Source organism: Notolepis coatsorum (assembly GCF_963971535.1).
Source record: "Notolepis coatsorum genome assembly, chromosome: 3".
Lineage (NCBI taxonomy): Eukaryota > Metazoa > Chordata > Actinopteri > Aulopiformes > Paralepididae > Notolepis > Notolepis coatsorum.
In genome coordinates, this window is record NC_140167.1 from 176,895,288 (window position 1) to 177,183,645 (window position 288,358).

Here is a 288,358-nt window from a genome sequence, read left to right on the forward strand (position 1 = left end):
GACGTCAAATCGCTCTTACCTGTGGCCGGTTGGACTGCAAAAAGGATTTCCCAGTTATCGATCGCCATCTGGTAGATCCATATGTCCATTGGCTGATGATATATTCCTTTACTGCATACTGAATTCAGCGTCCCAAAAACTATTCCAGGCGATCGGCTACACGCATAGCTTTAGGCTAACAGAAAAGTCCATTCATAATAAAAAATAAAAAAAAAACACCGGTCTGTAACAGGGAACACTGCATTATTGAGACAGCGCCCCTACGAGGATCTGGCCGGTAATGCACTTTTCCGAATTCCAAGAGTAGGGTAAATCTGCAGTGCCGCTCGGTGACATTGAGTAGGATATTACAATGGAATAAAAGCCAAAACAACCTTGCCATGTATATATACATGGTTGGCTCAGAATGTGTTAAAAGTACGTTGATAAACACTTAATATTTCATTGTATGACACATGACCATAAACGTGTGAATATAATCATCTAGTGAATTGCATTCAGGGTCTAAACATTAAATTAGAATATAAATGATATAATAGCTCCTGCTGATTCAGACATGTAATAAATTGTGATAAAAGCATCCACTCACCAGGGAATGGACGCATCAGATTGGTATGGAGCGGGAATGCAGCATCTCCCACAAGCACATATGGGTTTGTGACATCTGTGCCTGGCAGGGTGGCTGGTGGTGGCAGTCCCAGAGTGCCCTCGAACAGCTTGGAACCAAAGGCACTCTCGCTCAATACTTTGCGATCGCATTCACGGCCATGTAAATCGATACTGGGCATCACATGCAGCCATCAGGACAATGGAATGTGTCCCCCTTATAATTAAAGAAGTCTCTGCCGGAGTTTGGAGGGGCTTTTATCTGAACATGCTTCCCGTTTATGGCACCCAGACACAGTGGGAAGTTCCATACTCTCCCGAAATCCTGGGCAATGTTCACCCACTGTGTCCGAGACGGGAAGGCGACGAACTTCGGCTGCAGACAACTACAAATGGCTTGGCACACCTCCGGGATGATCTTCGACACAGTGCTACTGCCCAACCTGTAACTTGCTGCTACACTGTGCTGAGGATATCCCGTTGCTAAAAAGCGCAGGGTCACAGCCAACCTTTCTTTTACACCGACAGGAGCTCTGTGGGTGTTTTGGTGCTGGATGAGAGGGGCGATGCGATGAGCCAACTCATCGAAGTTGTTTGCCGACATACGAAAGTATTGGTGATGCTTCTCCTTGTCCATGTCTCGCATATTTGTACCAACATACAAAATTCGCCAACCTTGGTCCTTTGTTCATTGAGCACATTCCATCTTCTGTCTTAACGATTATTTTGTTCTTCTTCCTCAGCCAAATATAACAAGCAAAGGAGCTCTTCTTCTTCTTGTCGAGGGGTGGAGTGTGATCCTTCTTCGTAGAATTTAACGGCAGATTGTGATTGTGTGATCCTAGTGCGCATGTGTCAATCATGTACGCTACAGCACGCAACGCCGACTGCGCAGTGTGCCCAGCTGTCATAACAAAAGCACTCAATGCGACGCTTCCGGACACCACAAATGGACTATAAACAGAGCCGCGTGTGCAGCGTGTCTGCAGCCCTGTGCGTGTACCAGGGTTTCCATTAGCCGGTAATTACCGGTATTTTGACAGGCAAAATCTGTTGAAGTCCGACATATTTAATCTCTCCGGTCATAATGTCCGGTGAAAATAATTCCCTCTAAGCACAATTTGATTATTTGAATTGTATTAAAATAGGCTAAAATTAAATAGCCTATGCGATGAACGAAACAATCATTACATTTGTTTCATCGTTGCTTCACCAAGCAGGTCTAACGATGTTGTCAGCGAGAGCTTAGTGCTGGGTTTGCGAGAAGCATGCAGCTGCAGAGCCACAGAACCCACCAGCCATGCCGGCACAGTGCAGTACTCCAATTCAGCCATTGGCAATTCAGCTGCTGAGTGGTCCCCAGACCGGACCTGAAAACACTGCTGCTCTGCGGGTCTGCAGCTGCATGCTTCTCGCAAATCTAGCAGCAAGCTCCCGCTGACAACATTATTAGACCTGCTTGGTGAAGCAACGATGAAACAAATGTAATGATTGTTTCGTTCATCGCATAGGCTATTTAATTTTAGCCTATTTTAATACAATTCAAATAATCAAATTGTGCTTAGAGGGAATTATTTTCACCGGACATTATGACCAGCACCAAGTCGATGGGAGGTGGAGATATACATCACGCAAACCCACGATAATGTTGCCGTCTCTCTCTGCCAAATTTCTCAGTTCTTCGCTTGATATAATTAATACAAATGTCCAATATAACGGAATTCGTTAGCTCATAAAAATGTGATTATAACAGACTGCTGTTTATTAATGTCGGGCAGACTGCCCACCGACACCTCAAGTCGGCAGCAGCACGAAGTCTCGAGGGACTTATTTTATTTGGAATATATTAATGACTGTATATACGCAAAAGTAGCCTAGTTTTAAGTTAAAATATTATAAATGCCTTGAGGATGTCATTCTTTATATAGTCCTATCAATTGTTTTTAAGCTCAATAAACTCTGACCGGAATTGATCCCATTTGTCCGGTAGATTGAAATCTACCGGACACTCAGACCTGCAAAAAAAAATTCTAACGGAAACCCTGGCGTGTACGTGTCAGTTTAAGTATATTCAGGGATTTATGTTGTTGTAGGGCAACTGTGTCCAGGCCTGCCTGTGTATCATCTCAAACCAGATGGAGCAGAAGGCCCTGAAAAGACTGCACATAAATAATCTAAGGCCCTGTCTTGTTTCACTGGATGAGCTGTGGGACAAGCAGGAGAGATGTCTACAAGAGGAGGTGCCATTGCGCAGTTGCAGCAAGGGGTACCAGTGGTTGGGGGCGGGGTCATGCGGAACCCAAGGTAAGCGAGGGTATGGGAGCACGGCCCCAAGAGATGGCCCCCCGTAGATCACAAAGGGTCAGCCACCCCCCAAGGTAAGCGGGGGTATGGGAGCACAGCCCCAATAGATGGACCCCCGTAGATCACAAAGGGTCAGCCACGTTCGCGATCAGGAAGTGGGGGATGTGTAGGTATTTGCAGGACAACCACCAGAAGAGGCGGGTGTAATGTTATGGCTTGTGAGTGGGGAGGGAGGTGAATAATTAGTGGGGTGTCCTCGTGAGAACAAGTCTCTCCCTAAGTGCCCGAATTACCCTTGTGAGAATGTGTCTTTCTCTCCTCATGATTGGTGGGGGAGTTTTAGCGATTTCATTTTGATGTGTGTGTGTTCGCGGACTCAGGCTGTTTGAAGGGCAGGGGCGAAAAGAAAAAAAGGGCACCTACTGCGCAACATGGGACCCCATCAGTGAGCAAAAAGATATGATGCGTCATGTATGGTGAAATAGTCTTCATCCTTGATTAAGATTAACATTAGAATAACATAGACAATCCAGATTAATAGTATAACCACACCTCTATGATAAAAACACACAGGGAACAATACACCTTTCAAATGTTTATTTCACCTCATTGTCATGGTGTTTGAAAAGTAAATTATCATGGTGTTTGAAAAGTGGATTTATCATAGTGTTTGAAACTTAGATTTATCATGGTGTTTGAAAAGTAGATTATCATGGTGTTTGAATGCCTAAACCATTGCTGCAGTGGTACATTTATCAATGCTAAAGATATCAGTGAGGAATATAAATATTTGGGAAACAGCATTTTAATATAGTCTGGGTTGAAAAATAGTGAACCTATTCTTTAAAAGCTATTTACAACATATATTTTACAGGATATAAAACAGTTTAACAGTTAAAGTTAATTTGAGTGCCATTGAGCTTCTTCCTTTCTCTCTCCTAACTCTCCTCCCCTCCTGCCCTCTCCTTCTGTTCTCCTATACTCCCCTTCTCTCCTCCTGTACTCCCCATCTCCTCCTGTACTCCCCTTCTCTCCTCTTGTCCTCTCATTCTCTCCTCATGTCCTCCTCTCCTTCTCTCATCCTGTCCTCTCACTCTCTTCTACTGTATCTCTCCCTCCCCCCTATCTTCCCCATTCTCTCCATTAAAGTTAATATATTGTACCTGGATACTGGCTGGATCAGTGGGATATTTGAATGGCAACAGGAGAGCATTCAAGTTATTTGTTGTTGTGTCGTTTGAATCATTTCTCTCTCTATCATCATTTTCATCTGTGAGGTTTCTGTCCTTGCTCACCTACTCGCTCTGTTCCTTTAAACCACCTCGCTCTGTTTTCCATTTGTTTCTGTTAATCATTTCATTCCCCCATTCACACGCTTCTTCCCAGAGACGTCGTTGATTGGTTCTCTCCCGTCCACACGCTTTTCAATCACATCCCCCAGCTGTCACTGCTTGTCAATCAATCAATCCCGTATTATTTATACCCCGTTTCCCCACTCAAGTTTTGTTGGATCGTTTTGATATTTTCTGTTTGCATTCGCCGTTCCTGCTGCTGCTGTTGTTCCCTGTGCTTTACCTCCAGGATATCCAAGAAGCCTTCCTCTTGGACACCTTTTTCCCGTGGCGACACGCTCGCTCCGCTGCTGTTCCAGCGCTCCTTACGCACAACGCCTGGGTGAGTTTTTAATGACTGTCTTTGATCAAATTCCGTTTTCGTGTGTTTTTATAACACTGAAGATTAACACCTTTTTATCAGACAGTCACTCACCCAGCGGTTGCCTTTTTGATTGTTTCACTGGGATAATATTTTGACCTAACATCTCCCACTGTGTGTTTATCACACCGAAGATATTATCACATTGGATTGTATTTTGGACTTCGCTCTCAGTGTCTATTTTTGCACCGAAGATATTTTTCACTTGGGATTGTGTTTTGGAACATTGCTCACTGTGTGTGTTTACACGAAGATTTGTTCACTTGGATAACTTTTGTTTTTGGGTACAAGTCACCTCTCCTGTTCTCCTGCTCGTTCTACCTGCACCCTGTGTTGACTCGCTCCCTCTCTCTCTCTCTCGGTCCCGCATCACCTCGGAGATTCTGCCGAGAGAAGTCTGCAGAGCGGCTCTGACGTCAGCATCTGCTACCCCCTACTACCACCTCGGGAGAAGCTGCAGAGCAGCAGAACTATTCATCCTTGCTTGAAGTCCAGTCTTGTTTAGACTCTTCCTTTTCTGTGCTGTTTAGTTAGTCTCAATAAACAAGCCCCTGTTTTTGGCAACTCTGAATCCTACTCTCTTGTGTCGTTGCGTTTGGGGTCGGTGTCAAACCATAACATTACGATCCAACCAAAATGACGACCCCAGCCGACACAGAGAGGGTCAGAACCGCACTTGCTAATCAAGTCGAGTTGACCAGGGATCACAGTCTCCAACTAGAGAGGGCTGCGGTGCAGGATCTCAGGGAACAGGTCCTGCCTATTCAAGGGTCAATGGCCGCTCTGGCGGGACAACAATCCGGTATTCTCGCTCAGCTTCACTCGCTGAGCGACACCGTTAATGCTTTACTTCCTTCACATCCTTCAGGAGCATTCACCGCAGCCCCAGCAGATCCCGCACCTCGGGAACCCCGTCTCTCCGTCCCACGGCTGTTCGACGGCAATCCCGAGGAGTGTGCCACATTCATCATGCAATGTGAGTTGGTTTTCCGTCATCAACCAAGCCGTTTTACTGCTCGAGGGTCCCAAGTGGCTTATATGACGAACTTGCTTTCAGGCCATGCTGCCCAGTGGGTCACTTCCTCCTGGGCAATGGATGCAGATTTTGTTTTCTCCTATCCAGACTTCGTGGCGGAGCTCCGCAGAGTGTTCCACCATCCAGCCCGAGGTCTGGACCCCGGAGCCCGGTTGGGGACTTTCCGACAAGGGAGCGGCAGGGTGACGGACTATGTCCTGGAGTTTCGACTGGCGGCGGTGGAGAGTGGATGGAACGACCCTGCACTTCGCCTAACCTTCTTGAGGGGACTCAGTGACGCAGTCCGGGACCAGCTAGCTACCCGGGAGTTGCCCGACTCCCTCGAGGACCTGTTTAGCCTCGTCATCCGCATCGACGGACGCCTCCTGGAGAGAAGGCGCGAGAGGACCCGACTGTTACCTCCTGAGGTACCCCGGATTCCCCGGACGCATGACGTCACTCCTGGACGCCCTGTCCTCAACACTACTGGTGGTAGCAGGCCTCCCCGTTCGGTTCGCGAGGAGGAACCCATGCAGCTGGGACGCTCTCATCTGAGCCAGGCGGAGCGTGAGGCAAGGCTCAGGTCCGGTCTCTGCCTCTACTGCGGAGGTGCGGGACACCGAATCGCCGACTGTCCCACCCGGCCAAAAGATCAGGCTCGCCGAGACCCCGGGAGATCCTGGTGAGCCGTTTTTCCCATTCCCAGCGCCGCGCACCACCTGACCATCTGATGAGCGTCACCCTGGCCTGGGGGGACCAACGTGCCACGGTGGAGGCCCTCATCGACTCTGGGGCAGACGAGAATTTCCTCGACTTCGAGTTCGCTACCCGAGCCAACATTCCACTTGAGGACCTTGTGAGGCCCTTGGAGATCTTCTCGTTGGACCAACACCGCCTGGCCGACATCTCTCAACGCACCGGCCCAGTCGTGCTGACCATCGCTGGTAACCACGTCGAGAGAATCCAGTTCCTCATCACCCAATCCCCCCTTGTCCCGGTGGTCCTGGGTAGGCCCTGGCTCGCGCTGCACGAGCCCCACATCGCCTGGTCCTCCGGTACCATCAAGGGCTGGAGCTCCTCCTGTCACGCCCTGTGTCTGCAGGCGGCGTCCTGTCCCTCGCCCCGGAGGCCCGCTGGTGAGTTGCCTCCGGACCTCTCGTCCATACCTCCCGAGTACCACGACCTCTTGGAGGTTTTCAGTAAATCCAGGGCTCAGGCCCTTCCACCTCACCGCCCCTATGACTGCGCCATCGACCTCCGCCAAGGGGCTCCCCTTCCCGGCAGCCGCCTCTACAGTCTGACCGTTCCGGAGAAGAAGGCGATGGATTTCTACATCTCTGAGTCATTGGAAGCAGGACTCATTCGGCCTTCCTCCTCCCCGGTGGCGGCCGGTTTCTTCTTTGTTGGTAAGAAGGATGGGGACCTGCGACCCTGCATCGACTATCGTCAGCTCAACGAGATCACCATCAAGAACAAATACCCTCTACCTCTCATGAGCTCCACCTTCGAGCCACTGACCCAGGCCTCGTTCTTCACCAAGCTGGACCTCCGGAGTGCCTACCATCTTGTCCGTATCCGTGAGGGCGATGAATGGAAGACCGCCTTCAAGACCCCCAGGGGCCACTACGAGTACCTAGTGATGCCGTTCGGCCTCACCAACGCCCCGGCGGTATTCCAGGCACTCATGAACGACGTCCTTCGTGACATGCTGGAGGTGTTCGTGGTGGTGTACCTGGACGACATTCTCATCTTCTCCAGGACCCTCGAGGAACACATCCAGCATGTCCGCCGTGTGCTGGAGCGCCTCCTCCACAATCGGCTCTTCGTCAAGGCGGAGAAGTGCCATTTCCACTCCGACTCCGTCGACTACCTGGGCTTCATCGTTGAGAAGGGCTTGACCCGAGCGGATCCTCGCAAGATCCAGGCTGTGGAGGATTGGCCAGAACCCACCACTCGGAAGGAGTTACAGAGTTTCCTCGGGTTCGCCAACTTCTACCGAAGGTTCATCCGGAACTACAGTCAAGTGGTGGAGCCACTTACCAAGCTGACCTCCTCTGCTCTGCCGCTCGACTGGTCCCCAGCGGCATGCGCTGCGTTCCGCTCCCTCAAGAAGAGGTTCACTTCCGCCCCTATCCTGCTCCACCCTGACCCCAAGAGACAGTTCATTGTGGAGGTGGACGCCTCGGATACTGGCCTGGGCGCTGTCCTATCCCAACGTTCTCTTTCGGACCAGAAGGTGCATCCTTGCGCCTTCTACTCGCGTCGCTTCCTCCCTGCCGAGAGGAACTACGACACCGGCAATCGGGAGCTGCTGGCGGTCATGGCAGCGTTGGAGGAGTGGCGTCATTGGCTAGAGGGTGCCGAGGAGCCTTTTACCATCTGGACGGACCACAAGAACCTGACGTTCATCCGCGCTTCCAGGCGCCTCAACGGTCGGCAGGCGAGATGGGCCAGTTTCCTCAGTCGGTTCGACTTCTCGCTGACCTTCCGCCCCGGTTCCCGCAACACGAAGGCCGACTCCCTGTCCCGATTACACTCCAAGGGGGCTCCACCCTCTGAGGACCCTACTCCCATCCTCCCGGAGGCCCGAGTGGTTGGAGCCATCACCTTGGGCATCGAGGGTGTGGTTAGGCGTGCCCTACGCTTCCAGCGTGCTCCTAGCAACGTCCCTATGCATCGTCTCTTCGTCCCCGACTCTGCCCGGTCCCGGGTACTGCTTTGGGGCCATACCAGCCGGTTCGCCTGCCACCCTGGCGTCCATCGCACGTTCTCCTTCCTGGCTCGTCGTTTCTGGTGGCCCACCATGCGGAACGACGTCAAGGAGTTCGTATTGGCCTGCGCGGTCTGTGCCCGCAGCAAGGCCTCTCACCAGGCACCCTCCGGGCTCTTGCAGCCACTTCCCGTTCCGAGCCGTCCGTGGTCACATGTGGCACTGGACTTCGTCACAGGTCTGCCCTCCTCCCAGGGGAACACCTGCCTTCTGACCGTGGTGGATCGATTCAGCAAGGGGGTTCACCTCGTGGCCCTTTCCAAGCTTCCCTCGGCGGCCGAGACGGCGGACCTCCTGACTCACCACGTGTTCCGCCTTCATGGGTTTCCCCAGGACATCGTCTCTGACCGGGGGCCCCAGTTCACCTCCCAGGTATGGCGGGCCTTTTGCAAGGGATTGGGGGCAACGGTCAGTCTTTCCTCTGGTTATCATCCCCAGACTAACGGGCAGACGGAGAGGATGAACCAGAGCGTGGAGTCCGCTCTTCGGTGTGTGGCAGCCGAGAGACCGGCATCCTGGAGCCGTTTCCTTCCCTGGGTTGAATACTCCATCAATTCAATGGTCAGTTCCGCCACCGGCCTCTCACCTTTTGAGGTTTCCCTGGGCTACCAACCCCCTCTTTTCCCCGCACAGGAGGCGGAAGTGGCAGTTCCCTCCGTGCAGGTCCACCTCGACCGCTGCCGACGAGTTTGGGAGATCACCAGGACCGCGCTGCTCCGGACATCTGAGCGCGCCTGTCGTGGTGCCGACCGGCGCCGGGTTCCTGCGCCGACTTACCGCCCTGGGCAGAGGGTGTGGCTCTCCGCAAAGGACCTGCCGCTACGGTCCTCGGCCAAGAAACTCAACCCCCGTTTCGTCGGACCTTTCGAGGTCCTGAAGGTACTCAGTCCGGCGGCCCTGCGCCTGAAACTTCCTGCGTCCATGCACATCCACCCCGTGTTCCATGTCTCCCGGGTTAAGCCCGTCTCCCTCAGTCCCCTTATGCCTCCAGCTCCTGATCCTCCGCCTCCCGTGTTGGTGGATGGTCACCCCCAGTGGCAGGTCCGCCGGTTGATGGGCGTTCGTCGGCGGGGCCGGGGGTTCCAATACCTGGTAGACTGGGAGGGTTACGGTCCTGAGGAGCGTAGCTGGGTCTCCCGGCAGCTCATCGTGGATCCCAGCTTGATCACTGACTTCCATCGTGCCCATCCTGACGAGCCGGGTCGGCCTGGTCGCCGGGTGGCTCCCGTGGAGGAGGGGGTACTGTGAGGTTTCTGTCCTTGCTCACCTACTCGCTCTGTTCCTTTAAACCACCTCGCTCTGTTTTCCATTTGTTTCTGTTAATCATTTCATTCCCCCATTCACACGCTTCTTCCCAGAGACGTCGTTGATTGGTTCTCTCCCGTCCACACGCTTTTCAATCACATCCCCCAGCTGTCACTGCTTGTCAATCAATCAATCCCGTATTATTTATACCCCGTTTCCCCACTCAAGTTTTGTTGGATCGTTTTGATATTTTCTGTTTGCATTCGCCGTTCCTGCTGCTGCTGTTGTTCCCTGTGCTTTACCTCCAGGATATCCAAGAAGCCTTCCTTTTGGACACCTTTTTCCCGTGGCGACGCGCTCGCTCCGCTGCTGTTCCAGCGCTCCTTACGCACAACGCCTGGGTGAGTTTTTAATGACTGTCTTTGATCAAATTCCGTTTTCGTGTGTTTTTATAACACTGAAGATTACCACCTTTTTATCAGACAGTCACTCACCCAGCGGTTGCCTTTTTGATTGTTTCACTGGGATAATATTTTGACCTAACATCTCCCACTGTGTGTTTATCACACCGAAGATATTATCACATTGGATTGTATTTTGGACTTCGCTCTCAGTGTCTATTTTTGCACCGAAGATATTTTTCACTTGGGATTGTGTTTTGGAACATTGCTCACTGTGTGTGTTTACACGAAGATTTGTTCACTTGGATAACTTTTGTTTTTGGGTACAAGTCACCTCTCCTGTTCTCCTGCTCGTTCTACCTGCACCCTGTGTTGACTCGCTCCCTCTCTCTCTCTCTCGGTCCCGCATCACCTCGGAGATTCTGCCGAGAGAAGTCTGCAGAGCGGCTCTGACGTCAGCATCTGCTACCCCCTACTACCACCTCGGGAGAAGCTGCAGAGCAGCAGAACTATTCATCCTTGCTTGAAGTCCAGTCTTGTTTAGACTCTTCCTTTTCTGTGCTGTTTAGTTAGTCTCAATAAACAAGCCCCTGTTTTTGGCAACTCTGAATCCTACTCTCTTGTGTCGTTGCGTTTGGGGTCGGTGTCAAACCATAACGTTAGGTTATGACTATAACCAAGTTCTGTTAGTTAGGGGCGATGCTTGGCATCGCCTTCTGCACTATCTCGCGTACGTGCACGCGTACTGAATAAACCACAAATGTACCTCTAATACCAGTATTAGTCTGACCACACCCCTCATCAGCTTACCTTCATAAGCAGGTGTGTGGTCACCTGCTCTCCTCCTTCCCAAGCTTTCACCACAAGGTGAGGACAAGGGCTGCAGCGGCGTCCGATGCCAAGCATCGCCCCTAACTAACAGAACTTGGTTATAGTCATAACCTAACGTTCTGTATCGTTAGTGGCTTAGCTTGGCATCGCCTTCTGCACAAGGGAGGCCAAGCGGAGCCACTTGGCTGACAAATACACCCCGCTGACAGCCCCCCAAAACCATCAGAACAGGGAGGGCCGAGCCCCCCCGACCCCCCCTAATGGAGGGTAGCCCCCCTATTAGGGACGTCACGGGAGGGCGACGGACCCGACCGTGCGAAGAGGCACTCAAGCAACTCAACGCACAGGGTGAGCAGACCGTGGCTTGACCCCACGACTACACACACGCACAACCCGCATGCCACCCGGGAACGAACGGAGGAACAACCTCGTTACTGCCCCCAGAATCACGGGGTCAAGGGCAAACCCAACCCCGTGGCAAGGCCGTAGCAGCGGAGCACGAAGGAAGACCCAGACCCACCAAAAGGACTGGACTCCCTGGAATGGGGGCCCGGAGAAGTCCATGATGCCAGCATCAAGACCCCACCAGGTGGGCACGTAGTGCCCCGCCCCCCACATCGCCAGCGTATTCGGACAAAGGCCCCTCAGTTACTGCACCTGGTATTCCCAGGCGGAACCAACCAGGCCAGAACCTGCCCAGTTTCCGAGATCGGACGAGACCGGGCGTGTTCAGGTCGGTATGGCCGTAAGCCGAGCGGGCCCCGTCCCCCCAATAGTACACCGCCTGGCACACTGACCCTGCAGAATAGGCAGTCAGCATGGCCGTAAGCACACAAAAAAGGTTAACCAACGGAAGCAGGCAGCGCACCGGGGAAAAACCAGGCAACAGGCTGTTAACCCTAGCCTGGAGACTGCGGACGAGACAGGCGCCAGAGGGGACAGCTGAACACAGCCGCCCCGGCGGAAGGAGCGTAAGCTGGCGGTGTTGCATGACCAAGCCTCCATTTAACAACCCCCACCCAGAGGGGTCGAGGCAGAGAAGGCTGACACGATTGGCAGACGTCATGAACGTGCAGGGGCACCCTCAACCGGTGAACCCGGGAGTTGACACTGCTCCAACACACCAGGGAATCAACCACCTCGGTGTTACCCAATGCGGTGGTTGTTCCTATAACCCCTCAAGAAAAAACTCCAAAACACACCTGCGGGTATACACCGGCTATACCGCAGTACAAGTGTTTCAGTTTCCAAAAAGGGTTAACCCAGGCCTACGGGTCGCAAACATCACTTCGGACCGGGCCTGGCGGTACGGGAAGCACAGGGTCACCAGAGGAGGTCAAAAAACCACCCCCACAGGCCCCTCTTCGCCATGCGTGAGAGAGGAGCGAAAAATAATGGAGAACCAGCCCCTAAGCACACCGTACCTGGTATTCCCCGGCGGTCTCCCAACCAAGTACTAACCAGGACCAACCTGTGTAGCGGCCGAGATCCGACGAGATCGAGCGCGTACAGAATGGCATGGCTGTAAGCCATGACGACAGTGCTGAGTAAAAACATACCCAACCAGGGTCTCCATAGCGCTTAACCCTGTGACACCCAGACCGACCTGGCATTTTTCCCCCTGAAAAAAGCCCAAGTCCCTCAGGGTACCAGAACAGCAGATCTGCATCCCCGGCGGACAACGGGTTCAACTGATCTGGACCAGCGTGACCAGAACCAGTCCCGTGCCCTAACCACGCCGACATGCCTACTCCAGGAGAAGGGCAGATATGCGTGTTGATCTTAACATGAAAAGAAGGCGCCACCCAGACGTCGGGACGAACCGCGCCTGGTGGCCCACCCCAAGGGCGTGAGACCCCACTACATATGTTCAGATCCATCCCGTCATCATCCCCCAGACATGAACGAGAATCCGTCGACAACCCACCCAGGTCATGGGATGTGGTCGCCGGAAGAGGAAAAACCCCCATCTCAGTTGCTTTATAAAAACGCTGTTTCAACCACAAGCAACTAAGGCGTGCCAGTCAATCGCCTGTTTACAGCGAGCTAGCACTATACGTGCGTCGGGACACACCCCCATCAATGAACAGGCTATTTAGACCTGTCATTGAATCCCCAAGGCGCCCAGGGGAACGACAAGAGGGGTGTGACACTCCCTAACTCCAACACTTCTGGAATAGAAAGAAGGAAGCATCAACAGTATGTATCCCAGTCTACACAGCCGGGGTAAAAAATGTTCACATTTTTACATCCCACCACCCTCCCATAGGAAAGAGACGGGGATCCCCAGAGAGACTTCCCACGCGAGCTGTACAGATTGAAAAGAATATATTGCACCTTGAGCCATGTAAAAAACTGGTTATAGGGCCTCCGGGGAAGAGGCACCGAACCCATACACACTCAATAAACGAATTGAATCGAATATACATACAATAGAAAAGGACCCTTCTAGAGGGTCCACTCACTTTGACAATCTGAGGAGGAAGGCTCTGTACTCTGATGGAGGCTTCCTCACATGGAAGAAGGAGTCCGAACTCACAGAAGGCCTGAGTAGGCGCTTGGTAAGGAGGAGCCCTGACCACCCCCCCTGAAAACAGATCCATCACATGGACCTGAACAGCACACGGAAGTCCTACCAACAGAGACGCGCACGGTGACGTACTCTATGGCGGGGGAATTCCTGCGGTGCACACGCCCAATATACCAGGCCGTGGGACCAGGAACTCCCTCCCCCCCCCCCCCCCCCCCCCCGTAACGTGCCGAACCGCCACGTGACGGGAACCTTGAAGGACAGGGGGTGTACCCCTGACCGACAGAACAATGGGGAGAGGAAAGGTTACCAGTTCACCCCTTTACGACCCCACACCCATGATACGACGTAACAACAAAAAGAGAATATGACACAGTCATAGTCAGCTCTATGAAGCGTTTCACAGCTCCACACAGCGCACGAGCTAACCTGCTATCTGATTTTTACTAAGGAAAAACACAGAATAGAGAGGGCTCTAAGAACCCCGGTCCAACATACACATGTGCTTCTGTGGCCAGTACAACCCAGTTGTAGGTCACATGACACACACAACCCATCATCACCTACAAAAAAATGGCAAAAACACTCAACAGAGGAACGCCGTTTTTTTCACAATGAGAGAATACATCATTCTTGATTAGTATCGACCACAGGCCTTGCTAAGCACACATGACAGCAACCAAACCAATTTCCCTTTAGGAAATAAGTTTCTCCAGCAGATTTAGCACAACCTCAGCAATCAAGCTGAGAGTTACATCGTATCCCTACCACACAAAAGACACAATTAATGCACAACATGTCTGATAGGAGGTGATAAAGTCCCCAGGGAACCGGGGGGGGAAACACAATCCTCCTATTTTACCCTCAATACGGCCAGTTAAAACAGGAAAACCTGTTAATGTGTGAACTCACTGTTCATTGTCATTACAGTCTGAGAAAGAACATTCTTTTACTCACTCGTCACCAAGCATAGCTTCATAGGTTAGTTGCCTTAGTAGTGAGTACACGGTACACATAAACACCATGATGTTTCTCACACAACAACCAGATCAATACATCACGATCTGCACGGAGAAGCTAACTGCCAGTGACAAAAACAGCTCACACACAACCCGCAACGTATCTCAAATGCATTGCAACAACACACGTTTTGGGAAAAAACACCGTTATTCACAATACATTTAGCAAGGTAAAACCAGAAGACGTGTTATGAGGTCTGGCCAACCCCGTACCTGCCCGGAACGCAGATCAGCGAAGTGCAGTCACAAGCCACCGTAGAACACAACCGTCCCGTGTTGTTCGATCCGGGCAGCGTCGCCGCTCCACCAGTCGCTACAGTCCTCTTTGTTGACGCAATCCCCGTCTAGGCTCAGGCAGGGTCGACGAACATCCCCTGTCAAGGATGACGTCGTGGTCAAGAGTGTAAAACATGTTAAAAATCAAAGCACGTTCAACAGAATAGCATCAAGCTAACGGCTGCTCCAACCGTTCGGGTGCTATTGCTTCCGCTCGCGAGACGCCGATCTACGACGCACGCGATCAGGAGCGAGCTCCCGGCGGCGCGCGAGAAGCCAAGCTACCCCGCGCCAGGCCACCGACCGGCTAACCGTAAGCTATGAACATGTAAACAATGACATAACACTCACCCAGACAGGCCGCCGTTCTGAACCCTCCTCACTTTTTAAGAGAAAAGAGAAAACAAGACGTCAACACCGCTTCACAACGGTGACATTAACACGTCCGGCGGAATCAGCACAGTACCAACTGGCCTGTATAGCTGACTTTGAACATGAATCTGCCGCTATCGCACATTACATGCACATATCCCCTCGTGAAGGAATACTCTCATTTGGATATGAAAGATGGGGTCTTAACACGGTGACAGAGAGAATCCACTCGTCCAGAACACACAGGGATCACCAGTGTCAATGGTCGCGGCCCACTAGTTAAAACTAAAATGGTCGCCAGACCAAGGCCTTCTGTCGCCTAGACGGCTAAACAAAGGACCCTAGCCTGGGGCCGGTTTCCATAAACTTTGTCAAGTAGCCCCCATAGCACTAACAGACAAGTGGAGCCCGCCAGCAAACACTACTCACCCAACCTGGAACGCACCGCTCCTCACAACAGCGGCATGTCCAACAGTTCAGCTGTGGCCTGATAGGTTTCACCCCAACAAACACAGCAAGGAACTGCAGTTGAGAAGCATGCAGCGGCGTGCTCCCAATACGAAAACCGGTGGAGGGTTTGTAGAATGATCATCATCTTCTAGACACTCCAGTACGAAGACAATATCGCCGTATTTTCTCGAAAATAGTGAGAGAGAAAATAAAGATATGATGTCAACGTATCCTTGTTTCCCAAGCTGTTCCTAATCCAATTTCTTCCATCATGGTGTCAAGTGTGGGGATCTACCGAGGCACCTCTTCCTTGTGGTGAAAACGAGAAGGAGGAGAGCAGGTGACCACACACCTGCTTATGAAGGTAAGCTGATGAGGGGTGTGGTCAGACTAATACTGGTATTAGAGGTACATTTGTGGTTTATTCAGTACGCGTGCACGTACGCGAGATAGTGCAGAAGGCGATGCCAAGCTAAGCCACTAACGATACAGAACATCATCCTCGCTTTCTTAACGTCTCCATGACCGTTCATCATCATTTCTCTACATAGCATCATCTGCATTCTCTTTCCTCAACTTCTTCATAATTTCTCTCCATAGAATCATCTGCATTGCTTTTAGACCCAATTTTTTAAAGAGCATTTTTCAGCTGCTTTTTAATATTATTCCGATTTCTTTCTCTCCTTGGCATTCTGTAATCATAAAATATAGGCCAATGCTAAACCCACTTCTTATCAGGTGGGGGCCCACATGAGGACGATTTGTCCACCTGCACTTTGGTGACCTCTAGTGGCTCGGTTGTGCATATTTTTTAATACAATATATATAATTAAAGCCCCATTAGTTGCCTGTCGATAGCCCTTTCAGGTAACCAAATCCGTTCAGCGGTTCTCGAGTTACATGCCGGTATCGCGAAGTACACGTTATTGCGCAAATACTACTCCTGACTCCTGGGGCTCTAGTTCCGTCAATCATTTGGCGATCTCAAAAATGATTGGACAGGGTTGTAGCCAATGAGTGTGGCTTTTTAATGATACCCCACCTGGGTATGTACGAATCAGGGATCTAGGTGAAAAGTCACGAGTGAGAACAGGAAGAGAAAAACCGCAGAATTAGTTGAAGTCTATGAGAAAACTCAGCTTTTCTTTTGTACACAGTTTACCAAAATCACTCCTAATCACTCATCTCTGAACGGATCTTTATGATCTACATAAGACTTCAGGCTATGGATCTTGGGTGTTTTTTTAAGCCTCCAGCCATTCGGGGGAAAACTACTTCTGGACTACTACAGAAAAACGTGAGTAACACGTTCAGACCTATGTTACTCTATTTCATTAGCACTAAAGGTGAGTTGTCAGAAACTCCAGAATGTCATCTTTCAAAAGAGACCTGGTGCTCATGCATGTGGTATAAGTATAAAGTATAGTATTTTGGTTTGCAAAAAAAGTATGCAGTCCTCGAAAACTAAAATGGCCAATTTTGGGGTTTACTACAGTACCACTCTTAAATTAGCTTTAAAAAGCAATTCACACTGAACTTTAAAGTGCTATGGATATATTTTGTGCAAATAATCCTAAAATAATTTGTACACTTTATTTCTAAATTGAGAACACAGGTTAGCATAGAATCAGCTAAGCAAGGTACCTGTTTAGTTTGCTAGCTACAATAGTAATACAGCTAGCCTAGGCTAAAACATACTGCCATCAATACATTAGTATTTACTAGTAATGCATAATTGGTAAAAACAAACTCAATCTTTGCAACTTCAAAGAAAGCTTGCTGTATTACCTACCTCACACAGCAGTAGGATGCAGGGTTACAGCTCAGACTGCATTAAGCCCTCTGGCATCTGAACATTCAAGAGGGGATGTGTCTAAAACTGAACATTTAAATGGATGGAATATTGTAGTGACAGGGCTGCTCAGAGTTGTAGCTAACACTTTTGTGTGACATTATTTAACTGTCTGGGTCAAGTTTAGACCATTGGAAGGGCACCAATGGGCACGTCCTCTCATTTTTGCCACTCAAAATGCCATTTTAGCGTGATGTTTGCAGCTGTGGGGGCACATAGTCAAGTTTAACCATTGGAAGGGCACCAATGGGCACGTCCTCTCGCTTTTGCTACTCAAAGGGGCACTTTAGGTTTAGCGCGATGTTTTCAACTGTGGAGGCACATGGTCAAGTTTAGACCATTGGAGGGGCACATCCTCTAGTCTTTTCACTCAAAAGGGCACCATTGCGTGATGTTTTTCAACTGTGGGGGCACATGGTCAAGTTTAGACAATTGGAAGGGCACCAATGGGCATGTCCTCTCATTTTTCGACACTCAAAAGGGCATTTTAGCCCAATATTCTCAACTGTGGGGGCACATGGTCAAGTTTAACCATTGGAGGGGCACCAATAGGGCACGTCCTCTCGCTTTTGCCACTCAAAAGGGCACTTTAGCGCGATGTTTTCAACTGTGGGGGCACAAAAGCACTCAAAAGGGCACTTTTGCGTGATGTTTTTCAATTGTGGGGACACATGGTCAAGTTTAGACCATTGGAAGAGCACCAATAGGGCACACCCTCAAATTTTTCGCCACTCAAAAGGGCACTTTAGCGCGCATTTTTCAACCGTGGGGGCACACCCCTGCCCCCCCCCCTGAGTCCGCCAGTGGTTGTGGATGCTCATAATTATGAGGCATTGGGACAAAAGCCTGTCAAATACAAGACACCACCTATCCAGTTGGTCCGCGCGCACCGCTCAGTTGGTGCGCCGATTGGGACAAAAGCCTGTCGAATACAAGCCACCACCTATCCAGCAGTGGAGGTTTCTCTATGACAACACGTGAAACACAAATTCACTCATAATTCATAATTATTATTAATTTACATATATATATAATTATATATATATTTTTAAATTATTATTTTTTTTTTTTATTAGAAATGTTTTCCTCTGTAAAAAAATGCCAGTGAATTTTTTTTTTCAAAAATTTCCAAAAGTGGCAGCTCTGAGCTCTTTGGTCAGGGCTGCAGTCAGTCATGGCTAGCTGGCAATCACTAAGTGAAACTTTCACTGCACAGGCAGTTCTTTTCATTCTATTATCCAATTAAAATAGGCTATTTGAGTCATCTAAGCACTGCCTGTGCAGATTTGCCTCACACCACCCACGAACGCGGGTTGAATGATTGACAACCTTCAAATCCAATCAGAGATTGCTGCATTGCACACAGTCAAAACAGTCCAGCTGCAGTTCCGTAGGTTAGGTTTAGCTGGGGCCAATCTCAAGTTTCTCAAGTTTCTTTATTAGTTGTCATACAGAAGTACAGAATACTTTTATACAAAATGTATGGGTGTGAATGAGACCCCGGGGGGGTGGGTGGGTAACTAGGGGAGGGAGAGAGGAACGGGGGACACAGCTGCAGAAGATCAAACTATTCAAGAACTACCACAACAAATAAGTAGGGGTGGGGGAAAGAGTGGAATAATATCATTGTTGACTTTCTTCCACAGCCACATCCGTGTTAGAGTTTTTTTTTATTTTATTTTTTTATTTATCTCTTTTTATCTAAACATTTGTGCACAATGCAGATGGGTCTGATTGATATTGTTGTTGTTTTTCTTTCCCAGCAACATCTATGCTATGTGTTTGTATGTTTTGCAGATGTGTTTGTCAACAACCTCGGTGTGGGGGGGATGGGGTGGGAATGAGGGAGGGGAAGGGGAAATGAAAGGGAAAAAAAGATGGAAAATGTACAATATCTACAACTGAAAATGTTCAATACATTTTTTTCCTGTAATAAAGAAATAAAAAAAAATCCAATGTACAGTTTTGCATACCATTGACTCAGAATGGTCTGTTTTATTGAAATCGTCACAGCAGTATAGTTTGTTTATACTTCAGAAGTATGATATTTAAACATGGTCCCCAAAATGAATGGAGCGAATGAGGAGCCTGACACCTGGGAGGAATGGGGGTGTTGCAGCGTTGGGGATGTTTAAAAAATATTATTTAATATATAATATAATATAATAATTTGTGCTTCACCTAAAAATTTGGTCAGCAGCCTCCACTGCTATCCAGTTGGTCCGTGCGCGATGGCAAGTTTTGGTCCGCTCATGCTGACCAGTTTTGGTCCGCAAGAGAGGCCCAGATGGGTTCACGGGCCACCCAGACAGCAGACACCTGTGTCAATTGTATACGTGATATGTGTCCAACTTCCTCCTCTACTGTTTTTTTTCTTTCGTCCACTTTTTCTCCTCTTTTTCAATTTTTCTCCCATCCCAATTCCATTGTGCCAATTCTTCCCTCCCCTGTCTTGAACGTTGCTCGCATATGCCCCCCACTGGCCGGTTGTATGGAGGATAGAAGCCTTGCATCACGTGTCCCCTCCGGTACACGAGGAGGCAGCCTGTCACATCTTTTCACCTGCCAGCGCGGACTCTCATTGGCAAGGTGTAACGTGTGGGAGGCTCACACTACCTTTTTCTTTGGTCCACTTTTTCTCCTCTTTTTCAATTTTTCTCCCATCCCAATTCCATTGTGCCAATTCTTCCCTCCCCTGTCTTGAACGTTGCTCGCATATGTCCCCCACTGGCCGGTTGTAGGGAGGATAGAAGCCTTGCATCACGTGTCCCCTCCGGTACACGAGGAGGCAGCTTGTCACATCTTTTCACCTGCCAGCGCGGACTCTCATTGGCGAGGTGTAACGTGTGGGAGGCTCACACTACCCCAGCCATTTCCTGTCTGCTGTGCAGGCGTCCGCAACCGACCTGTAGGAGTCGCTGTCCACAACGTTCAGATTACCACCCATTGACTTCCACCCTCTAACTCTGCCAATTGAGTTAGTATGACGGCTGGCCGGTGTCTCTTGCGTTGGTGACGAGCGCAATGTCCGCTGCGCCACCCAGCCGCCCTCCTCCTCTACTGTTCTTGTAATGTTAGTTGATGATACTGATGATGATGAGAGTGCTGCATCTATTGAAGTTAATATTTCGTTGTTAAGAATTCTATCAACTATTCTTCTAGCCATTCCCGATATTCTGTCTGTGTGGGAATGCGGGAAAGAATCATTGAACATGCGCAAAGGCTGACTGATTGCGCAAGTTAAGGATAAGATATTCCTTTATTGACCCCCTTGGGGAAATTCAGGAGTACACCGCTTTATTATTTTAAATAAAATAACAAAGTCACTGGGTATCCCGCACCGCCGAGTTTGGATAGGCGGTGTCTTGTATTCGACAGGTTTTTGTCCCAAACGGTGCACCAACTGGGCGCATGGACCAACTGGGTCGTGCAGGATAACTGGATAGGTGGTGGCTTGTATTCGACAGGCTTTTGTCCCAATCGGCGCCTCATACATAATGGTGAGTTGATCAAAGAGAGTAATTTGCCAAAAAGTCATTGCATACTTTTACACACAATTCTTCTCTCAACCTTAGATCCTTTAATAAAAACACCACTAGATGAACTGGAAAAACCTTTTGTAGATTAGTTATTTATTCATATTAGCTGATAACCGTTTCAACACTTGAAGCTGATCTGTCTAACAGGAGTCCACAATGCGCCTGATGGAGCCAATCATTGTGCCCATGGTCATGCCCATGTCTCTAACGGTCCTGTACTCTCCAGGCTTCAGGTACATCATCCTGCCTCTGAAGTTGGGCTGCTCGTACATCAGCCAGTGGCCGTCCATCACGTTGGAGGACTGGTAGTCGGACATGTGGAAGCGTTCCTGAGTGGAGTCACAGTCCTCTGTCAGCTCGTGCATCTGACCGGAGAAGTTCTCCCTCTCATAGATCTTCATCCTGAACTGTCCTCTGTGCTGTTGGAAAGAATAAATAATTCAATATATTACAATTTGACAATTTCAAATGTATATCCTAGTGCGAAAAGTCCCTTTCTATCTGTATATTTCAGTAAAATATCAAAATGCTATTTACACAATCAACTTTACAAATGAGTGCGAGTAACCTTCATACCATGGGGATCATGTGGCAGGAACGGACGCAGTCACTCATGGTCATTCCCATCAGACGCTGGTTGTCAGGATACTCTCCCCTCTTCACCAGTATCTGGTGACCCATGAAGTTAGGCCTCTCGTAGACCATGAAGCAGCCGCTCTCCACCTTGCAGGAGTTGCAGCGGGTCAGGAAGGAGGTGAGCTCAGGGCAGTCGCTGCTGGTTTCATAGGAGCGACCCTGGAAGTTCTTGTCCTCGTAGAAAGTGATCTGAAAGCGGTATATATTTCAGACAATACAGATAATACAATGTTACATCATGTTTTTAGCTTAACATAAAACATGAAACCCCTTCTGAGGTAGGAAATAATCATCCTAATACAGAAGGTAAAACAGGTCCAGCTCTCCTACCTTGCCCATTGTGATGTTCTCTGCTGTCCCTGACTCCACTGGTACTTTCCCCATCCCACCTCACTCACTTTTATACCCAACTTGATAGCTAAATGATCAATGGAGCCATTGTTTTGAATGCCTTACTCAGCAGCATAGCAGAGAGGGCTATAATGTTTGTTGAATCGCACTGTAAATTGGTTATTATTCCAGACGGTATGCATCTGGGGCAGTGCCAGTTGCTGCCGCTCGCCTATGGGGACGGTAAATGCAAGCAGCAAATGTATCAGTTATGACTCTTTTTTGTGTGTCACAACTAGGTCTGTTGTGATATGCACTAATTACTAGATTCAAGAGGTTTATTCATCACATACATACACAAAGAAATGAAGGTGGCCGTGCCCACTTCGATTGTGCAGAAAATACAAATAGAATAAAAATAGAATAGAAATAAAATAGACATGATAAAATACTAAGATAAAATACAAAAGGCGGCAGCTACGTGGTGCAGTGGGCAAGGCGCTCACCACGAATACTGGAGATGCTGGGTTCGCCTGTTCGAGCCCAGCGCTCCACATTGCTTTCAGTTTAGCTGGTCGTCCGTACTACTAATACACATTGGCAGTATTAGGGGGTGGGAAACTGATGGGTGGGGATCGGGCATTGTGGACAGCGACTCCTACAGGTAGGTTGGTGCGCCTGCGCAGTAGAATCAGGAAGCGATGGGGGCGGCGCCCCTCCAAAGCGCAGACCCCTGACGCTGAAAGAGAGCGCCGCGCAGGTGAAAAGATGCGACTGCTGTTACCTCGAGTATCGGAGGGGACTCGTGCTATGTATGACTTAGTCCACATTGCAGCCGGCTTGTGGGAGGCAAGAAACAGCGTTCGAGACAGGGGAGGGTTGAATTGGATGATACGAAATTGGGATGGGAGAAAAATAGAAAATGGGAGAAAAAAAGTGGATAAAAAAAAAAGATAAAATACAAAAGGCAATGAGTCCTATGTACACAACTATACAATATACAGTTATACCCTATGTATGTCACTATGCTATCCTAACTATACTATACAAAAACATCCAGTTATGTTTTTTCTTTTTTCTTTAAAGTGACATTTTTTCTTTCCTTTAAAGTGACCTCTTCTCATGTGATTAAAGTGACCTGTGGTGTGTTTGTGTGTGAGAGAGTGCAGAATGTGTGGTGTGTGTGTGTGTTCATGTGTGTGGAGAGATCAGTGTTCTGATGGCCTGGGGGAAGAAGCATTATGTTGGTAGATAGAAATCTCTGGAGTACTAAATATGATTTACTCTATGATTCTATAACGATACTGTATGAGACAGGTCCAATAGTTCATTTAAAACGATAGTATAGTTCAATACAAACATAATTGCTGGAACCTAGTTCTATTTGTGGCGACCTGTTGTTTCAATAGCACATTGTAATAAGTATTTAAATTACTGTTCAAGCCTTTGGCTAAAAGAGGAATAGTTAAGCCATCTCTCTCTCTCCCTCCCGTTCTCGCTCTCTCTCTCCCTCCCACTCTCTCTCTCCCTCTATCTTTCCTATCCCCTCAGCCCCCCCTCGTTTAAAGGTGTGATCTTACATTGTGAGTTATCCTAAAAGCTCACACATGCATGTGTAGAGTGAATATTTGGTATTACAGTAAAGAGAAGTATGAAGATGTTGCTTATGATTTAAGTGACCATTGGTTTAAGTGACCATTGATATTGAACCCAAGAGGCATGTCGGCATGTGTATCTGATTTACATGAATGGTTTGATAACCAAAGATAATGAAACAAAGGTGAAAGTAAAGGATTTCAATGAATAGCTTGATAACCATTGATTGACCAGAGATACTGAAATAGACATATAGAAATGTGATGAATGCAATTGATGATGTAAATATGATGTTTTGTTCTGAGTTTTATTTTTTTTATAAATGGAAATGTATGGTTGAAACATGCAAACGTTCAAACGCACACACACTAATAAGCATTGGAGGCTTTTTTTTTTTTTTTTTTGTCTTTTTCCCCCTCCATTTTCCTCCGATTTTCTCCCATCCCAATGTTAGTCGTATGCCAATTCCCAGTCCCTTCCTGGTCGCTGCGCACTTACCCCCCACAGTCAGATCATCTGGGAGAGTGGAGGCTACCACGTGCTTCCTCCGACACACGTCCAGCCAATCACCGCTTCTTTTCACCTGGCAGCGCGGATTCTTATCGAGAGGGCGTAGCGTGTGGGAGGACCACACTATCCCCCTCAAGTCCTATCCGCGCTTAGCAGGCGCCCCGACCGAACTGTAGGAGTCGCTGTTTACAACGACCCGGACCCACCCCGCCAGCTTCTCCCACCCTCTAATACAGCCAATTGTATTAGTGCAGACGGCCAGCCAAGCTGGTGACAACCCCGGAGCTGTGAGGGGTTGGTGACGAACGCAATCTCCGCTCGGCCACCTAACCGCCCTATAAGCATTGGAGGCTTTTAACCAGGGCCGGACTGGGGAAATCATTCAGGCCAGGAAATATAGTGCGAAATATAGCCCCAGTCAGGCCACTTTTTAAGCAGGGGGTCTGGGGTCCCCCACCAGGACATTTTGACTTAATTTCCTGCATTCTGGTGTAGGAATTTTTTTATTTGTACCAAATGCCAGTGTTTGTGATGTCATCACAAATTATTGTTAAAAAACAGGCTAGCATATGTATGATTAGCAACAACACTGATTTTGATGGATTTTCAGTTTTTTGTAAGGGTCCCGCCTCCACCAATCACTTTGTCCCTTTGTGTGTGTGTGTGTGTGTGTGTGTGTGTGTGTGTGTGTGTGTGTGTGTGTGTGTGTGTGTGAGCAAGAGAGAGATAGAGAGAGATAGTTCTCCAACTTGTGTGAGTTGCAGTGATATCCTGGTTGTTCCGCACCTAAGTTATCTAACTATTGGCCTGGTCTGTTTCTCTGCTTCTAAGTTCAGTGGCCTGACTGCATAAAAAAATAAAAATAAAAATGTATTATCTGGCGACCCCCCTCCCACGGCGGCTCGCGACCCCCACTTTGGGAACCCCTGCTCTACACCATTGTCAGAGGAACAGGTCCAGTGATACCAGAACCACAAGACCGACGTACCAGGGCCACGAGACCAAGGACGAGACGTAGCTACAACCAGGTGCCAGTTGAAGGGGTGTCCATCGAGTGAGGTCAAGGAGGAGCTTCACGTCGTCGGAGCCGCACTGCTGAACCGAGGGGTCAACGCACGCCAGTCACCACAGAGAATCGCCGTTGGTGCCGAGGGCCACGACCGATCTTCAAGCCGATTACACCACTATCGATTACACACACACATACACGATGTCCACTGCATGAGGAGAACTGTTGTGGAACATTAAGAAGAACTTAACGTATAAATAAATATGTTTTTAAGGTTTTCTGCTGTAATTCCAAAAACTAGAGTTATAGGCCCTGACGCATATCGCTGCTGGCGGGACAAAACCTCATAACTCCAAAAACCCAACTTTTCAGCAGATGAAAAAAACGAACACAGATTTGAGGGCGAGGTGGTTTAGACAGATGATTGGTTTAATGCTTTCCCATTGTGTAGACTTTGTAAAACCACACACACATGGAGGATGATCTACTGAGTTGATAAATCTTTTTTTTTTTTTTATATGGAGTTAGGAGGTTTTGGCCCGCCAGCAGCGATATGATAGATTATCGATTGGCGTTTATTTCCTATACACGCTATATTAAAAAATTCTAATTTATATGATCGTATACATTATGCTTCATCATGCGTGAAGGAAAGGGGGGGGGGGTTGTTTATAATTCCTTGATCATCAGTTACGGCTTTATTTAGTATGGGTTGATATGTTGAGCAGATGGTTTGCAGTGAAATGAATATACAATCGGGCTGAAAATAACGCTAGTGTCCTCTTACCGTTCGCCGATGAGACAGGAGGAAAAAGATCCCAATTATTTGACGCCGATCTCCTAGATCCATTTTCGTTTTGTAAGGCGCAATAAACGCCGAAATCATAACGATTATTGCGTTTAGAAAGCGATCCAAATGCACTATAGTGTTTGTCTGGATCCACATAACAAGATATTACTGCATTACTCGATGCACCAGCGCCACTTCCGGTTTTGGCGAGAGTGTAACTTGCCCGACCATCCACCAAGCAGCGGTATTGAGGCGTTGCAATCTCATACAGGGTCCGGAGGGAGGCTGGATGAATTATGAATGCCATGGCGAAAAAATTTAATATTGATCCCAAAAACGATTTACGCCGTTGTTGGCGTTCAACGCATGGCGGGCAAAAACGGTGTAGACGAAGGTATGAGCCAATTATTGATGTTAAATGACGTAATATGTGAACTAATGCATTCCTATGTAACTGTTGAAACACACCTTGATGATGTATCTAATGATAATGTGACCCAAGTTATGCCCAGCTCATCCACTTTGACACCACACCATACAACCCAAATCCCAATAGTATGAGTAGACGCCTACGTTTTCAGCCCACCTCGCCCGCCAACCCCCCGCCACCTTCAGTAGAAGAACTGAGGAGTGTACGAGGAGTTGGGGGAGGGACTACGACGGTATGAAGTTACCGTGGCGCCACCAGAGACAATGAACGACCACCAAGGTGAGTCACTATCACACCCACCGATAATGCCAGAGAGAATGGTTCCTTTAGCTGATCTTCCCTACCTTCAGCGCCGAGAGTTTAACACATTAACTGCCACGCAGTTTGCCCCTCTCATACCACTCTCTGCCACCACTCTAAGCCTATGGAGATGTTCACCTTCTTTGCAGGGCTATAACTTTTTAAATGGTCCCGGAGAGTCAGCATTGCCTTGGCTTGGGCTGATCGCTATACTAACTCGTTTGGCTGAGTTAGGGGGAGGGAAGCCGTGGGTGGGTCCTGGGCATTGTGGACAGCAACCCCTACAGTTCGGTCGGGGCACCTGCACAGCGAGGGTAGGATCTGGAGAAAGGTAGTGTGACCTTCCACACGTTACACTCTCCCGGTGAGAATCTGCGCTGCCAGGCTGGCTGCACATGTGTCGGAGGAAAACATGTGACAGTCTCCGGCCTCCCGGACCAACAGTAGGGGGGGGGGGGGGGGGTGCGCAACAACCAGGAAGGGGGTTGGGAATTGGCATAACGACTAACAGTGGGATGGGAGAAAAATCGGAAAAAAGGAGGGGGAAAAAGACAATAATAAAAAATAAAAAAAAACATTTTAAGTTGTATTGCTAAATTGACATTTCTATGGCCTATTCAACATCGATTATCTATCGTTCAGGATGTAGGAACGTTATACTTTTTCATTCATAGATTCATACGAAAATACCGTCTAGAATATAAATATGTTTTTATCGTTTTCTGCAGTAATTCCTAGAACGTGAGTTATAGGCATAAACGCATATATAGATTATCAACTGCCGTTTGTTGCCGATACAGGCTATATTAAAAATGTCAACTGTACATGATCCTAAACGTTATGACTCATCATGCGCGGATGAACGGGGGGGGGGGGGGGGGGGCGTTTATAATTCCGTGATCGTCAGTAAATGCTTTATGTAGTATGGGTGATATATTGATCAGAGCAGTTTGCATTAATAATAATAAACAATCATGCTGAAAGTAACTGTTACCGTTCGCCGATGAGACTGGAGGAAAAAGATCCCCCTTATTTGACGGCGATCTACTAGATCCATTTCCGGTTTGTATGGCAAAATAAACGCCCAAATCATATCGATTATTGAGTTATGGCAGCGATCCATATTAGAGAGGTTAGCTTGGTAAGTGGTTCCGCCACTTGGCTGTAGTTCCGGATGAACCTCCGGTAAAAGTTTGCAAAACCGAGGAAGCTTTGTAGCTCCTTCCAAGAAGAGGGCTCCGGCCACTCTACCACCGCCTGGATCTTGCGGGGGTCGGCTTGGGTCTGGCCACTCTCCACTGGGTAATCGACGGAATCGGAGTGGAAACGGCACTTCTCTGCCTTAACGAAGAGTCGGTTGTGGAGAAGGCGCTCAAGTACTCGGCGGACATGATGGACATGTTCTTCGAGAGTCTTGGAGAAGATGAGGATGTCGTCAAGGTAGACCACCACAAACTCCTCGATCATGTCACGGAGGACGTCGTTCATGAGCGCCTGGAATACCGCCGGAGCGTTGGTGAGGCCGAACGGCATTACCAGATACTCATAATGACCCCTGGGAGTCTTGAAGGCGGTCTTCCACTCGTCGCCCTCTCGGATACGGACCAGATGGTAGGCACTCCGGAGGTCCAGTTTAGTGAAGACGGTAGCCTGGGTGAGGGGCTCGAAGGTGGAGTTCATGAGAGGAAGAGGATACTTGTTCTTGATGGTGATCTCGTTGAGTTGGCGATAGTCAAATGCATGACGAGGGCCGAATGAGGCCTGCTGTCAAGGACTCAGAGATGTACTCCTCCATCGCTGCCTTCTCAGGGACGGTCAGACTGTAAAGGCGGCTGCCGGGAAGGGGAGCCCCAGAGCGGAGGTCGATTGCACAGTCGTAAGGCCGATGAGGAGGAAGGGCCTGAGCCCGGGACTTGCTGAAAACCTCCCAGAGGTCATGGTACTCAGGGGGATAGTTGAGAGGTCTGGGGGCGACACACTAGGGGAACTCCGGGGCGATGGACTGGACGCAGCCTGAAGACACTGGGCATGACAGGAGGAGCTCCACCCCATGATGGTGCCGGAGGACCAGGCGATGTGGGGCTCATGCAGCGCAAGCCAGGGATGACCCAGAACTACTGGGACTGAAGGGGACCTGGTAATAAGGAACTGGAGTCTCTCAACGTGATTACCAGCAATGGTGAGGAGGACAGGACAGGTGCGTTGAGTGATGTCGGCCAGGCGGTGCTGATCCAACGCGAAGACCTCCAAGGGCCTCTCGAAGTTCTCAAGTGGAATGTTGGCCTGGGTGGCAAACTCAAAATCCAGGAAGCTCTCATCAGCCCCCGAGTCAACGAGTGCACCCACCGTCGCCCGATGGTCCGCCCAGGCCAGGGTGACGCTCGTCAGATGGTTAGGTGGTGCATGGGAGTGGGAACAGGAAAAACGGCTCACCAGGATCTCCCGGGGTCCCAGCAAGCCTAGTCTTTTGGCCAGGTAGGACAATTGTAGATAAGGTGTCCATCAAGGCCGCAGTAGAGGCAAAGGCCGGACCTGAGCCGGGACTCCCGTTCGGCCGGGCTAAGGTGTGTGCGTCCCAGCTGCATGGGTTCCTCCTTGGTCACAGGCCGGGAGGGGAAGGGACCACCAGTCGCGGAGGAGGCAGGACGAGCAGCAGTCCAGTCACGAGAGCGGGAGGTCTGGGGAACGGCTGGGGGTCCCAGTCTGGCTTGCTCGCGCCTTCTCTCCCGGAGGTGTCCGTCGATGCGGATGGCGAGGCTGATTAGGGCCTCGAGCGAATCGGGCTCCTCCCGGGTGGCAAGCTGGTCTCTCACAGCGTCGTTGAGCCCCTTCAGAAAAGTGAGATGAAGCGCCCAGTCATTCCAACCACTCTCGGTTGCGGCCAGTCTGAACTCTAGCACGTAGTCAGTGACACTGCCACTGCCCTGCTGGAAGGTGCCCAACCGGGCTCCAGGGTCCTGGCCACGAGCTGGGTAGTGGAAGCAGTAACCCACTGTGCTGCTCAGCCTGTGAGCAGGTTAATCATGTAAGCTACCTGGGCTCCCTCTGTAGTAAATCTGCTGGGTTGATGAATAAAAACGAACTCACATTGCATGATGAACGTGGCACAGTCCTCGAAGTTACCGTCGAACGGGCCTGCAGCTGCTGCAGGATATCTGCCTGTTGAACCCCCTGCGCAGCCTGCTGGGTAGTTAGGACATCCAAAGAGGCCTGGAGTGGCTGGACCTGGGTCCGGAGGCCCTGCACAGCAGCCGCCTCTAGCTGTTGGGTGTGGGCGTTGGTCAGCTGGATCTGACCTGCCAAGGCTGCTCTAACTCCGTCTGTGTCGGCTGGGGTCGACATGGTTGGGTCGTAATGTTATGGTTTGTAAACAACCCCAACAGCACGACACAGACAGGTAGTTCAGAGTTAGCCAAAAACGATGTCCGTATTTATTTCACAACAGAAATGGGCAACAACAAAGTAAATCCTTTAGCCGCGTAGGGCTCTGCAGCTTGATAATCCTTTTAGCCGAGTAGGGCTCTGCGGCTCTACAGCTGGATAATAATCAAGGGCAAAGTGTAAATACGAGGCACGGGTCCACGGAGGCAGAGAGAGGAAACCGCAGCAATGTCCAAGGGCGTACTGGAGGAAACACACAAGAGGCACAAGCAGTAGCTGGTGGTGACCAAAACGACCCGACACTGAATGTTCAGCAAACCGTGTATAAGAGGGCTCCCGTCGAGCTGATTGGTAACTCCTCTCAGGTGCGTGATGGTAATTGGCACCTGGAAGCGCGCAGTACTGGGCCAGCCCTCACAGAGAGAGAGAGAAAGGTGTGAGGGAAAAAAATAAAAATTTAGATAGAATTGTAGATTGCACCTTGCTTATATCCATTTCAACAACACAATTCAATGGGTTTACTTATCTTTTTAGCAACTTATTCACAAGACAATGACGAGGATGCATCCACTCATAACGGCTGTTTTAACTATGCAGATTTCGACGTAAAGTAATAGGTTTCTGCTTACCTTTGAAAGTGGATCCTCTGAGTGGATGTTCAGTCAATATTGTCCGCAAACAGGCTGGTACGTCTGAATAAATGCCCACCCAGGGACGCCAATTGTCATGTTTTAAACTCGGATACGTGAAAGTTGTAATAAGATATTTAAAGATAAAAGAGATGAAACACTTTTGACGGTATTTATTATAAAAAGTGAACAAGCAAAGTATTGTAAAAAGTGAATAAGCAAGGTACAATTGAAATACCTGCCGGTCGTGTATAAAAGAAAATGCAGTCTAGTCTTTGTCCTGTCAGTCCAGTCCGTCCAGTCAGTGTAGCAGTCTCGTCCAGTCCGTGAAGCAGTGTCCAGCAGAAGTCCAAGCAGAGAAGTCCCTCCTTCCCTGTGAGGGTGCTCCTTTTTAGCGGCCCCACAGTCGAGTGTTTGTGTGTCTCTGTCCTGAGTGCACGTCGTGTGTGTATCTGTCACATTCAGTGCATGTGTCAACTTAATGTGTGTTGGCGAGTCTGCGTTGGAGGTGTGCACGTTTTGTGCGTGTGAGTAGATTGTGTGAGCGTGTCAGAAGGTCAGAGTCTGTATCTGTATAGGGCATGGGGGAGAGGAAGAGAGATCCCTTTGTGTGAGGAATGTCTGCTATATTATGGGAAGAGGAGCGCGCCTGTAGCATAGAAATGAATGACAGGAAGGAGCTGACAACTCATAAAACGTCTGCTATGGACACAAGCCCTTAGGCAATAAGCTTGTCATGCCACTTGTCGCCCTCCGCGAACGCTTGCCCTGCACGCTCGTCGCTGCTGCTATGGTGCAAGAGGCAAGGGACCAAGCTGCATCGCAAACGGCACCCGGCCCAAGCCGGGGGGCGACAATGCCTTAAAAGAAGAGGCAATGCCACATTTGTGTTCTGAAACGAAGCCTCCTGGAGAGGCAATGCTACAAGTGCAAACGGGTTGTGTGCAAAGAGCACAGCCTATGCACAACGTACACAAAATTAAAATATATATAAACATCTATTTGTCTTTTTCAATTCAGGTATTTTCATGTAGGTCAAACACGAGTGATTAGCTGTGCATCAACTGTACATTTATTGCAGGACAATGTGTGCCATGCAGTGCATCTGTGTTGATACAATTATATATATTGTATATAATATGTTTTAGGCAGTTTCATGGCATGAATTGCATTTCACTGTATATTATACCATTATACCGGAACTTTTTTTTTTTTTTTTTTTTACTTTAAAAAAAAAATGCCTTTTTTCTCTTCATGTCAACGTTCACACGCACAATATATGCTTACCTAGGATTTGACTTGATTCAACAACAAAGCAGTCGGGGCAATGGCAAGCCAAAAACGGTCAAAAGTGTGGTTATTTGAAGTTTGGATTTTTCTTCTTTTTTTTTTTTTTATATACAACTGAGGTAGGTAGATTACATTTTTAGAGACTAAAGTACAGAATAAAAGGTACCGTTGGGTACCGGTATCGATTCACAGGTACCGGTACCGTATCGGTTCAAATGTGAACGGTACCCATCCCTACTGAGCACTCAACTGCAGGGCAAGGTCATTTTTGCTCATGAAATGCATAGCCATGACAAAGTTGCAATTAATTTCAAGGCAACTAGGCAGCAACAATCTCGAACACATGAAAACCCTGAAAGAAGTCAAACCATCAGATGATCACCGGCACAGGTACTCATCCATGTTAGGAGAGGAGAACTGCATGATGAATTTTCAAGGCGTTTTCAAGATTTCAAAAAGGTTGAGGATGAAATGCAGCTTGTTTCCTCTCCCTTTACCTGCAGTGTTGATAGTGCACCCACTGATGTTCAGCTTGAACTCATTGACCTGCAGTCTGATTCACTACTGAAAGAGCACTTTAAGTCAGCATCACTGCTAGAGTTCTACTCTGCTCTCAAGGAGGAGAACTTTCCAAACATGGGGAGACATGCTCAGAAGATGTTGGTTCTCTTTGGATCCACCTACATATGTGAACAGACATTCTCAGTCATGAAGTTTACCAAATCCAGGTACAGATCCTCTCTCACTGATGAACATGTCAGCTGTCCTTGTTTCAATAGTATATGAAACTCAAAATGCCCTGTTATTAATGTGACTGAAAATGAGTTAAATGTTTCACATTTTGTTTATCATTATTATTATTTATCATTTTGGAAATTCTATTTGAATAAATGATATTTTTGAAAGCTAACCTCACCTTTGAATTGCCAAATAATAACATACACTCTTACCAGCGGTCAAAACAATGCCATTTATTGCTTTTTATATAGAAATAAAATGTATATTATGCATAATTTAGTTCGGAATTTTGGCCCGGCCCTCCAAAATATTTTAAGTTGCTCATTTGGCCCCCTGGGACAAATAATTGCCCACCCCTGGTCCAGGCATTGCTGCTTGCTCTTCACTGAAGGTACTCATATCCAACATGTCATGTCCTGAACTGCCAACATTCACAACATACTTTTTATACACTTATATTCTATTTGTTAGACTGATTTAATGTTTTACATATGTTGGTTATTGAAAAAAGTATATACTGTACAATATATACCTTTCCCCACATGAAGCAGCATGTGCCTCAATGTAGTCAGTTTCAAACATGTCCATGCACATAGGACAGGGCTGCAGTACTGGTGCTGTGAAATGTAAGTTAGCAAAGACGAACACAAATCAGGGGTCATTTCCAACAAGCCATTTGTCCTTACCGTGAATTGTGATTTTAGGGCATCAGCGTGTAATGATAATGGAAAAGACTTAATTTGTACATGTTATCTTACCCTGCTCACAACTATCCCCAGGTTTTCGTCACTGTCAAGGTCAAGATCAATGATGTTGCAGCAGGACTTGATGTGGTCCGTCAGGAGCTGCAGTGGAACGGCTGTGTCGTGGATTTTGACGTCTCCAACGACAGGTTCTCCACGGGCATCAAGCAGCCTAAAACAGTGTCACACTGCGAATCAGATATTCTGAAATAATGAAACAGGAGCTAAAAGAGACAGTCGGAATACTCACGTTAAATGAACAGGTTTATTGGAGAAGAAAAAATATATATACAGTACGCCCGTACGGACGGACTTTTAGTCTGTCAGAGTGCATATCACATGTCTGTCAAAGTAAAAGTGACAAAAAGCAAAAGTGTAATGTGTTATAACACAGTGGAATAGAGACGCCTTCTTCAATGCATTCTTAGAACTGGGAGGCTCCAAAAAGGGGCTTCTAGCCGGCGCTGACCTTGACAAACTTATCAGGCCAGATGAATGGGTGCCCTGTCTTAAACAGAAATCCTGACTTCACAAAGAGAGAGAGAATGTGAAATTACATTCCCCACTTTGTGCCATTTTTGGCACACATCCTGGTAATTTCAACAATCAATATCACTAAACCACAGTCTCAAGACACCATGCAGAACATCAAATCAATCAACATCAATACATCACAATTTCATACTTGGCAGAAAGTAGCACGACAATTCTAAGCAGGTAATTGTAAAATGTTGTAGTCTTAGGTAGAATCAAAAAACAACCATAGGTAGAACAATAAACCAATACATCATAATGTCATACTTGGCTAAGTAGGTAATTGTAAAATGTTGTATTCTTAGGCAGAATCAAAAACAACCATAATAAGCACTAGGTAGAATAAAAGAACAACCATAATAAGTAAGTTCAGGTGCAAATTGAAAAGGGGAGGAGTCCCGGGCTGGGGACAGTTTAGTCGCTGGCGCCTTACTTTAGCGAGTGAACATAACCATTAAGTACAGAGGAACTAATGAGGCGTAGAGAGACGCTCAGGAACAAATAATCTTGTTCTATCGATAGTTTACTTTTGCAATTAGAGGTACGCAGGTGGAAAATGAGAGTTTTCAAAACAAATGGAAAACAATAAACAGAAAAGGAGAGAAAAAATTGAAAATTAAAATAAAAACGTGGTATCACATCTATAAAGCGCTTCTCAGTGACCCGAAGCGCCGACAGCAGTTAATAGGAAACAAAGAACAAAGAAAATAAAATGGCAGTCTTAATATATGTAGTATTTTCAAACTCTGAATATGTACCCATATCTAAATCAGAAATTTGACTTTTTAATATGCACACTGGCTTCTGCAAACAGTGTGTGCATTGGTGTGTTGTTTAACTTCCCTTGTTGTCGTTCTCAGTAGCAGTCACAGTGGACTACAATAGCAGTCGTCTTCTCCCTCCTTCACACACAGAACGACATATCTGTTGCAAGGAGGCCGGAAGCCGTTGAGTAGAGTAGCAGTCAGGTGTCTTCTCACTCCTTCACACACAGACCGGCATATCTGTTGCAAGGAGGCCGGATGCCGTTGAATCTTCTCACTCCTTCGCACACAGACTGGCATATCTGTTGCAAGGAGGCCGGATGCCGTTGAATAGAGTAGCAGTCATCTCCCCATAGTTGAATACAGCAGCATACCAGGTGCAGGGAGTAGGGAGGTAGGATATTCGTAGCGGGCGTTGTTTGTACAGGCCGGGGTCGTCGTTGGCGTGGTGGGGTAGGTCCTACTTATGCAAAAGGGCTTGTATTGCAGACTGGGGTGTGTGGTAGGGGTTCCTGTGGATCCCAGCAGCGGTGCGTTCTTATCTTGGTGGCAGGGCGGGGCTATCGCACAGGGAGCTTAGCTGGAGTTCCTGTCCCAGTTGCCCTCCCAGGGCCTCCACTGATCCCTGGGCCCCGCTTCCGTAGCACCGGCCCTGCTGTGGTGTTGCCATATCATGCAAGATGTTGAGCAACCGGTTCCTGTTGGACTTGGGACTGAACCTGATTAGGTTGTCGTCGTCCTCCGCAGGTTCATATGGGTATGATCGCTGGTGTGCCGGTGGAGATGGGGCCCCTAGGTGAGGTGGGGCCCTGCTGTGGGGATGGGGCCCCCAGATGGGGTGGTTGCCCAGGGGAGCCCTGAGCGGTTATAGCTTGCGGCTGGGTCAAAGCTAATAACGTCAACAACCTCGCGCGATGTGTCGACGTCGGCTGGCCCTCAAGGCCCCGCCACCAGACACCATTTTCTGATAGAAAAAACAGCAATTCGAACACAGTTCTAATCGCTGCCTATTCCATACCGTGGCGGTACAGGCTTTAGCAGCCCACCAGCCACTCGCCGGGCCGACCCACCTCATGGCGTCGGCCGGGGCACTGTTTAAACATGTCAAAAGCAAAGGACTGATGCTAACACGGAGCACCAGTGGTGGTTGTAAACAGCAACCTCCACTGTGGTGTGCACCATGAAGGGGTTAATGAATAAATGAACTAACACCACGAACATACTGTAGAATGGGCAAGCCCATGTACACAACGTTAAGGGGAGGTGGACCAGAGAGAACCAATCCCGCATTCATTCATAATATTCACAACAGCACACCAGCCCTAGACCTCAGCCCATTTACCCATGAAGGTAAACAAAGCCCCCCCCGCACTACTCCCCCAGTAAACACAGATTGACCGTCAGCATGAATGGTTGAGAGGAGGGAAGATTGTAGCATAGACAGACATTCCCGTAGCAGAGAGACAGAACAAAAACAGTAGCCCCACTATAGCATAGCGTTCGACGCTAATGTGGACAGAAAACAGTCAGCTGAGCCACAAGACTGGCCGCCACTAAATTCCATCCTGCAGCAGTATAGCTCTACTGCCACCCGCCGAGCCGACTCGCTCTTCCGGGTGGGACACCGTCCAGCCCCGCCGAGGCACAGGATCAATGCTACCTGGCTAGGCTACCTAGCCACGGCACACCCGCCCTGCACCCTGTTGTCAACCCATTTACCCGTAAAAGGGTAAAATAGGACTCAGCAAAACCCCCACATTAGCTACCGACTGACCTTCATCAATGAACCGGTTTAAGAGGGAAAAGCGGCAACATCCCACGGCGGGGAACATTAGAACAGTGCCCAGCATTTCAGCAGTAGTGTTAGCATTTAGCATTAGCATTTAGCGTTAGCATTAGTGTTTAGCAGCACGCTCCAGGAACGCTTGGAACCCGTCCACTTCAGTGGAACGTTTCACCAAACCATCCCGCCCCTGGCGCCGACACACAACATGGTTGTGTAACAAAACAAACCAGCATTACTAACACTAGCATCAATGCCTGATGACACAAGGCTCACCTGTGTGCGAGCCGGCTCGATAGCCAACCTCGCACGCTGTTCCTCGATCTGCTGCCACAAGACGAGGGAACATCAGAATAGACCCGACGTGTCGTTGGAACATACCCTGAAGATTCCAGGGGTAAGCAAATCTCCGTAAGCACTCAATATTATCTAAACTTTTCAAATCAACTAGTTGCATAGGGCGTCTTGCATCCGCTATGATGGAAACGAAAATAGAGGAAGAGTGAGTGGTGGCCATGCCCAGTACTATGTAGCACGCCACTAGGGGCGGGGCCTGGCAGGTGAGGGGTGTATTTTGGTTTTATTCATTGATGGAGTACAATAGGTACATGAGATGAGGTATATCTCGGTATGGCTTAAGAGCGGGACGCGATGCAAGTACGAAATATAACTTCTTTCTGTTGGATCCGAAAGAAAACTCAACCTCCCCCATCGTTCTTTTACCCGCTTGCTCCCCCTCACATTCCAACTGTCCTGGCCTCGTCTTCTCATACTGCATCTTGGATGTCATGCGTTGCGTTAATGAGTTGCATGATTTCGCCGGCCAAAGGAAAAAAAAATAAAATAAAAAAACAATTGCAAACATGGTCAGTGTGTTACATGTATGGATATACAACAGGGAGGGAGGGACTCCCTTATAGTTGAGCTGGGAAAAAAAACTGTTTACAGTTAGCTGTCGCCCAAGTTGAAACATGTGGAAATAGTGCCCACCAGTGGTTACAAGTTGTAACATGCAATCAAATATCGAAAGGAATGACAAATCCAACTTTAGGACGCTGGTATTACAAACGCTGTGATGGCGGAAAGACAAGTGCCTCAATAAGCTGTATAAGACAGTGTCTATGGAATTTAGAACATTTGAATAGCACTTATATATTCAAAAGTGCTTGGAATAGAGGCCTTGCACAGAATGTTTGTGTGTGTCTGCTTATAACCATTGGTAACCACTTTTAGAAAGAAAATGCCTAACTGCTGTGCAGTGGCAGAGCTGTATAACATTGGAAAAGCATGATAGGCCTATTACCTTCCTACTGTGACTTGTTTACAAGATAATAAGATACCAAATGATACATTTCCTGTTGATATATTTCTCATATATCAACACATAGCAACCATTAGTTTGCACATAGCAACCGTTGTTTCTTCCAACATGGAGGACAAATGGGCATTCTAAACATTATGTGAAAGGCCTCTATTGGATTAAAAAAAACGAAAATACTAAAAAGAAAGTTATGGCCTAACTATGAAGTAAACAGTATTTATTTTTATCATAGGAATCATGTAACCTACAGGTAAAGAAAAGTTTGAACTCTCATTGTGGGTACAGACAGTTGTGAAAGAAATCTACTTTTAGTTATTACATGTCACTTCCATCTCATGTCAGATAAGTCAACCCTATCACTCGGTGAATAACTAGTCTAAGCAAGCTCTGAAGAAACAGCCTGTTATTAAGCTCAAAATGAGCTGGACATGATTGAACATAGCCTGTTCACAAAACATGCACATGCATTCGCAAACACACAGAAAACACATCAACAGACGGTCTATCATACACGAATACACATATATATATATATCCAGTATCACGATCAGTTTTCGAGAATTCACAATGAATCCGCGCTCTTACGCGGACGGTTCAAGAATTCACACGCGGAATCCCTCGCGCTCTTACGCACGGACGGTTCGAGAATTCACACGCGGAATCCCTCACGCTCTTACGCGCGGACGGTTCGAGAATTCACAAGCGGAATCCCTCGCGCTCTTACGCGAGGACGGTTCGAGAATTCAGAAAGAATTCCTCGCTTTACGTGGCAGGTTCGAGAATTCACACGCGGAATCCCTCGCGCTCTTACGCGCGGACGGTTCGAGAATTCACACGCGGAATCCCTCACGCTCTTACGCGCGGACGGTTCGAGAATTCAGAAAGAATTCCTCGCTTTATGCGGCAGTAAACACAGATAGAGTTACATTCAGATGGCCCCCCCACTCCTGCTTACCTGACTCGCCACGACGCTGCGTGTAATGCCCGGGGGATGCTGGCCCGACCAGCTGAGTGCAGACAGACAATTCACCAGGGGTGTAAAAAGTACCCAGAAATTATACTTAAGTGAAAGTATGGGTACTGTCTCAAAATCTGACTCAAGTAAAAGTCAAAGTATCTGGCTAAAAACACACTTGAGTAAAAGTCAAAAAGTCCTACTTTTAAATGTACTTAAGTACTAAAAAGTAAAAGTAATTTTTTTTTAAAGGGATAGACCAGGGGTCTCAAACTCATTCTATCGTGGGCCAAGTTTTCATTTTAACTATACATTGCACCAGCTGAGTTAGTTGAAGAGGTGAGCCAATTAGTGAAATCATCAGCTGGTGTTTAGGCAAGGCTTGAATGAAACCAAGCATACACTCTGCCCACAATGGAATGTGTTCTGCGATAGACGATGCTGAAATTAAAGAACAGAGGACACTTTTTTTGCATTACAATTATTTAATGCACTTCTCCATTGAAGGTAAACTAACATGGACGGCATTCACATCACAGCATGAATAATATCACAATATTAAAGACTTGATATACTGTAGTATCCTGAATAATATGACAATATTAAAAACAGAATGGTGTATCCTGAATAATATCACAATATTAACCACAGCATACTGGATTATCCTGAATAATATCACAATATTAAAAGCAGAATACTGGAGTACCCTGAATAATATCACAATATTAAAGACAGAATACTGGAGTACCCTGAATAATATCACAATATTAATAATGAGGATCTGACTGTCTATTCTTCTGATAGCAGGTATTTAATCAAAGATCCCCGCTTTCTAGTGTTGCACAAGGACCAATCAGCATGGGTATGGGCGGGTTCATTTTCCATTGATGGGGATTTGATTGGCTGTTTACCTGCGGTCGCAGGATTAATAACGTTAACGTTAGTTCGGCCAGATAAACAATTAAAATATACTAATTAAAATGGTTGGACCTGTGAGATTTGTACTTTGTACTTTGTAGGTCTGCATTTTAAATGTAAGGAGTAAAAAGTATGTTTTTCTTCTCTGAAATGTAATGGAGTAAAAGTACAAAGTATACAAACCTAATAATACTCGAGTAAAGTACAAATCCCCCAAAACAGTACTTAAGTATTGTAACGAAGTACAATTACTCAAGTACTTTACACCCCTGCAATTCACCCTCAGACTCCTCACTGTCTTTTCTCGACGTGGCTTGTTGTAGAGCGATGCGATGGGGGAGCGACCCCGGTGTTAGATATTTAGTATCTCTTCATTTAAGAACGACTCAGTATTTAAACAATAGTCTTTTATTTGCATCGTCCGTTCTCGTGCTCCCGCACGCGACTTACTCTCAGTCTGCAAACTCTGGAGTGAACGCCTCACGTCAGCTCCTATGACGTAACCACGTAACAGCGTGGTACGTCAATACACAACATCCCCTCCTTACTAGGACATAAACTCCAAGGTCCCATACAGAAATATGTGTGAATTCAATTACTTTTTTTTCACTTACAGAATACACTTCAATTCTGTTAAACCTGTTATCAAAAATAAACAAAGGTTCACCATGAACAAAACTCCACCTTGAAATTAGTGAATGCATGTAAACATCATTGAACATGAATAATAATGCATAACAATATCTGGCACCCACTCTTTTTTTTTTTTTTTTTTTTTTGTGTGTGTGCCAGACAGGCTCATTTTACTTAATGACAAAATCCATCAATCTCTGAGGCATTTTGGTCTGCCTGTGGGGTCTCTCATACCTAGCCATAGGCGGTGTGGCTTTGGGTGTGGACACCCTAGTGTGAGTCTCTGCCTCGGACTCTGTGTCAGGTGTGTTTTCTTTCTCCTCACCCTCAGTCCATGTTAATTGCGTCTTGCTGGACGATTGTGGAGCAGGATCCTCTGTGTAGTACCTTTTGACGAACGTAGTGTTCCTGGAATAGGTCGCTCCACTTGGTGATTGGACAACCACATTGTTCCCATCTTTACTGATAACCTTGTGTGGTGTCTTGTCAAAGGCTGTTGTAAACTTGTCTGTTTTGTCTTGTTTGAGTAAGACTTGGTCTCCCACTGACACGTCAGAGTATTTTGCTCTGTTCTTGTTGTCAGTGTACAGTTTTGACTTTCCTTTTCTCTCGGCGTCAGTGTCTCTGACCTCCAGGTCTCTTTGTGGTGTCATGATGTCCGGGAGCTTTCCTCTGATCTTTCTCTTGAACAGGAGCTCTGCAGGACTTTTCCCTGTTGTGGAGTGATCAATAGACCGGTAGATGGTCACATACTTGCGTAGCTCCTTCTTCCAGTCCAGCCCCTCAGACTGTGCGATGCGAATCCTCTTCATCAGTGAAGCGTTTTGTCTCTCCACCTCCCCATTGGCTTGTGCCCACTTGGGTGTGGTTTTCACATGCTCAATTCCGTTCTCCTGGCAGAATGCTTGAAACTGGGCAGACATATACTGTGGTCCACAGTCTGACCGTAGGGAAATAGGTAGTCCATGTCTGCTGAAGATATTCTCCAGGCTGTTAATGACCTTTTCAGCAGTGTAGACTGCAGGATATCGTACTCCTAATACCGGCTGTAGTAGTCTATTACAACTAATATCGAGTGTCCTGTCGGTAATGGACCAAGTAGGTCAGTGGCTAAGTCCTGCCACGGCCCATCTGGAAGTGTTGTAGGTCTCAAGGGTTCAGGCACATCAGGCCTCGACACTATTTGGCATCCGTGACATGACCTCACATACTTCTCAGCTGCCTTATCTATACCTGGCCACCACACTTTACTCCTGAGGTGCTGCTTCGTACCGACAATCCCCAAGTGTCCCTCATGAGCCAACTCCAGGGCTCTGTCTCTGAGTGTGTGTGGCAGTACAATGCGTGTCCCTCTCAACACCAACTGTCCAATTACACACAGTTCATATGCAATGCGTGCATACACTTGGCATTTGTCAAAACATCCACTTTGTATTGCACTTCTCAGGTCACTGAGTTCCTCATCGGTTGCAGAGGCTTCCTCTACCTCCCTGGTAGTCAGTGCTCGTGGCGTAGCGTGTGTGGCTACAAACTGCACGTATTCCTCCGCTCCGTGCTTGTGGTTCCCGTCTGTCGTGCTTTCTCCCAGTAGTCGCGACAGTGGATCTGCAATGTTGTCCTTTCCAGGTATGTGGATCACTCTGAACTCATATGGTTGGAGCCGCAGCACCCACCTCTCAATACGGGCACATGGCTTAGAGGTCGGACTGTATATGGCCTCCAGAGCCTTGTGGTCTGTTACTAGGTCAAACCTTTTACCATATATGTATGGGTGCAGCCTCTCGCACGCCCAAACTAAGGCGAGAGCTTCTCGTTCAGTTTGTGAATATCTTGTTTCACAATCAGTCAGGCTCCTACTCACATAACATATTGGCACCATTTCCTGCTGCTGTTGCTGTACTAAGACTGCTCCTATTCCTACTGGTCCTGCGTCTGCTATGACTTTAGTAGGCGCATCTTTGTCAAAATATGCTAGAGTGCCGGCCTCAGCTAGCTTTTCTTTCAGCATTCTAAATGCCTGCTTTTGCTCTGGCCCAAATATGAAAGCTGTGTCTTTCTTGGTAAGCCTCCGCAGTGGCTCTGATATGCTAGCAAACTGTGGTATAAAACGGCTACTATACCCTGCTAGGCCCAGAAAACTACGGGTCTCAGAGGCGTTCTCAGGCTCTCGTGCCTCTGCTATTGCTCTCACCCTTTCTGTGGTGGGGCCTATGCCCTTCTGTGAGAGTAACATGCCCATGAAAATCAACTTGTCCATGTTAAACTGACACTTTTCTTTGTTTAGAGTCAGCCCACAGTCCTCTAGTCTCTTCAGAACTGCATGGAGTCGTTTTTCATGAGTCTCCTGATCTGGGGCATGAACAATTATGTCATCGGAGATATTTTCTACCCCCTCAATGCCCGCTGTAGCAGTGGCTATCTCATGTTGATACTGTTCACTAGCTGATGACACTCCAAATATGAGTCTCTTGTACCTGTAGGTACCTGTGTGTACTGCAAACGTAGTGATACCCCTGGACTCTGGTGTGAGCTCTAATTGGTGGTATCCCCATTTCAAATCCAGTTTACTGAAAATGACAGACCCGTTCATTCCCTGTAATAGCTCATCCACTGTGGGTATTGGATATCTCCCTCTGATGATAGCTGCATTAGCTCTTCTCATGTCTAGACACATCCTGATGTCGTCCTCATTAGCTTTTGGTGCAACTACAACAGGGTTCACCCACGGTGTAGGTCCCTCAACCTTCTCAATAATGTCCATGTCTAGCAGCTGATTTACTTTCTTCTCTACTGCTTCCCTCAGGTGAAATGGCACCCTCCTCAGGGGTTGTGCCACTGGTGTTACACTCTCATCAATATGCAAACTGATTTGCTTTGTGTTTAGTTTACCAACACCTTTAAACAGTTTGGGGTATTGCCTCTGTATTTCAGATTTAGCATCTGTCACTGCTGCTATGTTTGTGCCCACCCTCAGTACACCTAACTCAATAGCAGTCCTCCTGCCTAGCAGCGGCTCCCCCCGTCCCTGTATTACAGTGAACTCTGCTTCAGTGTCACACTTTCCCACCTTAACATGACATTTGAATATACCCATTACTGGAAGAGGCACCTTGGAAGAGTATGTATACAGCGGTTTGTTAGCTGCCTTGGTAGAAACACAAATATTTTTACTCTTAAGCATTTTCCATGTGTTCTCATCTACAATGTTACTTGATGCACCTGAATCGATTAACATAAGTAGATATACTCCCCCAACATCAAATGTGACCCTCTCAGTATTTTAATCATCTTCAACCACAAATGCATAGTCTCTGTTCCCAGTGTTCTGGTCCTCAGTTTCAACACATTTGTCTTTCTTTACCTTTGGATTTACAGACTTTGGCATAATGGCCTTTTCCATTACACTTTCTGCATGTCTGTCCTCTTGCAGGGCATGCAGAATCGTTGGCCAGATGATCCCCGTGTCTACATCTGTAGCACACTTTATCGGATTTGGATTTCTCTTTTCCTTCTCCACGATCTCCACGAGGCGATGGTCTCCACTTTTGGAATTGGCCCTCTTTCTTGAAGACACGGTTCACCGTCTCTCTCCCCTCAGCGCCGTCACTCATCTTCATTGCCGCCATTTGCAGCTCCACTCTTTCACACTGCGACGCTATTTCCAACGCACGTGGCAGCGTAAGTTGTGGTTCCTCCAGTAACTTTCTCCGTACATAGTCCGACGTGCCCCTGCTCAGCACCGCATCCCTTATTTGATTGCTAATGTCCGCAGCAAATGCACAGTCTCTGGCAGCCTGACGAAGCCTCGTCACAAACTGCTGTACAGTTTCACCTGGTTTCTGTGATACTTGGTAGAAAGCCTGGCGCGCAAACGCAGTGTTCACCTGCGGCACAAAGTAGTAATTTAGCGCCTTAACAGCTTTAGCATAGTCCGTCGGTCCTCCCCCGTCGGGCAATGTAGCGAATATATCTTGTACGTCTGTACCTGCATGATGTAAGAGCATAGCCCTTCTTCTCTGTCTCACTGTGGCGTCCACACCGACAGACAGAATCATCCCTTTTCCGTCAGCGTACAGCTCAAACGCCATTAGCCACCTGGTCCACCTTGGTCCCAGTGTAGCAGGCTCGTTGTAGCATTCAAACTTCGGCACGTTGTCCATGTTCTCTTCTCAACACCGTGATAACTCTACTCTTCGGAGTTTATCCTCGTCGCCATTGTTAGATATTTAGTATCTCTTCATTTAAGAACGACTCAGTATTTAAACAATAGTCTTTTATTTGCATGGTCCGTTCTCGTGCTCCCGCACGCGACTTACTCTCAGTCTGCAAACTCTGGAGTGAACGCCTCGCGTCAGCTCCTATGACGTAACCACGTAACAGCGTGGTACGTCAATACACAACACCCGGTGTAAGAGCCCGTCCGCACCGGCAGGGTCGGTCAGCATCCCACTTCAGACACCAAGAATGTCGTGGATTTTGACGTCTCCAACGACAGGTTCTCCACGGGCATCAAGCAGCCTAAAACAGTGTCACACTGCGAATCAGGTATTCTGAAATAATAAAACAGGAGCTAAAAGAGACAGTCGGAATACTCACGTTAAATGAACACAGGTTTATTGGAGAAGAAAATATATATATACAGTACGCCCGTACGGACGGACTTTTAGTCTGTCAGAGTGCATATCACAGGTCTGTCAGAGTAAAAGTGACAAAAAGCAAAAGTGTAATGTGTTATAACACAGTGGAATAGAGACGCCTTCTTCGATGTATTCTTAGAACTGGGAGGCTCCAAAAAGGGGCTTCTAGCCGGCGCTGACCTTGACAAACTTATCAGGCCAGATGAATGGGTGCACTGTCTTAAACAGAAATCCTGACTTCACAAAGAGAGAGAGAATGTGAAATTACACTTCACAGCTGCTCCACACTTCTGGCACGTCTCTTTATGCATGAAATCGAATGTTTCATCCGTTAGTAGCAGTGGAGTTGTGTCAAGTTCCTCCTGCACTGGAGCTATGAAAAATGTACACCTATTCCCCCGGTTTTGCAGCCTTTAACATCTTCCCCGTGTTGTGAGGATTGGTTCATTCCCCGCCACACGCTCCGCTCCTTTAAGGTATTGTGTTGATTGATGCATTCCCCGCCACACGCTCCACTCCTTTAAGGTGCTGTGTTGATTGGTGCATTCCCCGCCACACGCTTTTGGAGCAAGTATCAATTCCAGCGCGCACCTGTCATAGTTTTTGATTAGCGCCCCAGAGGCTTTTTATACTGGGACTTCCCTTCAATCGATGTCGGGTCGTTTTGGAATACAACTGCTTTTGCCTGCTTTTTCCCCGTTGCTGTGCCTCGTCTTTTTTCCCTCCAGGACTTTCTGTGGAGATCCGCTGATGAGAACCTTGTTCCCCGTTTGGAGCTGCGCCTCGTTTACCCGCTTTACGCGTTTGCGCTTGGGTGAGTTGGAACCAAACCCCTCTGGATTATTCTGTCTGTGTGTGTGACAAACACCGAAGATTATCAGTTTTGCTTGCACTGGACTCAGTTGAAGTGTGTGTTTTGAAGAGACACTGAAGATATAATTTCTGTTTGCACTAAACTCAGCTAACTTGTGTGTTGTGGAGAACACTGAAGATTGTTACTGTTCATTGGTTCTGGACACAGCTAAGGGAGGAGGGAACCACACTGCCTCTGTGTTTCGTTGGACTGTTATTGATCTCTCTCTCTCCGTTTTCCACCTCGAGTTAAAGCTGGGAGTATCTGCAGAGCCGCTACAACGTCAAATACCGATTCCCCACTGCTATCACCAGGAGGATCTGCAGAGCCGCAGAGAACTCTGCCGATGGCAGTCTCCCTTGTTGTTTCATAATTGTTACTTTACCCCTTTTGTGACTCTGTAAATAAATACGCCCTAGTATTTGGCTAACTCTGAACTTCCTGTCTGTGCCGTGCGATTGAGGTCGGTTCAAACCCTAACACGTGTAGCCAGTATCATCCGGTTCCACAAGGGAGAGTTTGCGTGTACCCCATCCACCTATAGAGAACATTTCAATGGAAAATAAATCCTTTAATGGCTTGATGGATAAATTAACTTGTTTATTTAAAAAAAAAAGTTTAGTTAGACATGACCAGACCTACATTCATTCAGTTCATAACAGAGAATGTGTGAGGATTCGCCTGTTCCCTGGACCTTTATTCCCTGTCTCCTCACCTCACCAGCCCCCACCTTTGGACTTTCCCTGTCTACTCTCCTTCACCAGCCCCCACCCTTGCGATGATTTACTCTCCTCTACTCTTCACCAGCCCCCACCCTTGGACTACCTTTCACAGCTGTCATAGTTTATGATTAGCGCCCCAGAGGGCTTTAAATACCTGGACCTCCCTCCAGTCCTTGTCGGGTCGTTCTTGTTACTACAATCTACTGCCGCGTCTCCGGCGTGAGACGTCGTGCCACCCCTGTACTTCACCACCTGTCGCCGTTTGCCTGGAGTGGGACGCCGTCAACGTTCTCTAATTCTCTACGGGAGGTTTTCCAGTGTTCCCACTCCAGACGTCAAGCCGGCGCGCATCGCTTCCTAGTTCCACGGGAGGATGCGTCTCTTCGCCCCGGTCCCCTGGGACCCCGGTGTTCTGCGCTGCCTGTCTGCAGCTTCCGAGGGGGATCTCCGTGCCAGGCCTCCGCCGTCGGGCCCCTGGCCCCGTGCCAGGCCTCCGCCGTCGGGCCCCTGTTCCCGTGCCAGGCCTCCGCCGTCGGAACCCTGTCATCCCTGTAAGCAGCTCTGGCCCTCACCCTGTCCAAGGCCTTAACCCTGTTCTCTGTCCCTGTCTCCAGCCCGCCTCTCCGGGCCTCTGTCCCTGTCCCCCTCTCCAGTGCCCCTGGTCCTGGTCCTTGACATTTTGCCCTGGCCCTGTCCCTTAGCCTTAGTCCCTTAGCCTGTTCGCCTCTTAAAGGGACAGTGCCGCTTTTTGTTATGTAATGAATAAATGCCCTGTTTTGGCTTACTCTCATACCTGTCTTGTGCGATTGGGGTCGGTTACAAACCATAACAGTACGACCCGACCCGTCGACGACCCCAGCCAGCACAGACGGTGTATGTGAGTTTGCCCTTTTTAGTTCCCCTGTTAGTTCCCCTGTTGACTCCCCTGTTAGCTCCCCTGGTAGCCTCGTTAGCTTCCCTGTTAGCTCCCCTGTTAGCCTCATTAGCTCCCCTGTTAGCTACCCTGTTCCCCACTGCTAGGACTGCCCCTTCAGCTAGCAAGGTCAGTCTCCCCACTGCTAGGACTGCCCCTTCAGCTAGCAAGGTCAGTCTCCCCACTGCTAGGACTGCCCCTTCAGCTAGCAAGGTCAGTTTCCCCACAGCTAGGACTGTCCTTCCAGCTAGCTTGTTCTCCTTTGCTAGTCCAGCCCTGTCTGCTAGCCTAGCTCCGGCAGCTAGCGCAGCCTCTATGCTAATGTAGCATTGCAGCTAGCATAGGCCCTGTAGCTAGCAATGCTCTGGCAGCTACCCAGTCCCTCTGCTAGCCCCACTTTAGGTGTGGCTTCCCCTGCTAGCATGGCCCAGTTTTGTTTTGTTTGTTGCTTTGTCATGTCCCCTGCCCCGCTGTCTGATTTTTTCGGTCGCCCGGTGGCTCCCGTGGAGGGGGAGGTACTGTGAGGATTCGCCTGTTCCCTGGACCTTTATTCCCTGTCTCCTCACCTCACCAGCCCCCACCTTTGGACTTTCCCTGTCTACTCTCCTTCACCAGCCCCCACCCTTGCCATGATTTACTCTCCTCTACTCTTCACCAGCCCCCACCCTTGGACTACCTTTCACAGCTGTCATAGTTTATGATTAGCGCCCCAGATGGCTTTAAATACCTGGACCTCCCTCCAGTCCTTGTCGGGTCGTTCTTGTTACTACAATCTACTGCCGCGTCTCCGGCGTGAGACGTCGTGCCACCCCTGTACTTCACCACCTGTCGCCGTTTGCCTGGAGTGGGACGCCGTCAACGCTCTCTAATTCTCTACGGGAGGTTTTCCAGTGTTCCCACTCCAGACGTCAAGCCGGCGCGCATCGCTTCCTATTTCCACGGGAGGATGCGCCTCTTCGCCCAGGTCCCCTGGGACCCCTGTGTTCTGCGCTGCCCGTCTGCAGCATCCGAGGGGGATCTCCGTGCCAGGCCGGCACGCTCCCACTCCAGACGTCAAGCCGGCGCGCTCCCACTCCAGACGTCAAGCCGGCGCGCATCGCTTCCTAGTTCCACGGGAGGATGCGTCTCTTCGCCCCGGTCCCCTGGGACCCCGGTGTTCTGCGCTGCCCGTCTGCAGCTTCCGAGGGGGATCTCCGTGCCAGGCCTCCGCCGTCGGGCCCCTGGCCCCGTGCCAGGCCTCCGCCGTCGGGCCCCTGTTCCCGTGCCAGGCCTCCGCCGTCGGAACCCTGTCATCCCTGTAAGCAGCTCTGGCCCTCGCCCTGTCCAAGGCCTTAACCCTGTTCTCTGTCCCTGTCTCCAGCCCGCCTCTCCGGGCCTCTGTCCCTGTCCCCCTCTCCAGTGCCCCTGGTCCTGGTCCTTGACATTTTGCCCTGGCCCTGTCCCTTAGCCTTAGTCCCTTAGCCTGTTCGCCTCTTAAAGGGACAGTGCCGCTTTTTGTTATGTAATGAATAAATGCCCTGTTTTGGCTTACTCTCATACCTGTCTTGTGTTGTGCGATTGGGGTCGGTTACAAACCATAACAGAATGGCATGCCACAATATATTCAATATATTAAACAGAAATGAAAAGAGCAATTCACATCTCTATTTGGGGAGCAACTAGTCAAAATAAAAGCTGACACTATTTAAAAAATTATCACAAAGTTATGCAAACCTGCTAGTTTGTAAAGCAGCCAGCCACCAGTTACTTTCTCCAGTTTTGGGAATACACCGTTGAGTGTATGACATAACTGTAAGAAAAACAGTAACACAAAACAGTTTTAGTTAAAAAAGCCAACCGTTCACAATTAATAAACATTCATTCCTTCTGAAAGCTGCTGATATGAAAGCTCATTGTACTAGCATGTCAGTCTTACTTTGATGCATTAAAGCTTAATGTTAATGTTAACACTCATGTTGTGTTAGGAATTGGCACCACTGCCCGTTAGCGGGTCAATGTTGACCCGGGGTCTAACTCAGTCCTGACCACTAAAAAGAAAGGAGTATCACTCGATATAGTTAATACTACATCCTAACTAACATTATATGCATTCATAACCATATAATCCCATTGTAATTTGATTTTATGGCCCCCGAGACACATCATGTCCCTTATTTTTAAGATAAAAATGAGGTTGTTCAATCATAATATACTAATAATGTGAAACCCATAGATAATGTTTTCTGACTATAATAGAACAATATTAGAATATAACTACTGAAAAAAAGTTTTGTATATTTATTATTATTTTATTAATTTATATTTAGTATTTTTATAGTATAGTTTTACCTTGCTGGGTCAAGAATGACCCTAACACCACAGTCATAGCTTTTTTTCTGCAGATACCTTCAGAATTTTCAAAATGGTGAAACATAGTTTTGCTGTGCTTATATATGTGTTGTGGAAGATATCATAAAGCCTTGTTCTAATAAAATCAACTACATGGTAGTTATTACATATTATAACCTTGAAACGGGTCGCTGGAGACCCTAACACCACATAACACCGGTTCCTGACAGGCAGCGAGCGAGCGAACTGGAGATTAAATCGCGCGCGACACTGTCCTGATATGACGCGGCGCGTGTCCGAGTGTGTCTGTGTGTGTGTTTACCTGGAAGCACATGGGGGGAAAGCAGCCTGCGATTCTTGACCAATAAAAAGTGTTTAGGGGCGGGACTCGGCCGCGTAATCGCTCAACTAGAGACACAGCAAGCGAATATTTGAGGGGGGGACGACATCGCCGCTCAGTTTGCTGTCGCTCGCGGCAGGTCAGGATAGTCTGATTGAAACGAATACATTTTAATCATTTTCGCAATCACGCTCGCTCGCGTCGCTGCCTGTCAGGAAGGGGTGTAAGGGTTGGGCATAGGTCACCCAATATTTAAGATTCACTCATTATCTTTTCATCGTCATGCCAGTTTAAACTCAGAGGAGATGGCTCACTGCCAGAGTAGGTTTTTTCCAGTCAATTGCACTAAATAGTTGTCAGTCTTAGTTGCCACATCTCAAATGGTGTAGGAGTGGTGTAGGACTAATTAACAGAATTATTCATATGTTACGTACAACCAGTGTTGTGCTAGTTACTGAAAAATTGTAACTCAGTTACTTTACTAGTTACTTCATTTCAAAGTAACTTCGTTACTGTACTAGTTACTTACACCCAAAAGTAATGAGTTACTGTGAAAAGTAACTATTTAGTTATTTAAAAAAAAAGATAAAAAAAAAAGATTGCTCCCGAGTCCCATGCCCTATAGTACTCAAAATCGGTTGATCAACTTGACAGTTTCCATTCACATCACCGAACTCTGCTAAGCAATGTGGTCTAGATACAAACACAAATCTGACACAAACAAATGTTGTCCCGAGTCATATAATAAGAAGTGCGCCGGTTGAAGGAACAGCCTTGATGTCGCCGGAGCGTTTCATTATAACCATTATAATTCAAGGGTACTACGACTATGCTTGCACCTCATGGTACCAAAGCACCTCAAAGGCGCTTAAAACAAAATTACAAACATCACAAAACAAACTGGTCAGACTACTACTTGACCTTACTCCTAAAACCCACCTCACCCCTGCCCACTTTGACAACCTAGGATGGCTTAGAGTAGACGACAGAGTACAGCAACTTGCAATGGGCCTGGTCTACAAGATACACTATACGACCGGGGTACCCATGTACATGTCAAAATACTTCCCAAAGGTCAGTGAATACCACAACCACTACACCAGAGGAAGCTCAACAAACCCAGATTCGGCTCAAACAAGGGACTAACGTTTCGCAATTATGCCACAACAATGTGGAATGCCCTACCCAAAGCTAGGGGTAACAGTACTGTATATTTGAATACCGTTTATGTCACAAATGTATCAGTACTAAATACCTATATGTCCCTATGCCATAAATGTCATGTATGTTGTGTATGTCATAAATGTCTATATGAATTGAAAATGGGGGACCCTGATGGAAACAAGACAAACGTCTTTCTCAGGTCTGCATCCCCTTAACAATTGTATGTATTGAGCCGTACTGTATTGTACCCATTCTGCAATCTGTTAAATAAAGTTTTCATTCATTCATTCATTCACCATCTTGCAAGTTGCAACGTTGTTTAAGATATCAATCAAAGCATTGCAACGTTAGAATAGTTAGGATATCAATTGTGCATGAAAGGACTATATTTATATTGTTTGATTAGTATTATGAGATTCCCTGGCAGATTTCGTACAGTCAAAATCCGTTGATCAACTTGAGTTTCAGTGAACACATTGCACTGACTCACCAAAGTCTGCGGTGGTTGAGATGTAGTAACGTTACGTTAGTCCAGTTGACTCCAGCAGCGCCTCAAACATGTTCTTTATCTCGTTTCCATGTTGTATATTAATTATCTCTCCAAGTAGTTGCTAAATGGTTTGTTAGTTTGTTACTGCGTTCTTTTTATGTAGATTCATAGCGAGCGTTTGTTTTGTTTACAATAGAGAGGGTCTATTTCTTTCCGTAGCCGCATTTCTTGCGCACTTCTGATTGGCCAGTGGCCAGACTCGCCTCGTATCATTCTACGCGGGTGGGGATGAGGATAATAATAATAATCACTACCGCTCGCTATCAATCTACGCCGTATATAACGCAGTGACGAACCATTCAGTAACGTAAGTAGCGTTACTGAATTTCAAAAGTAATGCGTTAGAGTACTAGTTGCGGCAAAAAGTAACTTCGTTTCTGTAACGCGTTACTTTGTAACGCGTTAGTCCCAACACTGCGTACAACTACCCTAACTCATCCATAGCATGCTTACCTCATTGTGTGTTGTGCTCTCGTCTAAATTAGTAGTCCTGCGGCCTAGCCCCGCCTGCAAGTGAACTTCTTGCTCTGGCCCTGTTGGAGTTTTTTCATTTATGTCTTTGGCAACAGGTAGAACGTGACTTCCAGGGGTTTAGGTCTCTTGGCCGGAACAAGAGTCGCTGCAGGAAAACGCCTCTTCCCTTTTGCCTTGGTGAACATACCTGGAAAGGATCTGTGGAAAATAATAAATAAATAAAGAAGTATGTGTAGAGAACATCAAATATCACAATATTTTGTACAGTACCTAATACCTTCATAAAGATATTACGAAAAGAGATTGTAGTGTAGACTATTGGTGCTTTCACAAAATATTTACGCAATGAGATGTTTGATGAATAATCATCAGTAATGTGGATATAATGCCTATGAGGGTAAAGGAAAATAATAGAACAGCTAGAACAGTCTGATGAGTTCAGAAATTACATAATTGAACTGTAATGCAACCTTTAAAACTTGGAAAAGACACTTATTATTATTACTACAATATCTAGACTCAAATCAAGATGTCGATAAATCGATATATTGCCCAGCCTTAGATAAAATGTGATATTGTAAAATAAATATAGAATTACTAATACTATATCAGTTTTTATCTGATCAAGTTACTGTACAGAATCTAATTATGAACCTTGTCATTTCCATTGTTAGAGAACTTGAAGGTCTTGGTGGCCTCCTGGCCTCTGTTCCCTGCAGGATTGTTTCCAAAAACAATCAGTAAACACAGTCTGTAATTGTTAAGTTAACAAAATAATCTATGTGCACATAATTATAAGTGTAGTTTTAACACTTAACCTTATTTCCTGACTGGGGCAAGGGACACTGCCACTAGCAGCACTAGCTGCACCCCATCCTCTTTCAGATGGGCTTATTAAGGACATCAAGCGCCTTACTGAGCGCAGAATCTCAGCATTACTATCCTGTTAACACAAATATGGCACAGAAAAACATCACACGCTGAATTGAAATATTACTGAACTATTATGAATGAACTGAATTACTTTACTGAACTAACATTAATGTGAGGTTTTGTCCGCTCCCCACCCACTCGCTCCGTTCCTTTAAGGTATTTTGTTAATTAATTGCATTCCGCGCCTCACGCTTCTTTCCTGTAAGATGCCGTGTTGATTGGTGCTCTCCCCACCACACGCTTCTGGAGCAATGATCAATTTCATCCCGCAGCTGTCACAGCTTGTCATTTAGCGCCCCGTGGCTTTAAATACCCTGATCTCCCTAATATCGATGTTGGATCGTTTTGAATATTCCCTGCATCTGCCTTTCTTTCCCGTCGCTGTCTGTTGCTCCCCAGGACTCTCGTGAAGTATCCCTGTTGGAGAACCTGATTCCCCGTACGAAGCTACGCCTCGTTTATCTGCCCGCTTTACGCGTTGCGCTCTGGTGAGTTTTTGGAAACAGTTCTTTTTGGATCACTCGTTTTTTGTGTGTTTGTGAAACACCGAAGAGATCCCGTTTTTGTTATACTGTTCTCACCTATTTTTTGTTGTTGGATTTACACCTTGGATTACCGTATTGTTTTTTCTCTGGACTCTGCTAACTGTGTGTATCACACCGAAGATCAAGTCACTTGGATATTTGTTTGGATCAGTCACCTCTCTGTTTCTGTTGTGCGCTGAGCTAACTGGGATTTCTCTCTCCCCCTCCGTTTCCACCTGGAGTGTATGCTGGGGGGATCTGCAGAGCGGCTCAGACGTCACAAGCAAATTCCTCACCATCACCTTCTGGGAGAATCTGCAGAGCCGCAAACATTCTTCACATGCCAGATTCCCCGTTTGTTCTGTTCTCCACCTAATTCAATCTTGTGACTCTGAGAATAAACACGCCCTTGTTTTTGGCTAACTCTGAAACAACTCTCTCTGTGCCGTTGCGCTTGGGGTCGGTTACAAACCCTAACAATTAACATGTTAAATTCAATGCAGGGCTTTTTTGTAAGAGAGATTGTATACAGTCACAGTGTAGCACTTCTTCTTTTATTTATGAATTTGGCATGGCATACATGGCATACTGTGCGTCTTGAAACCCCCAAAAGTGCAGCTATAATAATAATAATAATAATAATAATTACTTGTTATGCATGGGATGGACAGATTTAGCTCCAAAAGGCTGTGCATGTACTCCGGAGAAATGACCATTCTCGGTTGTCCAACTGGTCCTTGCTCAAATTGCACAGTTTTAATGTATTGCTTACTTTTTTCTTTTTCCACATTTATAAGTCTATGGAGCTCTCTCATGGCCAGTGGCGAATCCTTATGGAAGCCAACGGAAGCCATGCCTCCCTAATATTAAAATATGAATTAATATCAAATATGAAATATGAAAAAAAAAAAATGTAATAAATTTTTTTTTTTTTTAATGTCTCCCTTTTCTCCTTCTCACTCCCTCTAACACACTGTCAGCCTCACTATGCTCACTGCAGCAGGAGAGGAGGCAGATGGTAGGTCTCTTTCTCCAGGCTTCCAGCATTATAGAGTCCAAATCCGATCCTAGCCAATCAGATTCGAGCTGACTGCCACACCCTAAAAGTTTAAAACGGGGCTGAGAGGAAAACACTCAGCATATTTTCCCCTCTGCACTCTGAACATTGTATTAACCCGTAACTGTTCCCACGGGCCGAATATTGCCCCGATCCTCGCGAGATTAAATCCACGGGGACCTCTCGGCGTGCCGAAGCTTTTCCTAAATCACTTCCATCATCGAAAACGAGGGGAAAAGGTCGGCTCGCGACCCTGAAAATGTTGCGTGATTTTAAAAACGCTGTATTAAGTGAGCCTATTATGGGATCCACGCGAGCTTTCGTGGAAACATCTGGGCGTCCCGCAACTTTTACTGATTCACATGTAGCCCCTAAAATGCTTAGAAAAGGAAAACAGAAAGCGTGGAATAAACTCGCCGAAACGGAAAAGTGTCCCACGGGCGCGCCGTGATTCCGATCCGCGTGAAAATATTCACGGCCATAGAGGAGACCGTGGGACACCTTTTTGCAACCGAATATGTGTCTCGAATTTGCTCCCACGCGGCGCGCAAAATCGCGCAAGGAAAAATCGGACCAAAAATTAACCAATGCTCCAGCAGTATTAATGACCCTGATGTAAACAAGACAAACGTCTTTCTCTGGTCTGCATCCCCTTATACAATTGTGTGTATTGAGCCGTACTGTATTGTACCCATTCTGCAATCTGTTAAATAAATAAAAAGAACGTTTGACTGGCCGCCGAGCCATACTGTAGTGTACATGGTGACTGCTTGACTAAAAAAAAAAAAAAATATATATATATATTAATAAAAATATTTAATAATTTTTTTTTTTATAATTTTTTTTGGCTTCCCCTGTTATTTTACCAACGCGACGCCACTGCTCATGGCATCTAACACAGGCAGAGAAACAGCTACCTGCCTGGCCATAGCATTTAAGAAGACCAATTCTTGTGTGCAAATAAATTCTAAGTAGTCCAAATCCAGAGGCATTTGTCCAACTATATGCTCTAAACGAGAGTAGAGACGTCCCAAAATATGATCAAGCAGTAGTTCCTGTGAGAGGAAAATTAGAAGGAAGGAAATCAGGTGCATTAGTGAACATCATTGAATATTTAAAAGCTTAATTTTGCCAAGATTTTAAATGCAGTTTCAGGACTCTACATTTGTCTTTTCATGCCAATTTCTTGCCACTACAATATCTTGCATTTACATCAATAAATCACCAATGTACAGTTTCTACGTCAAATGTATATACTCTCTTTTTTAGACTATTTTTGTATCACAAACAGTACTGTATTTGTAAATCTGGTATGTCATGAATGTATAGATGTAGCAGTACTGTCTATCTGTATGTCATATATGTTATGATAAATTGAAAATGGGGGACCCTTATGTAAACAAGACGAAAGTCTTTCTCTGGTCTGCATCTCCTTAACAATTGTGTGTATTGAGCCGTACTGTATTGTACCCATTCTGCAATCTGTTAATAAAGTTTTCAATCAATCTCACAGCTTTATCATTGTAAATGTGTCTCAAAGTAAATTATCTGAAATGACTTCTGAATAAATGAATGAATGATGAATGAAAACTTTATTTAACAGATTGCAGAATGGGTACAATACAATACGGCTCAATACACACAATTGTTAAGGAGATGCAGACCAGAGAAAGACGTTTGTCTTGTTTACATCAGGGTCCCCCATTTTCAATTCATAGTGACATTTATGACATACACAACATACATGACATTTATGGCATAGGGACATACATGACATACGGGTATTTAGTACTGTTACATTTGTGACATATACGATATGCAAATATACAGTACTGTTACCCATAGATCCTGACAGAGTATATACATATGATGGGGAGGAGACTGTACATTAGGAGGGGGTGGGTGGGAGAGAAATATTCATACAGCGGGGAGAGTATACATGCGGTGGGGAGGAGACTGTACACGCCACACACACACACACAAAATGACACGGTAACGTCGTGATTCATTTTAATGATAACTACGGAGCTTACACAAGGCAGGGCATAAGGCTACATCACTCATTTAGCTAGCTAATGTAAGATACAAATGCTGTCGAGCCCTCACTGCTTGTACAATAAACAGCACAAACTGATTACCTACCGGAGCATATGTTCCGTCCGCCATCTTTCTCCCGGTATGGTGTGATCACATCACTGACAAAGCCGTGCAGTGATAGGCCAGAAGTTAGTTCGATTGCATCCAGGCTCGATTGCTTATCCTGTCTGGGTAACCCGGATGATGGTTTTTTACATCGAATTCCATACACCGCAATTATGCATCGAATTTTTGACATCGAATTATATACACCGCAATTATGCATCGAATTTTTTTATTAACACTGCATTTTTATTTCGCATAGGTAAATTCGGAGCAAAAAAAATCAGATACATGATTTTCAAAGTAATTATTTGCAATGCTATAAATTCGGTGTCGGAAAAAAATTCAGATACATGTTTTCAAAGTATTTATTTTCAATGCTATAAATTCGGTGTCTGAAAGAAATCAGATACATGTTTTCAAAGTAATTATTTTCAATGCTATAAATTCGGTGTCTGAAAGAAATCCGATACATGTTTTCAAAGTAATTATTTTCAATGCTATAAATGCGGTGTCTGATAAAATTCAAATACTTCTGGCACTCATTTGCTTCCATACTGCAGCCGTTAGTTATCCAGCAGTTCATGCCCATGGTTGTGGAGCCTAATGGCTGCTGGCACGAAGGACTGGCCAAGTTGGTTTGTGGAGTGTCGGTGGGGTATGAGTCTGAGGCTGAACGTGCTCCTCATCTTGGCAAGCTCCTCATAGAGGGGGTGGCAGGGGTTCTCCAGGATAGCGGCCAGCTTCCTTCTCGTCCTCCTCTCTGCCACCACCTCTAATTTGACTAGCTCAACTCCCACAATGGAGCTATCCTTCTAGTGCTGTGACAAACTGTCAAAAAGGGCTTTAGTTTTTGAGATACCCCTACCGGAGGTAGAACAAAACACAATCATGTTTTTCCTCATCTCTAAGGTCTCCCATATGTGAAATGGATTCTTGTATAAAAATATTTTACTGCAAAACTTGTTAAATATTGTTATACACCCCCAAAGGAAAAAACAACTAAAATATAGCCTGGCCGTATGGGAGTTGAGACATGTAAACTCATGTATATTAATAATACAAGCTCCAAGAGCTTTCAAACTTGACATGCTACTGTAGCAGTCAGACAGTTGCTTAACCGAATAGAAAAACCTGGATGTGAATATCTTTATGCATGTAGGAAATATATACCTATGTACACATACTTAAAATAAGCGGAAATGTAAAAAATGTATATCTATGCAGAATGTTCTCATTTACTTTGTAGTAGCTCTGCCATGGATTGTCATAGAAACACAGATGAGGGTTTTCTCGGAAAGGTGTGGTTGTGCTGAATCCAGCAATACCACATGTGTAAATATAGCATGCATGGTCAGGGAGTTACATCAGTAAATGTATGAGGTGTCCTAAATGAAAGAAAATGAAACATTGACATAATGAAGTCTTCAGTCCAAAGCCCATTATCACTGGTGAGAAGCATGTTGACAAATTCAATGTTACTGCAAAGTAAAGTCACTTGAGGTAATGTTCTGGTCTATAATGTTAATATATTTATGATACATTTAATAAATTATACATTTCATACGATACATTTTATGATACTTCATATGGAAACAAAGATCCAATTGAATCAGGTTGAAATTGAAATAGAACACCTTTATTTCAATCTACTGCGTTCTGAGCCCCCTGCTGTATTCACTGTACACACATGACTGTGTGGCCAGGTTCAGCTCCAACTCGATAGTGAAGTTTGCGGACGACACATGGTGGTGGGGCTGATCTCTGACAATGACGAGAACGCCTATCGGGAGGAGGTTGATGAACTGGCACGCTGGTGCCGGGATAACAGCCTACTCCTGAACATTGGTAAAACTAAAGAGCTGATCATGGATTTTAGGAGAATACAACAGGGGACACACACACCACTGCGGATAAATGGGGCTATCGTGGACAGGGTGAGCAGTTTCATGTACCTGGGAGTCCACATCACAGAGGACCTGACATGGTCAACACACATAGATTCTGTGCTGAAAAAGGCGAAACAGCGCCTCTATCACCTGAGACAGTTAAGGAAGTTCAGAGTATCGGGGAAGATACTCCACTCCTTCTATTCCGGGGCTGTAGAGAGCATTCTGACTGGAAACATCACTGCCTGGTTTGGAAACAGAATGGCAAAGGACAGGAAGGCCCTCCAGAGACCCCCACCACCCCAACAACAGCCTGTTCAAGCTGCTGCGGTCAGGCAAGCGCCTACGTACACACGCTACAAGCATAGAGAGACTTCGGCTCAGCTTCTTCCCCCAGGCCATCAGAACACCCACTCACAAGTACACATGAGCGCACGCACACACACAGGAAATAACAGATGTGGTTCTTGTATAGTATAGTTTAGATATAGTAAGTAAAACATAATGATGGAGTTAAAATTGTATATTGTATAGTAGTGTACATAGGAACCAGTGCCTTCTCAGGAATTTAGCATGTCTATTTTTATCATGCACATCTTATGACTTACCTGTTTTTTTTCCTATGTCTATTTTATTATTGTATTATTGCACAATCGATGCGGGCATGACCACCCACATTTCACTGTATGCAACACATCACCGTCACTCATCCACATTATCATCAGTGACAAAATGGATCATATTTTGGCAGTCAGGGAAAGAGCCAGAGCAAAACTCAGTGCAAGTCAAGCCCACTGAAAGACATTGGCATTTGCTGGCATCATTGCAGTTTCCATCTTTACAGCGCGCGTTCTAGGAATGACTGCTATACAGTCTAAAAACATACTTATATTCTCGACGGTACTAACACGACAATGTATGAATGGAAAAATATAACGTTCCCACATCCTGAATGATAGATACCCGATGTTGAATGGGCCATAGCTATAATATTTAAAAAGTTATAGCCCTGCAAAGAAGGTGAGCCACTCCATAGGGGTTACAGCGCTGGCAGAGGGTGGTAAAGATGGGCATAATGCATGGCACCCAATGTGTTAAAGGTCCCCTATTGTTCACTATTTGGGCAATTTTACACAATTCCTGTGAGTATGGAACACATCTGTAAGTTTTTTGGTGTCCCCCAGCTCCCCCTGATGGAGATGATCTTGAGGACTGCGAACCTCCTCTCCTCCTCCTCCTCCTCGCTGCAGAGCATGGTCACCAGGATCGCCTCAGAGTGAGCGAACCATGGAGAGGACCGGACGGTCGACATGACAGTCAACTGCACCACCTTGGGCTGGGTGTGGAGGCAGGACAGCTCGAACAGGACATTCCTAGGTCCGTCCACCCAGCTGTTGTTGATCTTCACTTGGAACCAGCAGGTGAAGTACACCATGGTTACGAAGGAGACAATCTCCCTCAGTCTGGCCAGCAGCTTGCCCTTAAGTCCATGGCTGCGGCACCACCAGTCACAGAACAGGTTAGCTGTGGTGAGCCACCTGCTGTGTCCAGTCTTGCCAAGATCACTGTCCATCTTGCCACTTTTTGTGATCAACTTTTTATTTTGTCTTAAGTTCAGAGGAAAGACATTCACATCAGCATTTCATATTAATTCACAGTGGCATAAAAAGTCTCTTTTCAGTATATAGATTGTCCGTCAGTATATTCATATACTGTGTAGCCTGCCTGTTTGTAGTTTTGACAGTCTTTTCCTCCGTTCTGACGGTCCTGTGGCTGCAGGACAGCCTAGGCCGTTTCTTAACCCCCCTCCCAGCCCCCCGGGTTTGCATAGACATTTTAGGAAAGGGGGAAACCATGATGCATACATGTATAGGATACAATTAATTTAAAAAGAAATCATAATTATGTTTGTTAGATAACCTCTGACCCTGTTACAAAGTAATAGGGAAAAATACAATTTAGAAACAACAACAAAAATTATAACAGTAAACAGAAAAAGAAAAGATAAAAAAGAACAGCAACATGATTTTTGTTCATTCTCTGGTGTCAAGGTACAAGTGTTCAACCTAGTGGAGTACTGATTTTACCTTCTGGGCCGCAGTAAGTAATATTTGGATCGATTCTGTCCTTGCTCCCTGTGCTCTAGCACTGGATGCCTCTAATCTCAATACTTCGTAGAAGGACAGTTTCCAACGGTAAATATTGGTGGTTTCCATCTCATTACGAGCATTTTCTTTACTGCCGTTAAACCGGCCAGAAACACTCTTTTTGTGAGGTGTTAATTTTAGAGATGAATCATCATTTAATAATAAATGTGTGGCAAACAAGGTATGTTTATCTCCGTTATATTAGTACAACGTGTTTTGTGTATTCCAGTAAAGGGCGATTTTCGTGGATTTTTCTGGAATCACTAGAAATCTTCAAAACTATACTCAAAACGGTATAAAACGGAAATGTACAGGAAAAAACAATCCGTTTCATACATGTTGACTGCAAGCAAGTCATTGATAAGCGACGGGCGTATTAGACACATAGCCATAATTTAAGATATAGTTTATGCGTTCGCAAATATCCCTGTCCTCTCATTGACTAAAGTGCTGGCATACAAGCGATAAATAGCGCACCCCCTGTCGGCACACAATGTGTTAAGAAAATACATAAACTGCGGAAAATATGAAACGAATCAGAGCCAAATGCCCGATAGGTTTCATTCATTAACACTTTCAGAGCCCAAGCTTAATCTTGATTTACCGCTTGAATGCCCACCATCCACTGCAATGTTAGCGTTAATAACGCCTAATCTATGTTTTAAATTATGGCGCTTATCAATGACTCGTTTTCCAGTCAACATTGTCGAAGCGGATTGTTTTTTTATCGGTTCATTTTCGTTTTATAGCATTTTGAAAAGCGCTTGTTTTCAAGGAAAATATTAATATTCCATGATAATCGCCCTTTACCGGAATATTCTAGAATACACAAAAACTTTGTAATTTTTCGGCCTATTTATGAATCGTTTTCAAATAAACGCTAGATTATCGATAGTATATGTGTACGTATGCACGCTATATAGGCGATCTGAAAAATCGATTCTCTGATTTCCTCAAAGCGATCGCCCACACAGCGAATACAACTCTGACTATCCCAAGACTTGTAAAATAGATTCCTTACCTCAGATCAGATGTTCTCCAAAAAGATCATTCCAATTCCTGATCGCCATTCCAAAAATCCAACGCTGAGGCTCCACAATGAATCCGATCGGCTCGGGTTACATGCCTGAGAAGTAAAATGTGGATTCCGGATTTTTATTTTCTCATCCATTTTCATTGAGTCCACTCCAAAAGGGTGCATTACCATCTGGGAGACGATAGGGGGCGGTTTTTTCACATATGAGCTCCTACAGGGGCTGCATACCAACGGGAGACTCGGTTGATGAAATATGAATTCAGATCGCTAATAACAAAATAAAACGATAATTGTCGTTGTGGGCATTCAGGCATTGGGCTGATAAAACGTCTTATCACGTTTTGGGCATTGAAAGTGTTAAAAATATCCCGCAGGATTCACATTTGCAATGATCCGTTATTAAAATAACCACATTGTGTGTGTCGCGACTCGCGAGCGCCGTATCTGTATAACTATGACGTGCATTATTTAGGACAAAGTAAATCCATAGGTTGAATATGATTTATCAGCATTTTAGGTCTATTATTTTACATTTCAAAAGCCCCCTCTAGAAAAACGAAGCACAAAAACATAATTCAGAATGGTATAATGGGATCTCGACTGTGAGGAGAGCTGGCATTTCTTTGCGAGGGCATGGCTATGCAGGTTATCCAGCTAACTGAACTTAACCCTGCCCTCGACCAGGTTCAAACTTTTTGATCTGTTGCCATAGTGATTTAGACCAGTGATTCCCAACCTGCGGTCCGCGCAGGGGGTCCGCCAGACCACAGATGATTTGAGGTATTTTTTTTTTAAATGTTTTCTTTCTTTCAGGGAAATATTTAATTAGCATATTTTTATCATCAGAAGCATGAATAGTCTCTCCACTACAATAAAAAATAAAGATAAATAAATAAACATCTAGACATGATTTTTGAACGTTAACAGTAGGCTACCGGGTAGCCGCTAAAATGCGAATCAGTTGACTGTATCACTTTCCGTAGCTAGCCTAGCACGCTAGTTAACTTTCTCGGCTCGTCTGCAGTCAGCCCCCAGAGGCGAAAATGTGTGACAAACGAAAAGGAGATGACGGCAGCTCATCTGCAAAAAAAGTTAGGACCTACAGTAATCGCGAAAGTTACATCACCATGGGCTTCACTGGGGGACCAGACAAACGATCTGAGTGTGTGATTTGTGGAGAAAAGTTGGCAAACTCGAGCCTGAAGCCCAGCAAGCTGAAGAGACATCAGGCGTCTAAGCACCCAGAAACCGCTGGGAAGGATCCAGACTTTTTTCGGAGGAAAGAACAGTCTCTCAAGGCGAACAAGCCCGTTGATGTTAGAGTAGCGTGGAGCAGGGGTGGCAGTGATTTACAGAAGGCTACCGAAGCCTCCTTTGAGTGTTCGCTTTTAATTGCAAAAGCAAAGAAACCGCACAATATTGGCGAGCAGCTCATCAAACCAGCCTGCATCAAAATGGTTGAGAAACTGTGCGGCCCACAGGTGGCGGATAAACTAAAATCAGTACCACTCTCGAACAATGTAGTGAAAGACCGAATTGATAAGATGTCAAGTGATTGCGAGCAGCAGCTGTCAGAAAAGCTTAGAAAGGGTCCATTTGCCATACAACTTGATGAAACTACAACTGTCGCAGACGAGGCTGTGCTCATCGTTTATGTGCAGTATATCGAAAATGAGGATCTGAAGCAGGACATTCTCATGTCAGTCAACCTTACTACCACCACTCGAGGTGAGGATATTTTTACTGCAGTGGATTCTTACTTCATTCAACATAAATGCAAACCGTTCACCATTAGGGCCTGATTTGAGAGGATGAATACAGGATTTGAATATTGGCCAACATTTTGAAATACATATGGTGCAAGATGAGATTTGTTGATTGAAGGCACAAGTCAAAGAAGCATAGTGGGTCTAATTATGATGCATATGCCTGTGTATAAGCAGTTTGTTATTAAAATGACAAAAAAAAGTATTAAAATGACAAAAAAAAAACGTATTTTATGGTATTTTATTAGGAGGGGGGTCCAGGAATTTCATCAGAGATGTTTGGGGGTCCCTGGGGGAAAAAAGGTTGGGAACCCCTGATTTAGACAATCGCGCGTCGGGGAACTCAGTTAGCCAGGTACGAGGAACAGGACCCAGCTATCTGTCGTCAGGGCAACGATGCGACCAAGCTCTCTCCACAAGCGCCTCTCTCTCCCTTACGCGTGTGCAGTGTGTCTGGTGGCCTAATCTGTCTGGCTGTGCACTAGAGTAGATGTATGAAATGATAATATAGAAATAGATGCGTTCGTTAGAGAAAACAAATTTCAATAATATATGCCTTATTCTATGCGCACTGCCTTTATGCGATGGAGTTTTTTTTTATCCACTTTTTCTCCCATTTTCTATTTTTCTCCCATCCCAATTTCGTATCATCCAATTCAACCCTCCCCTGTCTCGAACGCTGTTTCTTGCCTCCCACAAGCCGGCTGCAATGTGGACTAAGTCATACATAGCACGAGTCCCCTCCAATACTCGAGGTAACAGCAGTCGCATCTTTTCACCTGCGCGGCGCGATCTTTCAGCATCAGGGGTCTGCGCTTTGGAGGGGCGCCGCCCCCATCGCTTCCTGATTCTACTGCGCAGGCGCACCAACCGACCTGTAGGAGTTGCTGTCCACAACGCCCGATCCCACCCATCAGTTTCCCACCCCCTAATACTGCCAATGTGTATTAGTACGGACGACCAGCTAAACTGAAAGCAATGTGGAGCGCTGGGCTCGAACAGGCAAACCCAGCGGCTCCAGTATTTGTGGTGAGCGCCTTGCCCACTGCACCACGTAGCCGCCCTTATGCGATGGAGTTTGACAGAAGATAATCTCCTGATTCAGATACAATTTAACACAAACGGTTCCAAAGATATAACATTTTTGTTGGCATATTTTCACACCACCAACAAAGTAGCCTACTGGGTCCGTTGTCTCTTATTCGGAATGGATTTGGTGCCAGCTGTCATTTCTGCCCGTCTCCTCTCCGACACTTGAGACCGAACTTCCAATCCCTCTCTATATATAGTATAAGTATATATAAAACGTTACACTTATCTTTATTTTAACTCATTCTGCGCCACGGGTCGGGGCGCCAGAGGGTGCTATTACGCCAGCACTGTAAGTCAATGGGGCGCTTTGTTCACTTGCGAGTGCTTAAAATATATTTTTTTGTATCCACTTTTTCTCCTCCTTTTTCTGTTTTTCTCCCATCCCAATTTAGTCGTGCCAATTCCCCCCTCCCCTGTCTTGACCGTTGCTCGCATGTTCCCCCCACTGGTCTGTCGTAGGGAGGGTTGAAGAAGCCAATTCCCCCCTCCCCTGTCTTGACCGTTGCTCGCATGTTCCCCCCACTGGTCGGTCGTAGGGAGGGTTGAATAATCTTTTTTTTTTATCAATTTTTTTTATTATTAATTACATGAAACAAGACAACACAATAACCACAGTAACAAAACACATAACTCCACAGGAAAATAACAAACAATAATAATACAGAATAACAAATTATAAAGACAAAAAAGAAAAAGAAACAGCGTTCAACCTATCAAATATAGATGGCAACTTCAATAACAAAAATGTCTTCAAACATGCCAACCTTTCAGCACCTTTACAAAGTGGAGTGACTGAGAAGACTGTTTACGAGAGTGTTGCCGCAGGTTTACTGTAGATAGCCTAGGTCCCTTACACATGTTGTCAAGACTGCCAAACTCGCAGAAGGTAAAGTGTAAGAAGAAAGAGGATTTTCCTCCAAGTTGGTTGACAGGTCAATCAGTCTGCCAATATTAGTCCCTTGGGGAGATGGCATGTGAATTGACAAATAGCGCAGAATAGCTAAATATCAACCCCCCCCTAAAATCCCCCCAGTCAGTTAAGTTAAGAAGGACAAGACAAAAAACAAGACAGACAAGACATTTCCTCCACCCCCTCCCATGAGACCGCCGGACCCCCCCGATCAAGCACCCCAACCCCGCTCAGCCGCACACGGCGGTCCTTACCTTCTCAGCTGCTGCGAACCACAGGTCAATGCCAGCCTGTCCTACCCCAATCACCTGCGCCGTGGATATCTCAAGATAAATCACATCCAACAATGTTAGGGACCAGTTAATCACTGTGAGCTTCTCAGGCTCCTTCCATCTCATTGGAGGGGTCGTCCATGAAAATCAGCAGGTCATCCGCATAGAGAGCAATTTTGTGTGGAGTATTATTGACCATTATGGGGACGATGTCCTCCGATTGCCTAATAAATTGGGCCAATGGTTCGAGGGAAAGCGCGAACAGTCCTGGGCTCAGAGGACAACCCTGTCTAGAAGATCTGGAGACTGGAAAAAGTGTGGAACAGTTTTTGCCTGTCAGTATCATCGCAGACGGCGAGGCATACAGGACTTTAATCATATGAATAAAACTCTTTCCAAGACCCATAATCTCAAGTACCTTCCACAGGTATGACCACTCAAGTCTGTCAAACGCCTTCATGGCATCCAAAGACAGAACTGTGGACGGAGCTGTATTGTCTTTACTGTTATCGATTACATGCAACAGCCTCCTAAGATTATCTGCAGCCAGGCGCCCCGGGATAAAACCAGTTTGATCGCAGTGTACCAATACAGTCATAAATCTCTGCAGGCGACGGGCCAGCACCTTGGCAAACACTTTTAAATCGGCCCGAGAAGACTCAAGGGTCTATAGCTACCACAATCATTGGGATCTTTGTCCTTCTTGAGAAGTAAAGAAATCAACGCCATATTGACATCTCTTGAGAACTCCCCTTGTTTGATAGCGTAATTGATCATACCGAGCATCAATGGACCCAGTTGGTCCCAGAAAGCTAAATACACCTCGGGTGGAATACCATCCCAGCCTGGTGCCTTACCCCACTGCATTTCAGCAATCGTCTCCCTCAATTCCACAAGAGTGATCGGTTTCCCCAGTTCCTTGGCCTCTTCCTCAGAAATGTGGGGTATCTCAAGCCTGCCAATGAACGATTCAAATTTAGAGTCGTCGAGATTAACCTCTGAGCTATATAACTGTGAGTAAAACTCTTTAAAAGTGTCATTGATCTTTTTCGAATCAGTAGTGACTGCATCTTGGCTCGTCTTGATCGAGGGGATATCCGAGAAATGATCATTCGAGCGTATTTTCATTGCTAATAGATGGCTAGGCCTGGAGCCGTGAAAGTAGTAATTTTGTCTCGTCCTATGTATCAAGAACTCAGACTGTTGTTTAAGTATGGAGTTTATTTCTTTCTTGACTATCTTACGTTGTGTGTTTAGTCGTTCACTATGGTTAGTTTGCAAGGATGTGTATAGGTCCGCATATAATGTTTCCAGTCCTTCTAGCTTTTTTGACCGGGATTTTCACAAATTGGAGGCGAAAAGTGTGACATGACCCCTGATAAATCCTTTCAATGCGTTCCACAGGACCCTAGGGTCTTCGATTGTGCCAACGTTGATCTGCAAGAATTCAGCTAGTTTACTCCTGAACTCAGAACAGAAATCATCGTTCTTTAGCAAGGTTGAATTAAAACGCCATCTGGGAGCTCTCGCGGAGAGCCTGCCAAAGGTTGCCGTAAGGAAAATCCCCTTATGGTCTGAGAGAGCCAAGGGAACCAATGAGACATCGAAACTATCAAACATATTAGGGGACGCGAATGCATAGTCTATTCGAGAGAAGGTTTTGTGTCTGGCTGACAGGTGAGAGTAATCCTTGAGGGTGGGATTGGATAAGCGCCATAGGTCTGCGAGCCCCGTGTCCTGGGCCCACATCCTGAGGGCCTTAGAGGACCGTTTTTGGTCGCTCGTTTCAGAGGACCCGGACCTATCCATCTCCGCATCCCAGCACGCATTAAAATCGCCACCCACAATGAGAGCGTATCCAGTAAGTTCCAACATATTCTTCGTGATTGTATTATAGAACGCTGAATCAAATGTGTTAGGAGCATACAATGCTATTATTGCCATCTTCCTATGAGAGAACTCAACTTTTGCTATAGTAATCCTTCCCTCCGTGTCCGACCACACGTCCAGGACTTTGATATCAAGGTTACGTCTTGTAACTATGACGACTCCTTTCGTCTTATCATCGGCTGAGGATGAGGAGATAACGTGATATTGTCGATTTGCCAGCCTTGACACATCACCTATCAATAAATGTGTCTCACTAAGGAGAGCAATGTCAATATTTCTTCTCTTCAATAACCAAAGGACACTGGCACGCTTGTGAGGGGCGTTAAGACCCCCTGCGTTCCAAATTAAAATATTCAATTTAGCCATGGTCGAATTTGTCTAAATGCGTAGAGAACATACCAGTGTAGCCAGGCTGAGGCTCGAGGCGCTGATCCAGGCGGGCCCAGACGGTCAATCTCAGGAGTTCAGAGGAGGAACAATCACACACATATAAGACAACAGTACATAAAACACAGAACAATAACACCCCAGTTACAACCCCCCCTCCTTCTACTCTAAACCCTAACCCACCCGTCCTATTATTAACCCTCCTATACCCACTCTCCAATCCCCTCCCTATGCCCCATCCACTAAGGATGGTCATCTTCCTCTCATTACCCACTGGAGTCATGGATCCAATAAGACGTTCTCCACTCCGACCCCCCTCTAGATAAACCCCTAATTAAACCCCCACTAGTCCAATAAACACAAATTAAAATTAAAATTAAATTCAATAAAGATATCGGTCGAAATCCACCGTGAGCCTTGGCCCTAATATGAGGCAACTATAATGGAAGAAATAGCCATTATTATATAATAACTCAACATCAACCCTGTAACCATCCACTTCGGAGTCTGTGTATCAATGTCGCAACGTTATAGCATAAATGGATAAAGGAAAATTCAAAACAAAATCAAAGCATATCAGCAGTTAGTCTAAGGTAGGATCGGATCACAGTTAAATTGCTCATTCAGATGCCATTAAAACAGCGACAATAAGAAGAAAAGGAAAAAGAGGGTTATGGCTAAAGTGCAAGCAAAGCTAAACCTGACCCATCCTGTTATCACATATTTTATATGTATATTCGGTCGAGAGCCAACGTGAGCCTTGGCCCTAACATGACAACTATAATGGAAAAAATAGCCATTATTATATAATTACTCAACATCAATCCTGTAACCATCTACCTCTGAGTCTGCATATTAATGTCGCAACGTTATAGCATAAATGGATAAAGGAAAATTCAAAACAAAATTAAAGCATATCAGCAGTTAGTCTAAGGTAGGATCGGATCACAGTTAAATTGCGCATACAGATGCCATTAAAACAGCAAAAATAAGAAGAAAAGGAAAAGAGGGTTATGGCCAGAGTGCAAGCAAAGCTATACCCGACCCAACCTGTCATCATATATTGTATATGTGTTACAAAGGGTCAGATTCAACCGAATATATATATATTTATTGCCTGAGATCCCATGTATAATATTTGTATATCGTTTGATATCCCTTGTATATTCTTTGTACATATACACGGAATATCCCTTTAACTGGTACAGGACAGACCATAATATTCGTTCTCCTATTGGAAGCGATCCCCTAGGCGCCACGGCCATACCCCCAATGTCTAGTTCAAAGTCACCGCTAAGACATGCCTGAACATGCCCGGTTTTGCGCAGTAATACGAGACAGAAATAAGGCTGGTACTAGATTATTCACCGTACGTATAAATACGGCGCAGGTGGATACAGCAGCACTTAGCCTAAAGTCAAGTTACCCTCAAACGAGTTACCCTCAAAACGTTAAAGCCTTCATCACGAGTCAACGACCAAGTGAAGTGAGCAACTTTGCGTCTAAATAGAGCACTTATAACCGCGTGCGAATAGGATAGTAAAAGTGTCAGAGCTTAGTGAAATAACGCCAAGTTCGACCTAGTTAATGTGAAGTACCGTGCACAGGAGAATCTACACCGGTGAATGCAGAGCCTTTTCCGGCTGGATTATATTGATTTTGGTACCGTGGTTGCTGGAGCAGAGAACCGTCTACCCGCTGCTGTGTGGGATTTACCCGTGAGGAGCATCACTCGAGCCCGTCTCTAGGAGAGGCTGGCTGGCTTTCACCTATGCTGTCGCGCATACTTGGATTATAGCCGCTGCTTTTGTCTGCCGATCAAGGGAGTAATGTACCGCCTCCCGTAGCTGGAGCTTATTGATTCCCCGTTGATCCAGACTTTTGCATTCGAACATTCCTCCCCCCTGCTGGCTTACAACCGGAGGGAACCCCTTAGTATCTCCAGCTGACCTACTAGTGTACCATATATAATTCTTATGCTACGGGTGGTATTAATTATCCCCTGCGTAATATGCTCATGGACTTACGCTCTTGACCTATTCATGCACATTCTTCGCCTTACAAGCGCAACTCTCAATCTTGATAAATAATGTAAGATAATCTTGGTGCTCTTCTAATAAATATTATTCTAAACAGTATTTCTTGTGAAGCCGTGTTATTGTGGGGGTGTTCATCACATATACCTGTGTACTGTATGGCCAGTAGTAATGTACATAACGCAGTAGTGGTTTAATGATACCATACTTATTCAATACAGTCAGGGAATTGTACCCCTCAGTTACAATATGTATATTCAATCGACCTTCTACTACTGGAGCCCAAAGCTCAAAGCATCCTGGATATAAAAATAAAAGCATACAAGAAGTTAGTTAAGGACCCGATCACCATTAAATTGTGCAAACCTATGTCACTTGAACAGCAACAACAACCAAAATACATAAACATTATCGGGTCTCGAATGTATCGACGCGGGTGATAGACACAGCCGGTTAGCCAGCCCGAGGCCAGCGCGTAAGCTAGTGGTGAATCCGGCTAGCACGCTAGAGTCTGTTATGTACAATGTTCAGATAGCTCGTTAGCCTCCAAAGAGCTCGGATGGGCAGCGGATAGTTAGCCTGTCTGGGCCTGACATCAAGCATTTGTGAATAGTCCGCAAATAAATATATCACAACGCCACAACGCCACAACGTCCACAACGCCAAGCCACTCACCCGACAGCGTTATCAAGCCACCGTCTCGGCCAACCCCCCTAGGTACTCCTCCGCTTTGGCCAACGACCAAAATGAGCGACGGTCATCACCTTTTCATAGCACAGACAATCTTGCGGGGGCGAATAGCGTAGGCCTCAAGCCCAGTTTCCATAGCCTGGCCATGACCACTTTGTATTCGCCCCTCTGTGCCTGAACCTCCGGTGTGAAGTCTTCGAAAATGGCCACTTTGTGATTGTCGAGACCCAGATCCCCCCTTCTGGCCCGGGCCGACCGCATGATGAGTTCTCTCTGTTGTAGCCTGTTTAGCTTGACAATGATGGGCCTCGGCTCCTTGCCCACACCAGGACTGGTCTTGCCCGCTCTGTAGGCCGACTCACACACGGGCGGATCGGGAAGGACCTCCTTCCCCAGTATCCTCTGCAGCAGCTCCGGCATGTTCTCCGAGAGACGTCCTCCCTCACTGCCCTCCGGTACACCAACAATCCTGATGTTGTATCGTCTCACCCTGGACTGCAATTCCACAATTCCCGACTGTAGTTTGGCGACGTCAGCCTGTGCAGCCAGCAGGGAGCTCTCTAGACCCGCCACCCTCTCGCCTTGTTGAGAGGCCTCAGCCGTTAGCGAGGCTACTTCGTTAGCGTTAGATGTGGTGGCAGCGTGCTCCATCTTTTCTCTCAACGGGCCCACCGCCAGCCCGATCTCCTCCGACATTGCCCGACGAAAGGTATCAAAAAGTTCCGCCTGCGCTTTCATTTGTGCATCGGTGAAGCGTACCTCAAAGTCTGCATGGAGTTTGGTCACGACCGAGAGAATTTTACTTATCTCAGGCGAAAGCGAGGACAGGCCCGGTGCCATTTTGTCGGCTGAAGCGTTGTTGGCTCTGGTTCCCGGCTTCGACATCACGAAAAGTCGAAAAAAGGTCGATGAAAGTAGTAGATGCTCGACCACTCAACAAAAAGATCAATAAGAAAAATTAAAATTAAATAAAGACTAGTGGGGTGACAGTGTTTTCCGCACGATAATAGGGAGCTCCCGTGAAACACGTCTCACCCCATGAACGCCTGGCTCTGCCCCGAATCGGGAGGGTTGAATAATCTATTGCATGTCCCCTCCGATACATGCAGAGTCAGCCAGCCACATCTTTTCACCTGCCAGCACGGACTCTCATTGGCGAGGTGTAACGTGTGGGAGGCTCACACTACCCTCGCCATTTCCTGTCCTTGCTGTGCAGGCGCCCTGACCGACCTGTAGGAGTCGCTGTTTACAACCACCAGATTACCACCCATCGACTTCCCTCCCGCTGACTCTGCCAATTGAGTCAGTATGGCGGTTTGTGACGAGCGCTTAGACCGCTGTGCCACCCAGCCGCCTTGCTTAAAATATATCATATATTATATCTATGGGTCTAATACACCTGTCGATTGTCAGTGAGTTGCTTCCAGTCAACATGTACAAAACGGATAGTTTTTTCATCTGTACATTTCCGTTTTATACCGTTTTGAATATGAATAGTTTTGGTGATTCTTAGTCATCCCAGGAAAAGACGCGATAATAGCCCTTTAGTGGAATACACTAAACACGTTGTCATTTTTCGCCTGATTATCTAATCATCCTGAAATCAACGCTAGATGATCGTTATTATCCTTCCTCATGCAAGAATGAAACGGGCCTCGTAGCGCGAGGCTCCCCCAGTCCCCTCCTGCACCCAACGCCACACAGCCACACACACACACAAACAGCCGCGATCGGGGTAGAAAGAAATATCAGATCAACGCAAGATTTTATATATAGAGTCCTTACCTGGTATCTGATGTAATGCAAAAGAAATAATCAAATTATCTGATCGCCATTCCAAATACTGCTCGTGGAGGTCTGTCCCACATTACCGAGCATTACACACGAACGGGCGGGCGGGGTTACTGTTCCATGCCATCGTTGTAAACGCGAGAGTGCAATACCTGCTGGAAGGCGTAGGCGGCGGTATTTGCCCTTTTGCGAGCTCAGACCCATTCCCAATGATAACATCAGGCTGGATGGATAAAGAAATAACGATTAAAACCCGACTTTTCTCGTGATTGGCGCTGAATGAGTTAAGGGTAAATAGGTTTTGCGGCTCCAGATGCATTTTATTTCGTGCAGGAGGGGGCAAAATGGCTCTTTTGATAGTAAAGGTTGCCGACCCCTGACCTAGACAGTCAGGAAACTAGCTCCAATGAGTGAACACTGTTAACTCTGAACAAGACTGCCAGGATCAAATATCTAACCACCCTGGTTTGATGTTACAAGAAAGTTGATTAGGCTACCTCACTTTTGTGGTGATGCTGATTCAGCTAAGTTAGTTTATACCGACCACTAAACGGAGACGGTGTGCTAAAGCAATACTAAATACTGGATGCTCATATTGGTGAGAGATTATTTTGGCAAAAAGTCAGCATATTATTTTAAACGCAATACTTCTCTCAACCCTGGCAAAAAAACACCACTAGATGAACTGGAACAACCTTTTGTAGATAAGTTATTTATTCATATTACTCGATAACACTTGATGCTGATATGTCTAACAGGAGTCCATAATGCGCCTGATGGAGCCAATCTTCATGCCCATGGTCATGCCCATGTCTCTAACGGTCCTGTACTCTCCAGGCCTCAGGTACATCATCTTTCCTCTGAAGTGGGGCTGCTCGTACATCAGCCAGTGGCCGTCCATCACATTGCAGGACTGGCAGTCGGACATGTGGAAGCGTTCCTGAATGGAGTCACAGTCCTCTGTCAGCTCGTGACTCTGACCAGAGAAGTTCTCCCTCTCATAGATCTTCATCCTGAACTGTCCTCTGTGCTGTTAGAAAGAATAAATAATTCAATATATTGCAATTCAATATTACTAAACAAATTTTGACATTTCTATCTGTATATTTCAGTAAAATAACAAAACGTTATTTACACAATCTAATGGCAACAACCTTATAAATTAGTGCAAGGAAGCCTCATACCATGGTGATCATACGGCAGGAACGGATTGAGTCACTCATGCCCATACGCATGTAGTCGGAATACTCTCCCCTCCTCAGGAAGTACTGGTTTCCCATGTAGTTGTTCTGGTCGTACACCATGAAGCAGCCGTTCTCCACCTTGCAGGAGTGGCACTTGCTCAGGTAGGAGGACATGTCCGAGCAGTCGCTTATGCACTCATAGGAGCGACCCTGGAAGTTCTTTTCCTCGTAGAAGGTGATCTGAGAAAAACATTGAACAGTTGACCTACCGATGCTCAACTTTTGAAGTTTTGTATGAAGTTCCTGAAGTCGGCATGATAAAGTATCTGATGTCCATACACTTTTATTGTTGGATTTATCAATGTTCTTTTTCTCTCTTCTCTATTCATTATGTTAAACTGTTTGTTGCTGTCTGTGTTTAGAAGCTGAAACCCTCTTGAATCACATGGAGCTGTTTGTGGTCTAATGTGCACCTACCTTGGCCATGTTTGTTGGTCTGTGTTTGTGGGATACTGTCCAACACCCTGGGCCTGCCAGAGGCCTTTTATACGTTATACGCACAGTAACAGGGTTTTGTTATTCAAATCATCAGGAAGCTGATGAATAAGCAGGTCTGTGATCGCTGTTAATTTAATTTGCACTATGGCAGGACAAAGGCAGGCGATATAATAGAGGAGGCTGGGGAAGTACTGAACTGCAACACTTTGACATTTAGAATCTATATATCAGACATATGGTTACCCTTCCCCGTATTGGTGTTAGTTGCTGTGTGTGTGTGTGTGTGTGTGTGAGTCGGTATGTATGTAGTTTTGTGTATATGTATGCATGCCGGTATATACTATGACTATTATTATAATCTATGCTTTGAATGGTATTAGAGATCTATGTGAGCTATAGAGATTAGAGACATGTCTGGAGGGGAGGGTGCTGTTGATTGTTGTGTGTGTATGTATGTATGTATGCATAGTATTGTGTATATGTATGCATACCTGCATATACTATGACTATTATTATAATCTATTCTTTGAATTGTATTGGAGATATACTTGAGTTACACAAATTAGCTATAGAGAAATTATTGGAGGGACTGTGCACCCGCATGCCGTCTACCATGCAGATATGGGCAACCTTTTGTCCCATAACTATAGCCACACTCACCACCTTGTGGCAGGGGTTACTTAATGATAACCCCTCTTTCCACATAACCTTAATAATGTGGAATATCTCCTGTAACCGGTTAGAGGTTGCAGAAATTGGAAGTTCACTGTTGGGTGTTATGTTTGTGTTCTTGTACACAAAGTTTCAGTTATCTACGTTTTTTTTATTTTTATTTTTTTGGTTAAAGGTTTTGAATACATATATAAGAAAAGAGCCTCAAAAGCAGTGCAATGGGGACACTTAAATTAATCTCTCTCAATACAAATGGCCTAAATAACCCAATAAAAAGGAAGAGGATACTGCAAAAACTTAAGAAGGAAGGAGGAGAAATAATCTTCCTTCAGGAAACACACTTGACCAAAGTGGAACATGCAAAGTTGGAGAAATTAGCCTCAGCCCAAGTATTCTTCTCCTCTCACACATCAGTAAAAAGAGGAGTGGCAATCCTCATAAAAAATAACCTCACTTTTAATAAAGAAAAATGTATCAGAGATAAGGAAGGAAGATATGTTTTGGTTACGGGGGAAATAGAAGAAGAACTAATAACTTTGATTAATGTCTACAATCCGCCTGGAAAAGGAGCAGATCTAATGAAAATAATCGTATCCTTGATAATGACAGAGGTGAAGGGAACACTCATAATGGGGGGAGACCTCAACTTGGTGATGAATCAGAAGGTAGACACCCAAAGTAGAATAAAACATAAATCGGAACAAGCGGCAGTGTTATTAAGAAAAACCCAAATAGAGTTGGGACTTTTGGATGTTTGCCGTTGTCTACATCCCCAAGGCAAGGCCTTCACCTTTTATTCCAATGCACATAAGGTCTATTCAAGACTAGATTACTTCTTTATGTTTAAAAATGAGATTTCAAAGGTCACAAAATGTGAAATATTACCTATAACTATAGCAGACCATGCACCAATCATAATGGAATTAAACTTGAAGATGGAACGAGGGGAAACGATTTGGAGGTTAAACAACTCCCTATTTGGCGACCAGGACTTCAAGGAGAAAATAAAACATAGCATGAAGTCTTACTTTGAGATCAATGACAATGGAGAAGTGACATCCACAATACTGTGGGAAGCTGCAAAAGCAACAATACGAGAAGAAATCATAGCATATTCATCCTGGAAAAAGAAGCAAAGAGATAGAGAAAAGATGGTACTGGAAAACAAAGTAAAAAAAACTACAAGAAGAACATGAGAAAGGGAGGAACAAAGAAGTACAGATACAATTGAACGTAGCTAAAAAAGCATTGGAAACTATAGAAATACATGACATTGAAAAGAATCTCATGCTCTGTAGGCAAACATATTATGACAACAGCCCAAGAGCACTGAAAATATTAGCATTTAAACTAAAGAAACAGAAAGAAAAAACTGCAATAGCCACTATCATGGATAACAACTCCACATATAAGAGGGGGAAATCGAAAATAGCATTATGTTTTAAGGATTATTATCAAAACCTCTACACTCCAGAAGTAATAGGTGTGGACCCACAGAAAATTAAACAATACCTAGATATTTTAAACCCTCCCACAGTGTCCGTTAAACAAAATAATGAATTAGTACAACCAATAGTAGAGACAGAAATCCTAAAGGTCATCCAGAAGGGTAAACCGGGAAAAAGTCCTGGAAGTGATGGATTTACTTACGAATTCTACAGGGAGTTTAGATACCTAGTTACTCCCATCCTATGTAGAGTTTTTAATGAGATCCTACAAACAGGAAACTGGCCGGACACATGGAACTCTGCAATCATTACTGTTATACCTAAAGAAGGAAAAGACCCGACAGACTGTGCATCGTATAGACCAATATCGCTTTTAAATGTAGATCAAAAATTATTCACATCAATTATAGCAACCAGACTCTCACATATACTACCTAATATAATTAATTTGGACCAAACGGGATTCGTTAAAGATCGTCTCCTAAGCGACAATGTGCGGCGTACTCTTAATATCATTGATTATGCAGTACAAACAAAGCAACAAATGCTGACATTGACATTAGATGCTGAAAAAGCCTTTGATCGGGTGTCATGGCCCTTCATATTTGGAGTATGTGAGAATTTTGGATTCCACCAAACTTTTATTAAATTGATTAAGGGAATATATAAAGAACCTAACGCAAGAGTGAATGGGACACTCTCTACGAAATTTATTTTAAAAAGGGGGACAAGACAAGGGGACCCATTATCGCCCCAAATATTTGCCTTATGCATAGAACCCTTAGCCGAAAGCATAAGGAAAAATTTGAGGATAAAAGGTCTCACAATAAAGGAAGATGAACATAAACTAGCACTGTACGTGGACGACATCATAGTGTATCTTACAGATATATATATTTCACTACCGGAGTTACTCAATGAAATGACAAACTATGGAGTTCTGTCTGGATATAAGCTTAATTTAAATAAAACTGAAGCTATGGAAGTAGGTGACCACTTGGAGAAAGACTTCAAAAAACAGTTAACTTTAAATGGGACCGGAACAAAGTGAGATATCTGGGAATAACTATACCTAATAACCTAGACAATCTACATCAGTGTAATTATGGAAGTTTGGAGAACTCTGTAAAGGAAGATCTGAATAGGTGGAAAATTGTACCTCTCACTTTATTTGAAAAAATTAATATTATTAAAATGAACATCTTGCCACGTTTTCTATTTTTATTCCAAAACATGCCATTATACATAACACCTAAATGTTTCAACGTTTGGGAGGGGCTGCTGAGAAAATTTATATGGGATGAAAAGAAACCTAGAGTCAAACTCAAAATCTTGCAACAAAAAAAAGAAGGAGGGGGACTAGCATTACCAAATTTAATTAATTATTATTACGCAGCACAGGTAAAACCGATTCTAATATGGATGAAAAACGAGATGAGACCCAAATGGAAGTCAATTGAGTTGAATCTAGTGGAATCACTCAGCACATTGATCTTCTCCAGATATAAAAAAGCACAGATCAAAATACACAATTACTCTATATATAACACATTTAAAATCTGGAGGGAAATATGTAAAATAAATAAAATTAAGGAACAAGAAATGATCTGCTTAAGACAAATAGCATGGGACCCAGATTTTTCTCCAAACAGTATTGACGGTTTTTTTAAGACATGGGAAGCTAAGGGCCTCATACGTTTCTATCAAATGTACAATGAAGGAGTGGATTCTTTTGAAAATGTAGCTAATAAATATGCCTGTCCTAGTAATCACTTTCACCGATACCTGCAAGTAAGAAGCTACTTAAGAGAAAAAGTCCAAATTAAAACTCTTGAAGATCTCCACCCCCTACTGAAATACATGATAAAGACTCAACAAAGCCATAACCTCAAAAACACAACTGGACAAATCTAAAAAATGCTCCAAGAAAACAAAATCGAAGATTTAAGCTATATTAAAAATAAATGGGAGAAGGAACTGAAAACAAACATACCAGATAAGGAGTGGAATCAAAGCTTTAAAGATATCTTGTGAGGTTTTGCCCGCTGCTCACTACCTTTTCTCTGTCTTCTTTGGGCCTACTGTTAGGAATTCCCTACTCGCTCTCTCTAGCCCCCACCCTCTCGTTCCTTACCCTTAGTGGCCACACCTGTTTGATATTCTATTATCTCTCGCACCTGTGGTGGCAGGCTAATTAGTCCCCCTGTGGGCTTTAAATACCAGGGCTCTTCCCCTCGTTTTGGCGTGGGGTCGTGTTGTATACTTGCCGAGTCATATTTCTCTAAACATCTAGACTCTTTCGGGAGATCCTCTGTCTGCCTATGCTGTTTTATCTCCGGCGTGAGACGAGGTGCAAGCTTTGGCCACCTGTCGCCGTTTGCCTGGAGGGAGACATTGTACTGCGCTCTCTAATCCTCTACGGGAGGTATTCCAGTGTTCCACTCCAGACCAGCGCGCCAGATGCGCTCAAGCCTTCGTCTGCTGTCGCCGTAGCCTGTGGAGGAGACTGTTCTGCGCTCCCTGTAACTTCCACGGGAGGCACCCCAGCGTTCCACTGCAGACCCCAGCGCAGCTGTTCGTCCTGACGCACATCCAGACCAGCGCGCCAGATGCGCTCAAGCCTTCGTCTGCTGTCGCCGTAGCCTGTGGAGGAGACTGTTCTGCGCTCCCTGTAACTTCCACGGGAGGCACCCCAGCGTTCCACTGCAGACCCCAGCGCAGCTGTTCGTCCTGACGCACATCTAGACCAACGCGCATCTTCCGGACCCTCGGGCTTGGCACGCTCTCCAGTCACCAGCGCGCAACGCGCATCTGCAAGGGCTTGGCACGCTCTCCAGTCACCAGCGCGCAACGCGCATCTGCAAGGGCTTGGCACGCTCTCCAGTCACCAGCGCGCAACGCGCATCTTCAAGGGCTTGGCACGCTCTCCAGTCACCAGCGCGCAACGCGCATCTGCAAGGGCTTGGCACGCTCTCCAGTCACCAGCGCGCAACGCGCATCTTCAAGGGCTTGGCACGCTCTCCAGTCTCCAGCGCGCAACGCGCATCTTCCAAGGATCCTCGTGCTTGGCACACTCCTCCTCGCAGACGCACCCCGAGGTGTCTCTCGGTTCCGACGCGCACACCAAGGTGTGGCGCGCACTCTGTTCCTCGGCTCCGACAGCGGCTACCCGGTGGACGACACCCTCGCCACCGCCACTGTTCCGACGCGCACACCAAGGTGTGGCGCGCACTCTGTTCCTCGGCTCCGACAGCGGCTACCCGGTGGACGACACCCTCGCCACCGCCACTGTTCCGACGCGCACACCAAGGTGTGGCGCGCACTCTGTTCCTCGGCTCCGACAGCGGCTACCCGGTGGACGACACCCTCGCCACCGCCACTGTTCCGACGCGCACACCAAGGTGTGGCGCGCACTCTGTTCCTCGGCTCCGACAGCGGCTACCCGGTGGACGACACCCTCGCCACCGCCACTGTTCCAGCACTCTGTCCCTCGGCTCGGACAGCCAGCCACCCGGTGGCGATGCCCTCGCCCCGCTGCTGTCCCTTACCATTACGCATACGCCTGGGTGAGTTTTGATTGTGATGTCACTCACCCAGCGTAGTGCCCTTGCCCCCGTTCCCGCTGCTGTCCCTGTACCTTTACGCATACGCCTGGGTGAGTTTTGATTGTGATGTCACTCACTCAGCGTAGTGCCCTTGCCCCCGTTCCCGCTGCTGTCCCTGTACCTTTACGCATACGCCTGGGTGAGTTTTGATTGTGATGTCACTCACTCAGCGTAGTGCCCTTGCCCCCGTTCCCGCTGCTGTCCCTGTACCTTTACGCATACGCCTGGGTGAGTTTTGATTGTGATGTCACTCACTCAGCGTAATGCCTCTTGCCCCCGTTCCCGCTGCTGTCCCTGTACCTTTACGCATACGCCTGGGTGAGTTTTGATTGTGATGTCACTCACTCAGCGTAATGCCCCTTGCCCTCGTCCCGCTGCTGTTCCTGTACCATTACGCATACGCCTGGGTGAGTTTTGATTGTGATGTCACTCACCCAGCGTATTGCCTCCGTTAGCTCTCTCTTAGTTATTAGTTTGGACATTTCATCTCCCACTCTGTTTTGTTCTCTCGTGGATATTATTTTGGACATTTCATCTCCCACTGTGTGTTTGTTCACACGAAGATAGTATTTACTTTGTTACTTTGTTATTTGGACTGTTCTGCATCTGCTCTGTTTTTTCCCTTTGAATATTAACCCTCTCCTCTGTTCTGCAGAGCGGCCCAGATGTTTTCCCACCAGTCCCCAGTTCCTCCCTGTCCCCAGCCCGCCTCCGCGGTTCTCTGTCCCCAGTTCCTCCCTGTTTCCCAGCCCGCCTCCGCGGGCCTCAGTCCCCTCTGTCCCAAGTTCTCCCCTTCTAGTTCCACCTAGTCCCTAGTCCTCTATCCCTAGTTCTCCTAGTCCCTAGTCCTCTATCCCTAGCTCTCCTAGTCCCTAGTCCTCTTTCCCTAGTTCTCCTAGTCTCTAGTTCCTCTGTTCCCTAGGCGTTCCCTTAACCTTCCCTTAGGCGTTCCCTTACCTTCCCATAGTGTTCCCTTTTCCTGCCCGCCTCTTAAAGGCACTTTACCTTCCCCTCTTGTGTTATTCCAGTGTTTTGTGTTTTCTCCCTTAAAGGGACAGTGCCCTTTTTTCCCTGTTCTAAATAAATATCTGTTTCTTGGCAAACCATCATACCTGTCTTGTGTTGTGCGATTGGGGTCGGTTACAAACCATAACATATCTTCCATTACATAAAATCACCCTTTTGGCAGGAGTATGCTTGGAAAATAAATATGAGGTACTTTAGAACACCATCGAGTATGTCCAAATACGCACAAAATGATCCCGGCTGCTGGAGGGAGTGTGGGGAGAAGAATGCTGACCATACACATATTTTCTTTACATGTAAAAAAAAAATTCAAATCTACTGGTCAGATATTCTAGACATAATGGAACAGATGTTTGAGGAAGTGGGTATAGAAAAACATGATATACTCTTAGGAACACGCCCCAAAAACCTACAAAAAGAAGAACTATACTTTTTTTTATTTTGAGAGCTGCAGCACTTAAACAAATTACAAGAGCTTGGAAAAAACTTGAACCCCCGAAAGTAAACAAATGGTTAGAAACTGTAGAGGACATATATAGTATGGAAAAGGTAACCTACAAAATCAATAAGAATGAAAATATGCTGGGAAAAAGATGGGGTCTCTTTAAACTATGGAGGGGTACTAGTTGACAGACAGATCAGTCTTTAAGGAAGATTTTAAGTAACATGAAACAGTGATGATCTACTGATCAATTGTTGGGGAACACCCCTTAGGCCTACAGCTATACCTACAATGAAAATTCAAGCCTTTTTACTTATAATTATTATTATTATTATTATTATTATTATTATTATTATTATTATTATTATTATTATTATTATTATTATTATTATTATTATTTTATTCAAATTTTTAGTTTTTTGGTTGGTTTCTTTTTTCTATTAATTTCTTATTTGTTTGCTGTTATTATTGTTGCTGTTGTTTGTTGTTTTTCTTGTGTGTGTGTGTGTGGGGACGGGTAGGGATGGATGTTGGATGTGTGCCGGTCCGGGATCTATGCTGGTGCTCGCCCCTTTGTTTGTGTTTTTGTCTCTTGTTTTTTGTATGGGTGATGGGTACAAAAAAAATAAAAATAAAAATGTCAAGATTTGGAATATGCGTATGTACATTTGTGTGTGTATGTACGTATGTAAGTATGGACAGGTGCAGTTGTGTATGTGGGTACACTTACTATACCTAAATGTAAAATGTTTTTCTTTGACACAATAAAGTATAAAAAAAAATATAGAATCTATATATCTATCCATATATAATTATTATATATATTGTAAATGACTTACAATGTACTTATCTACTGTGTTAACACTAGCACAGCCATGGAGAAAATTACACTAATTCCCGCCAGGAACGGGTCAGATGACCCGACAGCCTTTAGAAGGAGGGAGAAGGGAGGGAGGATCAATGAGGGAGGGAGAAGGAGAAAGGGAGGGAGGGAGAGAGAGAGGAAGTGAGAAGGAGGGAGAGGGAGGTATAGAGAGAGGGAGGGAGAAGAAGAGAAAGGGAGGGGGGAGAGAGTGAAAGGGAGGGAGGGAGGTGGCCGCTCAGCAGAAATAGCTGAAATAACGTTCTAATTCTATGTTCCTGAAGTCATTTTGAAATTTCAGAAACTGTGCCAGATAAAACGGGTACTTTTAGGAAAAGTCATTGAGTGACAGCAGCCATCAGGCTGCTAAACGAACAATAAACACTATGCAACAACCATCAAATGCACACAGCACACACACACTCACTTAAACAAACAACACACTGCAGCACCCACTCTCCACACTTTAGATCACACAAACACACTTTATATTTATTGATAAAGGATTTGCACTACAACTCGTACACCTACTGTAAATTGTACCTAAATTGCACCTCATCCCATTTCTGCCTTGCACTATATAGTATTGTATATTAGTACACTGCATAGTATTGTATATTATATGGTAACTCAGTTACGTCTATTCTGCATCGAACATTGTACATATGTCTATACTGAACACTGTGACCTCATTTTTTACTTCTAATTTACATGCTATACTATGTTATTTTATTTCATACTTATCTTGTCTTGCACAGTCTCTGGAGCGTAACAGTAAGAAGCATTTTGTATAAAAGTATTCTGTACTTCTGTATGACAACTATTAAAGAAACTTGAACTTGATAGCTCAACCGAGTGACGAGGATACATTTATTGAAAATGCCTAGGGGTCATGTGACCCCTTGTCGGCTGTGCTAGTGTTAAAGCTGTCAAATACTATGTGCACACAACAGCTCCTGTTAGGAGACGAGAGTCTGTGTTCTAAAAATGTTGTAATCCAATCCTAACTAGCTGACCAATACCTATTTCTTTATTTGGTCTTGTGTCAGTCTTGTATTCTGCTGCTATTTCTGAAGAAGCATCTTCATTGGCCCAGTGACGACATAGAGGAAGCCTGATTCTTCCTGCTCTTGGCAGAATGTAGGATCTCTGCCCGTTGCAATGTAATTTCCTTGCAACGTCTCCTGTCTGTAACTTATGCTTGATTCACTTTGAATAAACCGTTGAAAGATGTCTTCTACCTTTATTATTGATAACCTTGACAATTTGGATATTGAATATAGTCAGATATCCGTGTCAATTTGGTGACGTGATTGTCAATTTGGTAACGGCCCGACAGTATCATTTGATACTTACTTACCTCTATCTAAAGTCATCTACTAGTAAACTAGCAACCACTGCTGTCCCTGTCGTCCAATGTCAACACCACCATTCCTTCCAGGTGTCAGACTCCTCATTCACTTCCATTAATTTTGAGAACCAAGTCTAAATTGAATACTTAAGTATAAACAAACTATACAGCAAAACTATACAGCAATATGATTCTGTGTAATGTGTTTTTCGGTACACTTCTTTCTTTCTATTGGTTTTTTTAATCTTAACACTTTCTATGCCACTCACGAGTTTTCTCGGAATTATTAATATCTCGTTGAAAGCCACTCACGAGATTTCTCGGATTTTTTTTTTTTTTTTTGCGATCTGAAATCATATTGCACGCGAGCCTACCCTAGTCTACCCGAGTGCCGCCGGCGATCAGATGTGGAAAAAAGCGCCCCCTATCGTCTCCCAGATGACATAAGGGATTTTGGAATGGACTCAATGAAAATGGATGGGGAAAAAAATCCTGTACTCCACATTTTCCAGTCCACTGATGTTTTGTGAAATGTCCTCTATCGGTTTCACTGTAAAAATCCAAGAGGAAATTAACACGGCGATTATCCGTGCGCGGCTCGAATGGGCGTGCGTGTACGTATAATATTGATCATCTAGCGTTTATTTGAAAACGATTCATAAATAGGCCGACAAATATCAACGTTCTGGAATATTCCAGTAAAAGACGATTATCATAGAATGGCCCAGAATGGACTGTTTTTTACCTCAAAACGGGTGCTTTTCAAAATGCTCTCAAACGGAAATGAAGCGATAAAAAACCAATCTGCCTTGACAGCACTGACTGGAAAAGGATTCTTTGATAAGCGACGGGCAGATTAGACACATAGCCATAATTTAAAACATAGATTAGGCGATATTAACGATAACATTAAAGTGGATGGTGGCATTCAAGCGCTAACTCTGGCGCCACCTGGTGGCACTGAAAGTGTTAACATTGTCAAATATGAATATAGTATACAGTATTTCTCACTCACCAACTGTTAATCTCTCACAGATTGTTTAGAATCTGTCTTCCAGTAAGGTAACCATGCTAACCACTCCCCAAACATTCAGTGCAAGGCAAACATACACAGCACACACAAATTGACTGGATTTGCTTTAATTTTTCAAAGGAAATAAATGTGTAAACACACATTGACATCAAATGCCAAAACAAACATGTACCCTTGACTCAGAATTGTCTCTTTTATTGAAATCTGCAAAGCAGTAGTTTGTTTATACTTCAGAAGTATTATATTTAGACTTAGGTTGCCAAAATAAATGGAAGTGAATGAGAAGCCTGACACCTGGGAGGAATGATGGTGTTGACAGTGGACGACAGGGACAGCAGTGGTCACTCGTTTACTAGTAGATGTTCTTACATAGAGGAAATACTGCTGAAACTTGACAAGTTCTACTAAAGTGAAATATCCCTTTAGGTTTGATATGATAGCATGAACACTACTGCTGTATACAGTATACTAGGGCTGTCCCCGACTAAGGATTTGGATAGTCGACTATGATTGGACGACATTTGCCGATAGTCGACGTCAACAAAAACCTAGGGGTCCGCAAGGACGACTTCAAGCTGGAAATGGTAACAACAGATGAGGTACTCAAAAAACTGAGCGCCCTCCAACCTAACAAGGCCACTGGCCATGACAACATCCCCTCCAAATTCCTCAGAAACTCAGCAGCCGCCATCACCCCAGTCATCACACACATAATAAACCTCTCCATAAAACAGGGACACGTCCCCAAGGACTTCAAAATTGCGAGGGTGACCCCTCTGCACAAAAAGGGCAGCAAATTAGACCCAGGCAACTACCGCCCTGTTTCTATTCTTACCTCCATCTCGAAAGTCATGGAAAAAATAGTATATGAACAGGTCGAAAAGTACCTAGCGGGAAAAAAAAATCTAATCTACGAATTCCAATCTGGCTTCAGAACATCCCACTCCACTGACACATGCCTTCTCTATTTGAACGACCACATCAAACAAGAGGTGGACGCGGGCAAATACTGCGGCATGGTCATGCTGGACCTACAAAAGGCCTTCGACACTGTCAATTACTCCATTCTGATTGACAAGCTAAAAGCAATTGGTTTTGATAGTCTATCAGTGAGCTGGATGCAATCCTACCTTGAGGGGAGGGAACAGATGGTGGAGGTAAACGGTACCCTACCCCCCCCCCCCCCCCCCTCACAGTGAGCTGTGGTGTTCCACAAGGAAGCATACTAGGACCGCTACTGTTCCTAATTTATGCACATGACATGTCATCAGCTTGTGACTGCAACTTGTTCCTGTTTGTGGACGACTCAGCCCTGCTGGTCTCTGACAAGAACAAGTTACAGGTTGAAAAAACCCTCAGCTCGGAACTAGGCAAAATCTGCATATGGCTTGCTGATAACAAACTATCATTACACATGGGCAAAACAGAGTCCATTCTCTTCGGTTCAAATAACAAACTCAGCAAGACCGACGGCTTCTCAGTTACAGTGGGTGACAATATTGTCACAAGGAAAGATGAAATTACCTACCTGGGTTCCATCCTAGAGGCTAATCTTTCCTGTGACAAAATGGCAGCCAATGTAATAAAAAAAGTCAACCAACGAACTCGATTCTTGTACCAGATCTCCTCTCTGGTAAACAAGAACACCCTGAAGACTCTGGCAGGAGCACTCATTCAAGGGTACTACGACTATGCTTGCACCTCATGGTACCAAAGCACCTCAAAGGCGCTAAAAACAAAATTACAAACATCTCAAAACAAACTGGTCAGACTACTGCTTGACCTTACTCCTAGAACCCACCTCACCCCAGCCCACTTTGACAACCTAGGATGGCTTAGAGTAGACGACAGAGTACAGCGACTTGCAATGGGCCTGGTCTACAAGATACACTACACGACCAAGGTACCCATGTACATGTCAAAATACTTCCCAAAGGTCAGTGAATACCACGATCACAACACCAGAGGGAGCTCCACAAATCATGTTAAACCCAGATTCGGCTCAAACAATTATGCCACATCAATGTGGAACGCCCTACCTAAATGTTATGGTTTGTAACCGACCCCAATCGCACAACACAAGACAGGTATGGTGGTTTGCCAAGAAACAGGTATTTATTGTGAACAGGGAAAAAGGGCACTGTCCCTTTAAGGGAGAAAACACAAACACAGGAATAACACAAGAGGGGAAGGTAAAGGGAACGCCTAAGGGAAGGTTAAGGGAACGCCTTGGGAAGGTTAAGGGAACGCCTTGGGAAGGTTAAGGGAACGCCTTGGGACAGAGGACTAGGAGAACTAGGGATAGAGGACTAGGGACTAGGAGAACTAGGGATAGAGGACTAGGGACTAGGAGAAACTAGGGAAACAGGTTCTGGGGAACAGAGGGCCAGGTTCTGGTGACAGAGGGAACAGAGGGGGAAAACTTGGGACAGGAACTAGGTGGAACTAGAAGGGGAGAACTTGGGAACAGGAACTAGGTGGAGAACTAGGGAACAGAGGGGACTGAGGCCCGCGGAGGCGGGCTGGGAAACAGGGAGGAACTGGGAGGACTGGTGGAAATCATCTGGGCCGCTCTGCAGGACAGAGGAGATAGTTAATGCACAAAGGGGGAAAAAACAGAGCAGGTGCAGAACAGTCCAAATAACAAAGTGAACAAAGTAATAATATCTTCGTGTGAAAAACACACAGGGGGAGATGTAAAGTCCAAAAATACTATTCTGAGTGAGAACCAAAAACAGAGGCATTACGCTGGGAGATGAAATGTCCAAACTAACTAACAGAGGCAATACGCTGGGAGATGAAATGTCCAAACTAACTAACAGAGGCAATACGCTGGGAGAGTGACATCACAATCTAAAACTCAACCAGGCGTATGCGTAATGGTACAGGAACAGCAGCGGGAACGGGGGCAAGGGCACTACGCTGAGTGAGTGACATCACAATCAAAACTCACCCAGCGTATGCGTAAAGGTACAGGGACAGCAACGGGAACGGGGGCAAGGGCACTACGCTGAGTGAGTGACATCACAATCAAAACTCACCCAGCGTATGCGTAAAGGTACAGGGACAGCAACGGGAACGGGGGCAAGGGCACTACGCTGAGTGAGTGACATCACAATCAAAACTCACCCAGCGTATGCGTAAAGGTACAGGGACAGCAACGGGAACGGGGGCAAGGGCACTACGCTGAGTGAGTGACATCACAATCAAAACTCACCCAGCGTATGCGTAAAGGTGCAGGGACAGCAACGGGGCGAGGGCATCGCCACCGGTTGGCTGGCTGTCCGAGCCGAGGGACAGAGTGCTGGAACAGTGGCGGTGACGAGGGAGTCGTCCACCGGGTAGCCGCTGTCGGAGCCGAGGAACAGGGTGCTGGAACAGTGGCGGTGACGAGGGCATCGTCCACCGGGTAGCCGCTGTCGGAGCCGAGGAACAGAGCGCGCGCCACACCTTGGTGTGCGCGTCGGAACAGTGGCGATGGCGAGGATGTCGTCCACCGGGTAGCCACTGACGGAGCCGAGGAACAGAGTGCGCGCCACACCTTGGTGTGCGCGTCGGAACAGTGGCGATGGCGAGGATGTCGTCCACCGGGTAGCCACTGACGGAGCCGAGGAACAGGGTGCGCGCCACACCTTGGTGTGCGCGTCGGAACAGTGGCGGTGGTGAGGATGTCGTCCACCGGGTAGCCACTGACGGAGCCGAGGAACAGGGTGCGCGCCACACCTTGGTGTGCGCGTCGGAACAGAGAGACGCCTCGGGGTGCGTCTGCGAGGAGGAGTGCGCCAAGCACGAAGGTCTGGAAGATGCGCTCCAGCGCGCTGGTCTGGGGAGCGTGCCAAGCTCGTAGGTCTAGAAGAAGCGCGTCAGTGCGCTGGTACGGAGGAGCGTGCCAAGCTCGAGCGTCCTTGGAAGATGCGCGTTGCGCGCTGGTACGGAGGAGCGTGCCAAGCTCGAGCGTCCTTGGAAGATGCGCGTTGCGCGCTGGTACGGAGGAGCGTGCCAAGCTCGAGCGTCCTTGGAAGATGCGCGTTGCGCGCTGAGGACTGGAGAGCGTCTGCGCTGGTCTGGATGTGCGTCAGGACGAACAGCTGCGCGGGGGTCTGCAGTGGAACGCTGGGGTGCCTCCCGTGGAAGTACAGGGAGCGCAGACCAGTCTCCCCCACAGGCAACGGCGACAGCTGGCGAAGGCTGGAGCAAACATCTCGACGCAGGAGAATGGAACAGCATAGGCAGACGGAGGATCTCCCGAAAAGAGTCTAGATGTTAGGAATATGACTCGGCATGAATACAACACGACCCCACGCCAAAACGAGGGGAAGCGCTCTGGTATTTAAAGCCCACAGGGGAACTAATTAGCCTGCCACCACAGGTGCGAGAGATAATAGAATATCGAACAGGTGTGGCCACTAAGGGTAAGGAACGAGAGGGTGGGGGCTAGAGAGAGTGAGTAGGGAATTCCTAACAGTAGGCTTAAAGAAGACAGAGAATAGGGAATTCCTAACAGTAGGCTTAAAGAAGACAGAGAAAAGGTAGTGAGCAGCGGGCAAAACCTCACACTAAAGCTGTAAAGGAATGTGAATCACTACCCACTTTCAAAACCACTCTGAAAGAACACCTACGGGAGACTGCAATTCGAAACTGGCCCCTGTAAATGTCCTAACCTAACCCCCTCCAATGTACAGTAAATTACCTAGTATGGTTTTGTCAATATTCCAATGTACAGTTTTGCTTGTTTGTACAGTGTTTCTCCCCCCCCAACCCCTTCCAATGTACAGTAAATTACCTAGTATGGTTGTCAATATTCCAATGTACAGTTTTGCTTGTACAGTGTTTCCCCCCCCCCCCAACCCCTCTGATAGTTTTTTAGTTCATTGATGTCTGGTAATATCTTATATCTAAAGGCCATAATCTATAATATTCCTAATGGGGCCTGGATTCTGTATATCTCCTCCTCCCTGCATGCGAGGCTCCCTCCTCACAGACAAGCACACACACACACATATACACAACTATCAGATGAAGTGCCTGAACTCGTCAGGACCCGGTGACCCTTGACCAGTGGGCCGGTAAACTAGTTACATACAGAGAACTGTCATGAATATCACAAACCATTAGATGGATGTTTACCAGATGGCCCCCTTAGAGAACATCCATTAACAGACACACACACACCACACAGCCTAGCACACACACACCACACACACACCCATACATACACACACGGATACATACACACACACCCCCCTCCCCTTCTCTCCCTCCGTCCAAGAGTGTATAAATGACATGTAGTGATGAATTCTGCCTTCTGATGCTGGCGAGGAGCGGAGCCCATGGGCTGCAGGAGAGTTCTCTTCAATAAAGGCTCCGTTTTAAATACTCTGTCTCCGCAAATATTTTGGTCGACTGGTAGTAGAGGGCACTGCGCAGGGTTAACGCCCTAATCTCCCAGCACTGGTGGCACCCCCACCTAAGGGATATTTGTAAATACTTTGTGTTATCATGTGAGATATGCTGTGAGTTTAACCCAAAGGCAGCACTGAAAGCAGGTCTGGGTAGTTTTCCCACCCCGGCAGCACCATGGAAAGAAATTTGCATAGACTTTATGGATATGGGAGTGCAACATCGGGTGGAGGGGAAGAGGTACCTGTTAGTGTGTGTAGACACATTCTCCCGGTGGGTAGAGGCCATTCCCACCAAGACTGAGAAGGCAACCGAAGTGATTAAATGGCTAATCAGAGAACTAATCCCCAGATTCGGGTTAGTTGAATCAATCCGGTCAGATAATGGTTCCCATTTCTCTAATGAAGCCCTCCAGGAGGTAGAAAAGCATTTCGGTATAATACACAGATTCGGGGCTGTGTACCACCCCGCATCGCAGGGGCTGGTAGAAAGGGCAAACCGCACTATCAAGGAAGGGTTGGCAAAGGTCTGCAAAGCAACCAGTTTGACTTGGCCGGAAGCCCTTCCCATAGTCCTCTTCACCATGAGATCCAGCACCTCTGCGACTCTCAATGTGAGTCCTCATGAGGTGCTTACTGGTAGGAAGATGCCGTGCCCGTTTCAGACCGCGCCCAGTAGTACTCCACCATTGGTGCTGGCACACTCCGAATTGAGTGATTACATAAAAGGCATGACCAACGCTGTAATGGCAATATCTCAACAGAAGTGGAAACCAGCCCAGTGGAAGTTGGGGACTGGGTGATGAGAAAAGTGAACAAATTCAATTGGTCTGACCCACGCTGGCTAGGTCCGTTCAAGGTAGCAGAAGTAACTACTCATTGTGTTAAGGTCTGGCTTAGGGAGGAGCGTCTCAGTAATTGGCTGCACAAGACACATATTTGTAAGTCAAGAGACCCCACCGAGCGGGATCTTAACGCAGTACGGAGGGACCTGGCCGAAATAACCAGTGATTAGAGACAAAAATGCCCGGGTCCAAATACACCAAATTGAAGGGTGAGAGGGCACTCGCCAGGTTTGGATGTCCAGCTACCAAGAGTAAGAGGGCACTTGCCAGGTTAGGATGCTCAGCTACCGAGATGATATTCATTATTGCTGCAATGACCGCCTTGGTTATTGCTCCCTTCGTATGGGGGGTAGATAGATATTGTAGAAACACACAGGCAGGAAATACAACTGCGATCCCCTCTGATACAGGCCCACCATTGGATTTACGGTATGCTGTAGCATTCCCGCTCGACATCCCAAACCCAAAATCTGATCCTAAATGTGTACCAGTCCTTGAACACATCTCTGGTAATGTTAGCTCTGTATGTGTGCCAAGGGTTGAGCACCGTCGGGAGAAACGAGACACGTCCATTAAAGGGCTACGACTGCATAGTCAATTTCTTGACTTTTCTGAGCGATACGCACCCGGGGGCCCTTATCCATCTAAGTTTATTGCTGTGTCAAAGTTATCCTATGAGAGGGGGAAGTCGGAAGAAATTAGGAGGATGACACGCCCCCCCGCTAGGTTTAGATTCAATGCCGGAGCTACGGCAAGCTACAGATTTGACGCATGTGACATCCTGACGTGTAACGGTAACCCTGTTACATACCAACAAGTTTCAAGTTCAAGTTTCTTTAATAGTTGTCATACAGAAGTACAGAATACTTTTATACAAAATGCTTCTTACTGTTACGCTCCAGAGACTGTGCAAGACAAGATAAGTATGAAATAAAATAACATAGTATAGCATGTAAATTAGAAGTAAAAAAAAAAATTAGGTCACAGTGTTCAGTATAGACATATGTACAATGTTCGATGCAGAATAGACGTAACTGAGTTACCATATAATATACAATACTGTAGTGTACTAATATACAATACTATATAGTGCAAGGCAGAAATAGGATGAGGTGCAATTTAGGTACAATTTACAGTAGGTGTACGAGTTGTAGTAAGTAAGTAAGTAAGTAAGTATTTATAAAGCACCTTTCATACATGTCATGTAGCTCAAAGTGCTGTACACAAATATAGGCATATATAACGATAAAAGCAATAAAGTCACAGTGATCAGTTAAGATCAATGTTTAAAAAAAAAAAAATAATAATAATAATAATAATAATAGTAACGTAAAAATGAAAATAACGTAAAAACAGTCATTTGCTTACCAGTTTGGGAGAACAGGTCCGCACAAACATGTCCGCTCAGTAGCAACCGGAAGTGCACTAAACCAATGCACTTGTATGGGTAGGTAGCAATGTTTAGCTCTTATAACGCTAGTGTAGTTACGTTTTTATCAGTGGTCATAGTTGGGTCCACAGTGCTTTTCCAAGTCCCATGGATCCATCAGTGGCCGTGTATTGTGTGCGTATGTACCCGTTCCCTCATGTGGTCAGTGGCCAGAGTTGGGTCCACAGGACTTATCCAAGCCCCATGGACCCATCAGTGGCCGCGTATTGTGTGCGTATGTACCCGTTCCCTCATCTAAAGAGTTGGGTCCACAAGACTTTTCCAAGCCTTACGGATCCATCAGTGGTCGTGTATTGTGTGCGTATGTACCCGTTCCTTCATCTAAAAAGTTGGGTCCACAAGGCTTATCCTAGCCTCATGGATCCATCAGGTTTTTCCAAGCCATAACGTTAGGTTATGACTATAACCAAGTTCTGTTAGTTAGGGGCGATGCTTGGCTTCGCCTTCTGCACGCGTACTGAATAAACCACAAATGTACCTCTAATACCAGTATTAGTCTGACCACACCCCTCATCAGCTTACCTTCATAAGCAGGTGTGTGGTCACCTGCTCTCCTCCTTCCCAAGCTTTCACCACAAGGTGAGGTCAAGGGCTGCAGCGGCCGTCCGAAGCCAAGCATCGCCCCTAACTAACAGAACTTGGTTATAGTCATAACCTAACGTTCTGTATCGTTAGTGGCTTAGCTTGGCTTCGCCTTCTGCACAAGGGAGGCCAAGCGGAGCCACTTGGCTGACAAATACACCCCGCTGACAGCCCCCCAAAACCATCAGAACAGGGAGGGCCGAGCCCCCCCGACCCCCCCTAATGGAGGGTAGCCCCCCTATTAGGGACGTCACGGGAGGGCGACGGACCCGACCGTGCGAAGAGGCACTCAAGCAACTCAACGCACAGGGTGAGCAGACCGTGGCTTGACCCACGACTACACACACGCACAACCCGCATGCCACCCGGGAACGAACGGAGGAACAACCTCGTTACTGCCCCCAGAATCACAGGGTCAAGGGCAAACCCAACCCCGTGGCAAGGCCGTAGCAGCGGAGCACGAAGGAAGACCCAGACCCACCAAAAGGACTGGACTCCCTGGAATGGGGGCCCGGAGAAGTCCATGATGCCAGCATCAAGACCCCACCAGGTGGGCACGTAGTGCCCCGCCCCCCACATCGCCAGCGTATTCGGACAAAGGCCCCTCAGTTACTGCACCTGGTATTCCCAGGCGGAACCAACCAGGCCAGTAAGCCGAGCGGGCCCCGTCCCCCCAATAGTACACCGCCTGGCACACTGACCCTGCAGAATAGGCAGTCAGCATGGCCGTAAGCACACAAAAAAGGTTAACCAACGGAAGCAGGCAGCGCACCGGGGAAAAACCAGGCAACAGGCTGTTAACCCTAGCCTGGAGACTGCGGACGAGACAGGCGCCAGAGGGGACAGCTGAACACAGCCGCCCCGGCGGAAGGAGCGTAAGCTGGCGGTGTTGCATGACCAAGCCTCCATTTAACAACCCCCACCCAGAGGGGTCGAGGCAGAGAAGGCTGACACGATTGGCAGACGTCATGAACGTGCAGGGGCACCCTCAACCGGTGAACCCGGGAGTTGACACTGCTCCAACACACCAGGGAACCAACCACCTCGGTGTTACCCAATGCGGTGGTTGTTCCTATAACCCCTCAAGAACTCCAAAACACACCTGCGGGTATACACCGGCTATACCGCAGTACAAGTGTTTCAGTTTCCAAAAAGGGTTAACCCAGGCCTACGGGTCGCAAACATCACTTCGGACCGGGCCTGGCGGTACGGGAAGCACAGGGTCACCAGAGGAGGTCAAAAAACCACCCCCACAGGCCCCTCTTCGCCATGCGTGAGAGAGGAGCGAAAAACAATGGAGAACCAGCCCCTAAGCACACCGTACCTGGTATTCCCCGGCGGTCTCCCAACCAAGTACTAACCAGGACCAACCTGTGTAGCGGCCGAGATCCGACGAGATCGAGCGCGTACAGAATGGCATGGCTGTAAGCCATGACGACAGTGCTGAGTAAAAACATACCCAACCAGGGTCTCCATAGCGCTTAACCCTGTGACACCCAGACCGACCTGGCATTTTTCCCCCTGAAAAAAGCCCAAGTCCCTCAGGGTACCAGAACAGCAGATCTGCATCCCCGGCGGACAACGGGTTCAACTGATCTGGACCAGCGTGACCAGAACCAGTCCCGTGCCCTAACCACGCCGACATGCCCCAGGAAAAGGGCAGATATGCGTGTTGATCTTAACATGAAAAGAAGGCGCCACCCAGACGTCGGGACGAACCGCGCCTGGTGGCCCACCCCAAGGGCGTGAGACCCCACTACATATGTTCAGATCCATCCCGTCATCATCCCCCAGACATGAACGAGGATCCGTCGACAACCCACCCAGGTCATGGGATGTGGTCGCCGGAAGAGGAAAAACCCCCATCTCAGTTGCTTTATAAAAACGCTGTTTCAACCACAAGCAACTAAGGCGTGCCAGTCAATCGCCTGTTTACAGCGAGCTAGCACTATACGTGCGTCGGGACACACCCCCATCAATGAACAGGCTATTTAGACCTGCCATTGAATCCCCAAGGCGCCCAGGGGAACGACAAGAGGGGTGTGACACTCCCTAACTCCAACACTTCTGGAATAGAAAGAAGGAAGCATCAACAGTATGTATCCCAGTCTACACAGCCGGGGTAAAAAATGTTCACATTTTCACATCCCACCACCCTCCCATAGGAAAGAGACGGGGATCCCCAGAGAGACTTCCCACGCGAGCTGTACAGATTGAAAAGAATATATTGCACCTTGAGCCATGTAAAAAACTGGTTTTAGGGCCTCCGGGGAAGAGGCACCGAACCCATACACACTCAATAAACGAATTGAATCGAATATACATACAATAGAAAAGGACCCTTCTAGAGGGTCCACTCACTTTGACAATCTGAGGAGGAAGGCTCTGTACTCTGATGGAGGCTTCCTCACATGGATCACATGGAAGAAGGAGTCCGAACTCACAGAAGGCCTGAGTAGGCGCTTGGTGAGGAGGAGCCCTGACCACCCCCCCTGAAAACAGATCCATCACATGGACCTGAACAGCACACGGAAGTCCTACCAACAGAGACGCGCACGGTGACGTACTCTATGGCGGGGGAATTCCTGCGGTGCACACGCCCAATATACCAGGCCGTGGGACCAGGAACTCCCTCCCCCCCCCCCCCCCCCCCCCCCCCGTAACGTGCCGAACCGCCACGTGACGGGAACCTTGAAGGACAGGGGGTGTACCCCTGACCGACAGAACAACGGGGAGAGGAAAGGTTACCAGTTCACCCCTTTACGACCCCACACCCATGATACGACGTAACGACAAAAAGAGAATATGACACAGTCATAGTCAACCCTATGAAGCGTTTCACAGCTCCACACAGCGCACGAGCTAACCTGCTATCTGATTTTTACTAAGGAAAAACACAGAATAGAGAGGGCTCTAAGAACCCCGGTCCAACATACACATGTGCTTCTGTGGTCAGTACAACCCAGTTGCAGGTCACATGACACACACAACCCATCATCATCACAATGAGAGAATACATCATTCTTGATTAGTATCGACCACAGGCCTTGCTAAGCCCACATGACAGCAACCAAACCAATTTCCCTTTAGGAAATAAGTTTCTCCAGCAGATTTAGCACAACCTCAGCAATCAAGCTGAGAGTTACATCGTATCCCTACCACACAAAAGACACAATTAATGCACAACATGTCTGATAGGAGGTGATAAAGTCCCCAGGGAACCGGGGGGGGGAAAACACAATCCTCCTATTTTACCCTCAATACGGCCAGTTAAAACAGGAAAACCTGTTAATGTGTGAACTCACTGTCCATTGTCATTACAGTCTGAGAAAGAACATTCTTTTACTCACTCGTCACCAAGCATAGCTTCATAGGTTAGTTGCCTTAGTAGTGAGTACACGGTACACATAAACACCATGATGTTTCTCACACAACAACCAGATCAATACATCACGACCTGCACAGAGAAGCTACTGCCAGTGACAAAAACAGCTCACACACAACCCGCAACGTATCTCAAATGCATTGCAACAACACACGTTTTGGGAAAAAACACCGTCATTCACAATACATTTAGCAAGGTAAAACCAGAAGACGTGTTATGAGGGTCTGGCCAACCCCGTACCTGCCCGGAACGCAGATCAGCGAAGTGCAGTCATAAGCCACCGTAGAACACAGCCCTCTTTGTTGACGCAATCCCCGTCTAGGCTCAGGCAGGGTTGACGAACATCCCCTGTCAAAGATGACGTCGTGGTCAAGAGTGTAAAACATGTTAAAAATCAAAGCACGTTCAACAGAATAGCATCAAGCTAACGGCTGCTCCAACCGTTCTGGTGCTATCGCTTCCGCTCGCGAGACGCCGATCTACGACGCACGCGATCAGGAGCGAGCTCCCGGCGGCGCGCGAGAAGCCTAAGCTACCCCGCGCCAGGCCACCGACCGGCTAACCGTAAGCTATGAACATGTAAACAATGACATAACACTCACCCAGACAGGCCGCCGTTCTGAACCCTCCTCACTTTTTAAGAGAAAAGAGAAAACAAGACGTCAACACCGCTTCACAACGGTGACATTAACACGTCCGGCGGAATCAGCACAGTACCAACTGGCCTGTATAGCTGACTTTGAACATGAATCTGCCGCTATCGCACATTACATGCACATATCCCCTCGTGAAGGAATACTCTCATTTGGATATGAAAGATGGGGTCTTAACACGGTGACAGAGAGAATCCACTCGTCCAGAACACACAGGGATCACCAGTGTCAATGGTCGCGGCCCACTAGTTAAAACTATAATGGTCGCCAGACCAAGGCCTTCTGTCGCCTAGACGGCTAAACAAAGGACCCTAGCCTGGGGCCGGTTTCCATAAACTTTGTCTAGTAGCCCCCATAGCACTAACAGACAAGTGGAGCCCGCCAGCAAACACTACTCACCCAACCTGGAACGCACCGCTCCTCACAACAGCGGCATGTCCGACAGTTCAGCTGTGGCCTGACAGGTTTCACCCCAACAAACACAGCAAGGAACTGCAGTTGAGAAGCATGCAGCGGCGTGCTCCCAATACGAAAACCGGTGGAGGGTTTGTAGAATGATCATCATCTTCTAGACACTCCAGTACGAAGACAATATCGCCGTATTTTCTCGAAAATAGTGAGAGAGAAAATAAAGATATGATGTCAACGTATCCTTGTTTCCCAAGCTGTTCCTAATCCAATTTCTTCCATCATGGTGTCAAGTGTGGGGATCTACCGAGGCACCTCTTCCTTGTGGTGAAAGCGAGAAGGAGGAGAGCAGGTGACCACACACCTGCTTATGAAGGTAAGCTGATGAGGGGTGTGGTCAGACTAATACTGGTATTAGAGGTACATTTGTGGTTTATTCAGTACGCGTGCACGTACGCGAGATAGTGCAGAAGGCGAAGCCAAGCTAAGCCACTAACGATACAGAACTATTTGTAAGCTAGACTGTATAGGTACGTTTTTAATTTTCCTTTAAAAATGTGTATGGAGCTGGCGTTTCTGATGTGTGTTGGTAGTGTGTTCCATAGTTTTGGGGCATAGTTGGCAAATGCCATACTTCCTATCCTCTTTTGGTTTCTGGGCGTGTCTAGTAAACCTGTAGTGGATGACCCTAGCGTTCTTGAGGGCAGATAACTAACTAGGGAATTTGCTATGTATTTTGGGCCTTGCTCATTAAGAGCTTTATATGTTAGGAAAAGGACCTTAAAATCAATTCTATGAGTTATTGGAAGCCAGTGCAGAGTGGCCAGGACTGGAGTGATATGTTCTCTTCTCCTTGTATGAGTTAGTAATCGAGCTGCAGAGTTTTGGATAAGCTGAAGCTTCCCAATGGTTGCTTTGGGAAGACCAGTGAACAGTGCATTACAATAGTCAAGCCGACTTGATACAAAAGCATGAATAAGTTTCTCTGCATCCTTTTTATTTACGAAAGGTCTTACTTTCGCTATGTTTCTTAGGTGGAAGAATGACGTTTTCATGGCCTTATTTATATGAGACTTAAAGGTCAGGTCTGAGTCCAAGATGACACCTAGGCTTGTAACCTCAGTCTTTACATAGGATGACAGACTCCCCAGGTTTTCACACAGCACTTCCCTTTTCGCTTTTGGGCCGATCAATAGGATTTCGGTCTTGCTTTCGTTTAATTTTAGGAAGTTATTGTTCATCCACTTGTTTATTGCTAACAGACAATTTGTAATGGACTGTATGGCTGTTGTGTTATTTGGTTCTGCGGAGATATATAGTTGTGTATCATCAGCATAACTATGGAAGCATACATTGTGGTCTCGAATGATGTCCCCGAGGGGCAGCATATATAGTGAGAAGAGTAATGGACCAAGGCAGCTTCCTTGTGCAACTCCAAAGCTGCTGTCATGTTCCTCGGATACATTGTCTCCAAGCTTAAAGGGGAACTCCAACATTTTGGGAAATTAGCTTATTTAACATCTTCCCTGGAGTTAGACAAGAAGATACATACCTTTTTTGTCTCTGTGCGTGCATTTTAGCTTTGGGAATATACGCTCCGTTAGCATAGCTTAGCTTCATCACTGGAAGTGAGGCAGGACAGTAGCCTTACAGTGCCTTACAGTGTATTGCAAGGTCTGACATTGACCAAATTTGATATGCATGACCTTGGTGGGCTCTAGGTCAACTCCTGAAAAGGGGGTCAATGTCAGACTTTGCAATCAAAAGTTAGGGGGCTAATAACCCTTGCCATAATTTCAGTGCGCCCCCTAACTTTTGATTGCAAGGTCTGACATTGACCCCCTTTTCAGGAGTTGACCTAGAGCCCACCAAGGTCATGCATATCAAGTTTGGTCAATGTCAGACCTTGCAATACACTGTAAGGCACTGTAAGGCTACTGTCCTGCCTCACTTCCAGTGATGAAGCTAAGCTATGCTAACGGAGCGTCTATTCCCAAAGCTAAAATGCACGCACAGAGACAAAAAAGGTATGTATCTTCTTGTCTAACTCCAGGGAAGATGTTAAATAAGCTAATTTCCCAAAATGTTGGAGTTCCCCTTTAACATAGAACCTTCTCCCCTTAATGTATGTTATGAGCCAATTTAGTACATGATCGGAAAAGCCAACCAGTCTTTCAAGACGACTGATCAAGATATTATGGTCAATCGTATCGAACGCTGCACTAAGGTCCAATAGGACAAGAATTGAGACTTTGCCAGCATCGGAGTTTAGCCTGAGGTCGCTAACTATTTTGGTAAGGGCAGTTTCAGTGCTGTGATTTGTTCTGAAACCTGATTGTAATTCCTCCATGATGTTATTATCTTTGAGAAAGGAGTTTATTTGTACTGAGACTATCTTTTCTAATATCTTGCTGATAAATGGAAGGTTCGATATTGGCCTATAGCTTTTTAGTTCGTTTACATCTAAGTTTGTTTTCTTTAGTAGTGGTTTTACTACAGCCGTTTTAAATGCATCTGGAAAAGTGCCTGTTTGAAGAGACATATTTATGATTTCAAGGACATGATTTGAGACACTATCGAACACCCGCTTGAGAAATGCTGTTGGTATAGGATCGAGGCAGGAGGTGGCGGAATTACACTCAGAGTAGGGATGTCCGATATTATCGGCCGACCAATATTATCGGCCGATATCGGCAGTAAAATGTGATATCGGAAAATATCGGTATCGGTTTAAAAAAAGAAAAAAACAATAACAATATTTGTTATATATATATCCAGTGAAATTATTAGTTACCTGAAATTATTCAGTTTTTTGGACGGGGAAACCCTGCATATATCGGTATCGGTTGATATCGGTTGATATCGGTATCGGAAATTAAGAGTTGGACAATATCGGAATATCGGTATCGGTAAAAAAGCCAATATCGAGCATCCCTAACTCAGAGACAATCTTACAGAGGTCAGGTAATGTAATACATGTGAATTCCCCCATAGTTATCTCAGGTGGGTTTTCACTCACAGCCAGATCTATATCAGCGGTAATGCTTGCTCTAATCAATGATATTTTTTCATTAAAGAAAACTGCGAACTCTTCACATTTTGTGGCAGATTGCTGCGGTATATGGGGGGGTGGTATGTTAATCAGCCGGTCGATGGTGGAAAAAAGTACCCTGGAGTTACCCATATTTTCTGAGATCATTTTGGAAAAATATTCCTTTCTCGCAAGTTGTATTGCCTTATTGTATGCGCCCATGGCGTCTTTGTATAAATTAAAGTGAGCTGTGAGTTTGAATTTCCTCCATTTTCGCTCGGCTATCCTACATTTTCTCTTGTTATCTTTAACATTGGTTTTATTTAACCATGGAGAGATTCTATCAGTTTTTACCTTTTTAACCTTCAGAGGGGCAACAGTATCTAACACTGTTGACAAGGTGCTGTGGAAGTTTTGCACTTTCTGATTTAAGGAGGATTCACTGCATTGGTCATATGATTTCATCATACTAGAGAATTTTGCTTCAGCTCTAGCGTCCAGAAGCCTTCTGTGAACTAGGAATTCGCTTCTGGTCTTATGTAATATTAGGCTTGTACCATAGAACACACAATAATGGACAGAAATTGGAATTTGTTTTACTGATACATTCTCAATGTTTAGCCCTGTTGTTATTAGTAGGTCCAGAGTGTTGCCATGTTGGTGGGTGGCCTCGTGAACATGTTGCATCAGTCCAAAACTGTCCAGTAGGTTCAGAAACTCACAACCCCTGGGGTCATCCTTTTTGTTGATATGAATGTTTAGATCTCCATTAAGAATGATTCTATCATACCTGGTAATGCAGATCGATATGAGTTCTGAAAATTCCTGTATGAAGAGTGGCGAGTACCTTGGTGGTCGATACAATGTCACACATATTACTGGTATTTCTGTTTTCAATACAATAGCAAGGTATTCAAATGATAAAAATGTTCCCAGGTCAATATCATTGCACACAAATTGAGTGGAGATGATTGCTGCTATTCCGCCTCCCCTCCCACTCTGTCTGTTTGATTGATAGAATTTAAAATTGGAAGGGCAGGTCTCAATCAGTGTTGCTACACCAGTGATATTGTCTAACCATGTCTCTACTAAAAACATACAATGTACACCATGTTTTACTATGAGTTCATTTATCAGAAATGATTTTTGTTTCAGCGCTCTAACGTTGAACAGTGCTAGTTTTAGCTGTACGGGTTCTGTAGTGGGGCGTGAGATAGTCTGTGGTTGAACACTGATATTGATAAGGTTAGATTTACATATGGGACGTGATAATGAGTAATTGATTAGTCTTTTGGTGATCAGAATCGGGATGACACTCAACGTGTTTTTTTGTAGCTTAGGCTGCTTCTGTATATAGTCTACAGAGCTAGATATGGTTGGTTGTCAGGCCAGTGATGCTACACTTTGTATGACGTTATGTATTAGCACATTTACCCCTGATATGTTTGGATGGATGCCATCGGGTCTGTAATGGTCTTTCCTGGACCAGAGCAGATCAAAGTTATTTATATAGCAAAGTCCTATAGTAGTACAGTAGGTCTGTAGCCATTTGTGCAACCAGAACAGACGGCTAAATCGCTCAGATCCACGACCTATGGATGGAATGGGGCCAGACACAATGCATATTTTACCCAGGCTTTCAATAGTGAGTATTAGTGATTCAAAGTCAGATTGGAGTTTAGCGGATTGTCTAGCCATTACGTCATTTGCTCCGATATGAATGATAACGGTGTGGGCGGACGGATATCTGTCGATGATTTCGGGAGTACACTCAAGTAAGTCAGTAACTTTTAAATCGGAAAAACAATATGTAATGCCGTGTGGTATTTGCAAAAACCTGGTGATGGAATCTCCGATGAGTAGGATCTCTGGCTGTTCATGGATGCATTCCCCGTCGTAGATGGCCAGGTTTCTATGGTGAAAAGCCGCAGGAGTAGCGTCTGCATTGTTGGCGGGGTTTGATGGTTGGTCGGGCAGCAGCGCCGTGTGGAGGGGCTCGTTCACAGCGGCATTTCCATCGATAACACTCGCCGTTTGAATGATCGTACTGGCATGGGCTGCAGAGCACCGCAGACGAGGACGTTTAAACTTTGGGGAGTCGGACCCATCGCGTGAGTCTGGGGAGTTTGGCGATGCAAGAGCAAACAGGGCAGAGCGCTTTCTGCTCCGGGTTGCAGATATATTTCCATGGTTGAGTTGTGAGCTGGAGAGGGCCGCCATCCTAGAACCCACCTCACCCCTGCCCACTTTGACAACCTAGGATGGCTTAGAGTAGACGACAGAGTACAGCAACTTGCAATGGGCCTGGTCTACAAGATACACTACGCGACCAAGGTACCCATGTACATGTCAAAATACTTCCCAAAGGTCAGTGAATACCACGATCACAACACCAGAGGGAGCTCCACAAATCATGTAAAACCCAGATTCGGCTCAAACAAGGGACTAAACACGTTTCGCAATTATGCCACATCAATGTGGAACGCCCTACCTAAAGCTGTAAAGGAATGTGAATCACTACCCACCTTCAAAAACACTCTCAAAAAACACCTACGTGAGACTGCAATTCGAAACTGGCCCCTACAAATGTCCTAACCTAGTTGTACAGTAAATGACCAAGTAAGGCTTTGTCAATATTCCGATGTACAGTGTAAAATGTGTGTGTGTCCCCTTCCCAACCCCCCCCCCCCCCCACCTCCAATGTACAGCCCTCACCCAACCCACCCAACCCCACCCCACCCAACCAACCTCCACCAATGTACAGTTTCTATGCCAAATGTATATACACTCCTTTTCTGGACACTTTTGTATCACAAACAGTACTGTATTTGCAAATCTGATATGTCATAAATGTATAGATGTAGCAGTACTGTCTATCTGTATGTCATGTATGTCATATATGTTATGATGAATTGAAAATGGGGGACCCTGATGTAAACAAGACGAAAGTCTTTCTCTGGTCTGCATCCCCTTAACAATTGTATGTATTGAGCTGTACTGTACTGTACCCATTCTGCAATCTGTTAATAAACTTTTCAATCAATCAATCAATCCTGGCAGCTTCGCTTGGAGCCTGGCTAGTAGCTAGGCTAGTAGCTAGCATCGGATAGTCTTTGAGCAAAGCTACATTACTAGCAGCAGGAGACGGAAACGAGGGAGAGCCTAGGAGGCTGGGATCATTACAAAGAGGATTGAATCGGTTTGATAGTTGAGGTGAATCAACAGGATCATATAGAGGAAGGGAGAGCTTCCTTCGGCCCCTCACCACTGTCGCCCAGGAGGGACTACTGGTGCAGCCTGCGTCCGCTTGTTCCATGCTAGCCAGCCTGGACATGAGCTCCGTTTGACGCTTGAGAAGATCCATTACTAGTATCTCGATGGTCTTCAGTTCCGTTCGCATTTCTGCGACATCTGACGTTGGAGCCATTTCCTCGGGGGAGTTTAGCACTGTGAGTACTGTAGCGTGTAGCTGTAGCTATGGCAACAACAAGCTCCGATAGCTTAGGTCACGTCCAGTAAAAAGTCACATAAAACCAATAAATCCAACAGCATAAACGATAAGAGCAAAAGTCACAGTGATCAGTTAAGATCACTGGTTAAAAAATGGTAGAAAGAAAGAAAACAGTCTAAAGTTTGAAAGTTTGGGAGGTCCGCAAAAACACGTCCGTTCAGTAGCAACCGGAAGTGTAGTGGATCCAACCAACTAACACACAGGAATGCAGGAGGAGGAGTCTGTAGTGCAAATCCTTTATCAATAAATATAAAGTGTGTTTGTGTGATCTAAAGTGTGGAGAGTGGGTGCTGCAGTGTGTTGTTTGTTTAAGTGAGTGTGTGCGTATGGGTGTGTGTGCTGTGTGCATTTGATGGTTGTTGCATAGTGTTTATTGTTCGTTTAGCAGCCTGATGGCCTGGGGATAGAAGCTTCTTCTGAGTCTTTCTGTGCTCGTCTTAAGACTGCGGTATCGCTTGCCTGACCGCAGCAGTTCAAAGAGGCAGTTGTTCGGGTGGCTCGAGTCCTTAATAATTCTCTTAGCCTTCCCCTTGCACCGCTTGTTGTAAATGTTCTGGAGGGTGGGAAGCCCCCCTCCAATTGTGCGTTCGGCTGAACGTGTCACTCTTTGTAGTCTGCTACGGTCTTGTGCAGTGCTATTCCCAAACCAGGAGGTGATGTTGCCAGTCAGGATGCTCTCTATTGTGCATGAGTAGAAGTTCCTAAGGATCTTCTGACTGACTTGGAACTTCCTTAGGCGCCTGAGGAAGTAGAGGCGTTGTCGTGCCTTCTTCACAACACTGTCAATGTGTGTGGTCCATGTCAAATCCTCGGATATGTGGGCTCCGAGGTACTTGAAACTGTTCACTCTCTCAACCGGTGCCCCGTCGATGCTGAGGGGGCTGTAGTCCTTGACCCCCGACCTCCTGAAGTCCACAATCATCTCTTTTGTTTTGCTGACGTTCAGGGAGAGGCAGTTCTCCTGACACCACTGTGACAGGTTCTCTACCTCTTCCAGGTAGGCCCTTTCGTCGTTGGCAGAGATCAGGCCCACCACTACTGTGTCATCAGCAAATTTGATGATGGTGTTGTTGTTCCGCTGTGCTACGCAGTCATGTGTGTACAGGGAGTAGAGGAGGGGGCTCAGAACACAGCCCTGGGGGGCCCCTATGTTGAGCGTGACATCTATTGGTATTGTGGAGGGACAACGTTAAGGAACACGCTCGATAGGGCATGGACAGGATCATGTACTTTGATCTCACTGGTTGCCCCGGTAACAATAACCTCTATTTCCGTAGCTGACATAGAACGAGCTGCTACTACGCGTGTCAGGCATCCCCTGTGTAACTGAGGGGTTACAAAACCCTGACTGTATTAAAGATTGTGATAGATTAAACCACTGCTAATTATGTACTTAGTATTACTTGCCAGACAGTACAACTAATTATGGCAGACACTCAGAATAACACGGCACGGTGACAAAGAAATATCATTGAGGGTATTTATTATTATGCAGCAAATTGTACAGAGATGAGAATTAAGGTCGCGCTTGTATGGCGAAGAATATGAATAAGTCAGTCAGTAGCAAAAGTCAGTGGGAATAGAATAATTCCTACGATGGGGTACTAGACTAACGCCGCCTGGCGTAGGATAGCAATATAGGGGGAAACGCTGGTACCGCTGGAGACAAGGGGTTTCCTCCCAGAGATGTAAGCTCTGGAGGGAAGAAGAATGTTCGGATACTCAGTCTGTTCAATTGAAGAAGAAGGGGGTTCGCGTACAGAATCCAGTCCTTGTAATCCAAATGCTCAGCAACAAAGCAATAACTGTAATCCAATTGCACGATAGCAATGACGATAGCCAGCTAGCTTCGGTCCACGAAGCCAGCCCGAAGTAGATCCTCAAGGTGGTTAAATCCAAACGACAGTGGGTTTTAACGGTGCTCTTCTCCAGGTAGTACGTTCCACAATCACTATAATCCAACCAAATACTGGTTCTGCAATCGCCGCCGTCGGTTCCAATATGCACATGTCCAGTAGGTTCTACGACTAGGCCCTCCTCGTGTACTGGCACCAATGTATTTAGTCCACGCACACTGGCTAAGGTTCCACTAGCTAAACGAACGAACTGCTGGGTAATGTTGCACACGAACGAACTGCTGTTGGCACGATACACAATAAATAACGACTCTTTACTTCACATTAAGCTAAGTCGAACTTGACGTTACTGCATTAACTCTGAAACTTTTACTATTCACTTCGCACGTGGTTCTCAACGCTCTGTTTAGACGAACTGCTTGACTTCACTGTTTTACCAAACGAACGCACAAGATGAACTGCTACAGTTCGCACCTGCCGCGATATATATACTTAAGTGGCTTTCTAGTGCCAAACCTCAGTTCTCGTCTCGAATCAATGCGCCGTCTCCAGGCATGTTCCAACATGCCTGGACTCGCCTTTGAACCTGACTTTAGGGGCTCGCCGTCTGGCGCCGATAACGTTATCCAATGAGGAAAGTGAATATTACTGGGATTCAAACGCAGGCTTAAAGGGATATAACGTGTATATATAAATAATATACAAGGTATATAAAACAATAAATGTAGATTCTCAGCTTTTAATCTGGCCCTTCACAACAGCCGCCTCCTAATTAGTCCGCACCTAATTAGTTAAAGGAGACAGATTAATAGTCCAGTCAACGGCTCAATACTTGTTGTGAGGAGTAAGGCAATCTACAAAGTCAGTGGGTCATGGTCGTCATCAGGGGAGTCAGGGAGCTCCGGCAACTCTATCAGCTTTGCCACGGGTCGGGTGTAGGTCCGCCCTTGGACTATGACTTCTGCCGCTCTGACCTTCCCATCGGCACCAGTAATCACTTTGCTTACGCGGCCGGCCGGCCACGTAGCTCGGGGTAGTGACTGGTCTATGATCATAACGACTGTGTCCACCTTCAGGTTGTCCCGGTCCTTTACCCACTTCTGACGGGCTTGGAGGGACGGTAGATAGTGGAGGAGGAAACTGGTCCAAAACTGGTCAGCCAATACCTGACTGTATCTCCACATTCTTCGGCCGTTCACCTCCTCAGGTCTGTACACCGCCTGTGGAAGGGCAGGGTCCAGCCGCCCCATCAAGAGATAGTTTGGGGTGACTGGGTCGAAGTCTGCTACGTCACTTGAGACGTAACCGAGGGGCTTCGAGTTCAAGACGCCCTCGATCTCCGTGAGGACTGTCGTGAGGACTTCTTCCGCCACGGTCTGGGCCCCAAGCACGGTGTACAGAGCAGTCTTTATAGAACGGACTTCTCTTTCCCAGGCTCCCCCGAAATGAGGGGTGTTCGGGGGGTTGAACTGGAATTTGATCTGAGAGGGAGCGAGGCGGGTCTTAAGTCCTTCACCCATAGCCTGGAAGCTCTCTCTCAATTCTCTTTCTCCGCCTTTGAAGTTTGTCCCTTGATCGGACAACAACACAGACGGGCTTCCTCTTCGGGCTTGAAATCTCCGGAAAGACATGAGGAATGAATCCGTACTCATGGTCTGGAGGATTTCTATATGAACAGCTCGGGTGGTCATACACTTGTACACAATGCCCCACCTCTTCTCTGTCCCTCTTCCTTTCTTGACGTTGAAAGGGCCGAAGCACGCCCGTGGAGTGGAAGGCCTTCTCGCCGAGTCGGAGGCGGCAGGGAGGCAGGTCGGCCATCATAGGTATACTGGGCTGTGCTCGCCACTTGCGACAGTTTAAACAAGTCCGTTGGAAGCGACGTACTGCTTCTCTCCCTTGAAGTATCCAGTAACGTCGTCGGATCTCAGCGAAGACTCTCTCTGCCCCCGCGTGGTACACATCCTCGTCGTACTTCTGTATGATCAGCTCGGTTACCTTGTGTCGGCTGTTGAGGACGATAGGATGCTTGACATCATCCGTCAAGTCCGGGGCCCGTCTCAAACGACCACCCACCCTGATGAGGTGCTGGGTGTCGAGCTCGGGGGCCAAAGTGAGCAGTCGGCTGTCTGAGGAGATTGGCTTTTCCCCTTCCAGGCAGTCTAGCTCATCTGGAAATGAGTCTCTTTGGGCTCTCTTTAGCAGAAGGAGTTCTGCCTCTGCGTAGTTCGATGCGTCAATGTCTGTGGTGGGGGGGGCCTCAGGGTGGTGCCACAAGAATGTCCTTTTCTGAGCACTCTCAAGGGTTAAGCAGTCGGCTATGTTAGGGTCCGTTGGAGCTGGGGCGTGCGTCAGCCCGCAGAACATAGACTTCTTGATCTCTGCCTCCTCTTGACTCGCCTCCCGTGGTGTGGGGGTAGGCCACTCCTCCTCCGGGAGCTTGAGGAACTCAGGACCGTCACTGTAAATGTTGGGACGTGTGAGGTCGTCTAGGGACATCCCCCGTGTGATGACATCTGCTGGGTTCTGCTTGGTGTCAACGTATCTCCAGCACTCTGATCCTACCAAGTCTTGAATCTCGGTGACTCGGACTCCGACGAAGACTTTGTATCGACAAGAATCGGACTGGATCCATGTGAGCACAGTCATGGAGTCTGACCACAGGATTGTCTTTCGCACCGTTATGGTGAGTTCACGTTGTATCAGCGTGGCGAGTTGCGCGCCTACCAGAGCTGCGCAGAGCTCTAGACGCGGGATAGATTGTTGCTTGCGGGGGGCTATTCTTGAGCGAGCCAGGACAAAGGCTGTGTGTACTTCTCCTCCCTCCTCTCGGGCTCTCAAGTAAGCCACCGAACCGTAAGCTACTTCTGAGGTGTCACTGAAGACATGCAGGTCCATCTGACACGTCTCCAGCCGCACTGTGGGTGGGAAGTAGAACCGGCGAATGTTCACATTTTGGAGCGAGTTGAGTTCTCCCTCCCACTCTCTCCAGGTGGAAGCCAGGTGGTCGGGTATGGGGTCGTCCCAGCCCTGCTCCTTGTCCCACAGTTCTCGCACCAGCATCTTCGCCAGAGTGGTGTAAGGTAGGATACACCCCAGCGGGTCGTATTGGCTTGCGAGTGTTCTGTATACGCTCCGTCGAGTGGTCGGTAGAGGGGTCGACCTTCCCTGCTCCTGGGTCAGGGGTGTGTGTTTATAATGGAGCGAGTCTGTTTTGAAGCGCCAGACGAGGCCCAATGTCATTTCCTGTGCTTCACCTGGGGTGGTCGCCATCCAGGTCTCGCTGCTTGCTGCCTTTGTCTCTGGGGAGAGGCTGCGAAGTACTTGAGGGTCACTGCTGGCCCACTGCCTAAGGTCGAAGCCGCCTTTGATCAGGGAGGCTCGGAGCTTAAGCAGGATGGCTTCGGCTTCTTCTGGCGTTGATACACTTTGTAGGCAGTTGTCCACGTAGAAACTCCTCTCTACGCTTTGTCTGACCTCCTCGTCAGCTCCAGGGTCTTCGGTCACATGCTTTTGTAGTGCGAACGTGGCGCAGCATGGGCTGCATGTGGTGCCGAAGGGGAGGACCTCCCATTGATAGATGGAGGGTTGTTCATCGTCGATCCTCTCTCTCCACAGGAACCGCAGCAGGGGCTTGTCCTCCTCCATCAGTCGCACCTGCAGGAACATCCCTTTGATGTCGCCGCTGATGGCCACTTTGTCCTGGCGGAAACGTAGTAGTACGCCGAGGAGGGAGGGGCCGAGTGTCGGGCCGGATAGGAGCAAGTTATTCAGGTTCTGTAGTCCGATCTGGTAACTGCAGTTGAATACAATGCGGTTCTTGCCGTTGTGGTGGACCTTGTGATGGGGCACGTACCAGGATTCAGTCGTCTGGTCTGCCTCTTGATTGTCGATTTTCTTTATATGTCCCGCTGTGATCAGTTTGTCGATCTCAGCGCGGTATATAGTGGCTTGAGGGGGGTCTTTAGCTAGACGCCGCTCGGTGTTCAGTAGATAGCGTTGTGTCGCTTCTTTTGATGCGTGGAGGGTGGGCATCCCCTCTCGCCTCAAGAGTGGAGTTGCGTATCTCATCACTCCGTCGACCTCGACCCTCTTTGTCTTCTGCTCGAGGAGGGCTATGGCATACTTGTCTTCCTTGGAGCTAACTAGTTTCCGTTCGTTCTTGAAGGGCATCGAGTCTAATGTCCATAGTCTCTCGACGTGCTGCAAGAGGGTGGTGTCGTCATCGCTTAGGTCTCGCCGAATAGTACGGATTGTCATTGTTTCTTCGGTACCCCGCAGGCCCAACTGGGCTGCGGCGGAAGCGAGGAGGAGAGTCTTTTCAGACCCATCGTCGAGGACGGCGTAAGTGTCCAGGACCTTGTCCTCGTAGCTTAGGAGCACTCGGACCACCTTCAAGAGCACTCGGGAGCTCCCGCTCTTCGCAGGGTCTATATACATGACATCTACTCTCGAGCTGCTTTGTGGTACGGGTCTCCTCTTGTTGCTGTCGTGTAGGACATCCAGGTGGGCGCCGTCGCACTTGCTGCATCTTTTCTTCAGGCGGCACTCAGCTGCCATGTGGCTGCGCGCGCAGCGGCGGTTCGCTTTGATCCACTGACTCACTTCGTCAGCAGTCAACTTCTTGAAGGTGTCACATTGAGACAGCCAATGTTCATGTTCACAATACTGGCAGGCAATCTTCCACTTTCCCTTCGCGGGGGGGGTGTTGTGATTCTTGGGCCGCGGCACTGACTCGGCCTGGTGCATAACGGTCACGGACCGGCGGTTGTCATTGAACCTCCTCGGTCCATCTTTAGGGTTAGAGCCACTCCACACGAATGTGTCTAATCGTAGACTGCTGACCTCCCTGGCGAGGAAATCAGCCAGGTCTAGGAGGGATGGTTCTGGGCCGTGGGGGTCACGGTGGTCTTTCTGCCGCCGAAAACGCTCTTGGCGGGCTGGAGGGAGCTTCTCCAGTATCCGCTCCATGTTGGAATTTGCATATAGTTCATATCTCCCCTTCTCCTTTTGTGACCCCAGCATCCCCACAAGGGATTGTACCTTGATAGAGAGGTCATCTAGTGCTCTATTGTCTTTGGCTGGGGGGAGGCGGTCGATATCTCGTATTTCTTGGATCACGTAATCCCATGTGCGTCCATAGCGCGCGTCGAGGGCCACCAGAGCATCTGAGTAGGGGGTTCTTGAGTTCGAATATGCCAGCGCTATGTTATGCGCTCTGGGCACTTTAAGGTGCTTGAGGAGGATGGCATATTTATAAGACTCGTTGTGTACATCGGACATTATAGGGTTTGTAACGCAGTGGCTCGGGGCTGAGGTCGGGGCTGTACTGGGCCTCCTGGTCCAAAATAGGTTTGTGCTGGTGGGCTTGATGTCCTCCCTCGTCCTCCGCTAGGTCCTGGAGTCTCCTAGTTAGTTTCTCGGCGACGTAGGCGGGATCTTCCCGTTGGCTGGGTCCCGTATAGACCGGTCGGGCAGGGGAAGGTGCCCTCGACCCGTGTCGTGATGATCTCCGGGAGCTCCGTGTGGAGGAGGGGGGGGTCGCCCTCTGGATCAATTGTTCTATCATCTGCGCCTGCAGACGGTCTCGCTCCGCTTCGCGCTGTGCATTGGCGGCGTCGCGCTGTGCATCGCGTTGCGCGTTGTTGCGGTCTCGCTGAATGTTCTCTTCAACCTGGAGGCGCCTCTCTTCCAGTCTGATAGTCATCGCTGCGTCAGCCTGGAGGCGACTCTCTTCCAGTCGGATGCGTTCATGCGCACTCTGTTGTTGCGCTTGGAGGCGCTCTCGTTCCACTGCAGAGTGTTCGCGCTCACTAAGTGTCTGTGCTTGGAGACGGTCTCTTTCGGTTGATGCAGTTAGTGTGGCGATCAAGGCTTGTGCTAGTCGCTGGTCAGCCTCGCTGGGGGATGACACTGATGGAGGTGATCGGGCGCTGGCAGGACTTGGTGCGCTCCGAGGTCCATCTCTTGAGCGCTGCTTCTTGATTTCTCCCGCGCCCCGAGGTCCATCTCTAAGACGCGGTACTCTTCTCTTGGGTGCGCGCCGAGGTCTATCTCGGGTGCACGCTCTTGGGTCTCTTGCGTTCCGGGGTCTATCCCGGTGGCGCTTTCTTTATACTTTGGCGCTTCGGGGTCTATCCCGGTGGCGCTGTCTTGGGGTATAGTCACGTCATGTCCCACTTGTTCCCCCCCGTGAGCTAGGTCAGTTTTGTTTGAACCCACTGGGGTCTCTACTGGTGGGGCCGACAAGTCGATAGGATTGGGCATGCTTAAGCTATCAGTTTTATCCGTGCTTAGCGTCTTTTTAGATAAGCTAGGAGGTAAAACGAAAGCGTAGTCCTCCAGGTGTGGAGGGGGCTGACGTTTGCGCCTAGGGCGCTCTAGTTTGGGAGAGCCGTTTGGAGAGTGTCCGCCGCTGGCCATATCACTATTAATATGATATTAAGATTACTGATACCATCCGGCTCGAAGGACCAATTGTAACTGAGGGGTTACAAAACCCTGACTGTATTAAAGATTGTGATAGATTAAACCACTGCTAATTATGTACTTAGTATTACTTGCCAGACAGTACAACTAATTATGGCAGACACTCAGAATAACACGGCACGGTGACAAAGAAATATCATTGAGGGTATTTATTATTATGCAGCAAATTGTACAGAGATGAGAATTAAGGTTGCGCTTGTATGGCGAAGAATATGAATAAGTCAGTCAGTAGCAAAAGTCAGTGGGAATAGAATAATTCCTACGATGGGGTACTAGACTAACGCCGCCTGGCGTAGGATAGCAATATAGGGGGAAACGCTGGTACCGCTGGAGACAAGGGGTTTCCTCCCAGAGATGTAAGCTCTGGAGGGAAGAAGAATGTTCGGATACTCAGTCTGTTCAATTGAAGAAGAAGAAGGGGGTTCGCGTACAGAATCCAGTCCTTGTAATCCAAATGCTCAGCAACAAAGCAATAACTGTAATCCAATTGCACGATAGCAATGACGATAGCCAGCTAGCTTCGGTCCACGAAGCCAGCCCGAAGTAGATCCTCAAGGTGGTTAAATCCAAACGACAGTGGGTATTAACGGTGCTCTTCTCCAGGTAGTACGTTCCACAATCACTATAATCCAACCAAATACTGGTTCTGCAATCGCCGCCGTCGGTTCCAATATGCACATGTCCAGTAGGTTCTACGACTAGGCCCTCCTCGTGTACTGGCACCAATGTATTTAGTCCACAAGTTTCTTTAATAGTTGTCATACAGAAGTACAGAATACTTTTGTACAAAATGCTTCTTACTGTTGCGCTCCAGAGACTGTGCAAGACAAGATAAGTATGAAATAAAATAACATAGTAAAATTAGAAGTAAAAAAATTAGGTCACAGTGTTCAGTTTAGACATATGTACAATGTTCGATGCAGAATAGACGTAGTTACCATACAATATACAATACTGTGCAGTGTACTAATATACAATACTATATAGTGCAAGGCAGAAATGGAGAAATGGGACGAGGTGCAATTTAGGTACAATTCACAGTAGGTGTACGAGTTGTAGTGCAAATCCTTTATCAATAAATATAAAGTGTAAGTGTGTTTGTGTGATCTAAAGTGTGGAGAGTGGGTGCTGCAGTGTGTTGTTTGTTTGAGTGAGTGTGTGCGTGTGGGTGTGTGTGCTGTGTGCATTTGATGGTTGTTGCATAGTGATTATTGTTCGTTTAGCGATTATTGTTCGTTTAGCAGCCTGATGGCCTGGGGATAGAAGCTTCTTCTGAGTCTTTCTGTGCTCGCCTTAAGACTCCGGTATCGCTTGCCTGACCGCAGCAGTTCAAAGAGGCAGTTGTTCGGGTGGCTCGAGTCCTTAATAATTCTCTTAGCCTTCCCCTTGCACCGCTTGTTGTAAATGTTCTGGAGGGTGGGAAGCCCCCCTCCAATTGTGCGTTCGGCTGAACGTGTCACTCTTTGTAGTCTGCTACGGTCTTGTGCAGTGCTATTCCCAAACCAGGAGGTGATGTTGCCGGTCAGGATGCTCTCTATTGTACATGAGTAGAAGTTCCTAAGGATCTTCTGACTGACTTGGAACTTCCTTAGGCGCCTGAGGAAGTAGAGGCGTTGTCGTGCCTTCTTCACAACACTGTCAATGTGTGTGGTCCATGTCAAGTCCTCGGATATGTGGGCTCCGAGGTACTTGAAACTGTTCACTCTCTCAACCGGTGCCCCGTCGATGCTGAGGGGGCTGTAGTCCTTGACCCCCGACCTCCTGAAGTCCACAATCATCTCTTTTGTTTTGCTGACGTTCAGGGAGAGGCAGTTCTCCTGACACCACTGTGACAGGTTCTCTACCTCTTCCAGGTAGGCCCTTTCGTCGTTGGCAGAGATCAGGCCCACCACTACTGTGTCATCAGCAAATTTGATGATGGTGTTGTTGTTCCGCTGTGCTACGCAGTCATGTGTGTACAGGGAGTAGAGGAGGGGGCTCAGAACACAGCCCTGGGGGGCCCCTATGTTGAGCGTGATGGATGAGGAGGTGCAGTTGCCGGCTCTTACCACCTGGGGTCTGCCCGTCAGGAAGTCCAAGACCCACTGGCACAGGTCATAGTTCAAGCCCAGGTCCCTGAGCTTGGCTATGAGTTTGGAGGGGACTATGGTATTGAATGCTGAGCTGTAGTCGATGAACAGCATTCTCACATAGTTCCCCTGCCTCTTGTCCAGGTGTGATGCTGCTGTGTGCAGCACATGGGCTATGGCGTCCTCCGTGGACCTGTTGGGGCGATATGCAAATTGCAGAGGGTCCAGGTTGATGGGGAGGGAGGAACAGATGTAGCCCTTCACTAGCTTCTCAAAGCACTTCATGGCTATGGAGGTGAGGGCTACAGGGCGGTAGTCGTTGAGGCAAGCGGGCGTAGATTTTTTGGGTACAGGGATGATGGTGGACTTCTTCAGACAGGTGGGGATGACAGCCTGTTCCAAGGACAGGTTGAAGATGTCAGTGAATACCGGGGCCAGTTGGTCGGCACAGACTTTTAGGACGCGGCCGGGGATGCCGTCCGGTCCTGCTGCCTTCCTGATATTCACTTTTTTAAAGATCCGTCTCACCTCATGCTCTGTTACCCTGAACACTGAGTCTCCATCAGCAGACCCCCCCCCCCCCCCATTGCCGTGGTTTGTAGGCTGGTGTTGTTATTCACAGCCTCAAACCTCGAAGGAATTGAGATCATTTGCTAAGGAGATGTCACTGTTCAGTTTGAGGGGGGTGCCTTTGTAGTCTGTCATTGTTCTGAGGCCCTGCCACATGCCTCTAGAGTCAGCCTGTTCAAACTGAAGTTCAACTTTATCCCTGTAACGCCGTTTTGCCTCTATTACTGCTCTCCTGACGTTGTATCTTGCCATCTTGTGTTCTTCCATGTTGCCTGTCACCAGCCCGGTGTTGTATGCTGATGTGCGCACTTTCAGAGCCTCACGGACGGATTTGTCTACCCAGGGCTTTTGATTTGGGTAGATTTAAATTTTGGTGGAGGGGATTGTTTCTTCTACCTGAGTACAGACATAGTCAATCACCGTTTCGGTGTATTCGTTAATATTGGCTGTGTTATCACGGAATACACTCCAGTCTGCATTCCAGTGCAGCTTGGAGTGACTCCTCTGACGTCACGGCCCAACGCTTAACCTCTCGCGAGACCACCGGCATTCGCTTGAGACTTTGTTTGTACTTTGGCAATATTCTGCATCGAACATTGTACATATGTCTATACTGAACACTGTGACCTCTATTTTTACTTCTATTTTACATGCTATACTATTTTATTTCATACTATCTTGTCTAACACAGTCTCTGGAGCGAAACAGTAAGAAGCATTTTGTATAAAAGTATTCTATACTTCTGTATGACAACTATTAAAGAAACTTGAAACTTGAAACTAGGGGCCGTTGAATCTCACCTCCCCAACGAAAACATTGACCTGTCTGCTATCCCCCCTGCCTACCATGATTTAAAAGCTGTATTTAGCAAGCAACAGGCTCTCTCCCTGCCTCCTCATCGCCAATACGAATGTGCTATTGATTTACTACCCGGAGCGCCACTCCCCGCTAGTCGCCTGTTCAACCTCTCACGCCCAGAGAGGGAGTCAATGGAGAAGCAAAACAGAATTGCTCCACCTGCCGGTCAAATCCTCCCCCCTGACCGACCTCTCCATCACAGTCGAGAATGCAGCTGTGACCGCGTTGCCGACCGCCAAGAACCTTGGTGTTGTCCTCGACGACCAGTTGAACTTCTCTGCTCACATCGCAGCGACAACCAGAACCTGCAGATTCCTCCTGAGCAACGTCAGAAGGATACGCCCCTTCCTGACAAAAGAAGCCACCCAACTCCTCGTCCAATCAACAGTCATCTCCCGCCTCGACTACTGCAACGCACTGCTAGCTGGCCTCCCGGCCACTGCCACCAAGCCTCTTCAACTCATTCAAAACGCAGCGGCCCGCCTGATCTCAAACCTACCGAAGTCGGCCTATTCTCAGTCCTTGCCCCACAATGGTGGAATGAACTACCCATCCCAGTTTGGACAGCCGAATCCCGTCCAATCTTTCGCCGTCGACTAAAGACTCACTTCTTCAACCATTATCTAAAATGATAAAAAAATAAATAAAAACATCTAACCCTGACTAACCTTACTGTCATGCACGTGTCCTAATAAACTAACCTACACTGTAACACGCAACACTTTGATGAACATTGTTACTCAGCTGATAGAGTTGTACCCTTCTTGCTGTCTTGTCGCACAGAACTTGTAAGTCGCTTTGGATAAAAGCGTCAGCTAAATGACTAAATGTAAATGTAAATGTAAGTACGTCCACGAGTCCTTGGCCTCAGGCATTATCACTCCCTCCTCCTCTCCTGTCGGTGCAGGATTCTTCTTCGTTTCCAAAAGGATCGTTCCCTTAGCCCCTGTTTCGACTATCGGGGTCTCAACAATATCACAGTAAAGAACAAGTACCCCCTGCCTTTAATCAACTCTGCTTTTGAGCCCCTGCAAGGTGCCACCATCTTCACAAAGCTGGACCTCAGGAACGCCTATCACCTTGTCCGCATCCGGGAAGGAGACGAGTGGAAGAGCCTTTAAGACACCACTCGGCCACTTCGAGTACAAGGTAATGCCCTTTGGACTGACCAACGCCCCTGCTGTCTTTCAGGCCCTCGTCAATGACGTTCTCCACGACATACTCAACCGCTCCGTTTTCGTTTATTTTGATGACATTCTGATCTTCTCCCGCTCCATGGAGGAGCATGTCAGCACGTCCGCCGGGTCCTCCAGCGTCTTCTGGAGAATAAGCTGTTCGTCAAGGCGGAGAAGTGTGAGTTCCACGTCTCCTCCAGCGTCTTCTGGAGAATAAGCTGTTTGTCAAGGCGGAGAAGTGTGAGTTCCACGTCTCCTCCATCGGCTTCCGCGGCTACATCATTGAGGGCGGCAAGATCCGGCCGGACCCCGAGAAGATCAAAGCGGTGTCGCGGCACCCCTCACCCAACTCACCTCGCCCTCCGTGCCCTTTGTCTGGTCCGACAAAGTGGACTCCGCCTTCGCCGAGCTGCGCCGGCGCTTCAGCACCGCACCCATCCTCGTCCAGCCGGACACGTCCCGCCAGTTCGTGGTGGAGGTGGACGCCTCCTGCACTAGAGTGGGGTCGATCCTTTCCCAACGCTCCGTCACCGACCAGAGACTGCACCCCTGCGCCTTCTTCTCGCGCCGCCTAACCCCAGCCGAGGTCAACTATGACATCGGAAACCTGGAGCTCCTGGCGGTCAAACTAGTCCTGGAGGAATGGAGGCACTGGCTGGAGGGATCGGAGGTCCCCTTCCTGGTTTGGACGGACCACAAGAACCTCGCCTACGTCCAGACGGCCAAGCGCCTGAACTCTCGCCAGGCTCGCTGGGCGCTGTTCTTCGCCAGGTTTAATTTCACCCTTACCTACAGGCCTGGTTCCAAGAACACCAAGCCAGACGCTCTCTCCCGGCAGTTTGTCCCCGAGGAGGGTCCCGCACACCCCAACACCATCCTCTCCACATCCTGCTTGGTGGCCGCCGCCACCTGGGAGATCCAGTCCATCGTCATGGAGGCTCAGCGTGCCCAGCTGGACCCAGGTAACGGTCCACCTAACCGGCTTTTTGTCCCTGACCTTGTCCGCTCCCAGGTGCTCGAGTGGGTTCACGCTTCCCGGCTCGCCTGCCACCCTGGGATCGACCGTACCCTGTCCCTGCTGAAACGGCACTTCTGGTGGGTCTCCATGAGATAGGACACCCGCGCCTTCGTCCTGGCGTGCACCGTCTGTGCTTGTGCAAAGGCCTCCCATCGACCGCCCGCTGGGCTCCTTCGTCCGCTCCCTGTTCCCGGTCGGCCCTGGTCGCACGTCGGCCTGGACTTCGTCACCGGCCTTCCCCTCTCACACGGTAACACAGCCATCCTCAGTTGACCGTTTCTCGAAGGCTGTGCACTTTGTTGCTCTCCCCAAACTCCACTCTGCTGCAGAAACCGCAGACCTGATGGTACTCCACGTCTTCCGCCTCCACGGGATCCCGGCGGACATCGTCTCCGACAGGGGCCCTCAATTCATCTCCCAGGTCTGGAGGGCTTTCTGTCGGGCCCTGGGGGCCACGGTCAGCCTCTCCTCCGGGTTCCACCCGCAGACCAACGGCCAGTCGGAGCGGGCCAACCAGGACCTGGGATCCGCCCTCCGCTGCGTGACAGCCCGGGACCCCTCCGGCTGGAGCACCTTCCTGCCGTGGATCGAATACGCCCACAATTCCCTGTCTTCAGTGGCCACAGGTCAGTCCCCCTTTGAATCCTCTTTGGGCTACCAACCCCGGCTGTTCCCTGCCCAGGAGGAGGAGATCGCCGTTCCGTCGGTGCAGGACCATCTCCGCCGCTGCAGGAGAATTTGGGAGGACACAAGGGCAGCGCTTCTCCGTCTACGGACCAGAACCGTCGCTTCGCCGACCGCCACCGGACCCCGGCTCCCGACTATCAACCAGGTCAGATGGTATGGCTCTCGTCTAGGGACCTGCCACTCAAAGCCGTTTCACGCAGACTGACCCCCCGTTTCGTTGGTCCCTACAAGATCCTGTCCCTCATCAATCCCTCTGTCGTCAGACTCCAGCTCCCCTCCCATATGCGAATTCACCCCTCCTTCCATGTCTCCCAGCTCAAACCGGTGGTCTCCAGTCCCCTGTCTCCCCCTGCTCCAGAGCCTCCTCCTCCACTGGTCATAGATGACCACCCGGCCTACGTGGTCCGGGAGTTGCTGGACGTGCTGCGCGGCGGCCCGGAGGAGCGGTGCTGGATCTCCCGGCAGATGATCCTGGACCCAGACCTCGTCCGGGATTTCCATCGGGCCCACCCTAACAAGCCTGGGCCGCCGGGAGGCGCTCGTAGAGGGGGGGTCCTGTCATAGTCACAGCACGAGCGTACTTCACTCCCCCTCCTTTTCCCCTCACGTTAGAAAACTACATTGGAGTTCCAGAAAAAACAAGACAACTTCTGCCACAGGGAACACTGCATTATCGAGATAGCGCCCCTAAGAGGAACTGGCCGGTAATGCACTTTTTCGAATTCAAAGAGTAGGGTACTTCTGCAGTGCTGCTCGGTGACATCTAGTAGGTTATTAAAATGTAATAAAAGCCAAAACAACCTGTTGGTCATCAACCGTTGGATTCGAAACACGGATTTATCCGTGGTCGGGCGGGAATGTGTTAACCATTCATGCTGACGGTCAATCGGTGTCTAATGTTGGGGGTTTAACGGGGGCTTGTTTACCATTTACATGGGTGGATGGGCTGAGGCTCAGGGCAGGTGTGCTTTTTGTGAATCTATGAATTGAAAATAGTGGTCCCTGATGTGGACAGGACTAAAGTTTTCTCTGGTCTGCATCCCCTTAACAATTGTGTGTATTGGGCTAGCCCATTCTGCAATATGTTAATAGAGTTTTCGTTCATTCATTCATTTATCCCTTCATGGGTGCACACCGCAGTGGAGGTTGTTACATGACTACTAGTGAGGCAGTGCTTCACTAGTAGTAGACTTTGGTCTGCAACCACCACTGGTGTTCCGTGCTTAGTGAAGCAGGTGGCATCAGTCCTTTGCCCTGACATGGTGGAACGGTGTCCCGCCCGGCCGACGCCATGAGGCGAGTCGGCCCGGCAGGTGGCTGGTGGGCTGATGAAGCCTATACCGCCGCGGTACAGAATTTTGCAGCAACTGGCAACATTGCTCAATTGGCTGTTTTTCTGTCAAAAATGGTGGGTGGTGGGGCCTTAGGGCCAGCCGACGTTAAAACCATCGCGCAAGGTTTTGAGGTTATTCAGCTTTTGACCTAGCCGCAAGCTAGAACCGCAGGGAGGGCTAGGATGCTGTCAACGGTTGTTCACGGGCATACCTGGGCTCCACGCTGCCCCACACCGCGCAGCCACAGGTGAGAGCACGGCCTGCGGCGAGGCCCCTGGCCAGCGGCCATGTTTCCCCCGCCTGAGATACCCTGGACACAAAGAAAACAGGTGATCACAAGGCCGACAGTCTCGGCGGCCCGAGGGATCGGCTACATTAGATGAGCACGCCCTAAAAAACAGTCGCCGTCTAGCTGTGTCTAGCACGCTCTCCGGTTACTCCCCCCGCTACGCTACGGGACACTCTGATTTGTTCCCTTTGGCTGCGGGCCGCATGCTTCCAGTGGAGCACAAGCGGCCCCACATTTCGCTTCTCATGGGGAGGTCACTGTGTGCACGTTGAGTGCGAGGGTGTATGTGTGTGTGGGGGAGATGTGTGCGTGTGTGTAGGTTTGTGTGTGTGTGTGCTTGGGGGTGTGGATGTGTGTGTGTGTGTGTGAGCTTGTCCTATGTGTAAGTGTGTGTGTATCTGTCCTGTGTGTATCTGTCCTGTGTGTATGTGTGTGTGTATGCTTGTGTGTGAGAGGGACGGAACAGCCTGCACCAAGGGTCAGCAGGTCACTGATAAGAATCTGTGAGTGGTCTGGCTGGGCCAGAGAGAGAATCTAAGGGAACCGACTAGGCTTTGCATAGTGTAATAATGGGAGAATGTCTCTGCTATAATATTTACGTAATACGTAACACACACACATGGGATGGGCGGCACACACAGATACACACACATTTTTCTTTTGGGTCACAGATGAAATGCAGACATGGGCTGCGGCATGGGGGCCAATACAAGTGCTCCTGTCCGTCTTCATCAGGGACGCGACAGCGTTAGCGATCTCATGCATTAAAGCGTTCCGTCTCCAGACGGATTTCAGTATTTTTTTTTCTTTTTTTTTGTCAATTTGATTTGGAGTCTGACGGAATTGGCTACCTGGTATAATATGATTTGTAGATGCATACAGATTGAAACAACATTTAGCCAATCAGAGCCGTCAAATATCATGAAAAGGGGCGTTTTGACCATTCTAACCAATCAAACGTGAGCTTGACGCACACACACGCTGCTCGCAGTGCCCTCACCCTCACAGACCTGTCTCATTTGCACCGAAGATAGCAAGCGTGCAGGTCCTCTTTTAAACACCACTGAAGCATTAAACAATGGTCCAGTAAACTATTCACTTTAGTTTACTACACGAGGCGCTGTCTAACGTTATCTAGCTCAGGGTTTCCGTTAGAAAAAATTGTTGCCGGTCTCCGTGTCCTGCAAGATTTCAATCTACCGGACAAATGGGATAAATTCCGGTCAGAGTTTATTGAGCTTAAAAACAATTGATAGGCAGGCTATAAAGAATGACATCCTCAAGGCATGTAGATTTATAATATTTTAACTTAAAATTAGGCTACTTTTGCATATACAGTCATTAATATATTCCAAATAAAATAAGTCCCTCGAGACTCCGTGCTGCTGCTGACTTGAAATAAAATAGACCGTGTCTGTGGGCAGTCGGCCCGACACTAAACAGCAGTCTGTTATAATCACATTTTTATGAGCTAACGAATTCCGTTATATTGGACATTTGTATTAATTATATCAAGCGAAGAACTGAGAAAGCAGAGAGAGACGTTGCGTGATCGCTGAAACCAATGCCGATCTCCGCCTCCCAGCGAGGCAATGGACGAGTCCCAGTGGTGTGCAGCTGCAGAGCCGCAGAGCCAGCGGTGCTTTCAGGTCCGGTCTGGGGACCGCTCAGCAGCGCCACCCACCCAACAGCTGAATTGCCAATGGTTGAATTGGAGTATTGCACTGTGCGAACACAGCTCTGTGAGCTCTGCGGCTCTGAAGTTGCATGCTTCTCGCAAATCCAGCAACAAGCTCCCGCTGACACATCGTTGTCATTATTAGACATGCTTGGTGAAGCAACAATGAAACAAATGTAACTATTTTAATACAATGAGCACCATATTAAACACACACGTTATGTCCATCAAGTCACTCATGTCCCTTCATATTCTCAAGCAGAAGGCATACTCTGTTTATTGTGTGGATGTTCTTGGCCCATCTGAAACATTCAACATGTGGGACAAACAATCTCAAGTGGAGTCTCCACAGTTCAAGTACTGGTCTAGCATCATGGAGCTAGAGTTACTGTTCTGTCGATTTGTTCGGTCACTCCAAGAAGGACACTTCAAGCTGTACATTCAAGTGTGTGATGAGCTCTGTGCTTGGTTTCACATGATGGATCACACAAACTATGCTCGCTGGTTACCCGTCAATGTTCGAGACATGTTTGAGCTGCCTGAAAAAAATCCTGCCATTTATGAAGAGTTCATGAAGGGGAAGTTCGTAGTGCAGTGGTCAGAACGAAAGTTCAGCTTGATTGCAAAAGATCAATCCCATGAGCAATCAAACAAAATCCTGCAGTCCTGTGGTGGAGCAGCTAGACTCTATGAAAGCCCTGAAGCCCTCACACTCTTCATGCTTGCAGGGCCTGACTGCACCAGGTTGGTGCGGTGCAAGAGTTTGAAGTTGTGTATAACAGCAACACATCATCGTCAACATTTCATCACAAAGAGGCAAATAGCTTGCAGGTCATGTTCAGGAAAGATGTCAAATCCTTCAGAGGTTATGGAGACCCACAGAAATCTATTTCTACCAAATAATGACCTTGTAGCACTCGACACACAAGACATTATGGAAACAGCAGTGGCTGAATCACTTGCAAGGGTTCACGAAGTTGGCATAGCCCTTTTACTGGAACCAGGCGACCTCTGTCCAGCTAAATATCCCATAGTTCAGTACATGGTGGTACAGAGCTCAGGGTTCGAAATTAACGGGGGCTTGGGGCATAATGCCCTTGAAAATGGACAAAATGCCCTCGAAAATCAGTTAAGGGGGGCACTTAATGCCCCCGACAGTTTACTAATTATATATATTTATCCGGTAATGGAGCGTCTGTGGGAGTACGGTTCAGATGACGCGCAAATAAAAAAAAATTCATTTGGCGGAGCCGGTGTTCTGCACTGGCTGCAGGCAGCAGCAGCCAGCTGCCAGGTGCTAGTCAGTTTGTGTAAAAATGGCACGCACAATATAAATCAATCTTCATTACGACTTTAAAAACATAGCCATTAACATTACATAGGCCTACACACATCTTGCCATAGCGTTAGGAGTTTGTAAACACAACGCACGTTTTAACTATGGTAGCCCGACGCAGCCCGCAAGCTAATACTGTAGTCAATGAAATGTCACCGTAGCTACTAGCTACTGTAGCAGAGGAGGAAATGAGAGGCGGGGTGTTTAAAGACAATGATAGGCGTTTATTCAACATCCAAGAAGGCTAACATACAACTGTGTTTTACTAACTCCAACCGGGACTATTGCCGCTTTTCCACTGCATGTTGATGTTATGAACGTCTGGTGGTCCGTGACGCTAAAATGTCCGTGGGGACCCGGCGCCAACCCATAGATAGTTCCAACTCACCGAATTACGTAATCCACCACAGTTGCACTCAATATTTAAATAATGTTAGTCTAAATAAATGTAGACAGAAACATAATAATTTCAAGCAGAAAACGAATCTTTCCATTAAGAACTGACAATCAGGGAATTTAAACATGGTTGACATTGTTTTTGTGTGTTTATATTAAAGAAAGGAAAGTCTAGTGCTGGCTGAGCATATTGTTTGTTTGCACTAAGTTAATACTTTGACAAATGTAGCCTATATTTTTCAGTCAGTTCGGTCTTTGTGTGCCAAACATTATTTAAGGCTGTAAACACTAAACCTTTTATTTTATTTTTAATAAATGAGAAGCATGTTTAGATTTGAGTGTTAAATTTTTTTTTTATAAAAATTAACATATATCGAACTGAAAACCGTGACCCCAAAATCGTGATACGAACCAAACCGTCCCATTTTGTGAACCGTCCCACCCCTACCGTTTATCAGAAAAATTCAGTGCCCCCGAAATACAAAAAAAAGCCCCCGAAAATCAATTAAGGGGGGCAAAAAAAGCCCTTGAAAAAAAATGTTAATTTCTAACCCTGACAGAGCTGGTACTGGGACTCCACGACCAAGACTTGGGAAGCTTACTGGACTCATCTTGCACCATTCTCCTCCACTGCGGCTGCAAAAAGTCATGTAGAGGGTGCTGCAAAGCTGGAGTCCATTGCACCTCAATATGTGGCTGTGAGGGTGCCTGTACCAACAATGAGGGTTGAGACTACAGTGAGACGACAATAAGTAATCTGGTTGTGTGATTATGATATAAAAATAGTCACCTACAGCTTCTATCCACAATCACTCACCCTGGTAAATAAAAAGGACTGAGCACATCCATCCACATAAACTTATATCTATAGACTGAGCACCTTGATGTGGTATGTGGATTGTCATTTTGGGCTAATGTAGGGTATGATTGTGTATTGTGCAGTATTTATTGTTGTTCTGTCATGTTTTCGCCTTTGTTGTTGTTGTTACGCCTGACAACCAATTGTTGTTTAGGTTTATTTGACATTATAAATATTGCCTGGCAATCAACGTGTCTGATTCGGATTCTGATATAATTATATGTTACATAGAATTTCACTTTTATAGACAGAAAAAACAAAAGTTCTGGTAAAACTCACTTTCGGGTAGTCGCCATCTTGGAAATATGCAAATGAGGGGTCCAGACACACCCAATTGTAAAGATAAGCATTCCAATGTGTTTCTAATAGTCAAAAGACATAAAATAGACACCAAGTTTGTATTTCTAGTTAATTTGGTTCAAGACCTTTTTCGGACATCGGCCATATTGATTTGGCCACCAGGGTGGCCCCGGGGGTCGCCGGCTCGGGCGCCCTGGCTGAATCAATTGAGCATACTCTGGGCTATATCTGGGCAAAATTTGGTGCTTTTGCACAAATTTGCACGAAAATATCCCTAAGGCCCCCAACTACTGGCCATCACCTCCGCTAAGCGCGCGGGTGAGCTTTGTGCTCTCTCGGTGCGGCCTGAGTGCTTGTCTATTCGTGTCAATAGCGGTGCGACTCTGAGGCCTAATCCAGTCTTCGTGCCAAAAAATATCCGGAGCTCTTTTCGCTCCAGGGATATTGTGGTTCACGCTGGTAAAGTGCCTGTCACATTGGTTGTGCGAGGGCATTGCCCTTTGCTACACGTTGGCTGGGCTGGTCCCCCCTGGGGGTGTCAGGGCGCACTCCACTCGTGGGGTGGCGACCTCTGCCACCTTGTTAGGGGGGGCCTCGGTGGAGGACATCTGTGCTGCGGCCTCCTGGTCCTCCCCGGGTCCCTTCGTTAGGTTTTACCTCATGGACATGACTGGGGGTTCTGTCTCCCAGGCGGTTCTGAGGTTTCAAGTTTCTTTAATAGTTGTCATACAGAAGTACAGAATACTTTTATACAAAATGCTTCTTACTGTTTCGCTCCAGAGACTGTGTTAGACAAGATAGTATGAAATAAAATAGTATAGCATGTAAAATAGAAGTAAAAATAGAGGTCACAGTGTTCAGTATAGACATATGTACAATGTTCGATGCAGAATAGAAGTAACTGAGTTACCATACAATATACAATATACTATGCAATGTACTAATACAATACTATATAGTGCAGATACAATACTATATAGTGCAGAGCAGAAATGGGATGAGGTACAATTTAGGTACAATTTACAGTAAGGTGTGCGAGTTGTAGTGCAAATCCTTTACCAATAAATATAAAGTGTAAAGTGTGTTTAGGTGTTCTAAAGTGTGTAAAGTGGGTGCTGCAGTGAGTTGCCCGTTTAAAGTGAGTGTGTGCGTGTGGATGTGTGTGCTGTGTGCATTTGATGGTTGCTGCATAGTGTTTATTGTTCGTTGAGCAGCCTGATGGCCTGGGGATAGAAGCTCCTTCTGAGTCTTTCTGTGCTCGCCTTAAGACTCCGGTATCGCTTGCCTGACCGCAGCAGTTCAAAGAGGCAGTTGTTCGGGTGGCTGGAGTCCTTGATGATTCTCTTAGCCTTCCCCCTGCACCGCTTGTTGTAAATGTTCTGGAGGGTGGGAAGCCCCCCTCCAATTGTGCGTTCGGCTGAACGTGTCACTCTTTGTAGTCTGCTACGGTCTTGTGCAGTGCTATTCCCAAACCAGGAGGTGATGTTGCCAGTCAGGATGCTCTCGATTGTACATGAGTAGAAGTTCCTAAGGATCTTCTGACTGACTTGGAACTTCCTTAGGCGCCTGAGGAAGTAGAGGCGTTGTCGTGCCTTCTTCACAACACTGTCAATGTGTGTGGTTCATGTCAAGTCCTCGGATATGTGGGCTCCGAGGTACTTGAAAACTGTTCACTCTCTCAACCGGTGCCCCGTCGATGCTGAGGGGGCTGTAGTCCTTGACCCCCGACCTCCTGAAGTCCACAATCATAATAATAATAAATAAAATTTATATAGCGCCTTTCATAGAACCCAAGGTCGCTTTACAATCAGGAAAAAAAATAGGGCAAGGAAAGTAGGGGGGGGAGGGGGATGAGGGAAAGTAGGGGATAATGGACCTAATTTAATCTAAAACTAACTGATGGGGAAAGCCTTGGTGAAGAGGTGTGTTTTTAGAGCGGATTTGAAGGTGTCCAGGGTTGGGGCGTTGCGGATTTCATCTCTTTTGTTTTGCTGACGTTCAGGGAGAGGCAGTTCTCCTGACACCACTGTGACAGATTCTCTACCTCTTCCAGGTAGGCCCTCTCGTCGTTGGCAGAGATCAGGCCCACCACTACTGTGTCATCAGCAAATTTGATGATTGTGTTGTTGTTCCGCTGTGCCACGCAGTCATGTGTGTACAGGGAGTAGAGGAGGGGGCTCAGAACACAGCCCTGGGGGGCCCCTATGTTGAGCGTGATGGATGAGGAGGTGCAGTTGCCTGCTCTTACCACCTGGGGTCTGCCCGTCAGGAAGTCCAAGACCCACTGGCAGAGGTCATAGTTCAAGCCCAGGTCCCTGAGCTTGGCTATGAGTTTGGAGGGGACTATGGTATTGAATGCTGAGCTGTAGTCAATGAACAGCATTCTCACATAGTTCCCCTGCCTCTTGTCCAGGTGTGATGCTGCTGTGTGCAGCACATGGGCTATGGCATCCTCCGTGGATCTGTTAGGGCGGTATGCAAATTGCAGGGGGTCCAGGTTGATGGGGAGGGAGGAACAGATGTAGCCCTTCACTAGCTTCTCAAAGCACTTCATGGCTATGGAGGTGAGGGCTACAGGGCGGTAGTCGTTGAGGCAAGCGGGCGTAGATTATTTGGGTACAGGGATGATGGTGGACTTCTTCAGACAGGTGGGGATGACAGCCTGTTCTAAGGACAGGTTAAAGATGTCAGTGAATACCGGGGCCAGTTGGTCGGCCCAGACTTTTAGGACGCGGCCGGGGATGCCGTCCGGTCCTGCTGCCTTCCTGATATTCACCTTTTTAAAGGTCCGCCTCACCTCATGCTCTGTTACCCTGAACACTGAGTCTCCATCAGCAGACCCCCCCCCTCATTGCCGTGGCTTGTAGGCTGGTGTTGTTATTCACAGCCTCAAACCTCGCATAGAAGGTATTGAAATCATTTGCTAAGGAGATGTCACTGTTCAGTTTGAGGGAGGTGCCTTTGTAATCTGTCATTGTTCTGAGGCCCTGCCACATACCTCTAGAGTCAGCCTGTTCAAACTGAAGTTCAACGTTATCCCTGTAACGCCGTTTTGCCTCTATTACTGCTCTCCTGACGTTGTATCTTGCCGTCTTGTGTTCTTCCATGTTGCCTGTCGCCAGCCCGGTGTTGTAGGCTGAGGTGCGCACTTTCAGAGCCTCACGGACGGATTTATCTACCCAAGGCTTTTGATTTGGGTAGATTCTAATTGTGGTAGAGGGGATTGTTTCTTCTACCAGAGTACAGACAAAGTCAAGCACCGTTTCAGTGTATTCGTTAATATTGGCTGTGTTATCACGGAATACACTCCAGTCTGTGCATTCAAGTGCAGCTTGGAGTGTCTCCTCTGACGTCACAGTCCAACGCTTAACCTCTCGCGATACTACCGGCGTTCGCTTGAGACTTTGTTTATACTTTGGCAAAAGAAAGATGGCGGCGTGGTCCGATTTACCGAATGGACTAAGAGCCTGTGACTTGTACCCATTCTTAAATTGCGAGTATACATGGTCTAATTAGTTCTCGCCTCTGGTGGGACAGGTCACATGATAGAAATTCGGCAACACCTTTTTAAGACGCGCGCTGTTGAAATCGCCCAGAACCAAAATGGCAGCGTCAACGTTTGCTGTCTGGAGTTTGTTTACCTCGTTGTGTAGTTTTGAAACTGTTCGCGTGTGGTGGAATGTACACTCCGATCATGATGATGGACGTTAACTCCCTCGGGAGAAAGAAGGGTCGGCATTTGATGGTAATATACTCCAGGTCTGGGGAGCAGTGGTTAGACAATTATTTTGCATTGCCTATATCGCACCACTCCTTGTTTACCATGAAAGCAATGCCGCCTCCTTTCGTCTTTTGTGACTCTTCTGCCGTCCGGTCCTTGCGGAGAACGAAGAAGTGGTCTGCCGGTTCTATTGCATGATTTGGGACATCTGGAGACAGCCAAGTTTCTGTGAAACAGAGGATGTTGCAGTCCCGAATGTCCCTCTGGAATTGGATCCGTGCTCTGATGTAGTCCAGTTTATTTCCTATCGATTGCACATTGGCCAACAATATGCTGGGCAATGTGGTTCTGTGTCGTTTGGACCTCAGTCTATTTCGGACCCCAGCTCTTCTTCCTCGCCGTCGCGCTTTCTCCTTGCCACGGCCACAACAAAGGATTTCGGCGGGCCACTGCTGTTGTTCAGCAATCCGATCCAGAGAGCAATCCAATCGGTACGTTTTCCTTAATCCAATGTCAATGATTGACTGACGGTCATACACATATAATGCACCAACAGTTGGTGCAAATAAAACTCTTAAAACTATAAAAATTAACAAAAGTAAGCACAGTCTCGACGGAGCGATCAGAAAGGCAGCCGGTCGGAGCAGCGCCATCCGGTGGGTTAGCAGGGGTGTGTGGGTGTGTGCCACGAGGTGATGTATCACACGTGGTTCCGCCTGTGCTGTGCGTTTTTAGGGGTCTCTAGTTCCCTCTTTTTTGCACTTTGGTGGAGTTGACTGCCGCCCCCTCTTCACTAGGAAGAGCGGGTGGACGGGACTCCCCTCCCCCCTTGGTGGTAGGGCTTGCGGGTCCTCAGGGGGTACATTTGTCGGGTCACGCGTCTGCTCTGTCCCATATCCCAATATGGCGAAAAAGTGAGACGCGATTCGCCAGTACGAATATATTACGAAAGGTTATGTATATAACCTAGTTATATGAGTACTGGCTGAGCGTCTCGCTCTTAGCGCGCCCTGAGGTCCCTTGGTTGGGTGTTTCTTGATGGAAAACTTTTTCCCGATGAAGGGCGAGTGTGACCATGCCTGGTGTCTTATAGGGGGACACTGGGGCGGGGCCTGGTCAAGTGCATAGGTGCATTGTTTTCGTTAATGAAGTACAGTAGGTACTGGAGATGAGGTATATCTCAATATGGCGAAAGAGCGAGACGCTCAGCCAGTACTCATATAACTAGGTTATATACATAACCTTTCGTTAGCTCTACAAACAAGGTGAGCGTTTACATGGGGTTAATGGGCGGCAAGGCCAGACCCACTTCCTGGAAGGGGCGTGGCACTCAATGTGTTAGGCAGGGAGACGACACAAGGACTAATGTTTAACCAATATTTATTAAATAATAATATGATCATAATAGTATGAGCTCACTGACTGAAATTTTCAACAAAAAGCATGAATTGTCAAATAATATTGATCACATTCATAACTAGACTAGATGTGTTTGAGGAAATTAGAAAGGGAACAACCACTTAACCCTTGTGTCTGATAAGAGATTCTTATTTTTTTGATAACTTTGCAGTGGTTATGTTTGTAGCCAATATATGTGACAAAGGTGAAAGTCACATATATCATGTGTGAGTCTTTTCATTCAGCCTGTAGAATTTAAAGTTACACTCTTACCATGATTAGGGGACTAAACTGTCTTTTATTCAACTTTAGCCCTGATCATAACCACCACATATTCAATTAATTAATTTTTGAATTTTAACCCAATAAATGCCAGTGTGTGTGATGGCATCACAAATTATTTAAAAAAAAAAACAGACAAAAATGTAAATATTTTCAATATATCAATACAAAGTATATTTGTCAGCCATTCCATTCGCTGTCTCCGCTGTCAATCAGTTGTATGGCCTGGTCCCGCCTCCACCAATCACATGCGGCTCCCTTTGTGTGTGTGTGTGTGAGAGAGAGATAGTTCTCCAACTTGTGTGCGTTTGTGTTACCCTCTGTTGCCGTGATCTCCTGGTTGTTCCCCACCTACAGTAGGTTATCTAACTATCGCGCCACCAGTCCGGGCCTGTCACTCAGTAATATGAGTACTCACACAATGTAGTGTCCGACTTTACTCTTATAAAGGTCCACAACAATTTTTGTAAGCATTCAAATCAAACGATGGACCTCAATGCATTGCAACAACAGACACATTGTACAACAGGTACATTGGTAAACAAGCAAAAATTCCCATTACTCAAAGATCATTCCCTGGATCTCTCTCTCACTTCTAAAGCAAATCACACATAATGTTATTTGTAATATACAGTAATTCTCCACTTGCACAATCTGAATGTAGCCATTTCCGGCTGACTTCCGGTTGCCAATAGCACTTCCTGTCCCATCCAAATACATTGGTTTTAGCTACTTTTCTCCCCTTATTTAAACAACTTTGTCGTCACAGAGAGGCAATGAAACGTTTGTATTATTATAGTATAGAATGTATTTAATAAGCAAACGTTTGTCAGCAGGGTTTTTGGGCTGTATTTCATGTAAAAACGTTTACTGTTAGTTTCCTTGCTCAGCCAGCATTAGCTAACCGAAGCTAGTGGTTAAACAGGCCGGATTAGATTTGAGCTACAGATACAGCTGGGAAAAGTCCAGGAACAGCTGTTTGCCTGCTGTTATGACGTCGCTTGGCATGGTTAATGTTAACAATGACCAGCGGGGGCGCTCTCATACAGCTGGTGACAACTGCCCGACGCGCCGGCTTTTTGTTCATTCATTGGAGGAGCTCCGCGCTGGACTAAGCTCGAGTTCCATTCAATTCCATTACAGCTGGTGACTTCATTCATAGGATGCTACAACGTCCTACAGTATGTCTACAGACTGCATGAATGAATGTTGCTGAATTAAAGAATGAATAAGTTAAACGTGTCAATTCAGCAGTCAAAGTGTATATATTAAAACGTGTCAAATCTAACTTCATTAGATGGCCGACGTACGGCTCTCTTGTCCATTCATTTCATCAAAAGAAAGCGTTAGTGTAATGCTTCTTGGTAACAATAAGTTTGTGTACGCAATGTTGCTGAATAAAATAATTAAACCGTTAAGACCTGTCGAATTAGCAGTCAATGTGTATATTTTGTGTAGTGCCAGGTGGGCTCTCTTTATAATGGGTATATTTTGTCTAGTACCGTGGTCTAGTGGTTTAAGGTTATTCCTTTCAACCTGATGCCCGGGGTTCGAGTCCCAGCGGGATAATATATATATATTTTTTTTTATTATTTATAAAATGAAATTGCCCGCAACGATGTGCATAATACAATAGTAATAATATATAATAAGAATCCAACCAATAGAGCGACATTGTGCAATAAACAAGTAAACAAAGTAGGGCATATTTTACAGTAGGGCACTTTGAAACAACCAATCACGTTGCGCGATAGCACGAGCAATGCACAGTCAGGAAGTAATGTTACAGCTGAGTTCACTCATTCCGAACGGCGAAATGTAAAATGCTACCCAAGATTGTTGCGTTTCGTTATAAAAACTATGCGGTGATAAACAAAAAACGAATCGCAGTATGCAAAACGTGCGGTTCGAGGATCACAGATGGAGATGCAATCATGCAACGTCCAACTTCGTTCGACACTTGAACTAAGAAGGTGCACAAAGATCGGTAAGTGAATGAACGAATGAATGAAAACTTTATTTAACAGATTGCAGAATGGGTACAATACAGTACAGCTCAATATACACAATTGTTAAGGGGATGCAGACCAGAGAAAGACTTTCGTCTTGTTTACATCAGGGTCCCCCATAGTAACTTGGCTTGCTACTGTACAGTAGCTACAGTTAAATCAATGAGCCATCGACAGTGTGCTAACGTTATCATATACTCTCTTTTTTTAGACTCTTTTTGTATCACAAACAGTACTGTATTTGTAAATCTGGTATGTCATAAATGTATAGATGTAGCAGTACTGTATCTGTATGTCATGTATGTCATGTTATGATGAATTGAAAATGGGGGACCCTGATGTAAACAAGACGAAAGTCTTTCTCTGGTCTGCATCCCTTTAACAATTGTGTTTATTGAGCTGTACTGTATTGTACCCATTCTGCAATCTGTTAATTTTCTTTCAATCAATCAATCAATCAATCAATCATTACATCCAAGATACACCAGGTATTGTATCATGCCTCGTCTAGCCTTAACATGGTGAAAACACGTCTTTAAGCTATTGTATTGTACCCATTCTGCAATCTGTTAATAAAGTTTTCAATCGATCAATCATATCATATTGCATATCGTATATGTCACAAATGTAACAGTACTATATACCTGTATGTCATGTATGTCCCTACGTCATAAATGTCATGTATGTTGTGTGTGTCATAAATGTCACTATGAATTGAAAATAGGGGACCCTGATGTAAACAAGACAAACGTCTTTCTCAGGTCTGCATCCCCTTAACAATTGTGTGTATTGAGCCGTACCGTAGTAAATCTTCCATGTTCTGTGTGTATTCTGTCCCACTTCAGGAGCAAGTCCTTCATGTTCTGCGGCCTGTATGCCGCCATCATATTCGGCGGGCAGTACTTCATGAGGGAGAGGCCCAAGCTGAACCTGCAGAGGCCGATGGTGCTGTGAGCCACACGCCGGGACCGAACAAGATTTAAATTGTAGCTATTCCCCTAATCTGTTAGCAATTTTAGTATATAAACCAAACTTAGGTGTGAGGTTAAAATCTTTCTCCGTTTAAACAAACAGGACTCACAACAGAGCAGAAAACTGTCTTGAGTCTGATCTCTATTGTTAAACCTACATGTATGGGATCCAAGCCTGCTTGATTAATAACAAACACATCTTTCTATAATGTTGTGATAGAGCCTGCACAAGTATTATCTGTTCCAAGGTGATGGAGCCTACGGTAGTAAAGATGTAAAGAGTCTGCGGACAGTGTCTGGTTTTAATGTACTAATGGACTGATGGTCATTGTGTTTATGTTTGTGTACTTGTGCATGTGATTGTGTGTGTGTGTGTGTGTGTGTGTGTGTGTGTACTTATGTGCTCCAGCTCCTATCATATGTATTGTACTAATAATAGTGTTTACGTTCCATGTGTCCATATCTGGCTGCCAAGAGGTGCGAGGAGCTGAAGGAGAAGGAGAACACAGAGCTGCTGCGGGACCTGGAGCAGAAGAACGCCATGATCTCGGTCCTGGAGAGCAGCATCAAGTTTCAAGTTTCAAGTTTCTTTAATAGTTGTCATACAGAAGTACAGAATACTTTCATACAAAATGCTTCTTACTGTTACGCTCCAGAGACTGTGCTAGACAAGATAGTATCAAATAACATAGTATAGCTTGTAATTTAGAAGAAGAAAATTAGGTCACAGTGTTCGGTATAGACATATGTACAATGTTCTGAGTTACCATATAATATACAATACTATGCAGTGTACTAATGTACAGTACTATCTAGTGCAAGGACATATAAACTGTACATTGGAAGAGGTCTACAAATATACAGCATTGTTGGGGGGGGGGGGGGGCTCTCTCGCATATAGTAATAATAGAGTATATACATTTGAGGGGGAATACACTGTACATATACAGCACTGTTTGTGATACAAAAATAGTAGAGTACATTAACCTGGCACACAACATACTTGTTCACATGTCATTTTTCTTTCACTCTAAAGGAAATATGTCTCACATACAGTAGACCCCCCAGTAGCCTACTTTGTGGAGACGAAGATGATGAGTACCAGTCTTCTCCTCAGACATATAAACTGTACATTGGAAGAGGTCTACAAATATACAGCACTGTTTGTGATACAAAAATAGTATATAGTAATAATAGAGTATATACATTTGAGGGGGAATAAACTGTACTTTAGAGTGAAAGAAAAATGACATGTGAACAAGTATGTTGTGTGTTGTTATTCAGGATAATCCAGTATGCTGTGGTTAATATTGTGATATATTCATGCTGTGATGTGAATGCCGTCCATGTTAGTTTACCTTCAATGGAGAAGTGCATTAAATAATTTTAATGCAAAAAAAGTGTCCTCTGTTCTTTCATTTCAGCATTGTCTATCGCAGAACACATTCCATTGTGGGCAGAGTGTATGCTTGGTTTCATTCCAGCCTTGCCTAAACACCAGCTGATGATTTCACTAATTGGCTCACCTCTTCAACTAACTCACCTGGTGCAATGTATAGTTAAAATGAAAACTTGGCCCACGATGGATTGAGTTTGAGACCTCTGGTGTATCCCTTTTTTTTTTTTTAATGTACTTTTACTTTTTAGTACTTAAGTACATTTAAAAGTAGGACTTTTTGACTTTTACTCAAGTGTGTTTTTAGCCAGATACTTTTGACTTTTACTTGAGTCAGATTTTGAGATGGTACCCATACTTTCACTTAAGTATAATTTCTGGGTACTTTTTACACCCCTGATAAATGTCATGTATGTTGAGTGTCATAAATGTCACTATGAATTGAAAATGGGGGACCCTGATGTAAACAAGACAAACGTCTTTCTCTGGTCTGCATCCCCTTAACAATTGTGTGTATTGAGCCGTACTGCATTGTACCCATTCTGCAATCTGTTAAACAAAGTATTCATTCATTCAACCAAAACCACAAAAACAAAACAACTGGATGGGGAGGAGACTGTACATTAGGAGGGGGGGGGGTTTGGACATTTACGGTGCCCAGTTTCTAATTGCAGCCTCCCGTAGGTGCTCTTTAAGAGCGGTTTTGAATGTGGGCAGGGGTAAAGTGGGTTTTAGGAGTGAGGTTAAGCAGTAGTCTGACCAGTTTGTTTTGTGATGTTTGTAATCTTGTTTTTAGGGCCTTTGAGGTGCTTTGGTACCATGAGGTGCAAGCATAGTCGTAGTACCCTTGAATGAGTGCTCCTGTTAGAGTCTTAAGGGTATTCTTGTTTACCAGAGAGGAGATCCGGCACAAGAATCTTGTTTGTTGGTTGACTTTTTTGATACCCTGGGGAGGGTGGTAATAGTTATGTGTTCTGACAGTGGCTGTTGCACTTGCTGCTTGGCCCCTGGTATATTTTGTATAGATATATTTGCTATTTATGTTTGGTCACCCCTTTGTTGAAATTCATCCAATCCAGTTACTCCTTTAAGTTCAAGATTTTTAAGTTTCCAAGTTATGTTTTAATAAACATCTTTGGACCAATGTGTCCCTAAACTTAAACTAATTGGTGTCGTTGCATGATTTTTGTTATTGTGAAATTGGTATTAAATTTAATTCCGAGTGGCATTAAAAAGTCTTAAAAAGCATTAAATATGACTGGGCTAAACCTGCAGATACCCTGCCACCTCACATTCACTCACAGACGGCAGAGGTGCCAACCTGCTCATCAGGAGCAATTGGGGGTTAAGCGTCTTGCTCAAGGACACTTTGACACGCTGCCGTTGGAATGCGCTGGCTGCAACCCCCACACTGTCACACACCATTGAAATGCTAAATGCATCCTTGTCTTCTGTAAAGAACCCATATAGATTTCACTACCCACACTACAGAAGGTTAATCCTTTCACTACCCACACTACAGAAGGTTAACCTTTCACTACCACACTACAGAAGGTTAACCTTTCACTACCACACTACAGAAGGTTAACCTTTCACTACCACACTACAGAAGGTTAACGTTTCACTACCACACTACAGAAGGTTAACCTTTCACTACCACACTACAGAAGGTTAACGTTTCACTACCACACTACAGAAGGTTAACCCTTTCACTACCACACTACAGAAGGTTAACCCTTTCACTACCACACTACAGAAGGTTAACACTTTCACTACCACACACTACAGAAGGTTAACCTATTATGTCCTTTTGGGGACACAATTTTAAATTCTGAGCAATTCAATCGTTTTTTTATAGAGCTCATCTGTGACGTCGGTACAGTGCGAAATGCAATCTTATAGTAACAAAACAATACACAAATTGAACATAGTTTTGAACGTTTTATTACAATAGTATTTACTGTCATGTTGCAATGTATAATCCAGCTAGCGTTCCAGTCAGATCCATTCTCCGTTCTTGTTGACAATTTTGGGGTACGTGTCACCTGTACAAGAAAGATGACCCATGCGTTGAACAAATTTGGCAAGATACTGTACTAAAGAGAAAGAAAATTTCCATCTCTGAAGTGCTTTGGGGTGATATTCCAATGTACAGTTTTGCTTGTTCAGTTGTACAGTGTCCCCCACCCACTCTTCCTACCCAACCTCCCCCCCAACATCCTCCAATGTACAGTTTCTATGTCAAATGTATATACTCTCTTTTCTGGACTCTTTTCGTATCACAAACAGTACTGTATTTGCAAATCTGGTATGTCATAGATGTAGCAGTACTGTCTATCTGTATGTCATGTATGTCATATATGTTATGATGAATTGAAAATGGGGGACCCTGATGTAAACAAGACGAAAGTCTTTCTCTGGTCTGCATCGCCTTAACAATTGTATGTATTGAGCTGTACTGTAATGTACCCATTCTGCAATCTGTTAATAAACTTTTCAATCAATCAATCAAGTATTGATTATTTTTTTTATATCACGTTAACAATCAAATCCCAGGTGGCCAAAAAGTTCCGGCCCATTAATGGCCTGTATCCGGCAGGCCGGAAGAAATTAGTCGGCCCAAGTCCGGCTGCCAGAGTCGGCCAAGTAGGCGGCAATGACTGACTGGCCGATTCCGGCCCGAGTACACTGGGCCAGGTCCGGGGTTGCCGGAAGCGGTGAACGTCCGGATCGGCCGAGTAGGCGGCAATGACTGACTGGCCGATTCCGGCCTGAGTACACTGGGCCATGTCCGGGGTTGCCGGAAGCGGTGAACGTCGGGTTGCCTAAAGCAGCCCAGATGCGACCCACACACACTGGGCCAGGTTTGGTTGCCCGAAGCCTAGCCGACACTGCCAATGCAATGGTACTACACAGTAAATTCCGCAGAGTACATTTGACTCAAACTGAGTAAAGAAATTTTACTCAGTTTGAGTGAAATGTACTCAGTTTGAGTCAAATTTACTTTGCGGAATTTACTGTGTACCCAGTATTCTGCCAGAGCTACTCCACTATCTGCCTATGACCATACATTACCGGAAATACAGTAGGAAATGGTTGATTAGTAATACAATGCCACAAATTTAAGGACCCTTCCCTTTACCAATGGAGTATTGGCATGTCCCGCATTGAACAATTCAGAAGTTTACATGCTGTCTCCTACCTCACTGAAATATATTCTCAGTGTATGTGCACATTGTACACAATATACACCATTCTGCAGTGAAGCTCAAATATCAAGTAAAGTAACAATTACCCCCATACATGCTACTTTTTCCAGTTAAAAATGACAACTTGAATAGATATTTAAACATTTATTAACAAAAAAATATCACATCCTCCTCTCTGAACCCAACGACAAAGCCTCCAATGAAATTAACCCATTGTTCCCCTGCAACAGCTTCTCCCACAGGGGATCTTTGATTAAACACCTGCTATCAGAAGAATATAGACAGTCAGAAAAAAAGTTCAGTTTACTACTTAAGTACATTTAAAAGTAGAAACTTTGACTTTTACTCAAGTGTGTACTTTCACTTAAACTTTCATGTTAGTCTAGCTTAGCAATTTTTTTTAGGAGAATTAATACAAAAACGAGTGATATGGCCGTTCAGTTGTAAATGAAAGCCTGCATTTAGTAAGACGTTGTTTATAAATGTCTTTTGGTTTAGTTATGAATGAATGACAGCATCTCTATAGCACAGCTCTATTACTAGGACATAAAGTGCTTTGGAATGACTGTATACATCATTCACAACGGGTGGCCCCAGCAGGAATCAAACTCCTAACCGTGACAGTGTTAGTGCCATGCTCGGAGTGCCAAGCACAAGACCCCAATGTTATGCGGGGCTCTGCTCATAGGCGGGCGGCTCGTGGCGTGGCTCGTAGTCCTGGTTGTAGAAGCAACCTTCGCCCTCCATGGAGACCCCCCTCCTCCCGCGTCACCCCAGCGAGGTGGCGGGTGGCGACCCTGACGAGGTGAGCCATGGTGGGGTGACGGGGGGCCGGCAGGGGGAGGCCCCTGGGGGGGGCTCCGGAGAAAAGCGCCAGGGGGCCGGGCCGGGAGGCGCCCCTGGGGCACCCCGGGAGGCGTGGGCATAGCCTTACGGACCACAGGGGAATAGGTGACGTGGGGGCGTAGCGTGGCGGGGGTCTGGGGGAGCTGTCGCCGGCCCCGGCGAGGCGTGCTGGTCCCCGACGTGGAGGGGACGGGACTTCCACTCACTGCCCTACACGAAAAGTGAAAAAGGCAAATAAAAAGAACGAACCACAAATTCAACGACAGAAGAGAAGAGGATGAGATAGAGAGAGAGAAGAGAGAGAGAGAAGAGAGAGAGAAGAGAGAGAAGGAAAGCAAGATAACAAAATACAACAAGAGCCAGTATGGAAGCAAATGAGTGACAGAAGTATTTGAATTTGATCAGACACCGAATTTATAGCATTGAAAATAATTACTTTGAAAACATGTATCTGAATTGAATTTATAGCATTGAAAATAATTACTTTGAAAACATGTATCTGAATTTTTTCAGACACCAAATTTAAAGCATTGAAAATAATTACTTTGAAAACATGTATCTGATTTTTGAATTTTATCAGACACCGAATTTATAGCATTGAAAATAATTACTTTGAAAACATGAATCTGAATTTTTTTCAGACACCGAATTTATAGCATTGAAAATAATTACTTTGAAAACATGTATCTGAATTTTTTCAGACACCGAATTTATAGCATTGAAAATAATTACTTTGAAAAATGTATCTGAATTTTTTCAGACACCGAATTTATAGCATTGAAAATAATTACTTTGAAAATCATGTATCTGATTTTTTTTGCTTCGAATTTACCTATGTGAAATAAAAATTCAATGTAAAAAATTCGAATGTATAATAAAATTCAATGTAAAAAAATTCTATGCATAATTGCGGTGTATAAAATTCGATGTAAAAAACCATCATCCGGGCTACCCAGACAGGATAAGCAATCGCGCCTGGATGCAATCGAATTGACTTCTGGCCTATCACTGCACGGCTTTGTCAGTCATGTGATCACACCAACCCGGGAGAAAGATGGCGGTATATATACATACGTTGGGGGGAGAATATACATACGGTGGGGAGGAGACTGTACATTAGGAGGGGGTGGGTGGGAGAGAAATATACATACGGTGGGGAGAGAATATATACATACGGTGGGGAGGAGACTGTACATTAGGAGGGGGTGGGAGAAAATATATACATACGGTGGGGAGGAGACTGTACATTAGGAGGGGGTGGGTGGGAGAGAAATATACATACGGTGGGGAGAGAATATATACATACGGTGGGGAGGAGACTGTATATTAGGAGGGGGTGGGAGAGAAATATACATATGGTGGGGAGAGAATATATACATATACGGTGGGGAGGAGACTGTACATTAGGAGGGGGTGGGAGAAAATATATACATACGGTGGGGAGGAGACTGTACATTAGGAGGGGGTGGGTGGGAGAGAAATATACATACGGTGGGGAGAGAATATATACATACGGTGGGGAGGAGACTGTATATTAGGAGGGGGTGGGAGAGAAATATACATACGGTGGGGAGAGAATATATACATACGGTGGGGAGGAGACTGTATATTAGGAGGGGGTGGGAGAGAAATATACATATGGTGGGGAGAGAATATATACATACGGTGGGGAGGAGACTGTACATTAGGAGGGGGTGGGAGAGAATATATACATACGGTAGGGAGGAGACTGTACATTACGAGGGGGTGGGAGAGAAATATACATATGGTGGGGAGAGAATATATACATATGGTGGGGAGAGAATATATACATACGGTGGGGAGGAGACTGTACATTAGGAGGGGGTGGGTGGGTGAGAGAGAAAATACATATGGTGGGGAGAGAATATATACATACGGTGGGGAGAAGACTGTACATTAGGAGGGGGTGGGAGAGAAATATACATATGGTGGGGAGAGAATATATACATATGGTGGGGAGAGAATATATACATACGGTGGGGAGGAGACTGTACATTAGGAGGGGGTGGGTGGGTGGGAGAGAAATATACATATGGTGGGGAGAGAATATATACATACGGTGGGGAGGAGACTGTCTATTATATGTATATTTCTCTCCCAACCACCCCCTCCTAATGTACAGTCTCCTCCCCACTGTATGTATATATTCTCTCCCCATCATATGTATATATTCTCTCCCCACCGTTCTCTTGGTGTAAAAAGTTTAAGACCAGGGTGAGGCCAGGCTATGGATGGCTTTGAAGGTGAGGAGTAGTGTTTTGAAGTTAATGCGTTCCTTGATCGGGAGCCAGTGGAGGGAGTGGAGGACAGGAGTGATGTGTTCGCGGGACCGGGTGTTAGTGAGGAGGCGGGCAACTGAGTTTTGGACCATCTGCAGTTTATGGAGGGAGCGGGAGGTGATGCCAGTGAGGAGGGAGTTACAGTAGTCCAGGAGGGAAAAGATGAAGGCGTGTATGAGGGATTCAGCAGCAGGGGGTAGAGGCAGTGACGGATTTTGGCAATGTTGCGGAGGTGAAAATATGAAGTTTTGACAATGGAGCGGACATGGGGTCAAATGAGAGGGTGGGGTCGAGGATGACACAGAGGTTGCGGACTAGGGGGGAGGGGGTGATGGTGGAGTCATTGATGGTGAGTGTGATGTAATACAATAATTTATACTGTAGCATTACAAACCATTTGACAGCCAGGTCCTGCACCTCCGTTCTTGTCCTCTAGGAGCCATCGCAGCATGGCCAAGACCTTCCTCATCCAGCATACTGTCCGGGTGTAACTTATTGCCAGCGGAAGAGTGCAAGAATGCTTCCGCATTCGTCACCGCACGCCAGTACGGTAATGCGCCTTTCCTTTCGCCCCGCTCAGACAAATGCATGTAGTACATTGCAACACAACGCAGCATTTCCGCGGCTGTCTTTAACTAGCAGGACGCTAGTGGGCTAGTCGCTAAAATATATAATTGTACCAACACAGATATTAGGCAGTACACACATTGTCCTGCAATACATGTACAGTGAATGCACAGCTACATTCGCCATATATTTCTATCGCTGCTGCGGTCTATAGTGAAATGCAATATTATTATTATTATTGTAAAGATTATCATTACAATCGCAGCCTGGAGGCAATGTTACAAGTGTACGAGGGTTGTGTGCAAAGAGCACAGCCTCTCAATTTGCACAACGTGCACAAAATAATAATTGTAATGATCTTTACAATAATAATAATATTGCATTTCACTGTAGACCGCAGCAGCGATAGAAATATATGGCGAATGTAGCTGTGCATTCACTGTACATGTATTGCAGGACAATGTGTGTACTGCCTAATATCTGTGTTGGTACAATTATATATAAAACGATATATATATTTGAGCGACTAGCCCACTAGCGAGGCAACCTCCTGCACCATCGCAGCAGCGCCGAGCGTGGTGATACAAGCGGGCTGCTCTGAGGAAAGGAGCCCCTTCACGCTAGTGGGCTAGTCGCTCAAATATATATCGTTTTATATATAATTGTACCAACACAGATATTAGGCAGTACACACATTGTCCTGCAATACATGTACAGTGAATGCACAGCTACATTCGCCATATATTTCTATCGCTGCTGCGGTCTACAGTGAAATGCAATATTATTATTATTGTAAAGATCATTACAATTATTATTTTGTGCACGTTGTGCAAATTGAGAGGCTGTGCTCTTTGCACACAACCCTCGTACACTTGTAACATTGCCTCTCCAGGCTGCGATTGTAATGATAATCTTTACAATAATAATAATAATAATAATAATATTGCATTTCACTGTAGACCGCAGCAGCGATAGAAATATATGGCGAATGTAGCTGTGCATTCACTGTATGTATTGCAGGACAATGTGTGTACTGCCTAATATCTGTGTTGGTACAATTATATATAAAACGATATATATTTTAGCGACTAGCCCACTAGCGTCCTGCTAGTTAAAGACAGCCGAGGTTGAGTAGTTTCTTCTGATATCACTTTCAAACTCCAAGTGATTCGTTGCAATGTACGCGGAAATGCTGCATTGTGTTGCAATGTACTACATGCATTTGTCTGAGCGGGGCGAAAGGAAAGGCGCATTACCGTACTGGCGTGCGGTGACGAATGCGGAAGCATTCTTGCACTCTTCCGCTGGCAATAAGCTACACGCATACTGTCCTTCTGAAGCTCTGAAGTCATTAGTGGCCATGAACCTAAAGAGAGAGAGCGAGAATACGTTAGTAGATAGTCTAAGGCCAGTGATTCTCAATATTATTTTGCATATCTAGGACCTCTAATTTAGTCCATGTCATGCACATCTACATAAAATATACTCTAGCATTACAAACCATTTGACAGCCAGGTCCAGCACCTCTCCGTTCTTGTCTTCTAGGAGCCATCGCAGCATGGCCAAGACCTTCCTCATCCAGCATACTGTCCTTCTGAAGGTCTGAAGTCATTAGTGGCCATGAACCTAGAGAGAGCGAGAATACGTTAGTAGATAGTCTAAGGCCAGTGATTCTCAATATTATTTTGCATATCTAGGACCTCTAATTTAGTCCATGTCATGCACATCTACATAAAATATACTCTAGCATTACAAACCATTTGACAGCCAGGTCCAGCACCTCTCCGTTCTTGTCTTCTAGGAGCCATCGCAGTATGGCCAAGACCTTCCTCATCCAGCATACTGTCCTTCTGAAGGTCTGAAGTCATTAGTGGCCATGAACCTAGAGAGAGCGAGAATACGTTAGTAGATAGTCTAAGGCCAGTGATTCTCAATATTATTTTGCATATCTAGGACCTCTAATTTAGTCCATGTCATGCACATCTACATACTGTAGCATCCATCAACACAGGATGACCCTTTCCAGCTGTTGAAATGAAAGTCCCAGATTGAAAAGTATATATATACACAGTCACACACACAATAAAACATTGTATACATCACTTACAAGCATGACCACTTGAAGATCTTGAAGACTTGGTAGATCTTGACCGTCTTGGGAGAGAGAGAGAGAAGGCATTACAGGATGACTCTTTGAAAATGTCCCAGATTAAAAAGTATATATTATATATACAGTCACACACACAATAAAAACCACAACCACTTGAAGTATACGGGTAGTTGTTATTGAGCTGTCTTCTGCTTTCATGTCGTTGTTGAGAGACAGCACTGTAACAGTATTTGCTACATTAACAATGAAATTATATACATATCCTACAGTCTAGGCCTGCTAGCAGTAGTGCTTGTATTACAGATCCCGCCAGTTTCATAATATCGAGCAAATAACGTTACAGTAGACTAGTCACTGAAACACAGACTAAACAGCATTTATATCAGCAGCACGCATTACTTATAAATAATAAAATATATGTGTTGCACAATTACCCGAGATGAGAACAGTTGGTGACAACGTGAGGCTCTGCCTGTAGCAGTGTATGTAGCCTTATATGTGTTGCACAATTACCTGAGATGAGAACAGTTGGTGACAACGTGAGGCTCTGCCTGTAGCAGTGTATGTAGCCTATATAGCTAACGTGAGCTCGCGCTACACTCAGTGTATGTAGCATAGATATCTATAGATATCTGTGTTCTATAGATATCTATGGTATGTAGCCTATATAGCTAACGTGAGCTCGCGGCCTCGCGCTACACTCAGTGTATGTAGAGCTAGTAGCTAACGTGAGCTCGCGCTACACTCAGTGTATGTAGCCTATATAGCTAACGTGAGCTTGCGGCCTCGCGCTACACTCAGTGTATGTAGAGCTAGTAGCTAACGTGAGCTCGCGCTACACTCACTGAAACACAGACTAAACAGCACTCATTTATATTAGCGGTATTACTTATAAATAATCAAAAATATCTGCATAAATTACCTGCGATGAGAAGAAATGCAACCGTGTCATACTGGTCTGGTCTGACTGTGCCGTGCGCGACGCGCGTCAATTCAAAATTTCAAAAACCACAATGCATTGTGGGGATCCCCCCCCCCCCACAATGCAACGCAGCTGTTAGTCAGTGTTGCCAAATGACAATTATTATTTATATTATTTTATATAACAGTTACTCAATCAACTTGCTTTATGCCTACAATCTCTCTGACAAATCTCAATGGCACAAGAATAACTTAAAATAATACTAATAATAATAATAATAATAATAATAATAATAATAATAATAATAATAATAAATAATAATAATAATAATAATAATAATAATAATAATAATAATAATAATAATAATAATAGCTCTCTTTTCAAGTAAAATAATATGAAATAATGTTCGAATTAATACATCTTTAACAAATTATAGGCAGTATAGTATTTGTTTCAAGTTTAAAGTTCAATAACTTCGTTTTTATATACTTTACAGTGAAAATGTTGGTTTTGATTGATTGATTGATTGATTGATTGATTGATTGATTGATTGAAAACTTTATTAACAGATTGCAGAATGGGTACAATACAGTACAGCTCAATACATACAATTGTTAAGGGCATGCAGACCAGAGAAAGACGTTCGTCTTGCTTACATCAGGGACCCCCATTTTCAATTCATCATAACATGACATGTGACATACAGATAGACACTTCTATACATTTATGACATACCAGATTTGCAAATACAGTAGGCCTACTGTTTGTGATACAAAAAGAGTCTAGAAAAGAGAGTATATATTTGACGTAGAACCGTACATTATAGGTGGGGGGGGGGGGGTAGGAGGGGTGGGGGGGGGGGCACTGTACAACTGCACAAGCACAACTGTAAATTGGAATATTGACAAAACCATGTTTGGTACTTTACTGTACATTGGAGGGGGTTGGGTTAGGACATTTACAGGGGCCAGTTTCGAATTGCAGTCTCCCGTAGGTGTTCTTTGAGAGTGTTTTGAAAGTGGGTAGTGATTCACATTCCTTTACATCTTTGGGTAGGGCGTTCCACATTGATGTGGCATAATTGCGAAATGTGTTTAGTCCCTGTTTGAGCCGAATCTGGGTTTAACATGATTTGTGGAGCTCCCATGGTGTTGTGGTCGTGGTATTCACTGACCTTTGGGAAGTATTTTGACATGTACACATATACCTTGGTCGTGTATGTATCTTGTAGACAGGCCCATTGCAAGTTGCTGTACTCTGTCGTCTACTCTAAGCCATCCTAGGTTGTCACGTGGGCAGGGGCGAGGTGGGTTCTAGAAGTAAGGTCAAGCAGTAGTCTGACCAGTTTGTTTTGAGATGTTTGTGTAGCAGGGTGGATTATCCCTACTTTATGAGATGTACACTGTCACCAGGTAGGGGGGAACGCAGCAGATCTGAGTCCAACTGAATCCCCGACTTTAGTGCAGGAGTGGAGCTTTAGCAGAGGGTCACAGCCTCTTCACCCTGCTCCCCTCTGGGAGAAGGCTGAGGATCCCAAAGGCTGTGAAAGCTCGACACAGACTGAGCTTCTTCCCCTCAGCCGCCAGGCTGATCAATGCCTCAGGTCCCCCCCCCCCCTCGGTTAAAGGCCTTAACTAAAGTGTTGTTATGTTAGCTACTGAGCTGCTGGTTAAAGGCCTTAACTACAGTGTTGTTATGTTAGCTACTGAGCTGCTGGTTAAAGGCCTTAACCACAGTATTATGTTAGCTATGAGCTGCTAACTATAGAGGCCATAACCACAGTATTACATATACTCTTGTTAGCTTTATGAGGCTACATCAACACGCTCCTATGAGTGCAGCATATGCAGCTTTATGAGGCTACATCAACATCCTATGAGTGCAGCTATAATATTAGCTTTATGAGGCTACATCAACATGCAGGCTCCTATGAGTGCAGCTATTTAAAGGCCTTAACCACAGTTGTTATGTTAGCTACTGAGCTGCTGGTTAAAGGCCTTAACTACAGTGTTGTTATGTTAGCTACTGAGCTGCTGCAGGCCTTAACCACAGTATTATGTTAGCTATGAGCTGCTAACTATAGAGGCCATAACCACAGTATTACATATACTCTTGTTAGCTTTATGAGGCTACATCAACACGCTCCTATGAGTGCAGCATATGCAGCTTTATGAGGCTACATCAACATCCTATGAGTGCAGCTATAATGTTAGCTTTATGAGGCTACATCAACATGCAGGCTCCTATGAGTGCAGCTATTTAAAGGCCTTAACCACAGTTGTTATGTTAGCTACTGAGCTGCTGGTTAAAGGCCTTAACTACAGTGTTGTTATGTTAGCTACTGAGCTGCTGCAGGCCTTAACCACAGTATTATGTTAGCTATGAGCTGCTAACTATAGAGGCCATAACCACAGTATTACATATACTCTTGTTAGCTTTATGAGGCTACATCAACACGCTCCTATGAGTGCAGCATATGCAGCTTTATGAGGCTACATCAACATCCTATGAGTGCAGCTATAATATTAGCTTCATGAGGCTACATCAACATGCAGGCTCCTATGAGTGCAGCTATTTAAAGGCCTTAACCACAGTTGTTATGTTAGCTACTGAGCTGCTGGTTAAAGGCCTTAACTACAGTGTTGTTATGTTAGCTACTGAGCTGCTGCAGGCCTTAACCACAGTATTATGTTAGCTATGAGCTGCTAACTATAGAGGCCATAACCACAGTATTACATATACTCTTGTTAGCTTTATGAGGCTACATCAACACGCTCCTATGAGTGCAGCATATGCAGCTTTATGAGGCTACATCAACATCCTATGAGTGCAGCTATAATATTAGCTTTATTAGGCTACATCAACATGCAGGCTCCTATGAGTGCAGCTATTTAAAGGCCTTAACCACAGTTGTTATGTTAGCTACTGAGCTGCTGGTTAAAGGCCTTAACTAAAGTGTTGTTATGTTAGCTACTGAGCTGCTGGTTAAAGGCCTTAACTACAGTGTTGTTATGTTAGCTACTGAGCTGCTGGTTAAAGGCCTTAACCACAGTATTATGTTAGCTATGAGCTGCTAACTATAGAGGCCATAACCACAGTATTACATATACTCTTGTTAGCTTTATGAGGCTACATCAACACGCTCCTATGAGTGCAGCATATGCAGCTTTATGAGGCTACATCAACATCCTATGAGTGCAGCTATAATATTAGCTTTATGAGGCTACATCAACATGCAGGCTCCTATGAGTGCAGCTATTTAAAGGCCTTAACCACAGTTGTTATGTTAGCTACTGAGCTGCTGGTTAAAGGCCTTAACTAAAGTGTTGTTATGTTAGCTACTGAGCTGCTGGTTAAAGGCCTTAACTACAGTGTTGTTATGTTAGCTACTGAGCTGCTGCAGGCCTTAACCACAGTATTATGTTAGCTATGAGCTGCTAACTATAGAGGCCATAACCACAGTATTACATATACTCTTGTTAGCTTTATGAGGCTACATCAACACGCTCCTATGAGTGCAGCATATGCAGCTTTATAAGGCTACATCAACATCCTATGAGTGCAGCTATAATGTTAGCTTTATGAGGCTACATCAACATGCAGGCTCCTATGAGTGCAGCTAATGTTAGCTTTATGAGGCTCTGCCCCCCCCCCCCTCCACTCCTATAACACCCACCTCGCTCTGCCCCCCCCCCCTCCACTCCTCTAACATTTTATTTATTAATTTTATTATTATTATTTTATTTGTTGCCATTAAAATAATAGGCAAGCATAGGGCTAAAACATTTTCATAAACAATAATATAATCTTTTGTTATTTGGTTATAATAAGGGCTTTTCTATGCATTTGTCTGATTGATTGATTGATTGATTGATTGAAAGCTTTATTGACAGACTGCAGAGTGGGTACAGTACAGCTGTATTCACTTGTTGCGGTGGTCTCAACGGAACAATTTTGATTGACAGTCGATTCTGCCAATCACACCGCTGTTGTGTGTGGGGGCGGCGTCGCTTGACTGAAACTTCGGCTCTGCCCCGGCAACCATTGCCGGGCCAGAGCCGGTTTATCTTTGGCGAGCCCGAGTCGGCTCTGCCCCGGCAACCATTGCCGTGCCAGAGCCGGTTTATCTTTGGCGAGCCCGAGTCGGCTCTGGCACGGCAAGCCGAGCCGGGCCAGAGCCGGTTTATCTTTGGCGAGCCCGAGTCGGCTCTGCCCCGGCAAGCAGAGCCGGGCCAGAGCCGGTTTATCTTTGGCGAGCCCGAGTCGGCTCTGCCCCGGCAACCATTGCCGGGCCAGAGCCGGTTTATCTTTGGCGAGCCCGAGTCGGCTCGGGCACGGCAGCCATTGCCGGGCCAGAGCCGGTTTAGCTTTGGCGAGCCCGAGTCGGCTCTGCCCCGGCAACCAGAGCCGGGCCAGAGCCGGTTTATCTTTGGCGAGCCCGAGTCGGCTCTGCCCCGGCAACCATTACCGAGCCAGATCCGGCTCATCGTTGGCGTGCCGTGCCGGACATATGCCGAGTGTGCCGACCGGTAGCCGGAATTGGGCCGAGTATGCTGGCCACCTGGGATGGCTAGCAAAATACTTTCGTCCCCCATTTTCAATTCATAATGACATACATGACATACAGGTAGACAGTACTGCTACTGTACATCTATACATTTATGACATATCAGTTTTGCAAATACAGTACTGTAGTACCTGACGCATCGCTACTGTACAGTAACTCCGACATCACAACCATTGAACTATTATAACTCTGTTACACCTATACACGGCTGGCCCATAGTAGGTAGTAATAGATAGTAATATACTGTACTGTAGTCAGAAATAAACGTTACCAAAATAATAACGTTTAGGCAAATCACAGACGCGGATACTACCACGTCTCTCTGTCGTCTTGTTTACATCAGGGTCCCCCATTTTCAATTCATTTTTTTTTTGATCCACTTTTTCTCCCATTTTTCTATATTTTCTCCCATCCCAATTTCGTATCATCCAATTCAACCCTCCCCTGTCACGAACGCTGTTTCTTGCCTCCCACAAGCCGGCTGCAATGTGGACTAAGTCATACATAGCACAAGTCCCCTCCGGTACTTGAGGTAACAGCAGTCGCATCTTTTCACCTGCGCAGCTCGATCTCTCAGTGTCGAGGAGTAACGCGTGGGAGGCTCACGCTGCCCCCGACACTTCCTGATTCTACTGCGCAGGCGCACCAACCGACTTGTAGGAGTCGCTTGTTCACAACGTTCGATCCCCACCCTTCAGTTTTCCCTCCCCGTAATACGGCCAATGTGTATTACTGCGGACGACCAGCTAAACTGAAAACAATGTGGAGAGCTGGATTCGAACACGCGAATCCTAGCGTCTCCACACTGGTGGCGAGTGCCTTGCCCACTACACCACTTAGCCGCCATCCCATTTTCAATTCATAATGACATACATGACATACAGGTAGACAGTACTGCTACTATACATCTATACATTTATGACATATCAGTTTTGCAAATACAGTACTGTTTGTGATACAAAGTAGTACCTGACGCATCGCTACTGTACAGTAACTCCGACATCACAACCATTGAACTATTATAACTCTGTTACACCTATACACGGCTGGCCCATAGTAGGTAGTAATAGATAGTAATATACTGTACTGTAGTCAGAAATAAACGTTACCAAAATAATAACGTTTAGGCAAATCACAGACGCGGATACTACCACGTCTTTCTGTCATCTTGTTTACATCAGGGTCCCCCATTTTCAATTCATAATGACATACATGACATACAGGTAGACAATACTGCTACTGTACATCTATACATTTATGACATATCAGTTTTGCAAATACAGTACTGTTTGTGATACAAAGTAGTACCTGACGCATCGCTACTGTACAGTAACTCCGACATCACAACCATTGAACTATTATAACTCTGTTACACCTATACACGGCTGGCCCATAGTAGGTAGTAATAGATAGTAATAATACTGTACTTAACTGTAGTCAGAAATAAACGTTACCAAAGTAATAACGTTCTCTGTCTCGCGCAGTCCCAACGTTGACAGTGGCTCGTGTTATTGAAACAAAGGCAGTGTTGAATGAGGAATCAATAGACCGCCGCCGCGCCGGGCGACTTTGCGCCTCCTGGCGGCATAAAACAGAACAGCAGCCTGGGTCACAATTAATTAAAACGACGTGATATAACCGTGCGCACGTCGCGGCAAAGCGCCCAGGAATACTAAAAGCTTCATCTGTAACTATCTTTCCCGACCCATGTATTCATTCCATTCTAAACATAACGTTAGTTTACAAAACATGACCCGTCTATATAACGTTGAGGAACAAATTATATAGACGGGTAATGTTTTGAACAACTAACGTTACGTTTAGAATGGAATGCATCGGCAAAGATCCGTTAGCTCAAAGCTATTCCGGCCAGTTTATCAACTTCCTGTCATTTAGAAATATGAATTTATAGTGAAAATCATTACCAAAACGTCCGGAAAAACCTAACGGGAGCATTATAGACGGTCATACAAATGTACAAATGCTATAAGGTGGCAAGAAATGCACTATAAACAATACTTTATGCATCGGCAAAGATCCTTAGCTCAAAGCTATTAAGGCTAATGCTGGCTAACAAGAGGCTAGCGCAAGAAACGACGCCGCAAAGTATTGTTTATAGTGCATTTCTTGCCACCTTATAGCATTTGTACATTTGTATGACCGTCTATAATGCTCCCGTTAGGTTTTTCCGGACGTTTTGGTAATGATTTTCACTATAAAATCATATTTCTAAATGACAGGAAGTTGATAAACTGGCCGGAATAGCTTTGAGCTAACTATCTTTCCCGACCCATGTATTCATTCCATTCTAAACGTAACGTTAGTTGTTCAAAACATTACCTGTCTATATAATTTGTTCCTCAATGTTATATAGACAGGTCATGTTTTGTAAACTAACGTTATGTTTAGAATGGAATGAATACATGGGTCGGGAAAGATAGTTAGCTCAAAGCTAATCCGGCCTGTTTAACCACTAGCTTCGGTTAGCTAATGCTGGCTGAGCAAGGAAACTAACAGTAAACGTTTTTACATGAAATACAGCCCAAAAACCCTGCTGACAAACGTTTGCTTATTAAATACATTCTATACTATAATAATACAAACGTTTCATTGCCTCTCTGTGACAACAAAGTTGTTTAAATAAGGGGAGAAAAGTAGCTAAAACCAATGTATTTGGATGGGACAGGAAGTGCTATTGGCAACCGGAAGTCAGCCGGAAATGGCTACATTCAGATTGTGCAAGTGGAGAATTGTGTCCAACCTCACATGGGGGAAAATAAAGGGTCACAAAAACACTTCTACTACAGTATGTGGAATCGAAACAGTCTCACAAATCCAACTGAATGGAGTCCAATGTTAATCTCTTGCCAACCTTTTACTGACTAATATACTATTGTACAGTAAAACTGAAGTTATCTCTCTCCCCCTCTCACACAGTAGAGGTTATTTTTTTTGTCTGGGCATATTGGGGGACAGACACATACACACCAGAAATGCCTGTCATAATTAAAATGTACTCAGAGATTTTAGTTTGAAGAAGTCTGTCACCAAAATGACACATATGTAACTTTGACAGCCCTAATATATATATAATATATATTTCCCAGCTTCTGATTGGTGGTTGCACATTGTGTGTACCTTTGATGAGGATGCAATGGTGGTATTGGTTTTCTGATGTGACCCCAGGAACACCACTTGGCAGGCATCCAAAAACATCTGATTGGTTATTACGATTCAGCCCAATTTTAACAACCAATCAGCTAAGGAAATAGAACAGTCATCTAAATAAACAGAACAGTTCAAATTGCATTTCAGAGGCTGGGAATAATTAGTATTAAAGTATTCAGTTTAGTTAAGCCCTAGCTATATTTTCATAAAATTCGCCTAAAAGTACATATCCAAGTAAATGGAAGATTGCTCCACTTCTACAAGGTCAATTAGCATGTTCTTGGTATCTAGGGACATATATGGACATCAGGGAATTAATTCAGTGTCAGAAATAGTATGTCTGTTACTATGCTTGAGTAAATTGTAATGAACCAAATGAGAATATAGATTATAATCATTTAAAAAAAAAAAGAAAAAAAATGTAATCTTTGACGGAGAATAACACCATGCTAACATTGATCAGATGGGCAGATGATTTACATGGGGGTTTTGTAGATACAGTACTGAATTTTGCCATCCAGACACATGCAATTTTAAACATGAATATAGAAGTAGAAAAGTAGTTACTTTTGTAGATTTTTCCCATTGAATATTTTCAGCAGCTTTGACAGCGGCTGGTGTGCGCTGGGTAGTGTAGTTTTATGAAAGTTCGACATCCATCGAAAGCCCTGGGTCTCCTCTTCAGGCATTAAAGCGTTCCGTCTTGTTATATGAAAATGTAATTGTGCTGTCAGACCTTGATACGGGTTGTCTTTCTTTTTCTTTTAGCTAACGCTATTAAATATAAATATACAGTGGAGGTTAAAATAAGAATGACTTTGCCTGGAAAAAAAATTAAGTTTAGTCAGGAGATGTTTTGACGGAATGACGCACCCCCACGGGAATCATAGGCTGATATACGCTATATTCTCTTTAAACATATAAATGTTACAGGACAAAAGTAATAGATTTAATCACTTTTATTCTTTTAAACTTGGTCTGACCGAGGGCGGCTAAGTGGCGCAGTGGGCAAGGCGCTCGCCACTAACGCAGGAGACGCTGGGTTCGAGCCCAGCTCTCGGTGTTGCTTCCGGCTTGGCTGGTTGTTCATACTAATACAATTGGCAGTATTAGGGGGTGGGAAAGCCGGTGGGTGGGGATCGGACATTGTGGACAGCGACTCCTACAGGTCGGTTGGTGCGCCTGTACAGCAGAATCAGGAAGTATCGGGGGCAGCGTGAGCCTCCCACGCGTTACTCCTCGCCACTGAGAGATCGGGCTGTGCAGGTGAAAAGATGCGACGGCTGCCTCCTCGTGTACCAGAGGGGACACGTGATGCAAGGCTTCGTCCACATTGCAGCCGGCCAGTGGGAGGCATGGTCTAGCAACGTTCGAGACAGGGGAGGGAAGAATTGGATAATTGGGATGGGAGAAAAAAAGAAAAATGGGGAGAAAAAGTAGATACAAAAAAAACTTGGTCTGACAGACCTTCAGCATAGACTATGAACAGGCAGTAGATCCAGTAGTAGAAACGCATGTCAGAAAACCTGAGTACGACAGTCGCCTTTTTTGCAGCCCTCGCGCGTCAATTCTCTCCTTGTTTACCGACGTCACATCCACCACCTGCTTGCACTAACGTTACGCACGCCTGCTATACCGATTAGCTAACGTTAGCATAATAACGTTAATGGAAGGAGTAAGCCGGCCGCTAAAAAGAAAACCCACGCGGTGTTCTCAGACGAAAAGGACCACCTAATAAAAGAAAGTTTTGAGTGGAAGTTTGAAGAGACTGGCTAGGGCCTAGGCTACTGGGGGCTGTAGTGGTGAGTTGTTAACTTGTTCCGTGTTCCGCAACTATGTCAAAAAGAAAAACAGAAACAACACATTTGTCATTGTCGTGTTACTTCACAGTCCTCTGCTGTGGTTGTGAGTATCCTTTATTAGCTTAACTCCGTAGCAACATCACACAGGTGTATCTGTAGAGTCTCCTCACCACCGTATGTATATATTTTCTCCCCACCGTATGTATATATTTTTTCGCACCCAGCCACCCCCTCCTAATGTACAGTCTCCTCCCCATCATATGTATATATTCTCTGTTAGGATCTATGGGTAACAGTACTGTATATTTGCATATCGTATATGTCACAAATGTAACATTACTATATACCTGTAGTATGTCATGTATGTCCCTATGCCATAAATGTTGTGTATGTCATAAATGTCACTATGAATTGAAAATGGGGGACCCTGATGTAAACAAGACAAACGTCTTTCTCTGGTCTGCATCCCCTTAACAATTGTGTGTATTGAGCCGTACTGTATTGTACCCATTCTGCAATCTGTTGAATATTGATTGATTGATTGATTGATTGTTAATTTATTAACAGATTGCAGAATGGGTACAATACAGTACAGCTCAATACACAGAATTGTTAAGGGGATGCAGACCAGAGAACATTGGAGGAGGTTGGGTGGAGGGACTGTAAATTGGAGGTGGTTGGGTGGGGGGGGGGGGTTGGGTAGGCCGGGTGGGGGAACTGTACATTGGATTATCGACGAAACCGAAACAAGTAGGCTAGGCTCCCTTAAAACGCTAACGCTATTAAAAAAAATACAGTGGAGGTTAAAATAAGGTCGCTTTCACACAGGGGCTGTTTGGTCCGGATTATCGGACCAGAATTCGATAGTCCGGTTTTGCGGGTTTGTGTGAATGCGCGTCGAACTCGGTTCGCGGACCAAACACACGAACTCTGGTCCGCCTGAAAACGTAGGTCTCGGTTCGGCTTCATCGAACCAAACGCGAACCAAATATAGGAAGTGCTTATTATTACCTTACCACTGCTCGCAGCATTCATTCACTGCAAAACAAGCACACTGCATCTATCTCTCTATCTATCTATCTATCTATCTATCTATCTATCTATCTATCTATATATCTGTGCATCTTGGGAAGAAGGAAGAAAAAACGCGGCTTATTATATTATTAACACTTTAATCGCCGATGACGTGTTTAGACGTCATTCCTAGCCATGCTCATTCTGCCGAAGACGCCGTAACTCGTCTTTGATATCAATAATTCAAAAATCTGTGATCGATTGATTTTTCTCCTCCGGAGCCATGAGATGTACTGGTGAGCTCCACTCAACTGTCTAACGGTTCGAGAGCGCCATCTGGTGGCCGATCGGCAAATCGGCCAAGAGGGAGGGGCGCGCCAAACAGGAAGTGCTCATCCATATGTCGTCCGGGCACTCGCGATCGGTAGCCGGACTCCATCTCAACACACTGGATGATCAATCGCTCGCCCTAACTCAATAAACAACGTTATTTGGACGTATATAGTATTATACAACCTGGAAATGGTTCATCAGGATCAACATCCCATAATCGAAAACGGTCTACTCCACGTTGATCGTCCAACGGCGCGAGGAACATACGGTAAGATCCAGCGTTATTTTCTAACGTATTCCATATAAACTGCTCTGATGACCATATGACCCACACTAGACGAATGGTATAACGTTGCCCACAGAATTATAAACGCCCCCTCGCCCATCCGGTCAATATCAGATGATACGTAGTAACTTCTAGAACCACGTCCAGTTGACATTTTTTATCTCGCGCCGATTGCTATCAAACTGTATTTCATCATCAATATAATGCATTTGGAGCTATAAATCAAGTTCTGGAGAAAGCTGCAGAAAACGATAAAAACATACTTATACTTTAGACCATATTTTAGTATGAATATGTGAATGAAAAAGTATATCGTTGCTACACCCTGAACAATGGATATAGGACATTGAATGGGCCATAATAATGGCAATCTAGCAATAGAATTTAAAAAGTTATAGCCCTGCAAAGAAGGGGAACTTCTCCATAGACAAATAGAGCTGGCTAGGGATGGTAAATTATGAATTTAACCCATGGCGATCAAAGTGTTAATAAAACAGCTACTTGTGGGCACTCATAAAAACACCGTGGTCTACAAGTTGTTTAGCGAGAGGATGGTGGTAATGTGCTTCAATAGAACAATGGATCAATGCCATGTCAAAACTCGCCTCCGCTGATCTGGAGGGCTCGCAGTCCACACACAGACACACACACGCGCGCGCGCGCACACACACAGGCTCGCAGCCACACACACATTTCCACTGTCCAATAGACGAGCGCCCTTTTCGACCGCGTGACATTGTTCAGAAGGTTCGGTGCGCCTGACAGATTTCTATGTGAACGCAGGCGAACCAAATGAAGAATGCAACAATGTTGCAACTTCACCACCAGAACCGCACCGAGTCCACCAAAACTATATGTGAAAGCGACCTAAGAATATGACTTGGCCTGAAAAAAAGTTTAGTCAGGAGATTTTTTTTGCTTTAATCCCTGCCTCTTACTTAGGACTACAACGATTTCCTCATTTCTAAATCATCCGGTTTCCGATGCAATGTGCCGAGATTTCTATAAACTCATATGTAGCTATTTACACTTGGCTACATTTGAAAAAGAAACACAACATTAATTAATACAGACTGTATTGATCTATTTATGACGTGAAATAAATCTCGGCCCGGTATCGGGCTTAAGGGGTTAAAGACACTGGTGCCTCTGTGAGTTTGTGGAAAACATGTGTTGCGTGTGCATAGGTTTGAAAAGTGATTTCCCATAATAAGAAATGAGGACTATCATTGTGATTGCAAATGTAGAGAAATGGAAAATAAATTGCTACGGTTAGTCAGTTTCCTGTGAGTCTTCTGCCATTATGCTTTTCATAGTGTTTTCAAAGATTCAAGTTTCAGTTCCTTTCAGCCTGTCGCATCTTTTCACCGCAGCAGCTCAAACTCTCAGTGGCGAGGAGTAACGCGTGGGAGGCTCACGCTGCCCCCGCTATTTCCTGCTTCCGCCGCACCGGCGTCACCAAACCGACCTGTAGGAGTCGTTGTCCACAATGTCAAATCCCCACCCACCGGCTTTCCCACCCTCTAACACTTGCCAATTGTGTTAGTATGAACGATCGGCCAGCCGTTAGCAACGCCGAGAGCTGGGCTCGAACCCAGCGTCTCCTGCGTTAGAGGCGAGCGCCTTGCCCACTGCGCCAATCAGCCGCCCAAGTTTCAGTTCCTTAACTAAAACACATATATATATATATTTTTCTTCTTTTTTTAGGTAACCTGTCTGTGGTGGTGTCACTAAAGCTTCATTCTTATTTGAAGACAAATCATACTAACTTAAATGTCCATCAGTGCCACAGTCACATACAAGAGGATGTTCAGTGAAATGTGATAGATTATTTTCTTTTGCTGCAATATCAAGAGAAGTAACCAACCAATACATCTATTTCTAAAGCTCCCTTGTCAAGAATCAACCAGAGAGGTCTCAAGATGTCTTTCAAAAGTGAATGTCTTGTAGAAGGAAAATGTCTCAGAGCCAGTCACCTAAGTAAACATAACTGTCATCTAATGAAACAGAACAGTAAACATAACATTCACCTAAGGAAACAGAACAGTCATCTAAGGAAACAAAACAGTCACTCAAGTAAATAGAGCAGGGTCCGTGTACGTTTTGATAGTTCGTTTTTCGTTTCAAAAGGAAATACAAAAAACGAAAAAAAAAAACTGAAATACGAGGTGTTTTCCTATTTCCGTTTGAAACCAAAATCGAAAAAACTGGGAAAAACTGAAATACGGAATATCAGAATCAAATGAAAAAAACATCGTTTTTGATGTGAAGAATGGAGAACGGAACCACGTGACAAGTACATTTTTCAATGTAAAAGCCATGCACGATCTAACGTTAACGAATATGTATAACGTTATGAATAAATACATAAATACACGCATACACCAGGGTAACGTTATGATACATAATTTTTTTGTTTTGTGCATTTCATTTAGATATGATATTTTATGTGAAGTAATAGCCTAATAATATGGAAATAGCCTGTGTGGTCTGTCCCAAATAGTGTTGTCTAAACGCACGTTATACAGATATCCTAGTTCAGTGGTCGGCAATAGGCGGCCCGCAGGCCGAAATAGGTCCGCCAGCAATAATATCTGCCGGTCAGATTATTTTGAGAATATGATTTGTGATGAAGACTAGCTTTATTGTATCGGAATCGGGAGATTTAGGTAACGTTTTTAAAACACAAAGGACACCTCTTTCCTATCGTAGTAAGGTAGACAATGAGCTACAACCTTATTTTCACCTAAACGAGGCGAGCCGGCCTCGGAGCTGTACATTTAATAATAATAATATTGATATGTGCAGTTGGCCTTGACGAGGCAAGTGCGCAGCCAGGGACCGTCTAAAAAGTGCAACACCAAAAAGAGACACTACAAAAAGATTCAATAACTTCACGTCATACAGTGTACATAGTGTCACCAAAATCACTGCACACATCATCAATTGTATCCTATTGGTTATACTACAACAAAAAATGCTTTTTCATAATTCTGGGGATTTGTATTGGAAAAAAACATTAAATATCTTTTCATTATTTATTTATTTCCATTTGACGCCGGAAATTCCACTCAGAAAGGGTTAAAAATGTCCATGCACGAATGGAGGGATTTTCTTTCATATTCTGTGCAGTTTGCGTACCATGCTATATATATTCGTTATGTTAGGGGGGCTAATATTACATTTAGGGCTTCAGCCCTGCGTGTATGCTTTTACCAACGCGTTCGTGTTTCCGGGTTCCCGTTTTGCGCTCTGATTGGCCACTGACCTATGCTATTACGCCCCCCTTTACGCTCTCGCCTGAGACGCGCTGTGAAGCACCAGCGGGGCGGGGCGGTGGTTTCTCCCCGGCTCTGTGCGCCTTGCTGCCGCCGGCTTGTCTCACATAACTCGGTCCAGCTCCAGCAGCAGCGGCCTTCTTCCGCCTGCGGTATCCTCCAGGCCCCCGGCCCCGAGGCGGCTCGTTCTTATTATTATCCCCCATTGTTCAGGTCGACATGGTCGCACAAACACGTAGGTTTCAATCACTGAGCTGTCTGTCTGTTGTTGTGTGTCTTCGGTTCGGCTACTGTACATGGAGATGAGACCCCCCCACCTTATATATATATATTTTTTTTTAATCTAAGTGTTGTAGTATAACCAGTAGGATCAAATGTATCTGTTAAGTGAGTTTGGTGAAACTACACTCTATAAGAGTGAACATATTTAATGTTTTTTTTTTCAATACAAAATCCCCAGAATTATGAAAAAGCATTTTTTCAAATCTAAGTGTTGTAGTATAACCAATAGGATACCATTGATGATGTGTGCAGTGATTTTGGTGACACTATACACTGTATGACAGTGAAGATATTGAATCTTTTTGTAGTGTCTCTTTTCGGTGTTGCACTTTTTAGACGGTCCCTGGCTGCGCACTTGCCTCAAGGCCGACTGCACATATCTATTATTATTAAATGTACAGCTCCGAGGCCGGCTCGCCTCGTTTAGGTGAAAATAAGGTTGTAGCTCATTGTCTACCTTACTACGATAGGAAAGAGGTGTCCTTTGTGTTTTAAAAACATTTCGCTTAAGAATTATTGACCGAATCTGTGAATATCTTTCTAACTTTACCTAAGTCTCCAGATTCCGATACAATAAAGCGAGTCTTCATCACAAATCATATTCTCAAAATAATCTGACCGGCAGATATTATTGCTAGCGGACCTATTTCAGCCTGCGAGCCGCCTATTGCCGACCACTGAACTAGGATATCTGTATAATGTGCGTTTAGACAGCACTATTTGGGACAGACCACACAGGCTATTACTTCACATAAAATATCATGTCTAAATGAAATGCACAAAACAAAAAATGTATGTATCATAACGTTACCCTGGTATAGATCTGTATGCATGTATTTATGTATTGTACATAACGTTATACATATTCGTTAGTTAGATCGTGCATGGCTTTTACATTGAAAAATTTACTTGTCACGTGGTTCCGTTCTCCATTCTTCACATCAAAAACGAAAAACGAACTATCAAAACGTACACGGCCCATTATTTACTCCTTTTTTCATTTGATTCTGATAACAAAATATGAAAAACAGCTTGGTACAGTCATCTAAGGAAACACAACAGTCATCTAAGGAAACAACAGTCACATAAGTAAATAGAGCAGTCATCTAAGTAAACAGAACAGTCACCTAAGGAAACAGAACAGTCATCTAAGGAAACAACAGTCACATAAGTAAATAGAGCAGTCATCTAAGGAAACAGAACAGTCATCTAAGGAAACAACAGTCACATAAGTAAATAAAGCAGTCATCTAAGTAAACAGGACAGTCACCTAAGGACACAGAACAGTCATCTAAAGAACACAACAGTCACCTAAGGAAGCGGAACAGTTGTCTCAGAAAACACTATACTGTAATGTAGCTTTCACTGTGGACTTAAATATTTACTGCTTAAAAAAACTATTTTATTCATGTTGTGCCGTCACGTATCGAGATAGACTTTCGTTAACAATCCATTGCCATGGTTACACTTTAAGCCCACCGAATACAAGTCTCTTGACACAGGAGATGACTAATAACAACACCGCTTCACTAAGTATATCGTGAAATGTAAGCCATCAGTTCCAAAGCTTCACCTCACTGCCTTTAACTTTAGTTCAAAAGTACGAGATGAAAGATTGCATCGTCCCTACCACGATGATGGTAGACTAGTAATTTCATCCTGAGCTGTCATCATCATGCGCAAAATGAAAACGATAATACATTAAAAATATATTTTACGCCTGTCGATAGACACCAAAATAAGAAAGCAATAAGGATCCCCTGATCGGGGACGGAATGTAAATAAGGCACAGAGCGGGTATAGCTTGGGTAGTCGGCCTTTATAACTTTCACATCTCAGTTCTGTCAATTCTTTGATACAAGGCCATTACATTGGGGCACAAAGGGAAATCAAACTTGAACAAATCATTTAGCTGATATGCAAATCAAGCCATTTACGTGACAATGGCTTTCCCCTCGTCGGCACATTCTGCCGTTCGATATAAACCTCAACACGGCTGCTGCAGGGTGGGAGGTGAGCAAAAAAACAAAACATGAGGATGGTAAGAAGGAGCCTTATGAATTATTAGCTCCAACAAAATCTGTAAAGATATTTCAGCTAATATGAGAAACTATAATGTATGTATGTTTAATTTCAAATAATTCTTATTTATGGTAAATATGTATATATTCTGTCTGTCGCAGTGTCTTCAGCAGGAATTTTGTATCACATCCTATCTAAAGAGGCATTGGAGCAAGCCACTGTCATTCTGGAGGTGATGTGAGAATTCGGCTGGTAGCTTACCAGGGTTATACTCTGTCTCCCTCCACACAGATTGTATTCTTTGAGGAGAAGAATTTCCAAGGTCGCAGCTATGAGTGCAATAGCGACAGCCCTGACATGCACTCCTACTTCAGCCGCTGCAACTCCATCAGGGTGGAGAGTGGCTGCTGGGTGCTGTACGAACGTCCCAACTATGTCGGCTACCAGTACATCCTGACCCCAGGGGAGTACCCCGATCACCAGCAGTGGATGGGCTTCAGTGACAGCGTCAAATCCTGTCGCTCAATCAAAAATGTAAGCTCCTCGTGGGTGACGTTCAGAACGCAACCCAGGTGTTCATAGAACTCCAAGATCTTATGCTTCGCGATTGTGTTGTCTTAGTTATGTAACTGTAGAATCAGACGACTGTTCCTCCGATTCCGTTCGGATTATGGGGGGACCTTTACAAGTGAGCTTTTCATTGTCTAGTATCAACATAAATGTTAGGTGTAGCGTTCCCTCAGAGCTCAAGTCTAATTTGTGGAACTTTGGGTGTTGAAATGTTTTACTGAATTTGATGCAGAGGAGTGCCCGGTGCCAGTGGAATACCGCAGGGTGCACCAACCAGACGGTAATCAGTCAAAAGCCAACGGACAAAAAGGAGAGATAAAGGGCTCACGTTTTGGCAGCAGTGTGCCTCATGTCCATGCCCATGCACATCAATTATTGAAGGAAACCAGGAAAACGGCCAAGAAGCCCATTTAAAGAGCCAACCTCAAAATAACTCAGGACAACATGAACAGGCCATTTGATTTTAGATAATAAACACTAACGTGATTTCTTCCATATCGTGAATTTTCATCATCTAATGCGTCTGTCGCTTGCATTTTCAAGGTCTACGGAAATACCTGGAAGGTGAGGTTCTACGACAAGCAGGACTTCGACGGCCAGATGGCGGAGTGGGGGGAGGACTGCCCATCGGTCCAGGAGGCCCTTAAGTTTCAGGAATTCCACTCCTGTGCGGTGGTGGACGGGGCCTGGGCCTTCTACGAGCAGCCCAACTTCTGCGGCCGCCAGTACTTCCTGGAGCGCGGCGAGTACCACAGCTACGCCGACTGGGGCGCCGCCTCCCCCGCTGTGGGTTCCTTCCGCAGGATCACAGAGTTCTAGAGCCCTGTGACTACTTGGAGGTCTAGCATTATCTGAGGAGAATTCTGAAGAATTCCAGAACCCTAAGGCCACCAGCGTTCTATCGCCCTTACGTCCCTCCTCCCTGTTTCCATCCAAACATCCGCCCCTCCCTCTGACACCCACCTCTGTGTCTGAGTATTGCAGTCCAATCAATAAAATCCTGTCTCATCCACACAGATGTTGTCTTCATATCGTGTCATAATCTAGGGTCATTTTACAAGGCATAAGTGGTGTTTTATTGAAAAGTGGTCCTGTAGCACAATGGGAGGAGCATGGCACTAACAGGTCCAGGGTTAGGGGTTCCATTACCTGTATAGGTCAATGCATCGGCATTGGCAATACCTGGAGCTCACATTTGAACCATTTCCTCCTGCACACACACCCCTTACCCTAAGCCAGGTCCATATCCTATTCCCTACCCCTACATCCCTTACCCTAAAACAGGTTCATATCCTATTCCCTACCCCTACACCCCTTACCCTAAACCGGGTTCGAATCCCCCCCCCCCCCACACACACACACATACACATATTTGACTCCTATGAGTAGCAGAGATGTTTGACAAGGGGATTGGGTTTCTTCATTGAGTGCTTATCCTTATCATTAGGGCACAAGTATCTTGTGTTTTACTATGAATACAATTAATTCAATGGGTGGAGCATGGCACTAGCACTTCCAGGGTTAGGGGTTCTATTCCCTGTGTAGCACAATGGGTGGAGCATGGCACTAACATTGCCAGGGTTAGGGGTTTGATTACCACTGGGGCCACCCATGCTAGAAATATTAATTACCATACACATACAACAACAATTACTTGCAGTACATAGTGCATCTACACAACAAATATAACAAATAAATAAAACACCTGGCCTAGGGACAACAGTTGAAAATGTGCCTTTTCGTTAACATTGGCACATTTACAGCAATGTTGATTAAAAATACATGTAAAAATACAATTAGACATTTAAAAAGATTACTAGGAATTGTAAGATGAAATCATGATACTGTAGTAACATCAGTATTAATGGTGTAAAAGACATGAGTTTAGGTAGCGTTACTGTAGAGCAGACTTCTTTAACACTTGAACTTTACAAATCTGCTTTTCATTTGATGTCAGGGCCTAAGCTCAAAATCAGTGTGGTGATAGATTCACTCTTGACAAAAGATTTTGGAAAAGTTATTATGTATGTAGTAATGATAAATATGATTGTTATTCACTTATATTATTAATGTATAAGACATTAATAATCTCATCTGTTGCTGGTGGTCTTGTGATAATGTGATTGTATACTGATTTAATATTTAGGAGTTAATATTTGTATTGTTATTACCTGTATTGCTTTTACCCTTTTTCTTATTCTCTGCATTGCTTTTATTCTGTCTATGTTATGCTAATTTCAAGAATCAAGAGGTTTATTTGTCACATACATACCAGGGCATACAGTGACAAAATATATCTATTTTACTGCTGTGAATTACTTTGGGCTGCAATTCTTGTATGAAAGGTGCTATACAAATAAAGGATATTATGATTATTAATTATTATTATTATACTCATTCATACACATTTTATAATGAACAAGTTATGGTAAAATATTTCACGACTGTGATGCACAAGCATTTTGGGGGCAGGGGCTCAAGCAACAAAAGGGCACTCCAGCACCTAAAATCCATAATGGGGAGCGATGGGGTTCCCTTTTATAAATAACAGATCTTTTGATAGATATCCTGCCCCATTTTATAGGACCATACCAAGCTAAATATTAGTTTTAGCTAGTTTACTAATCAGCACACATATTTTACATTACCCCCGACCACAACGGATGAAAAAAGGATTACAAACTTTATTTCACAAATCACATGAATACACAAGAAAAAACAGCGAAATGTCCCTTTACTGCAGATGAAAGGAGCAGCCAACGTTGAAGGTGTCGGGGGCCAAATAGAATATATTAGAAATAGAATAGAAATACTTTATTCATCTCAAGGGAAATTTGGCACTACAAATTGCTCACAGTAAACAGAAAACATTTAGGTAGACAAAACCAAAAGTCACGAATAACAATAAAAATAAGCCTAAGAATAAAATACAGCCCTGGATATACATTTCCTATGTTACATTCTAATATAAAATATACAGTAAAAATATACAGAAATATACAGTAAGTGTAAAATTGTACTATGTTGGTTTAAAAGTAAAAGTCCAGGAAGATAGTACTGTCTGTCACCCTGTGCTCAGTGATGCAGTGAGGCACAGTGATGCATTATAAAGTCTGATGGCTGTCGGAATGAAGGACTTCCTGTGCCGTTCAGTGCTACATCTTGGGAGTCTTAAGTCTAGCACTGCACATGCTCCTTCTGTCAGCCAAGTCTGTGTATAGTGGGTGGGAGGGGTTGTCCCTGATGGCATGGAGCTTAGCAAGGCTCCTCCTCTCCGCCACCACCGCTAGAGAGTCCAGCTCCACCCCTACCACGTTAATGGCCTTCCTGACCAGCTTATCCAGCCTGTTTGCGTCCCCCGCATTCAGTCCGCTGCCCCAGCAGGTCACAGCGTACAAGAAGGCACCCGCCACCACCGACTCATAAACATCCTCAACATCCTTGTACAGACGTTGAAGGATCTCAGCCTTCTGAGGAAGTAGAGTCGGCTTTGGCCCTTCTTGTAGAGTGCCTCTGCGTGTTTTGACCCATTCAATTTATTGTCGATGTGTACACCGAGGTATTTGTAATCCTCAACCGTGTCCACATCGACTCCCCTGATGGATACGCGGTACATTTAGCTGCAGGTGGTTTTTATCGCACCATGTGACGAAGTCCACCACCAGTGCCCGGTATTCCTCCTCATATACATCCCACTATCGCAGAGTCATCAGAAAACTTCTGAAGATGGCAGGATTCTGACCGATAGGGTATACAGACCCTCATCTGCACCTTTTTGTCTACTGTTTACTTTAATTCATATTCAAATGTCTTTCTATTACCCTGCCCATACCTCCCCTCCCCCCTCTCCCGTGCTACTATGACACCTGCATTTCCCCCAAAGGAATCTGTGGTATATTCTTAATCAATATCTAAGGTTATTTACAGTACAATGATGTTGCTATCTGGAAGGAGGAAAGCAGGTCATCATTGATTCAAATTATCTTTCTCCACTGAGTGGAGAAAATAACTGTTTAGGCCAGGCAAAAAGAGGAACTATGGTTCAAACTCATTTATTTTGCCTCAGGGCTCAGAGTGAATTAGAAGGTTGCTTTTTCATACAGGGATTATTCAGAGTACATTAACACATGTCTGTACAAAGGATTAATAAGGGTTGCACATCAAACCCCAACATGTACATACAACAGTCATGTCAACATCAATGAAAATAGAGAATCTACTGAGCATTTTACACATGAGTAAACCTGGTTTTTAAGATAGACATCTTTACATGTTACTCTAACCAACCATGGGTCCATGATTTACTCACGTATAAACAGCATTCTCTGGTGGGAGCGGTTGAGAGAGGGATTTCTGGCCTCCTGAATTAACACTGTGTTCGCTCTTAAATACTATAATTTCCACCAATCCTAGCACATTCTAATAATACGTTTGGTCCAATTAGGTTTATCTTCTGGGAGGGCGGTTCCCCCCCCCCTGTTTTCCTGTGTGGGGGCTGGCTGCCCCCCCCCCCTCCTCGATCTCCTTGTCGGTGTCTTCTTCCAGTATGTCAACAGCGGGGGACCTCAGGAGGCCCCCCTCCTTTTGGGCTGCGGGGGCTTGATGAGTTTAAGCTTTTTTAACACTAGAACCTTTTCTATATTTATGGTTTTGCAACAAGAGTGAACTGACACTCTATTACCTTCATAGCCAGTTTGACATTTCTAAATGATATTCAAATCTAATTTGCTCTAATACCTCAGATAGATTAATATGATAGTTATTATTAGTTCCAGTCTAATATCCTGTAAATACATTCATCTTTTAGCTGTTTAGACCAGCTGCTCTCTGCTGAAATCTGCTAACATTAAGGTGTGACCTTTAGTCTTTGTTCTCCACTGATTACATCTGCATCTTCATTGTGTTGTTACCCTGAGAGTTTACTGTCAACAGATTCCCATACTACTGTGGAGGGATCTAATCATTCTAGTATCCTCTATGTAATGCTACAGTTCAATATTAAAGCATTATTTGAATTAACTATTATAACAGATATTTGCAGTTTCAGTGTTGATCTAACAGTCTGCTCAAATCAATATACCATAAATCAATAATGGAATATCTTATCTTATCTCTAGCAGACAGGCGGCAGCAGTAGAGCATACCTACACTATATTTGACACATTTGATGTCTGTCAAACACAGGACTTTGAATGAATTAATGAAAACTTTATTTAACAGATTGCAGAATGGGTACAATACAGTACGGCTCAATACACACAATTGTTAACACTTTAATCGCAGAAAACGCCGAAACTCGTCATTGCCCGCCATGCTCATTCTGCCGAAGACGCCGTAACACGTCTTTGATATCAATATTTCAAAAATCTGTGATCGAAATCATATTTCTCCTCCGGGGACCTGAGATATACTGCTGAGTTCCACTCAACTCTCTAACGGTTCAAGAGCGTCATCTGGTGGCCGATCGGCAGATCGCCCAACAGGAAGTGACGCGCCAAACAGGAAGTGCTCACCCATATTTCGTCCGGGCACTCGCGATCGTTAGCAGGACTCCATCTCGACACACTGGATAATCAATCGCTCGCCCTAACTCAATAAACAACGTTATTTGGACGTATATAGTATTATACAACCTGGAAATGGTTCATCTAGATCAACATCCCATAATAGAAAACTGTCTACTCCAAGCTGATCGCCCAACGGCCCGAGGAGACTGGGGTAAGTTTCAGCATTTATTATTACCGTGTTCGATATAAACTGCTCTGATGATCATATCACCCACACTAGATGAATCATCTAACGTTGCCCACGGAATTATAAACGACCCCCCGCCCATCCGGTCAACATCAGATGATAAGTAGTAACTTCTCCAGTTGAAATTTTTTATCTGGCACCGATCGCTATCAAACTGTATTTCATCATCAATATAATGCATTTGGGGCTATAAATCAAGTTCTGGAGAAAGCTGCAGAAAACGATAAAAACATACTTATACTTTAGACCGTATTTTAGTATGAATATGTGAATGAAAAAGTATAACGTTGCTACACCCTGAACAATAGATATAGGACATTGAATGGGCCATAATAATGTCAATTTAGCAATACAATTTAAAAAGTTATAGCCCTGCAAAGAAGGGGAACTTCTCCATAGACAAATAGAGATGGCGAGGGATGGTAAATTATGAATTTAACCATGGCGATCAAAGTGTTAAGGGGATGCAGACCAGAAAAAGACGTTTGTCTTGTTTACATCAGGGTCCCCAATTTTCAATTCATATTGACATTTATGACATACTCAACATACATGACATTTATGGCATAGGGACATACAGGTATTTAGTACAGTTATATTTGTGACATATATGATATTCAAATATACAGTACTGTTACCCATAGATCCTGACAGAGTATATACATATGATGGGGAGGGGACTGTACATTAGGAGGGGGTGGGTGGGTGGGAGAGAAATATACATACGGTGGGGAGGAGACTGTACATTTGGAGGGGGTGGGTGGGAGAGAAATATACATACGGCGGGGAGAGAATATATACATGCGGTGGGGAGGAGACTCTATTAGGTGGGGGTGGGGGATTTGGACATTTACGGTGGCCAGTTTCGAATTGCAGCCTCCCGTAGGTGCTCTTTAAGAGCGGTTTTGAATGTGGGTAGGGATTCACATTCCTTTACAGCTTTGGGTAGGGCGTTCCACATTGATGTGGCATAATTGCGAAACGTGTTTAGTCCCTTGTTTTAGCCGAATCTGGGTTTAACATGATTTGTTGAGCTTCCTCTGGTGTTGTGGTCATTAGTGCACTGCAACCTTGCCCAGGCCCGACGGGGCCCGGCCCGGCGGGTTCGGGCTGGGTAGGGCTTTTTTTTTAATAAATAATTCGGGCTCGGCCGGGCCCGGGCACCGCAGTTTTTTTTTTTTTTTTTTGCAGCGCGCAGGGAGAACTCAGGGGACAAGTTCAACTCGATTGGTTGTGTTGGAATATAGCCAGTTGGCGAACGTTTTAATTTGTTCTTGGGATGTATGTAGCCGGTTGGTGAAGTTTTGTTAATGGTGTTCAACGCGTTGCTGACGTCGTGGTGAGTGATGTTTATTATTTGCTGGGTCGACTCGCTACCTGTTTTGTTGTGCTTTTCATTATGTTGCGCTCTGCTCGAAATCTGATTTCTGTTTGTAGGCTATTGTGTGTTGTGTGTGTGTGTGTGTGTCAAAGAAGATTCTATAGCCTTCAATACGTTTTACGAGGCTGATGTGTGAGTCAGTCTATAAGCGAGCACTGGGAGAGACGGCATTCTAATAAGAGAGAAACAGGCTATGTAAATGCTTCTTAGTTTTGTTTATTTATTACGTTCATATAAAACCGTGTTTCGAATATTTAAAACAAATACAAAAAAAAATTATATTTTAATAATAATAATAATAATTTTTTTCTGGTTTTTTCACGCGGGCTAGGGCTTAAAATATTATTTACAGTCGGGCTTATTTTCGGGCAGGGCCTGAAGTTCACGGGCTCGGGCAGGGCTCTGGCTTTATTTCAAGGCCCTTGCAGACCACTAGTGGTCATGGTATTCACTGACCTTTGGGAAGTATTTTGACATGTACATGGGTACCTTAGTCGTATAGTGTATCTTGTAGACCAGGCCCATTGCAAGTTGCTGTACTCTGTCGTCTACTCTAAGCCATCCTAGGTTGTCAAAGTGGGCAGGGGTGAGGTGGGTTCTAGGGGTAAGGTCAAGTAGAATAGTAGTCTGACTAGTTTGTTTTGTGATGTTTGTAATCTTGTTTTTAGCGCCTTTGAGGTACTTTGGTACCATGAGGTGCACGCATAGTCGTAGTACCCTTGAATGAGTGCTCCTGACAGAGTCTTCAGGGTATTCTTGTTTACCAGAGAGGAGATCCGGTACAAGAATCTAGTTCGTTGGTTGACTTTCTTTATTACATTGGATGCCATTTTGTCACAGGAAAGATTTGCCTCTAGGATGGAACCCAGGTAGGTAATTTCATCTTTCCTTGTGACAATATTGTCACCCACTGTAACTGAGAAGCCGTCGGTCTTGCTGAGTTTGTTATTTGAACCGAAGATAATGGACTCTGTTTTGCCCATGTGTAATGATCGTTTGTTATCAGCGAGCCATATGCAGATTTTGCCTAGTTCCGAGCTGAGGGTTTTTTAAACCTGCAACTTGTTCTTGTCAGAGACCAGCAGGGCTGAGTCGTCCGCAAACAGGAACAAGTTGCAGTCACAAGCTGACGACATGTCATTTGCATAAATTAGGAACAGTAGCGGTCCTAGTATGCTTCCTTGTGGAACACCACAGCTCACTGTGAGGGGGGGGGGGATAGAGTACCGTTTACCTCCACCATCTGTTCTCTCCCCTCCAGGTAGGATTGCATCCAGCTCACTGATAAACTATCAAAACCAATTGCTTTTAGCTTGTCAAACAGAATGGAGGGATTGACAGTGTCGAAGGCCTTTTGTAGGTCCAGCATGACCATGCCGCAGTATTTTCCCGCGTCCACCTCTTGTTTGATGTGGTTAAATGTCGTTATTTACAGCATATTTAGAGATTACATGAATTGTGTGTCTACAAATGTTTTTTTATTTGAACTGAAATGTCTAGAACTGAAATGTTTGGAATGGTGTGCGTCTGGAGAGAAAGGATTGAAAAAGCCACACAATTTAAAAAAATATATATCTCCGCAACACCTGCGACTTATGAAACACCACCGGTTTTCTGTAACCAGATGGGTTTCTCCTACAGTTTGACCCTGGAACTGGTGTTCTATGTCCCTGGCCACGGAGAAAACCAACCCGGAATGAATAGCTGTACTGCACAATTTGTCCACTTGAGCAGTTTTTACATATCTGATTGTTAAACTGACATAACCATTGTGTCCACCATCAAAAGTCTACCTAAATAAATAGTTGTAATGTGGTGTGTGTCTGGGGAAATTCACGCGATTCAGCACTTTTCCTCAAACAGGGAAAAGTTCTGCAAAAACCAAATAGGCTGATACGTACGAAATATACATATTACCTATATACAAAATATATGTTTCATTACAGAAAAATAAGTCCTATATGTTCTCCCTTCTACCCCTCCATTTCGAGTCAGCGTCTCACAACATCACGATAGCATGTTGGTTCCAGGGACCACTGTTCTTGGTTGTAGTAACGGATTCAGTCAGTCTGCCCAGGGGGAGCTGAATGAGTGGCACATATCCAATATCCACAGTTCAAGATCCAATTTGCAGATGCAAACTGTAACGATCCGAGACCCATCCCTGGGTGGGGCTGTGATGAGAAGAGAAACTATGGTCTCATACCACCCTCTAGTGGTCACCAGCAGATGGTGCAGGCCTTCACATTACCTGTGTTGGCAAATGTGATTAATATGATTAATAGTATAATTAATGTGATTTCATTGTGTGTGTTGTTGATGACTTTCCCTTCCCTTGTGTGATGTTGTTCCCCTGTCTGGTTGTGTTATTTGTATAATGCTTTTGTGTCTAGTTGGGTTATTCTGTGTTTTGGACTGGCGCCAGCTGTTACCAATTAGAATTAGTGTTGTATTTAAGTGTGGTTCTGTCTTCACCTCGGTGTGGCGTCATACCTCCGGTTACCCCTTGTTCCTGTCCTTGTCGTCTTGCACTGCTGTTATTTGTTCGAAGTAAGTTTTGTTAGTGTTTTGTTTTATTGCTTGTTATTTTCCGTGCTCTCAGTTCGATGTTATTAGTGCCAGCTCGGCTGCAACGTTTATGTTCTTTTTGTTTCGTGTAGTGTTAAGTTGTACTAGTAAAGTCCTTATCTACACGGATCCTGCCGTCTCTGCCTCCCTCCATTCCTTTCCTGCAAATTGGGTTCTACTCTCCTTCCCTCACTACCCTCACCCGTAACAGGAAATGTTACTTACCTTGAGGGAGATGAAGTGGAGAAGGTTCCCAAGTCAAGTCGTTCCCAAGTCAAAATGTGTGGTGTATGGTATAGGGACTTTTACTATTAAAAGGGTATATATTTCACACCAGATGGAGAGAAATTTGCAAGTATATTTCTTTCATTTTCAGAGCTTTGTCTGCATCCATTCTCAACATGTCGGACCGGAGGATGACTGGCTGACTGCGCAGTTACTGAGGAGTTCCATGTTCACTCTTGGTTGCCAGGTTCGGCAGGAATAATTAAGATTAGATTAGATTATATAATGACCACCCAGCCAGGCTGGTGGAATTTGTTTTCAGTGCAGTTACAGCATTGTTCCAACATAGAACATATAACATCACTTATACATACTATATGCAGTTAAATACATAATTACAAAGACCACAATATCACAGTTTATGTCCATAGCAACAGAGGTAGGGGGGGTTGCTACGGGGAGTTCAGTGTCCGTATGGCAGTGGGGAAGAAGCTGCATAGTGTATGAAGGATATTATTAGGGCTTTTATTATTAGGGTATACGGATATAAGGAGTATAAGGGTATATGGAAGATAGTATCCTGCTGCCATCATCTGCTGGCAAACTAGACCAAGATGGCACATGTGCAACGTAGGGTCCAGTGTCTTCTGTTCAATACTTCGAACCTGCCAACATCAATGAAATAACCAACGCCAATGGACTGAACATTTTTCACATTAACATTAACAGCTTAAAAAACAAATTGGATGAAATCAAACAATTATTCATAAATGGTAAGGCAAACATACTGTGCTTCTCAGAAACTAAGCTTGACGATTCTGTAAAAGATCCAGAGATAGAGATTGAGAACTACTTAATAATCAGGAATGATAGGAACAAACATGGAGGTGGTGTCTGTGTGTACATACACAAGGACACCAAATTCATCAACAGAAATGACCTGAATCATAAATCAATTGAAACTGTATGGGTGGAAATCCTATTCGAAAGGGCGAAATCCCTACTGGTTGGCACAGTCTACAGGCCGCCAGATCATAGTGGCTTTTATGATACACTGGATGGGTGTTTAGCTGGAGTTGAGGATGTAGACAAAATTCTTATTGGAGACTGGAACACGGATATGCAACGAAAAGATGCACCTGTCTTCAAGTCATTCAGTAGGTTTTGTGATCTGCACGGCCTCAGCCAGCTAATCACCCAACCCACACGTGTATGTGAAACAACTCAGACTACCATTGACCTCATTCTGACCTCCGACAAGTCCAAGATCTCCAATAAAGGGGTTATAGCATGCGGGTTAAGTGATCATTATATGATATTCTGTACCCGCAAAAAACTAAAACAAAAGGCTGGCTGCCACAAAACTGTCACATCTAGAGACCTCAAAACCTACTCTAGCGAGGCCTTCAACCTTGAACTGGAGAGTCTGGACTGGTCAGATGAACTCAATGGTACACTGGTTGAAGAAACATGGCTTGGTTTCAAAACCAAATTCTCAACAATACTAAACGACATGGCCCCCCTAAGAACCACCAGGGTAAAAAATCGCGCTGAGCCGTGGATGCACTCCGAAATACTGGCCGCTATGAAAACCAGAGACAAAAAATGCTCTGAGTTTCGTAAAAGTCAGTCAAAGCTTACTAAAAGCACGAGCAGTGAACTCCAAGCCCACGTGACTGAACTCAAACTAGAAAGAAACAGACTAAGAAACGACGTAAACTCCATGATCAAAACTGCAAAAAAGAATTTCATCAATGACAAAACTGAGGAAAACAAAAACAAACGACGTGAACTTTGGAAATTACTCAATAATCAACTAGGATGCAGTAAAAAACTTAAAACCAGATTCTCAAACATAAACATAAAAACGGACAACACGCTCATCACAGACAAGCTGGATGTAGCCAATTACTTAAACATTTTCTTCACAAACATAGCCACAACACTGGTAAACAAACTACCCTCCCACTCAGGGCTTTATGGGGTAGAACACATAGTAGCTTACTACAAAAACCTAGGGGTCCGCAAGGACGACTTCAAGCTGGAAATGGTAACAACAGATGAGGTACTCAATAAACTGAGCGCCCTCCAACCTAACAAGGCCACTGGCCATGACAACATCCCCTCCAAATTCCTCAGAGACTCAGCAGCCGCCATCACCCCAATCATCACACACATAATAAACCTCTCCATAAAACAGGGACACGTCCCCAAGGACTTCAAAATTGCGAGGGTGACCCCTCTGCACAAAAAGGGCAGCAAATTAGACCCAGGCAACTACCGCCCTGTTTCTATTCTCACCTCCATCTCGAAAGTCATGGAAAAAATAGTCTACGAACAGGTCGAAAAGTACCTAGCGGAAAAAAATCTAATCTACGAATTCCAATCTGGCTTCAGAACATCCCACTCCACTGACACATGCCTTCTCTATTTGAATGACCACATCAAACAAGAGGTGGACGCAGGCAAATACTGCGGCATGGTCATGCTGGACCTACAAAAGGCCTTTGACACGGTCAATCACTCCATTCTGATTGACAAGCTAAAAGCAATTGGTTTTGATAGTCTATCAGTGAGCTGGATGCAATCCTACCTTGAGGGGAGGGAACAGATGGTGGAGGTAAACGGTACCCTATCCCCCCCCTCACAGTGAGCTGTGGTGTTCCACAAGGAAGCATACTAGGACCGCTACTGTTCCTAATTTATGCAAATGACATGTCGTCAGCTTGTGACTGCAACTTGTTCCTGTTTGCGGACGACTCAGCCCTGCTGGTCTCTGACAAGAACAAGTTACAGGTTGAAAAAACCCTCAGCTCGGAACTAGGCAGAATCTGCATATGGCTCGCTGATAACAAACTATCATTACACATGGGCAAAACAGAGTCCATTCTCTTCGGTTCAAATAACAAACTCAGCAAGACCGACGGCTTCTCAGTTACAGTGGGTGACAATATTGTCACAAGGAAAGATGAAATTACCTACCTGGGTTCCATCCTAGAGGCTAATCTCTCCTGTGACAAAATGGCATCCAATGTAATAAAAAAAGTCAACCAACGAACTCGATTCTTGTACCGGATCTCCTCTCTGGTAAACAAGAATACCCTGAAGACTCTGGCAGGAGCACTCATTCAGGGGTACTACGACTATGCTTGCACCTCATGGTACCAAAGCACCTCAAAGGCGCTAAAAACAAAATTACAAACATCTCAAAACAAACTGGTCAGACTACTGCTTGACCTTACTCCTAGAACCCACCTCACCCCTGCCCACTTTGACAACCTAGGATGGCTTAGAGTAGACGACAGAGTACAGCAACTTGCAATGGGCCTGGTCTACAAGATACACTACACGACCAAGGTACCCATGTACATGTCAAAATACTTCCCAAAGGTCAGTGAATACCACGATCACAACACCAGAGGGAGCTCCACAAATCATGTTAAACCCAAATTCGGCTCAAATAAGGGACTAAACACGTTTCGCAATTATGCCACATCAATGTGGAACGCCCTACCCAAAGCTGTAAAGGAATGTGGATCACTACCCACTTTCAAAACCTCTCTCAAGGGACACCTACGGGAGACTGCAATTCAACACTGGCCCCTGTAAATATCCTAACCCAACCCCCTCCAATGTACAGTCATTTACCTAGTATGGTTTTGTCAATAGTCCAATGTACAATTTTGTTTGTTTGTACAGTGTCTCCCCCCCCCCTCAATGTACAGTTTTGCCAATGTACAGTCATTTACCTAGTATGGTTTTGTCAATAGTCCAATGTACAATTTTGTTTGTTTGTACAGTGTCCCCCCCCCCCCCCTCAATGTACAGTTTTGCTTGTTTATACAGTGTGCCCCCCCCCCCCCCAACCACCTCCAATGTAGATTACCCAGTATGGTTGTCAATATCCCAGTGTACCCAACCCCCCCCACCCAACCTCCTCCAATGTACAGTTTCTACGTCAAATGTATATACTCCCTTTTCCTGACTCCTTCTGTATCACAAACAGTACAGTATTTGCAAATCTGGTATGTCATAAATGTATAGATGTAGCAGTACTGACTATCTGTATGTCATGTATGTCATATATGTCCTGATGAATTGAAAATGGGGGACCCTGATGTAAACAAGACGAAAGTCTTTCTCTGGTCTGCATCCCCTTAACAATTGTGTGTATTGAGCTGTACTGTATTGTACCCATTCTGCAATCTGTTAATACAGTTTTCAATCAATCAATCAGTCTCTTCAGCTGACAGAGGTCCTAACTAATCTGACCTATCACCTTTACTGGATTAATACCAATTCGCCTACCATGAGAACAGGAGCTCAGAGGACGCCATCGCCTCAGTGCTACTTTCCTGCCCTTTCCCACCTGGATGATAGCAACACCCATGCAGTTCATCGACTTCAGCTCAGCATTCAACACCATCATCCCCTCCAAACTCATCTCCAAACTTGGTGACCTAGTGGAAACCAAGGACCTCAATATCAACCCCTGCGACTGCAACTGGATACTTGACTTCTTAACCAACAGACCCCAGGAAGACCAAAGCTGGCATGTACATTCCCATCCATATAAACACAACTGGCTGGGACACTCTGGGATACTCTGGGCGGGATCCAACAAAAATGGATTGCACTGTGCTAATTGCACCCTTACAATTCATTATGAATAAAAAATGGGGGACCCTGATGTAAACAAGACGAAAGTCTTTCTCTGGTCTGCATCCCCTTAACACATTGGGTGCCATGCAGTATGCCCATCTTTACTACTCTCTGCCAGTGCTGTAAGCCTATGGAGTGGCTCACCTTCTTTGCAGGGCTATAACTTTTTAAATATTATAGCTATATCGACATTACTATGGCCCATTCAACATCGGGGATCTATCGTTCCGGATGTGGCAACGTTTTTCCATTCATACATTGTCGTGTTAGTACCGTCGAGAATATAAGTATGTTTTTAGACTGTATAGCAGTAATTCCTAGAACGCGCGCTATAGGCCCTGCCGCGTATTATACATTATCGATTGGCGTTTCGTCCCTATACACGCTATATAAAACATTTCAAATGCATATGATCGCTATACATTATGCTCCATCATGCGTGAAGGGGGGGGGGGGGGGGGGGCGTTTATGATTCCTTGATTGTCACTAACAGCTTTCTTTAGTAAGACACCATACGTTGATCGGACAGATTGCAATGAAATAAATGGACAATCGAGCTGGAAATAACGCTAGATTCCTCTTACTTCTGACCGATGCGTCTGGAGAAAAAAAATGCCAATTATTTGACGTCGATCTGCTAGATCCTTTTTCCGTTTGTATGACGCAATAAACGCCGAAAGCATATTGATTCTTGCGTCTCGAAAGCGATCCAATGCACTCGAGGTGTGTATATTGATCCACTTTACAAGATATCTCTGGCGGAGCCTTTTCCCTGATGCACTGAGCACCACTTCCGGTTTAGAGTGGAGTGTAACTCGCCCGAAATCCACCAGGCGGCGGTATTGAGGCGTTGCAATATCAGACAGGGTCCAGCTGGCTCCCGGAGGCTTCCTGGATGAATTATGAATGCCAATAGCGAATAAAAGAAATCAACGCATGGCGGCCAATAACGAGTATACTCGTTATTGGCAATTAATGTGTTAAAGGGGCTATGTATTATAAATGTCATTTTTCAGTCTCTAGCATTGTATTATAGTAATAGGAGTTCGTATCAATGTGTTTTAGGGTCTAAATACCATATTGGCGGATTGCTCAGATTCAGCCCAGCCCCTTTCGTCCTCCAGTAAATCAGGTCATTTTGATTTGAAGGCCTGAGTCACGTCTTTCGGGCTCTGGGTAGCGCACAGTGATGCGATTGGCTCTGTGGTTGGAGCTAATGTCCGCCCCCATTCTACCTAGAATAGAGAGGTACCTACTACCTAGATACAGGAGTGCAGTCACTTGCATATCTTCCACGATGAGCAAACCCCGCAGAACATGTTCTGTTCCTGGCTGTAAAGCTACTAATACGTCTTTGCACGCTTTTCCCGTGTATGCCGAACTTCGCCAGCAATGGACCAAGTTCGTTTTTGGGGACCCTCCTAGTTCTGTCGCAACGTCTCATACTCGGGTTTGTACTGCACATTTTTCCACCGAAGACGTTGTCAATCAAGGTCTTTTTGATGCTGGGGTGGCATCCTGGATGGTGCTAAACAAAGGAGTTGTACCTACTATTCGGGACCCGACAGAAGTAGTAAGTAGATATGTCGTAATTAGCCAGCTAACTAACTAACTGTTGCTACGTTCACTGTGTGTGTGTGTGTGGGGGGGAACCATTGTTTGGGGGGTGGGGTGAGGTATGTTATCATCAATACAATCTAACGTTACTGTGTGTGTTCGACGGTGGGGTATATAATAAATTTTTTGATGCTGGGGTGGCATCCTGGATGGTGCTAAACAAAGGAGTTGTACCTACTATTTGGGACGCGACAGAAGTACAAGTAGATATGTCGTAATTAGTGAGCTAACTAACTACGTTCACTGTTCACGTGTGTGTGTGTGGGGAACCATTGTTTGGGGGGTGAGTACAATCTAACGTTAGTGTGTGTGTTCGACGGTGGGTGAGTTTATTTATATTTGTGGCTTGGATTACCAAAAGGTCTGGTCGCACGTACAGAACTGTTGCATATAACGGTATGCTGCTCTTTATAAAGTAACGTTATAGCAAACTATTGAAGCAAGCTAGTCATAATTAAAAACTGCTCAATACAAACACAACTAGTCAGAGGTAAACAAGGTAACGTTACTTATATCAAGCTATCGAAGCAAGCTGGTCAAGTAAGTACTAACGTTACTCGCTCTTTTCGGCAAGCCATTATACTAACGTTACATACATACAAGATAAACTTACCAATCGGAAACTATTTGCAAGCCTCGCTGTTGCAACTCGACTTCTTCTTCTGAATCATAGTGTGGGTCGCTCTCTGGATCCCAAACATAATGTACAGCCATGTTGTATTAGTTAGTAAAATCGGTATATGTTTTGTGTCGAAATAAAAACCTGAAACCTTCACCTGGAAGGAAGGACGGGGAGATGGGCGGAGCTATTTGGTGGGTGGCTGTCACTCAAAGCATTCTGCTAGTATGGGTGGAGCCAAGTCAATAACAGCTTGAAATCCTAAGACAGAAAAATGCTGGTTTTGAGTACTTGATTAGAAATATAAAACAATGATTATTTTTGGAATAAACCTTACAGATGTGTTACATAGACTCACAGGAATTGTGTAAAGTTGCCCAAATAGTGCTAGGAATAGCAATACATAGCCCCTTTAACACATTGAGAGCCACACCCCTATGCCCAGATAAGCCCTTCCGTGCCAACGCTTTAGTCAATGGGAGGTCGGGGATATTTGCGAACGCTTAAACTATATCTTAAATTATGGCTATGGGTCTAATACACCCGTCGCTTATCAATGACTTGCTTGCAGTCAACATGTACGAAACGGATTGTTTTTTCATTGGTACATTTCCGTTTTATACCGTTTTGAATGAGTATAGTTTTGAAGATTTCTAGTGATTCCAGAGAAATCTGCGATAATAGCTCTTTAGTGGAATACACAAAACACGCAATTTTTCGGCTGATTTATGAATCGTTTTCAAATAAACGCTAGATTATCGATAGTATATGTGTACTTATGCACGCTAGAGAAGTGGGCTGAAAAATCTATTATCCATGACCTGGTCAGCGCTAACGTCATATACACACACACAGACACATGTGATTGCTATGAAAAAAACATCTGATTAACCCAATACTGGTAAAATAGAGTCCTTACCTCACATCAGTTTGCAGATGTTCTGCAAAAAGATTAATCCAATTCCTGATCGCCATTCCAAATATTAATCGTGTTTATTGATCCAACGTTATAGTCCGAAACACATAATCGACACTACTCTGAGGGTCCTCAGTCAATCTGGTAACACGATACTGCTTGCCAGAGATGGGAAAACCCCGGACCGGACTTTTTTTCTGATGCACATGGCCACCCAATCCAATCCAATGATGTGCATTACCATCCGGGAGACGATAGGCAGCAGTATTTGCCCTTTTCGAGCTCAGACCCATTCACAATGATAACGTCAGGCTGGATGGATGAAAAATGAATGGATATCGCTAATAAAAGAAATAACGATTAAATAACGAGAAAACTCGTCATTGGCACTCAACGCATGGCGAGTTAGGACGACTAATCTCGTCGTTGGCACTCAAAGTGTTAACAATTGTGTGTATTATTGAGCCTGTATTGTACCCATTCTGCAATCTGTTAATAAAATGTTCAATCAATCAATCACCTGCGCGTGAATTGTAAGTAAGGGTGCAATTAGCACCGTGCAATCCATTCTTTGTGGATCCCGCCCTCAGAGTCCTTGTGATTGTGCAAGAAGATTCTGTAGGAACCGAACCGCTGATGACACCTCGGATCATCAGGGGTCATATGCGACTGTTGGTATAAACTTGACCTACACATGCACAAGACACCGCCTCTGGCAGTCATCCAGGATTCATAGAACCACAGTTACATAATAACTATCGTTTTAGCATCGAATATTCTGAGCATATTCTAAAATGATAAAATGAATATAAATACTGCAAACAATGTCTTATAATCCCAATAAAACACCCATCTCAAGATAATCTACCCACAGCAAGTATTCAAAAATAATACAAATGTATGGCAGAATAGCTTTGGATGTAATCAGTCAATGCATTTAGCAAGGACTGTTATACAATGGCATGCAAATGATTGGCTGAAAAAGTGAAGTTGCCGGTTGTTATTTAGTATAACACACTCCACGTGACCCCAGATCCCTCCCACAACCGAATAACTTTTTTCTGTCTGAATCAATCCGCCATAGATAGAAAAATGGAAGTATGAATAGCTTTTGAACGAATCCTCCAAAAAAGATAGTCAACTGGAATATGTTAGTTTGTTACATACACATGGATTATGTAATTAATTTGTCATGACTCATTGTGAAACAAAAGAAAAATCGAGAGAAAAAAAAGAAAAAAAATTGCTGACGTTTTTTTTGTGTGTCAGATTTGATTGATTGATTGAAAAATGTATTACCAGATTGCAGAATGGGTACAATACAGTACACACAATTGTTAAGGGGATGCAGACCAGAGAAAGACTTTCGTCTTGTTTACATCAGGGTCCCCCATTTTCAATTCATAACATACATGACATACAGATAGACAGTACTGCTACATCTTGTTTAAGGGGATGCAGACCAGAGAAAGCCTTTCGTCTTGTTTACATCAGGGTCCCCCATTTTCAATGCATCATAACATATATGACATACATGACATATGATACAGATAGACAGTACTGCTACATCTATACATGACATACCAGATTTACAAATACAGTACTGTTTGTGATACAAGAAGAGTCTAAAAAAGAGAGTATATACATTTGACGAAGAAAACTGTACATTGGAGGAGGTTGGTAGGTAGGAGATTGGTAGGTGGGGTGGAGGGGGGGTATTTCGTATAACACACTCCACGTGACCCCAGAACCTCAATGTAAATAAACCATAATCACCCTACAAAAACAGTACTGTATTTGTAAATCTGGTATGTCATAAATGTATAGATGTAGCAGTAGTCTATCTGGGTTTAACATGGTTTGTGGAGCTCCCTCTAGTGTCTACTAGTGGATCTGCTATTGGATCTACTTTCTCTGTGGATGGTTTTGTGAATAAATCTCCATTATGCTTCAATTACTGTGTGTTTATTCTATAGCAATAAGGTTGGGTGAATTTGGCCATTGTATAAAAGACATTACACCACTTGTAGTCGTGTGTTATAGGAATTAGATCATGCCTAGGGGGGTCTATGACCCCCCGCTGCGCGTAAGGCCTAACAACCACCCCTAGGCATGATCTAATTCCTATAACACATTCCTGCGTGTGATGTAATGCTTAAACACAACACAGTTTACAGCAATAAAACAACCATAACAAAGCAAAGATTACATTTCCTATTTTTATTTATTTTTAATCAAGAATAAGAAATAAAACATGCACCTACAGATTATTTATACAAGCTCACCTGTAAAAAAAAAATTTCAACCTGAAAAGGAGTGCAACTCTCTTCTTGTGTTTCACCTTATTTAGGTGTACAATTATATGTGGGTCATTGCTTGCTCCTAGTATTTGACTTCAAGGTATTAAAGGCTCTTAATGTAATGAACCTATTACGTTCCTTTCCTCCATGTACACATGTCTGAATAATTATTGAATATTTGTGCTTATTCAACTGATGAGAGAATGATGGACTGAAATCTAAACATCACTGTGCTGTGGCTTTAAATGTGTATTGGCAGTAGTCTGTAGAGAAAAGATAAAAACTACAGAAAATTCATTGCATATCTTGTTTTTTGTTGTTGTTGTAATCGATATTAATGCATGATTGTTTCTTTATTGTTTTGGATTGAGCATCAAACAATCTCATACTAATGTTTAGTTTGTTACTGTTTCTACTGTACTATTTTGGAACAAGCTTCAACGGAGGTTTGGATACTTGGCACTTTCCAACACCTATTGTCTGCGGATGAGCGATTCAGTGCTTCAGAACAATAGGTTGAGCCTAGATGAATATTGGAATAGCTGATTGAAATATCTGATTCATTTACTGCTAACCATGTGTTTGGTGTTATTGTCTCTGTCACATATAAAGAGTATACTTGCAGGGCTTGAGCTACAGTGTTGCCTGCTGTGCTTATAGCTGCTGTGCTCCGAACTAGAGATGGAGAAGGTGAGTGATGTGTGGAATAATTTGACCAGATATTATTCACGGAGACAGACAAGTCTTTGATTGAGGATAGAGTTTACTGACAGAATGACATGTTGCAACATGGAGAGACCTAGATTACAGCAATGGCCCTATAGCCCAGATCTCTGTAGAATAACAATGAGGAGAGTAGACAAATCAAAAGTAGACAAAAGTGGAGCATTGACCTACATAATATGAGTTATAGATATGATATACAGAGATATCTGGATAATGACCTATACTTATGAGACAGCTGTGTGTGTGCGTATGTGTGTACACATTGAAGGCTATGTGTAGAGAGAGAGGGAGAGTGAGAGGGGGGTAGTGTGTGTAGATAGAAATGTCTGGGAGTGAAGGCTATGTTACATGTGATTCTGCATGTGTGTGTGTGTGTGCTAGTAAGAGAGACAGAGAGAGGGAGAGATAGTGTGCGTGTGTGATAGTAAGAGAGACAGAGAGGGAGAGATAGTATTTTTGTACATGTGTGTGTATGTGTGTGTTAGAAAGAGAGAAGTGTGTTGGTCAATTTCCAGTGTGGGTTTTTAGTGTATATTCAATTCCAGTAGTTATGAGACAAACACATTCTTCTAAATCAGATGCAGGAAACAGAAAGGTGAGGTGTGTTTGTCTGCGTATCCTCCTCTTCAGGTTGTGTTTTTCGAGGACAAGGACTTCCAGGGCCGGTCCTATGAATGTAAAGGGGACTCGACCGACCTGCACGGCTTCCTCAACCGGTGCAACTCTGTGCGGGTGGAGAGCGGCTGGTGGGTCCTGTACGAGCGCGCCAACTACATGGGATACCAGTACATCATCGGTCCGGGGGAATACACAGAATACCAGCGCTGGATGGGCTTCAACGACTGTGTCAGATCCTGCAAGGTCATCAGAGATGTAGGTCACCAAGACGCATCAGAAAGGCGATGTCGAGGCGATGTCGTGGAGTGGCTGGGTAGCATAGAGGTCTAAGCACTTGCCTACCACCGCATAGACTCTGGGATAGAATCCAGCTGCCTGCGGTACTTCCCGCTTGGTCAGTCGTCCCTACGAACACAATTGTCGGTGGGGTATGAGCCCTGGTCATTGCAAACAGCGACTCCTACTGGTCGCTGTTCAGCAGGGAGGGGATCTGGGGGAGATAGCGTGAACCTCCACACACGTTACGTTCTCCCAGTGAAACTCCTCGCTGTCAGGTGAAAAGAAGCGGCGGGCGACTCCACATGTATCGGAGGAGGCATGTGATAGTCTACACTCTCCCCAGACTGACAGTGGGACAATGTGCGCCATGGCCAGGAAGGGAATTGGCATAACGGCTACATTGGGGGATGGGAGGAAAAAGAGAGAGAAAAAAAGAAAAGCAATGTAATAACATGGCTGACATTGTTAACACCTAGGATAACATTCCATGCTAAATGTAGCATTTCCGATGGAAAGCATAGAGTTGAAATAAAGTAACAAAGTAATAAAGTAGGTAGAGGAGTTATGCTACACAGCGAGCATGATAGCCACATTGTGACAGTGGGTCAGGAGGTAGAGCGGTCGTCTGGTAATCAGAAGGTTCCCGGTTTGATTCCCACTCCTCCCAGCGTGTCGAAGTGTCAGCGTGTTGAAGTGTCCTTGAGCAAGACACTTAACCCCTAATTGCTGGTTGGCACCTTGCATGGTTGCCTCCGCTGTCAGTGAGAGAATGTGTGAGTGAATGGGTGAATATGAGTAACAAAATTGTAAAGCGCTTTGGATAAAAGCTCTATATAAATGCACCATTTACCATTTTGATGTCAGCATGTTGATTTGGGTTAATCCATCCTTCTGAGGACAGTGGGTGTTTCCTCACATATCCATATGTTGACATTTCTGAAGCATCAGGAAAAAAACACCCCTTCGTAACCAAATGGTCTGTTCTTGTTTCAGGTCAGCGGTCCCTATAAGCTGAAGCTCTACGAGAGGCCCAGCTTTGACGGCCAGACTCTGGACGTGACGGAGAACATGGCGTCGCTTAAGGAGCATTGCTACGGTCACGAGGTCCAGTCCTGCAAGGTTGTAGAAGGTTCCTGGGTGTTCTTCGAGCATCCCACCTTCCGCGGCCGCCAGTACCTGCTGGAGAAGGGAGAGTACCGCCGCTTCTCAGAGTGGGGAGCGTTAAACGCCACCGTGGGGTCCATCAAGAGAATCATGGAGTTGTGAGAAAATGTGCAGAAAATCAGGGATTTCACAGTGATGTGTTGCATTCCAATAAACTCCTTGGTGTTCACCTTACGTTTGTGCTTTATGTTTGTGTGGATGTGTGACCTAGGGTAAATAGCCAATAGTCAATATGTTGGATACTTTTCATATACTCTTGCATTTATTGTTTAATTTAATTTCAAACCATTATTTAAACTCGAAAAAAGGAACTGAGGTTTCCCTCATTTACAGTCACGTCGATTGTACATACAGAAATTAGCACAAAAAAGCATATAAAATCATAACAATAAGACGAGGCAAAAAGCAAGGATAACAAATCAATTAAAACATGTACAACTTGATTGACAAAGGTTGGAGATCAAGGTTTTAAACTCTGCAACAGAAGGGAGAATCTCAAGCTTTAAGGACTATACTGGTTGTATATATATTACTTGCACTTGCATTGACACAATATGAGTTATAAAAGCATTCCAAAAGTCGTTAGGCGACTTACTACAGAGCGTCAAACAGGATCTATCTGGGGCAGCAGCTTTAAGTTGCATACATTTTCATCTCACCTTACAGTATATTCAGACAAATTACATTAAATCACTGTGCTGCAGTTTTCTGTTGAAGGATCTGTGTTGAAATGACGTAGGGCTAAATGACTTATATCATGTACATGTATCATACACACTTGATGGGTGTTTAGCTGGGGTGGAGGGCGTAGAAAAAAATCCTTATTGGGGACTGGAACACGGACATGCTACGTAAAGCAGCACCCGTCTTCAAGGCCTTCAGTAGGTTTTGTGATCTGCACGGCCTCAGCCAGCTAATCACCCAACCCACAAGGGTATGTGAATCAACTCAGACTACCATTGACCTCATCCTGACCTCTGACAAGTCCAAGATCTCCAATAAAGGGGTTATAGCATGCAGGTTAAGTGATCATTATATGATATTCTGTACCCGCAAAAAGCTAAAGCAAAAGGCTGGCTGTCACAAAACAGTCACATCTAGAGACCTCAAAACCTACTCTAGCGAGGCCTTTATCCTTGAACTGGAGAGCCTGGACTGGTCAGATGAGCTCAATGGTACACTGGTTGAAGAAACCTGGCTTGGCTTCAAAACCAAATTTTCAACAATACTAAACAACATGGCCCCCCTAAGAACCACCAGGGTAAAAAATCGTGCTGAGCCGTGGATGCACACTGAAATACTGACCGCTATGAAAGCCAGAGACAAAAAATGCTCTGAGTTTCGTAAAAGTCAGTCAAAGCTTACCAAAAGCACGAGCAGTGAACTCCAAGCCCACGTGACTGAACTCAAACTAGAAAGAAACAGACTAAGAAATGACGTAAACTCCATGATCAAAACTGCTAAAAAATAAATCATCAATGACAAAACTGAGGAAAACAAAAACAAACCATGTGAACTTTGGAAATTACTCAATAATCAACTAGGCTGCAGTAAAAAACGTAAAACCACGGACAACACGCTCATCACAGACAAGCTGGATGTAGCCAATTACTTAAACACTTTCTTCACAAACATAGCCACAACACTGGTAAACAAACTACCCTCCCACTCAGGGCATTATGGGGTAGAACACATAGTAGCATACTACAAGAACCTAGGCGTCCACAAAGACGACTTCAAACTGGAAATGGTAACTACAGATGAGGTACTCAAAAAACTGAGCGCCCTCCAACCGAACAAGGCCACTGGCCATGACAACATCCCCTCCAAATTCCTCAGAGACTCAGCAGCCGCCATTGCCCCAGTCATCACACACATAATAAACCTCTCCATAAAACAGGGACACGTCCCCAAGGACTTCAAAATTGCGAGAGTAACACCCCTGCACAAAAAGGGCAGCAAATTAGACCCAGGCAACTACCGCCCTGTTTCTATCCTTACATCCATCTCGAAAGTCATGGAAAAAATAGTCTACGAACATGTCGAAAAGTACCTTTGCGGGAAAAAATCTAATCTACGAATTCCAATCTGGCTTCAGAACATCCCACTCCACTGACACATGCTTTCTCTATTTGAACGACCACATCAAACAAGAGGTGGACGCGGGCAAATACTGCGGCATGGTCATGCTGGACCTACAAAAGGCCTTCGACACTGTCAATCACACCATTCTGATTGACAAGCTAAAAGCAATTGGTTTTGATAGTCTATCATTGAGCTGGATACAATCCTACCTGGAGGGGAGAGAACAGATGGTGGAGGTAAACGGTACCCTACCCCCCCCCCTCCCAGTGAGCTGTGGTGTTCCACAAGGAAGCATACTAGGACCGCTACTGTTCCTAATTTATGCAAATGGCATGTCACTAAAAACCAAATTACAAACATCTCAAAACAAACTAGTCAGACTACTGCTTGACCTGACTCCTAGAACCCACCTCACCCCTGCCAACTTTGACAACCTAGGATGGCTTAGAGTAGACGACAGAGTACAGCAACTTGCAATGGGCCTGGTCTACAAGATACACTACACGACCAAGGTACTCATGTACATGTCAAAATACTTCCCAAAGGTCAGTGAATACCACGATCACAACACCAGAGGGAGCTCCACAAATCATGTTAAACCCAGATTCGGCTCAAACAAGGGACTAAACACGTTTCGCAATTATGCCACATCAATGTGGAACGCCCTACCCAAAGCTGTAAAGGAATGTGAATCACTACCCACTTTCAAAAACACTCTCAAAGAACACCTACGGGAGACTGCAATTCGAAACTGGCCCCTACAAATGTCCTAACCCAGTTGTACAGTAAATGACCATGTATGGCTTTGTCAGTATTCCAATGTACAGTGTACAGTGTCCCACCCAACCCCCCCCCCCCCCCCCCCACCTCCAATGTACAGTGCCCCCCCCCCCCCCCCCCCCCCCCCCAACCAACCCCACCCCACCTACACAACCTCCTCCAATGTACAGTTTCTACGTCAAATGTATATATACTCTTTTCTGGACACTTTTTGTATCACAAACAGTACTGTATTTGCAAATCTGGTATGTCATAAATGTATAGATGTAGCAGTACTGTCTATCTGTATGTCGTGTGTCATATATGTTATGATGAATTGAAAATGTGGGACCCTGATGTAAACAAGACGAAAGTCTTTCTCTGATCTGCATCCCCTTAACAATTGTATGTATTGAGCTGTACTGTACTGTACCCATTCTGCAATCTGTTAATAAACGTTTCAATCAATCAATCATGTACAATAGTGCTATATATACTGTATATATACATTTATATATTTATATTTACAGCATATATATATTTATTTGTCTGAATATACCTGCATACAATCCTATGTACCTACTTATATACCTGCATATAACCCATATAACTATGATAGCTAGAGCTGTCCCCGAAGCCTGTCTTTAGGATTCGAACTTCGGCAGACCTAAAATACATGCCTAAGTAAATGGAAGATTGCTCCACTTCTACAAGGTCCATTTGCATGTTCTTGGAATCTAGGGACATCTATGGATCCTAATGTATTCCCAGTGTCAGAAATATTGTGTCTGTTACTAGGCTTGAGTAAATTGTAATGAACCAAAGGAGAATATCAATTATATATATATTTTTCATCTTTGACGGTGAATAACACCATGCTCCACCAACGGACCACTTGGGCTAAAGAGGTTAATCATGCAAAAAAGAGAGACAGAGAGAGACTCACTCACACTAACCCTCACTGTAGGAGAAATAAACCTCTCTGGGACCAGCTTGGTTGACATTAGCAGCTAATGTTAGTTTAGATCATCGAACATTAGTTTAGATCATCACACTATGGTCAAATGTGCTCCTAAATAATTTTTCCGGTTCAATACTGTCGAGTCTTGACTTTAGGCACATAGTGCACATTTACGCATATAACGTAGAACATATGTGCATATTTCTGCAGTAAAAAATTGGTAGTAGTACCTACTTACTGATCACAGGAGTCTTCAATAACGTTTGGATGGTAATCCATTTTGTGAATACATTTGTTGAAACAACATCTTTGTTGGCAGACGGCTCCTGCTATCTTAACATTAGCAAGCTAAACGTGCATTGCGTGACCTGTGCAATGTTAAGTAACGTGTGTTCCGCTGGGAAAGTTCAGCATCACTGCATACAACTTGGTTTAATCCAAACGTCCAGAGGTTCGAACACACTGAAATTAAATATTTGCTCCTTACTTTTGTGTTGCCAGATGCCTGTTTTTGGGTTCCAGCTGAGAGGTAGGTTGTAATGTGTGTACTGCAATAATTCAGCGTGATTATCCAAAATGGCCGTCCACTGCCATTCATTCAAACGCACAAGTCAAAATAAAGGTCTGCCCGGTGGGACGCCGAACGTTAACTCATTCCGGGCCAACAGCGCCCTCTGCTGATGGCCCTTCCGTGCCAACGCTATATCCAATGGAGAATAGGACTTATTTGCGAGTGCATAAAACATATCAAATATAATAGCAATAGATCAAAATAAAATTTGGTCGGCGCGAACCTCACACACACACACACACACGCTCCAATGACGGTGATAGGAACATCTGATTACCCCAAGATTCGTAACATAAAGGCCTTACCTCACATCTGATGTCATGCAAAAAGATTAATCCAATTCCTGATCGCCATTCCCAATATCGATCGCGTCCATTGATCCAACGTTATAGTCCAAAACACAATGATCCACGATGCTCCCAGTGGGGGGACTCAATGCAATAGTATCCAGCTGCATGCCCGAGAAGTAAAACCTGGACCGGACTTATTTTTTTGATGCACAGTCCCAGCCAATCCAATCCAATGATGTGCAATACCATCCGGGATATCGCTAATAAAAGAAAACGATTAAAACCCGACTATACTCGTGATTGGCACGGAAGCGATGGCGAGTTAACCCGACTATACTCGTGTTGGCACGGAATGGGTTAAGAGGTTAAATAAATAAATAAAAAACAAACAAAAAAAATCTAATTTAAAAGGGAAAAAAGCAGAGGTTCGAACTTCGAACCCATTAATTCAGATTCTAGTGCCAACGTAACGAACGAAGGTCTGAACGTTTGGGCTCAGCCCTACTGTAAGCATGTACAATAATGCTGTATATACCGTATATATATATTAGGGCTGTCAGTTTATCGTGTGAATTAGATTAATTAATTACACCGCAAATTATCGCGTTATGAAAATGAACTCAAAATGTATTACAAAAAAATTAAAAATAACAATTGTTTTGTTTTTTTATATATATTTTTTTATCTCATTCATTCCATAAGAATGTAGAATACACATTTACAGACTTTTTTTTAAATATGGTTCAATTTCATGTTCTTGGTGTCTGATTCTAGGGACATCTATGAATCTCAGGGAATGTATTCCCAGTGTCAGAAATACTGTGGGCTAGATCCACAAAGAATGGATTGCACGGTGCAAGTTGCACCCTTACTTACAACCTATTACAAAAAATGGGAAGACAATAATGGAGACATACTGTACAGTGAACATCCTGAGCCTCCACCCTCACCAGACACGGCAGCCACGATCCCCATCCCTCGAGGACCCCTGGTCCGGCGCCCCAGCGAACCAAAGCATCATGCCTCTTTAACACCACGATCCGCCGAGACCCCGAACCAGGGGCACCCCCCCTTCCGAGCCTGCGACCATCAGACACACAGTCAAAGGGACCCAAAACATATACATAAAGGGGCCCAAAACACACTCACCCCCGGACCTCAACGTGAGTTAAATACATAAAATATTATTCAGCAGCAATCTAGTTATATGCGCTCTTTTATCTTTGCCACAGCTGCTGAAGTAACAATTTATGTTCATATGGTCAATAGAATTGATATTATCGTGTATTTATGATTAATGGGTTATTCAACATTATCATAGCATTATTCAGAATGGCTAAGCTGAAAACATACAACAGTTGGCTTGACCGTTGGCTTGATCACACACCCACACACTATCTCACCCCCACACAGAAACCAGTTTTGTTGTATACCTGATGAACGAGAGACACACACACACACACAAACACACAAACACACTCTCTCATGTGACATTTCAGTGATCACTGTCTAAACTAACAAGACAGACTGGTTAGGTTAAATGGACCACACACGCATCGTCCCAGCTTGATGAATGACACACACACTCACACACACCCAGTATTGCAGGTGACCGAGATTATAGCTCACACCCCCTCACCCATTAGAACCTCACGCAGACAGACCAAACCAGTTTACCAACTATTGGCAGGGGAGGACCAGACCCACTTGTGTATTGGAGATAGGATTTAAACAACTTGTTTAGAACAGTAGAGGACTCAGTCTAGCCGAGGCTGGGTCATGGATGGACGTCTTGTTACTGTGCTGTGGAAACCATGCTTGTATGCTTCATTAAATCACTTTCTTCACCAACTGAGCCATTGCCTCTGAAAACCATCTCGTCTGAATTCTTCTTGAAACCAGCGCCACTCTCATCAAATGATACTTCACTGCCAACCAGATTGCGATACTCTACTCATTAACCCCTATAACCCGTGCAGTGGATATCTCCAGATAAATCACATCAAGATAAGTGAGAATCCGTCCCTTCAAAATGGATTAAAGAAATAATATATATATTTTTTTATCTACTTTTTCTCCCATTTTCAATTTTTCTCTTATCCCAATTTTGTATCGTCCAATTCTACCCTCCCCTGTCTCGAACGTTGTTAGGCCATGCCTCCCACAAGCCGGCTGCAATGTGGACTAAGCCTTACATCACGTGTCCCCTCCGGTACTCGAGGAAGCAGCAGTCGCATCTTTTCACCTGCACAGCGCGATCTCTCAGCGTCGGGGGTCTGCGTTTGGAGGGCATGCCGCCCCCGTCGCTTCCTGATTCTGCTGCGCAGGCGCACCAACCGACCTGTAGGAGTCGCTGTCCACAACGTCCGATCCCCACCCATCAGCTTCCCACCCCCTAATACTGCCAATTGTATTAGTATGAACGACCAGCCAAGCTGATAGTAATGCGGAGAGCTGGGCTCGAACCCAGCGTCTCCTGCATTGGTGGTGAGCGCCTTGCCCACTGCACCACCTAGAAAAAAAATGTCATCAATACGTTCTCATTTTATAGCGCCGTGAATATAAGCGTTATACGGCATTTGGTCTAGTATATTTCCTGGAAGGCGAGATAAAGGGCTAATAGTTACTAATATTATATCCAATGGCATTTCCGTTATACAGACGCTACAGTTAAAACTCAAACTGCATATGATCGGCACGATCCTCAAGCATGTATGCATGAAAGGGGGGGGGGGGCGGGGGACGTCGTTTCTTATTATTGATTACCAATAACCGTGTTCGTCTAAGTAGCCACATAGGCTGATCGTATCGTATCATAACAAGGCTCGATCGGGCTGTAATTTACGTGAAAAAGATCTTACCATGAGCCGGTTGGATCCCCCCGAGCATTTCCCCGTTATCGATCGCCATCTGGTAGATCGATATGTCCATTGGCTGATGATAAATTCCCTTATTGCATAGTGAAATCCGCAATCCAAAACATAATCCAAGCTACATGCTGCACATCCAGAATCCAGCTAAATGAAAACTCCATTGAAAGTCAAAAAAAAGAATGCTCCGTTCAGCCACAGGGCACACTGCATTATCGCGATAGCGCCCCTAAGAGGATCTGGCCGGTATTGCACTTTCTCGAATTCAAAGAGTAGGGTACATCTGCAGTGCCGCTCGGCAACCTTGAATAGGTTATTAAAATGGAATAAAATGAAATGAAATGAATGAAAAAATATAACGTTCCCACATACGGAACGATAGATAATCGATGTTGAATGGGCCATAGTAATGCAGATATAGCTATAATATTTAAAAAGTTATAGCCCTGCAAAGAAGGTAAACATCTCCGGCAGACTAGGTATAATGATGGGCACAATGCCCGGCGCCCAATGTGTTAATGGAAGGGATATCCGCAAATTGCTCACAGGTACGTATCTTCATAGCTAGTAGGTGACTAGAGACTTGCCATGAGACTCCGGTATCGCTTGCCTGACCGCAGCAGTTCAAAGAGGCAGTTGTTTGGGTGGCTGGAGTCTTTGATAATTCTCTTAGCCTTACCCATGCACCGCTTGTTGTAAATGCCCTGGAGAGTGGGAAGCCCCCCTCCAATTGTGCGTTCGGCTGAACGGGCCACTCTCTGTAGTCTGCTACGGTCTTGTGCGGTGCTATTCCCAAACCAGGAGGTAATATTGCCAGTCAGGATGCTCTCTATTGTACATGAGTAGAAGTTCTTAAGGATCTTCTGACTTCATAGCGTAGATAAACCTTGAGTGTTACCGTTCTGTTGGACCGAAAGGCCGCGGTAGGCGAGTGGTAACGTTAGCGTTAGCTTGGAGAGCCGGAAAGTTAGCATATCTCGCGCTTAGCATACCAAGGCTCCGTGGCCTGTCACTCCCCGGTGCCTGTTGCCTGCTCCGCCGTGGCCGGCTCTTAATCCTCAGCCGGGGGGGACGCCGTGCTGCTTTGAAGGAATCTCTCCGCCTCGGACAGCGATGTGAACAGGTGGTTGCAGGAGACAACTCTGCGGCCCATCTTTTTTTTTTTATCTACTTTTTTTCCCATCTTCTATTTTTCTCCCATCCCAATTTCGTATTGTCCAATTCTACATTCCCCTGTCTCGAACGCTGTTAGGCCATGCCTGCCACAGGCCGGCTGCAATGTGGACGAAGCCTTGCATCACGTGTCCCCTCCGGTACACGAGGAGGCAGCCGTCGCATCTTTTTACCTGCACAGCGCGATCTCTCAGCGGCGAGGGTCTGCGTGGGAGGGACACGCCGCCCCCGTCGCTTCCTGATTCTGCTGCGCAGGCGCACCAACCGACCTGTAGGAGTCACTGTCCACAACGTCCGATCCCCACCCACCAGCTTCCCACCCCTAACACTACCAATTGTGTTAGTATGAATGACCAGCCAAGCTGGTAGCAATGCCGAGAGCTGGGCTCGAACCCAGCATCTCCTGCATTAGTGGCGAGCGCCTTGCCCACTGCGCCACTTAGCCGCCCCACTCCCCGGCCCATCTTGATCTTCAGAGTCGCAGGGTATAATAGGTAGGCTTCTATGCCCCTCTCCCGAGCAACTCCCATAGCCTTAGAGAAGGTCCTGCGACGTCTGGCGGTGTGGTCGCTGAAATCCGCGGCGAATCTGAGGGTATAATTACCCACTTTTGGAGGGTGTTTCCTGGCCTCTTGGAGAATAGCCTGACGTATAGGGAACCGCAGACAGCAAAATATAAAGGCACGTGGACGTTCACCCTTCTCCGGAGGGCCGCTCCTTAATATTCTATGTGCAGTCTTCAATCGCCGAGATCTCGGTTGAGTTGGTTTCAGCTACGACCGCTACCTCTGCCATCCCTTCTTCCACCCTAGAGAGCCGCATGGTCGCGCTAGCTACATCCTCCTGGAGTGTGTCCAGTCTGTTGGTTAGCTGCAGCATGCTAGCATCGAGCTCAGCACGGAACAAAGACCTGATACATTCAACGTCCAACTCATTTAATGTCCCAATCTTGTTCGGTATTTGTTTCGCCATATCTACGAAGTATAATATGAGTGTATGTCGTAAAATTAGCCTCGTAATCAAAGTTAAAGTGAAGTGGTCACGGAGCTCGGAAAAGTTACGCCGCCATCCAATCTGAACGTAAACCTGAAGCCCTACTATATCTATATCTGTACTAGGGCTGACCCCTAGGAGCCGTAGTCGACTGCCAACCTCTTAGTCGAATGTAATTTTTTTTTTTTTTTATAATATATTATTATATAAATTCTTTTATCATTCTTTCCAAAAGAAAAGAGGCCTAGAAGCGTGGCTAACGCTAATGGCACGCATACCAGAGGCCAACTGCCTAAGAAAACAGGCACAGAGGCACTGAAAGAGGATTTCACCCATCTAATGAACACACTAGACTAGTCACACTACCTCTCCTAGATCCTTCCCTTGCTGTGCAGGCGCCCTGACCGAACTGTAGGAGTTGCTGTTTACAACGACCAGGACCCACCCTCGCCGGGTTTCCCACCCGCTAACACTGCCAATTGTGTTAGTATGGACGGTCGGGCAATCCGGAAGCACCACAGCTGGATTCGATCCTACTGTCTCTGTGGTGGTAGGCAGACGCTTAGTCTGCTGCGCTACCCGGCCGCACCTATGCCTTACCTACTCTTACTAGTTACTAGACTTACTATCATAGTATATTTTTATATTTCTTTTATTACTTTTTCTCCTATTTTTTTATTTTTTTCTCCCATCCTAATTTAGCTGTGCCAATTCTCCCCACCCCTGTCTTGATCGTTGCTTGCATGTGCCCCCCACTGGCCGGTTGTAGGGAGGACTATCATAGTATCTTTATACCTGTATCACTGTACATATTAATATTACAGCTCTGTACATACATCTGATTAGCACTATACTCAGTAGTACTCATTTATTTTATACCCAGTTTAATCTCCTGTACATTTGAAGTAGATTCCCAAGCTAATAACGGTTCTGCTCTGTACCAGAACCGGGCGCTGTACTCTGCGTTGTGTTTCAATAACTCTAAAGCTCTGGGAATTACTTGTTAACTTCTCAGCGGTGCAGGCAGAAGGAATCAGGAGGAAAAGGTTATATAACAGCTGTTTAATCAAAGTTAAGAGTGTATACAAATTACAATAAAGAATGCTATAATTGTGATCAAAGACACTATGCCGTCTTGATCACAACCAGACTAATATTACAGTAGATAAAGAATGATAGTTGTTGATGAGCTTTGTTCTCTGGCTGAATGAACAAAGTATAGTTCTGTTTTCCCTCCAAAAGCTCCTTTGTCCTTTGCCCGCCTTTGGTGTGGATGGGTGATAGGTGTTGTCCTGTTGAGTTGGGTTTCCAGAGTCCCTCTCCCCATCACAACATCCCATTATATCCCAAGGCCCAGCGTCTCTGGGTGATGACATCATCAGCTGTGGTTTGTCCAATCACAGCCTCTATGTTTGAATGCAACAGGGGGTTGACTTCGCAGCCAACTGAACTTTCCTTTGTTCTCCAGTCAGAGAACAAACACCGTCTAACAACCTAATACTTGGATTATTGATTTCATAACATATATATTTGAATTGCAATTGATCACATAAACACATAGATATTATACTTGAACACATTCTGTTTCTCTATGTTTAAATGCAAACTGAGGCGGTCCTTATACAGTCAACCATATATACTGTCATTTGTTTAATTCTAACAATCTGCCTTAATACATTGCATTTATTCATTTCCTAATATCTATCTTTGAATTACCATTTGTTCCATGAACCCAGAGCTATCCCATTTAAACACATTTCTTATCATTATAACCTATTTTCACTTTAAGTGAAAACTAATTACATAGTTTAAGTATGACTTCAGAATTCTTACCCCAATGTAAATAAGCCTAATTATATTTTAACTTACATCAATGACTTTTATACAGTTTATACCTTTAGCATTAATTTACTAAGCTCCAGCCTAATAGTCTCACATTGATGATAAACATTCTACCTCAGTAAGCACACATAAGTTAACAGTTGCATGTCCTTGTGTCCCCCAGGCCGTATAACACTTCATGGGCACTTTGACCCTGTTAACCTTATCACCTCATTGTGTTCGCTAGGACTTCTCCTTCCTGTCCCACCTTAGGAACCAGGTGGCTTCTATTGTTCAATCACTCCCTAAGGGGCAGAAGGTTATCTTGTTCAAACAGTGTCTTTTACAACAGGCTATTTTGAGTGGCCATAGACACACAACTCTTTTGTGAGGGGTACACAGGGCAAAAGGTTGGAGTACTTTGATCACCAGAAGAATGTATTCGGTTGGCTGACTAGTAGTGCAGCTGTTTTCCTAATCAAAACTTAATCTTATGACCTTTCTTATAAACAATGATGGTTATGATCTATGTCCAAAATCTACCACACATTGTTTACTGCTATTGCTTTTTGCTATTTACTGTTACATTTACACTGTGGTTAGATGCCAAACTTCTTTTCGTTGTACTGTACTTGTGCTGTAATCTAATCTTATAATCATTTAGGCTTTAGGAGCCATTCTAATGTGTGATTCTTTATGTGTATTCCCTTGGAGGACAGAATGCTTGCAGTCTCTCTAACCCCCCTGTCTGCATTCCATCGCTAGTTTCACTGATTCTGCTGCAAAACACTTCACAGTTGTCTACGTTTATCAGCATTGTCAGAACAGAGGGGTTCCTGGACCTTTTGTTCAGAGGTTGTGTTGAACTCAGGCGCCAGCGCTGATGAGTTGATAGACAGCTATGAAAGCGTGCTTTCTGACTATGAGCTGGGGTGAAGGGAACAGAGGAGTGTGTCACTACTTCCCTGTCTCTGTTAGCAACAGATCTCAAGTCAATAGTAGATAGTTCTATTGTTTTGTATCATTCGTTTATGCCGCCAAAACCTGCACGGACTATAACGTATGACGTATATCATGTCAGTTAGGGTACCTTGTGTATACTGCACCTTGTGTATACTGTTTACTTTTACTCTTACTCATAGTATATATTCAGATTCAAACTATTTATTGCCTATTATTTATAATATTAATGTATAATAAAACCGATAGGGCATACAGACCCTCATCTGCACCTTTGTTTACACTGTTTATTTTTTCCTCATATTTTTATATTCAGATAAAATTGTGTTGCCTATATTTATGTCTTTCTACTATTTCCATGGCCATACCTGTACCTACCCCCCCCCCCCTCCTCCATGCTGCTATGATGCCTGAATTTCCCCAAGGGGATCAATAAGGGAATATCTTATCTTATGGCAGTAAACATGTGCTGTGATGGAAGACTGTCTACCCGTGTTCTGTGTCCTGTGTAGCTGAGTGTGGGGCTTTCTGTTGGGTTGACCTTATTCAGCATAAGAGAAAAACACAACACAGCTATCACACGTGATATAAGGAAAAGTCAACGAAAACCAACAATTGGCGCCGTGACCCGGATGTGTAAAGTGGCCGGAGCCAAGATCCACAGAGTCGGCTAAGCTGTGCCAAGCTTGATGCAGAGGTCCTGGAGTCGACCCAAGAACGAACATCAAAACATTCCACTTCAAATATAGGCTATTGATCAAAACTAAAAAGTGATTACATCATGAATAAGTCACGAGTATAGATTATCTCAATGTATGTATATTCTCTAACTCAGTGGTCACCAACCTTTTTAAGCCCAAGATCACTTTTTTTTTTTTTGGTGAAGGCAAGATCTACCTATTGAAGCGTTGAGAGAAAAAGACAGCCAAGATTGTACTTTAAACTAAATTACTTTTATTTGCCTGTATTCTAATTACATGCAATGCTTTGGTCCAACATTAAAACGTCAAAGTAGAACTATTATGTACTTTCTCAGTCAGTGCTAAGTGCAGTCATCTTATGCAGCATCACTTTTCACATCAAAACAAAAGTAGAACTGTAATGTGGACTTTCTCATATTATTAACATTGACAAACATATTTACAATTAGCATTTTATAAAGTAGAACTGTAATGTGTACTTTCTCAGTCAGTGCTAAGTGCAGCATTACTTTTCACATCAAAACAAAAGTAGAACTGTAATGTGTACTTTCTCAGTCAGTGCTAAGTGCAGTCAGTGCTAAGTGCAGCATCATTTTCACATCAAAACAAAAGTAGAACTGTATCAGTCAGTGCTAAGTGCAGCATCACTTTTCACATCAAAACAAAGGTAGAACTGCAAAGCATCACAGAAGTTAAAGCAACACAGATGTTAAAGCACCACAGATGTTAAAGCATCACAGATGTTAAAGCACCACCGATGTTAAAGCATCACAGATGTTAAAGCACCACCGATGTTAAAGCAACACGAATGTTGAAGCATCACAGCTGTTAAAGCATCACAGATGTTAAAGCACCACCGATGTTAAAGCAACACCAATGTTAAAGCAACACCAATGTTGAAGCATCACAGCTGTTAAAGAATCACAGATGTTAAAGCAACACAGATGTTAAAGCATCACAGATGTTAAAGCAACACAGATGTTAAAGCATCACAGATGTTAAAGCAACACAGATGTTAAAGCACCACCGATGTTAAAGCATCACAGATGTTAAATCGTCAGATGTTAAAGCATCACAGATGTTAAAGCACCACCGATGTTAAAGCATCACAGATGTTAAAGCACCACCGATGTTAAAGCAACACCGATGTTAAAGCAACACGAATGTTGAAGCATCACAGCTGTTAAAGCATCACAGATGTTAAAGCAACACAGATGTTAAAGCTTCAAGTTCACAGATGTTAAAGCATCACAGATGTTAAAGCGTCACAGATGTTAAAGCAACACCGATGTTAAAGCATCACAGATGTTAAAGCATCACGGATGTTAAAGCATCACAGATGTTAAAGCAACACCGATGTTAAAGCGTCACAGATGTTAAAGCAACACCGATGTTAAAGCACCACTGATGTTAAAGCAACACGAATGTTGAAGCATCACAGCTGTTAAAGCATCACAGATGTTAAAGCAACACAGATGTTAAAGCATCACAGATGTTAAAGCAACACAGATGTTAAAGCATCACGGATGTTAAAGCATCACAGATGTTAAAGCAACACAGATGTTAAAGCACCACCGATGTTAAAGTACCACCGATGTTAAAGCATCACAGATGTTAAAGCATCACAGATGTTAAAGCACCACCGATGATAAACCATCACCAATGTTAAAGCACCACCAATGTTAAAGCGTCACAGATGTTAAAGCAACACCGATGTTAAAGCATCACAGATGTTAAAGCACCACAGATGTAAAGCATCACAGATGTTAAAGCATCACAGATGTTAAAGCACCACCGATGTTAAAGCATCACAGATGTTAAAGCACCACCGATGTTAAAGCATCACAGATGTTAAAGCACCACCGATGTTAAAGCAACACCGATGTTAAAGCAACACGAATGTTGAAGCATCACAGCTGTTAAAGCATCACAGATGTTAAAGCAACACAGATGTTAAAGCTTCAAGTTCACAGATGTTAAAGCATCACAGATGTTAAAGCGTCACAGATGTTAAAGCAACACCGATGTTAAAGCATCACAGATGTTAAAGCATCACGGATGTTAAAGCATCACAGATGTTAAAGCAACACAGATGTTAAAGCACCACCGATGTTAAAGCGTCACAGATGTTAAAGCAACACAGATGTTAAAGCACCACTGATGTTAAAGCAACACGAATGTTGAAGCATCACAGCTGTTAAAGCATCACAGATGTTAAAGCAACACAGATGTTAAAGCATCACAGATGTTAAAGCACCACAGATGTTAAAGCATCACGGATGTTAAAGCATCACAGATGTTAAAGCAACACAGATGTTAAAGCACCACCGATGTTAAAGTACCACCGATGTTAAAGCATCACAGATGTTAAAGCATCACAGATGTTAAAGCACCACCGATGATAAACCATCACCAATGTTAAAGCACCACCAATGTTAAAGCGTCACAGATGTTAAAGCAACACCGATGTTAAAGCATCACAGATGTTAAAGCACCACAGATGTTAAAGCATCACAGATGTTAAAGCACCACCGATGTTAAAGCATCACAGATGTTAAAGCACCACCGATGTTAAAGCAACACGAATGTTGAAGCATCACAGCTGTTAAAGCATCACAGATGTTAAAGCACCACCGATGTTAAAGCAACACCAATGTTAAAGCAACACCAATGTTGAAGCATCACAGCTGTTAAAGAATCACAGATGTTAAAGCAACACAGATGTTAAAGCATCACATATGTTAAAGCACCACCGATGTTAAAGCGTCACAGATGTTAAAGCAACACAGATGTTAAAGCATCACAGATGTTAAAGCAACACAGATGTTAAAGCATCACAGATGTTAAAGCATCACGGATGTTAAAGCAACACAGATGTTAAAGCATCACCGATGTTAAAGCAAGCATCACCGATGTTAAAGCATCACAGATGTTGAAGCGCACGCGACAGAGGCCACAGGGCCAGGAGCCGACATCACGTTAGCCGCTTCACTACTAGCTGCTGGGAAGGCAATTTAATTGGATGGAAACATCTTTTCTGGAATCGTGTATTGTGAGGTCAGAAGGGCAGCACGATAGCGGGTGAACATTGCATGAAGCCGTGCATGTTTAAAACAATTGCATCATCAGCTATTGTGCTGATATAAATGCTGAGGCTATTCAAATGACAACGATTCCCTTGGCAGTGCATTTCAATGTGCCCACATCTATATAAAGCTAGCCTATGCCGGTGGGTAATACAGTGTATGTGAAAGGGTGTATAAACAATCTAGTATCAAACATGGACGGTATGGGAAAGGTAGGTTGTGAAGCAGCTCATGCTTGTTGTGACCCATTATATTGACCCATTCGTTACACCGTACTCTTATCACTTAACAAATTCTGTGATTTTGGATGTTTTGTTATTATTCAGCTTTGCTTCGCTGTTGTGCTATGGAAAACAGAATCCCTGCTTGCAAGATCGTGTCCATCCACCACACATTTGATATTTACTTCCAAAAACCCCTCTGGATTCATTTGTGGACAGCGTTGTGAGGCAGACAGTGTAACGTTTCAAACATGTGACAGACAGAAACCACTTAATGACGTCTCTCTCTCTCTCTCTCTCTCTCTCTCTCTCTCTCTCTCTCTCTCTCTCTCTCTCTCCACAGATCATCTTCTACGAGGACAAGAACCTGCAGGGACGGCACTATGAGTGCAGCATCGACTGCGCCGAGCTCAACGCCCACTTCGTCCGCTGCAACTCCGTCCGGGTGGAGAGCGGGTCCTGGGTGATGTACGAGAGGCCCAGCTACATGGGGTCCCAGTACGTGCTGACCAGGGGAGAGTACCCCGACTACCAGCGCTGGATGGGCTGCAACGACAGCATCAGATCCTGTCGGATCATCCAGAATGTGAGTCACTATAGGCCCGAAACAGTAGGCTTGTAGCGGCAGAGTGGTCACTATAGGCCTGAAACAGTAGGCTTGTAGAGGCAGAGTGGTCACTATAGGCTCAAAACAGTAGGCTTGTAGAAGCAGAGTGGTCACTATAGGCTCAAAACAGTAGGCTTGTAGCAGCAGAGTGGTCACTATAGGCTCAAAACAGGTGTGTAGCAGCAGAGTGGTCACTATAGGCTCAAAACAGTAGGTGTGTAGCAGCAAAGTGGTCACTATAGGCTCAAAACAGTAGGCTTGTAGCGGCAGAGGCGTCACTATAGGCTCAAAACAGTAGGTGTGTAGCGGCAGAGTTGTCACTATAGGCCTAAAACAGTAGGCGTGTAGCGGCAGAGTGTAGAGCTGTAGAGCTCAATGCATCATCTCTGTGGAATGTGAATGTTTTAGCTCGTTCCTTAAATGAGACGCCACACAGGGTTTTAGCAGGAAATCCTCTTCAGCTCTTCAAGAACATCAGGTCATTTTTCCTCAGTAATGATTAGTTCCCACCCAGCTTTCAGTTCTTTCAATCAATTTCCAATATAGAGGAGTGCATACAGCCAAGGTACAATGCAAGGTACTGCATACGCTCCTTTTTACCTCATTGTTTGCATTTTGTACTTTAGGTTGTACTTTAGTTTTTATAGTGTATATTTGTATAGTGTTTGGACTTTGTTCTTTTAAGTTTTTTATTGTATGAAGCACAATCTCAGGAGGGTCATACAGAACCAAGCATTTTACTGTAATGTAGTGCATGTAGGCCTACCTTATATGTGACACATAAAACAACTTGAAAACGTTTTTGATTGTCTGTTCACCTGTATGGCGGATGGAAGGAGTTGTATTTAAACCGCCTTCTTTGTGTTGCAGACCTCCGGCGTGTCCAGGATGCGCGTTTACGAGCGCCCTGACTTCAGCGGTCAGGTGTTGGACACGGCAGAGGACGTGGCCAACCTGCCCGAGCGCTCACGCTTCCGCGAGGTCCACTCCGCCCACGTGCTGGAGGGCGCCTGGGTCTTCTACGAGCACCCCAACTACCTCGGGCCTCAGTACCTGCTGGAGAAGGGAGAGTACCGTCGCTTCGCCGAGTGGAGCGCCACGAATCCCACTGTGGGGTCTGTCCGCCACGTCCAAGACCTTTAGACCATCTCTCTTAGTGCCTGTTGTGCATAACTGTTCTGTAAACATTTAATAATAAAAACTAAAAGAAACATGAAATGATTGTGCTCTCTCTGTGCGTGGTTCACAAAGGTTTTGTTTTACAATTGATAATTGTAATAGGATAATAAACACCACAGAAAACAAATGAGCTATTTGTATCTTATAAACTGTTATAAACATACATTCCACACCAATAACATCATTATTTAGTATTGTGTGTTCTAACACAAAACACATTTCTGTATCAACAGAGAATAAAGAACTATCTTATCTTATTATATAATATACAGAAACACCTGTCTGTCAGACTCTTCAAGGTTCTGTATTTCAGACCAGTATTTCTGTAATTATTGGAATGATGCATTTGAATATAATCTTAATCCTGCCTAAAGGAGTCAAATTCATGACACTTTCGTCATTATGAAAAAAATACCATCATAGACAGAGACTTCTCTTCATAAGAACCATTGATGGAGGAGATGTCACCTTGAGATATGGGTCCTTGCTTTACAGCTGGTGAATCACAGGGGAAAGCACTATGCAAAACCTATGAAGAAATGTATGGTGCACTAGCCTTAGCATATTAAGTGGCTAAGTGAGGACTTCTCAAAGTGTCTGTGACTTTCTGCACACATTACTTTTTAGCGTTTCACTAACTAGTAGTTGCTTTGTTTCACGATGTGGCTTAAGCCATTGCTTTGTTTCCAACTTCAATAGAGAAGTGTTTGGGTGAGTTCTCTGGTCAGGAACCTGCAGGACAACATCACAGAGCATGCTGGTGTATCCAAGATCTCGTCTTTGGCAAGAGCTCTTTCACTGGCAACAGTTCAGTTATGATGTAAGCGGCTGTCCTCCTGTCCACCTCTCCTACCGCAATAAAATACTAATAAAAATGGACGCCTTATTTTTGGCATTTTTCTTTTTACAATGTGCTTGATTTTTCTTCTGAGGTAAAGTCATGGACCACTTCATGATGTGGCTTAAGTCGGACCCTTAAGTTGCTTTGTTTCTAACTGCAATAGAGAAGTGTTTGGGTGTGTTCTCTGGTCAGGAACCTGCAGGACAACATCACAGAGCATGCTGGTGTATCCAAGATCTCGCCTGAGATCTAGTCTGGCAGCAGCAAAGCAGTTTTTTCCCCAAACCAAATCTCCCTCTGCTCCAATAAATCTTGAGATCAAAAGTTCACAAGATGAGCATGAGCATTGAGCACACAGGTACTGTGTGTGTGTGTGTGTGTATGTGTGTGTGTGCGCGCACATCCATTCGTACATGTGATTACATTACTGTATGTGTATACCGGAGCACGCTGTACTGGTTGGTCTCTCACAGGCAAGTCTCAGTGCTGTGTGTCAAGTTCAAGTTCTTTATTTGTCAGGGGCATTGCAGGTAATGAAATTCTTGTTTTTCAATCTCAGACTCAACAGTGCACAATTAAGAAACAACAATGAATGATGACAGTGACAGAAAGTGTCCTGCGTATAGTGTATGTGTGTCACGATCCAGCGGCTCCTGTGTCTCCCCTACCCCTGTTTCTCTCCTGTCTGTCCCTGTCTGTGTGTTAGCTGAGGGGAGCAGCTTCCTGCAGACAATATGGGCAGCTTTCTGGCAATCAGCACATTCCACTCACCTGCTCAACAACCACACCTGTCAGCCATCTTCTCAGCAGCCCTGCAGTTCATCTACCCCGGTTCTTCAGTCACTCTTCGTGAGATCGCTAAGTCAGCTACTTGGTAGTGACGTTTCAGGCCTCTCTTTAGAAATATTATATTACAGAGTTTTGTCAGTTTTCCTGTGTTTTTGTGCTTCGCTCATTTTTGTGTTTCTTCTGTCTCAGGATCACCACTGCCTGCCTGCCTTCTCTGATACAGACTCGATCACCACCTCCAACCTTCCCCCATTTTTTAAATAAACATATCTTCTATATTACTACAGTGTCCTCCTGCATCTTGGGTCCCCAGTCCTGGTCTAGACATTGTGCATGTTAAGGGTAGGGTTTTTGTGTTTTTTGTGTATGTTTGTGTCCAATAACAATAAGTAGTAGTAGTACGATCAAATTAAATTAAATATCAAAGTGAGGTAATAATAATATTATAATAATAATAATAATGCTCAAAGACACTTTAACAAAACAATACAATACAGTTTTAGTAGAGAGAAATTTAAAAAAAAATTAAAGTGAGAGGAAGGAGTTCATGGGTTGAAAGCAAGGGTGAAATGGTGGGTTTTGAGGGCTTGTTTAAATTATGTAAGAGTGCATGACTGATATGGTTGGGAAGGGCGTTCCAGAGGGTGGGGGAAGGTGCAGCGAAGGCCCTGTCGCCCCAGGTCCGGAGCTTAGTTCTGATGGGTTGGAGGAGGTTAGCATGTGAGGATCTGAGGCAGCGGGTAGGCATGTGGTGGTGAAGGAGGTCAGAGAGGTAGGAGGGGGCCAGGTTGTTGTGGGCTTTGAAGGTGAGTAGAATTTTTTATTCTGTACATGATGGGGAGCCAGTGGAGATCGTGGAGGATGGGGGTGATGTGGTCCGAGCGACGGGTGGAGGTGAGCATGCGAGCAGCAAAGTTTTGGACGTATTGTAGTTTATTGTGGATTTTGGTGGATGTTGAATGCTGTTGCATGAGTCCAGTCGGGATGTGATAAGTGCGTGGGTCAGTGTTTCGGCAGCAGAGAAGGATAGTGAGGGCGTAGACGGGCAATGTTCCTGAGGTGGAAGAAGGCGGTTTTTCGTGATCTGGTTGACATGCAGGAGGAAGGAAAGGGTGGGATCGAGAATGATACGTAGGTTGCGGACCTGGATGGAGGGGATGACAATGGAGCCGTCAATGTTGACTGAAAAATCCTGGGTGGGGCGGGTCAGGGAATTTGGGCCAATAATGATCAGTTCAGATTTGTCACAGTTGAGTTTGAGAACGTTTTTTTGCATCCAGACTTTAATGTCAGAAAGGCAGGTGATGGGGCGGCTAGGTGGTGCAGTGGGCAAGGCGCTCACCACCAATGCAGGAGACGCTGGGTTCGAGCCCAGCTCTCCACATTGCTATCAGCTTGGCTGGTCGTTCACACTAATACATTTGGCAGTATTAGGGGGTGGGAAGCTGATGGGTGGGGATCGGACGTTGTGGACAGCGACTCCTACAGGTCGGTTGGTGCGCCTGCGCAGTAGAATCAGGAAGCGACGGGGGCGGCGTGCCCTCCAAACGCAGACCCCCGACGCTGAAAGATCGCGCTGTGCAGGTGAAAAAATGCGACGGCTGCCACCTCAAGTACCGGAGGGGACTCGTGCAATGTATGGCTTCGTCCACATTACAGCCGGCTTGTGGGAGGCATGGCCTAACAGCGTTCGAGACAGGGGAGGGTAGAATTGGACGATATGAAATTGGGATGGGAGAAAAATAGAAAAATGGGAGAAAAAGTTGATAAAAAAAAGAAAGGCATGTGATGAGGGTGGAGTGGGTGGCGGCATTGATGGTCTTGGTGGAAAGGTAGAGTTGTGTGTCATCAGCGTAACAGTGAAATCGGAGGCCATGTTTGCGCAGGATCTGTCCAAGTGGTAAAATGTAGAGGTTAAATAGTAGGGGACCAAGTACTGAACCCTGGGGGACACCGTGGGGGACTGTGGCAATGGGGGATTTGGAGTTGTTGATGTAGATAAGATAAGATAATCCTTTATTGATCCCCTAGGGGAAATTCGGGTGTCGAAGCAGCATGTGGAGGGGGGGTACAGGGTGGGGGATGCATAGCTTCACAGTTCAATACAATACAATTCACAGATAAGAAACACTGCTCTATAGTGTTGAGGCGTACTAGCTTATCAGGATAAGAAACACTGCTCTACAGTGTTGAGGCGTTCTAGCTTAGCAGGATAAGAAACACTGCTCTACAGTGTTGAGGCTTTCTAGCTTAGCAGGATAAGAAACACTGCTCTACAGTGTTGAGGCATACTAGCTTAGCAGGATAAGAAATAAGTCAAGTCAAGTCAAGAGTTTTATTTGTCACGGCATATACAGTATATACAGTATACAATGAAATGCGGGTGGTCTTGCCGGCAACGATGTGCAATACAGTATGTAGCAGGGTGGATTATCCCTGCTTTGTGGGAACGGTTGCTGGCAGTCACAAGGTAGCTGGACACAGTAGAGCTCCGTCTGACTGCACCCTCGTCTTTGGGCCTGGAGCGTCAAACTGGGGCCCGGGATTTACCAACCTGGTCTGGTACTCTGGTCTTCCTCACCTCTCCGGGGCGGTCAGCAGTACTCCCCAACTCGCTCTCACTTCCCTGAATACCTCCTTTAACCCTCCCACACCTAGTGACTGATATGCATAATTAGATTTGTTCCTCCCGCAAGCAGTACCCTCCCTTGATGACCACTAGAAACCTTACAATGAAAAGGGGAGAGTTGGGTAGGAAGGGGTTAATTGTATATACGTTACCCACACCAAAAGAGTTAACACTAGGCACAGGAATGGACACGCACACAGAACCCCATTTAAGCCTTTATGTTATTTTGTCTCGAGTTTCAATCGCCGTCACTCTGACGCCTCCGTCTACTTCCTCCACGGTCACTCTTTCCTTAGGCCGTACTCGACGGGGGCAGTGGAGCTCCGCCAGTCTGGACCGGGGTCGGAGCACCATCTCGCCGTTGGTCGGGTTCAACACCCGCACAGGCACTCTCCCCTGTCGGGCGTACGCCACCACGTTCGCCACCAGTAGTCCGGGGGGCAGGTTGGCACTCGGAGTGTTCTCTAACATCACGGGACGCCGCATCCCTGCCGTCGTCTCACAGCGGCCCGAGACGATCACTTCGCTGTGTGGGGGAATGACCACCGGCTCCCTGCCGGCCACCTTGACGTACCCCATCCTTCCCGGGGCGGTACACTCCCGGTCTTCTTGGGCTATGGCAGCGACCACACGGCGGACGGCGACGCTGCTAGCGTCGGCGCGGCTTCGGCTCGCCCGGCGCATCCCCTTGATCCCCTGGAACAGGCCGTCTACTCCGCCGAGCACGTTCATGCCCAGAAGTCCCTGGATGGCGCCTCTTGGGGGCACTCGGGCGGGGTCGTCCTTTACTATGAATATGCATTTCCCCGTGAATGTCATATCCAGGCACTTCACCTCGGCGTAGAGGCATCCCACCACTGGGATCTCCAAACCGTTGGCGGCGGTGAGAGTGATCCAGTTGGTGGGGGTCAGCTTCGTCTGCGGGAAGTGTCTTTGGAAGTGGCTCTCCGCCATGGTGGTGACCTCTGCGCCTTTGTCGAAGAGGCAGCGGGTCTCGACACCGTCGATCTGGACGTCTAGCGTGAAGCACTCCCCGTGCACGTCTTGCGTCTCAGTGCCCTCTGCGGCCCTTTGTGGTCCGGGTCGGTACCCTGACGGGCCCGGAGCTTCGGGGGTGGGAGTAGAGGCTGGGCGTGGCCCACTGACTGAGCGGGGGCAATCCCTGCTGATGTGGCCCGGCTGATTGCAGGCATAGCAGATCAGCCTGCCCTCTTCGTCTCGGCGGGGTGGTTCCCGCGGAGCGGTGGGCGCGTCGTCGCCGTCCGGGGGCGCCTCTCCGGGTCGCGTCTCGCTCCTGTTGGAAGGCCTGGAAGAGTTGCTCCTGGCGTGCGCCCAACCGCTCCTGCCCTGCGAAGAGCTGCTTAATAGCTTCCTGTAGCGTGTCTACGCTCAGCGGGGCCTCTCGTCCCTCCGCCACTCCTAGTGGGGGGCAGGACCATCTCCTCTTCGGACCAGTCTATCGCCGCCATCATCAAGTCGAGAAATGTACGCTCCCCGTCCTCCTTTATGTACTTCCTCATCTCGCGTCGCAGCATCTCATCCCTCAGGCCTAGCACGAACTGCGCCTGCAGCAGGATCCGCAACCTGTCGGGGGTCTCGGCCCTGTATACGACGCATCCTCTCCTGTAGGTCGTAAGCAAACTCTCACGGTCTCGCCGTCTATTTGTCGGCGGTCAAGGAACTCTCCCAGGCGGACACTGACCGGGGTCTTGTCTCCGTACGTCTCCTGCAGCAATCGGAACACGCCGTCTGGCTCTGGGGCGGTCCCTTCTATCACGAAGCGCACCGTCCGTTTAGCCTCGCCTTTTAGATGCTGTTGTATGAACTCCGCCTGTTCGCTGATCCGGAAATGCGCTTTCATGTCCCGGATCCAGTCCTCCACCGGCGGCTCTCCTCTCTCTTTTCCCCCTCCGAACTCGCTGCACTTTCGGTCCCGTTGGACATACACGGTCGAGGGGCCCGCGTGGGATTCGCGGCCTGCCCTGTCGAGGGTGGCTTGGGTCTTTTCCAGGGCCAGCGCCTGTCGGTCCAGGAGGCCGGCTTGCGTGTGGGCTCTGTTCGCCAGGGCCTTCACCTGTGCGGTCAATTCCTCCATGGTTTCGGCCTCCTCCTTCTTTACCTCGGTGGCGGCGTCCTGGCCGTCTCGTTGCTCCTTTAGGGCCGCCTGAGTGTAGCGCTTCTCTTGGAGTGCCTGTTCGGTCAACTCCTTCATCGCTTCGTCTTGCTGCTTTAGTAATGCCGCCTGAGTCCGACACTCCTCCTGCAGCTCCTCAAACTTCGCCGCCATCTCCTGCTCGGCGTGGGTCTCCTCTTCGGACATCGTGGGTCGCTCTACGGGTCCCGGTCAAGGGAGTAAGTTAGGATGTTGATCCTGTTCGTGACGCCAAATGTAGCAGGGTGGATTATCCCTGCTTTGTGGGAACGGTTGCTGGCAGTCACAAGGTAGCTGGACACAGTAGAGCTCCGTCTGACTGCACCCTCGTCTTTGGGCCTGGAGCGTCAAACTGGGGCCCGGTAGTGGGAGTGAATGGGGCCTGGGATTTACCAACCTGGTCTGGTACTCTGGTCTTCCTTGCCTCTCCGGGGCGGTCAGCAGTACTCCCCAACTCGCTCTCACTTCCCTGAATACCTCCTTTAACCCTCCCACACCTAGTGACTGATATGCATAATTAGATTTGTTCCTCCCGCAAGCAGTACCCTCCCTTGATGACCACTAGAAACCTTACAATGAAAAGGGGAGAGTTGGGTAGGAAGGGGTTAATTGTATATACGTTACCCACACCAAAAGAGTTAACACTAGGCACAGGAATGGACACGCACACAGAACCCCATTTAAGCCTTTATGTTATTTTGTACGGTTACAAGGATTTAATAAGAATGGTCGTCTAGAATGAGGTCTTACCATGGCTCAGGTTGTAACTCAATATCTTATAGACACGTATATTATACACCCACCTCTGGGTTAGTACCAGGGATAATATACTTCAATGTGTTTGACTCCTCACCCACGTCTGGGTCAGTATCCGGTATAATACCTCTATCAGGCTTTAATTATATGGCAAGAATAATACCTCCCTAAGGCTTTACTTATGATGCACCAGGTCTGTAACCTCCCCACAGGGAAAGGGTTAATTAAATGGGAATTATTATTAAAGAACCAACACGTTATCACACTCAAAGGAAATCAAAAATGTGGGCCCACTGTACCAAAACAAAAGTCCTATACTAATGCCGGCATAGAATGTGTATGGGGTACCCCTATGAACTGGATTTAGCAATGTTAGCTTCACCCGTAGGCCGCATCACACTGTGTACTGTGTAATAGATCCGGAGCATCGAAGCTCTATTGTACTCAACCAAAATGGCGGCCTCGCCGCGCCACCACCGTCCAGGTAGAAAGATGGCGTCGAACGCTCTCGTCACGGGCGCTAGCAAGCGGGGCTGGAGCAGAGGGGCAGTAGCTGGCTGAGAGCGCGTGCTGGGTGATGGCGACCTCTGCTGGACGGAAGAACTCCCGTGCTGGGCTGTCGACCGCCGGGGCAGAGCAGACGTCGAAACGCCGGCGAAGGCTGGTTGTTGACGGCCGGCGCTGGGTTGACGCGCAGCAATACACTAGCCCTACTGTTGTGAAGGGCCAGATTAAACTGAATATATATATGTATCGTTTGATATACCTTGTATATTATTTATATATATACACGGAATATCCCTTTACCTGCGTACAGACCAGAGTAATATTCGCTCTCCTATTGGACAGCGGCCCCAGGCGCCAACGACCAAGCCCCCAACGGCAAGTTCAAAGACAACTCCGGGCATGTCAGAACATGCCCAGAGTCTGCGTAGTAATACGAGACAAGAACTGAGGTTGGGACTAGATATTCACTTAAGTATAAATACGGCGCAGGTGTAAACAGCAGTAATTCAGTTCACTAGTTCAAACCCTTCACCACGAGTCAACGTGCAGTGAAGTGAGCAACCTTGCATCTAAATAGAGCATTGAGAACCGCGTGCGAATAGAATGTTAAAGTGTCAGAGTTTAATGCAGTAACGTTGAGTTCGACTTAATCTAATGTGAAGTAATAGTCGATCCTTTATTGTATATCGTGCGGCCACAGTTCTTCCGTGTGTAGCATTACTCATCGGTTCGTCGTGTCTTTAGCTAGTGCACTTATCCAGGCTGTGTGGCCTAAATACGTGCCCACACCCGAGGAGTCCTAGGCGAGAACCGTTGGACATGTACACAGGAGAATCGGCACCGGCGATTGCAGAACCATTCCTGGTTGGATTATATTGCTTTGGGACCGTGACCACCGGAGAAGAGCACCGTTAATTTCCACTGTCGTTTGGGATTTAACCTCGTGAGGATTACCACTCGAGCCTGCCTCGTGGAAGGGGCTGGCTGGCTGTCGTCAATGCTGTCGAGCATCTTGGATTACAACTATTACAAGCATCGACTCCTGTACCTGGAGCCTCTTTATTCCTCGTTGACTCAGACGGAGTACCCGAACTTTCCTCTACCCATTGTCTCCAGTTGGTACCGGTGTTGCCCTATATAATTGCTACTATACCACAGGTGGCGTCAGCTTAGACCCATCATAGTATTCCTACTATTCTGACTTATGCTCTTGACTGACTTTACGTATATTCTTCGCCATACAAGCGCGACCCTAATTCTCAATCTGTAACCTAACGTTGCCTAATAATAATAAATAACCCTCCAATAGAATTTCTGTGTCAATGCCGTGTTCTTGTGAGTGTTCACCATCAATATTTGATGTACTGTTTGGCCAGTAATTAAAGTACATAACTAGCAGTGGTTTAATATATCACAATCTTTAATACAGTCAGGGTTTTGTAACCCCTCAGTTACACCTACCTTAAACTGAAGCTACTCTCTGGGTCCCAAACAGCCCACCTGCTACACGGTTATACTGTAGCGCAACGTGGCTGGCTACACCACCGGTCTCTTCAGCGCCCCGCGCTCGGTGTACACTGGAGTCAATATAGCCGTTAGCAGCATGCTAAATATACCGCACACACTGCTACTATAACACGCTATCTATGGACGTTAGTCCTTGGGTTCAGTTTCTCTTACTCACGCACTATCACGGGTCCTTCTAGGATAACCCGTCATATACTCAAGTTCAATACGTTCGCCCGTGTGGTCCACAACGGGAGCTCTGTCGAGACACGACCGATCACATCAAAGTCCAAACTCGAAGAGGCTCGTTCCTCCCCCTTCCGTCCCCATTGGCTTGCTTCCTTCCAGCTACGGATGAGGCACTGGGTCTTTCTGTACATTGCTATTTTATACAATCTCAGGTTATACTATACTATTTTTAAAGTGACCTTTCCTTAGTGGCCATAAGTGTGGGCGTGTGCAGCATGAGTGTGTGCTTGAAGAAACACTGCTCTACAGTGTTGAGGTGTTCTAGCTTAGCAGGATAAGAAACACTGATCTACAGTGTTGAGGCGTTCTAGCTTAGCAGGATAAGAAACACTGTTCTGGGCGGCCGGGTAGCGCAGCGGACTAAGCGTCTGTCTACCACCACAGAGCCAGTGGGATCGAATCCGGCTGTGGTACCTCTGGCTTGGCCAACCGTCCATACTAACACAAATTGGCAGTGTTAGCAGGTGGGAAGCCAGCGTGGGTGGGTCCTGGTCGTTGTAAACAGCGACTCCTACAGTTCGGTCGGGGCGCCTGCACAGCAAGGGAAGGATCTGGGAGAGGTAGTGTGACCTTCCACACGTTACACTCTCCCAGTGAGAGTCCACGCTGCCAGGTGAAAAGAAGCGGTGGGCTGGCCCTCCCAGACCGACGGTAGGGGGTAGAGTGCGCAGCGACCAGGAAGGGGATTGGGAATTGGCATAACGACTAAGAGAAAAACGGAAAAAGAAAAGGGGGGAAAAGATAATAAAAAAATTATAAAAATAAATAAACACTGTTCTACAGTGTTGAGGTGTACTAGCTTATCAGGATAAGAAACACTGATGAAACACTGCTCTACAGTGTTGAGGTGTACTAGCTTATCAGGATATTGTATATACAATACAATATAGTAATATAAAATATAATAATAAAATTAAATAATAATAAATTATAATAAAGTAATATAAAAAGTAATATAAAATATAGTAATATAAAAGTACTATTCATATAAAAGCTGAATTGGTGGCGGCTGGGTGGCACAGCGGACTAAGCGCTCGTCACCAACGCGAGAGACACTGGTATCGAATCCGGCTGTCAGCGTTGCCTCCGGCTTGGCTGGCCGTCATACTGGCTCAATTGGCTGAGTCAGCGGGAGGGAAGCCGGTGGGGTGGTATTCTGGTCGTTGTAAACAGCAACTCCTACAGGTCGGTCAGGGCGCCTGCACAGCGGGGAAGGGAGATGGTGAGGGTAGTGTGAGCTTCCCACACGTTACACCTCACCAATGAGAGTCCGCACTGGCAGGTGAAAAGAAGTGGCTGGCTGACTCCATATGTATCGGAGGGGACCGACCAGTGGGGGGCACATGCAAGCAACAACCAGGAAGGGGAGGGGGGGATTGGCATAACGACTAAATTGGGATGGGAGAAAAACACAGAAAAACAGGAGAAAAAAGTGGATCAAAAAAGATGAATTGGTGTCTGTCAGAGAGATATAGAATAGAATAGAATAGAATAGAAATACTTTTATTATCCCGTGGGAAATTTGACACTGCAAATCTCTCAACATTTAAACATTTAGACAGGACAGGTCACAAATCAAGTTGCCTAGGATAAGAGTAGAGTAAAATAGAATAAAATTAAATGAAATAAAATATACAGAAATAAATACAGTAAGAATATACTGAGAATATACTGATGAATATACTGAGCATGGGGGAAGCAGTGTAAACAATTTGGTCAATATAATTATAATTTAAATCTAACTAAATGAAATATATATTCCAGTATTCACAGTGCAGTATGCTTCAGGTAGTGTATTGTCCTCCTTGGGTTCCTATAAGTCCTAAATCAATGTCTGGCAGCCGTAGCTGCCCCCTGTTGTGGAGCCTGGAGGCCGCTAGTCGGCTCTTATCCACCACCACCCATCGTTGATGTCCTGTTCAGCACGGTTCTACTGTCCTAATATTCTCCCTGCGGTAATTACATCCAATGTTTCCAAAAATCCAGCTTTCCCAGACGCTGGGAACTTTCAAAAGCTCTCCCTTTCCCTAATTCCATATCTGTTAACTTATCCATGTGACTCAGAGACACGCTCTGACTCTCTGATCTCTGATGACAGCTGGCGCAAAAGAGAAAACGAAACTTAAGGAAAACGAAACTTAAGGTTATCCTATAACCCTAGTTATATGAGTATAGAGAGCGCGCAATAAAAAAAATAAAAGACAGCGCTGCCCGGCCGAGCCCGAATTATTTATTAAAAAAAAAACCCTACCCAGCCCGAACCCGTTGGGCCGGGTAGGGCCCCGTCGGGCACGGGCAGGGTTGCAGTGCACTAATCCCAATGGTGGACTGGAGGCGAGATATGAGGATGGAGTGGTTCATGGTGTTGAAGGCGGCGCTGAGGTCAAGGAGGATGAGGATTGAGAGGGAACCAGAGTCAGCAGATAGAAGAACCTTTAATAGAGCTGTTAACTCATTCAACGGCAGTCACAAGTATAGTCGGGTTAACTAGCCAACCGTTCAGCGCCAATCACGAGTATAGTCTGGTTTTAATCGTTATTCCTTTTATTAGCGATATCCATCCATTTTCATCCATCCAACCTGATGTTATCGTTGGGAATGGGTCTGAGCTCGCAAAAGGGCAAATACAGCCGCCTATCGTCTCCCGGATGGTATTGCACATCATTGGATCGGATTGGCTGAGACTGTGCATAAAAAATAAAGTCCGGTCCGGGTTTTGCTTCTCGGGCATGCAGTATCGTTGTACCACTGGGGGGACTGGGAGCAGCATGGATTATGTGTTTTGGACTATAACGTTGGATCAATGGACGCGATCGATATTTGGAATGGCGATCAGGAATTGGATTAATATTTTTGCAGAACATCTAATGTGAGGTAAGGACTCTATGTTACCAGTATTGGGTTAATCAGATGTTTTTTTCATAGCGATCACGACATGTCTGTGTGTGTGTGCCGTTGGCGCTGAGCAAGGCACGAATAAGCGATTTTTCAGCCCGCTTTTGTATCGTGCATAAGGACACATACTATCGATAATCTAGAGTTTATTTGAAAACGATATACCGCCGCCTGGTGGATGGTCGGGCGAGTTACACTCTCGCCAAAAGCGGAAGTGGCGCTGGTGCATCGAGGAAATCCCTCCGGCAGTAATATCTTGTTACGTGGATCCAGACAAACACTATAGTGCATTTGGATCGCTTTCTAAACTCAATAATCAATATGATTTCGGCGTTTATTGCGCCATACAAACCGGAAATGGATCTAGGAGATCGGCGTCAAATAATTGGGATATTTTTCCTCCAGTCTCATTGGCAAACGGTAAGAGGACACTAACGTTATTTTCAGCCCGATTGTTTATTCATTTCACTGCAAACCATCTGATCAATGTATCAACCCATACTAAATAAAGCCGTTACTGGCGATCAAGGAATTATAAACGAAAACCCCCCCTTTCCTTCACGCATGATGAAGCATAATGTATACCGATCATATACATTTAAATTTTTTAATATAGCATGTATAGGAAAGAAACGCCAATCGATAATCTATCATATGCGTCAGGGCCTATAACTCTCGTTTTTGGAATTACAGCAGAAAACCTTAAAAAACATAGTTATATTCTAGACCAGTGGTCACCAACCCGTCGATCGCGATCGACTGGTCGATCTTTGAGACTTTCCCTGTAGATCTTTCCCTGAAAAAAAATTATAAAGAATAATATATATATATTTTTTTTAGATCTTTCCCTGAGAGTCCACATTACAGTTCTACTTTTGTTTTGATGTGAAAAGTGATGCTGCATAAGATGACTGCACTTAGCACTGACTGAGAAAGTACACATTACAGTTCTACTTTGACAAACATATTTACAATTAGCATTTTATAATGTTAATAATATGAGAGTCCACATTACAGTTCTACTTTTGTTTTGATGTGAAAAGTGATGCTGCATAAGATGACTGCACTTAGCACTGACTGAGAAAGTACATATTACAGTTCTACTTTATAAAATGCTAATTGTAAATATGTTTGGCAATGTTAATAATATGAGAAAGTCCACATTAGTTCTACTTTTGTTTTGATGTGAAAAGTGATGCTGCATAAGATGACTGCACTTAGCACTGACTGAGAAAGTACATATTACAGTTCTACTTTGACAAACATATTTACAATTAGCATTTTATAATGTTAATAATATGAGAGTCCACATTACAGTTCTACTTTTGTTTTGATGTGAAAAGTGATGCTGCATAAGATGACTGCACTTAGCACTGACTGAGAAAGTACATATTACAGTTCTACTTTATAAAATGCTAATTGTAAATATGTTTGGCAATGTTAATAATATGAGAAAGTCCACATTACAGTTCTACTTTTGTTTTGATGTGAAAAGTGATGCTGCATAAGATGACTGCACTTAGCACTGACTGAGAAAGTACATATTATAGTTCTACTTTGACGTTTTAATGTTGGACCAAAGCATTGCATGTAATTAGAATACAGGCAAATAAAAGTAATTTAGTTTAAAGTACAATCTTGGCTGTCTTTTTCTCTCAACGCTTCAATAGGTAGATCATGCCTTCACCAAAAAAATTAAAGTGATCTTGGGCTTAAAAAGGTTGGTGACCACTGTTCTAGATGGTATTAACACAACAATGTATGAATGAAAAAATATAACGTTCCCACATCCTGAACAATAGATAATCGATGTTGAATGGGCCATAGTAATGTCAATATAGCAATACAATTAAAAAAGTTATAGCCCTGCAAAGAAGATAAACATCTCCATAGGCTTTCAACGGTGGCAGACTGGGTACAATGATGGGCACAACCCCCGGCGCCCAATGTGTTAACACTTTAAGGACCAGCCACGTATAAATACGTGTTTCGGTGCCATGCGTTGTGGACCAGAGGCACGTATATAGCCGTGGCAAGTTGTTATTGTTTTATTCCATATTAATAACCGGATCAAGATCCCTAGACTCTGCCGATCTACCCGCCTCTGTGGAATCGGCAACATGCAATACCGGCCAGATCCTCTTAGGGGCGCCATCGCTCCACTGCAGTATCATTGTGGGCGAATGGAATCTTTTTTTTTTTACCCTCCAACGGAGTATCATATTACTCTGATCACAAACCAACAGCATGCACCATGTATCACGTTTCGAAGCGGCGATTTCACCATGGAATAAGGGGATTTTCACCATGGAATAAGGGGATTTATCATCAACCAATGGACATATCGATCTACCAGATGCTGATCGATAACGGGGAAATGCTGCTGGGTATCACACGGGCTGACGGTAAGACATTTATCACCTAATTTATAGCCGGATCGGAGCTTGCAACGCAAGCAATCAATCTGTGAATGTGGCTATATATACAACGGAAATGCCGTTGAATATAACGTTAGTAGCCTTTAGCTCTATAACTAGCTTTCCAGAAAATAGATACGAAATCTGCGATAAAGCTTATATTCACGGCGCTATAAAATGACAACCTACCAATGGATTTTTTTTCCTTTAAGCCATTCTGAAGGGACGGTTTATGCACTCAATTGACAATGAGAATGGACAGATAGCAACACTATAAAGTAGGGATGTCCCGATCGCCTTTTTTTGCTTCCGATCCGATCCCGATCATGTGATTTTAAATATCTATCGATCCGATCGTTTCCGATCCGATCTTTCACATTAGTAATCAATTTGGACGCATTTTTGTCAGAAACTGGCAGAGCGAGACAAGCCCATCTGTTGCCTATAGTCCGGGGCGCGAGCGCGGAGTTGTTTGTTATTACATTCACCCTGAGAAATGTGCTTCTGCTTCATATGAGAAATATTAAAAGTTTCAATATATGTTTGCACATTAGTATACATTCAGTGTTCGACTTACGTAATGGTCCATTCTGGTCTGAAACGCCGACGATAATCCTCAGTCACGTTATCCTCCAGGTGAAAAGTTAGTCTGAAAACTTCGCCTCCAGCCTGTCCTCCTTGCAAACATTGCAACTGGCTTGACTTTCTATTTTAAAATGCTTAGTTCCAAACCTCTGACATTAAGTCTAGCTGCTCAAGTCAGTGGATATTAACCGTGTTTCGCGAGCGACGTGTTGTACTGTTGTTGACAGCGTGTAGCGTGTAGCCGGTCTAAATTAAAGGTAATGTGTTTGTTGCAACGGTGTAAATTAAAGGGGAATGTGTTTGTTGTGGACAATTATTCTGCTCTGTGTGACAATAAATACATTAATGATGATATATTATATGTAATTTAAAACCAAAACTAAGGCCTCCGTATGAGTTTAAGACGTGGACATGGTCATGTTTGTTGAATAAAATTTTTCTTTTTTTGACTGCCGATTTTTATTATTATTTTTTCCCGATCCCCGATCCTCTGAAAAGCATGTGATCGACGCCGATCCCGATCACGTGATCGGATCGGGACATCCCTACTATAAAGTATAGATATAGCTGTTAGAAAACCCACATGTTTGTTTACATTCCCCGGTCCTCTAGCCCAGTGGCGGCTCTACCACTAGGGGCGCTCGGGCGCCGCCCCCCCTCAGCTACTACCCTGGTTATATGAGAGAACAAGACAAATAAGTTTTTAGTTTTTTTGTTTTATAGCCTTATAAATAATATAAACATGTTTAAAATTAATAATATTTACTAATTTTAAGTATGTTTGTATTTCCAATGCACAATATAACGTTATTATCTAAATTAAAAAAACATCGTTTTCATGGGCAGGAAGTGACGTTTTTTTTTATTTTTTCGTATTTCTCGCCCGGGCAAGAAGCGATAGCGCTCTGCGTGCGCGTCACAGTTTGATCGCTGTCTCCGTCACAGCCAATCAGTGCATACGGCATTGTGCGTTGAAATATGACTATTATGTTGGAATCCGAGCGCGATTTGAAGCGGTCTAGGCAGCCGCGTGAACTTCCGTGAAGAATTTTCCATAGCCGCATTTCGTGGAGACGCTCTCTGATTGGCCGACGCGATGCCAGTTTTTTTCCATAGCCGCATTTCTCGGGTTGGCTTACAGAGAGGATCAGTCGACTCGTCAACAACAACAGCAACTACACTGAGCTTAGGCACTCTTTCAAAGTTGGTTAAGGTTAGAGTTTGTCTTAGAGCATGGCGATAGAACGCCAGGTAGTTTGCAGGCTGTTCGAGGCGGAAATGGACAAAGACACAGCTCTTCACTCACACAGCTTGCAAGCTATAATATGGATGCAGTGTGGAGGGACATGTATGGACAATGGATGGACATCAACACAGGCTGGATGGACAATGCCATGGAGTGGATATACTTTATCAACAACAACAAGCCAACAACAAGGTAGATTAGCGATCTTAACTCTAGTTTAATACATGATACGTTGTCTACTGATGCCGCATAACGTTGTAACGTTACAGCTACTGCTAGCTGTTAGCTCCGTTAGCCGGCCACTTTTATAATTACTGCATGGAAACGGAGTAACGTTAACGTTTAAACGTTATGTCGAGGTCATACAATACTACAGTCGACATAAGGTTAACGTTACCCCGTTTCCATGAAGTGTTTAAATAGCAGCAATCTTGTTGAAAATGTAACTTTACTAGTAAAATGCTCTCTCTCTCTCGCTCTCTCTCTCTCTCTCTCGCTCTCTCTCTCTCTCTCTCTAATTTCGCTGCATGTGGGACATAACCACTCAGACAATGAATGGTAACTTGTTTAAAATAACGAGCTTTACAAATGTGTTTATTATTGAATGGATCTGACATCATCTGAGAGAGAGTGAGAGAGCGAGAGAGAGAGAGAGCGAGAGAGAGAGAGCTGTGCGTGTTTGTGTTGCTGCTGATGCATAATGAATGAATGGTGAGTTGTTTAAAATGACAACATACATGTGTTAATTATTTGATTTGATTGATCCGAGAGACAGAGAGAGATTGCTCCAGAGCATCTCAGAGCATTACATTTTCAACTCGACCTATTAACGAGAACTGCGACCTACAAGGCACCAGCGTCAGCGGCCGCTACTGCTCTAGCCACTAATTAGACTAAGCCCATCGGTCGTCAAAGTGTTAAGGTGCAGTGCCTTGTGTGTCTTGTGTGTGTGTGTGTGTGTTCAAGAGTTTTTTAAGAGGTGTGTCTGTTCATTCGTTTTTTGATAGGGCTATCTCCTGTTCTTGTTCAGGAGTCTTGTGGCTTGTGGGAAAAAGCTGTCCCTGAACCTGCTTGTACTTGTGCGGATGCTCCGGTACCGTTTGCCAGACGGTAGCAGAGTGAAAAGTCTGTGACTGGGGTGACTGTGGTCTCTGAGAATGTTCCGGGTTCCCCTTCTGCACCTCTGCATGGCTGGCAGCTCAGTCCCGGTGTGTCCCACCCTGGTGGCGGGTCACAGTAGTGCAGTACGGGAGAGAGGTGGACGGGGCCCTTTGCCCGGGGGGGGCGATGGAGTCCAGCTCCACCATGAGAACAAAGAGGGGCTGGCGTGCTGATGACTCAGTGGGATTTGCCAGTAAGAGCCTGGAGCGTGGAGCATGCTAGCCGGCCAGGAGTGCTGACGCAGGCAGGCCGCAGCTCTCTGGAACAACACCGGCTCTTTGACAACACAAAGCAGACCCTGCCAGCACGTTCGGCCAGCTGGGGGCCATTGACCACCGCGCACCCCCTTCACTCTGACCCCCGACCCCCCTCCCCCCGCTCTGTTTGAGCTCCCCTAACAGAGAGAGAGAGAGAGAGGGAGTCAGGTGATTTGTGAGTGAGCGTGGTGTGGGAATGTGTTCAGCATTACATTGAGCCGGAGAGCATCCCCTTGTGGGCGGTGTTTGGTGGTGCAACAGGCAGGCAGGTAGGGGTGTGTGTGTGTGGGTAAGTCTTTAATTTGCATGCAGATTAACACACACATGCAAGATGGGCGACCCACAGCAACACACACACACATGCACTGACATGCACACACTTGCACTGAGTCACATGTCTAGTGTCCTTGTTCTGCCTCTGATAGGTTACCATACAGATCAAGGTTTGCCAAAGGGCAGGGAGGTTTAACAGAGACAGGCCTGTGTCATTAGTGGTCCTTGTGATCTTTTGTTACCATGGTTACAGCCCAAACCCCCCTTTCACCACCCAAAGAAAGAAAACCCTTTTAAAACATTACACTGTATTTTATCTATTGTATCTATTTATTCTTACACATTTGCACTACCTCTTCTACCTAATTTTTGCATTTAGCATTTTGTACATTTTGCATTTTGTACATTTTAGTTTTGTATTGTATATTTTGTATAGTGTTTGGTCTTTTACTCTTTTACTGTATGAAGCACAATATCAGGAGGGTCATACAGAACCAAGCATTTCACTATAATTTACATGTACCTTATATTTGACAAAACTTGAAAAAACCTGACCTTGAAAGGCAGTTTGAGCACAAGGTTTTAAATCGTCAGTGTAAGGGTCCACCTGTCCCAGGACCCTTCCCCCCTGTCTGTACTCCTCAAGAGCCCCCACCTTTTCACCTACTCTCCCACGGGTCCTTCACTCATGAACTATGCTCCTCACTCTGTACCCTTCCCTCTTGCCCATCCTGGTCTCATGAACAATACTCTGGCGCCATCCTGTGGCAGAGCGGTGGTGGTTCTAGAACTCTTGTCTCATGTCTTAGTTTCAGCCTGGCTCAATATCTTTTCTACCTTGCCGCCTTAGTGTCCTTGCCTGTTATTCTGTCGTCTCTATTGTTTCCCCTGCCTTAATCTTGTGTTCCTCCTGTCTGTGTTTAGAAGTATGATCTAGTCTAGTGTTGTTCAATGTGGGTATTTGTATTTCGGCCTAGTCAGGTATTGTGTTAGTTCTACCTTCCACCCCAGCTGTCACTCGTTATTAACACTTTGATTACCGGCCATAACATGGTCAAAACATGGTTGAATGCCGCCACCCACTTCAATGATAGTGTTGTGAACGCATAATCTCTGTCTTAAATTATGGCTATGTGTCTAATCGCCCCGTCGTTTATCAATGACTTGTTTGCAGTCAACATTGTCGAGATGGATTGTTTTTTAATCGGTTAATTTCCGTTTTATAGCATTTTGAAAAGCCCTCGTTTTTCAGGAAAATATATAGATTCCGTGATAATCGCCCTTTACTGGAATATACTGGCATACACAAAAACGTTGTAATTTTTCAGCCTATTTATGAATCGTTTTCTTTTTTTAAAACTTTATTTTTTTAGCGTTTATCGCTTTTCTGGTCAAGCATGACCGACAGTTGTAGGGTGAAACGGGAGAGAGAGCAGGGGGAGACATTCGGCAAATGACGGCGAGTCCGGGAATCGAACTCGGAGTCAACCAGATCCGTGACGCAGCACGGAGTCCCGCGCGAGCGCGGTAACATGGTGTGCTACTGGAGCACCCCTATGATTCGTTTTCAAATAAACGCTAGATTATCGATAGTATATGTGTACTTATGCACACTAGGGAAGCAGGCTGAAAAATCGATTATCTTATTTCCTGATCAGCGAGCACACACACACACACACATAGGGCACACGATGATATATCTGTGAAAAAAGCTCTGATTACCCTAAGACTGGTAAAATAGATTCCTTACCTCAGATCAGATGTTATCCAAAAGGATTATTCCAATTCCTGATCGCCATTCCAAATATCGATCGTGTTTATTGATTCAGCGTTGGGTACTGTAAATATATATTCCATGCGTTTTCCGGGCCGGCGATCAACTTGGGTCTCTTCAGTTGGCTTGCCGGAGAAGTAACATGAGGAGGCTGGACCCCCCCCCCATCAGTCTAAACGAATGGGGTGCAGTTACACAGGGAGAGACGATAGGGGGCGGTATTTTCCCAATTGAGTGTCTCCCAATTGAGAGTCTGCAACACTAGCGTGAGGCTCAATTGATGAAATATGAATTCAAATCGCTAATAAAAAAAAAAAGACAAACAAACGCTATATGTCGTTGGTAGCACTCAACTGGCGGCATGAACTAACAACAAATCGCGTCCCTGGCACTCAAACTGTTAATCAGCCTGTGTATTATGCCTGTGTGTCCCTTGTATTTGGTGTGGCGTCTTTTCGTTTCCTGCCTTGCTCTTGGTGTTTGTTTCTCCCCGATGGTCTGTTCCTGAGTTCTTGTTTATGTATTCCGTTCACTCGCCTGGTAACATTTGCACTATGTTCCTTTTCCAGCTTAGCTGTGTTTATGTTTTGATTTGTTTTCTAGCCTTCTCAGTTTAGTGTCGCTATTGTTTGTTTTTGCCTTCTTTAATTCAAGTGTCTCTACTGCGAGTATTTTTGCAGCGCCGTCTAGTGACGTGTTTTTGTTTTGTATTTTGTGGGAGACTTGCTCTCTCTTTTCTTTGCATTCCAGTTACTCTAATTAAAGGAGCAGTGCTCAGAATTCGACAATCTACATCTACCTCTCCTCGTCTCTGTTTGCGTTTGGGTCCTCTGCCAACACAATCCCTAACAGAATGACGCCACCATGTTTGGACCCAGCAAACAGAACGAGGGAGGCCTTGAGCACCCTGGCTACCCTAGCCATGAGTGATGTTCAAGTTCAAGTTTCAAGTTTCTTTATTATTTGTCATACAGAAATACAGAATATTTGCATGAAATGTTTCTTTCTGTTTTGCTCCTGAGTGTGCTAGATAATAACAAGATAGTATAAATAAGTATAATAAGTATAAAATAGAAAGTCAAGAAGTCAAGTAAAAACAAGTGTAAACAACAATTGTTCAGTATACCTCTGGTATGTACATCTGGTACAAAAAATGGTGAGGTATAGCTTAGCTTGTGGTGCCACCTTGTGGTGGTGAGGTGCAATAAGGAGGTGCAATAAGGAATAAGGGATAAATGAGAGATGTGCAATTCCCTTACCAATAATATAAATATAAAGTGTAAAAGTGTAAGGTGTGGTAAAATGGGTGCTACAGTGTGTTGTTTATTTAAAGTGAGTTTGTGGGTGTGTTGATGGCCTGTTATTGTTCATTGTTAAATCATTGTTCATTGAGCATCCTGATGGCCTGGGGATAGAAGCTCCTTCTGAGTCTCTCTGTGCTTGCCATGAGACTCCGGTATCGCTTGCCTGACTGCAGCAGTTCAACGAGGCAGTTGTTTGGGTGGCTGGAGTCTTTGATTATTCTCTTAGCCTTGCCCATGCACCGCTTGTTGTAAATGCCTTGGAGAGTGGGAAGCCCCCCTCCAATTGTGCGTTTGGCTGAACGGCCACTCTCTAGTCTGCTGCGGTCTTGTGCAGTGCTATTCCCAAACCAGGAGGTGATATTGCCAGTCAGGATGCTCTCTATTGTGCATGAGTAGAAGTTCTTGAGGATCTTGACTCACGTTGAACTTCCTTAAGCGCCTCAGGAAGTAGAGGCGTTGTCGTGTCTTCTTGATAACACTGTCAATGTGTGTGGTCCATGTCAAGTCCTCGGATATGTGGACTCCGAGGTACTTAAAACTGTTCACTCTCTCAACCGGTGCCCCGTCGATGTTGAGGGGGCTGTAGTCCCTGACCCCCGACCTCCCAAAGTCCACAATCATCTCCTTTGTTTTGCTGACGTTCAGGGAGAGGCTGTTCTCTTGACACCATCCCGCTAGAACCTTAACCTCCTCCAGGTAGGCCCTCTCGTCGTTTGCAGAGATCAGGCCCACCACTACTGTGCAAATTTGATGATTGTGTTGTTTTTCCGCTGTGCCACACAGTCGTGTGTGTACAGCGAGTAGAGGAGGGGACTCAGGACACAGCCCTGGGGGGCCCCTATGTTGAGAGTGATGGATGAGGAGGTGCAGTTGCCTGCTCTCACCACCTGGGGTCTGCCCGTCAGGAAGTCCAAGACCCACTGGCAGAGGTCATAGTTCAAGCCCAGGTCCCTGAGCTTGGCTATGAGTTTGGAGGGGACTATAGTATTGAATGCTGAGCTGTAGTCGATGAATAGCATTCTCACATAGTTCCCCTGCCTCTTGTCCAGGTGTGATGCTGCTGTGTGCAGCACATGGGCTATGGCGTCCTCCGTGGACCTGTTGGGGCAATATGTAAATTGCAGGGGGTCCAAGTTGATGGGGAGGGAGGAACAGATGTAGCCCTTCACTAGCTTCTCAAAGCACTTCATGGCTATGGAGGTGAGAGCTACAGGGCGGTAGTCGTTGAGTCGTTCGATCCTTCTCCTTGATGGAGAAGGGGGCCGCCCAGCAGCTAATCCACTCTGTCATGGATTGGAACCCTGAGCCGGCCCCACAGCTGGACAAGTACCTAAGGACCTGGTTGGAGTGCCTATTCCCAGTTCCAGTATCCAGACAGGCCTCTACTGCCAGCACAGCCTCGTCAAGCCTCTACTGCTGGTAAAGCGTCTACTGCCAGCATGGCCCCAGTTGTTAGCATAGCTACTGCTAGCACCTTAGCCCCATCTGCTAGCGTAGCTCGTACTGCTATTAAGTCTCTGAGAGCTAGTAAGTCTAGGAAGGCTAGCATAGCCTCACCTGCCAGAGTACCTACTGCTAACAGCTCTGCCTGCTAGCCCCACTGTGTGTGTAGCTCATTCAGCTAGCTTGTCTCCCACTGCTAGGACTGCCCCTTCAGCTAGCAAGGTCAGTTTCCCCACTGCTAGGACTGCCCCTTCAGCTAGCAAGGACAGTTTCCCTGGAGCCGCCCCGTCGGCTAACCCCATGGTCTCAACAGCTAGTACAGCCCGTCTGCTAGCTTAGCCCCTGCAGCTAACCAGGCTTCCACAGCTAGTCCAGCCCCGTCTGCTAGCTTAGCCCCTGCAGCTAACCAGGCCTCAACAGCTAGTACAGCCCTGTCTGCTAGCTTAGCCCCTGCAGCAAACCAAGCTTCCACAGCTAGTCCAGCCCCGTCTGCTAGCTTAGCCCCTGCAGCTAACCAGGCCCCAACGCATCTATGCTTTAGGCAACTGGCTTGTCCTTCCGCGTTCCCGTTTTGCGCTCTGATTGGCCACGCACGTTACTGGTCATGTGACATGTGCGCCCAATAGCGTGACAAGCTGTGTCTTTGCCCATTTCCGCGTCGAACAGCCTGCAAACTACCTGCCGTTCTATCGCCATGCTCTAAGACAAACTCTAACCTTAACCAACTTCGAAAGAGTGCCTAAGCTTAACCGTCGAAAGAACTTGCCGTCACGCTCTAAGACAAACTCTAACCTTAACCAACTTCGAAAGAGTGCCTAAGCTTAACCGTGCAAAAACTTGCCGTCCCACGATTGGCGCACATGTCACATGACCAGAAACGTGCCTGGCCAATCAGAGCGCAAAACGGGAACGCGGAAGGACAAGCCAGTTGCCTAAAGTATAGAGGCGGCCCCAACAGTTAGTACAGCCCCGTCTGCCTGCTTAGCCCCTGCAGCTAACCAGGCTTCCACAGCTAGTCCAGCCCCGTCTGCTAGCTTAGCCCCTGCAGCTAACCAGGCCTCAACAGCTAGTACAGCCCTGTCTGCTAGCTCAGCCCCTGCAGTTTGCCAGGCTCCCACAGCTAGGACTGCCCCGTCAGCTAGCTCGTTCCCTATGGCCCCTGTTTCTCTGGTCTCGGTTCCTTGGACTGGCCCTCCAGCCAGTATTAACTATCCTGCTAGGACAGCCCCTTCAGCTTTCAGGATAGGTTATGTCCGTGTTACTCCGACTACTAACACTTTAGCCCCGTCTGTTAGCAGTGCTCCTGCAGCTAGCAGATCTCAGAGAGCTAGCAAGGCTCGGAGGACTAGCTTAGCCCCTGTAGCTAGCCAGGCCTCCACAGCTAACCTTGCCTCTACTGCCAGCCTAGCCCCTGCTAGTGTAGCCCCAGCTGCTACGCCCGGTCCGGCTTCTACGCCCGGCCCGGCCTCCATGCCCGGTCAGGCTCCCACGCCTGACTCAGCCGCTACGCCCGGCCCGGCCTCCATGCCCGGTCCGGCTCCCACGCCTGGCCCGGCCGTTACGCCTGGTCCGGCTTCTACACCCGGCCCTGCCTCCTCGTCTGGTCCCGGCTCCTCGTCTGGTCCCGGCTCCTCGTCTGGTCCCGGCTCCTCGTCTGGCCCCGGCTCCTCGACTGGTCCCGGCTCCTCGTCTGGTCCCGGCTCCTCGTCTGGTCCCGGCTCCTCGTCTGGTCCCAGCTCCTCGTGTGGTCCCGGCTCCTCGTCTGGTCCAGCCCTACGCCGTGGCCTGCGTCCTGGTCTTCGCCGTGGTCTACGCTGTGGTCTTCGTCTGCAGAAACCCCCGTCCGGGGTTCTGCGCCCGGTCCCGAGGTCTGCACCTGGAGTGGTCCCTGTCCAGGGTCCTGCTCAGAGGTCGTCGCCTTCGGACCTCCGCTCCGGCTCTTCTGGTCCGGTCCCGAGTCCTGCGCATGGAGGGTCCCCCATCCGGGGTCCTGCTCCCGGCCTGTCACCCTCGCCCCTTTGTTCCAGACCCCCGCATTTGCCCTCTGTCCCTGTTTCCGGTCCCTCTCGACCCCCTCATCGGCCCTCTGTCCCCGTTTCCAGTCCCCCTCGACCCTCTCCGGGCCTCTGTCCCTGTTTCCAGCCCTCCTCTCTAGGCCTCTGTCCCCATCTCAAGCCCCCCTCACCGAGCCTCTGTTTCCGCCTCTAACCCCCTTCTCCGGGCCTCTGTTCCTGTTTCCAGTCCCCCTCATCGGCCCTCCTTCTCCTATGCCCCTCCTGGGTTTCTGTCGCCGACCCCCTGCCCCAGTGTCCCTCGTCCCGGTCTTGTCCGTCCCGATTTCCTCCCCCGGACTCTCCCAGTGTTCGCCTTCCCTGGATCCCAACCCCCCGTCTTGCCCGTTTCCAGACATTTCTTTTTGCCGTCTGGAAGCCGTCCTTGGAGGGGGGTGTACTGTAAGGGTCCACCTGTCCCAGGACCCTTCCCCCATTTCTGTACTCCTCAAGAGCCCCCACCTTTTCACCTACTCTCCCATGGACGTCCTCCACTCATGAACTATGCTCCTCACTCTGTACCCTTCCCTCTTGCCCATCCTGGTCTCATGAACAATACTCTGGCGCCATCCTGTGGCAGAGCGTGATGGTTCTAGAACTCTTGTCTCATGTCTTAGTTTCAGCCTGGCTCAATATCTTTTATACCTTGTTAACCGCCTTAGTGTCCTTGCCTGTTATTCTATTGTCTGCATTGTTTCCCCTGCCTTAGTCTTGTGTTCCTCCTGTCTGTGTTCATAAGTGTGATCTAGTCTAGTGTTGTTCAATGTGGGTATTTGTATTTCGGCCTAGTCAGGTATTGTGTTAGTTCTACCTTCCACCCCAGCTGTCACTCGTTGCCTGTGTGTCCCTTGTATTCGGTGTGGCGTCATTTCATTTCCTGCCTTGCTCTTGGTTTCTCCCCGATGGTCTGTTCCTGAGTTCTTGTTTATCGTGATGCTCCTATGTATTCCGTTCACTCGCCTGGTAACGTTTGCACTATGTTCCTTTGTTTTCGTTTGTTTTCTAGCCTTCTCAGTTTAGTTTAGCTATTGTTTGTTTTTGCCTTCTTTAATTCAAGTGTATCTACTGCGAATATTTTTTGCAGCGCCGTCTAGTGACGTGTTTTTGTTTTGTATTTTGTGGGAGACTTGCTCTCTCTTTTCTTTGCATTCCAGTTACTCAAATTAAAGGAGCAGTGCTCAGAATTCGACAATCTACATCTACCGCTCCTCGTCTCTGTTTGCGTTTGGGTCCTCACAATCCCTAAACCCCAATTTCAGTTCATAGTTTTGAGATACATTATCATATTGTCTGCCATGCATTGTGCCCATCCTTATGCCCAGTCTGCCAGTGCTGTAACCCTATGGAGATGTTTACCTTCTTTGCAGGGCTATAACTTTAAACTTTAAATATTATAGCTATATCGACATTACTATGGCCCATTCAACATCGGGTATCTATCGTTCCGGATGTGGGAACGTTATATTTTTTCATTCATACATTGTTGTGTTAGTACCGTCGAGAATATAAGTATGTTTTTAAGGTTTTCTGCAGTAATTCCTAAAACGCAAGATTATCGATTGGCGTTTCTTTCCTATACACGCTATATTAAAAAATTCAAATGTATATGATCGGTATACATCAGGGGTCAGCAACCTTTTTGACATGGAGTGCCTGTTTGAAATATAGTTGTAACTAGTGTGCCTCAACAATATTCCATGCATCGTAATTTTTTTTCTCATAATCAGGTATTTTTAATGATAATTTTTACATTATTACATCATTGTTATTGTTATTATTAACAATATTATTATGATGGTTGTATCAACCCTAAATCTGAGTTGGGGGGGGGGGATGCAATGCAGACAAACAGCTGCATACAGTGCGACCATTTCACTCACATTTGCCCATTCATTTTTGGACACATCGTGTACTGTACGTGTGCTGTCATAGCTCCACCTACAGGCCTAATGGAGAACACCAGGAGAACACCAGGATGTGAATGGAGGGTGAATGTGAGGTATATGTGTAAATAAGTTTTGATTGATCGCAAGACTACACTGTAAAAAAAAGAAATAATAATAAGTTACCAGAACTTAAAAATATTGAGTTCAGTTACTGTGCATTAAGGTTTTCAGTTTTCAATCCATAATAAGTTAACAGAAAAATAAGTACACAACCACATTATTTCAACCTAATAAAACTATGTTTATTGTCATTGTTTTAAGAACACAAGTTGACTTGGTAATACTCACATTTTGAGTAAAAACAATTGCTTTTAACATGTGCAATGTTCAATGAAATAGAAAAATAAATAATAAAATTTGTTGATTAATCACACTGGTCACAATGGTGACCGTAATAATGTTTTTGTTATAAGGCTCTGCAAATGTTACTGAATGATGTAGCAATGTATTTCCAGCTAAATTGAAATAATAAACAAATAAAGGGTCTCAATTAAATATGTGGTAGTAAAAAGATCCTGTGGGAGGATCTCAACAAGATAAATGCGACAACAGTGCAAAATATTTCACTATAACATTTATTAAAAAAAAAATTAAACTTTTTTTTTATGCTGCCCCCTAGGGGTGCCTATGAAAATGCCCCTGCGTGCCTATGCAGGCACGCGTGCCTAGGATTGCCTACCCCTGGTATACATTATGCTTCATCATGCGTGAAGGAAAGGGGGGGGTCGTTTATAATTCCTTGATCGTCAGTAATGGCTTTATTTAGTATGGGTTGATATGTTGATCACATGGATTGCCAAGAAATGAATAAACAATCGGGCTGAAAATAACGTTATATTCCTCTTACCGTTTCAATCATTTCTTTTCCGATCAAATCTTTATTCATTTTCTTTTTTCAAAACAAAACAAGACACAACACAATACAGTAATAATAATAATAAACAACAATAATACAGGTCTTCACATGACAATAACAGTAGTAATAATAATAACACAAAATGATAATAATTGGACTAACAAAATTATAAACAGAGTATAAATTAAATAAGTCGCCACTTAAATTCTAGGTAAGGAGTAGGAATTAACCCCTTTCTGTATAGTGAACCTCCTGAGCACCCTCCATCTCCAGATCCGGCAGCCACGGATCTCAACCCGGAGGACCCTCCGTCCGGCGCCCCCGCGAGCCAAAGCACCACACCTCTTTGATGCCTCGACCCGTAGAGACCCCGAACCGCGGCCCCCCCGGCCCGAGCCCACAGCCACCAGATCCACAGCCAGAGGGGCCCGATAACATATAATTAAATATATAGGCAAAAACAAAATCAAATACATAAAACCAAAAAGAGCGATAACAGACATGAACACTCGCTCGTTCTCACCCCCGCCCGGCCCCCCCCTCTCACCCCAGGACGCCAACGTGAGACATTCATATAATACCTTATTCGATACTCCAAAATTCCAAAGTTATATGCCTTCCTTTAACTTTTCCACCGCAGCCAACCAGATTGCGATATTGGCTTCATTAACACCTAATATTCCAATTATTTGATGTCGATCTGTTAGATCCATTTCCCGTTTGTATGATGCAATAAACGCCGAAATAATATTGATTATTGCGTTTTGAAAGCGATCCCATGCGCTCGAGTGTGTATCTAGACCCACGCTACAAGATATTACTGCCAGAGGAATTTCCTCGATGCACCGAGCGCCACTTCCGGTTTGGCTTGGAGTGTAACTCGCCCGACATCCACCAGGCGGCGGTATTGAGGTTTTGCAATATCAGACAGGGTCCAGCTGCAGTCCCGGAGGGAGGCTGGATGAATTATGAATGCCATGGCGAAAAAATTTAATATTGATCCCAAAAAATGAGTTAACTCGTTTCTGGCGCACAACGCATGTCGGGCAATAACAAGTATACTCGTTTTTGGCGTCCAATGTGTTAACACATTAATTGCCAATAACGAGTACAGATGGAGCAATGGAAATTCAAACCACTCCCGCCGGCACCAAGCTTGTTGACGCTGGTTCAGGCTTATTTGTTGCCGCAAGGTGACGCAGCACTGCCTGGTTCAACCAGTAGGGGGAGTCGAGTTACACGGTGGAGAGAGGGATAACTGAACATGCTCGACATGAGGTGAACTATTGTTCTATATCATAATACATTTTAAATGGAAAATAAAAAATACTACATTATATACGGCTGTGGTTTACTTCATTGAATTAATTTGTCTGAACATTTTATTGAGTGGAGCGCACCGCTGTGTGTGTGTGTGAGTGCATCGCAGCATCACCAAGCGACACTACAGACATGGACATATTATTTTGCAATGTAATGATTATGATTTTCTGTTGATTATTTAACTGTTTGTACAATTGTGTGGTATTTTCGATTAACGTGCGTTTTCTATGGATATCAGCTGAGATGTACTGTACTGTATTGTTAGGATAAACAGGATTCGTAGTTGAAAGAAAGACGATTGATCAGCTGGAGACTGAGTAAGATGGACGAGCAATTCTGCCATACCAATTGAAAAGAATGAACAGAGTTCTTTGTTGAGAAACGGCGGTTGATCAGATTGAGACTGAGTCAGGATGAACGAGCAATTCTGCTAAAAAGGTTTACTAAATTCACACGAAAAGCCAAAGAACAGATCTGGACTTCACAGCATGTGAAGTCCAGAGCACTCGTTTACACACATATTTATACATATCGGTTGGACACTCCCCGTACTGTGGTTTGATAATTGATGGTCGTGTTGGGGAGAGACAAAAAAGGGGGGGGAAGCGAGAGAGAAAATTAGCACACAGCTGTAGACCTGTGTATGTGTAAGTGAGATCAAGGTGTGGTCAGGGCCGCCTCAGGGGGTGTGCGAGCAGTGCGGTCGCACAGGACCTCGCGGGAAGGGGGGCCTTTTAAATTTTTATTTTTTTTTTATAAAAATAAATAGAATGTTAACAATCACTTTCCATCACAGACCTAAAATCTAGTTTTGCTTACATGCTTATATATTTCACATTAGACACGTTTGTAGAATAGTGTTCCGGGCTCTGCGGCTCTGCAGATATACTATTGGTTTCATTCAATTACTTTTGTGCAAAGCATCGTGGAGGAAAGGAGACATGAAGAAGACGGTGCAGAAGATCCAGACACTCACACCAGCTGTCCGCAGCGCGTCTGAATCAATGGAGAGATGCCAGCAGCAGCCCCTCAGACGTCCGTGACGAGACCACCAGACGACCCTCGACCAGGAGACAGAAAGGAGGAGACGAAGGACAGGCCAGGATGAAGAGAGGCAGACTGGAGGAGGAGGCAGCTGAGCAGCAGGGGCCAGGCACCGCAGCCAGGCACCGCAGATCATCTACGACAGGAGGAAGAACGGCAGGAGGAGAGCCACTGAGGCAGAGCTGAAGAGACGGTGGGCCAGCTGAGGAGAGCCGGAGAGGACAGTCCAGAGACACTGAGGAGGCAGCAGAACAGAGGAGACACCTTTGCCTAGGGCAGGGGTTCCCAAAGTCGGGGTCGCGACCCACAGGAGGGTCGCGAGCCGCCGGGAGGGGGGGGGGGGGGGGGGGGGTGGTGGTCACCAGATGATTAACACTTTAATCGCCATGGGTTAAATTCATAATTTACCATCCCTCGCCAGCTCTATTTGTCTATGGAGAAGTTCCCCTTCTTTGCAGGGCTATAACTTTTTAAATTCTATTGCTAAATTGCCATTATTATGGCCCATTCAATGTCCTATATGTATTGTTCAGGGTGTAGCAACGTTAAACTTTTTCATTCACATATTCATACTAAAATATGGTCTAAAGTATAAGTATGTTTTTATCGTTTTCTGCAGCTTTCTTCAGAACGTGATTTATAGCCCTAAATGCATTATATTGATGATCAAATACAGTTTGGTAGGAATCTGTGCGAGATAAAACATTTCAACTGGACGTGGTTCTAGAAGTTTCTACGCATCATCTGATGATGACCGGATGGGCGGGGGATCGTTTATAATTCCGTGGGCAGCGTTAGATGATATTAGTTAGTATAGAAGACGTTAGAAAATAACGCTGAATCTTACCGTGGCTTCCTCGCGCTGCTGGCAGATGAGCGTGGAACAGAATTTTTTCTATTATGGGATGGAGAAATGCCCGATCCATTTCCAGGTTGTATAATAGTATATACGTCCAAATCATGTTGTTTTTTCGAGTTATTTGCACCGATCGATGTTCACTGTGTCAATACGGAGTCTCTCTAACGATAGCGAGTGGCCGGACCACATATGTATGAGCACTACCGGTTCAAAGGTTAATTTCCGGTTGGCGATCTGCCGATCGGCCACCAGATGGCGCTCTTGAACCGCTAGAGAGTTGAGAGGAGATCAGCAGTGTGTCTCAGGGCTCCGGAAAGGAAATATGATTTCGATGACAGATTTTTGAAATATTGACATCAAAGACGAGTTACGGCGTCTTCGGCAGAATGAGCATGGTTAGGAATGACGTGAAAACTCGTCCGCGGCGATCATACCATTCTGATTGACAAGCTAAAAGCAATTGGTTTTGATAGTCTATCAGTGAGCTGGATGCAATCCTACCTGGAGGGGAGAGAACAGATGGTGGAGGTAAACAGTACCCTATCCCCCCCCCTCCCAGTGAGCTGTGGTGTTCCACAAGGAAGCATACTAGGACCGCTACTGTTCCTAATTTATGCAAATTACATGTCGTCAGCTTGTGACTGCAACTTGTTCCTGTTTGCGGACGACTCAGCCCTGCTGGTCTCTGACAAGTTACAGGTTGAAAAAACCCTCAGCTTGGAACTAGGCAAAATCTGCATATGGCTCGCTGATAACAAACTATCATTACACATGGGCAAAACAGAGTCCATTCTCTTCGGTTCAAATAACAAACTCAGCAAGACCGACGGCTTCTCAGTTACAGTGGGTGACAATATTGTCGCAAGGAATGATGAAATTACCTAACTGGGTTCCATTCTAGAGGCTAATCTTTCCTGTGACAAAATGGCATCCAATGTAATAAAAAAAAAGTCAACCAACGAACTTGATTCTTGTACCGGATCTCCTCTCTGGTAAACAAGAATACCCTGAAGACTCTGGCAGGAGCACTCATTCAAGGGTACTACGACTATGCTTGCACCTCATGGTACCAAAGCACATCAAAGGCGCTAAAAACAAAATTACAAACATCTCAAAACAAACTGGTCAGACTACTGCTTGACCTAATGCCTGTGAACATGCCAATGTCCAGGAAGCGAACCCTTGCCATAGTGGCTTTTATGTGCCTAGAGAGGACGGCTATATTTAAAAAAAGAGAAAGAACAAAGTCGTGGCTAGGGAAAAGAGGCCAACTGGGAATGCCAGTCCTGCAAATGGAACTTGAGGTAAGTAACGTTATTAACGTCAGCATGCTAACGCTACATGTGTCGTAGCCTCCTAATGAATGTTGAGCTTGTTATCACTGCTAGCTTATGTTGTTCCCAATGCACTCATTAAAGTCTGCCTGTTGTACTTCTAGATACTAACGTCAGCATGCTAACGCTACATGTGTCGTACCCTCCTAATGAATGTTGAGCTTGTTTACCTCACTGCTAGCTTGTGTTGTTCTCAATGCACTCATTAAAGTCTGCCTGTTGTACTTCTAGATAGATGATCAAAGTGGATTCAGAAGTCTACTCTGCATTGATGTGGAACAGTTCGATCATCTGCTCCAGCTGGTGGCTCCTTATATCTCCAAAGCAGACACCCAGATGAGGAGAGCAATCACTGCCAGAGAGAGACTGTCCATCACACTGCGATACTTAGCAACAGGTAATAATCAGGGGTTGTAGTGGAGGGTAAACCCAAGTGAACTCAGTTTACTCACCTATTTTCTGAACAACTGTATTAATGAGTGAGGGGAACACGGTGGGAAACATCAGTGTGCTGCTGTGCTCAAAAACCCATATACTCTGTCTCATTACATTATACCATTTCGATTGCAGTATATTTATCTATATAGGCCTAATGTTGTGGAATTATTTAATATCCATAATATTTAATAAATAGGCATATTGTTTAGTTTGTTATAGACCTACCTTCAGGATAGTTATTCTCGCCATATCCCGGTTTTTAACCACCAATTTGACCACGCACATAGGCCTAGGCCTACTTCGATGTATTGGTGATAAAGAATCTTTTTACTTATTTCATACACCAAATCGGATTAGCCTACAAAGTAGCCTAGGTTAGGCAGGCAGGCTATTAGGCTACAGTGTATCCGCGGTGACCAGAATGTAACTATAGAATGTGTCAGTCTAATAGTTCTGATATGCTGCAGTTTGGCACATTTATTTGTCGACACGCATAAATTATATTCTACAATCATTCTCCATGCTGACAGGAGTCGTTCACTTCCCTGAGCTTCCAGTACCGTATTGGACAGAGCACTGTTGGTGTGATTGTCAAGGAGACATGCAAGGTGTTGCACCAGGTCCTGAAGAAGGATCACCTGACGGTAAGATCCATTTAGAAGCAGCTAGAATGTAACATATGGGACAATCATACCTAGATCAGATAAATATTGATAGATTCATGTCACTGTTCTGATGCAGTCTGTCTGTTTGTGTAGACACCAACTACAGAGGCTGAGTGGAGAGCAGTGGCCAGTGGCTTCCAGGAGAATTGGCAATTCCCTCACTGTCTCGGAGCCATAGATGGAAAACACATCACCATCCGCCCACCAGGCAACAGTGGGAGCACCTTCAGGAACTACAAGTCTCGTTTCTCTGTGGTCCTGATGGCTGTTGTAGACGCCAATTATCGTTTCCTCTATGCGCATATTGGAACCCAGGGCAGAGTGTCTGATGGAGGTGTTTATGCCCACAGTGACCTGAAAAAGGCATTGGACAGCAACCAGTTAAATGTCCCACCAGCCCAAAGTCTGCCAGGTACAGATGTAGTCACCCCTTTCATGTTCATTGCAGACAAGGCTTTTCCGCTCCACACACACCTGATGAAGCCATACCCCTTCAGACAGCTTGACCATGACCAGCGTGTCTACAACTACAGACTGTCAAGAGCGAGGCGTGTTGTAGAGAATGCGTTTGGCATACTTGCCAACAAATGGCGAGTCTTTCTCACCATCATTCCCCTAGACCCAGATACAGTGTACCAGGTAACCCTGGCTGCTCTCTCCCTGCACAACTACCTACGAGCCCAGGCCACAGACACCTACATCCCCCCTGCTCTGGTCGACATGGAGGATGAGGACCACCACATCATCCCTGGGAGCTGGCGCAGTGATGCCGCCCTGGCATCAGTGCCTGCTAGCAGGGATCGGAATGCCAACAGAACTGCAAAGGAGCAGCGCGACACACTGAAACAATACTTTGTCTCACCATCAGGTTCTGTGCATTGGCAGGAAGACATGTTGTAATGTCCTTTTGTACTTTTTTGGTTATAAAGATGGTGTTTGAACACTAGGCCTATACACCATAGCCTACAGATACAGCTGGGAAAAGTCCAGGAGCAGCTGTTTGCCTGCTGTTATCACGTCGCTTGGCATGGTTAATGTTAACAATGACCAGCGGGGGCGCTCTCATACAGCTGGTGACAACTGCCCGACGCGCCGGCTTTTTGTTCATTCATTGGAGGAGCTCCGCACAGCTGGTGACTTCATTCATAGGATGCTACAACGTCCTACAGTATGTCTACAGACTGCATGAATGAATGTTGCTGAATTAAAGAATGAATAAGTTAAACGTGTGCATAATACAATAGTAATAATATATAATAAGAATCCAACCAATAGAGCGACATTGTGCAATAAACAAGTAAACAACGTGTCAAATCTAACTTCATTAGATGGCCGACGTACAGTACGGCTCTCTTTTCCATTCATTTCATCAAAAGAAAGCGTTAGTGTAATGCTTCTTGGTAACAATAGGTTTGTGTACGCAATGTTGCTGAAATAAAATAATTAAACCGTTAAGACCTGTCGAATTAGCAGTGGAGGTGCTACAGTAGGTGGGCTCTATTTATAATGGATATATTTTGTCTGGTACCGTGGTCTAGTGGTTTAGGTTATTCCTTTCAAGCTGACGCCCGGGGTTCGAATCCTAGCCGGTTTAATATATGTATTTTTTTTTTTTTATTATTTATCAAATGAAATTGCCCGCAACGATGTGCATAATACAATAGTAATAATATATAATAAGAATCCAACCAATAGAGCGACATTGTGCAATAAACAAGTAAACAAAGTAGGGCATATTTTACAGTAGGGCACTTTGAAACAACCAATCACGTTGCGCGATAGCACGAGCGATGCACAGTCAGGAAGTAATGTTACAGCTGAGTTCACTCATTCCGAACGGCGAAATGTAAAATGCTACCCAAGATTGTTGCGTTTCGTTATAAAAACTATGCGGTGATAAACAAAAAACGAATCGCAGTATGCAAAACGTGCGGTTCGAGGATCACAGATGTACTATGGTGACAGATAAGGGGGGGGACCCTGATGTAAACAAGACGAAAGTCTTTCTCTGGTCTGCAATGTACAGTGTTGTTTGTACAGTTGTACAGTGTCCCCCCTCCTACCCAACCCCCCCCCCCCCCCCCACCTCCAATGTACAGTCCCCCCCCACCTACCCAATCCAATGTAGTTTCCATGCCTAATGTATATACTCTTTTCTTTCTGGACTCTTTTTGTATCACAAACAGTACTGTAATTGCAAATCTGGTATGTCATAAATGTATAGATGGAGCTGTACTGTACTGTACCCATTCTGCAATCTGTTAATAAAGTTTTCATTCATTCATTCATTCATCCCCTTAACAATTGTGTGTATTGAGCTGTACTGTATTGTACCCATTCTGCAATCTGTTAATACAGTTTTCAATTAATGTCAGACTGCCAAATTACTTCCACCCTCATCTCCAAAACAGTTGGCGTGAACAAATAATACTAGAGACAGAATGAGTTTAGCTTCTTTTTTTGGTTTTTCTTTTAATCAGTGAATTATATTCCCATCCATATCCCCAACTTTGTGATTTTTACATACTGATCAGACGGAGGCAGAATAGCCTGCACATACATCAATGCATCTCTTGTAAGATATGAATTGCGGCATACATTTTCCCAAACATGGTGCTGTTGGCGTCAAGCACAGGAGGTGAGGGGTGGATTGTCACCACCTGTTTAGCTAGGGCAGAGCGCATGTAGAGGGCATAGAAGAACCAGACGAGGCTGAAGATGCACAGGCCGATGGAGATGTTGATGAACACTTTGCCCATGTCAACCTTCTTCTTCTTCTCCTTGCGGTGCCGCTATATATCAACAACAATCATTCACAAATAATAGACCGGAACAGGAATGGAAAGGAAACGTCAGTGACGTCACATACTGGATTTACTACATCGCCCTCTGTAGAACACAAATGAGCAAGGGCGCACATAATAATAATAATATATTTAACACCCCCACTCGAACTTAGCTTATTGTGGTACAAAACAAAAATATATATATATATATATTCTCCCTCTTTGGCCTTCAATACAAAATAAACAACAACAACAACAAAAAACATATTGGCACATCCATGCTTTTCTTTCACTCTAACTAAGTGCCAAACAAATACTGAGCAAACTTCTTCAGTTGTAGCTTAGTGGCTGGTTTTGTCATCACATCAGCAATCATGTTGTCAGTAGGACAATATTCCAAACATATCCTCCCACTATTCACAGTTTCTCTTATGAAGTGATATTTTATATCAATATGTTTACATCTTTGCCTGTTTACAGGATTCCTGGCTAGTGCAATAGCTCCTTGGTTATCATCATAAACCTTGGTTTGTGCATACTGACATCCATCAATACCCTTGAGTAGCTGTTGCAAATACATACACTCCTGTATGGCTGATGCTAAGGCCATGTATCCTGCCTCGCAGGTAGAAAGTGCAACTGTTGGTTGTCTTCTACTCTTCCATGAAATGAGAGAGCTTCTCTCACTTAGGTGTACAGTAGGTGTGACATTGGATTGGCAACCCCCCATTGGTGTGGCAACACACCATTGAAATGCTAATTGTTGGGGGACCCTGATGTAAACAAGACAAAAGTATTTCTCAGGTCTGCACCCCCTTAACAATTGTATGTATTGAGCTGGACTGTACTGTACCCATTCTGCAATCTGTTAAAATTTGATATTACATTTACATTTAGTCATCTACCTATTGAAGCGTTGAGAGAAAAAGACAGCCAAGATTGTACTTTAAACTAAATTACTTTTATTTGCCTGTATTCTAAATTACATGCAATGCAAAGTAGAACTGTAATATGTACTTTCTCAGTCAGTGCTAAATGCAGTCCTCTTATGCAGCATCACTTTTCACATCAAAACAAAAGTAGAACTGTAATGTGGACTCAGTCAGTCACACTTATTTAACATGATCAAATAATTATTATAATATTTTTTACTTCACTTTGAAATATTATAGTGAAATATTTTGCAATGTTGTCGCATTTATCTTGTTGAAATCCTCCAACAGGCTCTTTTTTGTAAGTTGACTGGTTTGCACACCAATAATACAGTGCAATAATAGAATAGTAGAATAGATAGTAAAATTATGCAATAGAATGGCCAGAGTAAAATAGTGCTACAGTACAATCAACAGCGGGGTGTATTAGAAGGCTATGGTGAAGAGGTACGTTTTTAGCTTATTTCTGAAAATATTAAGAGATCTAGCTTCCCTAATGTCCATAGTGTGTTCCATAACTTTGGTGCATAGTTAGTTAGCAAAGGCTGCATCACTGATTTTCTTTAGACTGTGACTCGGAACCTTCAATAGTAGATGATCGCAATGTTTATACTTTGTATATAAGGAGGAGGACCTTGAAATCAATTCTAAATGTTACCGATGATTACTGATGTAAACAGGGGGATCCTGATGTAAACAAGATGAAAGTCTTTCTCTGGTTTGCATCCCCTTAACAATTGTATGTATAATTGTATGTATAACATCTGCCAAATTTTTTTATAGTTTTTGATTCGCAGCGGGATCCGGAAGCGCCACTGAACCGTGAGTCGAATCAGTGAATCGGTTCATTGCCGTGAGCGTGTATCGAATCGCTCACTCACTGAAATGATCCGTTGGGCACATCACTGACTGTTGCCTTTGACACACCTCTGATGTGGGAGATGAGGTCAAAGGACATGTCGTGACGCAGTTTGACAAGGGTGATAAATAGCTGATCTATGGGTGAGATTATGGTGCTCCTTGTCTTCTCTGTGTGCAAGAAAGAAAACAAGTGCTGAAGCACTGGCCAGGTAACACCTGTCATCATCTTGCATTTGGTGTCGTTGCTGTCCACAGATGAAGCGGTCAAGGAGCTTGACTCGACCTTGGTTCTCTGTTGGTCACCATCCTCCTTGGCTGCATCACTCTCCTTTTTTCACGCCGCTCATGGCGACTGATGTTTGTTGACGTAGATGGTGTAGACTGTGATGTTGAAGGGAATACAGGTATGTAGTCTGGGTGTGTTTGGTCATTGACCTTTGCTCCTGAATGAATGAATGAAAACGTTATTAACAGATTGCAGAATGGGTACAATACAGTACGGCTCAATACACACTCTTGGATCAAATAACAAACTCAGCAAGGCCAACGGCTTCTCTGTTACAGTGGGTGACAATATTGTCACAAGGAAAGATGAAATTACCTACCTGGGTTCCATCCTAGAGGCAAATCTTTCCTGTGACAAAATGGCAACCAATGTAATAAAAAAAAGTCAACCAACGAACAAGATTCTTGTACCGGATCTCCTCTCTGGTAAACAAGAATACCCTGAAGACTCTGGCAGGAGCACTCATTCAAGGGTATTACGACTATGCTTGCACCTCATGGTACCAAAGCACCTCAAAAGCGCTAAAAACTTAATTACAAACATCACAAAACAAACTGGTCAGACTACTGCTTGACCTTACTCCTAGAACCCACCTCACCCCTGCCCACTTTGACTACCTAGGATGGCTTAGAGTAGACGACAGAGTACAGCAACTTGCAATGGGCCTGGTGTACAAGATACTGTACACTACACCACTAAGATACCCATGTGCATGTCGAAATACTTCCCAAAGGTCAGTGAATACCACGACCACAACACCAGAGGGAGTTCCACAAATCATGTTCAACCCAGATTCGGCTCAAACAAGGGACTAAACACGTTTCGCAATTATTAAAATGATAATACTTTTATTAATATTAATTAGGCTACTGCTGGCCATTCATCAAGCGAGACATTGCTGATTGTTTATGTATTTTATAAGACAAGACTACAGCAGCCGTGTATCTTGGATGTAATGATTGATTGATTGATTGATTGATTGAAAAAAATTAACAGATTGCAGAATGGGTACAATACAGTACAGCTCAATAAACACAATTGTTAAAGGGATGCAGACCAGAGAAAGACTTTCGTCTTGTTTACATCAGGGTCCCCCATTTTCAATTCATCATAACATGACATACAGATACAGTACTGCTACATCTATACATTTATGACATACCAGATTTACAAATACAGTACTGTTTGTGATACAAAAAGAGTCTAAAAAAGAGAGTATATGATAACGTTAGCACACTGTCGATGGCTCATTGATTTAACTGTAGCTACTGTACAGTAGCAAGCCAAGTTACTATGGGGGACCCTGATGTAAACAAGACGAAAGTCTTTCTCTGGTCTGCATCCCCTTAACAATTGTGTATATTGAGCTGTACTGTATTGTACCCATTCTGCAATCTGTTAAATAAAGTTTTCATTCATTCGTTCATTCACTTACCGATCTTTGTGCACCTTCTTAGTTCAAGTGTCGAACGAAGTTGGACGTTGCATGATTGCATCTCCAACTGTGATCCTCGAACCGCACGTTTTGCATACTGCGATTCGTTTTGTTTATCACCGCATAGTTTTTATAACGAAACGCAACAATCTTGGGTAGCATTTTACATTTCGCCGTTCGGAATGAGTGAACTCAGCTCTAACATTACTTCCTGACTATGCATCGCTCGTGCTATCGCGCAACGTGATTGGTTGTTTCAAAGTGCCCTACTGTAAAATATGCCATACTTTGTTTACTTGTTTATTGCACAATGTCGCTCTATTGGTTGGATTCTTATTATATATTATTACTATTGTATTATGCACATCGTTGCGGGCAATTTCATTTTATAAATAAAAAAATACCCGCTGGGATCCAAACCCCGAGCGTCGGCTTGAAAGGAATGGGCATTAAGCACTAGACCACGGTACTAGAAAGAAAATATCCATTATATATCCCTTATATGAACCTCCACTAGCAATCGACAGGTTTTAACTGGTTAAAACAAAGTGGGTCTGGGAAATGAAGTGTGGATTCGCGCAAAATGAATTAATATATATACATTTACATACAGATCGTTATACAGTATACTGTGTAGGACGTTGTAGCGTCCGTCTAATGACTTTGCGCCTCCTGGCGGCATAAAATAGAACAGCAGCCTGGGTTCCTAATTCATTTCCGACGTGATATAACCGTGCTCACGTCGCGGCAAAGCGCCCAGGAAAACTAAACGCTTCATCTGTAACTGTTGGGCCTAAAATCATTATACATGTCCTAAAAGAAAATAACATATGCCTAGGCCTGTTACAATAGGTTGGTATTAAACTAAGGTTTTGTTTCCGCACGGACGGAGTTGAGTGTGACACAGCTAGGTGGAGAGCTGGATGAAGTATGTCAACGTGAGATTATAATAAAAGTGTAAACAACTTGGAGAATGCTTCAATCGTCAATTCTGTAATTCATGGTACAGTATAAACCAAGGCAGAATTTAACACTTTGATCGCCATGGTTAAATTCATAATTTACCATCCCTAGCCAGCTCTATTTGTCTATGGAGAAGTTCCCCTTCTTTGCAGGGCTATAACTTTTTTAATTCTATTGCTAAATTGACATTATTATGGCCCATTCAATGTCCTATATCCATTGTTCAGGGTGTAGCAACGATATACTTTTTCATTCACATATTCATACTAAAATATGGTCTAAAGTATAAGTATGTTTTTATCGTTTTCTGCAGCTTTCTCCAGAACTTGATTTATAGCCCCAAATGCATTATATTGATGATCAAATACGGTTTGGTAGCGATCGGTGGCAGATGAAAAATTTCAACTGGAGGGACTTCTAGAAGTTACTACGTATCATCTGATATTGACCGGATGGGCGAGGGGGCGTTTATAATTCCGTGGGCAACGTTATACCATTCATCTAGTGTGGGTCATATGATCATCAGATCAGTTAGTATAGAAGACGTTAGAAAATAACGTTGAAACTCACCGTATCTTCCTCGCGCCGTTGGACGATCAGCTTGGAGTAGACAGTTTTCGATTATGGGATGTTGATCCTGATGAACCATTTCCAGGTTGTATAATACTATATACGTCCAAATAACGTTGTTTATTGAGTTAGGGCGAGCGATTGATTATCCAGTGTGTTGAGATAGAGTCCTGCTAATGATCGTGAGTGCCCGGACGAAATATGGATGAGCACTTCCTGTTTGACGAGTCACTTCCTGTTGGCGATCTGCCGATCGGCCACCAGATGGCGCTCTTGAACCGCTAGAGAGTTGAGTGGAGCTCAGCTGTACATCTCAGGTCCCCGGAGGAGAAATATGATTTCGAGCACAGATTTTTGAAATATTGCTATCAAAGACGAGTTACGGCGTCTTCGGCAGAATGAGCATGGCTAGGAAAGACGTCCAAAGGCGTTTTCGGCGACCATAGTGTTAACATGGTGACAGCGAGGTGGACACGTTCCTAACGCTACAGTGAGAGATCGACCTAATCGACCTAATGTCATGGTGAATGTCACATCCTGGCTTAAGAACAGCTGTTTACAATTGAATGTCTCTAAGACTGTCTGTATGTTCCTCTCCAAGGGCCACAGAGAAGTTGCAGAGCAGGATATCTTCATCTCCGGTCAGAAATTACAGGTAGTATCAGAATATAAGTATTTAGGATTACACATAGACCCAAACCTTAGCTTCAAAAATCACATAAAAAAAGTCTGCAATAAGGTAAAGTTCAGCCTATCAAACTTCAGGTACATAAGAAACTTCTTTTCAACAGAGGCAGCAAAGCTATATTTTCATTCAATGGTTCTTTCCCACATCCCATACTGTTTGATAACCTGGTCCAATTCACATTCCACCATTCTGAAACCACTTCAATCACTTTACAAACAAGCAATACAAATTCTAGACAAGAAACCATTCAGGTACCATCATTGTCACATTCTAAAAAAATATAATCTACTCTGTTGGGAAAACCTGACCCTATATCAAAACGTCTGTCTAGTTTTTAAAATAAAGTGTGGATTGGCTCCTCCTCCTTTGTCCGGTTTCATCAACCTCAAGTCTGCCTCAACCAGGAACACTAGAGGTGCGGCAAGGGGGGACTGTACAATCCCTTTCAAAAAAAGTGTATTTGGCCAGGCTGTCTTTTCATACAGAGCATCCCACCAATGGAACTCAATTCCTCAAACAATTAGAGTGTCCACATCATACCATTCATTCAAGTGCAGGGTTAGGGAATGGCTCATTGATAACCAGAACTGTCAACACTGAGGTGTCTGTATGTGTATATGCAGTGTTGGGAAAGTTCACTTTCTACATGAACTAGTTCAGTTCACAGTTAATTTTTTTTTAAATGAACTAGTTCAGTTCATAGTTCATAATTCAAAATGTTGAACTAAAGTTCATGGTTTCAAAAATGAACTAATTTAGTTATTTTTAGTTCTTTTTTTATTTATTTTTTATTATAGATTTTTCACGTAAAATTACTTACATTACAAAAACACACATTGGGACAAGGGGGGGGGGTCCTCCAGTTCATCTCTTTGCCATCATCCACACCATAAGCAAGCAAAAACAAAACAAAAAGAAAAACAAGCACAAAGGAAAGCAGACCAAGACAGGCACTGTACAGTATTGCACTTGCCTCGAGCGCATTCACATGTAGACATACATATATTTATTTTTTCCTATCCTAGGTCTGTCCATACAATGGGGCACTGGGCCTTTAGAAGGATCCGATACATTTCAGCAGGATAATAGTCTAATAGTGGGGCCCACACCTCCTGAAAGGAAGCGTCGTTGACTCTATGCATTGCACAGTGTCTTTCATGGGGTAGAAGCACACCGAAGATCTCTCTATACCACATTTGTAAAAATGGAGGCTTATCCTTAATTCAGTTTATCAGAATGCATTTCCGGGCTGAAAGTAGAAGTTTATCAAATCGTTTGAATTGTAAACTCTTTTAAATGCATACGCCGACGTCTAGAGGTAGAGTCTGACTCTGACTGAGAGAGTGCTGCTGCTGCTGCAGCTCTCGGCTTCTGCGCAATAGTATGCAGCTGCAGCTCCGGAGACCAGCGCTTACAAGCCCCCGCACATACAAGCCCGCACATAGCAACCCCTCGCTTCCATTGGCTGATTTTGGTCACGTGATTTTGGGTCACGTTGCACTGCGGGATTGATTGATTGATTGATTGATTGAAAACTTTATTAACAGATTGCCGTATGATTTGGGTCACGTTGCACTGCGGGATTGATTGATTGATTGATTGATTGATTCATTGATTCATTGATTCATTGATTGATTGATTGAAAACTTTATTAACAGATTGATTGATTGATTGATTGAAAACTTTATTAACAGATTGCCGAATGGGTACACGTGACCACAGGCCCTGATTGATTGATTGAAAACTTTATTAACAGATTGTAGAATGGGTACACGTGACCTGACCGATTGATTGATTGATTGATTGATTGATTGAAAACTTTATTAACAGATTGCAGAATGGGTACAGTGACCGATTGATTGATTGATTGATTGATTGATTGATTGATTGATTGATTGAAAACTTTATTAACAGATTGCAGAATGCAGTACAGCTCAATACACACAATTGTTAAGGGGATGCAGACCATGCAGTACTGTTACATTTGTGACATACAGTAAATATATACAAGGGGGAGGGAACTGTACATTTATGATGAATTGAAAATGGGGGACCCTGATGTAAACAAGACGGAAGTCTTTCTCTGGTCTGCATCCCCTTAACAATTGTGTGTATTGAGCTGTACTGCAGATATATTTCAATTGCCTTACTTATTTACATAAGTATTATAGGCCTACAGCAGTATTGTACAGACAGTCTGTGTGAAGTCTGTGTGGTTCTCCAGCTGCACAAAGGCAGAGCAAGAGGCTCTACAGAGGGTGGTGATGATAAAGCCATGATAAAGACCTTCAATCAGCTGAAGGGGAATCCCTCCAAGCTGCTGTCAGCGCTACACACCTTCGGCCGCTCTGGTATCAGCCATGCATCAAAACGTGCACACGCACTCAGGCGAGTCGCTAACCGTGCTGGGCCAAGTATAGCGGCTCAACCCACCTCTGTTGCCCGTCGTAAAATGAAGCTCGGGGGTCGACGACGGCTCGCTGCGGGGAGGCCGAAGAAAAGTGTGGTGAGCACAGACCATCGCTATAGTTTCCCAACAGGAGTAAAGTCTGGAACGCACCACAGCCTGTCACAAGCAGTAGAGATGTGTCGTAGCAATCCGAAGTGACATTGACCACCAATATAGCATGTACATAAAGACCCAGTGCCTCATCCGTAGCTAATATTGCACTACCACAGGACCTAGCATGTCCTACCATGCTCTGTAAATAACTTATGTACATATACCGATATGCCCTACTCTGTTTACTTGTTTTATTGCACAATGTCGTTCTATTGGATTCTATTATATGTTATTACTATTGTATTATGCACATCTTTGCGGGCACGACCACCCGCATTTAATTTTTTTTTTTTTTTTGATATTTTTTGCACAAATCTCTCCAATATTCAAAACATCTCTTTCCACATCACCATATGCAACTTCCAAGATTTGCCTTTTTCTTTTTTGTAAGAACATACAAAACATGTAAAGGACTCATACAAATACATTAACAACTCAAGTTCAAGTTCAAGTTCTTTAATAGTTGTCATACAGAAGTACAGAATACTTTCATACAAAATGCTTCTTACTGTTACGCTCCAGAGACTGTGCTAGACAAGATAGTATCAAATAACATAATAACATAATATAGCATGAATTTAGAAGAAGAAAATGAGGTCACAGTGTTCGGTAAGCGTCCCAGACACATGTAGGTGTGCATGATAGCATGCATGCATGTGTGTCTCCAACATATGTATGTGGGTACGTGTATTGATTGATTGATTGATTGAATTGATTGATTGATTGATTGAAAAGTTTATTAACAGATTGCAGAATGGGTACAACTGACATGGAAAATAAAAAAGACTTACGAAAAAAAGAAAAATACTATACTATACATTGTGCGTATACATCCCTGATATATATACTTTGCATGTAGACCGATCTACCTGCGAGCAGGTATGTGCTGCATCCTCTATCGGGATGCCACCCTTCTCCATATTGCATGTGAGAGAAAGCGTCCCAGACACATGTAGGTGTGCATGATAGCATGCATGCATGTGTGTCTCCAACATATGTATGTGGGTACGTGTATTGATTGATTGATTGAATTGATTGATTGATTGATTGAAACGTTTATTAACAGATTGCAGAATGGGTACAGTACAGTACATCTCAATACATACAATTGTTAAGGGGATGCAGACCAGAGAAAGACTTTCATCTTGTTTACATCAGGGTCCCCCATTTTCAATTCATCATAACATATATGACATACATGACATACAGATAGACAGTACTGCTACATCTATACATTTATGACATATCAGATTTGCAAATACAGTACTGTTTGTGATACAAAAGTGTCCAGAAAAGGAGTGTATATACATTTGGCGTAGAAACTGTACATTGGAGGAGGTTGGTGGGGTGGGGTTGGGTGGGTTGGGTGAGGGCTGTGTACGTAAGCATGTGTACATGCCTCACATGTGTGTGTGTGTGCATCTTCCAGGTATGCGACTGTACTCCTATCTCTTGTGTGTGTCTCGTATCCATGTGTGCCTCCGCCCCCTATGTGAGTGTATATCTCAGGTGTGCATATATATGTGCGTCTCAGCTACGTATGTGTGTGTCTCCTATGTACATGTATATCCCCCATATGTGTCAGTGAGAGCCTATACCTCAACTATGTGTATATGTAGGTGTGTGTATGCCTATTTCCTATAAGTGAGTATGTGCATGTATGTGTGCCCCTGACATGTATAACTTAGCCTTGTGCATATGAGTGTGTGTAAACCTATTATGTACACATACGAATATGTGTATCCTAGATACTTGTATGCGGCTAAACATGCACATATGAGAGTGTGATAGAGACAGTGACCATTCCATAGATATACCATCCGGACATAAAATCCATGTACATACATATATAACACATTATAAAGTACAAGTACCATCAGATCAGATCCCCTTTTTCATATTCATCCTTGATATCATTGTAACCCCACCTTAATCATTTGTCCCCAGACCGTTCAGTCAGGTGTAGAAAACTGTCCCATAAACGTGTATGCAAATAAACAACTTGTGACAAATAAAACTCTTGACTTGACCACCAGCCTCTCTATCTAAATGTTATATTGTTAACTGTCTAGTTAGGCATTAACTGTGTTAATCTAAATGTTATATTGTTAACTGTCTAGTTAAGGCATTAACTGGGTTAATTAATCTAAATGTTATATTGTTAACTGTCTAGTTAAGGCATTAACTGGGTTAAGTGGGGAGTGCGTCATGGTACAGTTTCAGTAAGTGGGGAGTGTAAACAAGTTGAACGCGTCACGTGAAATAACGTTACGTGAATAAACATATAACGTTACAATGTACAGTTTCTGACAGCTGGCTGTGTTGTGAAATGTGCATAACGTTATGAATAAACCGCGAAGTCACGCGAAATAACGTTATAAACGCGAATCTGGTAGTATATTTATTTGTATCTTCTTGAGATGATAACATTAACATCCGCATTTTACCGCATGGCGAGCTAAACCAATCAGAGAGGGGCTTCGCTCAACCAATCAAAGAGGGGGCTGCAGAAATGGAGCCCAACCAATCAGAGAGGCGTCTGCAGAACTTCAGCCATTGGGTGGGACCCAAATCACGTGACCAAAATCAGCCAATGGAAGCGAGGGGTTGCTATGTGCGGGCTTGTATGTGCGGGGGCTTGTAAGCGCTGGTCTCCGGAGCTGCAGCTGGAAGCATCTCCTTCTGCGCGCAGATTCCTGTTCCACTGCTTGTTGTGAGGAGGAGTCTGATGACGTAGCAGGGGGTGACAGGCTGGTTGCCAGATCGGGTGGTTTTACGCATAATCTTTAAGCCTGTTTACAGTGTTTTAACTGAGTTTTCGGCTGAAATGCATTATGAAATATGGCACATATTTGAACGCCGTTATAATAGAGTGCTGAGAATGAACGGACTTTTGAACTCCGTTACACAGGGTTGAGAATGAACGCGTTCTCAATTACGTTCATTTAGCGGATATACAGTACGTTCAGTTCAAGTTCGCCCAAAATACGAACGCGTTCATGAACATCACTGTGTATATGTGTGTGTGGATATGGATATGGTGCGTCTGTCTATGTCTGGGTCTCTTAATATGTCATGATGTGCTCTGTCCTTGTGTCCATGACTGTATTGTGACCTGTATCCCTACTATGTCTATGTGCTTTTGTTGTGTTTTTAAGCTAATGTATTTATCTTGATTTTATTCTGTTTTTATTGCTAACCCTTTTTTTACACAGGATTTTAGCCTGTACCTTCTGGCAGGGGGACTACCAATGGAAATTAGCCTTTTGGCAAAAATTGGGTGCATTTACATTGTAAAATGTTTTATTAATGTACACTGTCCCCCTTGAACAAATAAGTAAACCAAACCAAACCAAACCAGACCAGCATCGGAGCTAACGTTAGCTAGCTGGTTAGCAATAACGTTGGATGGGGGACGCAGAGGAAGAAGAAGAAGAAGTTATCCCTGCGAGAGCAGAAAGGATGGAAGGACTGAGACCGCCACATACGCTATGCTTGGACACTGGAAACCTTGCGTGGAAATCGTGGAAGGAGGAGTTTACACTCTACTTGGACCTTTCTATGCCAGATGCGGCCGAAATTATGAGAGTGAAGCTGTTCTACTACCTCATTGGAGAGGCGGGTAGGGAGCTATGTGTAACGTTGATGGGTGACGGCAATTCGGCTGGGAAGAAACTGCCAGACTTCCTCACTGCATTTGATGAACATTGCAATCCCAAAGTGAACGAGACTGTGGAAAGATATCGTTTTTTCATGAGGAATCAAGGTCAGAAAGAAAGCATTGACACATATGTTACTGATCTCAAAGTGCTAGCCAGTACATGTAACTTTGGAGAAATAAAGGACTCGCTCATACGTGACATAATAGTATGTGCTGGTAACGATGCAGGGCTGAAAGAGAGACTGCTTAGAGAAGATAAGTTAACACTGGAAAATAGCAAAACCCTCTCAGGGAACAGCGTGGAGGAGGTACACATGATCAAACAGACAGAAGGGCAGGAGATGGATACAGTGTCATGCATGTTCTGTGGGATGACACATGAAAGGAGCAAGGCAAAGTGTCCAGCCTACGGAAAGAGCTGCAAGAAATGTGGTAAAGAAAATCACTTTGCAGTTAAATGTAAAGCCAAACTGGGGAAAGAGAAAAAACATGACAAAAGAACACGTAGAGTACACCAGGTGACTGACCAGGATAGTGAAGAGGAATATTATGAGGACGTCATGACTATCACCACAAGAGGGCGACAAACTACTGAAGACCGAAATGACAAGGCCAAGCACAGCCAGCTGTTTGCAGGGATGTTAGTAGGCAGTGAGCTGGTGAGGTTCCAGATAGATTGTGGGGCCACGTGTAATGTTATCCCGATTAACTTGCTAAATCCAGACACAAAGCTAGAAAGTACAAAGAAAGTGCTGGTGATGTACAACAAGTCCAAGCTGCACCCACTGGGAAAATGTAAGGTTAAGGTGAGGAATCCAAGAAACCAGAAACTGTACCAGTTGGAGTTTGTAGTAGTAGAAGAGGACTGCAAATTGCCACTGCTTGGCAGGAAGGCGAGCGAAGCGATGAAGCTAATAAAAGTGGAATATGAGAACATACTAGCCATCGACAGCATTGTAAGGGACAAAACAACACCTGAGAGAGAACTGACTATGGAACAAATGAAGAGGGAGTATGGAGATGTGTTCACAGGTGACGGCTGCCTGGACGGAAAGTATCGTATCGAGATTGACAAGAGGGTGGAGCCAGTTAAACTCCCCAAACGACGAGTTCCGGTGGCTATGATGACGTCACTCAAGGAAGAGTTGAGAGATCTACATTTACATTTACATTTACATTTAGTCATTTAGCTGACGCTTTTATCCAAAGCGACTTACAAGTTCTGTACGACAAGCCATCAGGAAGGGCACAACTCTATCAGCTGAGCAACAATGTTCATCAAAGTGTTGAGTGCTACAGTGTAGGTTAGTTTATTAGGACAAGTGCATGACAGTACGGTTAGTTAGGGTTAGATTTTTTTTTTTTTTTTTTTAATTCAGATAATGGTTGAAGAAGTGCGTCTTTAGTCGACGGCGAAAGATTGGACGTGATTCGGCTGTCCTAACTGGGGTGGGTAGTTCATTCCACCATTGTGGGGCAAGGACTGAGAATAGGCGACTTCTCTTTGATGACCCTCCCGGAGCTTGGATAGGAGTAGGTCTGAGGCGGCCAGAAGATGCAGAGCGTAGGGGTCTTGAGGGTGTGTAGTTAGAGACCATTGACCGGAGGTAGGCGGGAGCGGTTCCCTTTGCCGCACGGTATGCTAGGTCGAGGGCCTTGAAGCGGATTCGTGCAGCAATGGGGAGCCAGTGCAGGTCCCTAAGAAGTGGGGTGACATGGGCCGACTTCGGTAGGTTTGAGATCAGGCGGGCCGCTGCGTTCTGAATGAGTTGAAGAGGCTTAGTGGCAGTGGCCGGGAGGCCAGCGAGCAGTGCATTGCAGTAGTCGAGGCGGGAGATGACTGTTGATTGGACGAGGAGTTGGGTGGCTTCTTTTGTCAGGAAGGGGCGTATCCTTCTGACGTTGCTCAGGAGGAATCGGCAGGTTCTGGTCGTCGCTGCGATGTGAGCAGAGAAGTTCAACTGGTCGTCGAGGACAACACCAAGGTTCTTGGCGGTCGGGGACGCAGTCACAGCTGCATTCTCGACTGTGATTGAAAGGTCGGTTAGGGGGGAGGATTTGGCCGGCAGGTGGAGCAATTCTGTTTTGCTTAGGTTCAGTTTGAGGTGGTTGGACGTCATCCAGGCTGAGATGTCGGACAGACAGGCCGAGATCCGCACAGAGACGTGGATATCTGAGGGAGGGAAGGAGAGGAAGAGTTGAGTATCGTCGGCATAACAATGGTAGGAGAAGCCATGAGACGTGATAATGTTACCCAGTGATTTAGTGTAGAGGGAGAAGAGAAGGGGTCCTAAAACCGAGCCCTGGGGGACACCCGTCCGCAGGGGGCGGGTGGCCGACAGGGTCCCTCTCCATGACACTTGGTAGGAGCGGTCATTGAGGTATGATGACAGCCATGTCAGCGCAGAGCCAGCCACTCCCATTCCTGCGAGGGCCGCAAGGAGGATCTGGTGGTTGACTGTGTCGAAGGCTGCAGATAGATCTAGGAGAATCAGGACAGAGGAGAGGCCTTTCGCTTTTGCTAAGTGAAGTGCCTCTGTGACCGCAATGAGGGCTGTCTCTGTGGAGTGACCAGTCCTGAAGCCTGACTGATTAGGGTCTAGGAGGTCATTCTGTAAGAGATAAGCAGTAAGTTGGTTGGATACAGCACGTTCAAGTGTTTTAGAAAGGAAGGAGAGAAGAGAGACAGGACGGTAGTTGCCTATGACGGTAGGGTTCAGGGTTGGTTTTTTTATGAGCGGCGTGACTCTGGCTTGTTTTAGGGAGGTGGGGACCACCCCCGAGTTGAGTGAGGAGTTGATGGTTGCAGTTAGGAATGGGAGGATGTCTGGTGCTATGGTCTGGAGGAGTGGGGAGGGTAGCTGGTCCAGCTGGCAAGTAGTCGGACGGTTTGACGTTACCAGTGTCAGGGTCTCTGCTTCTGTAATGGGAGAGAAAGATGACAGAGTGAAGGATGAGGTTCTCGATTCAGCATTTGGAATGGGTGGGGGTTGGGAGAAGGAGCTGCGGATGTTCTCCACTTTTTCCTCAAAGAAGATCGCAAAGTCTTCGGCAGAGAAAGATGAGGGAGGGGGGGGTGGGGGGGGAGTGAGGAGGGAGGACATGGTAGCATGCAGTTTGCGAAGATTCTTGGCAGAGGCCTCGATCCTATGGTGGAAGAAAGAAGCTTTGGCATTAGTGATGGTTTTGGAGAATGTTAACAAGAGGTTGTGATATGTGTCGATGTCAGCAGTGAGGCGTGACTTTCTATACTTCCTTTCAGCTGCTCTCAGGACCTGTCTTTGTTCTCTCACTGGATCTGTCAGCCATGGACTGGGTGGGGAACGGCGGGCAGGTTTCTCAACGAGGGGACAGAGCTTGTCGAAGGAGGTTGCAAGGGCTGAAAGGAGGGTGGAGGTTGCCATCTCTGTGGAGAGAGCAGAGAAGGTGTCACTCAAAGGTAGAGCGGATAGTATGTCAGAGGAGAGGGTGGAGGGGGATAGGGAGGGCAGGTTGCGTCTGAGTGAGACTGTTTGAGTTGGGGTGAAGACCTTTCGGTTAAGCATGAGAGTTAGTGAGAAGGATATGAAGGAATGGTCAGATACATGTAGGGGAGTTACCGTGGTGTTAATGATGCTGGAGTTACGGGAAAATATGAGATCCAAGGAGTTGCCTGCTTTGTGGGTGGGAGGCATGGCAGTGGGAGTCAGGTCAAACGATTGTAGGAGGGAGACTACTATGACTGACTGAGATGAGTCAGGCAGGTTGAAGTCGCCCAGTAGAAGGAGAGGGGTACCATCTTCCGGTAAGGAGCTAAGAAGCATGTCCAGCTCATCTGTGAAGTGATCGAGTGTACCTGGAGGGCGGTAGAGTGTAACAATGGTGAGATTGAAAGGATTAGAGACAGATACTGCATGATATTCGAGAGAGGAGAGTGACAGTTCTGGGAGTGGTGTTACGTTTGTAGCCCATGAAGGAGATGTCATGAGGGCAGTGCCTCCACCCCGTCTGGAAGGTCGAGGTGTGTGAGTGAAGTTATAGTTTGTAGATAATGCTGCAGGTGTTGATGAGTTATTGGGGGTTATCCAGGTCTCAGTTAGAGCCAGGAGCTGCAGATTTAGACTATGGGCGTAGGCAGTAATGAAGTCAGCTTTCTTGACTGCTGATTGACAATTCCATAAGCCTCCCCGTACTGTGACAGGTGTATTAGTGGCTGTAGGAGGGTAGGAGAGATTAGCCGGGTTGCTAGCAAACTGCCGTGGATGGGTAGAGTCAGTTCTGGAGGAGCAGATTGTGGATATAGGTATGAGACACATTGTCTTGTCAAGAGTGGCAGGGAGGAAGTAGAGAAATAGCAGTGTGGGAGGGAAATATAGGATTATGGTGTACTTAGCACTGGGTGGATCGGTGGATCCCTCGGCGAAGAACTCCAGGAAAACTCCTCCTCTTTGTCCCTCTTCGTTTCTCGCCGCTTCGCTGACGCTACACCAGCAAGCCTTTAAATCACTATCACTATCACTATCACTAATTAGTGCTGTCTTAACACCTGGCCCTTAATGGGGGCACTTAACAAAACAAAATGGCCGTTTTAAACACGCCCCTTTAATCAAGTCAGCTGGTTCCTCACTTTTAAGATTCACTAATAAACTTAAAATGGCTTACCCTAGTTTTCAGTATAAAGCAATGTTTCTCAGTGAGTGTGTCCTGTCCTTCCTTAACAGAGCCCAGTACAGAGTGATTTCAACACAGTGTGGACCTCTGCTTTTAAACAGGGCAGGCTCTTAATGGCTCACTCAGCAAATCAGATGCTACTAGTAAACAGGAAACAGTCCCTTAATGGGGGCACTTAACTAAACAAAATGGCCGTTTTAAACACGCCCCTTTAATCAAGTCAGCTGGTTCCTCACTTTTAAGATTCACTAATAAACTTAAAATGGCTTACCCTAGTTTTCAGTATAAAGCAATGTTTCTCAGTGAGTGTGTCCTGTCCTTCCTTAACAGAGCCCAGTACAGATCTACAAGAGAGGGAGATCATCACGCCTGTGGAAAAGAGCACGGATTGGATTAGTAGTTTGGTTACGCTGCAGAAGCCTAATGGAAAGACTAGAGTGTGCATAGACCCGCGACCACTCAACAAGGCACTGAAGCGCAGCCATTTCCCCCTGCCCACCATAGAAGATGTTCTCCCAGACTTGTCGAGAGCAAAGGTGTTTACAGTCTGTGATGTCAAACATGGATTCTGGCATGTGAAACTGGAGGAGTCGTCGAGCTATCTGACAACGTTTGCCACACCATTTGGCTGATATAGGTGGCTCAGGATGCCTATGGGGATAAGTCCGGATCCGGAGATATTCTAGCAGAAGCTGACCCAGGCGCTGGAGGGGCTGCCAGGCATATACATTATCGCGGACGATATCCTCATCACAGGAGAAGGGGACACACAAGAGATGGCTAACAAAGACCACGACAGGAAACTGAGACAGTTCCTCACCAGATGCAGGGAGAGGAACATAAAACTGAATGCAGATAAGCTCAGATTGAGACAGCAAGAGGTACCGTACATCGGACACATACTGACAGCGGAGGGGCTGAAAGTCGACACGGAGAAGGTTCGAGCAGTGAGAGACATGCCGATGTCCACCGATGTGAAAGGCATACAGAGACTAGTCGGCATGGTGAATTACCTGGCTAAGTTCTATCAACACCTATCAGACGACTGTGAGACACTGAGACAGCTCACCCATAGAGACAGCATATGGGAGTGGACAGATGTGCAAGAGGAAGCATTCTGCAGGCTGAAGGACAAGATAGCCAAAGCGCCAGTACTCAAGTACTATGACCCCAAGCAGGAACTTACGCTGCAGTGTGACGCATCAGAAACGGGACTCGGAGCAGCACTGACCCAAGGTGGACAGCCGGTAGCGTTTGCGAGCAGAGCGCTGACTCAGACGGAAAAGGGTTATGCCCAAATTGAAAAGGAATGTCTGGCCATCGTCTTCGGCGCAGAGAAATTCCATCAGTACACGTACGGCCGGAAAGTGACTGTACAGAGCGACCACAAGCCTCTGGAGAACATTGTCAGGAAGCCACTGCTGAGCGCACCCAAGCGACTGCAAAGGATGTTGCTGCGGCTTCAGTCATATGATATAGATGTGACTTACGTTCCCGGACGTGACATGTTGCTCACGGATACATTGAGCAGAGCGTACCTGCCTGAGAGCTCAGGCGCGGGGTCAGTGGAAGCTGAGATAGAGACAGTCAATATGGTGGACTACATACCAATTTCAGAGGCAAGACTCAGCACAATACGCTCTGTGACCCGAGACGATGACACCCTACAAAGGTTAAGTGATATCATAAGGAAGAGATGGCCGAAGAATAAGAAAGACACACCGATAGATATCAGACACTATCACTCCATGCAAGAGGAGCTGAGTGTTCAGGACGAAATCGTCTTCAGAGGAGAGAGAGTTGTGATTCCAGACACAATCCAAAGCGACATCACCCGCCGCATACACTCTACTCACCTGGGAGTAGAGGGGTGTCTCAGATGGGCGAGAGAATATGTCTACTGGCCAGGAATGACCGAGCAGATCAGGACAGCCTTATCCAAGTGCGACATCTGCAGAACAATGGACACAAAGCAGCAGAAAGAGACACTGCACTCACACGAGGTGCCGAGCAGGCCATGGGCCAAGGTGGGGACAGACTTGTTTACCCATAACAATATTGATTACCTACTGACAGTTGACTACTATTCAAATTTTTGGGAGGTCGACCATTTACCGGACACAAAATTGAGTATGTGATAAGAAAGCTGAAGGCTCACTTTGCTCGTCAGGGGATCGCAGATGTTGTGGTTTCGGACAATGGGCCACAATACTCGTCACACGAGTTCGAGAGGTTCAGTCAGCTGTGGGGATTTAAACACCAGACGTCATCCCCTGGCTACCCTCAAAGCAACGGGAAAGCAGAGTCGGCGGTCAAAACGGAGAAGAGACTCATGATGAAAGCCAAGGCGGCAGGGGAGGACCCATACCTGGCGATGTTGGATCACCGCAACACTCCATCTCAAGGGCTAGACACAAGCCCAGCTCAGAGACTGATGTGTAGAAGGACCAGAACCCTGCTACCAACGAGGGATAGTCTTCTGCAGCAGGAGGTGAAACGCACAACGGCAGAGCAGATGAGACGAGGACAAATGAGACAAGCAAAATACTACGACAGAACAGCGAGAGATTTGGACACGCTAAAAGTAGGAGAGCATGTCAGAATTCAACCCTTCGAACCGCACACAAGCTGGAGAAAGGCGACAGTGGTGCAGCCTGTTGACCACAGATCCTACAGAGTAGAGCTGGACACCGGAACTGTTCTTCGACGAAATCGACAACACCTCTGAGACAGGACAGGGGCACAGAGCCATGTGGGCCGGACCTGACTGTATCTGTTGAGACCCACAGCACACCAGAGTCTACCGCCACTCTGGGCAGGGACATAGGGGACACACAGACTGTAACCACAAGATCGGGGCGAGCAGTTGGTAGACCAGGATATCTCATGGACTATGCAAGCTGAGTGTGTGGGGCACAGTGTGTTCAAGAAGAAAAGAAAAAAAAGAGAAAAAATAATGGTTTTGAAAGTAGATTTTTATGTTTAGCTCCATGGTAGTTCGATATTAATGGCATTCACCATTTAGCTCCCTGTAGTTCAGTAAAAGAAAAGGGATGTTATAATAGGATCTTTTAGTTCAGTAAAAGAAAAGGGATGTTACAATAGGTTGGTATTAAACTAAGGTTTTGTTTCCGCACGGACGGAGTTGAGTGTGACACAGCTAGGTGGAGAGCTGGATGAAGTATGTCAACGTGAGATTATAATAAAAGTGTAAGCAACTTGGAGAATGCTTCAATCGTCAATTCTGTAATTCATGGTACAGTATAAACCAAGGCAGAATTTAACAAGGCCTACTAGTCCTCTGTAGGGCCTATCGAGTTCAAATGTAGGCCTACATGTTAAGCTACGTAAATATCCACATGTTAAATACGATAACCATATAGGTAGGCCTACAGGCTAACCTTGTTGTTCTGTTTTATTTAAATAAACTATTAGGCCGTATGCCTATAGGTCTAGCCTTAGCCTATAGCCGGTTATGTGTTAATTGAATCACTTTAACCGGTTATATGCCTATAGCCTATTATTTAAATCATTTAACATGCTCAGTGTTATTTTATTCATTCGTCAAAAATTCAGTGCCATATGTTCATTCGCTGCATCATTCGCCAGGTGGTCCATGCACTAAGAAAAATGCATAAATAAAAATAAAATCACATGTGGAAAAAACATGTTCCATTTAATCATTTTCTTTGTCTTTATTATAACTGCTTTATTATTAATTTCATTCCATTTCCTTTTGTTTGTCTGAGAAATGTAAATAAATGAAACTGGAATGGTTTATCAAAGTAATCTTTATTTTTGAATATCAGACAAGTGTAAACAAGCCACAACACTGCAATATCTATAAAGAACAGTGCTGGCCACAACCCTGAAATACCAAAACAGAAATGAGCTGACAGTATATGAACTTACTGTTCACTGCTCAACAGGGGCTAGAAAACTTCAAATAAAGTGCAAAGTATAAGGAAAATAAAACGGTTACTATAAAAACGGGCTTCCTGAGCCCCCTCCATCCCCAGGCCCGGCAGCTGCGAACCCCAACCCCGGAGGACCCGGTGTCCGGCGCCCCCGCGGGCCAAAGCATCACGCCTCTTTAATGCCTCGACCCGCAGAGACCCCGAACCACGCCCCCCCCCCCCAGTCAGAGCCCACGGCCACCAGACCCACAGCCAAAGGGGGCCCAGAAAATATACATAATTAAAATTACAAGAAAAAAAACAAGTGGACAATGGCACTCGCTCGCTCTGCTCCCCCCTTTTGATCACAAAAAAAGAATGTAAAATAAGGTGCTTCAGAATGTAAAATAAGGTGCTTCAAGATATAATTTTTTTTTTAAATGACAGTATATGAACTTACTGTTCACTGCTCAACAGGGGCTAGAAAACTTCAAATAAAGTGCAAAGTATAAGGAAAATAAAACGGTTGCTATAAAAACGGGCTTCCTGAGCCCCCTCCATCCCCAGGCCCGGCAGCCACGAACCCCAACCCCGGAGGACCCGGTGTCCGGCGCCCCGCGGGCCAAAGCATCACGCCTCTTTAATTCCCGTATTGGGTGCGCAGGGAATTACTACCTCTTCGGCTGTGAAGCGTAATAACAACATTACGTTAGTTCATGTACACTGAAAGTGGGCTGACAGAAACAAGACTGTACTTGCATAGTGTCTGTGTGTGCTAGCTAGCCAGCCGCTAACGTTACTCACCCAGGAGCTGCAATTCCTCTGCTATTTCCTTCCATTCTTTGTCCTTCTGTACGCGGTCATGGTAACAGCTGGAGGACACATCGTACAGACAAGGCTTCTGTTGCCACAACTCAACGAGCCTCTCCTCTTTGTTACGATTCCACACAATTGGCGTCCTTTTGCGAGGTGGCATATTGTATTTGTACAGTCGCACATTACGCACATGTGCGGTCGCACTGATCACACGTCATCATGCTGCATTTCTATTGGTTGGTAGCTGACGCTGGTCGTAGAATATCAAGCACTGTCAGATATTTGTCGCAGGCATCTTTGATCGCAAGACTTGCACGTCGGTCATCTTTGAACCTCTCTCACTGTGCGACGTACGACCAGCGTCTTGGAGCCACGATTCGCCCACGACCACAGATTATGCCACGATTGGCCATCTTTCGTCTGGGACGGCCGAAAATCGCCCAGTTAAGAGCGGGCATTACTCCTAGAACCCACCTCACCCCTGCCCACTTTGACAACCTAGGATGGCTTAGAGTAGACGACAGAGTACAGCAACTTGCAATGGGCCTGGTCTACAAGATACACTACACGACCAAGGTACCCATGTACATGTCAAAATACTTCCCAAAGGTCAGTTAACACATTCGGGCCATTGGGATGCGTCTAATAAATCTCTAGAGGACCGGCAAATGTAAACAGACGTGGGGCTGTTTGTAGAGCTAAATCTATACTTTATAGTATTGCTATCTGTCCATTCTCATTGTCAATTGGGACCATAAACCGTCCCTTCAAAATGGATTAAAGAAATAATTTTTTCATCAATACGTTCTCATTTTATAGCGCCGTGAATATAAGCGTTATACGGCATTTGGTCTAGTATATTTCCTGGAAGGCGAGATAAAGGGCTAATAGTTACTAACGTTATATCCAATGGCATTTCTGTTATACAGATGCTACAGTTAAAACTCAAACTGCATGTGATCGGCACGATCCTCAAGCATGTATGCATGAAAGGGGGGGGCGGGGGACGTCATTTCTTATTATTGATTACCAATAACCGTGTTCGTCTAAATAGCCACATAGGCCGATCGTATCGTATCATAACAAGGCTCGATCGGGCTGTAATTTACGTGAAAAAGATCTTACCATGAGCCGGTTGGATCCCCCCGAGCATTTCCCCGTTATCAATCGCCATCTGGTAGATCGATATGTCCATTGGCTGATGATAAATCCCCTTATTGCATAGTGAAATCCGCAATCCAAAACGTAATCCAAGCTACATGCTGCACATCCAGAATCCAGCTAACTGAAAACTCCATTGAAAGTAAAAAAAAATAATGCTCCGTTCAGCCACAGGGCACACTGCATTATCGCGATAGCGCCCCTAAGAGGATCTGGCCGGTATTGCACTTTCTCGAATTCAAAGAGTAGGGTACATCTGCAGTGCCGCTCGGCGACCTTGAATAGGTTATTAAAATGGAATAAAGCCAAAACAACCTTGTCCACAACGGGTGGAATCGAAACACGTATATATCCGTGCTCGGGCGCCATTGTGTTAATACCACGATCACAACACCAGAGGGAGCTCCACAAATCATGTTAAACCCAGATTCGGCTCAAACAAGGGACTAAACACGTTTAGCAATTATGCCACATCAATGTGGAACGCCCTACCCAAAGCTGTAAAGGAATGTGAATCACTACCCACTTTCAAAACCACTCTCAAAGAACACCTACGGGAGACTGCAATTCGAAACTGGCCCCCGTAAATGACCTAACCCAACCCCCTCCAATGTACAGTAAATTACCAAGTATGGTTTTGTCAATATTTGTCAAAAAAGTTTTGCTTGTACAGTTGTACAGTGTCCCCCACCCACCCCTCCTACCCAACCCCCCACTCCACCCACCCAACCACCTCCAATGTACAGTTCCCCCCCCCACCCACCCAACCCCACCTACCCAACCTCCTCCAATGTACAGTGTCCCCCCCCACTTACCCAACCTCCTCCAATGTACAGTTTCTACGTCAAATGTATATCTTTTTTGGACTCTTTTTGTATCACAAACAGTACTGTATTTGCAAATCTGGTATGTCATAAATGTATAGATGTAGCAGTACTGTCTATCTGTATGTCGTATGTGTCATATAGGTTATGATGAATTGAAAATGGGGGACCCTGATGTAAACAAGACGAAAGTCTTTCTCTGGTCTGCATCCCCTTAACAATTGTATGTATTGAGCTGTACTGTACTGTACCCATTCTGCAATCTGTTTATAAAGTTTTCAATCAATCAATCAATGAATAGTCTGTGTCTATTTCATGTCATTTTCCATACCCAGTGCTCTTCTCGAATGTATTTTTTTTTTTTATGTTGCAGGTACCTGTCAAACTGGAGACTTTTTCCACTCCATCGCCTTCAGCTACAGAGTGGGGTTTTGCACTGTAGCAAATATTTTGCGTAGTGTGTGTGAGCAGGCACGTGCACACATAGGGGTGAAGGGGTGCCCGGGCACCTGCCTTTTTCATTTTTCATTAGAAAGTGCCCTTTTTATGCCACCCTCTTTTTCTTTTTTTTTTTTTTTTTTTTTTTTTACTGTTGCACATATAGATATACTGCCCTGCCCTTCCAAATGAAAGATGTCACGATAGCATCTAAATATTAGGTAAAGAAAGAGAGAGAAATGCCACCCCTCTCGTAAATAATAGGTCCTTCCAGCTTGGATTCGTTCTGACGGAAAACAGAATCATTTTGATTGACAGTCGAGTCTGCCAATTACGTCACACCGCTTGTACCCGCCCTGCTGTTCTTAGCACCAATCGGCAAGCACTATCTTTTTTGACTTCCTGAATGTCCCGTGTGCTGTAACCTCGTTCCCAGCTTTATCTCAAGAGATAATGTGTGCTGACAACAACAAAGCTACAGTGCTAACAATAAGCGATTTGGCTGGATGCAGTCTGGACAGTGGATAAACATCAAGACAACAGTCTGTGACTGTGGCCTGTGGGACAGTGGACATAATACTTCATCAAGCCCTGCTGACCGGGACCACGTTTCAACTAACAAGTGAGTTAATGCGGTCTCTCTCTCGCTCTCTCTCTCTCTGTCTCTCTCGCTCTCTCGCTCTCTCTCTCTCTGTCTCTCTCGCTCTCGCTCTCTCTCTCTCGCTCTCTCTCTCTCTCTCGCTCTCTCTGTCTCTCTCTCTCTCGCTCTCTCTCTCTCTCGCTCTCGCTCTCGCTCTCTCTCTCGCTCTCTCTCTCTCTCTCTCTCTTGCTCTCTCAACACAGCGCGCCCGCATGAATGAATGAATGAATGAATGAAAACTTTATTAACAGATTGCAGAATGGGTACAGTACAGTACAGCTCAATACATACAATTGTTAAGGGGATGCAGACCAGAGAAAGACTTTCGTCTTGTTTACATCAGGGTCCCCCATTTTCAATTCATCGTAACATATATGACATACATGAAATACAGATAGACAGTACTGCTACTGCGCAGCTGTTGGTCTGGAGCGCATATTGTGTTATTAAAGGGACACTATGTAGTTTTGGTGACATCGGTGAAACTGAATGTACCATAGACTTGTATTAACCCAAAAAATCGGGCTCGCGCGCTTCGCGCACTCGCATTGCATTTTATAAAATATGCCCTTTTTAACTTTTTCGGCACCTGCCTTTCTGAAGTCCTGTGCACGTCCCTGTGTGTGAGGCTATGGGAGTGTATGGTCTCCGACTACATGCCTGTACCAGGGGCTGAAGCCTGAAGGAAGATTGCAGGGGACTACGAGAGGCTCTGGGCATTCCCCAACTGAGGGGCCTGCTGCCTCTTAATAATATTATTAATATCCATAACATAATATTTTAAGTTTACCTGAGTTAACCATATGGAGAATAGTCCAGTAGTAATACAATAGGGCAGGGGTCGGGAACCTATGGCTCGCGAGCCATGTATGGCTCTTCTGGTGACAGCATATGGCTCCCAGAAATTTGAGTCCATTTTTATTTTTATTTTTTTATAATACTTGTGATATTTCTTAATAATACTGTGTCATTTTAAAGTAAACAGAAATTCGTTTTGAAGATACAGCTAATAGTATCTGTAGCTGAAGATATAGCGAGCAGAGCTGGCGAGGGAACACAAGTGGACAGAAATAAAAAATCTTCAACGTGAAGACCAGCTGATTCTTAAAACTTGGAACAAGCTTCCTGTGACATACCACACAATGCAGCGTGAGTATTGCCGTATTGACCATGTTTGGCTCTACATATGCATGTGGGCAGTCATTCTCGCATATGAGGAACATTAAGACCAACCTACGCGTTTAACTGATGGAAGCCTCAACGCCTGCATGAAGCTAAACCTCACCACATATGAACCAGATTACAAGGCCATCAGCAAAACCATGCAGCACCAGAAGTCACATTAAAAGTAAGACATATTTAATTTATTATACTGATAGGTTTTTCAGTTCATTGATGTCGAATATCCTCTATATATCTAAAGGCCTTAATGAAGAATATGCCTAGAAGTCTGTGTCTGCCTTTTCCCCCCTGCATGTGGCGTGACCTGATGACCTCTAGCTGTAGGCTCTCCACACACCCACACACACAGGACCCCTCTCCTCACACCTCTCAAGACCCACACATGCATCCCGGACGAGATCTCCTATTGATGCTTGCGTCTGACGACTGGCCGGCGCACAAGCACGCACGCATATACACCCACACACTGATAGAAAGTTCGTACACACACCCTTACACACAAATATACACACAGATAAACACACATAGGATTAATGGACATCATAAATACATGAACTGCCTTGGTTAAGTATCAAAAAGTGTCATAGTAAAAGACAAATTACTAAAGTGAGGACACGACCCCAAGGCTAGTCTCTCAAACACTGATTCAAAACGCATACACAACTATCTACACACAACGAGACAACCGGTCAAATGCGGGGGACCCTAGAGGACACTTATCGTTCAGCCCCCACCCTTACTAGAAAGCCCGTATTGAAAACAGCCCCTCCTTCTACTCCGCTTCCCGCCTAAGATCCTTTGTCCTCAAACTATGATGCGACAATTATCAATCATCAAGTCAGGAAAGAGGTTGGTCTATGTGCTACTGTATAAAAGTGTGTCGTTGTCTGTCGTCAAGGGCCAGTCTGCGGTTGTATGTATTCAAGCAGGTGGTCCGGATTGAGAGTTATCCTTCTTGTGTTCTCTGTGTACTTTGAGATAAAAAAACCTTGCAGGCATCTGACTCCAGACTCAACTTGTGTCTCACCGCTTCATTCAACTAAAAGAACTTAGGTTACATTATAGGAGGAGGCCCGTGATAGAATTTCCTTTCAATTGGAGGCCCCAGCTGGGATTGACTGATCGCGGTGAACCAGTTGCCGTCTGGAGCCCCAGACACTGTGTCTCGTCGTCAGTGACAAAACAAGCGCTAATTTTTTTTAAAGGTGAGCAGACAACCTATTTAATTGAATTTTCTGCAAATTGAAAACTCTAAATTTATGATTTGTCATTATAATGAGGAGGAATACTGGTATATGTGAGGGCACAGGTTTGAGAAGCCTCTTAAAGACAGCTGGCCCACCCCACCCCCTCACCTATCCACCCCACTCACCATTGATATAGATACAGTGAGGAACCTCTTCCGGAGGCTGGATAAGGGCAAGGCAGCAGGCCCGGATAACATCTCACCTGCCTGCCTCAGCTATTGTTCTGACCAGCTAGCACCAGTCTACACTGGCATTTTCACCACCTCACTCCAGCAAATGCAGATCCCAGCCCTCTGCAAACAATCCATCATCATCCCCATACCCAAGAAAGGAAAAATATCTAGCCTTAATGACTATAGACCCGTGGCCTTGACGGCAGTAGCCATGAAGGTGCTGGAACGCATAGTCCTGTCAGTTTTAAAAACACTCACATCCCCCCTGATGGACCCTCTACAATTCGCCTATCGCACAAACCGGTCTACTGATGATGCAGTCAACCTGGCACTGCACTACACCCTCCAGCATCTGGAGACCAAAAACAGTTACGCCCGGATACTCTTTATTGACTTCAGCAGTGCCTTCAACACCATCGACCCCCTCATACTGTTCCAAACCCTGACCAACATGAACATTGCCCCCTCCCTCTGTTTCTGGTTGCTGGACACACTGAAGGGCCGCAAACAGGTAGTCCGCTACAACAACCTCACCTCTCTCCCTCTGACCACCAACATTGGGGTACCACAGGGGTGTGTTCTCTCCCCGTGGCTTTTTTCCCTCTACACTAACAACCTCCGTTCAGCATCCCCCTCAGTCAAAACCCTTAAATACGCGGACGACACCACCATCCTAGGGTTGATCTCCAACAACAAGGAGGATGACTACCGGCTGGAGGTGGAGCGAACACTCACATGGTGCAAAGAACATAACCTGTTACTCAATGAAAACAAGACCGTGGAACTCATTATTGACTTTCGCAAAATCACACCCACCAAAACACCCATGCTCATCAATAACCAACTCATTTCAGCCACAGACACATTCAAATACTTAGGAACACACATCAGCAACAAACTCAACTGGGACCATCACACCACTCATTTACTTAAAACAGCCAACCAAAGATTATTTCATTTAAGACAACTCAGGAAGTACAGGGTCAGGAAGACGTTAATGATTCAATTTTACACAGCTATCATACAAAACATCATTTCACTCTCCATCACTGTTTGGTACGGCAACACACCCAAACACACACTACACAGACTAGACAGGATCATAAAAAGGGCATCCAAAATCATCAACTGCACACTCCCCACCCTGGACTCCATACACAAACATCACACCATCACACGTGCACACAAAATCATCAGTGACCCCCTGCACCCAGCTCATCACCTCTTCCAACTCCTCCCCTCTGGTAGAAGGTTTAGGTCACTAGGTAGTCGCACGGTTAGGTTCAACAACAGTTTCTTCCCCAAGGCCATACAATTACTCAACTCCAACTCATCCTAATTTCACCCCCTGCTGTTATGTTATGTTATGCATGTTATGTTATGTTATGTTATGTTATGTTGTTGTTGATGTTATGTTGTGTTCCATCATCCATGTGGTGTATTGTCGCAGCTACCACCTGCATCGTGCTCAAATTCCACCGGCCTGGCCGTGTGGCAATAAAAGAAACTTGAACTTGAAACTTGAACAGGAATGATGGATCTATAATCTGTACTTTTCTTCTCTCCTCTCCCCAATCGTCCTGGAGAGACTGACAAGTTGTGACGGCTGAAGGACAGCCGCCCAGGTCGAAACGGATGCCGGTGTTTTTTTCTTCAAATGACAAAACGGTAAGCAGAAAGCCTTTAAAATAAATTTTCTGCAAATTGGCAAATTCCAAATTTAGAATTGTTTTGTCATTTTGATAGGGAAAAGTACCTGCGTCTGCTGACATCTGTGAGGACATGAATATTGTCTATGCTAATAGGGTTTGAGGCCCTAGGTCTGCTAAATAGGGTTTAAGGCACAAAGGGAAGGATAATTTCCTTTTGACCTAGTAAGGAAGTGGGTTTAAGGCCCAAGACTAGGTATAGGCTGAGACGAAGGAGGCTTTTTGAGCGCATTTTAAAAATAGGGTTTAAGGCCCAGAGACATAGTACAGTCTGCTGATACGGTGGAGGTTAAAGGCCTATCAAAGAGGGATTCAAGGTCCCAAATACATGGTTAGAGGCCTGGCTAATGATCCATGGTTAAAGGCCTATAAATCTATTCTGTGCGAATGTTAAAGCTAAGTGACCTATTAAGAAAGTGAGTCGACTGATTGCTATAAATTGATTGTGCTGGTTTTGTTTGTCTTTTCTCCCCCATACATTTCAATTGTGTGTGAATGTGGAGCAAAAAGGCTCAAGGAGACGCAATGTATTTAGGTGGCATGTTGGACAAAGGGGCTAATTGAATCTTAACAGAAAAGCTTAGATGTAAGACGAATCGGTGCCGTATTCTTCAACAAAGCCCGCCGAATATACCGGTAGAAGATTGGCTCGTTATTACGGCAACGATTTGAACGACATACAGGCTTTTGAGATTAATATCCACGGACGGGGTTGGGATATTAGGGGATAGTGAATAGGCATTTGTATTGAATCCCAGGTTTAGCTGGAGCAAGTGAAGAAAACATCTTTAGCATAGTTGAACGGACCCCCAAAGTGGAGGGACACGTTACTTACATAGGTTGGATAACTACGTTGTACTAGTTCACTGGTTCGAGCGATTGGAGTTTGTGTTAATCTGTGTGGTTAGGGTGACTTTCTCCCCCCCTCTGCCTCTCTCTATAACTCTCTCTCTTCCCCACACTCTCTTGTTTTTTTTCCCGCTTCCTCCTTCTCTCTCTCACTCACTCTCTGTCTCTCTCTCCCTCTCTCTCGCTCTCCCCCCCTCTCTCTCACTCCAACTCTTTTTCTCTCTCTCTCTCTTTCTACCTCTCTAGCTCTCTCTATCTCTCTCTCTTTCTGTACCCCAGCGCATCTAAATACACACACATTATTTGAGCACCCATAGACACACACAAGGAAGCCTACAGTCTAGCGGGATTGTTTGGATTTTTGAGGTTTAGAACGTCTCTGAAGCTGTCCTGTTTTCTGTGTCATAAAAAAATCTCGAGGTGGAACTCATTTGGATTAATGTGTCGGTGTGCGTGACTGCCGGCTACCTGAGCTCACATCTCAAAGATTGTAATAATCTGCGGATGATTAGCGCGTGAGAGCTAAAAGAGCTTGTGGTTGCTGATCAGGGCGCAGGATTGACCGTTGACCTGAGAAGTGATACTCGAGATTTAGGTGAAAGGAAGACAGGCCCCTTTGGGAGGCGTTTGAGGGACTTCAAGTCAGAATCGTCTCTCTATATTTTGACCACTATCACACAAACACCCCTTGACTCTCTCTCTCTCACACTTTTTCCCTCTCTCTTTCTCTCTCACACTCACACGTGCTCATACTAGCTCGTTCTCTCTCTCTGTCTTACTCTCTTTCTCTCCCTCTCCCTCTCACATTTGCTCTCACTAATTGGATCTTTCTCTCTCTCTCTGTCTTTCTCTCCCTCTCTCTCTCTCTCTCTCTCTCTCTCACATTTGCTAACACTAGCTCGGTCTCTCACTCTCTGTCTTTCTCTATTTCTCTCTTTCTCTCTCTCTCTCTCACTCTCTCACTATCAAACCCTCTCTCCCTCCTTGTTGGCGCCAGCTTAAGTGACGTAAATAGCATAGGATTATCCGAGGTGCAGAGCCTTCTAGCTCAGCTACAATCGGTACTGGTTACGGGCACACCTCAGAATGGACAAACCCAGGGGGTACAAGACTGGGTGGGGAGTCACCCCCAACAGTCACCCCCATTGACCTCCACGCCAGCGACACGGAGGGACCTGCAACGGGTAGATAGGACTCGGGCCCCACCGACTAGGTTTTTAATTGGATCTTTCTCTCTCTCTCTGTCTTTCTCTCCCTCTCTCTCTCTCTCTCTCTCTCTCTCACATTTGCTAACACTAGCTCGGTCTCTCACTCTCTGTCTTTCTCTATTTCTCTCTTTCTCTCTCTCTCTCTCACTCTCTCACTATCAAACCCTCTCTCCCTCCTTGTTGAAAACAGCCAGGATTGACCTTTGACCTGAGAAGTGAAATCCAATACTTATGTAGCAGGGCACAGGCGCTAGTTGGCTTCTCTGATCAAACTCTCTCACCCTCTCACATTTACTCATATTAGCTCATCCTCCTTTCTTTCTTACTCTTCCTCTCTCTCACAGTTACTCTAACTAAACTCTTTCTCTCTCCTTTTTTCTCTCTCTCTCTATCTCACTCTCTCCATCTTTCTCTCTATCTATCCCTTGATCTCTTGTCTCTCTTCCCCCCTCCTCTTTTTCTTTCGCACAACCTCCGCAAACTTCCCTCTCTCTCTGTCGTTCTCTCTTGCTCTCTCTCTCTCTCCCTCTCACATTAACTCATACTACCATACTCTCTCTCTGTCTTTCTCTCTTACTCTTCCTCGCTCTCACACTTACTCACTAAACTCTTTCTCTCTCTTTTTTTTTCTCTCTCTCTCTATCTCACTCTCTCTCCATCTTTCTCTCTATCTATATTATCCCTCGCTCTCTTGTCTCTCTTCCCCCTCCTCTCTTTCTTTCCCACTCCCTCCGCAAACTTATCTCTCTCTCTGTCTCTCTCTCTTCTCTCCCTCTCACACTAATTCACACTAGCTCTTTCCCTCTCTCTCTGTCTTTCTCTCTCTCTCACTCCCTCTCACATTAACTCATACTACCATACTCTCTCTGTCTTTCTCTCTTACTCTTCCTCTCTCTCACACTTACTCTCACTAAACTCTTTCTCTCTTTTATTTTCTCTCTCTATCTCACTCTCTCTCTCCATTTTTATTTTCTCTCTCTATCTCACTCTCTCTCTCCATTTTTCTCTCTATCTTTCTCTCTATCTATCCCTAGCTCTCTTGTCTCTCTTCCCCCCTCCTCTCTTTCTTTCTCACTCCCTCAGCAAACTTAGCTTTCTCTCTGTCTCTCTCTTTCTCTCCCTCTCTCCCTCTCACACTAATTCACACTAGCACTTTCCCTCTCCCTCTCACTCTCTGTCTTTCTCTATTTCTCTCTTTCTCTCTCTCTCTCTCTCTCTCTCACTCTCTCACTATCAAACCCTCTCTCCCTCCTTGTTGAAAACAGCCAGGATTGACCTTTGACCTGAGAAGTGAAATCCAATACTTATGTAGCAGGGCACAGGCGCTAGTTGGCTTCTCTGATCAAACTCTCTCACCCTCTCACATTTACTCATATTAGCTCATCCTCCTTTCTTTCTTACTCTTCCTCTCTCTCACAGTTACTCTAACTAAACTCTTTCTCTCTCCTTTTTTCTCTCTCTCTCTATCTCACTCTCTCCATCTTTCTCTCTATCTATCCCTTGATCTCTTGTCTCTCTTCCCCCCTCCTCTTTTTCTTTCGCACAACCTCCGCAAACTTCCCTCTCTCTCTGTCGTTCTCTCTTGCTCTCTCTCTCTCTCTCTCCCTCTCACATTAACTCATACTACCATACTCTCTCTCTGTCTTTCTCTCTTACTCTTCCTCGCTCTCACACTTACTCACTAAACTCTTTCTCTCTCTTTTTTTTTCTCTCTCTCTCTATCTCACTCTCTCTCCATCTTTCTCTCTATCTATATTATCCCTCGCTCTCTTGTCTCTCTTCCCCCTCCTCTCTTTCTTTCCCACTCCCTCCGCAAACTTATCTCTCTCTCTGTCTCTCTCTCTTCTCTCCCTCTCACACTAATTCACACTAGCTCTTTCCCTCTCTCTCTGTCTTTCTCTCTTTCTCTCTCTCTCACTCCCTCTCACATTAACTCATACTACCATACTCTCTCTCTGTCTTTCTCTCTTACTCTTCCTCTCTCTCACACTTACTCTCACTAAACTCTTTCTCTCTTTTATTTTCTCTCTCTATCTCACTCTCTCTCTCCATTTTTATTTTCTCTCTCTATCTCACTCTCTCTCTCCATTTTTCTCTCTATCTATCCCTAGCTCTCTTGTCTCTCTTCCCCCCTCCTCTCTTTCTTTCTCACTCCCTCAGCAAACTTAGCTTTCTCTCTGTCTCTCTCTTTCTCTCCCTCTCTCCCTCTCACACTAATTCACACTAGCACTTTCCCTCTCCCTCTCTCTCTCTGTCTTTTTCTCTTTCTCTCTCTCTCTCTCTCTCACTCTCTCTGTTTTTCTCTCTTACTCTTCCTCACTCACTCACATTTACTCCCACTAAACTCTCTCGCTCTTTTGCCCTCTCTTTCTCTATCCCCACTCTCTCTCTCCATCTCTCTCTATCTATCCCTCGCGCTCTTGTCTCTCTCCCCCCCATTCCTCTTTTATTTTTTCTCACTCTCTCCGCAAACTTAGCATAAAGGTTGTAATAAAATGACGGAACGAATTATACAAAAGTGGAGGTCGTGTGAGCCGGGTAGCGTCGGACAAGTATTAGTAGATACACATTCACGTTGGCTGGGTAAAGTGGCTGACAAAGAAAGAGACAAAGCCAGTACAAGATTTGTAAAATGGGCGGAACGGGTCCAAAAGGTCGGAGTGTTTGGACATTGGACGGAGAAGGTGCCGGTAAAAGGGAAGCTTGGCACATGTGCAGGCCAAGCAGCCACAAGAGTAGCTAATGCGAACACTGTTTTGCAAGGGACAAAAACCTACGTTTTCAAAGCAAAATCTAAAGCTAAGCAGGAGCTAGCCGAGGCCGAGTCATTCCTAGCTGACTGCTCCTGTTTTTTGGGAGAGGTTAAACTGACTATGCAGATGGAAGAAAGAGCAGCAGAGAGAGTGACTGATAACCTCATAGCGGCTGAGGCTGTTCCCCCATTCACTCCAACAGCTCCTGAGTTTAGCACGACCAATCCATTCTCTAGTCAACCACCACCATATGCAGACGCACAGGTGACATTAAACAAATTCCAAATGCCCCTGACAACACCTGAACCAGCATTTATGGGGCCTTTAGTTGTGATCAGAGCAGGGCTATTGGATACCGGACCATCCGGTGGCAATAGTAGAAAGGAGGACAGAACCCTACGATACCTGGCAGAAATGGCGGAACATAGTAGTAGTCTCACGCCCAGTCCATACGCAGGAACAAACCAAGCTGGGCCTGTGGGGTATATGATAGGCACCCAGACCTCGGCACTAGGAACCAACTCAGGTGCCAGCTCAAGTGGCGCAAGTATCATAGGATCGGGGTATATGATAGACACCCAGAACTCGGCACTAGGAACCAGTTCAGGCGCCAGCCCAAGTGGCGCAAGTATCATAGGATCGGGGTATATGATAGACACCCAGAACTCGGCACTAGGAACCAGCTCAGGCGCTGGCTCAAGTGGCGCAAGTATCAGAGAATCGACCAGGGGGCCCGTGGGGTATGTAGATAACCAGACCTCGGCACCAGGAGCCTGCTTAGGCGCCAGCTTAAGTGACGTAAATAGCATAGGATTATCCGAGGTGCAGAGCCTTCTAGCTCAGCTACAATCGGTACTGGTTACGGGCACACCTCAGAATGGACAAACCCAGGGGGTACAAGACTGGGTGGGGAGTCACCCCCAACAGTCACCCCCATTGACCTCCACGCCAGCGACACGGAGGGACCTGCAACGGGTAGATAGGACTCGGGCCCCACCGACTAGGTATGGTAGTAATGTGTACAATCTGGTGGGACCCGATAGAGCCTTTCAGATGCCCCTCACACATAGCAAATCGTCCGGTACTGGTAGGGTCACCACGACATTCTCGCCAATGGCACTCCGAGACGTAACACTCATGAAGGAGGGTATGCCGGACATCAATAAGGGTGCAACCATGTTTATTGTTTATCAAGGCATATTTAGACACATGTGTGGGGCATGAACCGGCCATGGGGGATTTTCGTAAAGTGTTCGCTGCGTGTGCCTCTCGGTCTGCCTTAGAGGGGGTAGAAATTGAGGCACATACAAGGGGGGATCCAGATGACACCCCCCTAAGTGACCTGATTGACCTATTATGGCCGGCACTGAGGAAGAAATACCCCACAAAACAGAATGTGCGTGAATTGAACAACCTACCAGTAAAACCTGATGAAACCGGGACGGAATACATACTCAGGGTCAGAGAAACGTGGTTAGATAGCACCGGGGATTACACTACCCCAACCATGGATAAACTGTTTCGCGGTGCAGTTGAAGGGTCCATGAACAAGAACATTCAAGCAAAGCTCAGAGGTATTATTGGCATAAATGAGTTATCTCATGAACTCTGGTCCTCCCATCTAGTCCATTACATAGATGTGGAATTGGAGGAGAGAGCAGAATCTGAAAAAGAACTGGCTAATCTCCAGTCGCATATTCTGAAGGGACAGGCAAAGGAAATGAGAGACAAAATGAATAGCGCCAAGTCATATAAACAGATGCCACAAGTAATTCTTCAGGAACCATACTGTCAAGCCCCTCACACCCCACAATACCTTCAGTGTCCCCCACCAGCGGAGTACCAGATGTCCAACATGGACGACGGATGGGATAGGGGTGGGAACGAGAGGTTCCAAACTCAGGGGGGGAGGGGGTATTGGAGGGGGTATGGAAGGAGGCGGGGCGGCGGACCATGGGGTTACCCCCCGATGCGAGACACCCCAGTGCCCGGGACAGGAACCTGTTTTTCATGTGGAATGCCTGGTCATTGGTCCCGCGAATGTCCCTACCCAGCTCCGTACCCGCCTATGCAACGGAGAGAACTGGCGCAGTCTAACGGGTACCATGAGAGATATGACAACTCAGGGCAAAGGGGGAGGGGTGCCAGGGCCCCGCAGCCCCCGCCCCACCAGGCGCCCGGCCCGAATCAAATGCCCCGTGGTGGGCCACACCAGATGTTCCAGAACCAATAGGGAGGCCCAGACCCATACACAGGCGATTTGTCCAGCATAGATAAATTATTCATGGAACCCATGGTCAAGTTAACCATAAACGGCCGCGATCATTTATTTTACAGGAGCACGGTATTCTACACTTAACACACACTTGCCACACTCAAAGGATGCCGTCCCTGTAACTGGGTTCTCGGGAAACACCGAAATGTGGCCGTTGTCTGAAACAACAGATTGTGTTTGGGGAACACAGAGATTTGAACATTCATTTCTATTAGCTAAGAGCTGCCCACTTAATTTGATAGGCAGAGACATACTGGGCTCTCTTAATATTGAGATAATGTGTCACCCCCTTAGCATGGATATATTATTCCCTGATGGGAGTTCATTAACATGTGCCACGCCATGGCAGGTGATGAAGCACCAAATGGTCCAGCAGACACGGTTTTGCCAGCCCCACCCTGACACAATGGCTGAGGTATGGTGGGGAGTGTGCGTGGATTTTAACAGCAGCAAGCTCCACGACGCAAACCGAACATGGCAACCCTGGATCTCTTCCCAGTACTTACAAAAAGCCCCAAATGACCCTCCGCACTGTACGTTCTTCTACTCATTAGCGGAGGATGAGAATTATGATGCCCTGTGGGAGGGATGGGGAAAGGGTCAAGATGACGCAAAACCTAGACTCCGGATATAACATATCTATGTAGGTGAAGCAGGCACCACGGCTGGGGTGATACTGACCCCACAACAGGCTGAGTATTATAACCTAGGAACCTCCTCTAGTCCGCACCTTACCCTAGGGGTCACTAGAGGGGGTGAAGCGAAAAACCTAGGCCCCATGATTAAGGCATGCATGCAGGCTACTGATTGGGAAAAGACGCAGCATGACTTACTCTGGTACTCTCCAGGAACTAAATCATACCGAATAACCCACGAATCAGAGGTCACGGTAAAATGCCAGAAGCAACGTTTACCAAGAACACATGGACGCGAAAACACAGACCACCCCGACACTGATGCACTGATAGATTCGCTACCTCAATCACTGTGGTCCCAGGGACCAATGGATGTTGGACGGCTAAAGATAGATCCAATCTCGATCAAAACTAAGCCAGGAACCACACCCATATTTCGGGCTCAGTACAAGCTCAGTGAAGCCCAGCAGGACGGGATAAAAGATACTATTAAGGGACTAGTATCTGGAGGTGTAATACACCCCACCCGGTCTCGCTGGAACACCGCTATAAATCCAGTTCCCAAACCAGGCAAAAAGGATTATAGAATGATCCAGGACCTCAGGCCAATCAATAAGGTGGTCGAGACCACTAAGTATGATACACCAAACCCATACACCATATTGAATGCAAAAAGACCTGAACAGATATGGTTCACCTGTATTGACCTTGCTAATGCCTTCTTCAGTATCCCCATAGATGATGAGAGTCAAGAACTATTTGCATTTACCTACAAGGGGCAACAATACACATACTCCCGGTTGCCCCAAGGATATATAGACTCTCCTTCTATTTTCAATCATGTATTGAAGTCACACCTTCAAGGCATTAAGTTGCCGGAGGGCGTTACCATTTACCAATACGTGGACGACATTTTGATCTCGGCTGAGACCTCTGCTGATATCATGACGGCGACACAGGCTGTGTTAGCCTCCTTAGCCCACTATGGATACAAGGTGTCTCGAGAAAAACTCCAAGTAGGACGCCCACAGGTTGTATTCCTCCAGAAGGTAATCAGCCAAGACGGCGCTGAGATGACTAATAGCACAAGCCATGACATCCTGCACTACTCAAAACCAACCACGGTACGAGAAATGATGAAGTTTCTAGGACTAGTGACGTATAGTAAGAACTTCATAGCAAACTTTGCTGAATATGTGACTCCTATGAGACAGATGATGACGGAGGCAGGATATCAAGACTATAAAGCCCCATTGATCTGGACAGGAGGCCGAGAAGGCCTTCATAGAGATTAAAACAGCCATGTCCGAAGCATGCTCTCTCCACACACCTGACTACTCCGAACCTTTTCATCTAGATGTCTCCGAAACTGGCGGGATCTGTAACTCAGTCCTGTACCAGAAAACAGAGAAGGGGCGACAGGTGCTGATGTATTACAGTACTAGACTAGATAAAATAGAGATGGGGCATCCATCATGCACTCGTAACATTGCAGCCATAGGTAGGGCTTTACAAAAGACATCACACATCACAATGGACAATCAGACCATTGTACATACAGGGCATGGTGTCAAGGCATATTTAGACGCTAGTGCGTTTACGCTATCAAGCCATAGGACGGAAAACCTAAAGCGCATTTTAGGGATGACTCATGTACACTTCAGCATGGATAGGGTTAACATGGCTGAGCAAATGGAAACTGAACAGGATCATGAATGTAGAGCAGACACCCACTGCTGTATTGAACAAACGCGACGAGAGATGAAGCTGCATGAGTCACTGTCTGACTTCCCACTCGACTCACCAGACATGACACTGTTTAGCGACGGACACAGTCATCATGACCCCACTGGTGCACTTATCTCATCCTATGCCGTGGTAGAACTGGGAATGGATGGGGAATACTCCACAGTGACATCGGGCATAATACCCCAGACCGCGTCAGCCCAGTTGGCTGAGCTAGTGGGGATAACAGAAGCATGTTTAGCAGCTAAGGGTAAACGGGTAAACTTGCATACCGACTCTGCGTATGCCACACATGCGATTCATGTTGACATGCCGCATTGGGGGAGGAAGGGGTATGTCACCTCGTCAGGGGAACCTGTTAAGCATCTGACACAGCTTACTAAACTCTATGAAGCATTGACCGCACCTGCGGAGGTGGCTGTACTAAAATGCAAAGGACACCAAAAGGGGGAGGCATATATCACAAAGGGGAACAACGCTGCTGATATGGAGGCTAAACAAGTTGCTGGATACCGAGACCCCACTGTGCAGAAGCAATTGGTCCAGAAACCAACTAAGGGAAAACAGGACACTCCAGAAGGGAGAGAACTAACGAGTGAGCGAATCAGAGAACTTCAGCAGGGTGCGGCTCCCATGGAGAAGCAGGCATGGCTAGAGAAGGGAGCGAGCAGGGATCAGGAGGGTATATATAGGAACCATGAGGGGAATGTGGTAGCTCCGGCTGGACTACTCAACTTACTTTGTCAGGAAGCACATAGTAGAGGGCACTGCGCAGGGTCAAAGGTTAACGCCCTAATCTCCCAGCACTGGTGGCACCCCCACCTAAGGGATATTTGTAAATACTTTGTGTTATCATGTGAGATATGCTGTGAGTTTAACCCAAAGGCAGCACTGAAAGCAGGTCTCGGTAGTTTTCCCACCCCGGCGGCACCATGGAAAGAAATTTGCATAGACTTTACGGATATGGGAGTACAACATCGGGTGGAGGGGAAGAGGTACCTGTTAGTGTGTGTAGACACATTCTCCCGGTGGGTAGAGGCCATTCCCACCAAGACTGAGAAGGCAACCGAAGTGATTAAATGGCTAATCAGAGAACTAATCCCCAGATTCGGGCTAGTTGAAGCAATCCGGTCCGATAATGGTTCCCATTTCTCTAATGAAGCCCTCCAGGAGGTAGAGAAGCATTTCGGTATAATACACCGATTCGGGGCTGTGTACCACCCCGCATCGCAGGGGCTGGTAGAAAGGGCAAACCGCACTATCAAGGAAGGGTTGGCAAAGGTCTGCAAAGCAACCAGTTTGACTTGGCCGGAAGCCCTTCCCATAGTCCTCTTCACCATGAGATCCAGCACCTCTGCGACTCAATGTGAGTCCTCATGAGGTGCTTACTGGTAGGAAGATGCCGTGCCCATTTCAGACCGCGCCCAGTACTACTCCACCATTGGTGCTGGCACACTCCGAATTGAGTGATTACGTAAAAGGCATGACCAACGCTGTAATGGCAATATCTCAACAGGTGATCGAGATACTGACCAAGGACAACAGAGAAGTGGAAACCAGCCCAGTGGAAGTTGGGGACTGGGTGATGAGAAAAGTGAACAAATTCAATTGGTCTGACCCACGCTGGCTAGGTCCGTTCAAGGTAGCAGAAGTAACTACCCATTGTGTTAAGGTCTGGCTTAGGGAGGAACGTCTCAGTAATTGGCTGCACAAGACACATATTTGTAAGTCAAGAGACCCCACCGAGCGGGATCTTAACGCAGTACGGAGGGACCTGGCCGAAGTATCCAGTGATTAGAGACAAAAATGCCCGGGTCCAAATACACCAAATTGAAGGGTGAGAGGGCACTCGCCAGGTTGGGATGTCCAGCTACCAAGAGTAAGAGGGCACTTGCCGGGTTGGGATGCTCAGCTACCGAGATGATATTCATTATTGCCGCAATGACCGCCTTGGTTATTGCTCCCTTCGTATGGGGGGTAGATAGATATTGTAGAAACACACAAGCAGGAAATACAACTGCGATCCCCTCTGATACAGGCCCACCATTGGATTTACGGTATGCTGTAGCATTCCCGCTCGACATCCCAAACCCAAAATCTGATCCTAAATGTGTACCAATCCTTGAACACATCTCTGGTAATGTTAGCTCTATATGTGTGCCAAGGGTTGAGCACAGCCGGGAGGAACGAGACACGTCCATTAGAGGGTTACGACTGCATGGTCAATTTCTTGACGTTTCTGAGCGATACGCGCCCGGGGGCCCTTATCCATCTAGGTTTATTGCTGTGTCAAAGTTATCCCATGAGAGAGGGGAGTCGGAAGAAATTAGGAGGATGACACGCCCCCCCGCTAGGTTTAGATTCAATGCCGGAGCTACGGCAAGCTACAGATTTGACGCATGTGAGATCCTGACGTGTAACGATAACCCTGTTACATACCAACAGATGATGAACGAGATGTTCGTATTATGCTTGAGTTACTACGGCCAGCCGGTCCACACTAATTCTTGCTGGGATAGTTACAAGAGGGCGGCCTGGGCCACCCTACCTCCCAGGAAGGGACCGCGACCCATAGACGCCACCATTAGAAGGTCCAGGGGTAGAGACTTGATACAGAGACTGGTATTCACCAAACTACCTAGACCCGGGAACTGTACCAAAGCTAACTGCAATCCTCTGGATTTAACCCTTGTAGACCCCGGTGAAGACGACTGGGGGTCGTTTTGGCTTACCTCTATCTCCAGTGGATCTCCGAGCGCTCTGTTCCACCTAATAATCACTGAGGACCTCCTTGAAGTACCTCCCTTGTCCGTACCACCCAGGCCTGTAATTCGAAACCTAGACAACTCCCTGGTTGGTGGACCTGCAAAAGGGGACTCTGACACAATTGAGAGGGCATTTGCAAGGGAAACTGGATTCTTCCAGAAGAATTATTGGATTGACTTCACTGAAAATGCGGCGGTTGCAACCAGAAGGGAATGTGTAATATGTGCAGGAGCGAGACCGACGTTACTAACGGTACCATCTATGTTTTCAATTAATGAGACCTGGTGCATGACTGAACTCATGATGACTGATAACCCCAGTAAAAGGTGTAGATACCTGGACTGGGCTTACCCACTCTCGCCCGAAAACATAAAGCCCCCCTTGTTCAATCCAATACGGGGTGATCATGTGTGCTATAGGCGCGATCACATCCGACCAAATGATGAGAAGAGGATGGGTGCTATAGACAAGACGTGGTGCAATATCACCATAGATGTTACCCGTTGGGAAAATGTGACTCGACTAACGAAATCACGTGCTGACATCTATTGGTATTGTGGAGGGACAAAGTTGAGGAACACGCTCGATAGGGCATGGACAGGGTCATGTACTTTGATCTCACTGGTTGCCCCGGTAACAATAACCTCTATTTCCGTAGCTGACATAGAACGAGCTGCTACTATACGTGTCAGGCATCCCCTGCATTTCTTCCGCAGAAGGAGAGCGGCAAGCTTTGATTTGTATGCAGATAATCCTACTTACGTGGATGCAATAGGAGTCCCAAGGGGGGTACCGAACGAGTTTAAACTGGTGGACGAGATTGCTTCAGGGTTCGAGTCGATCTTCATCTGGATCACCCCTAACAAGAATGTTGACCGAATCAATTATATTCATTTCAATCTACAGAGGCTAGGGACTGTCTGAGCAATTATCAGCCACTTCGTTGATGACCTACCAAAATAGGATCGCTATAGATATGATCTTGGCCGAGAAAGGGGGCGTGTGCTCGCTATTTGGGGAACAATGCTGTACTTTTCTCCCCAACAACACAGCTAGTGATGGGTCTGTAACCAGAGCCCTGAAGGGGCTTAGGACCCTGTCTGCAAGTATGGCGACTGATTCTGGAGTGACAAATGTCCTTAGTGAATGGTTGAGCAAACATTTTGGTCAGTGGAAGGGGTTGATAGCGTCAGTAATGGTAACCCTCATAACGACTGTGGCACTGTTTGTCCTATGTGGATGCTGTTGTATTCCATGCATCAGGAAACTCTGTGAGAAAGTGATTGAGACGGCTGTTGACACAAAATTCGCCCAAGTACCAGAGTACCAGATGATTGTGAATGGAGGGGAGGCTGGGTGTGTAGGTGATGGAGAGGGTGGTATGAATGGTATGGACGAGTTGGGGGCCCTGTGGGGGGATGGCGAGGATGCCCACGAGGCGACTGCAGGGTCCGTGCTCGAGGCACCGGCCTATGAGGAGCCCTTGGAGGATGCACCGGACGGCTCTCCTCCTCGAGCCCGTCTCTTTCCTGTCCAGCTGGGGTCCCCCGTGTCTGAGCCACCGGACTCTGCTGACATGATGGTGTCATCCGAGGATGAGGATGTGGGGGAACCAACTGCATGTTTCTATGATGTCGTGGTAGGGTTGTGAGAATGGGGACAGGATATTGTTGCTTGTTTTTCCTTTTTTCTGTCAACCGCCCGGATACTGTATACTCGTTAGAATATTGTATACTCATTGGAATATTGTATACTCATTAGAATATTGAATATTGTATACTCATTAGAATATTGTATACTCATTGGAATATTGTATACTCATTAGAATATTGTATACTCGAAAGACTAATGTATGCTCAATAGATTAGGTCTGCGTTAGGAATGCACTGATGTGGGACAATGTGTGTTTTGTTTTGATTTGGTTTATGTGAATTTTAGTCTGATTTTCTAATGATCCCTCGGCATAGAGATTGCAACCATTGAAAATCATTGCATTTTTTTATGTATTTCTGATGTGGTCCTCTCTTTCATTTGTGAGTTGGGTGATGATGTGCACGGAGCGTGGCGGAGATGAGCCAGTGATTACAGTCTGAAAGTTGAGTGGTTCTTTTGCACGTTTTGTATATGTTCAATCAATTGATGGGTTTCTCATACAGGGTGTGATTCTGCTGAGTAAGCTGTGGTGTTCTGTGTGCTTTGTTTCTTCCCCAGGCTGTCGGGTTGGGGAGTGGCTGAGCGACCGGCTGTGCGGGTGGACACGATGGGAGGATGGTCGGCTGTCGTCTGCTTCCTTGGGGACGCTGTGGTCATGCTGAGTACCGTGCCGAGGCCCTTCTCCTCTCCATACCTCTGCCGGTGGTGACGGAACTGATCTTGGGGTGGAAATGCCTTGAGGTGGGTTCAGGAAGCCCCGGACGATATCGCGAGCTGTCGCTCGATGGTCGCCCGAAAATGTAAGGCTGGTGCCAAATTGAGTGGGGGGGCCGGCAACAGGACTTCGGCCTGACATTCGGTGTGATGCAGTGTCCTCTGGGGGTTGGGGTGATGGCTGACTGTCTCGGATGGAGCGTCGTTCGGCGCTCTCTCTACCTGATGGCCTGCGGTGGACTGTGGTGGACTGCTGTGGACTGAGTTGAAACTGGTGTTTTCACAGTCTCAGGGTGGGTGTGTGGACTCAACAACTGAATAGTGGACTCAACAACTGAATAAATTGAACTGAATTGGACTCAACAACTGAATAAATTACTGAATTGAAATAATTAATTGAAAGAAGAATATTAGAATGATAGATGAGAAAGTATAGATTGATTGAGGTTATGCAAAATGTGACTGAACTAAAACTGGACTGTCTTAGAATATGATTGATATTGTGCGAACTGGACTGTCTTAAAATATGATTGATATTGTGCTAAATAAGACTGAACTGTCTGAACTGTCTTAAATAGTATTTCAAACATGTACATTGTGCGAGAGTGTCAAGCATCATTTCCATATTTTACAGATCCTGGTTAATGTTAAATCAACGTCAGTTTATTGTTATTTTTTTTTGTTTTCATTCCTCTATAAAGTTACAATGAATCTTGATGACTATCCTCGTGTTAGTTTCCTGGGTTATATTGTGTAATTGTAATTAGTGTTTCACGGTTTTGATCTATGGCCTGCCCATCTACGGCCCTGACGACACTGGACTCTACTGGATGACCTCTGGACCATCTGTAACGGACTGGGATCTCCAACATGCGAGGAGGATGTGCTAGAACCTCTGCTGTACCATGCACTTCGTTCTATGTTTGACTCCCACCTGACTGTCTCTTACTCTAGAGTCTCTCTATTATCTCTCTGTCCCTTCTTGATCGCACCCAACTCTCTCTCTCCTCTGGGCCCCCGTATAGTTAAGCTTCACGCTTATATGATATACACGCCCTCTTGGATTAAGTGCAAGTCTGGTGTATTGATGGCAGTATTGGTGGTCATCCAATATGTAGGAGTATGTCCGGGAATGTACTGTATTTGTTCCTGACCTTCTATTTTGGTTGAGTTTTGGCCTTTTGACAGGTCCATGTTTAGTGTATGTTTTGATGATTGATGGTTGTGTCATATTGTTGGGTACACAATGAACTGTTGTGTTGACATATGGATTTATATGTCAAAAGGGGGAATTGATAGGTTTTTCAGTTCATTGATGTCGAATATCCTCTATATATCTAAAGGCCTTAATGAAGAATATGCCTAGAAGTCTGTGTCTGCCTTTTCCCCCCTGCATGTGGCGTGACCTGATGACCTCTAGCTGCTCTCCACACACCCACACACACAGGACCCCTCTCCTCACACCTCTCAAGACCCACACATGCATCCCGGACGAGATCTCCTATTGATGCTTGCGTCTGACGACTGGCCGGCGCACAAGCACGCACGCATATACACCCACACACTGATAGAAAGTTCGTACACACACCCTTACACACAAATATACACACAGATAAACACACATAGGATTAATGGACATCATAAATACATGAACTGCCTTGGTTAAGTATCAAAAAGTGTCATAGTAAAAGACAAATTACTAAAGTGAGGACACGACCCCAAGGCTAGTCTCTCAAACACTGATTCAAACGCATACACAACTATCTACACACAACGAGACAACCGGTCAAATGCGGGGGACCCTAGAGGACACTTATCGCTCAGCCCCCACCCTTACTAGAAAGCCCGTATTGAAAACAGCCCCTCCTTCTACTCCGCTTCCCGCCTAAGATCCTTTGTCCTCAAACTATGACGCGACAATTATCAATCATCAAGTCAGGAAAGAGGTTGGTCTATGTGCTACTGTATAAAAGTGTGTCGTTGTCTGTCGTCAAGGGCCAGTCTGCGGTTGTATGTATTCAAGCAGGTGGTCCGGATTGAGAGTTATCCTTCTTGTGTTCTCTGTGTACTTTGAGATAAAAAACCTTGCAGGCATCTGACTCCAGACTCAACTTGTGTCTCACCGCTTCATTCAACTAAAAGAACTTAGGTTACATTATAGGAGGAGGCCCATGATAGAATTTCCTTTCAATACGTTAAAAATACTATATGGCTCTCAATGAAATATATTTATAAATATTTGGCTTTTATGGCTCCCAGTCAAAAAGGTTCCTGACCCCTGCACTAGGGTATGTTTAAACATTTGTTTACCAGCTTGCTACACCTAGGTAAACGGCAAGCTAACATCAACCTAAGATAATACGAACTGACAGTGTTGGCTAACTGACAGTTAGTAGCTAACATTAGCCTGGATGTCCCCCGCACTACAACTGTGCCAGCAGAGTCGCAGGGTGCAGTGCAGAGCATCCCCAGGGGACAATGCCTCCAGAGAAGCAGCTGCAGTGAGACCTTCACCAGCTACTCCTCTCCAGACGGTCTGGTGCCTTGGCAGGACAGCATCCTCTGAGCCCTACAACCACCCCGTACTGCTGCATCACCAGCAATCATAACCTCAAAGGTGTTGTGAGGGCTGCTTCTGAGCAGGTACCGCAGCCTGTTGGCTCCCCCCTGAGGACGCGTGGTGCGGTGACACGACCCCGAGGGGTACGTCTCTCGAGACGTTCCCGTCTCACGGCTGGTGCTGATGATCAATTAGAGAATGCTGCCTCTTCCCGGACTATAAACACCTGACCAGCCCAGCAGTCAATGCGAGTTCGTTCTGTAGGAACACTAGGTTTGTTGCGCCTTAAATATTACCTCTTGACTATTCTGTCTAGCTTAGTTCTCGTTGATAGTTGTCAGTTATCATTCTGCTACCTAACCTCGTTGTTTTGATGCACATGTTCAATGCTTGTGCTTGTAACCCTAACCTCGTTTCTTCTCCCCCCTCCAGCGTGGGTAGATGTTTACTGGTCAACTAATATCGTGTCTCTTTTTCTCTCTTCCATCTAGTTTGGAAGACGCCGTCTCGGACACTCATCGCGTTCATCCGCCCGTTAGGTTCCTTTGTTATTTTCTCCCCCCTGCCTCGCCAAGTCCCTCGTGTTATTCCCCCTCGGGAATCTGTTATTGTTTCGCCCCGGCGTGGCCGAAGCAACATATTCCACTACATACTTTTCAACACGGTAATACTTTATAGTTTATTCACATATTAAGTACACACACATAGTCTGCTACACCACACATTCTTCGGGTTTAACACACACACCTCATAACCCAGGCCCGACCTGCTGACACCACACTTCCACCATTGTCATTGTTGTATGCCTTGTAAATTCATATTGTATATTTTCTGTTTGTAAAAATAAATACACGCTTGTCTAGCGTTTAAACTGTTGGACTGTTTCACTCTCTTATTTGGGTCCCGTTCCTCTGTTCCCATAACAAAAGGCTCTTTTAAGAGCCACCCACTTTGTAACTGAGGGGTACAATTCCCTGACTGTATTGATAAGTATGGTATCATTAAACCACTACCGTCTTATGTACATTACTACTGGCCATACAGTACACAGGTATCTTATGATGAACACTTCCCACAATGACTCGGTTCCACACAAAACTGGATTTAAGTATTTATTAGCAGCAATGATAGTACATAATATACTTTACTTTGGATGCGCTTATAAGGCAAAGGAATGTGCGTAGGCAAATCAATAACGTATGTCCATTCTCATATTACGCAGGAGATAATAATACAACCTGAATCTTAGGAATTATATCTATGGTACTCTGGTAATATAGCGGGAGATACTGGTAGGGTCCCTCCGGTCGTAAGCCAGCAAGGGGAGAGGATTTGTCGGTAGTAGAGTCTGGGTCAACGACGATAAAGAGACTCCAAGTACAGGAGACGGTGCAATAATCTCTTGATCCGCAGACGAATACAGCTGTTCTCCGTAGCATGCAGCTCAGCATGGAAGAAAGCTAGCCGGCCTCAGGCTTCTGAGAGGCGGGCTCGACGTGGCTCCTCACAGGGTAAATCCCACACAATTGTGGGTGTCGGCGATTCTCCGCTCCATCAATTACAGGACCAAAAGCAAATATAATCCAGCCGAAAAGGGCTATGCAGTCGTCGGTAGGTTATCCAGTGTACATAATCCACACGGTCCTCGTCTAGGGCCCCTCTGGTGAAAGCGCCAGGGTAAGCAGCCCAGCCTGGATAAGCACTCTAGCTGGTATGAGGAAACGTTGGTGATGCTGGTCACTGTAGAACGGTAGCCGCACGATACACTATACACAAATAGACTATTACTGACTTAATAGAATCGGTCGAACTCGACGGTACAGCGTTAAACTCTGATACTTCAGTTATTAATTCGCACGTGGTCTCAATGCTCTATTTGGGGCCAAACAGGCCATACTTCACCGCACGTTGTATCGTGGGTGAGGCTTCAACTTATTGGGTAACTCTACACTAGCATGAGGTGAGGCGGACCTTTAAAAAAGTGAATATCAGGAAGGCAGCAGGTCCGGACGGCATCCCCGGCCGCGTCCTAAAAGTCTGTGCCGACCAACTGGCCCCAGTATTCACTGACATATTTAACCTGTCCTTAGAACAGGCTGTCATCCCCACCTGCCTGAAGAAGTCCACTATTATCCCTGTACCCAAAAAATCCAAGCCTGCTTGCCTCAACGACTACCGCCCTGTAGCTCTCACCTCCATAGCCATGAAGTGCTTTGAGAAGCTAGTAAAGGGCTACATCTGCTCCTCCCTCCCCATCAACATGGACCCCCTGCAATTTGCATACCGCCCCAACAGGTCCACGGAGGACGCCATATCCCATGTGCTGCACACAGCAGCATCACACCTGGACAAGAGGCAGGGGAACTATGTGAGAATGCTATTCATCGACTACAGCTCGGCATTCAATACCATAGTCCCCTCCATACTCATAGCCAAGCTCAGGGACCTGGGCTTGGGCTATGACCTCTGCCAGTGGGTCTTGGACTTCCTGACTGGCAGACCCCAGGTGGTGAGAGCAGGCAACTGCACCTCCTCATCCATCACCCTCAACATAGGGGCCCCCCAGGGCTGTGTTCTGAGTCCCCTCCTCTACTCCCTGTACACACACGACTGTGTGGCTCAGCGGAGTAGCAATACAATCGTCAAATTTGCTGACGACACAGTGGTGGTGGGCCTGATCTCTGCCAACGACGAGAGGGCCTACCTGGAAGAGGTCAAGGTCCTGGTGGGATGGTGCCAGGAAAACAGCCTCTCCCTGAACGTCAGCAAAACAAAGGAGATGATTGTGGACTTCAGGAGGTCGGGGGTCAAGGACTACAGCCCCCTCAGCATCGACGGGGCACCGGTTGAGAGAGTCAACAGCTTCAAGTACCTCGGAGCCTACATATCCGAGGACTTGACATGGACCACACACATTAACAGTGTGGTGAAGAAGGCACGACAACGCCTCTACTTCCTCAGGCGCCTAAGGAAGTTCCAAGTCAGCCAGAAGATCCTTAAGAACTTCTACTCATGTACAATAGAGAGCATCTTGACCGGCAACATCACCTCCTGGTTTGGGAATAGCACTGCAAAAGACCGAAGCAGACTACAAAGAGTGACACGTTCAGCCGAACGCACAATTGGAGGGGGGCTCCCCACCCTCCAGAACATTTACTACAAGCGTTGCAAGGGCAAGGCTAAGAGAATCATTAAAGACTCCAGTCA

At 45.5% G+C, this 288,358-nt stretch overlaps 2 protein-coding genes across 2 annotated transcripts; one reads left to right on the forward strand and one right to left on the reverse strand.

Moving 5' to 3' along the window:
- Positions 1 to 73,504: 73,504 nt before the first annotated feature.
- LOC311226076 (gamma-crystallin M3-like) lies at positions 73,505 to 74,423 on the reverse strand (the record flags this gene model as incomplete). The annotated part of the gene is made up of 3 exons (XM_084311453.1): positions 73,505 to 73,783; positions 73,938 to 74,177; positions 74,415 to 74,423. 3 exons carry the CDS (start codon positions 74,421 to 74,423, stop codon positions 73,505 to 73,507), a joined length of 528 nt encoding a protein of 175 aa, XP_084167579.1.
- A 16,873-nt stretch (positions 74,424 to 91,296) lies between these two features.
- On the forward strand, positions 91,297 to 203,175 carry LOC311226077 (beta/gamma crystallin domain-containing protein 2-like; the record flags this gene model as incomplete). Its single annotated transcript, XM_084311454.1, has 9 exons — positions 91,297 to 91,369; positions 119,219 to 119,306; positions 133,308 to 133,407; positions 161,827 to 162,069; positions 162,649 to 162,917; positions 183,452 to 183,746; positions 184,764 to 185,003; positions 201,769 to 202,011; positions 202,903 to 203,175. 9 exons carry the CDS (start codon positions 91,297 to 91,299, stop codon positions 203,173 to 203,175), a joined length of 1,824 nt encoding a protein of 607 aa, XP_084167580.1.
- Positions 203,176 to 288,358: the final 85,183 nt, after the last annotated feature.